The sequence below is a fragment of the Schistocerca cancellata genome, chromosome 1 (assembly GCF_023864275.1).
Source record: "Schistocerca cancellata isolate TAMUIC-IGC-003103 chromosome 1, iqSchCanc2.1, whole genome shotgun sequence".
Classification (NCBI taxonomy): domain Eukaryota; kingdom Metazoa; phylum Arthropoda; class Insecta; order Orthoptera; family Acrididae; genus Schistocerca; species Schistocerca cancellata.
Genome location: NC_064626.1, coordinates 713908890 through 714152682, shown reverse-complemented (window position 1 = coordinate 714152682; position 243793 = coordinate 713908890). Strand labels below are relative to the sequence as shown.

Below are 243793 nucleotides of genomic sequence, written 5' to 3'. Positions count from 1 at the left end.
CTGTCAGAGGAAGCTACTTATAAACTACAGCCTTCAATGTACCATACTGCTTCAGTTGGAACCTTAGAGCCATGACAAGACCAGTAACAGTACTACTATAGGAATGTCAGCAATCATTCTACCTGTGCATCCGACATGATGGGAATGAGGAGAAACCCTAATAGAAGGTGTGATGGAAAGTGCTCTCTTCAATGCACTAACAGTTGTTTGCAAAGTGGATGTAGACATAAAATGAGTATTTTTTGTAGAAAATTAAGAGAAAATGAAGGCAAATATCAACTTTTCTTAAATGCATGACATCATAAAAGTAAGTCATGTAACAGTTATACAGATCTTACAATATTAACACTTTAGATTCGGCTTACCTTCAAATGCACAGTTTTCTTCCCTATGAAGCAGTGGCAAGAGTTCAATCACAGAAAGGTTCACTAAAAAAGATTAAAGCAATTAACACAAGATCACAAAGAAACAACATGTTAATTACATTTGTGTTTTCCTTTTTTTGCATACATAGCTTATATTCTCTTAAAAATTAGCTGTATAAACAAAATATTATACATAATGGAAGTAAGGGCTACTTATCAGGCATCTGAAAAGAGACTTGTACATGTTACCTGTGATTTATTTTACAAACATCAAAAAAAGTTTTGCATCACCCCAGTTCCCAGAACTCCTGAAGATAGACATTGACTGTGGATATTGTATCACAAACACAGTCCATTTGACTGCTCAGAGATGTCACTAAAACTGTCCAAAGATGTAAACAACCACACATGAGCAGTGCCTATTAGACGGAGGGAGTCTGACAGCTGATCAGTTCTAGTCATTCCATCAGGAATGTTGTTTGGACGTGGAGGAGATACAGAGAGACAGGAATTTTTAATGACATATGTCACTCAGGCCACCCAAGGGCTGCTAGTGCAATGGATGATGCTACCTACAAATTATGGCTTGGAGGAACCCTGACAGCAACACCACCATGTTGAATAACACTTTTTGTGCAATCACAGAATGTTATGTTATAACTCAAACTGTATGCAATAGGCTGCATAATGTGCAACTTCACTCCTGACGTCCATGGCGAGGTCCATTTTTGCAACCATGACACCATGCAGTGCGGTACAGATGGAAACAGCAACATGCCAAATAGACTGCTCAGGATTGGCATCATGTTCTCTTCACTGTTGAGTGTCACATATGCCTTCAACCAGACTATCAACAGAGACGTGTTTGAAGGCAACCCAGTTAGGCTGAATGCCTTAGACACACTGTCCAGTGAGTGCAGCAAAGTGGAGGTTCCCTGCTGTTTTGCGGTGGCATTATGCGGGGCTGAAGTATGCCACTGGTGGTCATGGAAGGCACCATAACGGCTGTCCAATACGTGAATGCCATACTGTGACCCATAGTGCAACCATATCAGCAGAATAGTGGCGAGGCATTTGTTTTCATGGATGAAAATTCACACCGCCATTGTGCACATCTTGTGAATGACTTCCTTCAGGATAACAACATCGCTCGACTAGAGTGGCCAGCATGTTCTCCAGACTTAAACCCTATCGAACATGCCTGGGATAGATTGAAAAGGGCTGTTTATGGATGAGGTGACTCACCAACCACTCTGAGGGACCTACACTGAATCGATGGTGTGGAGTGGGACAATCTGGAATGACAGTGCCTTCATGAACTTGTGGATAGTATGCCGCGATAAATGCAGGCATGCATCAATGCAAGAGGATGTGCTACTGGGTACTAGAGGTACCAGTGTGTACAGAAATCTGGATTGCCACCTCTGAAGGCCTCACTGTATGATGGTACAACATGCAATGGGTGGTTTTCATGAGCAATAAAAAGGGCAAAATGATGTTTATGTTGATCTCTATTCCAATTTTCTGTACAGGTTTCAGAACTCTTGGAACCGAGGTGATACAAAACTTTTTTGATGAGTTTATATGTATTCCAATATCAAAATTGTGATTCTGGACAACTGCAGTATGACTGGCAGGTATACAAATGCAAAAGTAATGGTTGAATTGCAAGGTGTCAGAGCTTTCTACAGAATTTTGGAAAGAAGTAAGAAGCAGATAAAATCAATATATAAAATGTCATGGGGATGAAAGATTGCAAAACCTACCCTCCAACTTGGAGCAGGGCAGACATAAGATGGAATAAAGATGGAATAAAGGAGATGGAATTTCTTATGTATGAAGTCAGATTTTTATGTTGCTGGTTTATTAAGTAGCACATTCTAGCATGTAAAAAGAACTGAAATATTTTTTTAATTTGGTTTTTACATGTTATTGCAAATTTTTGAAAGCTACAGAATCATGGAGGGATCATCAGAAATGAATTAAATACACTCTCCATATGATGTAGAATATGAAATAGTAGTTCTTGAATGTACAGAGTAATTAAAATGTATTACTCATCAAAAGCAGCATTTAGTGAAGATGTCTTGATGTGAAAGTAGTCAACACATTGTGACAATACATCAGCCAGGTTATGAATTTGTTCTTGGGACATGTCATTCAGTGCTGCTATCATCACTAAGCACAATTCATTTGTAGTGGATAATAGTTAAGCATCATGCACAGTTTATTGCCCAACCTTCCAGTGTAGCCTGTTCATGAAACAGGAGGAATCTTTGGAATGACGAGGAAGTCTTCCTGCAGGAGTACCTCACAACAAGATGTAGTGTTTTATAATACAGTCTGACAACTGATGAACAATTGTTACTTTAATTCTACTTTAAATGTTGCAGGGGCACTATTCTTCATATGCCTTGTAATCGGATGAAATAGATATAGTAAAATGACTGATACCAGACTAGTAATATTTTTCATCCTATAGTTGTGTACATTTCTTGCACAGTTTTAGTAACTGTAATTTTGTCTATTCATATCTCAATTTAGTTGACATTTGAGTCACATACACTTAACTTTCTACCTCTAATTCAAATTTATGTTGCACGTTTACTTTTCTTAGACCATTCTAGTATTATTGTCTCATCAACAGTTCTGTAATTTACAACATACATGAACATCAAAAATATGTTCATGACAAAATCCATAGAGCAATTAAATGTCATTATCCAGAAAACAGTATTTTTAATTTTGTGTGAAAATGCAACTCAGTTTGAATTGTATTGACAGGATAAGATTGGTCTCACTTTGTGCTGCTACAATATATGGAAAACTGGTATAAACTTAACTTTTCCATCATAATTTAACAAATATAATACTGAAAATTATTAAATTAAGTTCATGTAATTGTTGGTACACTATTTTTATGTGATGTGATTGTGACTGCATATGTAAACTTTGTGAGGAATTTTTTGGAGCTAAATCATGTGCAGTATGGCATGGTTACATTAAAATCAATGTATTTTATTGGATTTGGTCAGTAAAGTGAAAATGAATTTCAAAATCGTGTACAAATGATTTCAGTAATCAGAGTTCTACCTGTTCTGTAGTTAGAGTTTTACCCATTCTGTTCCTACATGCAGAGAGAATCAAATTAGAAAAATGGCATTTGCAGTGAAGTAACATTGCTGATAATCATCCCTACAACAAGAGAGGAAATCTGATATAAGTAGCTTTCTACTATACAGTGAGATTCAAAAAACTGTTTACAAACTGACATGGCACATCGGGTATACAACAAGGATCAGTAATCACATAGGAATTAGGGGTCACAAACACCACAACAAGGTTATATGGTCATGAGAGGGGGTTCCTATTCAAACAAAGGTGGAGTGTACTGGGATCATTATTGCTCATACTGCTGAGGCATTGGTAGTAACATGGCTAGCTACCTTTACCACAAAATGGCTGAGGTGCATTTGAACTATGACATGTCCAACTGCAATGGAATTCCCGTGCATTTTAGCAGACAAGTGAGGGCACAATTATAGGCAGCCATTCCTGGCCATTGGATTGTTTGCAGTGGGCCAATTGCATGCTCACCATATCGCCCAATCTGTCCCCAATGATTCTTTCCTATTGGGGGGGGGGCTGAAGGGCCTGTTACATCACCAGAGGAACTAGTGGGCAAAATTGTTATGGCAGCAGGATGTCTCTGGGATACACCAGGTATCTTTGAGAGGGTGCATCATTCAGTGCAGTCTCGATGTCAGGTGTGTCTTGATGCACCTGGTTAAACCTTTGAGCATCTCCTGTAGTGGATATCCATTTGTAGCATGTCACTAAATAACTACACCACCATTTAGTAGCTGTGGATGGCCATTGCAGCCCCTGGTCCCTATGAAATTACTGATCCTTGCTGTATGCCAATGGGACATGTCAGATTGTAAATGATTTTCTTTTTTAATTGCCCTATATACACATATAACATTCTGCAATATTTATTTATTTTTCCAAAGCCTAAAAAATGTAGTAAAATGGGGTCTGGAATACACTGAAAATGTAGGAACCAGCTTTCCATTTATTTTGAGCTTCTGATTTAAATTAGCTGGAAGAAAAGAAGAGCAAAGGACAAAAATGAAATGAAGTGCTATTTGCAGATCAAATCATAACTTCAACAGTACTAAGACAGAAATTTAAGTCCCAGAACTACTACTTGAGCAGATCTTTCAAATAATACACAAAATATGCAATGAATCAGGGAGACAAATAGCTGCAATAAATAACAGAATCAAAATCTCAAACAGTGATTTAAAAAATGAACTAAGTGGGTTTCAAACAATGAACTACACAAGATTGAAACCTCAAACAGTAACCTGAAATCTGAAATGAACAACAAAATTAATGTTTTGTGCTTGATATTGAAACTGAAATAATTAATGTCAGGATGAAAATAATGGAAAACAAAGATGATGCTGTAAAATTAAATTCCACTGTTAAGGGAGGACACAAGCAGTTAACTGCCTGGATGGATTGAATAACAAAGAGATTAGATAACTGTAATGAAATTTTAATGTAAAGCAATGATTACATGGAAACTGAAAATGTTATCATTGTAAAAGATGAAGTTTTGTCAGAAGAAACAGAATGAGTAATCTTCAATACTGAAACATCAGTAGTTGTGTGAACAGGGCCTCCCATCAGGCAGACCATTCGCCGGGTGCAAGTCTTTCAATTTGACATCACTTCAACAACTTGTGTATCGATGGAGATGAAATGATGATGGTTAGGACAACACAACACCCTGTCCCTGAGTGGAGAAAATCTCCAACCCAGCCAGGAATCAAACCCGGGCCCTTAGGATCGACATTCTGGTGTGCTGACCACTTAGCTACTGGCGGCAGGCAACATTGGTAGTGATAGAAGATGTATGAAAACATATTGTGGCAGATTTTATATTCAAAATTATAATTTTTATTCATGTTGCCCCTAAAATCTGTTCAAATGTTGACAAAAGTTATAATATTAAATCTTCCACAAAGGTAACAAAAACTCAAAAAACTGTATATTTAACCAAGTGTGAAATTTTGGCTGATGTATATGTTAGTCATTCTGTTAACAAAGGAAATGAGAAATACATTGATTTGACTCAAACTGCTAAACAAAATTTTGTCTCAGATTAATGTAATCTTTTAAATGTCAATTTTTTCCAAACAATGGAGAAAGCTAGAAATGTTATTGGGAAGTCAAAGTATCAGAAGTGTGTGGAATGTCAAACCCAAAAATATTCATGTAAAGCACAGTCATATTACAAAGCATATAAAATCAAAAGTATTTTCTGTGCCATGATCATATCTCTCAAAGTGTACGTGCAATGCTATATTGAAATAAGCACATTAAAAAAATTCATGTTAATGTAGAAGCAGTTGACATTAAAAATAGTGATGATTTAAGTGCTCCTTAATTAATGAGACTTTGGAGGATTTACATTCTTTGTATATCATTCACGTGGTGAGCACAAGGTTCTCTAGCCATGTAGCATTTTCTTCTGTTTTCATTTTCAAATATTTCTTCTTCTTCTTGTTCTTTTCTGTCATCCTGTTATATAATGTTATTTTCTTCTGTCATTCCATCCATTCTCCCTTAATTAATGATTCTGTACAGTATGTACAACAAATTGAGAAGAATTTAGAGTTCATAAGAAAATTATGTTGTGAAATTTTTCTTCTATGCCTCTCACTAAAGCTACCAGCTTGAGTTCCTGCAGTGCCTACAAGCTTCTGAGAACCATAGACTCAGCATCACATTATATTTCTGCCTCTCCCTTTACTTTGCTGACAACAATAGCTACATAAGTTCATAGGCAAACATAGAAGGTATGTGAAAAATGTCACGTAGAGTTGCTTACTACATCTTGACGAACAGGACATAGCTGAAATGCTACCTCATCATCTAGCATTCCAATAGAGTGGGCAGCTTACCACCATCTGCATCTGGCTCTATGCTCCACAACCAACCACCAGCAAAGCTTGATGTGAACTGCCTTCTCTCTCATTTCCTATTCTTTCATTTCTTACCATAACCAGACTGATAGTCATTCTTTGCTTCCACCCCAGGTGAACTCCTTCTTTACTCTGTGATTTCAGACTACAGCCCATTTTATTTCCTTTTACTTTTCTATTTCAAAATCCCTTCCAAAACCCTCCTCGCCCATCCTTGACCAGGCTTCAGAGCTGGTAAAAAGTTGATGTCTTAAGTGAGGAATCTATTCCAGCTACTCCTGTCTTATTGATGAACTTACATGCTGGAGTAGCTTGGGTCAGCAATTCCTGGTAATCAGTAGAGTGAAGAACCAGACCAAGTTGCAAATTTTTACTTTTTATCCGCTTGATGGCTAGTTTTGGGCAGAGACCGATTTTCAAAACAAAGTCAAAAATTGTGTTTCTGAAGATGTCAAAAACATGAAATGAACATTTACAGTGCATACAGAAAGCTGTATGAAGATTTGAAAATGGGCCTCAGTGTGAAACTATTCATTGAATGAACAAGAAGTAAAAATTTCCAACATGGACTGATTTTTAATTCTACCTCTGTCTTATGTCATCATGGGATTACCTGTAGCCAATAAAGAGCTAACCACTCTAATCCAAGGCCCTTTCACTCCCTTCCCCCCTCCAGACCACTACTCACAGCTCCCTGACCATGATTTGCTGATTCCTTTTCCATGTCCCCAAAAACTTCCTCCACCCTCTACGAAGCACAATCTCCAGAACACCCATCCCTTAACACTGTCATCAACATTTCTGCAAAAACTCTGATCCCTGCAGAAGTCTCAGGACTTTCTAAATCATCCTTCATCCCATAACTTAAAGTCAATTTTGTTGGACTTGTAAAGGACCGCCTTTCCTTAATTCATTCTCTACAGTAGAATTATTTCTCCACCACACACCCCACTAATGCATCAACAACATCCAGGCAAAATCACACACAGAACCTTGTTTAAAAGTGTCCGATGTTCAACTCTATTATGATTCTCTTCCCCTTCCACCCATTTATATCATGGTTATCTTTCAAGAATTTCTCACTTCCAACATGGCCTTATATTCCTTTCCTAAATCCCTCCACAGTGAATTTAATATCACTTCTATGGAACAAACTGCCACCTGTAACATTAATCCAGACCTGATCATCCTTCTCAGAGATAAGGATACAAGACAGAGTATGTTGCTGAATGTGTGAAAGACAGGCAGGCAATGTGACAGTATGGGTGGAAGGGTAGGTCATGCAATTGTAGATGGGCGCAGGAAGCTAATGTGATGATGCCTATGGATCCCTATAGCTGGTTTTGTCAGCATAACAGAGGAAGTGGTATTGTGATGCCACTTTATTCAGCATAACACTGGAAATATGGCTTGATGGTGTTTCTGCAGTTCTCAGAGGCTGATAGGCACTGCAGGAACTCATACTGTGAGCTTGGTTGAACAGCATATGAGAAATATTTTGTTAGAAACTCTAAATTATTCCCAGATTGTCAGAGCTCATGCACAACCCTTCACCCTTCCATGGCAGAGTTTGCTTCAGGGTTTTTTGGTTCCAAAAAATTCCATGGTCAGATAATTTCCTTAATAGGGGGCTTATGGCTACGCAACAGTGAATTTTAATTAGTATCCATTTACTGTTGAAAAGAATGGCTTATTGCTAAGGATCAGAAAAATTAGTTGATCAAAGTTGTCAAATATATCACAGTACATCTTATGATATGATATAGTGGGGCTATACTAACTGGTCTGATGAACTCCATATTACCTTGATTAAGCAGTACCACAGTGTATATTACAACTGCAGCCTTTGTGCACTATTTAGTTTGTATATCCATTTGTTTATCATATGTGAACTTTACCTCAATTTACATTTGATATTTATGTGACTTTGTCTACATCTACATCTACACCTACATTTATACTCCGCAAGCCACCCAGCGGTGTGTGGTGGAGGGCACTTTACGTGCCACTGTCATTACCTCCATTTTCTGTTCCAGTCGTGTATGGTTCGCGAGAAGAACGACTGTCTGAAAGCCTCCATGCATGCTCAAATCTCTCTAATTTTACATTCGTGATCTCCTTGGGAGGTATAAGTAGGAGGAAGCAATATATTTGATACCTCATCCAGAAACGCACCCTCTCGAAACCTGGTGAGCAAGCTACACCACGATGCAGAGCGCCTCTCTTGCAGAGTCTGCCACTTGAGTTTGCTAAACATCTCCGTAATGCTATCATGGTTACCAAATAACCCTGTGACGAAACACGCTGCTCTTCTTTGGATCTTCTCTATCTCTTCCGTCAACCCTATCTGGTACGGATCCCACACTGATGAGCAATACTCAAGTATAGGTCGAACGAGTGTTTTGTAAGCCACCTACTTTGTTGATGGACTGAATTTTCTAAGGACTCTCCCAATTAATCTCAACCTGGTACCCACCTTACCAACAATTAATTTTATATGATCATTCCACTTCAAATCGTTCCGCACGCATACTCCCAGATATTTTACAGAAGTAACTGCTACCAGTGTTTGTTCCGCCATCATGTAATCATACAATAAAGGATCCTTCTTTCTATGTATTCGCAATACATTACATGTGTCTATGTTAAGGGTCAGTTGCCACTCCCTGCACCAAGTGCCTATCCGCTGCAGATCTTCCTGCATTTCGCTACAATTTTCTAATGCTGCAACTTCTCTGTATACTACAGCATCATCCGCGAAAAGCTGCACGGAACTTCTGACACTATCTACTAGGTAAACGGAAATGGAAATGTTGTGTGGCTATGGCCTCCCGTCGGGTAGACCATTTGCCTGGTGCAGGTCTTTCGATTGGATGCCACTTCGGCGACCTGCGCTTCGATGGGGATGAAATGATGATGATTAGGACAACACAACACCCAGTCCCTGAGTGGAGAAAATCTCTGACCCAGCCGGGAATTGAACCCGGGTCGTTAGGATTGACAGTCTGTCACGCTGAACACTCAGCTACCAGGGCGGACATCTACTAGGTCATTTATATATATTGTGAAAAGTAATGGTCCCATAACACTCCCCTGTGGCACGCCAGAGGTTACTTTAACGTCTGTAGATGTCTCTCCATTGATAACAACATGCTGTGTTCTGTTTGCTAAAAATTCTTGAATCCAGCCACACAGCTGGTCTGATATTCCGTAGGCTCTTACTTTGTTTATCAGGCGACAGTGCGGAACTGTATCGAATGCCTTCCAGAAGTCAAGGAAAATAGCATCTACCTGGGAGCCTGTATCTAATATTTTCTGGGTCTCATGAACAAATAAAGTGAGTTGGGTCTCACACAATTGCTGTTTCCGGAATCCATGTTGATTCCTAGAGAGTAGATTCTGGGTTTCCAAAAACGACATGATACTTGAGCAAAAAACATGCTCCAAAATTCTACAACAGATCAATGTCAGAGATATAGTTTTGCGCATCTGGTCGACAACCCTTCTTGAAGACTGAGAATACCTGTGCTCTTTTCCAATCATTTGGAACCTTCCGCTCCTCTAGAGACTTGCGGTACACGGCTGTTAGAAGGGGTGCAAGTTCTTTCGCATACTCTGTGTAGAATCGAATTGGTATCCCGTCAGGTCCAGTGGACTTTCCTCTGTTGAGTGATTCCAGTTGCTTTTCTATTCCTTGGACACTTATTTCAATGTCAGCCATTTTTTCGTTTGTGCGAGGATTTAGAGAAGGAACTGCAGTGTGGTCTTCCTCTGTGAAACAGCTTTGGAAAAAGGTGTTTAGTATTTCAGCTTTACGTGTGTCATCCTCTGTTTCAATGCCTTCATCATCCCGGAGTGTCTGGATATGCTGTTTCGAGCCACTTACTGATTTAACATAAGACCAGAACTTCCTAGGATTTTCTGTCAAGTCGGTACATAGAATTTTACTTTCGAATTCACTGAACGCTTCACGCATAGCCCTCCTTACGCTAACTTTGTCATCGTTTAGCTTCTGTTTGTCTGAGAGGTTTTGGCTGCGTTTAAACTTGGAGTGAAGCTCTCTTTGCTTTCGCAGTAGTTTCCTAACTTTGTTGTTGAACCATGGTGTGTTTTTCCCGTCCCTCACAGTTTTACTCGGCACGTATCTGTTTAAAAAGCATTTTACGATTGCCTTGAACTTTTTCCATAAACACTCAACATTGTCAGTGTCGGAACAGAAATTTTCGATTTGATCTGTTAGGTAGTCCGAAATCTGCCTTCTATTACTCTTGCTAAACAAATAAACCTTCCTCCCTTTTTTTATATTCCTATTAACTTCCATATTCAGGGATGCTGCAACGGCCTTATGATCACTGATTCCCTGTTCTACACTTACAGAGTCGGAGGTAATTTTCGGATAGTGCACTCAGTATAATGTCACTCGATGCTCTGTCCCTACCACCCATCCTAAACATCTGAGTGTTCCAGTCTATATCTGGTAAATTGAAATCTCCACCTAAAACTATAACATGCTGAGAAAATTTATATGAAATGTATTCCAAATTTTCTCTCAGTTGTTCTGCCACTAATGCTGCTGAGTCGGGAGGTCGGTAAAAGGAGCCAATTATTAACCTAGCTCGGTTGTTGAGTGTAACCTCCACCCATAATAATTCACATGAGCTATCCACGTCTACTTCACTACAGGATAAGCTACTACTAACAGCAACAAACACGCCACCACTGGTCACATGCAATCTTTCCTTTCTAAACACCGCCTGTGCCTTTGTAAAAATTTCGGCAGATACAAATTAGTAATTTATGAAACTTTCTGGTACTGTCATGTGAGTAACACATGTATTGAGTTTTAATGCCTTGCTGCATCAAAAGTCATGTGTTCCACAAAAGGCAATTTACACACAGATGCTGAAACTATGTTAGCATTAAGTTGCATATTGTAATTTGAGAGTAATTTATGTATTAGTTAAGAACAATATCAAAAACTAAAACATACAGTATAATTTCACACAAGGCTTGTACAATATTCTGAAATATCATTAGAAAACAAGTATAGCTACAAAATAAAGTGATATATGACATAAGTAACTTTCTGCAAAATCATCAGTTTTTAAATTGTAAACCAATCACTACTGTAAGTTCAATAATGCAATGTAATTCATTTCACAAGGCTTGTAAAATATTCTCAAATATTGTTATGGAAAAAGGCATACTTAGAATACAAACTGATTTATGATGTACATAACTTTTTTCTAAAAAAATCGCCTTTTTTAATTGTAAAAACAAGCAATGCCATATGTTCAATAATTCAATGTAAAACAAACCACTATTGCAATATTATTTAATATGATGTCACAGAGACTATGTGTGTCATTCTTACCATCTGATCAGCCTTTAAGCAGTACAGTACATACCAGTTTGTTGTAAAATTGTGCACTCTTTGTCAATATATGTCAAGGATGTAGACAAACTGTGTTACCTAAATTATTCAGAAGAGTGCTACAGCCATATTCCGTCATGCCATATTTCATCATGCAGAAGTCATTTCACATTGCAAAAGTTTTTAAATGCATTGGAGCTGATTTAGACATTCCAACAAAAAAACCAAAATCAAATTTAAGTTATTTGATGGCAGGCAAGTCAGAACTGATGGGAATTTGCTGGAATACACTGAAACTGATTGAATCAGCACTCTGTTTTCTTTGTTGATTCATACTTGTTGTGATATCCTTCAACTACCTTACAGGAAAAATATGAACTCATGAAAGATGAAAATGGGACAAAGTGACTGTAAAATTAAATCAGATCTTCAAAATCACACATGACAAACATTAAGTACCATAAGTCAGATTATTTTACCCCTTGCTCGTAACATTGGCCTACTTGTCAGAAAAAGTTTGACATTTTTTCCCTGATAAAATACATTATTAGCATAGAGTAAACAAGGCAGTCTGCATTTAAAAGATATGAAGAATGAGCTTGAAAGCTAAGAATTCCATGAAGTAATATTGTGTTGGTGACACTAGGCTCAGTGTTGATCATAAATACTTTAACAGCTATTACATCCCAATAACTTCTGTCTGGAGAGATCATATTAGTTAAGCTAAAAATACAGTGAGTGTAGTTTAACACTCTGCCAGACTTAGGTTATAAGGTGAGATACTGTCACTTGTGTGAAATACATTTAAGTAATATATTCAACACTTCTGTAAAATGGTGCACATTTTTACAAAATTTGGGGTGTCTTCAGTCTGGGCCAAAATAACACCAAAATGAAGTGATTGCTAGAATCTGAAGATGATTCTGAAAGTTTACCTGATTTGCAAGATCATGTCCAGCACCACAAAACACTGTTTATAAATTAGTAGTTGGGCAAAAATTATGGTTTAATATGACCAAGAAGAATATTCAAGAATAGGGACTGACATGAGTAATGTGGCTGCTTAAATAAACTGTATGGGAAACACAAAGTCTTACTGAAAATGGCCAACACAAAAAGAATGTTTTATCCTCGTGAGGATTTGATAAAGAGTTGTTAGTTCAACATGACTAACAAACATGATTTTCAAGTATCAGAGCTTCAGTAATTTGTGTAATGAGACTCATGTCCATACAATATAGTACCTTATATATTAACTTTGGTGTAATAGTGCAACATGTAACTTGAAAAATAAATTATTCATCTGGTGAAATAAACTACACTTGTATATTTATTGTATCACTTTCTGCACAATGTTCAATATACCCAGTTCTTGCTTTCAAAATTTGGTGTTTTATTATTTCCTCGTGCCACTGGATCTCTACTCTAGGGATATTCATTGAGTTTACTTTGTCAAAACACAATATGACCACTTTTTCAGGAAGAAATGACTGAGTGGGTCAAAGTGGCCCTGAGAGTTGGTAACATTGGCCCACTTTTTTTTTTGTCATACCATGGCAGCAGATGTGATGTACTTCATTTAACTCCAGTCTGTATTGTGGCAGAAAGTCCTTGGTAACTGGGGTGATGAATGGCACACCCTGCCTTCACCCAACAGACTTTGGGTCATCAAGGAGACTACAGGTGTGTGGCATTCCTCCATGCAAACCTCTCGCAAGGGCTCCTTTGCTCACTGCCAGCTACACATTGGCCACACCTGGCTGACACACTGTCATTTATCGAACTGTGAGAATCCGCCTCTATGTTGCTGTGGGTCAGAGTTGACAGTGGTCCACATCTGGCTGAACTGTCTGCTTTTGACTGCACTCAGACAGACGTTTGCACTGCCTGATACACTCTCTGCTCTTTTAACAGATGACGCTGCAATGGCAGGCTTAGAATTGAGTTTTATTTGAGCAGAGGGCTTTTATCGCTCAATCTGAGGGTTTGTCTCTGTTGTGTGTTGAGTCTGGCCTTTAGCCTATGGTTTTAGATTGGGGTTTTTAGCGTGTCTCTTGGTGGTTGGCTTTTCCTTTTTTGTTTCCATGGTTGGCCAACCACTGTACAACTCTGTGTGCTTTTAATTCCCTTTTTTCTGGTCTTTGTCTGTGTCTTTCTTGTTCTGCGTCATCCCTTGTTATGTCCGTTGCTTGTTTTTATTCCTTGTGGGTTTTCATTGTAGTGGACCCAGGGACTGATGACCTTTGCAGTCTGGTCCCTTCAGCCCCACAAACCAACCAACCAACTTTATTTAATATTTCTTTAATTGGTTGTACAAGTCTTTGGCATCATTATAAAAATATATTTGAAGTATTATCCCTGCTGTCCTCTGTTTTCTTCTCAAAAATGAAATACAGGCAAAACCTGGGTCAAAATTACCCCAGATCATGGTATATTGTAATTTTTTTTAAAGCTTTGTAGTGACTATAGTGCAGTGATTACATCATGTGAAATTATTTTTCTGTGGTTTTGTGGGGAATAGAATTTCAAATTATGATCATTAAAGAAACAACCAGCATTTTATATTGAAAAAGGAAATGATTCACGGCTTGACCAGAATTTTCCTAGTTTGTCTGCAGGGGTAGATACAATAGCTGGACAGATTATGTTAATGATAAATGTCCTAGGAAAAATAATGGATTTTTCAAATGGAGAGCAAAGAATGAACTAATTACTGACTGCAGTTATGAAATAGAGGAAAGAATTAAATGAATTTAAAATTAAACTTTCAAATAACAACAGTTGGTTCTTATGATCTTGTCAAACGAAAGACCTTGTTGATTTTGGGAACGAACGGTTCAATGGAAGTGTTAAAAACTGTAGAAATAGACTAAATTTTCATGAAACAAACTGAGAAACAAGCAAACATTTTTGAAATTGTTCACTGTGTTATAAAGCAAGGAAATCAAGTTTTGAACTCCAAAAAATTTCAGACTAAACACAATGTAGAAGAGAAACTTGTTAGTTTAGAAAGTAAAACAGATAATCAGATTCATAAAATTTACACCAATTTTGTAACAATAGAAAATTAGTAATGTAGATGTGTGCCAAAATAATGTGTGACATTTTGGTTAAAGGTATAGCGGTTTGTTGATCAACTTATCTTATCAAAATTTTCCCTGTACGTAATAATCTCCATTCTGTTGATTTTTTTACAACTCTTTCTGTGACAGTTTTTATTCTTATATGAATGATATGTTTAATACAGCATTTGTAGAGCAGTTATTGTGTGGGGAAGCACTCTCCAGGAGAAATCAGAACACAAAATAACCTCAAAAACAGATGGTATGATACAGTTATTAGCTCAAACAATGAGGCTGCTGCTCCTAAGGAAGAAACTCATGTGGAAGTCTCAAGAACAGAAAATAAATACAAGTAGACAAATGTAACTTACAATAAAAATAATTGAAATTGTATCAGCAATGAAAAACAAAGTGAAAAACATGAATTCCTTGTTGTAGGCAATTCTCTGCTGAAAAATGTAGTAATGTCAAATTCCACAATAGACATTCATCCAGGAATCAAGACCCACCCACTGAAGAAACACTTTAGCAACATATATAGCACACAGAATGGTTCAGCACAGGCATCTTGAAAGAATTACAAAGGAATCTTTCATCGATGTAGGTACAAAGTCTCTTAGAAGCAGCACTGAAGGTGAAACTGTAAGTGAAACATGAAGTTTAATTCCATCTGGTAGTAAACCTTACAAAATGTCTAGCACCATGGTGAGTAGTATTATGTACAGATCATGATTTAAACAAAAATTGTAATGATCTAGGAGCCATGTTCATAAATCTGAATTGATTCTAAAGCAATAAAAGTTTGGCTAAAGATGGTCTGCATTTAAATAGTTTAGGATCCAAAATTTTTAGTGAAATGTTTGTTGATACATGTAAAATTCTGCAGAACAGGGGAGATTTATAAGAACTGATGGGATGAGAAACAGTGTTTGGTAACAAAATAACGAGGCCAAAATGGTACAGAAAAAAGTGTATGCTTGAGACCATAAATAGAAAAGAATGTCCCTACATAATGATCTTTAATATAAATGGTATGAGTGTTGACTTTTTAAACAAAAGTCATAAAGTGGATGAATTACAGATTATTCTATTGTCTCAATGAACATTAGTGTACATCTGGCAATTTAAAATTCTTAATAAAATTGAAAATTTTGAATTAGCCAACAGCTTTGGTGGATGAGAGAACTCACATGAAGGCTCTTGCATACTTAGTCATTTTGATATAAAATATGAAATAAGAAATGATTTTAATAATTCGAATGAAGTGTGTATATTTGAAATGTGCTATATTGAGTTGAGGGACCAAAATGTCACAGTAGTTTCTATTTATAGAGTACCAGAGAAAGCTACAATTGGAGCTTTTCTGGCAAAATTTCATTGCCTGCTTGAAAAAAATCAGTAAAGAAAAAAGGAGAAAAATAGTAATAGCTGCTGACTTCAATATTAATATCGTAGTTGAAAGCAATGACGTGTCCAAATTTACTGACAATAAAAACCTTTGTCTTCAAAATAAACTTCATGCAATCCACTAGAGAGAATTCCCAGTCAGCTATTTGTGATGATAATATTCTAACAAATTATGTATTTGAAGATGTTTATAAATTTTTCATATATTTAGGAACCTCTGGCCACACTGCATTATTCACTTAACTACCAAAAATTAAGAAATAAATTTCCTGTAATAAAAGCCATATGAAAAGGAGCTTCAATGAAAAAGATTCTGTTACATTTAGAAATAAGTTAAGGGAGACTGAATGACCTTACAACAGCTGTATTTCAAGTAATAGTAACTTAAGCAATTTTTTCTTGAAATATTTAATGAAACTTTTCTACTTAGAACCACATGCAACAAAATGACTAATAGGTTTAAATGGATAGTGCAGGATATAAAAGTTTCTAGTATCATGAAGAGGAAACTCCACAATGAACTGAAATATAATAAAACCAGATGTTTTTCTGTATATAGAATGTAGAATGTAGTTTATTCATCTCATAAAGTACAGTTACAAATCAAAGATTTTTGTACTGGAGACACATCAAATTACTTTTAAAAAATAAGGTTATAATAATTAACATACTTAAGCAGGCATTTCTGAAATTTTAGACATGAACTATTTAACAAGAACATATGTGACACATGTGGTCATTTTGTGGCTTGCAATACAATTTATACAATATATTAACAATTTATTATAAAATACATAATCTTTATTGTTTCTTTTCTTTTCATATTGCCAAACTGTTCTACATGAATTCTCTAATTGAATAATAACATTTTTCCACTAGGATATTGAATAAAAATCATTTTGGTGGGTCAAACTCCGTATTTAGAAGGTTTGTGTAAATTTTTTATCCTGTGTACAATGGTGTTTGAGCATAAAGTTTTAAATTATGAGAGGGAACTTTGAAACTGTGTCTGTAATGAGTGCTATAATTGTGGTTGAAATGAAAATTTTCAAGTGAGTTTTGATTTTTATATATGAAACTAATAATTTCATAGATGTACAGAGAAGGAATGGCTGGTATTTTTAATTTTTTAAATAATGACCTCAAGGCCATGCTGTAGCCCTATGGCCTATTGTTAAATTTGGCCATAACCATGAGTAGTGGGTCCTGTAGTGTTACAGAAATGTCTTTTGGGTGGTAGTCTCACGAGTCTAGAATGACTGTAAATTGGCATGGGGGGGCTTGGGGCTTGGACAACACTGGGTGTGTCAGCTAAAGTACATGCTGGTTTTAGGCAGTTCAGTGACACTGTACGTTTTTCCAGCTTGCAAGGTATAAAAAGGTGTCTATTGTGGAATTTGACATTACTACATTTTTCAGCAGAGAATTGCCTACAACAAGGAATTCATGTTTTTCACTTTGTTTGGGCCACTGCATGCAACGGGATGGGTGGGTTTGATGGCGTCAGTCCTGAGCATGACATGTATACATGATTTGGAGGTCCTTGTGCACAAAGATGTTGGTTGGGTGCAGTGGGGTGGCGGTGGGATGCGGACATGGCAGATGTGGCCGCTGACATATTTTACTAGGTTCAGCAGATTGACATCCACAGGGTCTGTGGTTTGTGGTATGAACTCTGTTGGGATGGAGATCAGTTCCCTGTAGAGCACATCTGCCAGTGAGGCATCCATATCTTCTTTGTAGGCAGATTGTATGTACAACACAGCCAGTGGAGGGCCTCCGTCCACTTCTGGTCACTGCATATGAGCGATGTCTTGGGGGTGCAGTGCCACTGTCCCACAAGTCCATTGGATTGAGGAAGGTAGGCATTGTGTGGAACTGGTGGCACCCACAGAAGCGGCAGAGCTCAGAGAACAGGGCTGACTCCAACTGCCAGACCCTGGTCAGTTGTCAGGGACTCTGGGCAGCCAATGCGTGCAATCCATAGTGTGATGAAAGCTTGGGTGATGTTGTCAGCTGAGATATCAGTCAGAGGTGTGGCATCCACCCATCAAACTGTCCTGTCTATGGCTGACAAGATGTACTTGTATCCATTTGAATCTGGAAGTGGTACCACCAGGTCTTTGTGGACGTGCTGGAAATGGCCGTTAGGGATGGAGAATTTCCTGAAGGGCAGTTGTGTGTTATGTCCTGCCTTGGCCCATTGGCATTGGATGCAGTCTCTTGTCCATGCAGTGCAGAACCTTTTAATGTCAGTCCAAACAAAATGTTCAGTTATGAGTGTCAGTGTTGGGCTTACTCCAGGGTGAGACAAGTTGTGGAGGAGGTTGAAAACTGTCTTCCTGAAGTACTGTGGAATGACTGATCATTGCCTATCATGGGATATGTTGCACTGAACCAGTTTGGTTGTGCCTGTGATGGTGCACTGTTTGAGCTGGAGGCCCATTGTGTGTCCACATAGCAGGTATTAAAGGCCAGTGTCAACTGCTTGTGCCTCCACTAGTCAGTTGAAATCAAGGGGTGCTGATGAAGTGACGAGTTTGAAAAGGTAGTCAGTCTCCATGGTTTCTACTCCCTGTACACAGGGAACATCCACAGTGTATTGTGAAACCTAGTCCAGGTGGCAGAATCATCGATGGAAGGTGTTGGATGACAGGTTCTAAAGAGCTCAGCCAGAGGGTGGTGGTCTGTGTAGATAATAAGCAACCGGACCTCAATGTCATCCCAGATGTATCAGACCACCTAGTATATTGCCAAAAGCTCACAGTTGATGGTTGACTACATTTTCTGGGGTTCAGTAAGTTCTAGTGAGAAAAACTGTAGGGGGCGGGTTGCACTGGAGACTTCCTTTTGTAGCACCACTACAATCACCAAGGTTGCTGGCATTGGCTGTTATAACCATATGGGTATCAGGTAATGGGAGTGCCAGGGTGGTGGTCTGAGCGAGCTCTGTTTTGATGATCTTGAAAGCTGCTTGCATGTCAGGAGTCCAAGTGAGCTTACATTTGACTGATGTGTTCTTGCTGCAGAGTGACTCTGTGAATGGCAGAAGTATTTCTGTGGCATGGGGGAGGCATTGTCAGTAAAAATTAATTATCCTTAAAAACAGTGCAACTCTTGGTAGTCTGTTGGGGGTGGTAGGTTACAGATTTGGTCTATCGTTTATGGGGTGGAGAAGATGCCCAAGGCATTGATGAGGTGGCCTAAAAATGTAACACATTTTTGCAGGAGTTGGCATTTGTCCTCATCGACCACAATATGATGCTCTGCTAGTTTGTTGAATACCACTTGGAGGTGTGTCTCATGATATTGAGCTGTTTGTGAGAAGATAATTATGTTGTCTAAGCAACAGTAGCAAAAGGGCATGGTAAAAAACAAGCCATCAATGAACTGTTGCCAAGTGTGGGCTGCGTTCTTTAGTCCAAAGGGCATAAAAAGAATTCAAATAGGCCAAAGGGTGTAATTATTTCCACCTTTGGAATGTCCTCCACAGCCATTGGGATGTGCAAATAAGCTCTTTTGCAGTTGATGATGCTGAAGATAGTTGCAACAGCCAGTTTCTGGGAGATGTCCTGGATATTGGGCATGGGGTAACTATAAATGATGGTGCACAAATTCAAATGTCTATAGTCCCCACAACACTGCCACATTTTATCTTTTCTCATTCCCATAGTAATTGGTGAGGCCCACACACTGTCTGATGGCTTGACAATGTCCTCGCATAATAGTTTCTCGATTGTGGTCTTCGACACCTTTAGTTTGTGACATGGTGGGAGCTGGCGTCAGACTGATGAACCAGGGGTAGTATTAATTCTGTGTACAGTACTGTAACATACAATGTTATTCTATTTGTGGAGCTGATGTGGATTAGCTCATGAGGCACATGATCCACTCGAGGAGGCAATGTCACTGTTTGCATTCGACCTGCTTGCAAGAGCAATATCACTGTTTTCACACAGCCCATTCACAGGAGCATCATCACCAGAAGTAAGACTGTGGCTCTTGTTGTTGCTGGTGCTATGACAGCTGTTGGTGTGTAATGTGCAGTTATGCTGTGAACTTGGAGCAATGGTTGCAGAGGTGTTCATTAGCTGCTCAGAGCTGACATAGGTGCAGCAGCAGTCAGTGTATGCAATAGTCACAGTTTTAAGCTCCCCAAACAATGCCTGGCACTTTAGTGTGAGGTCCAGTACTGTTTCAGAAGTAGGAGGAACAGACAGCGCAGTCTCGTCTGTCGGTAGATGGTCACTGTTTAGTCCACTAATCAGTGTGCAGCCATCACAATGTAGTAATAAGGCCCCACCCAGGTCCAGCAGAAGATTATTATGCCTCAAAAAATCTATGCCCTACATAGGCTCCATGGTGTCAGGCACAAAAAAACGTCCGTGGGTGAGGGATGTGGTTGTCCAGCTAAACTGTGATAGAGGCCATGGCTATCATGGGAATCACTGAATCATTCATGGCACATAGTTGTATAGCAGATGGTATACATTTTCCAGTTGCCAGCTGAGGTGGCAGTGTGCTAATGCCAGCAACCATGTCAACTAGGAAGTATGCTCTAAGATGGTTGTCGTAGATAGAAAGCCATGCCCCATTAGAATGTAGACAAGGGATATGATGAGTGTTGTCACATTTCATAAAGAGACAGCTTGAAGCAGAGGAGTGACTTGATGCCCCTGTTTCAAGCTGCTGAGCTAGTTTGGGAAGCTGCAAGCTGGATGACAGCAGCACACATTGGCCCTGAAGTGTTTGTGGAATGAGCAGGGGTGGTGCAGACGAGTAGGCACTATGTCCTGGCAGGGTGAGTTGTTGTGACTGTTAGTTATGGGTCGATGGCCAGACAGGAATGTGGCAAGTGTTTGTTTACATTCCTCTACAAATGTAACACCTGCATCCATAGTGGTTTCTGATTGTTAGTGACTCGCTGCAGCAGAGTGTTGCAAGGCTGCCATGGGCATGGCGTGAAAGGGCTCGGCTGAGGTCAGAGCAGCTCGGCGACTGTTGGTTGGCCAGGTGCTGCAAGTGAGCACTGCACAGTGGTCTCCATGGGTGCAGCCAATTTGCAGTCTGGCCCGGGCTGGCTGTAGATACAATCGGTGTTGACATCAGTGCCAGAGCCAATGTGAGAGTTTATCAAAGGATGATGTAACGTGAGGGCAAGCATCCGGTCAGCAAGGCTTAACTGGCTTTCCAGCAGTTTGTTTTTGTCCTTATGCATTAGCATGGTCGTCTGTACATTTTCAGGCAGCTTTAGAAGCCATAGTGACCAGAGAGAATTATCTAGTAAGAGGTTGTGTAGATTTAGAGGCATAAACTGCACCAGAGTACTGATGGGGTATCATGGCCCAGAGACATCTGAGCAATGGCTAGTTGGAGTTGTTGTTTGGGTGGATGTGACAGGCACTGTAGTATGAGCACCTTCACTCTCTTGTAGCTGTCAGTGGTTGGTGTGTGCAATAGGATATTGCTGATAAGACCAGTATTGGTGCGGAGGTGGTTCAAAAGCACCACAAACTTATAGCGGTCATCTATGATCCTGGCTGACTGCATCATGCACTCATATAGCGTGAACCATACTTGCAGAAAATCAACTTGTATCAGCAGCAGATGTAACTTGGTGTGTGGCTGGTGCTAATCTGGCTGGTGGTGAGGGGCCGGGACCATTATGAGGTTGTTGTAATTGTGGGAAGTACATGGTTCATGTTTGTGAACACTGTCTGGTAACACTGATAGAGGTGGCAGCTAGTGTCGTGGTGTGATAGTCATGGTAGGTTTGTCAGTAATGCAGGTGTTGTGACCGATTATCATGGGACACGGTGCAGGTGTCATGACTGGCGCATTGGCGTCATGGAGGATGACATCATAGTGGAGTACCGAAGAATGCGGCTCGATGGATGGGTCCCAGTTGGTGGCAATCATGATGGGAGGTGCATCAGTGTAGGTCAGACGTGCAGTGGCTGTTGCAGGTAATCCTTGTGTTCTCATGGTATGTGGGTCATAGTTGTGGTCAGGCTCACTGTATTGATATGCTGTGGTCGCGAGGTGTAAAAACCCTGAGCTGTTGCAGGTAGACATGGTGTGCCTGCTTGTTGTGTGATGTCATGTATCAGGACTGGCTTGGGTGTCATGTGACATCATCGTGATGACATGACACGTGTCGCACTGGGCCCGTATCAAATGTGACATCACATGCAGAATGTAAAGTTCAGGCGTAGACCTTGGAAAAACATGGTCTTGCATAGAAAGGTCACTTGTAGGATGGATTTGTCCACAATAATTCATAAATATTGGTTCTCTGCAGTTGAAGGCAGTTGTATATGGTGGCAATTGTTTGTCAACAATTGTGATATTCTGGAGGGTGTCTGTAATTTGGTATGTAGCACATGGAATGCCAATACATGCTGAGTCATTAGAATGAAAATGAGTGCAGTGTAGTTAATTAACAGTGTTGCTGATAGGTTTATTAGTAGCACTGGTTAGATGGGAAGTGGGAACACTGGTAAGTAGCCATTGTTCACCATGTATGGTCACTGTTGATGTAGCACAGTTAATAAAGGGAGTGGCAGGCTTTGCCTCAGCAGCTTCACTGATGACATTGTACTTGATTTGTGATTTAGTGTGTTTGTCTGTTTGACGAGATGTAACGATGCCCGGTTCGGCTGTTGTGGAGACAATAAGAACATTGTCGACTGTTCGAGAACCACACCAAATAGATGCATAAAAAAATCATCTGTAGTGATGCCAGGCAATGAAGCAGCAACGTGGAGCATATTCTTTGTGACATGAAGCTTGTACCCCACAATGATTGGTGGCACACCAGCTTGAGCAAAACTCAGTGTTTCACAGTTGAAAAGAAAATAACGGGGTCATCATTGTAGGTTGTGGGGAGCAGGTGTAGTAATTACAATGGTAAATAATCACTTGCACTCCCATCACTTATTATGAATACTTTTATTCTCTGAGTGTATACGCAATGCGTGTAGCATAGAGCGCATTCTGATCTGGCAAAGATACAGTTGTTCTTGCTGCAGTAGGTCAGCAATATTATTGGGATAGAGCCAGTGATTCTACATCCGCACATAGTGAACAAGTTTATAGTAATGTTGTGTATAATATGGGGCTATGCACAAAGCCCAAATCTGGTGTGAAATTTTATAATTCTTATTCAGATACTTCAATGGCTGATAGCAATTACAACTCAGATATATTTTCAGACAACAATGTAATGATGCTAATGATGTAGCTATTATGCACTGATTGCTTAGTTCTAAAGAAAAATATTGCAGTTTTTAGCTGATTTGTGAAAGTGAAACCATGTCAGTTTATGCTAACAGGTCATTTAATTCTAGTGTGAAAACAAATTTAAATAGGTTAACAGCAGACAACAAAAGTAAAGTACCAAAGTTCGTTGCAATGAAACGATGGAAACACCAGGTTGGAATATCAACAATATAAGAAAAAGGTAGATTGCTATTTAGTGTAAAGATTACACATTAAGATTACACATTAAGTCACACACACTGAAAAGACACATACACATTAGAATTTGGCCAAAGCCATGATCAGGAACAGAAACACAACCACATTCAATCACACAAGCAGGCACACCTCAGTCATGACCGCCATCTTTGGCAGCATGGTAGCACCAGTCTGTAACTTAACATGTCATCTTTATGGCAAGGAGCAGTCTATATTTTCATTGTAAAATCTGTCACAATTAAGACACAAAAGAAGCCTCCTAATATATCAATACGTAGCAATGAAGCATAGTGACACATGTAGATTTGTGTTTATAAATGAAGAAAATTATTTTACCGGTATCTTTTATCATATTCATAACAAGATTCTTGAATTTTGATGTGTTTTGTGTGTTGGTAGCTTTAGATTATACAGTGCACTTTAATGATTTTACTAAATACTAACTAAATGATTTAGGTCCTATAGGAATTGATTAATGATTTTGTATGATTTGGGAATGACCAATGATGAGTTTTCCAATAAAATATTCTCCTTTATTTACATTTTACATGGAAACAGGATTATCTGTACTAATGAAGATCCAGGGAGGAATAATGACAATGTTATGGAAAGGATAGATTGCTTCTCAACACATGTAGAAGATGTCAAATTTAGACAGACAAAACAAAAGGTCTGCTAAATATGTGAGCTTTTGGCCAAAAAGCCTTCTTCTAAGACAACACACACTCATTCATGCAAACACAACTCACACAAACATGACCACTGTCACTGGCCAAGAGGGCCGACTTGCTAATCACACTTTGAAAACTAAGAATGTTCTTAATCATTGCAATTATTAGATGGTCAGTGAACAACGTCAGCAATGACTCCCAGCATTGAACCTCTTATTAGACTTTGAGGCGAATACACTGACAGACAGTGCTTCAAATTAGTTTAATCCACAGTATACATCACGCATGAATCTTCTGCCTTCCATGTCCTCTATTGCATATTGGGTATAACATGACCTGATGTGTCAAATGAACAATTGTCAGCCATCTTACCAAATACCAAGTGATTATTATACAGATAATGTTCACTTGGACATTGTGACAAATCAGCATGCCATCCAATGCAATTCTTGTGCCAGTGTCTTCTATTCACTTCTGCCGAGCCATGCTTTGATTACAAAAAATCGCATCTTTATACCATCCAACTAGTTGTATATTATGGCTCATCATTTGCTGGGTTACTCTATGAAGCAGTTCCACCACACTCAAACTGGATCATGCCCCCACTAACAATTTAACATGTCAACACCAACCACAATGCAGTGCAGTTAATGGTCCTGTGCCATCTGCGACCTGCCATGTCGCATTCTGGTTATGAGCATCTGCATTCTGCTTCATTACAATAAGTTATGCATCAGATTTACTGACCAGCAATCACCCTATACCACACAGCAAATGCTAATTGGGCACACAATTTTTCCACTGGGCTTGCACCTCCCACACCACCCATGTGCCATAACCTAGAGCTGCCACATATTGTAGTGCCACACAAGGGGACAATTTATGAGCAAACAAATCAAAATCATCAACCACTCTGAACTCCCATACATGAGACACACAAGCTTCGTCTCCAAAGAGTGTTAACTGACACAAACTGCCACAGGTCAATAAATAGCACCCAACACTGGGTTTTGCCATGGCTGAAAGTGTTTTCAACCCATCCAGAATCTTTGATGACACCATAAAATATGCAAAAATCCTCTGTCATCTGTGCAAACAGGCAAAGCCAAACAGTGATATCATCCTGGCAACATCACAGATGAACAAATAGGACACAGCTGATAGGACCTTTCTACACCAACTTTCCTGGGCTCCTGAACAACAACTCTGCAAGCATCTACAATTTGACAAACCTTCATAGTACTGGTTCAGGCTCTGAATGAGTGTTTATACTAATCTACTATCCTATGCAGTTCTATGGCTTCTATGGCTCATCAACCCAATGATGGACCAGCAGCTCATCATGGTAACATATGCTGCTGAACCACCTGAGCAAAGACCTCTGCTTGAAGATGATCTGTTCTTGGTAATCACTCACTGTCAATCATTGCCACACCATTAACACCTAACACTCAAAGACCCTGCTCTTGGCACAGCAGACAATGTACACCATGCTGCCTAAACTGCACAGAACTTCCACAACAGCTGATGAAGGAAGCACCACATGGAACTGGCCACTGGTACTATGCTCTTTTATTCCACCACACCTTTGCAGTGAGCAGCTGTCACATTAGAAGATATGACTGGAGCTGAATCATCATCAGTTTGGACATGCCACATGCAAGTGTTGCAGATATTACCCAAACTCCAGCCACAGGCCAAATAAGACAGTCTGGATCATGGTAATAACCAAACCAATCTACGGCACTCATTGCACACATACAGGATGCTCCACCCCCACTATGTGGATATCTCTTTGTCCTTGAACTCACCACTCAAATTTATTTTCTAGTGGATACAAGGTCAGACATTACCTCACTCAACTGGAAGCACACTAACATTTCATCTGACATCAACCTTATGCATTCATCCAGCTGATGACACCAAGATCCATGTATACAGCACAATGTCAATCATCATTCACCTGACAACAAATGTTACATGTCAATGAGACTTCTATGTTACTGACATCATAGAGCTGGTCCTAAGAAATGACTTCCTATGTGCCAATCAGTTTTTGCCAGACATCATGAAAGGCCTCACTCACACAGCATATGATGAGATATTGTGTGGATGGTGACATTCCACCCTCCCCACATATGACCCAATGTGAAGAGACCTAACCATCAGAACATCACATCCACAATGACACCTATGCAGAGACACTCTGTGATTGCACTCACACAGTAAACACAATGCATCAACAAATTCTTGAATGTCAGCCGCTATCATAAAACCTATGTCATGAGAATTTGTCTCTTACACACTGCACTGGAATCACTGGTACATAACTTGCATCATCACATAATCACCTGCGGTTGTTATCCACACAGTTGTTGGTTAGATCAAATGGACAACCAGCCAGCTACACTCATGACAAAGGAGCCACTATGCCACCATCAATAAGGCTCCCATGGGGCAACAGTCATGCCCAGGTTAGTGCAAGGCAACATGCAGTGTTGACAAACAGTGCTTCCACTACCCCACACCTCCCACTCCCAAGCACTTGTGAATGCAGTTAAAGATAATATAATTCACCACATCATTATGACGGAAGGTCCACCAAGCCATCACAAACCATGCTGCCTCAGTCCAGGGGATCTGCAGATCGTGAAGAACACTATTGACAAACTGCTCCAAGTGAGAACTTTGTGACCATTGGACAGTCATTGGCCTCCAGAAAACCCACAATGGTGACCCCGAGTCACAAAAATACATTGCATTTGCTTGCTGTGTACCACCTGTTACATGCCAATAGACAATGTCATAACCTCCAGTTTTTCCAGCAGTGCAGGATGCCACGACTGCAGAATGGACATTCGACTGTGAAGCACAGTGCTTCACCCCGAGTGCTACTAATACACCAGGAATGTTCGTATCTCTGGTGCTCGCTTCAACTGGTACACATCGGCATGACACCTTTTATGGCATTCTATGCTTGACAGAATGCTCTTCCAGCACAAGTTTGCAGAAACCCCTCACCTGAGTTTCTACCGCACAACATGGACCACGTGGCTGTCCAGTTTTGGGGTCCCCACGCATGGCTGCACCCTTCTCAGAGTGGCCCGCTGTTTAATGTGTCCCCCTCCATGCCAGTCAAAGGGTCACTTGCACCAACCATGCCAGGCCATGTATATGCCTACCCATCCTGCCACCCCCTACACACCTCGGGCTATGCACCTACTGTGCTTCTGCCCTATCGCACGGTGCTCAGTCGCGATTTTGTGCCTCTACTCGAGATTTCGTCTGCATAGGCCGTTTATCCTTCCATGCTTGCCATGCCATACTTGTCATGTGACCATACAGATTTCCTGCCAACAAGGACTGGATATCATGTCTCGCTTGCACAGCTAATGGCTGTTCAACATAACACATCACCCACCACTGATGCACAGTTAGCATCAGTGAACTCCACGCGGAATCCCCATACAATTAGTACTTGTTCAACACCCCCACAAGCACTGGTCCCCAGTCGCCTTCCCCTGGTGGACAACATGTTGGACATACTTGGTATTGCGGATGACAACACTTGTTTTGTGTTTCTAGTGAACCACCTGCATGACCATCCTGATCTCATCAGTGACTTGTTGCTGAACCCACCCAAGAGCAACAAATGTGCCTCTGCCTGTACATTACTCACTGAATGCCTTTCTCATCTGCCAGCCAATATGATTCACAACATTATTTATGATGAGGCTTTAGGTGACAGAACCCCCTTACAGCTGTGGTGATGCTTGAGTGCACAGGTCAGTACCGACATCTTGCCGAACATACCATTATTTGGCACCACCACTTCCCTCCATGCAGTACAATGCTTAATCCTGTAAATATACTTCCGCCATCAGGCGGTAGAGGCAGGGGGCATGTGTATCATGGACAGCACACAGAACAGTAGGCATCTAGTGGCCAAGACTGGGAACTGCGAACAGCCAGCACTAGCACAAGACTTTAGGTGTCAGAACCCTCTCACAGCTGTGGTCATGCTTGAGTGCGCAGGTCAGTACCGATATCTTGCTGAACTTAGCACTCTGGGCATAATGGTTCATGAAGCTGCCACAAGAACTTCAATTACATTTGCTCCCATATACTGCAGCATCACTCGAGGATAAACTATGGGTGACAGACCAGGCATATGCCATTATTTGGCACCACTACTTCCCTCCATGCAGCACAATGCTTAATCCAGTAAATATACTTCCACCATTGGGCAGTAGAGGCAGGGCGCATGTGTATCATGGACAGCACACAGAACAGCAGCCATCTAGTGGCCAAGACTGGGAATCTCAAGTGGGCTGGCACCAACTTCTCCCCACCCCAACCAGGCTGGCACCTGCATGCCCTACCTTCGCCTCGCGTGACGCTTTGGCTGGTGGGACGAGTACAGCTGACTCGTGCATATGCTGGTTCCACTCCACTTACAGGGATGCCGCTTGCAACTGCCACCCACCCTGCACATTCCCAAACACTTCATGTGAGCTGCAGTAGGTGCCACAGCTCGTGGATACGTGCAAGGGCGCCCACAGACATTGCATTCTGTCAGATCCCCCACTTCATGTGGATGTCTGTACACCTTGGATTTAGGTTCACGCCAGTATTTTCTCATCTATAATGGAGCAGATGTTAGTGTCATATCTCCCAAATTTACAGTAAAGGACACGACACCAGCCAAACTGTTCCTTTGCACAGAACATAAATCGCCACTCCATGTTGACGGTTTGGCAGAGTTACCTATGGAACTCATACCTGGCAAACAGTTCACTTGGTCCTTCTACGTGGCTGACATAGAAGACCCAGTATTAGGCATCAACTTCCTTTTTCATTTTGGACTGTCTCCAGACCTCCAGTTGGCCGCATTATTGCATCCCACCTCGAATATATGTGCACGGAGCCTATACTCGTGGGCAGCTCAGTTGCTGTGTGTGACGATACTCTACCCTCGATTCACTCAGGAACTGCGTGTGACAATCCACAACCTCAATCCCAACCACATGTTGCATGTGACAGTACGCTGTTGCAAGTGGCAGCACCCAATGCCACCACAGAGTGTTCCAGTATTTCTCCTGAACTACATTATTTTTCCACACCACCTCCCCTAGTGCCCCCTATGTCCACTGTCGACAAAATCTGCATCTCAATCAATGCCTCTGAGTGCCCACACAACGAGCTTTCCTTGCAGCTCCACAAGGGATCTGTCTTCATCCTCTGGCTCTGTGGTGGCCATTGACCACCAGTAACTGCCACCTACAAAGTACAGAGTAAACGGTCTTTGGGGACTCGTTGCTCTTTGGGTCAGTCTTATGGACTGAGGTTACGATGTGCATGTTGTGAGCTCCTTGTGTTTTGTGTAATTACATGATCCTTAATAAAAGTGCCTGATTGTAGTAAGTTGGAGTTTTTCTTTGCGCAGCCAGTTGCTGTAGCCAGAAAACCCACAAACTCATGGTAAATTAGAAGACCAATCTTCACATCAAATGCAAAAAATTATGCAATACTAATACCACTCTGTGGTGTTTCCCAAGACAGAATGCACCACATCATGCCACTCAGTATGCAATGGGAAGTGTTCGCCAGCCTACACTACTTAAACCACCCAGGAATCATAACAACAACACAAGATGGACAGGTTCATGTGGAACAGTGTTAAGCAAGACTGTAGATGCTGGGCATATGGCTGCCTAGCCTGTCAACGTAGCAAAACTGGCCAACAGACCAAGCTATAGTACTGAAGCATAATGATACTGAAAACATGTTTCAAACACATACACATCTACATTTTAGGACCTGTTCCTCAATCAGTATGCTTCCAGTGCCTGCTGTTAACTATCAATAGAACGTTGAGACAGGTCAAGGCAGTGCCCATCAGTGATACTACAGCAGACATAATGGTAAGCACACATACAGAATTGTGGATCATTTGCTTTGCAATAGATCACTAAGGACCAAGTCAGGCAAGTCCAGTCATCCCCCTACACAGTCCTGTGCCACCGCTGCAGTATCAATTGCATTTGCACCACATCTTACCACCCCCAAAGCAATGGGCTGATCAAGAGGTGGCACAGTGGATCCTGGTGCGTATCACTGGCTTCAGTGCTCCTCAACATTTGGTCGGCATACAAACATGATATCCAAGTGTCACTTGCCAAGATCCTAAGCAGTAAAAACCTATGTGAGGATGAGAGAGGGAATGGGATCAATAGGAAAAATTTAACTATCCACAGGATGAATTTGGGGCATGAAGAGCTGTGTCAACAATCCATACAGTCACGTATCTGTGTATAATGTTTGAACAAGACCAGAGATACAAGAGGGCTCAATTGCCAGACAATGTGCTGTTTGGAAGACAATGAAAATAACACATTAAACAAGAGAAAGAATGGATATTGAGTAGAAACATCACAGTGTCATGGGGTAAAGAAAAGCTGTTAGACAAAATCAAGCAGTGCAAAGTCCAGTTTGGATTATCAATAATTTTGAAAAGGATAGATTGCTACAAAACCATAAACATGACATGTTGAGTTGCAGACGTGCACAACAGAAAGACTGTTACACACTAAGCTTTCAGCCAAAGCCTTCTTCAGAAAAGGACAAAAATGCACATATAACCACACAAGCAAGCACACTTTACACACAAATGACCAGAGTCTCTGCCCACACTGACCAGAATACAGTTAAAATGCTCTGAATAGGAGCAAAAATCTGGAGTGGGGCAAGAAATGAGGAATTAGGCAGGGTGTAGGTCGTGGGAAAGAAGAGTACTGTCTGGTGGAGTGTGCAGGGACTAGAGTGGCAGTGCAAGACTGCCGTATGCAGCACCTTGAGGCTGTTGCGGAGAGAGTTGGTGCAAAACGAGAGAAAAAGGGAGAGGAGCAGGGCAGGGGAAGACACTGGTGTGTTCAATGGCAGAGTGAAGCAGACACTGAGAGCAAGGAGATGTGAAATGGGAGGAAGTGATGGGAAGGAGAGGGTAGAGAGAGTTTGGTGGATGATGTTTGTACAGGAAGTTACTGTAGGTTGAAGCAGAGAATTACTTCAGGCATCGAGAATGTGTTGTAGGGATAACTCCCTTATATGCAGTTCAGAAAAGTTGGGGGCACAAGGAAGACTTCAGATGGCTTGGGTTGTCCAGCAGACACTGAAATCAAGCTTGTTTTGTTCATCTGCATGTTGTGCCATAGGGTGGTACACCTTCATCTTGGCCACAGTTTGAATGTGGCCATTAATTTTACTGGACAGCTGGCTGGTAGTAATATCAATGTAAAAAGCTGTGGGAAGATTTCAGCAGAGCTGGTGTACATTACGGCTGCTTTCACTGGTGGCACAGCATTGGATGGGGGTAAGATAAGCCAGTGAAAGGACTGAAGTAGGAAGTGCTGGGTGGGTAGATTGGCCAGGTTTTGCACCTGGTCCTTCCACACAGATTTGATCTCTTTAGCAAGGAGTTAGGTTTTGGAATGGCATAGGGATGGAATAGGATGTTGTGGACATTGGGTGGGTGAAGGAATATCACTTTAGGAGAAGTGGAAAAGATCTTGGGTAGGATGTACCTCCTTTCAGGGCTCAATGGTAGATAATCACAACCCTGACAAAGGATGTGGGCCAGTTGTTCCAGTCTGGTGTGATATTGGGTGACAAAGGTGGCAGTCCTTTATAGCTGATTCTTGGGGGTGGTAGAATCATTGGAGGTATGTGATGATATGGCATGGGAAATCCGTTCATAGACAAGGTCTATGAGATAGGGCCTGTCTGTGAAACTATTTGTGACACCGTCACCATAAGAGGCAAGGAAATTCTAGTCACTGCAAATGTGCCATCCCTGGGTGGCCAAGTTGTATGGAAGGGTTTTTGGTGAGGAAGTGATGGTAGCTTTCAAAATGCAGCTACTGTTGGTGTCAGTGGATTTAATATTGACAGAGTTGTAGATGGAGCCAATCAGAGAGGAGGTCATCATCCAGGATGGTGGCACATTGGTTTGATGATGGCCAGATGAAGCAGATGGTAGAGGAGATGTTGAGGTTGTAAAGGAGTGAGAGTAGCTTCTCTTGGTCCTCAATCCAGATCATGAAGATATCATGATGAACTGGAACCACACTATTGGTTTGGGGTTTTGGGAGACTAGGAATGTTTCCTCAAAATGGCCATAAACAGGCTGGCATAGCAGGGTGCCATGTGCATTCCCTTGGCTCAGCTATGCCTTTGTTTGTGTACTTTTCTTTCAAAGAAGAAGCTGTTGTATGTAAGGTGTATTAAGAATGAGGTAGTTGGTTTGGAATCTGAAGAGTGTTGAGAGAAGTAGTGTTCAATAGCTGTATGACCTTGGACATGAAGGATGTTGGTGTATAGAGAAGATATTGCATAACATTCACAAGCAGTTCAAAAAACAGTGCACTGTTGTAGCAAATTGACTCAAGTTAAATATTCAATTATGGTACAATGCTTAGGAATTTTGATTTAATAATTGTATCAAAGGAAATGACATTTGAAGATTGTAAAAGTAATGTTATGGTTTTTCTTTCCCAAATGGTGCATGGTTTTGGTTTTCCAGGAGACTTAAATTATTATAAGATGTAACAGCAACACTGTCTATAGCTATGGAAGTGAAATGGAAAAAATGGCACCAAATGTATTCCAGATAAGTTGAGAAAACAGAGAGTTGTCTCAGAAAAAACAAGTAACGTAACTTAATTTTACCCCTTACCCCCTAACAGAGAAATTAAAGAGTGTACACACACAAACACACACACACACATGCACACATGCACACACACACACACACACACACACACACACACACACACACACACTCACTCACACATGTTCAGACATTGGCACTGTGAAGATAACACTACAGGATAATGTACATTTTGTTTTTTTCCTTTCTACTTCTTTTTAACTTCATTGCTGATTTATTTTCATCATACATTGAAAAATTATTTAAGAATGAGTTCTCTAAATTTAATTCTTGGCATAGTTATATGTGTGTTTGTATAATGTGACTTTCATTTTCTGTTATTCTAATGTTGTATACTTTGTTATTTGAATTAATTTTCTATGCACTGAGTAATAGGAAGTTCTGGTTTTGTCTAGAACTGTTAATTGATGTAATCAAAATTTTTGAAAGAATTATGTGAAATGAGATATGAGCCGGCCAGGGTGGCCGAGCGGCTCTAGGTGCGTCAGTCTGGAACCGCGCGTCCGCTACGGTCGCAGGTTCGAATCCTGCCTGGGGCATGGATGTGTGTGATGTCCTTGGGTTAGTTAGGTTTAAGTAGTTCTAAGTTCTAGGGGACAGATGACCTCAGTAGTTAAGTCCCATAGTGCTCAGAGCCATTTGAAATGAGATATTTGAGAGATGTAGAGTCACATTGAGAAATTGAAAGATAAGGCATCAAATAAACTCAGGAGCAAGAAGAAGAAAGTGCAGATGATTGTTGTGCCACATATGTGCTGATGCACATTGTGTTTGTGGCTGGGGGAAAATATCAGATTTTGGGCAGTGCTACAGTTATGGTCTTAGAGTGTACCACAATTAAAGAACTAGTGACTTCACATGTCATGTAGTTTACTTGCTGGAACTGTGTTTTGACTTACATTAAACCTTTGATATGCAGACAGGTAAACTATGAGCACATCATAAAGATATTGTTTTCAACTGTAGACAGCACCACCTCGTTAGTGCATGGCATGAACTGTGCAATAAAGTGGAAAATTTGGTAATGTAGTTTCTTGTCATATACTGTTACAAAGAAATTTAACTATGAAAGTATAGTGTGCTAACTAACAATTTACAGTACAACCAACTTTGTTTACTTCTGTAGTTGGGTGAATATACTGTGGAAAGTGCTGCTAATGTGTGCAACAAACATTATGCTGTCAGGTTACGTCATGCATTAATGAATGGATGGAACATGTTCTATGTTCATTGACATATGCAGAAATGCAGATTGGAATTAATTCTACAAACATCAAGCATTCTTCTTAGGTTCACAACAGGTATCCCTGGTCAAGGAGCTCAGTAAAATGACAGCAATTACTGGATTACTCACTCAAAGACCATGGACTAATGACATGAACATCAATGACTTATCAGCAGCATCAGCTAATTGAAAATCTGAAGGAACATTGGTTGAGAGACACTGTGAAATGTATCATTTTATTCAGTAATGTAAAAGGGCTTTATATAATAATTTGGTCATTCATTTTATGCAATTGTAAATTGTCATGCTGTAATACTACACAGTTGTATCATCAATGACATTCAGAACAGTAGTTAAAACTTGGTTTTATTCTTTTTATTATTTCCTTTCATAACCATAATAGTGCTGAAAAACTATTAACTTCCAACACAATGATTTTTGATATCTTTTCATTTGCTTTTAAGTGTCAGTTCGTCTTTATATATGTATTTTGTAAGTGTTTATCTGCATTTATACGATTTATTTATTTGATGTCATGTGAATTATTGTGCTCTGACTGATGACTTTTGCACACTACGCATCACTAGCCATTGCATTATTAGGTATAAATCATGTCATGAGTTGTTCAGTTTGTTTAGGAGAATGATTTATGAGTGGTTATCTGTTTGATTTGGGCTAATTGGTGATCATTCACATTGTAGTACTTTTTGGGTGTGTGTATGTGTGAGTATAACGTTCAGTCAAACTGAAGAAAAACAGAGCATTCCTGGCTCCGGTTAACTTGAAATTCCTAGGTGTGATAAATTTAGGGCTGATAGATCATGATATTGTCACTCCAAATAATGGAACATGGTTGGGTCTAACTCAGTTGAGGTTTGAGAGGTATTGTTTCAGAATATACACACACATTTTATGATGCCCTCTGATTCATTACCTCCAAATATGTCAACTGTGACAAGACAGTGTCATTTTAGTGCTGTCCTGATGGAATTTGTTGATTTTTGATAAAAATTTAGAAATGTAGTGGATGGGGAATGGGTAATTTGTTTTCATTTACCTGAATTCCTTGTATTTACAGAATAATGATTAAAGAATATGAATGTGTAGCCTGTTTCCAGACATGGGGAAGTGAACAGGTGGTAGATAAAAATGGATCAGTTATGAAAATCTAGAAAAAGGATTAGTCATTGAATTGGTGCCAGGTGTCAAAAAAGAAATAGGTGTGAAGGGAGGAGTAGAAAATATGTTTAAATTACTGTTCGAAAAAATGGAGGAAGGGCAGAGACAAGTGAGTGGGCAGATAAGAAGCTCACTGGAGTGCAGAAGAAACTGATGGAGGAAATCAAAGGATGACAGAAGAAATTGGATAAAATGGAAAAAGGGCAGAAATAATTAAAGAAACACCTGAGTGGGAAAATAGAAACCGTTAGCAAAAGGCAAGAAAAACAAGAGCTCAATAAAAATTTCAAAAAAAGCTTGAAGGACTTTAAACAGGAGTTGTAAGGTGAGTCATAAATAAAGATTTTGATAAATTCAAAAATAATATTAAGGAGACGCATATGGAAACAGAACTTGAATTAAATGAAAAACAAAAGAATATTTAGATTGTATGTAGGAGAAAGTAGAAGACTTGGATAAATATCAAAGCCCAAGCTGAAAAGTGTGAAAAAAAAAATACACACATCAAAAAAAGTTTTGCATCACCCTGATTCCCAGAACTCCTGAAGACAGATGTTGACTGTGGATATTGTATCACAGACACAGTCCCTTTGACTGTTCAAAGATGTCACTAAACCTGCCCTAAGATGTAAACAACCATGCATGAGCAGCACCTATTAGACATGGGGGGTCCAACAGTCCATCAATTCCAGTCATTCCACCAGGAAGGAGGTACACAGCTTATCTTGTCTATATATCCAGGGGCAGATGTGGACTCTGACCACAATCTATTGGTTATGACCTGTAAATTAAAACTGAAGAAACTGCAAAAAGGTGGGAATTTAAGGAGATGGGACCTGGATAAACTGAAAGAACCAGAGGTTGTACAGAGTTTCAGGGAGAGCATAAGGGAACAATTGACAGGAATGGGGGAAAGAAATACAGTAGAAGAAGAATGGGTAGCTCTGAGGGATGAAGTAGTGAAGGCAGCAGAGGATCAAGTAGGTAAAAAGATGAGGGCTACTAGAAATCCTTGGGCAACAGAAGAAATATTGAATTTAATTGATGAAAGGAGAAAATATAAAAATGCTGTAAATGAAGCAGGCAAAAAGGAATACAAACGTCTCAAAAGTGAGATAGACAGGAAGTGCAAAATGGCTAAGCAGGGATGGCTAGAGGACAAATGTAAGGATGTAGAGGCTTATCTCACTAGGGGTAAGATAGATACTGCCTACAGGAAAATTAAAGAGACCTTTGTAGATAGGAGAACCACTTGTATGAACATCAAGAGCTCAGATGGAAATCCAGTTCTAAGAAAAGAAGGGAAAGCAGAAAGGTGGAAGGAGTATATAGAGGGTCTATACAAGGGCGATGTACTTGACGACAATATTATGGAAATGGAAGAGGATGTAGATGAAGATGAAATGGGAGATACGATACTGCGTGAAGAGTTTGACAGAGCACTGAAAAACCTGAGTTGAAACAAGGCCCCCGGAATAGACAACATTCCATTGGAACTACTGACGGCCTTGGGAGAGCCAGTCCTGACAAAACTCTACCATCTGGTGAGCAAGATGTATGAAACAGGCGAAATACCCTCAGACTTCAAGAAGAATATAATAATTCCAATCCCAAAGAAAGCAGGTGTTGACAGATGTGAAAATTACCGAACAATCAGTTTAATAAGCCACAGCTGCAAAATACTAACACGAATTCTTTGCAGACGAATGGAAAAACTAGTAGAAGCCAACCTCGGTGAAGATCAGTTTGGATTCCATAGAAATACTGGAACACGTGAGGCAATACTGACCTTACGACTTATCTTAGAAGAAAGATTAAGGAAAGGCAAACCTACGTTTCTAGCATTTGTAGACTTAGAGAAAGCTTTTGACAATGTTGACTGGAATACTCTCTTTCAAATTCTAAAGCTGGCAGGGGTAAAATACAGGGAGCGAAAGGCTATTTACAATTTGTACAGAAACCAGATGGCAGTTATAAGAGTCGAGGGACATGAAAGGGAAGCAGTGGTTGGGAAGGGAGTGAGACAGGGTTGTAGCCTCTCCCCGATGTTATTCAATCTGTATATTGAGCAAGCAGTAAAGGAAACAAAAGAAAAATTCGGAGTAGGTATTAAAATCCATGGAGAAGAAATAAAAACTTTGAGGTTTGCTGATGATATTGTAATTCTGTCAGAGACAGCAAAGGACTTGGAAGAGCAGTTGAACGGAATGGATGGTGTCTTGAAGGGAGAATATAAGATGAACATCAACAAAAGCAAAACAAGGATAATGGAATATAGTCGAATTAAGTCGGGTGATGTTGAGGGTATTAGATTAGGAAATGAGACACTTAAAGTAGTAAAAGAGTTTTGCTATTTGGGTAGCAAAATAACTGATGATGGTCAAAGTAGAGAGGATATAAAATGTAGACTGGCAATGGCAAGGAAAGCATTTCTGAAGAAGAGAAATTTGTTAACATTGAGTATAGATTTAAGCGTCAGGAAGTCATTTCTGAAAGTATTTGTATGGAGTGTAGCCATGTATGGAAGTGAAACCTGGACGGTAAATAGTTTGGACAAGAAGAGAATAGAAGCTTTCGAAATGTGGTGCTACAGAAGAATGCTGAAGATTAGATGGGTAGATCACATAACTAATGAGGAAGTATTGAATAGGATTGGGGAGAAGAGAAGTTTGTGGCACAACTTGACCAGAAGAAGGGATCAGTTGATAGGACATGTTCTGAGGCATCAAGGGATCACCAATTTAGTATTGGAGGCCAGCGTGGAGGGTAAAAATTGTAGGGGGAGACCAAGAGATGAATACACTAAGCAGATTCAGAAGGATGTAGGTTGCAGTAGATACTGGGAGATGAAGAAGCTTGCACAGGATAGAGTAGCATGGAGAGCTGCATCAAACCAGTCTCAGGACTGAAGACCACAACAACAACAACAACATTTCAATCATGCCTTGACGGTCAATATCACAGTTTGATTGTGTCCACATTGTTACTTTGAGCCAAGAAGGGCTCTCAAGAAAGAAATTGTCCAGGTGTCTTGGAGTGAAACAAAGCGATGTTATTTTTACCTGGAAGAGATACAGAGAGACAGGAACTGTCAATGACATGCATCACTCAGGCCATCCAAGAGCTAATACTGCAGTGGATGTCCACTACCTACAGTTTATGGCTTGGAGGAATCCTGACAGCAATGCCAAGAGGTTGAATAATGCTCTTCGTGCAGCTACAAGATGTCATCTTATGACTCAAATTGTGTGCAGTAGGCTACATGATGTGCAGCTACACCCCCAATGTCCATGGCAAGGTCCATCTTTGCAACCATGACACCTGGCACGCATCAGTGCAAGCGGACATGCTACTGGGTATTAGAGGTATTAGTGGTAAAGCAATCTGGAACACCACCTCTGAAGGGCTTGCTGTATGGTTGTACAACATACAATGTATGGTTTTCATGAGCAATAAAAAGGCAGAAATGATGTTTATGTTGATCTCTATTCCAAATTTCTGTACAGGTTCCAGAACTCTTGGAACTGAGGTGATGCAAACGTTTTTTTTATGTGTGTAGAAGTGAAGGAATACTGAAATCAAGATTTCCAGGAAAGTAGCTAAAAGACTGAGGTGGAAATGGAAGAAGTTAAAAGGACCACTCCTGTGATTGAAAATAGAGTAGGAGCTTTGGAGAGAACAGTACAAGATAGAAATGGTGCAGCTTCAGCTGTGATAGTACATGTGAGAGATGGCAGTAGTTTTAATAACAAAGTGTTTGATTCTAATGGGAATGTACAATAGTTTGAGAAGCCAGTTTACTGTAGATTGGTTAGAGAAAGATTAGTTAACGATAGGGGGAGAGCAGCAGTGCATACTTAAAAGGAGAAAATTTGGACTGGTGAGTAGATGTGCCTGTTTAGGGAAATTGTTTCAGCTTTTTTAGGAGAGTAACATGTCCAAAAAGAAACAAATAGATGTTATAGAAGCTTTTAAGAAAGCTCTGTGATACAATGGGAGAAATATGGAGAGTATGTGAGAGTACTATGAGAAGTGGATCAATAAAATGGAACATATGGATAGTACTTGGAGTGATGGGGATACTATAGTCATATTAATGGGAAAGTTACCTCCTAATAAAAGATGTGAATTCATAGGGCATAATAGTAATTATATTAAAAACGTTTTGGATAGAGTGATGGATGTAGGTACATGGCAAACAAATTTCTTGCCTCATGAAAACAGAGACGCTGTGTGGTACCAGGAGAACAGAGAGCAGACTAACAGAGCGAACCAAGTAAATGTAAGAGGCAGAGGAAAAAGATGTCAAATGAGTTCTAGGGTAACAGTAGATGTCATTATGCAAGAGGAGAATTTCACATGGGAAATGATAACCCACAACAGTGAGGGCCAGTGCTGGGGTGGATCAAACACTCAGTTCTGCCAACATTACAAGTTGCACTGGTGATACAACAAGTAGAGTAATATATAATATGGGTAATACTAGTCGTGCTGATAGAAAATGGGGAAGTCAGGATTTGGTGATTGAAGTGAGAGTGTCTGAAGTTAATTTGTAGGAATAACGTAGAGTAAGTGGGTTCATGTATGGAAATGTTGTTCATGTTTGAAAACTTTTCCCAAATGTATGAGGGAATTAAAGAATATGAAGAGGTGTGGGGAGGTGAGAAATAGGAAGATAAAGTGGTACGTGTTGGATGTAGTAATAGTGAGGAAAAAGACAGTGGTGAAAGTAGTTGTGAAAAATAAGAAGAAAAAGAAGAAGAAGAAGAAGAAGAAAGGACACAAAAGGGTGCATTTCTGATGTATGATAGCTTGTAGGAAAATAGTGAGAAAGCAGAAGGGGAAGTTTCTGAAATTGATAGGGGGGAGACTTCTAGAAACCCTATGTATAGTGGTGTAGATGTGGAGAGGAAGGTTAAAGTTTTCATAATTGGTAAAGACAAGGGAATGGCAACTTGTGAAGAGGAGAAAAGAAGTTTCTGTGCAATTTGTTAAGAGTCAGGAGAAGAAGTAATTCAAAGTTAGGTTGTAGAGATTGGGAGCATGGCAATACTCAGAGAGACTTATTACATGAGAAAGGGGAAGTTGTTAATATTAAAGTCATATGACCATTTTTAAGAATAAGAGCCTATGGTGGGGAAGAAAAAGCCCTTTTGGACACTGGTAGTTAAATTAGAGCAATTGCTGAAGAACTTTATAACTGTATAAAGGATGCTAATGATGTAATGGATGTGCCTGTTTTGGAACTGAAAAAAGTATGTGCTACAGGTAAACTGCATAAAGCAATTAAATTATTTTGGAATTTGAACTCGGGGCATAAGTCTAGTTCATAAATTTTTTGTGTTACCTGGTCTGAGTGTGGATATTATTTTAGGGATTGATGGGTTAATAAAATGCTGATCAGAGATTAATTCTGGAGACAGTATATCAGTTTTACAAGTGAAGGGTCAGAAGTGAATGTAAGTATTGAATGGGTGCTAGTGGATAGCAACAGTTTAGTAGGACAATTAAAAATAAAAGTAATGCTAATAGGAGTTGATGTTGGTGATTTAGAACTGAACCTAGACTATAGTGGTAGTGGAGATGAGAGAGAAATAATGGAAGAATTGAAGAACCAACTGGATAAAGTAGAAGGATTGAATGAGCAACAGAAATAGCTGAGAGAAATTTCATGGGTGAATAGAGATGTATTCTCAGATAAACCAGGTAAAGCTGAAATCTTTTGGGTGTAAATTAGATGTGAAACCACATGAGCCTTTTGCAAGAAAGCCTTATTCTATACCATACATTGTACAAAGATATTGAGAGGATGACGGAGTGAGAAGCTATAGAGAAGGATAAGAGTGAATACAATAGTCCACCTATCATTGTGGGTAAAAAGGATGGTAGAGTCAGGTCGGTCATAGATACTGGGAGGTTGAATACAGTAGTGAATAGAGAGACTGTTCGCCAATAAAATATGGATGGAATATTGTAAAAATACTAGAAGGTGAATTATATGACCTGTCTGCATTTGACACTTGGTTACTGGCAAGTTCCACTTGCAGAAGAGTATAGGAACTATATAGCCGTTTTGGTGAAAGGAATGTGTTACCAATATACAGTGACTCCACTTGGGTTGTATATTAGTGTGTCAGTGTACATACAAGCATTAGACCAAGTCTTAGGACCAGAGTTGATTTAAAAATAACAGTGTATTTAGATGACCTGTTGGCTGCCACTAAATCTTGAGAAGACCAGTGAAACCTGTTGAAAGAAGTATTTCAAGCTTTGAATAAAGGGAGCATGACACTTAAGCTAATATATATATATATAAATTGGGAAAAGAAGTAAAAAACCTACGAAAGATCTTATCCACCACCAGTAGTTGAGTTGACCCTGAAATCGTAAAGGCAATTAAGGAATGTCCATCTCCAAAGAATCAGAGACAGTTAAAGTCTTTTCTGGGTTTGTGTAATTCTCTTAGAAATTTTGTATCTGAAGAAGTGTTAATAGCCCATGTTTGAATAGGATGTTAAGACCAAAGGTAGCTCTTGTTTGGACAGATGAGTGTCAGGAAGCATTTACCATTTAAGGAAGCCTTGAAAGAGGGCAGAATTGTATATCATCATTTATGGAGCTAAATGGTATATAAAATTGTACTACTGTGGGACATGAACCATGGACCTAGACATTGGTGGGGAGGGGTTGTGTGTCTCATCAATACAGACCGCTGTGCCATAGGTGCAATCACAATGGAGAGGTTTCTACTGAGAGGCCAGACAAATGTGTGGTTCCTGAAGTGGAGCAGCACTCTTCTTAGTAGTTGCAGGGGCAACAGTCTGGATCATTGAGTGATCTAGCCTTGTGATATCAGCCAATATGGCATTGTGCTGGCACTGTGAATTGGTGGAACCAAGGTGAAGCTACAACCATAATTTTTTCCAAGGGCATGCAGGTATTATGAATTCGAAATTATTTAGGCTACACCAGAGTTATTTTAAGCCCACAAGTTTATAATATAAAGAACATGTCTGGTTAATTCGAAAATTATTAAAGAATTGTTGCAATTAGATGGTGACCCAAATTAAATCATGTACACTCCTGGAAATTGAAATAAGAACACCGTGAATTCATTGTCCCAGGAAGGGGAAACTTTATTGACACATTCTTGGGGTCAGATACATCACATGATCACACTGACAGAACCACAGGCACATAGACACAGGCAACAGAGCATGCACAATGTCGGCACTAGTACAGTGTATATCCACCTTTCGCAGCAATGCAGGCTGCTATTCTCCCATGGAGACGATCGTAGAGATGCTGGATGTAGTCCTGTGGAACGGCTTGCCATGCCATTTCCACCTGGCACCTCAGTTGGACCAGCGTTCATGCTGGACGTGCAGACCGCGTGAGACGACGCTTCATCCAGTCCCAAACATGCTCAATGGGGGACAGATCCGGAGATCTTGCTGGCCAGGGTAGTTGACTTACACCTTCTAGAGCACGTTGGGTGGCACGGGATACATGCGGAAGTGCATTGTCCTGTTGGAACAGCAAGTTCCCTTGCCGGTCTAGGAATGGTAGAACGATGGGTTCGATGACGGTTTGGATGTACCGTGCACTATTCAGTGTCCCCTCGACGATCACCAGTGGTGTACGGCCAGTGTAGGAGATTGCTCCCCACACCATGATGCCGGGTGTTGGCCCTGTGTGCCTCGGTCGTATGCAGTCCTGATTGTGGCGCTCACCTGCACGGCGCCAAACATGCATACGACCATCATTGGCACCAAGGCAGAAGCGACTCTCATTGCTGAAGACGACACGTCTCCATTCGTCCCTCCATTCACGCCTGTCGCGACACCACTGGAGGCGGGCTGCACGATGTTGGGGCGTGAGCGGAAGACGGCCTAATGGTGTGCGGGACCATAGCCCAGCTTCATGGAGACGGTTGCGAATGGTCCTCGCCGATACCCCAGGAGCAACAGTGTCCCTAATTTGCTGGGAAGTGGCGGTGCGGTCCCCTACGGCACTGCGTAGGATCCTACGGTCTTGGCGTGCATCCGTGCGTCGCTGCAGTCCGGTCCCAGGTCGACGGGCACGTGCACCTTCCGCCGACCACTGGCGACAACATCGATGTACTGTGGAGACCTCACGCCCCACGTGTTGAGCAATTCGGCGGTACGTCCACCCGGCCTCCCGCATGCCCACTATACGCCCTCGCTCAAAGTCCGTCAACTGCACATACGGTTCACGTCCACGCTTTCGCGGCATGCTACCAGTGTTAAAGACTGCGATGGAGCTCCATATGCCACGGCAAACTGGCTGACACTGACGGCGGCGGTGCACAAATGCTGCGCAGCTAGCGCCATTCGACGGCCAACACCGCGGTTCCTGGTGTGTCCGCTGTGCTGTGCGTGTGATCATTGCTTGTACAGCCCTCTCGCAGTGTCCAGAGCAAGTATGGTGGGTCTGACACACTGGTGTCAATGTGTTCTTTTTTCCATTTCCAGGAGTGTATTTGCAAAACTTACTGTCTCTAAATCATAAATGCAATTATTTTATGTTGACCTGCACCAAGACCAAGTTTAATCTGCAACAAATATATCCAGATATTTAAAACATTAATTGTAAACAATGAAATGTAGAGAATCAGCAATATACTTTTTCAATTTTCAATATCATGATTTTATATAATGGACATTGTTGAAGCCACAAGGAGTCTATATTTGGTGTTACAGTGCTGAGCCACAATCTCTGTTAAGTTTTTGCAATAAGTAGTTAAAGTAACATGACCAGTGTGGACTACATCTTTTAGTAGTTACACACATTAATAAAAGTTTTGCATCACCCTGGTTCCCAGAACTCCTGTAGACAGACATTGACTGTGGCTATTGTATCATAGACACAGTCCCTTTGACTGTTCAGAGATGTCACTCAACCCACCAAAGATGTAAAGAACCATGCAAGACCAGCGCCTATTAGACAGAGGGGGCCCAACAGCCAATCAGTTCCAGTCATTCCACCAGGAAGTAGGTACACAGCTCACATTGTCTGTAGTTCAGCCATCCCTAGATGGTCAATACCACGATTTGATCATGTCCACATTGTTACTTTGTGCCAGGAAGGGCTCTCAACAATGGAAGTGTCCAGGCATCTTGGAGTGAACCAAAGAGGTTTTTTTCAGATATGGAGGAGATACAGAGAGACCTTAACTGTCGATGACATACCTCGCTCAGGCCACCCAAGTGCTACTAATGCAGTGGATGACTGCTACCTATGGATTACTGCTTGCAGAAACACTGACAGCAATGCCACCATGTTGGATAATGCTTTTTGTGCAGCCACAGGATGTCGTGTTATGACTCAAACTGTGCACAACAGGCTGCATGATGCGCAACTTCACTCCCAACGTCCATGGCAAGGTCCATCTTTGCAACCACAACACCATGCAGTGTGGTACAGATGGGCCCAACAACATGCTAAATGGACCACTCAGGATTGGCATGGCATTCTCTTCACTGATGAGTGTTGCATATACATTCAACCAAACAATTATTGGAGATGTGTTTGGAGGCAGCCTGGTCAGGCTGAACATCTTAGACACACTGTCCAGCGAGTACAGCAAGGTGGAAGTTCCCTGATGTTTTGGGGTGGCATTATGTGGGGCAGACATATGCCGGTGTTGGTCATGGAAGATACCATAATGGCTGTACAATATGTTAATGTCATCCTCCAACTGATAGGCAACCATGGTCGGCAGCATATTGGTGAGGCATTCATCTTCATGGACGACAGTTCATACTCCCATCATGTACATCTTGTGAATGACTTCCTTCAGGATAATGACATCACTTGACTAGAGTGGCCAGCATGTTTTCCAGACATGAACCCAATCTCACATGACTGGGGTACACTGAAAAGGGCTATTTATGGACGATGTGACCCACCAACCTCTCTGAGGGTTCTATGTCAAATCGCCATTGAGGAGTGGCACAATCTGGGCCAACAGTGCCTTGATTAACTTGTGGATAGTATGCCACAACCAATACAGGCACGCATCAATGCAAGAGGACATGCTACTTGGTATTATAGGTGCTGGTGTGTACAGCAATCTGGACCACCACCTCTGAAGGTCTCGCTGTGTGGTTGTACAACATACAGTGTGTGGTTTTCATGAGCAATAAAAAGGCAGAAATAATGTTTATGTTGATCTCTATTCCAATTTTCTGTACAGGTTCCAAGATTCTTGGAACCGAGGTGATGCGCAACCTTTTTGATGTGTGCAGTAAGCAAGGAATGTTTGGTGGAGAAAGACAGTGAACGTCAATCAGGAAGCATTAACAATGCACTTGGGTGGTGCTCTTAATTACAACATGACCCAGGGACAACACTGGTTTCTCTCATGGGAACTGGAAGAAGGACAAAGTTGACAAGATGTAGCTTAGGAGCTTGGTATTGTTCACAGCGTTGTTTCACACACATGGGGAGCATTTCAGACCGCAGACACAGCTGCCTGAAGGAGGCGAGTGGGTTGGCCATGGTCAACTACAGTAGCGGATGACTGCTGTTGTGTGCACCATTCAAAAAGTGACCCATCTCAAATAGTGGGTGGAACTGCAATCACATTTAACAGGATTACAAGGCATGCAATCTTGTCCTCTACTGTGGCATGGCAACTGCATGGGTTTGGTCACTGTACCCAATGACCAGTAAAATATGTTTTATGGACAAACACATATTGACAGCATTGTTTTCAATTATGCCAAGAGTATAATGAATTGTCCATTGAAGAGTGGAGTCAAGTGCTCCATTCAGATGAGAGCAGCTATAAACTGGGTAGTGATTCTGGATGCACCCTCATATGGTGAGAGGTGGAAACATGTAATGCAACTGGCAACATTCTCAAAGATAATCCTTTTGTTGGTCCAGGTGTTACGGTGTGGGGAGGGCATAATGTTGCTTGATCACACTAACCTCCAAATATTTGAACATGGCCTCACTGATCAATCTTACTGCAACATCTGAATTCCTTCCCCATGTTCATCTTTTCAGTGCTGCATTAAACCATGGCTTAATTTTTGTGGATCACTATACATGACCACATCGAACAGCACAGATGAAGTAGCTACTGGATCGAGAGGATATTTCATGAATGGACTGGCCTAGCCCTTTCCTTGATTTAAATCCCTTATAGCACATGTGGGATGCATTGGGAAGACATACTGCAGCATGTCCACATGCACCAATGACCATTCAGCAATTGACAAATGCTCTGGTGGAGCATTACAATGCCCTGCCACAAGCCCTCCTTATCAATCATGTGGCCAGCAAGAGAGCATTCACTATTGCTCATGGTGATCTCACACCTTATAGGAACCATGTGCAGCCTTTTGCAATGTCCAGTGGAACACCACAAACTACAGTGACTTCAGTGTCTTTATTGTCTTTGTATAAAAGTGTAATTAAAATCTCCTTGGGCTTGTACCACCTACTTTTGACCTGTTTTATGTCTGTATTGATATTTCTATGTTAGTTTGTAGTACTGCTAATTTATAATGTTGTATCCATCATGGAAATTCTTTGACTATGTATACATGTTTCACTTATGCGAGTTTTTGAATGATGTTTAAATTATGCTTGTGAATTTAAATAACTACTAGAATAATTATTATATAATGTACTGTAAATAACTTGGTCCATAGATAGGGAATATAGGGTTGAATGTAAAAGTTGTAGGGAAGCCCCACAGCTATGGAAGTAGCCTGGTGAAGTGGAAAAGGTGTGGTTGGCGCACAGAGGCAACTTGTCCTTTGTGACAGGTAAGGAGTCTGGGCTGAGCAGTGCTGTGGTTAACACCTCTCTAGCAGTAGCGGATCATTGTCACTCATATTCCTGAATTTTGGGGCCAGAAGAGCTTAAGAACAGTATTTATGGGCCTCAGATGCTGCATTTGGTGATACTATTATCATGGCATGATTTTTGCCTATAAATATAATTCTCATGCTAAAAAGAAATGTAACAGGGCAAGGCCAACGGTATTGCTATGACTGCATCACTGCCAAATTAATAGCCACTGCAAATTGCCCCATCTGTAAATGGACTAGGTGTTTGTGAAATTTGATTGATTTTATAATAATACTATCTTACAACCATGAGCATCCCAAATCACAAACCTGGGCAGGAATCCTATCCTAGTGAATTTAATTCTGAGTGTCCTAATTTATTATGAGAAAGTGGTTGAACTTGAATTTAATGTTGTGTTGTCATTTGCATAGCCAATTATACTTTTGAGTAGGTCAAAAGACTGCTTGTGAAAGCAAATTTGTTATTTAAAGAGTTATAATTTGTTGTGCTTTAATTAATTAATAATTAATGATAAGAATACTTACCATTTCCCATACATACTGGTATAGTTTTGTTAATGAGCATGGCACTTCAAACCATGAAAGTTTAAGGGTCCCCATGTACTAGGTTACATAGTTAGTTAATGAGGCAATGCAAAGGCTCCTTCAGAGCCAGTGTAGTTAGATTTGCATTCTATTTAGTTGCTTCAATCTGAGTTTAAGAAAGAACTATTTACTTGGTTATCTATTCTAATACAAGTTGGCTAATGCACAGGCATAGAGACCCTGTAATAAGCAATGAAGTTGTAGATTATGATTATTAGCAGACACCCTGATTTAAATTCAGAATCATTTCTAGCTTTTTACAGTTCAGTGTTGCTACTAGTTTCATGTGTGTCAGTAATCGGTTTTATAAAGTGTTACACCTAGTTCATTTAAAGTACATGTTGCTGAGAGATGTACGTTACTGTTTACTATCTCATTGGCCATTTGTCTGTTAGTAGCACATTTATCTGCAAGGTTAGGTTACTGTGTTATAGTATGAACAGATATAAGGAAAGAGTTTAGTGTATGTGTGTCAAGGAAAGTTAGGTTAGCCTTGGCACTGCCTTCTGCTTTATAATTTTGCTTGACACAGGAATGCCTAATTAGGCTGGCAACCAGTTTTAATATGTAATGTTACAACTAGCTTTTGTGCTGGTAGAATGTCTGTTCCTACCCCACCATTTACTGGTAGTTTTACTTTGCTGCAGTGTTTCAGAAATGATTCCTAGTTTGAGTGCCGGCCGGTGTGGCCATGCGGTTCCAGGCGCTTCAGTCTGGAACCGCGCGACCGCTAAGGTCGCAGGTTTGAATCCTGCCTCAGGCATGGATGTGTTTGATGTCCTTAGGTTAGTTAGGTTAAAGTAGTTCTAAGTTCTATGGGACTGATGACCTCAGACGTTAAGTCCCATAGTGCTCAGAGCCATTTGAAACATTTTGAACCTAGTTTGAGTGTTCTGTTTCCATTAGGTTATCTCATGGTCAAAACTTCTCAAAAATTCAACTCAGAGGTATAATGTTAGCATTGATTGCCATTGTAAGGTAGACGGTGGTACTGTCACACTTGGTGCTGCATGATAGGACATTTATTGTTCTTGATCATGAAATTCAATAAGTATCTAGTGAAAAACTAGTGTGGTTCAAATGGTGAATGCCCAGTGGTGTGAAGGTGCAATCAAGTCCAGTAGAGCAAACAAATGTAGATGCTGTGTAAAAAAATAAATTGTAATATACATTCAGAATCAACAAAGGTGTGAATGCAGTAACTATACCAAGTGAAAGAAAAGAAACAGTGTCGGGCACCGTGGGAAATGCTGCCAGCAGAATTAATAGTTCATGTGATCAGATAACACATGGCGCAATTGATAGGCAGCTCGCCTACACACAATATCATGAACATGTAAATGAACAGATTGAGATGTTGAGTGTGTCCCAGATCAAACAAGGAAGAAAAGAGGATGCAAATGATGAGGACTTTGTAGATGATAGCAGTTATGTGAACAAATCACATTATATATTTGATTCAGCAAAATTGAACAAAGTACTGAAAGAAGCATATGAATCAAAGTCAGAGCATGAAAGCATGGCATAACAAAAAAGTAGACAACCATTGAGTGTGTTTGACTATTTAACAATGTCTGATCAAATGAAAACCCAAGGTAGCAATCTTGAAAACCAGCTTAAAACACAGGTTAGTGATCTCAAAAGTTTCTTAACACAAAATTAATTCAACAGGTTGAACAGGTAGACCATAAAGTAGGTACTATAAGTTCTATTGTCACTAAAATGAAAAATGAGATTAATTCCATATATGAAAACATGTCTAATATGCAGGGACAAATTAATGACATTAATGAAAGGTTCAATGTTGAAATCATTAACATCCAGGAAAAATTAGAGCCTCTGATAGAGATGAAAGTGGACAAACAACATTTGGTCTGAAAACTGAAATAGTACACAAGTGCAAGAATGAAATCTCACTTTTGAGAAGAACAGTTTCATACACTGAAAAAATTGTAAGTAAACAAGTTTTTGAATGTGAAGAAAAGTGTGACCAAAACACTTTGCAAATTCATAGGAAAATTTCTAAACTTGAATGTAAAATACGAGACAGGCCTAGTGTTATTAGTAACAGAACACCACTTCATGAATTGTTGGAAGATGAGGAAAGATTCGACACTGCAAAGAAACATAACGGATGGCGTCCATTAGATTTTGTAAAGAATTGCGAAAGAATTTTTACCTATTATTTATCTAATCAGGAAAAGATAAATGTGATGATTAGCACCTTGGAAGGTGATGACAAGTGCTAGGGACTTAACCTGAATACTGACCAAATGACTTTTAATGAATTAAACCAAAATTCACAGAAGAATATTGGTCTGAACAAAAGCAGGACTGCTTGTGGCTGGAGTTTATCATGGGTAAACTCCATGATAATAAGGGCAGGAATTCTTTAAAAGATTTCTGCAACTACTGGTACCAAAAGCTGACATACTTAAGAATCTGAAATTACCTGGGAACTATGGAAAAAGCTCCTAGCAAATTCTAAAAGATACATAGGAAGCAACCACTGAAGCTTCTTAGCGGTTCCCGAAAGAGTGGAAGATGAAGACCACTGATGAGGAAACAGGAATAATTACCTGAATAATACTAACAGAAACAATTGTACTCTAGAGTGATGGTGATGGTTATCCCATCAGTGTGATTCAAAGAGATAAATGTAGGGGCAGAGGAAGATGAAACTATGCTGGTCACAGTAGAGGTTTTCCTGCAGAAATTCACACCAGAATGATACAGAAAATTGAATACTGCTGATGTTGAGGGCCAAACTGATGCAGATAGAATTTACCAGCCCAAACGAAGGAACTTTTACCAGAATAGTAACTGAATAATGAAACAAGAAAACGGTCAGACAGCAAAGCATGACGCAGCACATACAATGGTGGTGCACGCTACGGTGATTCCCCGATAGCAGGCAGCAGGCCTGGCATTACCAAACTTATAAGCTATCACAGATCAACAACTGGTGTGAATGTTCCAGCTTTTTCAAGAGAATCCATGTGTGAGGTGACAGAATGGAATGTGAATGTCACAGTAGATAGAAGCGAAACTTCTATGGCAAATAATAGTTCCATAGCCGAGGAAAGAGTGGGCAGATTTGTAGACACAAAAGAAGGTGTGAGTAGTAGTAGTACAGACACTAATGAAACTGGTGAAAATGAGATTTCAGAGGTGACAGAATGGCGTGTGCAGATGTACAATCTGTACAGGGGCCTCACACAGTGGGAATGGGAGGATTTTTAGAAAGCATATGCAACTAAAAAGTTAAGTGAAGGTAGGAGAGATAATAGAGACATCGATAAGGTGATGTGGCCTGCAAATTAGGAGAAGGAAACAAAAAAGCCAGCACAACATTCTTGTACAGCCTATGAAAAGTTGTCATGGCTAGAAGGATGTTGGAGGATGAAATCCTCAGAATTAATGATGAAATAACCTCTGCTAACAATTCACAAACAGTACTAACTGCTACCGGAAGGTACAAGTTTGAAGATAATAAAAATGCAGACAATTGTCTACATGTTCTTGGAGCCCATAAAGTTGATACAAAGTATGAAGCAATTGTGGACATTATTAGAGCTGATGAGTATGATAGCTCATCAGAAGAAAACTGCGAGCCTGGTTTAATATCCGACAAGCACTCATAAATTGAACTTAGCACCTGTCTTAGAAAAGCTTTCATGTTAGATCCCAAAAGCAAAATAGAATGGTCGGATTTAGACAACTGCTCAGATGACAAAAATTTCAGTATACATGAAACCATTGAAAATGCAACTAATTGCAACATTGTACCAACCAATGACAGTGTTTCTAAACAAAATCCAGACATCATTACTGAACAAAGAAAGAAAGAACCACCTGAAGATACAGTACCACTCCAACGAAGAGTTCGATCTATTAAAAAATTTGAACTCAAACCGAAGAAGCCACCTGATATAGGTGGTCTGCAGGAGAAGGACATGTCTTGGGGTGACATTATGGTTGACCAAGATCTGTTGCAGGAGAAACAGAGTAATGAAAATAATTCCACCATCATAACCATCAAGCTTGGGGCAAAAAGTATCTGAATTTGAGAGTGTAAGAAATACGAAAAAAAAGGAAAAGAGCAAAAGTGAGATCTAAAAGGCACAATAGGAGCCTGAAGTTTTCCAGGTTCTAGATCGGAGACTATGTTCTTCTGAAGACCCATGAAAAATCAAGTAAACTTAACCATGAAATTTCAAAATTTAAGTATATATACAATGGGCCCTTCATTATACAGGATATACCTTACAGCAATGCTTACTATTTAATCCATCCAAAGTCCAAGAAGCCCCTTGGTGTCTGTAACATAGGGCATCTCAAACCATATGTCCCGAGAAATGAGTAATGAAGTATATTCAGACATGATGCTGGAATAAAAAATGTATATTATACTGTAAAATAAATATACCTATCTTATGAAGTTACTGTACTGTATTTAACTGTAATTTATGTTTTTATGAAAATGTTGGTACCTATATAAAATTGCTGATACTTCCATGTAAGTTTCAGATTCTAAAACTTGCTATAAAAGATGTGAAACACTATACTGAAATGACTAAAGGCAAACTGTTGCCACATTGAAAAGAAATGTGGACTGCCTTAAGTACAGAGTGGGCAGCAAAAAAAAAAAATAAAAATAAAAAATAAAAAAAATAAAAAAAAATATATACCTGAAATAGGCTGCAAAAACCCAAAGTGAGCAAATAGTTGCTTAATGTGATATATATACAGTGTTGTAATGTTTGCAAACATGGACTGCCAGATGCTACAGCAGGCAGCAAAATTATTTGATTATTATCTTGGTTAATGTTGTATGCATTTTGTTATGTTTTCCAAAGATGGAATGTCTTTTTCCAGTAAGGGCAGTGTGAAAATAATACTATGTTCAATTTAAATACATTTGTATGTTTATATAAATATCAAAGAATGGACTGCTATTGTTAGAAGCACCATTGAAAATTTCTCACTTAATAATATCAATTTTATACTATAGGATGTATTACATGTACAGTATTGAAATTTTTGTAATATTGTTAGGTGTATACTTGTATATTCATACCTACATCTTTTGAATGCTTTATATGTTTCATATGTTTATTTGTTAGCCATTATGCACGCTTACCACACAATTGGCTTTGCAAAATACATTTTACATATTTCATATAAGTATAGTTGTTACTAATTTTTACATTATACATTATGCATATACATACATACATCTTTTTAGTAGTTAGTAACTTGTACATTTTACTCACATCATTATTTTACATATACATAAATACATATAAATACATAAACTTCTTACTAATCAAACAATTTCAGCAATAATCATTACACAGTTTACGTTCAAGAATTAATTATATGGTTTTACACATTTAGTTAATGATAGTTACATTATTACAACATTCTACTCAATATTCTTAGCAATACAGGAAAAATTTGATTACTGCTCAACTTATTGTTGCACAAAGTGAGAGTCAATTACCATAGGCTTTTTTTTTTCCATGCCCAACTCTGGTTGGATTGATTATTTTTTGTGGACTGCTCAACACCATTTATGTCTCATTGATGTTTCATTGATGAATGTAATTCTGAGTGTCCTAATTTATTATGAGAAAGTAGTTGAACTTGAATTTAATGTCTTGTTGCCATTTGCACAGCCAATTATACTTTTGAGTAGGTCAAAAGACTATGTATGAAAGCAAATTTGTTATTTAAAGAGTTGTAATTTGTTGTGCTTTAATTAATTAATAATTAATGAGAAGAATACTTACCATTTCCCATACATACTGGTGTAGTTTTGTTAATGAGCATGGTATTTCAAACCATGAAAGTTTAAGGGTCCCCATGTACTAGGTTATTTAGTTAATGAAGCAATGCAAAGGCTCCTTCAGAGCCAGTGTAGTTAGATTTGCATTCTGTTTAGTTACTTCAATCCAAGTTAGGTTAGCCTTCTGCTTTATAATTTTGCTTGACATAAGAATGCCTAATGAGGCTCACAACTGGTTTTATTATGTAATGTTACAACTTGCTTTTGTGCTGGGAGAATGTCTGTTGCTGCCCACCATTTACTGGTGGTTATACTTTGTTTGAGAAGTGATGCCCAGTTTCATTGTTCTGTTTCTATTAGGTTATCTCATGATCATAACTTCTCAAACATGCCTCGCAGAGGTATAACATTAGCATTGATTGCTGTTGTAACATAGACAGTGGTACCATTAAGGCTCACAGCCGTATCAGATGGTTTATATCCCATGATCTTTCTCTCCTCAGCCATTGCCAAGTGATAAATGTGGTAAATTTACCAGATGGTTAAAATCCCAAGAGTTCTGCATCAAGCTCTCCTTGGCCATTGTCAAGAGCTACATATGGTAAATTTACCACTTGAAAATGGTTGAGCAGAGCTTAATCAAAAGCTCATGGGATTTTAATCACCTGATGCTCTTGGAGGCCAAAGAAGATTTTATTAATTCATATTCCTGTAAGGCTATGTATTCATACAATAAAAGCGTCATTTCCATTTGTCTCATTATGCATTTCTTTCAGTTGAATTCTGTACTATACTGTAGCAGTTCTTTCCATGTATAGTTCAGGTTTCATTCAAAAATGTTATTTGGCATCAAATGCAAAAGGTACTTTCATTCTTAAGTTTTGCACACCAGTATAGAATGTCAAATCCAGGAAAGAAGGAAGCTACCTCAGTCTGATGTAGCTTCACTTAATGGCACCATCTTCAGAAATGAATACACTAAAGGATTGGCCAACATGTCAGTATGATACTCAGTGTCTTCATCCCCAAATAACAGCAATAATTTCTTCAGTGACATATGAAATTGTGTGAAATAATCTCAAGGCTGATGTTATCATTTTGAAACTACATAGAATGATATGTATCATCATTTTGAAAATTTTCTCTCACCTTTCATCCAATATCAACCTCAAGAAATACATTATTAAAACTGGCTTATAACTCTTTACATGTACATATTAATATTAATTTATAAACAGTTCATGAATAACTGAAAACTACGTAGAACAGATAGTTAGGAACCCTACTCATGATGGAAATATACTGGATCTGATAGCAACAAGTAGAACTAAAACAAGCAGAAAAAAAAAAAAAAAAAATATATATATATATATATATATATATATATATATATATATATATATATATATATATATATATATATATATATATATATATATATAAAAAACAAAGATGATGTGACTTACCAAATGAAAGTGCTGGCAGGTCGACAGACACACAAACGAACACAAACATACACACAAAATTCAAGCTTTCGCAACAAACTGTTGCCTCATCAGGAAAAAGGGAAGGAGAGGGAAAGACGAAAGGATGTGGGTTTTAAGGGAGAGGGTAAGGAGTCATTCCAGTCCCGGGAGCAGAAAGACTTACCTTAGGGGGAAAAAAGGACGGGTATACACTCGCACACACACACATATCCATCCACACATATATGTCTGCTTGTGTCTGTGTATGTGTGGATGGATATGTGTGTGTGTGCGAGTGTAAACCTGTCCTTTTTTCCCCCTAAGGTAAGTCTTTCCGCTCCCGGGATTGGAATGACTCCTTACCCTCTCCCTTAAAACCCAATCCTTTTGTCTTTCCTTCTCCTTCCCTCTTTCCTGACGAGGCAACCATTGGTTGCGAAAGCTAGAGTTTTGTGTGTATGTTTGTGTTTATTTGTGTGTCTATCGACCTGCCAGCGCTTTTGTTGGGTAAGTCTCATCATCTTTCTTTTTAAATATATTTTCCCACGTGGAATGTTTCCCTCTATTATATATATATATATATATATATATATATATATATATATATATATATATATATATATATATACTAACTATATAAAAAAATTGGTAGTGTCATATCAAATGAGAACTTGAAACTTTAAGCACAGGGCAGAATAATGTAGAGGAACTGGGGCTCAAGTTTAAAACAATAGTTGACCATGCACTGGGAAGATATGTACCCAGTAGATCAGTTCATAATGGGAGGGAAACTCCATACTATACCATTACTGTAAAGAAACTTCTAAGGAAACTGAGATTAGTGCATAATAGGAGTAAAAAAAAAGCATAGGATTACAGACAGACAGATGCTGAATGAAATGGATTTGGCTGTCAAGAGCGCAATGCATAACACCTTCAATGACTGCCATAGCAGAATATTTTCAAATGATCTTTCACAAAACCCAAAGAAATTCTGGTCATATGTAAAAGCTGCTAGTAGCACCAAAGTTAGTGAACAGTCCCTGGTGAATGAGACAGGAACTGAAATTGACTGTAGCAAAGTAAAAGCTGAAATGCTTATCTCCGTTTTCAAAAGTTCCTTCAAAAAGGAAAATAAAGGAGAGTTGCACCAATTTAAAGCTCGTACCACTGAAAAGGTGAATGAAATAAGTACTAGTGCAGGTGATGTTGAGAAATAGCTGACATCATTAAAACTGAGCAAATCCCCAGAACCCAATGGAATTCCTGTCAGATGCTGTACTGAATTTGTATCTGAGTTTCTTCTCTTCTAACTATAATCTATCATAAATCACCTTGAATAAAAAACAATGTTCAATTCTTGGAAAAAATCATTAAAATTGAACAAAGTTCCAAGCCCCAATGGAATCCCTGTAAGATTCTGTACTGAATTTTCAGCTGAGTTAGTCTCTCTTCTAACTATAAGCTATCGTAGATCCCTCTAACAAATGATATAAGTGCTCAGTTATTGGAAGAAGGCACAGGTCACACCCATCTGCAAGAATGATAGCAGAAGCGATCCACAAAACTACTGTCCAATATCCCTGACACTGATTTGTTGTAGAATTTTAGAACATATTCTGAACTCAAACATAATTAAGTATCTTGAACAGAACAATCTCTTCAATGCCAGTCAGCGTGGGTGCTGAAAACATTGATCATGTGAAACCCAATTCAGTCAAAAGACAGTCAGGTAGATGCAGTATTTCTTGATTGCTGAAAAGCATTTGACTCAATATCACACCTATGCTTATTGTCAAAATTATAATCATATGGGGTATCAAGTGAAATTTATCACTGGATTGAGCAAGTTTTAGTAGGAAAAATACAGCATTTTATCTTTGATGGAGAGTCATTGTTAGATGTAGAAGTAACTGGGTGTGCCCCAGAGAAGTGTGTTGGGACCTTTGCTGTTCATTTTGTGTATTAACGACCGTGCAAACAACATTAACTGTAACATCAGGATTTTTGCAGATGATGCAGTTATCTATAATGTAGTACTATCTCAAAGAATCTGTGTAAAAATTCATAACATTTGAAAGGGTGCAAGGAGTGGCAATTTGTGTTAAATGTTCAGAAATGTAAAATTGTGCACTTCACAAAACATAAAAATGTATCCTGTTCCTATAATATCAATGAGTCACTGTCAGAATTAGCCAATTCATTAAAATACTTGCATTTAACACTTTGTAGAGTGATGAAACAGAATGATCACTTTGGTTCCATTATGTGTAAAGAAAGTGGTAGAATTCTGCTTGTTGGTAGGATACTGGGAAAGTGCAATTAGTCTACGAAGGAGATTGTTTACAAATCACTCATGCGGCCAGTTCTAGAATATTGCTCAAGTGTATGGGACCTGTATCAAATAGGACTTACAAGGGATATTGAATGTATACAGAGATGGGCAGCACAAATGGTCACATGTGTGTTTAATTTATGGGAGATTGTGATGGAGATCCTATAAGAAATGAACTGGAAGACTCTTAAAGGTAGACATCAACTATTCTGAGAAAGTCTTTTAACGAAGTTTCAAGAACCAGCTTTAAATGATTACTCTAGAAGTATACTACAACCCTCTACATGTCTCTCACATAAGGATCATGAGAATAAGATGAGAGCATTCAAACAATCACTTTTCTGGCACCCCATAAGTTGTAATACCATAACCCCTTTTGGGACCCTGTATCCTATTTCAGTCCCATCTCCACTCTCCCAAAGAGGGCATATATGTAATATTAGTAATTTACCCCAATTTAAACTGTTGTTTGGCACTGTTTACATTGTGTCTCACCAGTATATAGAATGAAGGAAACATATTGGATAAAAAACAAATGTACATCATAATTTACACACAATACAAGGAACATGGTAGGAATAAATTTGCTATTGTAAATATGAAGTAATTAACAATTAAAATTCCAATATTTAAAGTCAGCAAGAGACAGTTATTTTTATGTTTTTTTAAGTAAGAAATTCTTTGTTCTCCTAACAAAAATATGACACAATGATTTTTCAGTCAGAATCAAACACACTCATGTTCTAATTAGTGTTAGTTAACAGAACTGTAATTATGAGTATATAGAAATGTAAAATTTTACTCATACAGAATTTAATTAACTGAATCTCGGCTTCTCATTGAATAAAACTAATCCCTCTGTTCACCTGAAAATGATAGGAAGATTTTACTCCAAGTCAGTAAAATAATATATGCAAATCAACAAAATGTATTATTGCAATGATAAAACATGTAATTTACAGTCTTAATAGGAAAAGCTTCTTTCTTGTCCTTGTATGAAATTATTCACTGTTATTTCATGTAATTTTCTATTTAATTTGGGAAGATATATGAAAAAACTTTAATTGTTAGTATGCAAAATGCAGTATGTAACAATGACAGTAACTATTTAAAATCATATAGAGGCAATTTGTACACCACCATAAGTAAGTCTTACACCGAATTTTGTATCAACAGCACGTAGTCAGACTTTGTACATTCACCACAAAACATCTAGCATGTAAAATAAAATTCTCTGTGAACAAGAAGTACTGAAACTTATTTAAACCATTACATGATTCCCATGTGGCGATGCACTAACATCAAGATGAACCTACCGCAGCATCCTGGATTACACAAAATATATTTTAATTTTTTTGGTGGAGGATATCCGTAATGAGACATAGTATACTGAACATTGTTTTTTGTGTTAAGCAACAGTACACATCCCAAAGTACGCTAAGACATTTGTGCCATGTTTTATTACAACATGAATAGACCAGGAAGACATCCTAATAATTGGTACAGTGTGATGTACCCTCTGCCATGCACCTCACAGTGGCTTGCAGAGTATAGATGTAGATGTAGATGTAGATGTAGATGTAGATGTAGAACTGACAGGAAAAGATTGCACTCTTGACTACAGTACATTTGTTGTTAAGTCTTCATATGAAAAGAAGCATATTTCTACTTGTTCATCTGAAGAATCCTGTAGTCAAACATCCTTAGTGCCAATTGCAAGAGTGGCGCCAATGAGGTCAACACCAGTATCATTCTGAGCATCATCTTTGGACTAAGCAAAATATTATCTTTGTGTAGTTCTGCCATCCAGTTCTTTGTAAGCCTCACTTGTGTAAAAAGGTGAATAAATGAACTCCTGATTATAAGGTGTTGTCTGGTGCATCTCGCCTGAGCATCCACCTCACTGGTGACTGCAGCGAGTGTCACGTGTTCCCATACTGACAGCTCCTACCCCTCCCCTCACAGACAGCACCTCAAACTATGCAACATCGGATCCTGCGCAATGCCGTGCGACAACACAAACAATGCACTCGTGCCTAACGCTTCGCCTGCGACAGTGCTGCCACAGGCCGCGCCCTCGGACAATGGACTCACTAACGCTTCATGAGCTCTACTGAGCTCACCCGACCACGGTGCCACTGCTTTGGGCCGGCGGCCATCTTGTCACGTTGAGTCCTGGGCCACTTCGCCGCCTTGGCTCCCGTCGGACCCGCCGAGTGGCTCCGAACACCACGATCTCACCTCGCCTGCCCCGCCCACCTCACATTGTAAACAAACCGCGACCCATGCTGCCAGCAACATTTCTGTCATCGCCAATGGCATGGTTCAAAAGCTTCGCCTCATGCCAGGCCCCCCGATCTCCAGTGAACCACGTTGACTTTGTCCCGAGCACCTCTCCGACCTTCAGATTTCTGAACTTCTAAGCTCCGGCGTCATCAAACCCTCTGGCACTAGCTGGTTTACACCCATTCATATGACACCCAAGAAAGACGGGTCCTGGTGCATGTGTGGAGACTACTGTCGACTAAATGCATGAACAATTATAGACACCTACCCCATACCCAACATTGCCGACTTTACCAGTTCCCTCGCAGGTGCGACCACGTTCTCTGTCATTGATTGCAAATGGGCCTACCATCAGATCCCCATGGCTCCTGAAGACATCGAGAAGACAGCAATCACCACCTCAGTCAGGTTATTTTGGTTTGGATTCATGCCCTTCAGTCTGAAAAACGCAACCCAGACCTGGCAACGCTTCATCAACGAAGTTCTATTCGGACTAAAATTCTGCTTTGCATACCTTGATGACATTCTCGTGTTCAGCTCCTCCATTGAGGACAACATTCAACATGTGCAAATTGTTATGGACACTCTCGCGGCAGCAGGCATCAAGACCAACCAAGACAAATTGCAGCTACACCAACCCGCTGTCACTTTTCTTGGTTTTTGGGTCACTGCCGATGGCATTTCACTGCACCCTGATGAAGTACAAACAATACTAAACCTAATCAGACCTTCATCATTCAAAGAGCTCCGGCGCTTTCTGGGGACAGTTAATTATTATTGCCGTCATCTACCTTGGGCTGCGGAGAAACAGGCTCCACTGACTGATGCCTTGGGAGGCACCAAGACTTCTGGATCTCAGCCCATTCCATGGACCCCTGCTATGACTGACTCTTTCACTGCCCTCAAAAATCTTCTTGCCAAGGCCTGTACCATCGCACATCCTCATCCCAATGTGCAGCTTTTCATCACCACAGACGTGAGCGATACTGCCATCGGCGCTGTCCTTAGCCAGACATTCGACGGCCAAACTTCGCCTCTGCAGTTCTTCTCACGCAAGCTCACCAATGCACAACAGAAATATTCCACATTTCACAGGGAGTTGCTCACGGTCTATGAAGCAATCAAGCATTTTAACACCGACATTGAGGGACACCCTTTCTATGTTTTAACAGACCACAAACCCCTGGCTGCGGCCATTTCAAACCCGCCTGCTGACCCGCCTCTGCACAGTTTCAGATACATGGACTTCATATCTCAGTTCACCACCAACGTCAGACACATAAAGGGTGCTGACAATATAGTTGCTGATTTCTTTTCATGAGTCAATGACATTCATTCACTGTTAGACCTCTCTGAACTGCCTAACTTCCAACCCGCTGACGAGGACACACAAAACCTGATTTCAGACTCTACCTCTTCACTACAGTTCATCTGCACCACCTTCCCTGGCATTTCTGGTGAGATCTGGTGCGATGGCAGTACGGGCACATTATACCCCCTCATCCCAACCATGCTCCCTCGAGCTGTCTTCAACGCACTGCATAATTTAGCCCACCCCAGTGTTCGTGCGTCCGCCCACCTCGTAGCAGAGCGCTTTGTGTGGAGAAATGTCAACAAGGACTGCCTGCAATGGGCAAGCCCCTGCGTCGCATGCCAACACTGCAAAGTACACAAGCACACTTCACCCCCCTCGGCACCTTTTTGATCCCTTCTGGGCGTTTCCAGCATATTCACATTGACATTGTTGGCCCTCTGCCCCCTCTAACGGTTTTCGTTATGTTCTCTCGTCTATCAACCAAACAGCTCACTGGGTTGATGGGGTCCCCCTCCCCAATATCGTGGCAGAAACTGTTGCTCGAGCTTTCGTTGAGTCGTGGGTATCGCGTTTCGGATGTCCAGCTATCATCACAACTGACCAGGGCAGACAATTTGAGTCGGCCCTGTTCAACGAGATTTGTAACATTTGTGAAATCCAGCGCATCCATACCACAGCATAGCACCCACAAAGTAACGGACTAGTTAAGCGCTTGCACCACACTTTCAAGGCAGCTCTTCAAAGCCACAACTCTCTTTGGATGGAAGCCCTTCCCCTTGTGCTACTCAGCATTCATGCGATCTATAAGGAAGACCTCAAAGGCACAATAGCTGAGTTCATATATGGCCAGAACATTGTTCTCCCTGGCGAACTTGTGAGCCCTTCCGCTTCTCTCGGTCAGTCTCACTTACCTTCCTTCGTGGACCGCGTCAGACGCCACTTCATCAACCTCTGCATCCCTCCGCCCACCAGTCATTTCCGCCCTAATGTTCATGTCCCGAAATCTCTGAACTATTGCGAGTACGTCATGCTCCGAGATGACACTGTCCGTGCTCCCCTCCAACCCCCATATACCAGCCCATACCGAGTTCTCTGACGCTCAGAAAACAGTCTCTCTCAACACACTTAAGCCTGCTCATGCCGAGCCTGCTTCTCCCCCCCCTCCCCCCCCCTCAGGCCACGACCATGCCACTCACTGTCGTGGCTCACGACGCTCCGACCACTCCCTCCACGTTGGACTTACTCACTCAGTTGAGTGACTTCCAGCTCCAATTGTCGAGCTCTTCTCCGACCTCACCCTCTACTCCGGTCTCACACACTCCGTCAAGTGATCACATGATCACATGCTCCCCACGTCGATCTTACCTACAATCACGCCCTCACCGCCGAGCCCTTCTCCGGTCCCTTCAACCACTCCCCTAGCGCCTGCCTCCCCCTGTCAAGGTTTCTCATGCCCCCCCCTCCCCCCATCTTGAAAGTGCCCTCGCTCAAGGTGTTTGTGCCTGTCCCCCCGGACACAATCCACGACATCTCTATAATACTACATGATGACACACTGTTCGTCGTGTGTTTCCCTTCATCCAGTGCTCATGACACAACCTCTGCCATTCCCTGCCACCTGGTGAAATGTGTTCCCCTCTTGCCCGACATTGATCTGGACATGCTTCATGTGTCCACCACACCCACTGGACCACTGGAGACATCATCGTTGTCCCTCCTTTCCTCCCGCAAACCGCTGGCCTACCTGTCGCCACACAACCAGCACGCCCAGTACTACGCCCAGCATGCTTCAACGACTTCCAGGTTTGGTGGCCGGACCTTCCTTCATGACATCCACCTACACAGCTCCCCGACGATGCTGTCAAGCTGCCTGTCGTCCGGCTCCCGTGGACCACCCCTGCCGATGCCATAGCACCCCCCCCCCCCACCCCTCCGGCTTCTCAGAAATACTGCGTACTTCATACCTTCATACTGCTATGTGGCGCCGATGAGGTCAACACCAGTATCGATCTGAGCATCATCTTTGAACCAAGCAAAACATTATCTTTGTGTAGTTCCGCCATCCAGTTCTTTGTAAGCCTTACTTGTGTAAAGAGGTGAATACATGAACTCCTGATTATAAGGTGTTGTTTGGTGTATCTCACCTGAGCATCCACCTCACATGTATTTATCAACCTTCCAGTATGCTTCTTTATTTTCAATAAACAGAATTCAATAAAAGTGGCAGGAAGGAACAGTAACACAGAGCACTATTTAGAATTTCTGAAGTTTAGTACAATAACATTTCATTGGAAATTTCTCATAATTTTTTCTTAAATTATTTGTTATGCCAGTACCTTTTTTTCCTTTTTTGCATTGTTAAGCTCAGAGAGCAACATTTTTTCATTGTCAATGCAATTACTTAAGTTTGAAATGATACCCTGCTGGAACTGTATAAGTTTTGTCACTTTCAATAAGTCATCCTTCTCTCTTCTGATAGTTTTCCTGCAAAGATGTTCAAGTACCTGTTAGTTTGTCAAAGTTTGAAATTACCAAAAAGTTTTCTTTTTAAACATACAGAAACTCTAATAACTTTTTAAACACAGAGAAACTCTAGTTACTTTCTAAGGTGTATACGTGCAGACTGAAGCAATGAATGAAAGTTTGTACCAAGACTGGGATCTGAACCTGGATCTCCTGTTCACTAAGCAGATGTTTACAACTAAGCCATCCATGCAAGCAGCTTTGCATAACTGCATGGCATGCCCCAGTACACTTCTGTCTTCAGTCCATATTACCATTCATTCCCCAACTCAATTGGCATTCCCCCTAAACTTGAACAGCATTGCAGAAGTTAATCAACTATACTGGAATAGGAGTTCAGCATTGAATGAAGTTGGAGATCCCACCTGAAATCCAGGTGTAGGTGCTGCAGTCAAACAAAACAATGTGGTTTCAGAGACTTTTTCAGGTCTAAAATATTTATCATACAGATGGAAGCGATGAATGAAAATTTGTATGAAGGCCAGGATTTAAAACCAGGTTTCTTGCTCACTAGGCAGATGCACTAACCATCACACCACACTGCACGGTGGCTTTGCACAACTGCACAGATTACCCTAACATGCTTCCCTCCTCAATCCAAATTCCCATTCTCACCACAGCCCATCCTGACGTAGCGGCTTTGCACAACTGCACGGACTTCCCTAGCATACTTCCTTCCTCATTCCAAATCTCATTCATGTCTCAGCCCACTTAATATTCCCCCTAAAGTTGAACAGGATTGCTGAAGCTCTCTACTTGCAATGGAACCTCAGTACTGAACATCGACCTGAAACTGTGGCATGGGTGCAGCTGTGCAAGGCCACTGTGTGAGTGGTGATGAAGAACTTAGGTCATCTACCTAGTTGGTTTCAAATCTTGGCCTTAGTACAAATTTTCTTTCATTGCTGCAGTCTACATACATACAATTGTATTTGTATATTTACTGATCCACTCACTCATTCAGTGTACAGAAGTGTACAAAATGATATGTGACAAGTCAAACATATGATATGAGGACATATATAGACATAGCACTGGTTCTTATACTGTACATATCACTGGAGATATATTGCATATTTATTCATAATAATACCAGAGTAAGAATAAGTTTCAGATAATAATAATAATGGTCATAAGGTAACAGCAAAAGTTTATTAATGGACAACAGGTTATTTCTAATGAAACAGTTTGATTTTGAAAGATTGTAAAATATATAATTTAATTTATGATAGATCACACTCAAGAAAGTCTTGTATGCTGTAAAAGTAACAGTTTGTTAGGAGTGCCCTTAAGATTTTTTTTTTTAATTTTGTTGATTCCTGAATACTTTCTACTTCTTTCAGGAGATGGTTGTAGAGTCTGATTCCCATACACTTAACACTATTGCTACACAGTTTAGTAGACTGGGGAACTAGTCTTGACAGTTTTATTTACATTGTGTCATGATGGTGACAGTCCAGATTCCTGTGAAATCTATTGATGTTTTGTTTAATAAAACAGAGAACTTCAAAAATACATCACCTAGGGTGAGGCAGTATGTTTAATTTTTTAAACAGTGGTTTACATGTTTCTCTTGAGTCTCTTTGCTTTTTGTACAGGATGATTCTGATTGCTGTTTTTTTTCTTTTTTGCAATATAAATAATTTCCTTGTTTCAGCAGAAAAAAAGAATTCCATAGCATAGTGCTGAATGGAGAAGAGTTTAATACATGCATGTCAGTGTGCTGGCATTTAGCTTGTCCCTCACTAAGTGGGCCATAAAACAAACTTTGCTTAGCCTGGAACTAATCATGTCATTGTGGCTTTTCCATGTTAATGTATCTGTTAAGTCAATCCCAGAGAATTCTACATTGCTGCCACTTAGTGTTACTGTTGGAACCTGGGTAGTCCTGTTCTGAATGGTGTGGAAGGTTAGGCGTAGTTTATTTGATGCAAGCCATGTGTCTAGATGGGTTGTATTTCTACTAACTGCTGACTGAAGAGATTCATCTGTATTTGATATAAGGATATTAGTATCATCAGCAAAGAGAAATGCCTTGCTTGTAGATAGGGTGGAATGGAGGTCATTTATATAAAATAGAAATAACAAGGGACCTAGAACATAGCCACTGTGGCACACCATTTTTATGACTTGTGTGATGAGTGCATACCATTTAGGATTTCTGGTTGACTCACCTTATTTATATGAACATACTGTGCTTGGTCTCTCACATAGCTGCTAAGCCAGCGATGGGTAGTTCCCCTTATTCCATAAGACTCCAATTTTTGCAAAAGTCTGTTGTGATTTACCATGTCAAAAGTCTTTGTGAGGTCAAGAAAGACACCTACAGCTGGACATTTCATGTCAACAACAAGAAATTCATATATTGCATCAGCAGCGGTTTTATATTCTTGGAAACCTTAGTGAACAGAAGAAAGAATGTTGTCTGATAGATGTTTGGGGCTTAGATAGGTCTCTGGAGCTGTACAGTTCCACTTGATTAAAGCACATATGCCTGGGTCTCAGGCAGGCTCCTCAGTTTTATTTGATGCTGACATGCCATTCCAATATAGTTGAAGAACCTCTGCAATGCTGTTCAATTTTAGGGAGAATAGCAAGTGGGCTGAGACATGAATGGGAATTTGGGTTGAGGAGGGAATGTGCTATATTAGCCCATGTACTAGGGTGGTGCAGTGGTTAGTGTGTCTATCCTGTGAGCATGAGCAGGAGACCTGGCTTCAAAGCCAGGTTGGACTTGTTTGAGATAAAGGTTTCTGGAACAATACAATTTCATTTAACTTTAGAAACATTTACTACATATGATTACAGTATAGAGGAGAACTGAGTGTAGGCTTTAAAAACAATGTTATGGATCACAAATGAATTTCAGATAGAATAACAAGAATTACTATTCAGTCATAATAGATTTCAATTAAATCATGTAAGTCTATACATAAATCTACTCATACTCAGATGGAATGGTAGAAAACTCTATGAAAATTCAAGAAAATAGTAAATAGTGTCAATTACCAGTACAAGGTAATAAAGTTGAACTGTAATGGAAAAATGGAGTCACATTAAAGAGCAATACCTTAATGAGTAACTATGGATATAACACCTGGAATGAAAGAGGTTATTTTTTATGGGAATTTATCATGATGATTGATGTGTTTGGATTAACACGTACTTCAGGAAGAAAACAAATAGGAAATGAACCTGACAAGAACAAAATGGAACTAAAAATTAAATAAATTATGTTCTATATAATAATAAAGATCTACAGAATGTTTCATTCTCAAACTATATTTAGATATCAGGTGATCATAGACTCCTAAAATCCAGAATATTACTAGATACAAAACTAGAAAGAAGCTGTCAGAAATTCAGGCAGGCTATGTAGATAAGTCAGTTTATTATGAATATAATAGAGGGAAACATTCCACGTGGGAAAAATATATCTAAAAACAAAGATGATGAGACTTACCAAACAAAAGCGCTGGCAGGTCAAGAGACACACAAACAAACACAAACATACACACCAAATTCAAGCTTTTGCAACAAACGGTTGCTTCGTCAGGAAAGAGGGAAGGAGAGGGAAAGGCGAAAGGATGTGGGTTTTAAGGGAGAGGGTAAGGAGTCATTCCAATCCCGGGAGCGGAAAGACTTACCTTAGGGGAAAAAAGGACAGGTATACACTTGCACACACACACATATCCATCCGCACATACACAGACACAAGCAGACATTTGTAAAGGCAAAGGCATTTTATTAAATGATAATGAAGTAAATTTTCACTATAACACTCTGTTGCCAAGTAAAATGTAATACTAAATATACATAATAACTGTTTAGATATATGGAAATAATGAAATTAATTTTTTGGCACTCAGATGAGCACAATAAGCTGGGCTATGCCTGTATATGGATTCATATTAGTTCTGCATGGATGAAATAGTCTTTTTCTTGCTGTAGATTTATGCTTACAAATTAATAATACTACGTCCAATTGCTGTATCCACTTTCAGAATTTGACCATGTCCATCATTCCTTTTGTAATCGGATCTTTGTATTAGCTCTGAAGTACACATGTGGGTTTCTTGAATTCTTCTGTATCACAGTGCTACTTGGAATAATGACTCAATCTTTTACTAGCAAAATACGAATGTATTACTTCTTCTACACACATAAAAAATACAGACTTTTTTACTTATTCTCTCAACCCAAAATGGCTACCACTGATTATGCTCTATAATAATGTGCATATAACTTTGTTCATTAGCAGAGAGTGAGTCCTTCCTCTTCCTGAGGAGCAGGAAAAAAATATTTTTCTTTAACATTTGAAAAACAAAAATACATGACAGTAAGTGCAGGCTCTATGCTGGGCTAACATTTCAACTTGTCTCTCTGCCTTTAAAGAAAATGAAAACATAAAAGCAAGAAATGCAAAAGATACATCACAAATGACCCCTATTGTATACTGTCAGAAATAAGTCTCTTTATTTAAGGGGAGAGTACACAATAGCCTTATTTATATTGGTCCTCATAGTTTGGTCACTTAGTGCATGTCAATACCCTTATACTACTACAAGTATATCTACAAAGCTTCATTTCTTTGTCCATTGCAAATTCATAAATATAAATACATTCACATATATTTATATTACAAAATTGCATGTCCATGTTGTGCTACCATCTCAGTTTGTTATCTGTCCTTACATTTGTTCAGATGTATGGTGTGAACAGGGGAAAAATTTTAAATTGCTTAAATTTTACCTTCACCCTGTTTTAAAAATTTTTTTCTCACTCACTTTTGGTTCATTGGAAATTATGAGAAGGTGTCCTTTTGGCACATTCTATCTCACTGTTCGCTGTACTTATGGCCAGCAGCAGCTCATTGTATAATGCGCCCGTTGCAGTGACCCAAGCACCATGTGAGCACCAGAACTGCCCACAAATCCATTGTATTTTCGCTCCAGGCTTATGAAGTCAGTGTCATGTATGCCCTTGAGTCTGGAAGCTGGATATGATGGATTCAGCTTCCGCATTCAACCCGAAGAACACTGATACCTCATCTCGCACCTAGATGACATTTTTTCCCAGTGAAACTGAAGGAAGGGCCGCAATGCAGGACTCAGCATTATCTTCTATTGCACATTGTTGTTCAGCAGTCCTCACACATCAATTAGTGGTTATACAGATTTCCTCTGATTTCTCCATTGCATGCGGATCACACTCACTGTATTCACTTTGCTAGACTGTAACATTTACTCTTATCACAGCTCAGCCATTATTTTCACTATTATCAAGTCTTACTATTCTTGTATCACTTCATAAGTGCAAGTATTTTACTCATTTGTCGTGTTGCACTTCACATACATACATAAATGGTTCTTCTTCAAGAATAAAATTTCACCTAAAATTGACAATAGTACATAATTTTACATAGACATAGACATTGACAGTAGTAAAGTTGAAATCTCATATTTATTCTGAGTATTTGCATTTTATTTTATTTTCTTGCTGGACGGAACTCCTACACATTTTTACCTTCATAGCTACACATAGAAAGTAGTACATACATTTTTCATAGACACAGACATTAACAATAATAAAGTTGACAAATAAATGTACAATTCAGATTCACATTTCATACATGGGCTCCATGTTAGATACTAATAAGTAAATTAGAAGGAATCTTGTGTTTATTCTAAATATTTGCATTTTCTTTTCTTGTCTTGCAGAACCGGTCTCCTGTGCATTTTTACCTTCACAACTACACACAGAAAATATGTTCCAGCACTACTCTCTACATGGAAAAAAGAGGATTTGATAAGGTCTGCTTCAGAGATCAAGCTACTTCTAGGATTGCTACTTGTAGTGTATTGTTAGTGTATGTATTCTACCCTTGGCATTTGATAAATCTTCTTACTATGTATAATATTTACAAGTGCAATGAGTATGGGGAACATTTTATCCCGTGACAATCCTGACTTCATCACTGCTTGTTAATGATCGTAATATTTCACATTCGTGTACACATATTTCAAGCCATATTTCTGCGTTATTGATGCAATGACATATACATATTTACCTTTATAACATGTGACAGGTAATTTTACTGTATTTTTGTCATGCGCAATTCCACTCATAATTCATTCCTGTTATAGAAGAAGGTGCTTATGTTAAAGTACTGTTTTTGCTTCTGCATGTTTCAAGAACTCAGTGTAGAAAATATAGTTTCACTGCATTTTGTGTTCAGCCCTTGTACGAATTGTATTTCATACTTTCATTTACATTCACCTTATAGTTGCTCAAGCTATAACAGTTAGTTGCTAAGGAAATATTTCTTGTACTAAGTTGTTTTACATTCTGATGTATGTGTACCAAATAACTGTGCTGTGGCGTATGTTAAATGTACTGTGTACTTTTGTTACTATTGACTTCACTGTTTCTTCTTTATTCTTCACTGTTTCTACAAGATGTTCATTTCCACAATTACTTACCATACATATATCATCATACTTTGCTTCCACACTCATGCAACCACTCATTCTGAGACTTAAAACTATATAACCTATTCTTTCTTACATTGCCTTTGTGGCCGTTTCCTAGGTACCCCTGTAATATTCATCTTCATATTCATCACCATATATCAATATAATTCATTAAAAATCTTCCACACAAATCTCCATTTATACCTATGTATTACCTGTGGGGTTCTCACACTACCACCACTGCCCTATTTGTTTCTTCCCACAAATACAAATAAACTCATATTACTCTAATACACTTTCATTCTCTTCCTAGTTTCACTCCATTTATGATATGTCACCACAAATGTAGATTGACTAATTAATACCTCCAGCTGAATCTAAAATTTTCCACACTCCTTCTGCTTCCTGGTATTGCCCAGCAGTGAAATTTCATTTATTTCTCCATATTGCTTTTTAAACATACAGTACATACCTCAATTATTCTGTTTAAGTTCATGTAATTACGCTGTGTGTGTATTGTTTGGTTTTCATATTTGCCTAGCTTATCTCTTGTGTGTTGTATGATGCATGTTTACAGTTTTATTTTGCTGAGTATGCTTTCCCTATAAGATACTATGTAATTAACAGCAACTAACATAAGTGAGGTAAGTGAGTTCTGTAATAGCAAATTTGAGGGTATGTATTCTCCCTGTACATTAAGCTCACTACTTCTAATGTTGTCTGTAAAGAAGTGTAGTTCTATAAGTGTACAGCTCCACCTCTTGCTAAATCTTGTACAATATGTTATTTTATAGCTTACGTCTCATTGACACACATTTTTCTGTGCGTATTTTTCATTCTATCTTTCTCATCATCGCTTACTTGTGTGCTGTATGTAAGTCGCATAGTTCTTAAGTTCTGTGCTAATTGGGTTCTTTTAAATGTAGATGTTATTACTTCTCTTTCAGACTTGTCTTAATCCTGTTGTACATAGTCAGATAGGTCATTTCCTGTGTATATTCTCTTCTACTTTTAACCCTTATAATTATTTCTAAGTATGTACGTTCAAAAGCTTATGTTAAGTTCACAAATATAGCATATTCTATGCTCCTTATAGTTTACTTGTGACAATATGCTCCTTTTCTTAAAACTATGTATGCTTAACCTAATGATATAATCTTAAAATTAGTGCTCTTTACAGTATAGTCTCCAACTTGGGAATAAACGTCTCTAATCACTTTGCTTGTGTAACTGATTTATGTTATAGTAATCAGCTGATAGGTACTCCATTTGGTATTGCTTCTGTTTTCTCCAGTTGGCTGTGCGCCATCGATTCCGTTTGCTTAAATTCTAAAATGGTTTTCGTCGTGTTGCGCAGTGTGTCTTTGCAAGTCTTGGCTCTAGCTGGCTGTTCTTAAAGGTGACACTGAACTTGACTTTGTATTTGGCCTCCTCTGACCCTATGATCAGCTGTTCACCACTTCACATACAGTTGTTAATGTACACTCCACTTTAAAGTACAGCTGTGTGTCTCAATGCATTTCACTGCACACGACTCTCACTTAAAGCTCACGTACTGTGAATTCCTTCCTTTTCCATCACTCTTATTCAAGTTTTTGTGCATGATGTAGTATAACTATGTCACCTAATGGTTTTCACTCGTTCAGTATTGTGTATAGCTGTTTCATTTCTTGTTATATATTCTGTGTCCACCCCCCCCCCCCCCCCCCCTCATGGACCTTGTCATTGGTGTGGAGGCTTGCGTGCCTCAGTAATACAGACAGCCATACTGTAGGTGCAACCATGAAAGAGGGGTATCTGTTGAGAGGCCAGACAAACGTGTGGTTCCTGAAGAGAGGCAGCAGCCTTTTCAGTAGTTGCCGGGGCAACAGTCTGGATGATTGACTGATCTGGCCTTGTAACACTAACCAAAATGACCTTGTTGTGCTGGTACTGTGAACAGCTAAAAGCAAGGGGAAACTACAGTTGCAATTTTTCTCAAGGGCATGCAGCTTTATTGTATGGTTAAATTATGATTGCATCCTCTTGGGTAAAATATTCCGGAGGTAAAATAGTGCCCCATTTGGATCTCAGGGCGGGGAATACTCAGGAGGAAGTTGTTATCAGGAGAAAGAAAACTGGCATTCTATGGATTGGAGCATGGAATGTCAGATCCCTTAATCGGACAGGTAGGTTAGAAAATTTAAAAAGGGAAATGGATAGGTTAAAGTTAGATATAGTGGTAATTAGTGAAGTTCACTAGCAGGAGGAACAAGACTTCTGGTCAGGTGAATACAGGGTTATAAATACAAAATCAAATAGGGGTAATGCAAGAGTAGGTTTAATCATGAATAGGAAAATAGGAATGTGGGTAAGCTACTACAAACAGCATAGTGAACGCATTATTGTGGCCAAGATAGATACGAAGCCCATGCCTACCACAGTAGTACAAGTTTATATGCCAACTAGCTGCACAGATGATGAAGAGATTGATGAAATGTATGATGAGATAAAAGAAATTATTCAGATAGTGAAGGGAGATGAAAATTTAATAGTCAGGGGTGACTGGAACTCGATAGTAGGAAAAGGAAGAGAAGGAAACCTCGTATGTGAATATGGAATGGGAGTAAGGAATGAAAGAGGAAGCCGCCTGTTAGAGTTTTGCACAGATCATAACTTAATCATAGCTAACACTTGGTTCAAGAACCATGAAAGAAGATTGTATACATGGAAGAAGCCTGGAGATACTGGAAGGTCTCAGATAGATTATATAATGGTAAGACAGAGATTCAGGAAACACGTTTTAAATTGTAAGGCATTTCCAGGGATAGATGTGGACTCTGACCACAATCTACTGGTTGTGAACTGTAGATTAGAACTGAAGAAACTGCAAAAAGGTGGGAATTTGAGGAGATGGGACCTGGATAAACTGAAAGAACCAAAGATTCTAGAGAGCTTCAGAGAAAGCATTAGGGAACGATTGACAAGAATGAGGGAAACAAATACAGTAAAAGAAGAGTGGATAGCTTTGAGAGATGAATTAGTGAAGGTAAAAGAGGATCAAGTTGGTAAAAAGATGAGGGATCATAGAAATCCTTGGGTAACAGAAGAGACACTGAATTGAATTGATGAAAGGAGAAAATACAAAAATGCAATAAATGCAATAAATGAAGCAGGCAAAAAGGAATACAAATGTCTCAAAAATTAGATCATCAGGAAGTGCAAAATTGCTAAGGAGGAATGGCTAGAGGACAAATGTAAGGATGTAGATGCACATATCACTAGGGATAGATACTGCCTACAGGAAAATTAAAGAGACCTTTGGGGAAAAGAGAACCACTTGCAGGAATATCAAGGGCTCAGATGGAAACCCAGTTCTAAGCAAAGAAGGGAAAGCAGAAAGGTGGAAGGAGTATATAGAGGGTCTATATAAAGGTGATGTTCTTGGGGACAATATTATAGAAATGGAAGAGAATGTAGATGAAGATGAAATGGAAGATATGATATTGTGTGAAGTGTTTGACAGAGCTTTGAAAGACCTAAGTCAAAAAAAGGCCCCAGGAGTAGACAACATTCCATTAGAACTACTGACAGTCTTGGGAGAGCCAGGCCCAACAAAACTCTACCATCTAGAGAGCAAGATGTATGAGACAGGCAGAATACCCTCAGACTTCAAGAAGAATATAATAATTCCAATCCCAAAGAAAGCAGGTGTTGACAGATGTGAAAATTACCGAACAATCAGTTTAATAAGCCACAGCTGCAAAATACTAACATGAATTCTTTACAGACAAATGGAAAAACTGGTAGATGCCGACCTCAGGAAGATCAGTTTGGATTCCGTAGAAATCTTGGAACACATGAGGCAATACTAACACTTATTTAAAGAAAATAGATTAAGGAAATTTAAACCTACATTTCTAGCATTTGTAGACTTAGAGAAAGCTTTTGACAATGTTGACTGGAGTACTCTCTTTCAAATTCTGAAGGTGGCAGGGGTAAAATACAGGGAGCGAAGGGCTATTTACAATTTGTACAGTTATAAGAGTGCAGTTATAAGAGTCAACGGGCATGAAAGGGAAGCAGTGGTTGGGAAGGGAGTGAGACAGGGTTGTAGCCTATCCCCAATGTTATTCAATCAGTATATCGAGCAAGCAGTAAAGGAAACAAAAGAAAAGTTCAGAGTAGGAATTAAAATCCATGGAGAAGAAATAAAAACTTTCAGGTTTGCCAATGACATTGTAATTCTGTCAGAGACAGCAAAAGACCTGGAAGAGCAGCTGAATGGAATGGACAATGTCTTGAAAGGAGGATATAAGATGAACATCAACAAAAGCAAAACGAGGATAATGGAATGCAGTCGAATTAAATCAGGTGATGCTGTGGGAATTAGATTAGGAAATGAGATACTTAAAGTAGTAAATGAGTTTTGCTACTTGGGGAGCAAAATAATTGATGATGGTCAAAGTAGAGAGGATATAAAATGTAGACTGGCAATGGCAAGGAAAGCATTTCTGAAGAAGAGAAATTTGTTAACATTGAGTATAGATTTAAGTGTCCGGAAGCCATTTCTGAAAGTATTTGTATGGAGTGTAGCCATATATCGAAGTGAAATGTGGGCAATAAATAGTTTAGACCAGAAGAGAATAGAAGCTTTCGAAATGTGGTGCTACTGAAGAATGCAGAAGACTACATGGGTAGATCACATAACTAATGAGGAGGAATTGAATAGAATTGGAGAGAAGAGAAATTTGTGGCACAACTTGACTAGAAGAAGGGATCGGTTGGTAAGGCATATTCTGAGGCACCAAGGGATCACAAATTTAGTACTGGAGGGCAGAGTGGAGGGTAAAAGTTGTAGAGGGAGACCAAGAGCTGAATACACTAAAGAGATTCAGAAGTATGTAGGTTGCAGTAGAGACTGGGAGATGAAGAAGCTTGCACAGGATAGAGTAGCATGGAGAGCTGCATCAAACCAGACTCTGGAATGAAGACCACAACAACAACATATTCTGTGTTTCCTTAAGGAATATCAAAAGGTTTCCTTTGCTTCTATAGATATTTAAGTCTTAAGAAAGTACAATCTCAAAATACAAGGAAAATTTCTATTCACTAGGTTGCATCTGATTCTTTGCATGTTAAGATAGTAGAAGAAAATTGAACATTCGAGGGTACTGGAAATATAAGTTTTGTAACCCCTAGCAGGAGATGAACTGGGCTCCAGTCAGTTTATTTGTCAAAGATCAATGAACCTCCTATCTTCATGGGTTTTATTGATATAACAGACAGGGAAAAAACGAGAGTTGAATTTTCATATAATAAATTTCCGCAAATCTTTATGTGGATACATGAGTAATATTTTACCATTTTTTATATTTTCTATCAAGTAGCACCCAGGATGTGGCTTGTCAACAATGTTATATGGACCAACATACACAATTGCGATTTTTTATTCAATGCTTTTAATTTCAATGATTTTGGATGAGTTCTTAGTAGTACCTCCTGTCCAATCTGGAATTCTGTTACATTTTTCAATTTCCTATTATTTCCTTATTTGAGGTTGCTCTTCCAATGTTATTATCACTCGTCATACTTTCTCATCTAAGGCTGCATTTCTGTGGCCTAATTTAGTTATCAGTTTTGCCCATTCATCTAGTTCCACCTTTTCAAACATAATTTCAGCCAATGTGTACCCTGTTGATGTGTGTGGTAGCTGATTTACTATATGCTGAAACGGATCCAGGTATTCTATCCATTCCTTTTGATTCTGTGGTATATATGTCTAGGTAAATCTATTAAATTCAGAAAAGCATTGTTCGCTGGGTCTTGCTTCTGGGTGGAACTTGGATACTAAAATATGATGTATGTTTTGTGATATCAAAAATGATTTCCATTGGTCACTTGTAAAATTTGATGCATTATCAGTTAGTACTGCATGGGGTTTCCCAAGATGTGGTATGTAGTCTTCCAGAATCTGCCTTATAATTGGTCCAAACCTAACTCTTTTGACTGCGTATAGCTGGAGATACTTACTAACAACGTCATACAGGTCTAAGATGTATTTGACTTGCCGCAGGCTTGGGGATAAGGTCCTGCAACATCAATGGATACGAGATCCCTTGGTTGCTTTGGTATTATTGGGTGTAGTATGTTAAGGCATGTCCTATTCTGATGCTTGATATTTTGACAAACTGCACAGCATCTGATAACTTGCTCTATACATCACCTCATTTTAGGGAAACAACAATATGAGAAAGTTTGACAGCATGCTTTAGCACTCCATAGTGTCCCCATGTGCAGTGCATGTGTTGCATTAAGTAGTCCACATATCCCTGAGGTATGCACACACACCACTTATCCATTCGTCAATCTCTTCTATGGAAAAGGACACTGTTATGTATAATGTAATACTGCTCTAAATGTTCGTGTGTTTTAGACTGTAAATTTTTTATTACTGTGCTCCATCTCAGGTCTTCTTCCTGCAAGCATTGCATGTTTTTGCACATTTTGATATAATATGGTTTAAAAGTTCCATCATTTTTTTAAATTATCTTGAAATCCAAAGTTTGTTCTCCTAACTGGTGGAAATTGGTGAGGCCCTGGGGTAACCATGCTAGTGCATCTGCCAAAACACTCTGTTCCCCTTTTATGTACACTATTTCAAAGCAAACTCTCGAACATAGATACACCACCTTGCTGTTCTCTTATGTAACAACTTACACGTAAGAAGAAAGGACAAAGCTTGATGATCACGGCAAACTTTGGTATGTTTTCCCCAAAGGTAAGATTGAAATTTGTGAAACACCCAAACTACCACTAATGCTTCTCAATCAGTTACAGAATAAGTTCTTTCACTTTCCATGAGGGTTATGAGAGCAAAACTGATTATAATGGCTTCTTCTTTATCATCCTTTGTTATTATTTGAAACAGACATGCACCGAGCCCCTGATAACAAGAATCAGTACTCAAACAGAAGTCCATCACCATATCTGGGTGTTTAAGGAGAGGTGCATTAATCAGCACCTGCTTAATCTGCTGAAAATCATTTTTGCATTCTTTAGTTCACTACCAACTGTGGTTTTTACACAGTAAGCTTAATAGTGAACTACTGTTCAACAAAAGTTGTGGCAGAAATTTCCTGGAAAACAAGGCCAATCCCAGAAAACGTTTTAATTGTTTCTTTGTGTAGGGTGTTGGGAAATTGCGTATCATATCTAGTTTACTGGGGTCAGGTAGAATTCCTACTGGTGAAATGATACACCCTAAGAATTTTATTTTGTCTTTTCTGAATTCAGACTTTAACTGTGACATCGTATTCATCAAATTTTTGAAAAACTTTTTCCAAAATACTTACATGTTCATTCCATGTTTGGGTTGCAATTAATAGCTCATCAACATCGTGTGTAACCTGGCTAAGCAATTCTGGTCCAAGTACTCTGTCTAATGCTTCAATAAATACACCAGTGCTCACGTTTAATCCGAAAGGTAGCACCCCAAACTGTTAGCTCCTTCCAGCAGTTATGAAATCTGTATACTTTATACTCTCTTCATGTAAAAAGATTTTCCAGTATGAAGCCTTCAAATTGGGGGATGTTAAGTACTTAACGTCATGAAACTTAAATAACCACTCTTCTAAATTCTCTGGCCTTGTTCTTATAGGAATGATGATTTTGTTTATTTCTGTCACATCTAATACCAACTGCACCATTCTATCAGTTTTACCAACTGTGAGAATTGGACTGCAGTAAGGTGAGTGTGATGGCAGACAATAGGTTTCATGTGGGTACACTTCCATTTTATATTCATATCCCTTAATAACACTGAGTTGTTTACAAAAAAGTGCTGTGATACTTAAAGAGTAATTTTGTCAGTTCACTTTGCTGTTCATTGTTAAGACAAGTGGATTTACTTATTTTACTGTCTACTGTTTGCTCATGGAGGATCTTCCCACCCACATCATCAAGTTCCATTTCATTTGCCATTAAAATTTCAGAGTAGACAAGTTTAACATTAATCTCAGGTGTCTGCCTAGTCTGATTTGTCATTGTAGTTCTTGTTAAGTCTACTGTCAGTGTGCGCCCTCCTATGTGAAATTGACATTCCCCACTGCTGATGTCTATTTTTACCCCACATCTTCTGAACGCCTCCTTGCCAAGTATACAGTTCACATAAGTTTGTCTACCAACAAGAAAGTACACTGCAAAATTACACCGCATATGCTATTGGGTATGCTAGTCTGTAATTTTATAACTTTAGATTTACTTACCATCACCATTACGATCTTACAGTTCTCCATGAGTAGCATGGCACACTTACTTCCCACACTATCTTTTTAAACTAGTTGGTTGACATTAGGCTTGTTAACATGCCAGTATCCAAAACAACTTGTATATCTATGTTTCCCACCTGTATCTTTATTGTTGCTTGAATAATTTCACTTACCTTGTGTATTGTTTCTTTCTCTTCAGTGAACAAATCTTCTTTCATTTCTGCCTCCTCATCATACCTTAAAAGTAGATTATGGATATGCTGTACATGCAAGTTTGTTTCAGTGTCATTTTCCTCTTTTCTATTTTTGTTCATGTTAGTGTTTATGATGCTAATATTGTACCTTGGCACACTGACAGTTCATTACCCCCTTCCTCTAGTCATGCTCGATTATTATTATTTCCTGGGGGCGGTAAAAGTATTGTTTCATTTTCTGCCGTCACTTCTACTATGTTCACCTTTTGCTTGCATGCTCACCAGTTTGTGTCTCAGTTGTTTCAGTTTGACTGTACAGGCTGCCAGGTCTCTCTCAGATCCCTGGGTTTCATATTCCGATCCTGGTAATTTGCATTTCCTTGTCGCTTAGTATCAAAGTTTTCTCTCGAATTCCTCCTATCTCAGCCTTGCCATATGAATGGGTCTGATTTTTATTTTCATACCTTCAGTCACCCTGTGGCTGATAGGTAAACCGATTGTATGGATTTCCGTTGTGGCACTCCAGTGCATAAGGATGCCGTTCATTCACACAAACATGACCATTATAGTTTACAAAGCCATTGCTGTTACTATAGTTCTTCCTCCCACTTGGATTGTGTTCATTACCATTATGGTAACTTAGGCATGGCTTGCCCATCATGATGAATTAGATCTATTGAGCCAAGCACTGAGAGAAAATACTCGACATTATATTCGGGAATGGTTACTAATTTTTCCCTAACAATTGCGGCCAACTTGTTCTTTATGATTTTCAATAAATCAACATGAGATATCAGATTATTCCAGTTGTAGGTGTTGTTTAGATATGTTTCAAAATAGTTTGTTAGCCCCTTGAATTTTGGATGATATGATAATGGGTTAAGTACCTCTCGTCTTAATCTCTCCTGGATAGCTGTTGACCAGCATTTATCTGAAAAGGCATTCTCAAATTGATCATATGTCTTGCAGAGTTCCGACATCTCTGTAACCCACAAAAGGGCATCTCCTTCTGTGTGCCCTACCACATATTTTATCTTATGGGCTTCTGTCCAAGTCCTAGGCAGTACATTCCTAAAGTCTCAGACAAACACCACTGGGTGCATTTGCTTTGTTTCATTTAAAAAGGCAGGAAACTGTCAATGTTTCATTAAACTCCTCTCCATTAGCAATGCTGTCCAGCAGGATAGAACAGCATTTACATGTTGTGATTTCATATGTATCTCATAAAAGTTTTGCCCATTGCTCACAACATGTGTCGGCATGCAGTCACATTGCATGGGTTGGGTATTGTTGTCCATGTCACTGATTTCTCTCACTGGTGGTCGGTTGTTTATAGCTCCGCTCACTGCCCCCAGCAACGATATTACTGTACTTTGTTTGTTAACCATTTCGTCCATTAATCTTTGTTCTATCTGCTTGATAACATGTTCTGCGCGTTTTAAAATTTCTTCTTCCTTGTCCCCCATCACTTCCTTTACCGCTTCCACATGAGTACGCTGTTCACATAGCCTTTTTTCAGCAAACTTCTTATTTTCATCTTTTATATTATCCTTTCTGTTTCATAATGTTGCACAATGTCTGAGTTGCTTCTTTTATGTTCTAACTTAAGTAATCCTATCTCAGCTGTGATTTTCTCTACATTTTCTGGTAATCCATCACAGAATGAATGTAGCTTCACTACTTCTGATTGTACATTATCTGTGTCAACCTGCATATTCTTTTGCATTACCTGTAAATTATATTGAGTTTCTCTGATCTGGATAGCTCCTGTCCATATGTGCATGTGAGTGTTTCAAATTTTTCTTCCACTGTGCCTTTTAATTTCTCACTCATATCGTGATCTAAAGTTTGTATTTGTTCATTAATTTTCCTATCCATTTCCATGGAGATTTTCAAAATCTGCTGTGACCTTCATACCCAGATTTTTTACCTCATCTAAAATGTGTGTCATGTTTGTATTTACCTTCCCAATCTAAGATTTTACTGTGGTGATGTCTGCTTTCATATTAGTCATGTCATTCACTCTACTTGATTGCAATTGCATTAACCTCTGAAGCTTTAGGTTCTGGATTTTAGGAAATAGGTGCTTGGATTTTCTGATAGTTTACTAGGAACACATTTTCTACATGCATTGTGCAGTCCTACCTTATTGATGTCTTGTAACTGGTACATCCCTCTACTGTACTTTTAGTTGTCCGCTCTTGGTATTGTTGTCTTCTTCCTTCTAATTTATTTATTATTTATTTTTTTTTCAGTTAGTATTTCTCCAGTGTTACATCATCATCTCTGTGATGTCATCAGAGTACATGGAAGATAAAGAAATTATTAATATTCATGTATTTTCATTGTTTTAACAATACTAGTACTCACAGTTTTGCTGACTATGTATCGAGCCTGTCACTTGTCGCCACTTTATAATATAATAAAAAATATATATAATAAATGTTTAGATATATGGAAATTATGAGATTTATTTTTCAGCTATTGGACAAGCACAATAAGCTGGGATATGCTTGTAAATGGGTCCCTATTAGTTCATATTAGTTCTTCATGGATGAAATAGTCTTTCTCTTGCTGTAGATTTATGCTTACCGATTAATAATACTACATATGATTGCCATATCCACCTACAAAATCTTGACCATGTCCATCATTGGGTCTTTGTATTAGCTCTGAAGTACACAGGTGGTTTTCTTGAATTCTTCATCATTGGGTCTTTGTATTAGCTCTGAAGTACACAGGTGGGTTTCTTGAATTCTTCTATATTACAGTACTGCTTGGAATAACAACTCAATATGAATGTATTATTTCTTCTACACACATCAAAAATACAGACTTTTTTACTTATTCTCTCAACCCAAAATGGCTACCACTGATAATGCTCTAAAATAATGTGCATCTACCTTTGTTCATTAGCAGAGTGTGAGTCCTTCCTCTTACCAAGGAACAGGAAAAGCATCTTTTTTTTAACATTTGAAAAATACATGACAGTAGGTGCAAGCTATATTCTGGGCTACCTTTTCACCTTTTCTCTTTGCCTTTAAAGAAAATGAAAACATAAAAGCAAGAAATGCAAAAGGTCATCACACAAGGACAGGTGTTCCAGCGAGAGTAATGACCCACTTGAAGCATTAAGCAGTGCAGTTGCACTATATCCCAGTCAGCCATTTATTCTATCACAAATTATCCCATAGACAACTGCCTCAGTGTGAGATTATGTTGCTAGTTCATAATCAGGCTCATTTTTTTGCATGGATTTTAAACTTTTTCTTGCCTAGTTAACTTTGTATTTTATATTACTGTTGCTCACTTGGATGTCTGACAACACAATTTCTCACTGTTGTACCTGAAGCACTCATGAAAGAGTGGATAACGGGTTGCAGTTGTGAAACAACAATGGAACTGCACAAAATCATTTTATTTTTGGTTGAGGCACATTATATACAGACGCACCTGCTCAAGGGTTAAATAAAACTAAGTTTATTAACGGTCTACATCTTTATTCTCCATATCTATATATTTATTTATCAACATAATCATCATGGCTACAAACATGTTTCTCCCAATAAGAGATCTGTTTCTTACTACTGTTACTGTACAATATTTGATTATGTCGATGGAGCCACAACCTCACACCACTACCTGCACCATTTCATCACTATCAAAGCGAAGCCTTTGAAGGTGCTATTTAGGCTTTTGAAATAGATCAAAATCAGATGGGGCCCTGTTGAGACTTTATGGAGGATGATCGGTGACAGTGAATCCAAGTCTCAGATTATTGCAGATGTCACAGCACTCGCATGTGGTCTCACAATGTCATATTAAAGGAGAGTGTGTGCTCCATGTGTTGATGAAATCTTTGTTTTTTAAAATCAATTACAGTACACTGTTCCTCACACATCAACATAGTTACCTTACATACTACAATGGTACATACTACACTTTGCAGCCCTCTAGTGGCAGAAACTTGCAGCTTGTATCAGTGAAGCAGGAATGTTGACTGAGTAAACTAAATGACATGTACTAGCTCATTTGATATTAAGAATAGTATAAAAAATTCAGAGGCATCACTTTTCAGCACTCCCTCTTATGTACAAACAGTTTTGACTTGTGGCAGTGAGACACAATTTTTCAAAGTTAATCTGGGAAATAGTGGAGAGATTCAGGTTGTGAATGTTAAGAGAGACAGAAAAATAACATGTTTTTTTTTAGTATTTACTGAAGTTATCAATATGTAAAAGCTGTTCCCTGTGACTGTTTAAACACATCTTACATGAAAGGCATGGCAGCAATTTTTCACTTTTTCCATTTATATGAAACAATAATAATTAAACATTACTTAACATGCTACATACATCATAAACAGTCCTACGGACTAAGAATGACATAACTGAAACCAAGATAATAGACATGTGTATAAAATAACTGCATGAGAAACAATTGAATGACCTCAGGGGGATCAATATTGAAATGCAAGCACTGAACAATTGCTTCACATATGCAGGTTTACATATAGAAGTGGAGGAAGTTCTGACAGTGACATATGATTAGTTGCTAGGAATTAGGAATTACTAGTCATATGTCCTGAAAGAGCAAGAAATGGATGATTATTGCAGAAGTTTTGGGATGAGAAGCAGACACCATTACTCATTACATCTGGATGAAAAACTCTGCCATCCATAGAAAATTAGAAAATGTGTAATGAAGTTCGCAAAGCAAACCACCAGGAGATGGTATAGCTTATCAATTAATGAAACACTTTCCTCCATACAGGAGATACTATCAGCCCACTGCTGCAGAAAATGAAATTTAAAAATTTATTTGAACCTCAATACAGTAACAGTTAATACAATCTACAGTTATCTATTGGGCATAGTGGTGATCAATAAACTGTGCAAGTAATCTTCTTCATAAACATTACCATCCCAAAATCCATAACTTGTAAACTACCTGAAATGAGACTATGATCAAATATAGGAATCTATATTCTGCATGGAAAAAGAAGTCTGTACTCATCACCCACTGTGGTAATATCAGATACTGACATCATGCCAAAATTGACTGGGAAGTCTGTGCAGGACATAAAACTGTATCATTCACTCTGCTGGAAACTGCAGTTGTACTGAATACTGGCAGAATAGTTTGTTACATTCTTGAAGACTATGATCAAATATAGGAATCTATATTCTGCATGGAAAAAGAAGTCTGTACTCATCACCCACTGTGGTAATATCAGATACTGACATCATGCCAAAATTGACTGGGAAGTCTGTGCAGGACATAAAACTGTATCATTCACTCTGCTGGAAACTGCAGTTGTACTGAATACTTGCATAATAGTTTGTTACATTCTTGAAGAATATAGTAAATTTAGCAAAAACTTGTTATTGAAACCATTATTTTTAAATTAATACCATGTAATAATGAGAGCGAGTTATAATAATAAAACAATCAGAAACAAAAATAAAATATGGTGAGACCAATTCCTGTAATTATCACTCCAAATATATTTTGTACATAAGCCCTCACCATTTCTAAAACTAATACTAAACTGAAACTCTATAACCCATCTGTCTTGGACTGGCCTATGTAAAACTATAGTCACTGTATGGATACTACCTGGGATAGGATTTTTATTTTCTAAATGAAGCCTAATGGTTCTGTGGGATTTGGAAACACTTGTAACTTGGTAACACTCAAGCAGTCACACCCCATGTGGATTGACAGTGTTAAGTTTTATGATTGACAGTATGGTTATACTAATAAAATCTAATTACAAACAATGATACAAAACATAAAAAGAAAAATGAAAACAAGAGTTAAATATATTCAGCAACAATAATTCAGCAATAATAATAGCTTGGTAACACTCAAGCTGTCATACCCCATGTGGGTTCTCAGCTGTTAAGTTTTATGATTCACAGTATGGTTAAACTAACAACAGTAGTATGGTAAATTTAATTACAAACAATGATGCAAGTTATAAAAGGAAAACAGAAGGAAGGGTTAAATATATTCAGCAACAATAATAGTGTTAAAAGATATATGAAAACATATATGAAGCAATCTGAGAAGTTGTTCAAAGCTTTAGATATTTGTATTCCTTCGTGTCCTTAGCCTCAGTAGCTCTCTGAGGGATATTTGGTTGGTGATGATATTACTAGTTGCCTCAGGGTCAGGATTTCTTAATGCATAACAAACATCCACGTCCATAGTGTTGTTGCCCCTAATGTTAAAGTTTTTGGGGACATTGTAATACCTCAGGAACTAGTATACTGATTTCCCTACATTCACATATATCCGACTGTCTTTTCCTGATTATATTCAGATAGGAAAAATATAGTCTATATCCCATTGTGAAATAATCATGTCTTTACTTTGCTTCTTATACTGCAGTTTCTTTCTTCTGTGAATGTCAACAATCTCTAAGTGCAGTTGCCAGTGTCTTTATTTTCACAGACCCTGTATCATGTACTCACACTTCAGGACTTTACTTTTGTTGGTAATTTGGTCTACAGTTATCTACTTGACCTTCTCTGGGCCCCTTTTAATAACCAATAGCATGCAGCTCTGCAATAGAAAATTACATGAACAGGATTGAAAGAATAACAATACTATACTATGTTCCACGAGATGAGAAACAACTGAGACAGTGACATAATGGAAGGTAGTTAGATGGAAACAGAAAACACTGGGGTGAGAGATGGAAGACTGTAGTACAGGAAAACCCCCAAGGAGAGTTTAGCCAGGAGTAGATGTCAAATTGCTGCTGATACTAATAATGATCCATTTAGACACAGTATATAGAGAGTAAGAGGTTTATCCTATCAAGTCAGAGGCAGCGCCACCTGTCAATGCTGCCATTATTCACCAGCATTGGTGTAATTTCTGCACTGGATTATGTGTGGGCATGACTACCAACCAGCTGTCCACCTGAATGACTGGCCACTGCCAGACTGTGAGTAAGAGAAGAACTGACTACTCAGTTGTGGAGCACACTGCTGAGTACAATATGCTCAATATCAATGGCTGCTTTACAAACCATCCAATGTGGATCTTTGCACAACATGTTCTTTTCTCAGCTACATAGATGGGAGCTATCTTTAAACTCATCCTTCATTTCTGTGTTAGATAATAGGCAGCAGTGTCACATAGTAACACAGATATCACAAGCTATGGCACTGCATTATGTGCTAAATGTATGTACAGTGTGCAATTTTGTCAATAATTTTCTGATAAGAGGAGAAGAAACTGATTTGGAAATTTATTTACAAATGCTGACACAAAATCTTAAAATCACAACTCTGAACACGATACTGAATACTATTAAGTATATCAACAACAAAAAAAGAATTAGGTTGTTGTAAACAGAAGCATAAATAGTAATGCTGTATGCCAAGACAAATCCCAAGATCTCAAATACTGAAGTGTCACTCTAAGTTTACTGGAACCAGAATTGTGTCTTTAACAGCAGGTGCGCCATTCTTCATAACATGAGTGGTGCATGGCGAACTTTATGTTACCAAGGTAGATTTGTATGAGCAAAATCACAGTTTAATCCTAATTTCATTAAACAATGATAAAATAAACTTACATTACATGAAATATATCAATGTTTACATAAATAATAATAAAATAAACTTTTCATTATATTATTGCCACATACCAGTGTTATACTGCAGGTTAATGGCCTACTCAAAGCGTTAAACAACAGGGTTGCATCTGATCCCTGCCAGCCACTTATTTGATTACTAATTACCTTGTAGATAACTGCCTCATTGTGGGATTGTGCTGCTAGCTCAGAAACTGGGTAATTTTTTTGCATGGATTGTAAATTTTTTGTCACCTAAATTACTGTTTATTTACATTACTGTTACTCATTTGTACATATGACAGTACTACTTATTACTGTGTTAGGTGAAGCAATAATGAAGGAATAGGTACTGGCTTGCAATTGTAAAACAACAGTGAAATGGTACAAAACAATGGTATTTGTGATTGGTGCACTTTATACACAGACATTCCTGTTCCAAGGTTAATGTGAAAATTCAGTTTTTAATAGAATTTGAATCACACTTCAAATAAGCATTTGTTATCTGAAAGTGTTAGTGGAAACAGCAACATCAATGACTAGTGAGAGCAGTTCTGTGGACTCTCTCTGACCTTTGAGCGAGGTCTGTGATTTTGTCATGTCTGGAAAATGTGTGTATACTTGCATCAATAAAATTATTATTACTCTATACACAAGCTGTGTGTCATGTATTCTATGCCTTATTGTATCCTAATTCCTGTAAGGCTGACCCACGATGCTCACAAGCTCCATTCTTGATGCTTACAGTGGATATTCAAGTGTTTCCATGGACTGACAATGCAGGGTTTCACCCTACATCAGCGCCCTGGAAATGGCTCTTCTGGACATGGAATATCTAATTGACATGTTTAGCGCTCCACAACTACATACTTGACACTCTCCATGGAACAAATAAACAGGTACAGAATGTCAGTTCGGTGCTAGACAGTTCTATACTACCTGATTAGTTGGGATGCACTCACAAAATGATGCCCATGACATGACTGTGCTGCACTTGTTCAATCAAGTTCTCCAGTAACATGCTCCTCAGTCCACTGAACTGTGCTCAGACGTTTTTTTCCACCCTGCTATTCTATACACTTGATAATGCACCAGCACAGCACCAAAAATGGCAGCCAACTTGCTTCACACAACCTCACTTCACAACAGCAGTAATCAAAAATTGCATGAATTCAGCACATAATCACCAATCATAACACACTTGCCTCCATGCCATCCCATCTGGCCAAGGTATCATGGCTTCACCTGAAAGCTGATGAAAAAGTTGGCACCCTCTTTTCCTTGGTAGTCACCTGTGATGACATGCCCAAGACCAGCTGCAAGCAAGACAATGCGACTCATCCCAAGCATTGCTGACTGGAAATCTGTCACTTCTCCACAGCAACAGTCAGCCTGTCACATGGTGGACACTGATTCTCCATATGCATATACTTATCTGCATTGATTCCACCTGAGATTCAGCCTCTCTGCATTGAAGTTCCAATGGCCATGCATGCTCTGCCAATGAGATGTCCAGTCCACAGTAAACTGTAGATGCAACTCAACATGTCCACCTACTAAATGCAAAAGCACGGCTACTGATTCACATGATAAACAATAACCATGGTAACATTGTACTGCAGTGATTACATCATCTAGAGAACTACATCACAGCATTAGTGAAATTACTTCCACTGTGGCAAGGTTATATTGCCACAATAAGTGAAATGTTTAACCTCTGAGACAAGGATCCAACTTTTTGAAGTGGTCCAGCTGTGCCTGGTCCCAACTCAGGTGCAGCATGGTTGGTCAGCCACATCTGTGTAACTACAACAAGTTGTGGAAGTTGGGAGGTCTCTGTGGGAAGAGCAACATTGCTGACCAGTGAGGGCAACTCTCTCTGACTGCTAAGTATTTGTTTTGGATTTGTTATGTCTGGATGATCTATACATAATGGTGCCATTTAAATCATTATCATCCTATCTATAGGTTACTTATCATGTATTCCACACACATTCATATCTGAGTTCCTTTAAGTTTCACATACAAGTCTTTTTCATACTTTGTGTGATTAGTGGTGATACTGAAAAGCAAGATTACAATCACTAAATTTTTCTGAATTTATTTGAACTTGTGCAGGTACACTTCAGGTAACCATCAGGACTGTCATTCAGCATTTGTGTGAAAGACAAACATAAAGTTTAGAATAAGGTACTCTGAACACCTAAAGCACTAAAAAAAGAAAACACAATATACCGCATTTGCAAACCACTTCTTGCAACAGAATCACCACCATACTGAGATAAAATACCAGTAAGCAGTAATAATAATTTGTAGACAGCTACTGCCCACCTACCACAACCCCAGAAAGATCCACTACAGTAACTTTAAGCTTAAGATACACCATCCTTCTCACTTGAACAAATTACTTTTGAAGATATAATTTACACCTAAAACAACCAATAAAGATTTTGCCTACTTGTGGTTTCAAATTAACCTGCGGTTTCAGTCCATAGATTCTGAACTATATTCCAGTTATGCTATTTTTCTGCTCAGGATGACACAAACTCACTCTTCCTCGAATTAAATTTATCAGTTTCTCACAGTCCATCTTTCATGTATGACCAAATAAAGCAAACTGGTTTGAATTTCATCAATTGTCATCCAAATGTATAGATGGATGAGATTGGCTACAGTGTGACCCCCAATCATAGTAGAATACTGATTTGGAAAGATTAGTTGTATTTGACTGATGTCAGTCTCAGTTGAATCCACTTTTGTTGGTGCCACTGAGATTACAGTGTAAGCCATTTTTGGGAGTTACTGTTTTACTGAGAGTTAGGGATTTGAATGCTGTTATTCAGTGGCTGAGATATTAGTAGCTGATTTTCTTTTGTGCACAATGTAAGATATTTAGAATTACTAATATAATTTGCCTACAAATTGCTCTTTGTGCACTGCTAGTTATATGATCAATTTAATTTGTACTTTGTATGACTATATTGAAGCATTTCAAATTGTTGATACTTTAAGATCTCATTTTATAGTTTTTGTATCTGTGTTGAGCCAGCTCTTGAATCTGTTACAGTTACCTATGTTGTATTGAATTAAGTTTCAAGCAAGGTTGGCAGCTCTTCTGCTGTAGAGTCTTTGGAGAGACTAGTAAGGTTGATACTACACTACCAAATTTATTGGAAGTAATTGTTTTGACCAGTTTATTGGACAATTTACACTTTCATCCAATTTACTTGATCAAATCTGGCACCTCACATTAGGTTTGAGAACAGAAATTGTAGTAATTCTGTTTACTGCAATGAGAAATATAACCACGTGGAGCATTAGCATTGCTTCAGCTTTCTGAGATCTAATATTCATCAACACGACTTCAAAATTAACATGGTGCATCACATCTACAATGAAGCATAAAAAGATTGTGGAGGCCATAACCCATGAAGTATGGGCAGGATGTCTACCTGCAGATATAACAGAGAAAATCCATAATTTTTGAGGAAATAAAAATGTTTCTTAATGGCTATAGTGCAAACTAAACAGTTGTTTGGCCTCAGATATTCCTCTGTCACTGCTTTATAAATAACTTCACACATTTCTGATATTATTTTTATCAATAAACTAGAATAGCTTTCTCCTGCTGCAAGAAATCACAGTGTTATCACAAATCTGTCTTTTGCAGATTCATCATTTCTGGTGTGAGTGTTTTGCTTTGTAATATGAGGAGCCAATTTCCTGAGCACCTATTGAAATGTACTCTCATCCATTTGGAAATAATTTTAAATATGAATTTATGTCCTCAACTTGCAGCTCCTGTAACAAATTTTGTTGTATGCTTTTATTATCTCACTGTGAAACCCACAGCTTCACTCAAATACATTTCCTTTTCCTTTTTTTCTGCTCGTTTTCCAAATGCAAACACAATGTAATTGTAGTACATGCAATAGCAGAGTAGAGTAACAAGTTATTGTTCAGCATTCTAAAACTTTGATGAAATATTATATGACAGTGTAATACCATATTTTTGCACTATGTCAAAGATCTTTATCCAATAATTTATCAAATTTCTTTGCTTAATATATCTGATCGTGTAGTAGCATCCCTTCTGCTCCGCCCCCCCCCCCCATCCCCCACCCCCACCCTCACCAGCCTGCCCCAAGTGTAACGGTGTTCTTTATCAAACTGTGTCTTTGCTTAATGTGAAATAAACAAAATGTTCATGCAGTAGTTAAATCTTTCAGCCTAAAACAATTAAGTATATCAGATTATGTGTCAAGTTTCATTGAAGTGTCTTAAGTGAATTAACAACTCGAAACAGTGACAAAAAGTTAATAAAAATGCTGCAACACATACTTAGTGTTAGAGTGAAAACATGTTATTGTAAAACCTTCCTCTGAACTGAGTTAGTGCAAGTAAGTGTCAAAATGAAAGATTTTACACTCACCAGCAAATACAGTAGTTAGAATTAGAGGTTAAAATGTAGTCAACCAAATTTTGAGTACAGTACAGCCACCTGAGGTTTGAGATTAGTAACACCAACAACTGAGTTTTGGGTCAAAATATTTGTATTCAGTTAGTAGCTTTAATCCACATAATGCATTTTAACATAAAATTCTGCAGAAATGGATGTGTCAAAGAATATTAAACCAGTACCATAACTGGAGAAATGAACTGGCCTAATTAGAAAAGGGAAATAAGAGACTTTCTGGATTTCTGTACTATGAAGGTGCACTGGACATCACTGATCAGTGAAATCCAAACCACTGGAAGATGCTGCAACAGATATACAAGCCAAAAAGTACAAAGAACAGTTTGATTTGTAAACGCAAACCGTTATGGTAATTTTATGATAACTAGTGGAATTAGTGATGAAGTCTCTCAAAAGATAATAGACAAGTAAACAGCTACTGACATGGGATGCCTCAAAGCAGGAGTTTGAAGCTTCATCCAAGGATCAGTTGTTCAAAATCTGCATAGACTTTCTCACCTTTATCTGAAAATCATGTGAAGATGTTTCTACCCATATAGCAAAACTTAGTTAATGGAAAGAGTTGAACAATGAACTCAAAGCTAAAAACAAAAATAATTTACTATATCTTATGCTAGTCTGCAAAGCCTTGCATATGTTCAACTTCTTGGTCCCTGACTATTGCACTTGCCACATTATGCGCCCCCCCCCCCCCCCCCCCTTACTCCTTTTTGGAGTGCTGTGCTCAAACAAATGAGACACTGTCACTCTGGAAATATGAGTGCCCTGGACCTCAGGGTAGATGCATTTGATATATCTGCCAGAACAGGTGTAAGAGGATGGTGGGGAAGGATATCTGGTGTGAGGGGCTGAGGAGGATCCCACACTGATAGGGGGGAGAGGGGGAGGGGAGGGGCTGTGGTAACTTGGTAAATGATGGTTTCAGGTAGTCAACTGAGACTTTGATGTTTTCCATTTTTATCAACTATGAAAATATTGGTGTTACAGGACACCACTGTGAATGCTTCTAAATAAACAGTAACTAATGGGGGCCTGATTGTGTCATCCTTAATCTGTACCTGAGGGCATGTGACAAGGTCTTTGGGGAATAAGAATAGTCAAGAACCATGCTGTGTTGGGGAGGAGGGTGTAGTAAGCACATTTAAACCTGCAGTTGATGCAGAAATTGGACATAAAAACACGTTCGCCAGTCACTCAAAGGGGATGAAGCAAAAAATTCACCTGAAACCTTCAATACTTTGCTGTAGACTAATTGCACATTAGAAAACCCAATATCCTCCTTTAACATGCTACAGAGTCCTAACAAAACCATAGGCAAGGCAACTGTTCACACCCCACTTTCAGAGTACGGTGCATACATTCTACCATCCCATCATTACAGCGATTGTATCTCTCATAGTTTGCAAGTGTTTCCACCATGTCATACACAGAAATTCATTAAATAATTGTGAATCAGACTGAACACCTCCGTCAGATGCAAATGCTCTAGGAATATGGAACTGAGCAAACAATATGGAGATGATAGCTCAGATAATGGTGTAAGCAGAAATGTCAGACATTGGGTATATCTCCAGCCACCTCATAAACCTGTCAGTTAAGGTGACAACAAAACAAAACCCCTCTGAACAAGGGAAGGGTCATATGATGTCAATATGAATGTGCAGAAAACGACCTGTAGGAGAGGGAAAGCACCCATTGGAGAGGTCATGTGGTGACCAATTTTATTTCCCTGACGTGGTATGAAATTATGTGCCCAATGCTGGCAATATTTCTGCATTTCTAGCCACACCGCTTTGGAGGCAACAAACTTAGCAGAAGAGTTGATACCAGGATGTGGCAAGGCATGCAAAACATCAAAGATTGTGTGCTGCCAATGTAACAGAATAAAAGTTCACAAAATATTCTGAGAAGTGTCACACCGTAGTTAACCCTGTACTGGCAGACATTCAACATGTTCAAGTTAAGTTTCAGACTAGTGGATGCAGGATTGAGCTAACATTGTTGTAAAAATGCATCTGTAATCTTGAACTTCTGCGATAGCTGTCAAATTAATATGTGTTGAAGATGCAGAATTGCATGATAAACAGTCTGTGACAATGTTGTCAGACCCAGAGATGTGGTTGACTTCGGTAGAGTATAGGGCAATATATCATGCCTAATGGATATGATGTTGGGTGTTTAATTCAGACACCTGCTGAAAAACTGAAGTTAAAAGTTTGTGGTCTGTGTAAATTTTTAATTCCACAGCTGCAGGATACTATAGAAAATGACTAATGGAAAGATATATAGCAAGGTGCTATCTGTCAAATGAACCTCAGTTATTTTGCTGTGCAGATAGATGTTTTCGAAAGAAAGCCAGTGGCTGCCATACTCCTGATACTAATTGCTGGAATACTGCCCCCACCGCTGACTAGCTGGCATAAACAAAAAGTCCTGTCTGTGCACAAGAATGAGGTGGACCAATAGAAATAGCCTTCACTAAAAACAATTTCATGGACTTGAGAGCCTCCTCAGCTGAAATCATCAATGGGACTTCTATACACCATAAGTGTGTTTGTCCTTTAGGAGGATGCTGATAGCCTCTATAATTTCTGCAAACTTTGGCAAGTGTCACCGTTAATAATTGACCATACCGACAAACTTACTTAGCTCTGTGAACGTCTTGAAAAAGGGCATCTGCAAAATATCTGAGACCCCCTGAGGAGTAGGAGAAATATCATCTCATGACACAGGTAACCCAAGAATTGTACTTTGTCCTTACCAAATACACACTTGTTCTTGTTAATTTTGACACCCCATGCATCAAGATGACAGAAAACCACATTCACATGGGATCTATGGTCGCTCATATTATCAGAAAAAACAACACATCATTCACATAGCAAAAAAATGGCTTAAATCATATAGAACATTGTCTGCAAAACATTGCCACATCTGAGCAGCATTACATAGACCAAAAGGCATGACATTGTGTTGAAATAGCCTGAAAGGCATTGTGATTGTGGTTTTGTGCTTGTCTGTCTCTGCCACTGGAATTAGTGCAAAAGCCTTAGTACCATCTATGATACTGAACACAGAGGCTTCTAATCAGCTTGTGAAATCCAACACATTCAGTATCGGGTATCGGTGTGCAATAGTGCAGGAGTACAGTCCCCTGTATTCACCACACAAACACCAAAACATAGCCCTTTTGAGAACCATTGGTAAGGGGTGTCCCAGGCACTGTTAGAATGAGACACTGTTGCGTCTGTTAGCATTGCTTCAAAACTCACTTTAGCGATGATAACCTTTTCCGGAGGAAGTTGGTAATGGTGGAAAGTGACAGGCTGTCCTGGCATCTTGTGAATGTGGTGATATACTGCAGCTGGCTCAATGCTGATACTGCACATGTAACCACAGGGAATTATTGAAGCAACTGCTGTGCAGTGTCACTGGCTGCTTGGGCAGCATCAATGGGTGCCATCATTAAACCTCGTAATTTTGCCTTGGCGTCAAACAGAGCCTTCTCTGTGTTGGTAATGCACTGCTTCAGTATATCTTAGCTGTCAGTTTGGTCTCCTACATACTTCTTCTCTGAGGAAAAGTTCATTGAGATGAGTAATCTCCTGCTGTGGTGAAGAGCACTGTTGTAGAAGTGAAGCCAGTTCCATATAGCCATGTGGAAGACATAACACAGACTTTTTGCATGATGTACACATGTGCACTGCACAGAAAGGCATGCTCAGAATGGACAGAAGTTGTGGCAATGCAAGAGATGCGGAAGATGTGAAAATCTTTATGCTTCTGATCCATCGGAGTGACATCTGGTGTCCAATGCAAAAAGAAGTGTGCCTACAGCTGGAGAATGCAGATGAATATGATTATGGAGGTCTGACAACAATGAAAAAAATTTAAGAAAATCAGCACCCAACATGAGGTCAGACATATTTCCCACTACAAAATTCCACAAAGATGAGAAACCGTCCTGCAGATTGTAATCTCCCCTGTTCTTCCTGATTCCATCCACTGTCCACATCAAACAACATTCAGTCCAAATAAGTAGTAAGCAAAGTCTTTTGTGAAGACTTGAGAGGTCCTCATGGTTGGTTTGAACTAAATAAATTTGAAGATTGCTGTTTCTACATATATATATTTTCTCACATTTTAGTATATCATACAGTATTTTGAGTTTTCACATTAACAAAGCTGAAATTACATTGTTCACACAAAAATATGTCCAATCACAGCAGAGGCAAGCTTATTACTCCCACACTCTGTGGAAATAACAATATTCCAATTGGTTTACAATTTTTCCTAAAAAATGAATTTCTAGTAGTTTCCATTTCCTGTCCAAAATTTGCAAAATAATACTGGTATCAATAAATACTGTTGAGGAAAAGTAAGGCCAGAGGAGAATGTCCCGTTGCAAGATTCAATGTTATGTGTCTGTAATGAGGTTTGATTTGAAGCCATTAGTACTGGGACATGGGGAAACAGGTTTGTTCTTCACATGCCATGGAACAACACTTATCTCCAAACCTATGTCAACCAAAAGTTTCTTACCAGATGTCTTATCCATTTTTGAATAATCTTGAAGATTCACATATAGTCGAAATTGTGGCACTGTGTTTTTGAGGTAGGCATTTACTGGTTGTAGAATGGAAATGTGCAGCTACACCCATCAATTGTTGTCATTTGGGAATCTGCATGATTGTGAACACTGTCTAGCATTGTGCCCAAAGCATCTACGGAACCAACACCATTTGAATTTGTGAGGCCCCTGCTCATTGGTGCACCATATGCTCCTTGGACTACCCTCTATCATCTTGGTGTTGAGTCTTACCAGTTCAGTGGGGATTTGCTCCATAGGTGGCTCTGGTGGTTTGCTTGGCTGAGTGCTTAGCATGCAAAACATAACTTGGCATGTTTGATGTGCATGGTGCAGGGCCAGGATCCATAACCTCATCAATCACTGTGCAAGAATTAACAGTTTCATCACATGCAAGTGACACAGTGTGGGCCTTTAAAGCCATTTCATCCACAGGTAGGTCAGGAAATGAGGACAAAACTCAACGAACAGACCATGGGAGGTAACATAACCAAAATAATTTCATTGACTGTTGTTAAAGGAGTTCTGGACCAGCCAAACCATGGAGCAAGTGTAGTAGCCAGGAGGGAGAGTCATCAGGACCACAATTATTTTCCTCAATCTTTTATAAATGATATTCTGGGGACACAAGGAAATGCTGCAAAACAGATTCTCTGAACATCACAAAAGAACAATGAGAAAGAATATCCTCAATTTGTTCACTAATGTTTAAGTCCAGCTCTAGAACAACAGTGGCAAATTGGTCTGCATCTGAAGTAATGTTGTGCAGTTGAAAAATAGTGTCCACTTGCAACAACCATAAGTGCGTCTTGTAGGCCAAAAACACAGTAGCTTTATGCTAACTGTCTTGAGGTGTCATCAGAAGAGGCAGTATGTAAATGAGGAACAGTAGGAGACTGCTGGGAAGAACCAGTTGCTGGCAATCCTTTAGCTTCTGTTTTGATGGTGGTAGGTGGCATCATCATAATGTTGGAGCATAATATGGCTCAGAATAAAAATGAAATTTCACAACATATAACAAAGAATCACAAGTGTACACATTATGCATTTCTTTATTTACCAAAATTTACTTCTGAACAAAAGAGCAAAACTTGTCTCAACACCAACTGTATAGGACCCAGATATATCACAAGCCAAAAGAAAGAATTGAGAGAAGTGCAGCTTTCCCCATCATCACTGATGTACCTGATGCTTGGAATGAGACCTGACCTGGCATACAGTGTGAGCTCCCTGTCTTGAACTCTTGACTCAGCATCAATAGAAGATGTAGTAAACCTAAAATGAGTACTCTGTTATGTATCAGGAGCATGTGACTTAGGGATAATCTATTGTCCAAATTTATGCAATGGCAGACTTTGGAGGATGAAAGAAAACTGGACGGTCATCATCTGATGTAGTTATTACACCTGCAAGTGGAGCTACCTCCTGGCTCAGTCAAAGACAGGCAATGACTGCCACATCTATAAGAGAAGCAGAGCTGGTAGCTGCAACAGAAACTGTTAAGCACATAAATTCTCTGAGTAGACTTTTTAGAATGAGAAAGCTGACAGACACAGTCCAGTCCTTAAGGTTGACACTCAAGCAACACTGAAACTTACACAAAATCCTGAGTTTCATCATCATACTAAATATATAGAGTATTTTTTCATCCAAGAAAAGGTTTTGGAAGGAGAGTTAATTATTCAGCATATTATAACTGAGTATCAGTTAGCAGGTATATTGAAAAAGACCCTGGCAAAACCAAGACTTTTGGTTTTATGTAGTTAAGTGAGTCTTTCAGATTGATGTGTTTCTCATTTACTCCTCCTCTCTTAATTAAATAAAGGAAAGTGTAACAGTTATGCATGCCTGTACTTAATAAAGCATCAAATGAGGCTGGCATAATTTCTGATGCAGAGTCTTAAGACCTAAGTAATGTAACTATGGCCACGCGGAGTGGCCGCGTAGTTTGAGGTGCCATGACACAGATTTTGCAGCCCCTCCCACCAAAGGTTTGAGTCCTCCCTCAGGCATGGGTGTGTGTGTTGTTCTTAGCATAAGTTAGTTTAAGTAGTGAGTAAGTCTAAGGACCGATGACCTCAGCAGTTTGGTCCCTTGGGAATTCACACACATTTGAACATTTTTTGGCCAATCTAATTATGTTGTTTAGCAAAGTGTGTCCTTGTGCAATGTGAAATAAATAAAATTTTCAGTGCAGTAGCTAAATCTTTAAACATAAAACAAGTAAATGTAACAGAAATAATCTGATCTGTTGCAAATAAGTCAAGTGTGTTTCAAGAGTGTGGTTTTTACATTTGTCAAAACTGCTTTGATTCAATTTATTTATACATGCCAGTTCATGTACTTTATGAAAATGAAAGTTGCTACTCACCATATAGCGGAGATGCTGAGTTGCAGATAGGCACAACAAAGAGACTGCTACAATATAAGCTTTCAGCCATCTTTGGAAATAGATGACAGACATACAAACATACACACACACAAATGCAACTCACACACACACACAAACATGACTGCTGCCTGTGGCAGCTGAAGCCCCACTGAGTGTGAATCAGCTGCCAGAAGCTGCAGTCATGGGTGTGTGACTTACATTTGCATGTGTGTGTGTGTTTGTGTGTCTTTTTCCTATTTTCGACAATGGCCTTGATGACTGTAAGCTTAAATTGTGACAGTCTTAATGTTGCACCTATCTGCAGCTCAACATCTCTGATATATTGTGAGTAGCAACCTTCCTTTTCATAATATTGTTACATTCCATCCTGGATTTTCCATTGTTTGACTTCATGTATTTTGTGTCTTTCATTTAATTACTGTGGTATCCATCACTATTAAATCTCCACACTGAGCAGCAGCATGGCCCATTACACGCAGCCAAGAAACACATCATTGGCTGTGCTTCCTTGCACATGGCTGTTGCTAGCACCTCAGGTCACCTTCACGTGCATGCGCTTTGAGCCACAGTGATTGGCCTCCCATAACAATCAGCTGTTGACCACCAAAGATATACAGAAACCGCAGCCACTGGCTCCATTAACTACAATGCAGTAGTAGCCCTTGGGTGGCCTGAGTGAGGCATGTCATCAACAGTTCCTGTCTCTCTGTATCTCCTCCATGTCTGAACAATATCTCTTTGGTTCACTCTGAGATGCCTGGATATTTCCCTTGTTCAGAGTCCTTCCTGGCACAAAGTAACAATGCGGACACTATTGAACTGTGGTATTGACTGTCTAGGCATGGTTGAACTACAGACAACATGAGCCGTGTACCTCCTTCCTGGTGGAATAACTGGAACTGATCAACTGTTGGACCCCCTCCATCTAATAGGTGCTGTTCATGCATGGTTGTTTACATCTTTGGGTGGGTTTAGTGACATTTCTGAACAGTCAAAGGGATTGATGTCTACAAGCCAGTTCTTATTGTGCTATGTTCTACTCCACAACTAGGAAGTGCTACACTGTGACGGACTGTTTTGTCTCTTGGACTGGTGTACTTGCTGTTTGGTGTTGATTTGGCTGTACTCTGGACTTAGAATCTGGCTGCTGTACTGGAACTTTGCCTTCAGTGTTCACTAGGCTTAGTATGTTAACAGACTTATGATTTCTGCTGGAATTGTACATTTCACATGCATTGCCTGGACATTGGTATAACCGTCATCAACTTATGCAATTTTCATAAAGTGTTCATCTACAACTTTATGCTTGTTTGTATCAATGTTATTTTAATAAACTGTAGCATTGTGATATATTTGTTGTGTTGTTCCTGGTTATAACTCAATAAAAATGGTGACAAGCTAGCAACCATCTACACACATCAAAATTTTTTTGCATCACCTTGGATCTGAGAGTTCTGGAACCTGTACAGAAAATTGGAATAGAGATCAACATAAACATCATTATTGCTCATTAAAACCACACATTGCATGTTGTACCACCATACAGCAAGACCTTCAGAGGAGGTGTTCCAGATTGCTGCACACACCAGTAGCCCTAGTACCCAGTAGCACATCCTTTTGCATTGATGCATGGCTGTATTCATCGTGGCATACAATTCACAAGTTCATCAAGGCTCTGTTGGTCCAGATTGTCCCACTCCTTAATGGCACTTTGGTGTAGATCCCTCAGAGTGGTTGGTGGGTCACATCGTCCATAAACAGCCCTTTTCAATCTATCCCAGGCATGTTCAATACTGTTCATGTCTGGAGAACATGCTGGCCACTCTAGTCAAGCAATTTCATTATCCTGAAGGAAGTCATTCAAAAGATGTGCATGATGGGGGTGCGTTGCTGACAGGGTTCCTTCAAGCCATAATCCATGGGTAGCAGTCATCCACTGCAGTAGTAGCCCTTGGGCGGCCTGAGCGAGGCATGTCATCGATAGTTCGTGTCTCTCTGTATCTCCTCCATGTCTGAACAATATCTCTTTGGTTCACTCTGAGATGCCTGGATACTTCCCTTGTTCAGAGTCCTTCCTGGCACAAAGTAACAATGTGGACACTATTGAACTGTGGTATTGACTGTCTAGGCACGGTTGAACTACAGGCAACATGAGCCATGTACCTCCTTCATGGTGGAATGACTGGAACTGATCAACTGTTCGACCCCCTCCATCTAATAGGTGCTTCTCATGCATGGTTGTTTTCATCTTTTGGAGGGTTTAGTGACATTTCTGAACAGTCAAAGGGACTGTGTCTGTGATACAACATCCACAGTCAACACTTATCTTCAGGAGTTCTGGGAACCAGGGTGATGCAAAACTCTTTTTGCTCTGTGTACAACGGAAGCTCTACTCATGCAACATATTCATCAGCATGACGAGAACTAGAAGCTGCCAATGAATACCCTCCAACCATTTCTTTAATGCTTACTCCAGATGCATGCAACACAGCAAGTGTGACCTCTTCCTTCCTTTAATGAGGCTTTAGAGGATTGGGAATCCTACAAATGAAGATTAAAGGAGCATTTCCATGCATTCAAGGTAACTGATGCCAGCATCATGAAATCTTCGTTTTATCATGGTCAAAACTTAAGATTTACAGGCTACTTTGCAAATTGGCCCCCTTATCTAGCCCTTCAGAGCTCACCTTTGAAAATATTCATTCATTGATGACTAAATATTACCAGCAGCATACCCATGTTATTTCCTCCTGGGTGGTATTTTACCAATGCAGGAAACAGTCACACCAGACTCACAGAGAATGGGCCACAGAGTTGCAAGTTTTGTGATGAAGCAAGCTGGGATCTCTTTACTTCCTCTCTTGTTTTGCCATCTGCGTCCTTAATTCATTTTATTTTCATTTTTGCCTAATTACAATTAACATGCATGAGTATAATCTGCATTTTCATAAAGGAGAAAGGCTGGCACTCAGTCTTAAGGAATATAGTACCAGGTCTAATTCTGTGCTTAGTTTTGTATACGTAATTAATTTCCTAATTTATTTTGACCATTCCTAGTTAATATCTTTTGCTTCAGATCATTATAGGGTGAAATCAGTAACTGTTTCATGACTTAGATTCTATTGTTGACTTACAAACGAATATAAATTCTGTGCTAATTATAAACATTTGGAAGAAGAATTACTGGGATTCTTAAAGTATTTATTTGGCTTTATTCAAAAACATATTTGCAAAGCCAGCCCTCAATTAATTCCAAAATAATTACCAGGTTTGTCAAAACCATTGTTTGTATAACTATATATGTAAATTTCATGATTTAAATGAATAATTCAGCTTAACCCTTGAAGTAGAAGGAACTATTAAGAAGAAGGAATTTTTTAATGTATTCAAGTGATTAAATTTATTTATTTATTGCAATATGTATTCCATAGATCCAGTTCTGTGTGTTAACGCATGGATGTGGAAGTCAAAAACATTTAGTTCATTATTACATTAGTTCCCATAAGGACAGTAAACAATGATTAATAATACAAGTTGTAAACACAATTGTTGTTGTTGTTGTTGTTGTTGTGGTCTTCAGTCCTGAGACTGCTTTGATGCAGCTCTCCATGCTACTCTATCCTGTGCAAGCTTCTTCATCTCAAAGTTTTTATTTCTTCTCCATGGATTTTAATACCTACTCCGAATTTTTCTTTTGTTTCCTTTACTGCTTGCTCAATATACAGATTGAATAACATCAGGGAGAGGCTACAAACCTGTCTCACTCCCTTCCCAACCACTGCTTCCCTTCCAAATCCCTCGACTCTTATAACTGCCATCTGGTTTCTGTACAAATTGTAAATAGCCTTTCGCTCCCTGTATTTTACCCCTGCCACCTTCAGAATTTGAAAGAGAGTATTCCAGTCAACATTGTCAAAAGCTTTCTCTAAGTCTACAAATGCTAGAAATGTAGATTTGCCTTTCCTTAATCTTTCTTCTAAGATAAGTCGTAAGGTCAGTATTGCCTCACGTGTTCCAACATTTCTACGGATCCAAACTGATCTTCCCCGAGGTTGGCTTCTGCCAGTTTTTCTATTCGTCTGTAAAGAATTCGCATTAGTATTTTGCAGCTGTGACTTATTAAACTGATGGTTTGGTAATTTTCACAACTGTCAACACCTGCTTTACTTTGGGATTGGAATTATTATATTCTTCTTGAAGTCTGAGGGTATTTTGCCTGTCTCATACATCTTGCTCACCATATGGTACAATAAGTAAGATAAAATTACACTCACAAGCAGAGTTCCAGATATAACATTCTGATTTTGTCCAAACATTGCCTCTTTTGTAGAGGGGCTTTACAATAGCATATTTCATCCTTTCAGGAAGATACCTTGTTTGAGAGAGGCATTGAATGTATGAGCTAGGACTTCGCTGAACTCAGTGCAACACACTTTTAGCAATTTGCTAGAGATGTTGTCAACAACATTTGAAGTTTTTGCTTTCAGAGAAATAATGTTTTTCTTACTTCCTGTACTGTTATAGGGGCTATATCTATCTGCTCTATGGAGTTTGGGAAATGACTTTTCAGTATTTTTAATGCGTCTTCTAAGGAGCCATTGTGTCCTGCTTTCTCAGCAACACTTAGAAAATGCTCACTGAAAATTTTTGCCACATGTAATGGTACTTGAATTACGCAACCATTACGGCACCTCACCTGAACCTCTCGATACCAGCAATATTCTACTGTCTTTCTGTAAAGTAGTTGACATATTTCTGAGACAACATTCAGATTTGATTTCATTTGTGATACATCAATATGTTTATATTGCAATGATATTATTCTTATGTGTACTCTTTCTTTTGTCACGATGATCTTTGATGTACTTTCAACTCTGATTTTTGGGTGCGTAAGCGACAGTTAGTTAGTTGTTGAGTTGTTAGAGAGTCGGACCTTGAGAAAGTCAAGTTGTGGACGTCATGTTGGAAAGACGAATATTGTCGTCAGCTTATAAAATGTGAACTTTAACAGTGACTGTGAGGAAGATGTTTTCAAGTATGTTTTGTATTGTGAAGTGATGTTTTGTGTGTTACGTGATATTGCAATAAAGCAATTGAAAGGAAGTATAACTTAAATTCGGAGTGCTGATTATTTTTTTTACATCACTATTGTGCTAACTTTGAAAGGTTTAATCTCCAAGAATGGTTTGAGAAGCGCATCTACGAAACTTTTGAATATAGCAGAATAAAACCTAGGCCTCTTTGCATCCGAGCTTGGAATCATAAGCACCTAGATTTTCAACGATTGAGCCATGATTTTACGACGAGACCAGCGTGGGAAACACAAAAAAGATGAGTGCCTAGTTTTTTGATTATTACATGAAATGAGTTTATTAACTGTGCTCTAATGACACCTGCCACATAATATGACTGTTGTTGCCTGAAAATGCAGTATTTAGCAGCATGAACAACACCACAATCGTTATTAAATTCTGACCTTTGTTGTGGTAGGGTTATTGGACACAGTGTTTTGATTTTGTACCTGTCTATCTTCATTAGTGAGAACAATGTTTTGGGACCTACTGGGGCAACTTGCACCAGTCTCACTCTTTATCACTTCCCATACGGTTTTGATTTTGTTACTAGATTTATTCATTTTGGAGCACAGATACAAACTATTTGACTTCTGAAAATTTTGCTTAGTACTTTACAGTATTTTTTATAGTGATTTAGCTGTGTGTGGTTGTCTGAATGTTTTATGTTTTAATTGTAATTTTTGTAACTTAAACATCAAACAGAGTATAGTTGCCTGTCATTGTGAGGATGTATAAAGGATTGATTTTTGGCCCCAAGAGGGTTAGTCCATGGCTGATTTCCAGACAAGAAAAATGTATTTGTTAGATTAACAACAATGCATCAACTTAACAGTGGAATAAGTGTAACACAAATAGGCCATGTGTTATAACAATTAATGACAATGTCTGTTTAATATATTCGAAAAATTGTGTCACAGGTACCATATTATTCTGCAATAACTGTGAACTGTGTAGTTAGATTTTTATTGTTCATAGATGTTTAACAGTAAACTATTGTACCTGTATGCCCATGTAGGCTGCAACCTATTAATGAGGCCTATCAATATTTACCAATAGTGAACTGGCCATATAACTGTGTAATGTTGTGGGACTGTGAATAGCGAAAGTAAAGAACTGTGAAACACAATTATGCAACTGTTGGCTACATTATTTACAGTGGTCAGAGTTCAACGTCCCCCCCCCCCTTCCTCCCCATTTTTTATCCAGTATGACAAACCAGAACATCGACACCGAAGACTATCAATGAAGAAGTAGAGCAGGTGAATGTCACAGGTTTAGGGCAAAAATGTCATTTTGTTACCCCTAAAAGTAAGGAGTCCTATTGTAATAAATTTGGTTATGGTGATATAAATGTACTAAGTGATCTTGGATCATATGAAATGGCCAATTACCAAGTTGAAGATTCAACACCCAGAAATCCATTACCAAATAGCTATATGAAAATGTACAAACATCAACATATATGAATACTTAATGTAATTACAATGATGGTTACAGACTTCCTAAAAAGATAAGCAATGATAAACAATTATTTGCATCTTATTTATGAAATATATGTTTCAAAGATGATTTTGCACAAATAGATTGATATCTGATAGTATTTTCTTTGCTAGATGTTGTGAGAGGTAAATCTTTGTCTTTGAACAGTTAGTAGTGTGACTCTGAAGGGCAAGGATGGAGTACAAATTATATGTGTTGTGCTGATTTATATTGTGAAGTGCTAGCAGCAAACCAAAGGAAAACAGGTGCAGAGCAAAATCTTCATGAACCAAAACTACAAGAAAACCCAGTGAGTGGTGTCAAAAATCATTCCATTGGGAAACAGTCACTATTATCCTTTAAAATATTACACCATAATGTGCAGTCAATGTTTAATAAGTTACTAGAATAAGATCTCTTCCTAAAAACAAAGCCACACTTAGATGTTCTCTGTATTACTGAACACTGGTTAACAGAAGACAAAATTAAAAAAACGCCACTTGGCGAATTTACTCTAGCTGGTTATTCTTGTCATAACAAAAGTAAGGGAGGTGGTACAGCAATCTACGTCGAAAAATATTTAAGATACAAAAGCCTCACAAAGTACAATAATATGCAAATAGAAACAGACTTTGAATTCTCCTTAATTATCTTAACGGACTATAACCTATTGATACTGAATGTATATAGAGCCCCTGATGGGAACATCCAAACCTTCAAACACTCCCTTGAAGCACTACTCACAAATATTCACTCACTAAACAAAAATCTATTAATAAGTGGAGACTTTAATATTGACTTCCTCACACCTGGAAAAAACGAATATGAATTGTTGAATACTACAAATTCATTCAACCTATCCCCAACTGTAAAGACACCAACCAGGATCACAAAAAATTCAAAAACAGCTCTAGATCAGATTTTCATAAACGCAGACAAACTACACCACTCAATCGAAGTCATCAGCACAGGTTACAGTGACCATGTATCCCAAATACTAACAGCGAATTTAAATTACATAGGACAATATCCCACAATAACCAAAATGCAAAGGCAATTTAATGATGATAATATAAGGCTTTTTAAATATCTGTTAACGGCTGAAAACTGGGCAGAGGTCTATAAAGAAAATGATGTAAACTACATATTTAATTCCTTCCATGAAACATTTCTCCACCACTTCAATATTGCATTTCCACTGAAATCCAGGAAAATCAGAAACAAACACACAAACTCATGGGTAACAAAAGGGATAAGGATTTCCAGCCAAAAAAATCGTGACTTAAAAAATCACATGAAACACCATGACGTCGATGATTAGTTTAGGTCATATTGTAAGACCTATTTTGCAATCTACAGAAAAGTTATCCAACAAGCAAAAAAATTATACAATGATAAATTTATAAAGGAATCTAATTATAAAATGAAAGGCTTGTGGACAGTTGTAAAAAATGAAACAAACTGTAAGCAGCAGGTTATAAACAAAACATTAAAACTAAACCTAAATGATGAAGTCACATCAGATCCCCAAAAAATAGTAAATGGTTTTAATGACTGTTTTAGCAAAATAGCAGAAAACCTGATAAAGAACAACTGCTACAGACCAAATACTCAACACCTAACACAAATAGAAACTATACCAGTACAGGCATCAATGTTTCTTCACAAAGTCTCCAATACTGAAGTACTTACAGCTGTAAAAGGACTAAAGAATAAGTACTCCAGTGGTAGTGACAACATTCCTGATTTAATTGTAAATAAATGTGGAGAATCCATTGTAGAACCTATAACCCACATAATAAATGCATCCTTTACAAATGGAGTTTTCCCTGACCTACTAAAGACTTCTAAAATTACCCCACTTCACAAAAAGGGCTCTAAAAATGATGTAGCCAATTACAGGCCCATAGCACAACTCAGCTCATTCTCAAAAATATTTGAAAAATTATTTTACAGCAGATTGGAAGACTTTACTAATAAACTATCCTTATTGACAAAACACCAGCATGGTTTTAGAAAGCAAAAGACAACTACCACAGCTATTTATGAGTATCTCAACAAAACCTTAAAAGCACTGGATAATAAGGAAATCACTACTGGTATTTTTTTAGATTTATCCAAAGCCTTTGATGTAATTGACCATACCATACTCCTTAAGAAGTTAGCAAATAAAGGTATAAGAGGAATTGCAAACAAATGGTTAGAATCTTACCTGTGAAACGGATTTCAAAAAGTTGAAATTAATTTTGAAAAAAAGAATACAACCACCCATTGATCTATTGTCCACTCCTCTGGCACAATGCACATTAGATATGGTGTGCCACAAGGCTCAATCCTGGGACCCATACTGTTTCTCCTATACATTGATGATAGAAGCACGAAGCTTGCTACAGGACATACCACACTATTTGCCGATGACACAACAAGTATACTAATAACAGGTACTGATACAGAGGACCTCAACATAAAAATTAAACCGCTTATGTCGTCACTCAGCAAATGGTTCAACGAGAACAAACTGATTATAAACATACAGAAAACAACGTACATCAACTTCAGACTCTCATCCCAAAAACAAGAAATGCCTGATGTGATTCTAAATAACCAAGAGCTTATGTGTGTGGACTCTGTCAAGTTTCTTGGCATATGGCTTGAAGGAAATCTTAAGTGGGAGACTCACACAAATTATATCTCAAAAAAGCTCTCAACTGTGTGTTACATTTTAAAGATACTCAAAAAATCAGTCACAAAATCTGATCTCATACATGTATATTATGCTTACTTCCATTCTACATTACAGTATGGAATCATATTTTGGGGGAACTCACCTGGAGGTAGATACATTTTCAAAATGCAAAAACAGGTAATACGCATAATATGTAATCTAAGACATAACGAATCATGCAAACAACATTTCAAAACAAATGGCATTATGACACTGCCCACTGCTTACATTTATAATATCGTCTCATTTGTCAAGTCATACCTGTTAAACAATGACTGCACACTAAAATTCAATGGAGATATTCATAACTATGCAACAACGCAGCAATCTGACCTACACATGATTCAGTCCAGAACTACCTGCTACCAAAAAAGTGTTTTAAATGTTGGGATACAAATGTATAATAATTTACCCAATGAAATCAAAGCAACAAAGAACCCAAGAGCCTTCTCACATAAGTTAAAAAAATATCTCTTGGACCATTGTTTTTATGCAGTTGATCATTTTTTTGAAAGGGGTTAAAAATGTAAACAGTATGAGAAATGTTCAATTAGGTCTGAAAATTATATACTGTGCATGTCTATGAAATATACTGGATTATTATATACTGTGCATGTCTATGAAATACACTGGACTACTTTACTATTACATTTGTATTGGCTGTTTGTATTTTACAATACAACATTTGTATTTACTGTTTTGTTAAAGATAGCTAACTTCCTCATTGCAAAATAATGTAAAATCAATTTATTAAATATTACTTGTAAATATGTTCCCTTGACCTGTCCAATATCACATGTACAACCTTACAGTTCTATGATTTGTATTAACTGCTTTGTTTAAGAGAGATAATTTCCTTGCTACAAAATAATGTAAACATCAATTTGTAAAAATTTGTATTAAATGTTTTGTTTAAGATAGATAATTTCCTTGCTACAAAATAATGTAAAAATCAATTTGTAAAAATTACTTGTAAATAGCTCTCTTGACCTATCCAGTATCATATGTACAGCTGTACAATACTATGATTGCCTGGATCAATAAAAATACAATACAATACAATACAAAACACCAGAAAGTCCACCAGTGTTTGCATTATTTAATAGAGTGAACCCAAACATCCTCTAGATCCGTATAAAAAGTTATATTTTAGAATTAACTATAGTCCTACAACTTGTAACAAAGAAGAAGAATAAAAGATGAATTTTATGAAAACTATTTATTCAAGTTATAATGTTGCTACCTTTCTAAGCTGTGTGTTACTATCTCAGTATGACAAGTACCATGAAAATGTGACCTGCTGTCCAATTTATTAACTTAATTTAAAATTAATAAATCAATTTTGGGCTACAAGAGGGTGGTGATAGAATATGGTGGCATTGTCCAGGATTTTCTGAAAGTGAAATGTGGATACTGTGTTGGGCTACTTTCTTGTTGCATATTAAAAGTATATACATTCCAAAAAAATTATATGAATAATCAACTGAGTAAGAACCACAGCTACAAAACTGCAGCAATAGCAGAAAAAGGAGTTTGCAAACAAGAAGATGAAAATGATCAAAAATAAAAAGTGTGGTGAACAATTAACAACATTGATGTTCAACAACAAAGTTGGGTACTGAATTTTTTTTTTTTTTGTTTCGTTGGTGAAGTGTTTCATTGAATAATCATTAACAATGGCACTCATTGAAAAATAGTCTGAAACAGTGGGGAGTAATACAGAAGTGGGAGACATAAGTAGTGCCGTGAAGCAAGAACAGGAAAGTTTTATTGATGTAATGATAGAACAGGAAAAACAAACTGATGAATCATATAAATTATTAAAATGAGCTGATAATAATGACATAAGTACCATGTTGCCAATGTAAATAAAAAAAATTAAAAATCAGTATCTTAAAGATAATAAGAACTAGTGTGTGAAAATTATTGAGCAACTTGAAAATTATGAACAAGAAAGTAAGAACCAGTTCACAGAATTCAGCCATTCAATAGGAGCATTTTTTGATTGTATCAGTAAAAATACAGCTCAATTAAATTATGTCAATTAAAAAATTGAGAGGTTAGATGGTCGAGTAAATTCTGTGGAATCTATAATGAAGGAAATTGGACTTAAATTTAACACTGAAGACAAAAATGTCAAAGATGAGTTCAATGAAGATAGGGGAAAAAAAATTGCTTTCAAAAAATTGCATGAGGAAGTAAGTACTGTTAACAAAAATGTAAATAGTCAAATTTCAACTTTGGAAACTAATGTTGATACCAAACTGGTGCTTCTTGAAAACAGTTTTATCGAACATGTGAAGACAGTAGACAGCAAATTCACAGAAAATGTACAATTAAGTTGCAACAAAATCAGCACCCAAGAAATCAGTGTTTCTGTTCTATGCCAAAAAGTTGAAGAATTGTCTAACACTGTAATTAATATAAATCTTGTTCACAATGTTGCCACCATGTTTTGCAACATTCCAGTGAATGATTTTCAGATGAAGGTAGTTTAGAGCCTACAGATTTTCTGCTGAATTATAGAGATAATTTTGTGACTAATATGGCTGATACTATGAAAATCAAGTTTGTTAAGATGTTTCTAGAAGGTGAAACATTAAGTTGGCCAATCAGTATACTCATGATGACACAACCTACACAGACTTTGAGAAAGGACTTTTAGATAGATTTTGTCTAGAGACAGAACAAGGTAAAATAAAAAGTGAATTTCTCACTGGACTGAATTAGAAGAAGGAGCACATTAGTGTGAAACCATTTAGCAAAAATCAACTTAAAAAATTATTTCATTTGAGCAAACCTTTGACAAAATCACTCAGATTGATGCTTAAAAAAGGAGGTTACCAGCTGAGGCACAGTGGGACCTAGTCTATTGGCCAGATGACACAATAGACTAGTTCTTGTAATATGTAGTAGATGAGTAAAAAAAAAAAAAAACAGGAGAATACAATCACAACAGGCACACATATTTTGACGGAAAAGAAACTGTAATAATAGAGATGATAATAGAAACAGAAAGAAACAGTGTTGGGTATTAATTCAGGAAACAAAAAACTAGCTTGGTTCCCACTGTCGGTCCACAAGTTGGGGGCTCAGGAAACAAATACCAAACAGTCCACAAATTACACAAATACTGACACACAAGAGAAACACTCTAGTGAAGTGATCAGTAGCTCCGTCACATACTGTTGTGTGGTTTGAGGAGTATAAATGTAGATGTAGATGTAAAGATGTGTACTATCCTGTTAATGTCATATCTGTTGAGAAAGAAGTATGTTCACCAGGTAAGACAAAATATGCAAGTGAGGTAAGTTAGCACACAGAAACTGGAAAAGAAATTAATCTATCATGATTCTGTAGCTGGGTAGAGAGTTATTAAATGATGAAGTAACTGATTTTTGTGATGATTTTGGAATCCAATGGAAGAACCAGGTGTAGTGTTTCGAGAATTTCTGTGTAAATTCTAGAACCACTCAGCCTTCTGCCATCTCAAACAAATGATATTTTAGATATGAGTGTGAGAGAGTAGAATCCTACTTAATGCATGTCACATGACTTTATGTGCAAGTTTACATTCAGTTGCAGGAAGTATGCAGATGCGGAGGTTGAACGGCACCAAAAGGTACCTGTCAGGCAGTCAATGGATGTTTAGTGAGTGCGTATGAGAGGACCTTGGAGCTTCTATGTTATTCTGTGCTAATTGTGTCAGTGACCATTGTTATAATTATGAGAACAGTTGAGAAAGAATTCTTAAAACTCTAATTCCAGCCTTGCTAGAGGCAAGACATATTTAATGAATCCTTTGATACAGAGTTATGATTATTAAGCCAACTCTTTTGTTAATGTAATTAGATTTGTTTCTGACATGAGGCAATATGAGTGACTTACAAGAAGTCAGATATTTATGTGAGAAGGGAGAATTTTATTCTGTACAAATATCATTAGTTGATGAAAAGTAACCTTCAGGTATCTACTTATTTCACAAGTAGAGGGAGAATTTTAAATATTCATATACGTCGCATCACTCTTTGGAGAAGAAGTTTAAAGAGATTTCAGAAGACAGTGAAAAAGATTGGCTGCGGACAACAAGTAAGTCATCTTGCAAAAGGAGTGGAATTTAGTATATCTACTTCACACTTAAATCATCGCCCAAAGTGTCAGAACATGGCGACCAGTGAGAATGGACAGAAAAAACAGGAATTCTAAGACAAAAAAATGAGGAAAGAACTTAATGTACATTTCCATAGCAACTAAACCAAATATGACAAAAAGTTTACTCCAAGGCAATGTAATATGCTCAAGTATTTAAAGGAAAAATGTTTTGAATTGAGAAATAGGAAAGAAGATTCCAGTGTGTTTCTCTAAGAATAAATATGCCTAGAACACTGAAATTAAGAAGATCCAGTGCGGAGAGTGTAGAGCTCTCACGCACATTGCGGGGATGCAGATGTGCAAATCAACAGTTGACGCCACCAGCACCAGTTGCTGTCCTGCCTCCACATTCACTCACCAATGCAGTGCAAATTCTCCACCAGGTGAGCATAAAACAGAACTTTATTGTTTTAGTACAAAGTTGTGCAAACTGTTCAGTGAACTTTATTAGTGTAGCTATCATACTTAAAGTTAGTTAAATGCTTCCAAGATCTAAAGCTTGCAAGAATATGGATAACATACAACAAGTTGAGGAAACCCAAGAACTGGCCATGGCTATGAAAGTCAGCAAAGAAGTGCCTGACTGGTCTGAATTAATAAACCTAATTAAAGCTCAGAGTCTACAATTAAGAGCCAAAAGTGCAGCTTCAACTGCTCAGAATGAGACTCTATGAAAAGAATTAGGCTTAATGAATTCATGATTAGATACCCAGAGTGAAGCTTTAAGTACTCAATTAAATGTTCAATTGTCTGCTCCCGGTAGCTGAGTAGTCAGTGCGACAGACTGTCAATCCTAAGGGCCCGGGTTCGATTCCCAGCTGGGTCAGAGATTTTCTCCGCTAAGGGACTGGGTGTTGTGTTGTCCTAATCATCATCATTTCATCCCCATTGATGCGCAAGTCACCGAAGTGGCGTCAAATCGAAAGACTTGCACCAGGCGAGCGGTCTACTCGACGGGAGACCCGTGTCACACGACATTATTATAATGTTCAATTGAAGACTCAGAGTGACACTTTAGGTTTGTTAAATGCCAAAGTTGATTCACAAAGTAAAGAATTTAGTAATCTATGAAAGGCATGGCTGCTATGAAGACTGAATTTAATACATTAAAATATAAAGTAAATAATTTAAAAATAGATTTAAAGAATGAATTGCCTAGTTCCTTGACCCTTCAGGTAAATCAAATGTTTAATGACCTGTCTCATGGGCCCCTACCACCATGGCACAGTGTGTCCCCAGGTTGTGGATAGGGGATACGGCCTTCAGATATGAAGGGTAGCTGCGAATACAAAAAATAAGCAGTCGCAGACAGCCGGTGAGGAGTAGGCGATGGTGTGATGAACCATCCCTGTTTCTTATTCTCTTACTATCAAATCTATTCATCAAGAATCAGCAACATTAATGGGCATGGGTCCCTTTGAAGTAAAATATTCTGGAGGTAAACTAGGTTCCCATTCGGATCTCCGGGCGGAACCTACTTCGAAGAGATTCAGGCCGAAAGGAACTTTCAGGTTGGGAACATGGAACATTAAAAGTTTGAACAGGCCAGGAACATTCCAGACATTATTAGACAAATTAGATAGATACGATGTAGACATTACAGCTATTCAAGAAACTCGGTGGCAGGGGGAGGGTAGCATAAAGAGGGATAACTACACATTTTTCTGTGGAGGTGCGGAAGCTCACAGTTTCGGAACAGGTTTCGCAGTACAGAGAAAAGTGCTTCAAGCAATCAGAAATATAAGGTTCATTAGTGACTTACTATCAGTTATAGTGTTGTCTGGCAGGTGGAATAGACTAGCAGTAATTAATGTACATGCACCAACTGACGACACTGAAGAGATTGTTAAAGAAGGCTTTTATGAAGAACTAGATCAACTGCGGGATGAGTTCTCCTCATATGATACAAAATTAATTGTAGGTGATTTTAATGTGAAGACAGGGAAGGAGGAAGCATTCCGGCCTACAATTGGGAAAGAAAGTTTGCATAACATTTCAGATGATAATGGCACAAGGGTGGTTAATTCTGCTGTTTCAAAAGACATGATTGTTGAGAGCACATATTTGAAAAGGAAGGACATTCATAAAGCAACTTGGGTCTCTCCAGATGGACACACCCAAAACCAAATTGATCATGTTCTTGTAGATCGGAGATGGCACACTAGTATAGAAAATGTTAGGACTTTCAGGGGAGCAGACTGTGATTCTGATCATTTTCTTGTAGTTGCCAAAGTTCACCAACGGCTATCTACAGCAACATCAAGGTGTCACAATGCAGAACTTGGTAGGTTCGACACTGACAAGCTAAATGATGAAAACTTTAGAAGAAGGTACATGATAAAAATTTCAAATAGGTTTGATGCTCTCAGGACACAAGAAGATCAAGACGAGGATGTAAATAAACAGTGGATCACTGTGAGGAATAATATCAAAGAGGCAGTGAAGGTCACAATAGATACAATTAAGAAGAACAGGAGGAAACCGTGGTTTGATAAGGAATGCAAGAAATTGGTAGAGGAAAGGAGAAAAGCGTGATTAAATTGGGATAGAATGGGAGACAAAAAACGAGAGGAGTTCATCAACTTGAGGAGGGAAGTTGGTCATAGGCTACGGGCAAAGAAGAGGGATTATTTGAACAATCAAATTACAAAAAGGATACAAACAGTAAAACAAAAAACATTAGGGAATTTTACATAGACATAAATGGATATAGGAAGGGCTTCAAGGCTAGGACAAATGCACTTCGAGGGGATGCTGGGGGAATACTGACAGACCCCAGTGCTATATTAAGTAAATGGAGGGCGTATTTTGAGCATCTATTAAATGTACACCAGGAAGCAGGAAATGAGCAGGTGTATGAAATACGTACAGCAGAATCCCAGATACCTGAGCCAACATTATAGGAAGTAAGAGATGCAATCAACAAATTGAAAAACCATAAAGCACCAGGATCAGATTGCAAAACTGCAGAATTATTTAAAAATGGGGGACAGAAATTGGTGGAAGTAGTTCACAAAGTGATAACTAAAGTATGTAACTCAGAGATGACACCTGAAGACTGACAGGAGTCAATTATGATCCCAATTTTTAAGAAAGGTGACAAAATGGATTGTAGTAATTATAGAGGGATATCGCTATTACCAGTATGTTCCAAAATTTTCTCAAATATTCTGCTAAGCAGGCTTACACCATATGCAGATGAAATTGTGGGGGATTACCAAGCCAGCTTTCAGAGGAACAGATCAACTATACACCAAATATTCACCCTGTATCAAATTTTGGAAAAGAAATGAGAATACAATAAACCAGTTCATAATCTTTCCATAGATTTTACAAAAGCATATGATTCAGTATTGCAATCAAAATTGTACAGAATTCTTTTGGAACTTGGAATACCAAAAAAGTATGTTAGACTTATAGAAGCAAGTTTGAAAAACACAAAAGGTAGAGTACGCATGGGGAAATTGGAGTCAGAAGAATTAGTAATAAAGAATGGACTTAAGCAGGGAGATGCCCTGTCTCCGCTACTTTTTAATTTAGTCCTAGAATATATTGTACAAATGACAGCAGATAATTCAGAGGGTGTGGAGTTAAATGGAAATATTAAGATATTAGGGTCTGCAGATGATCTAAACATCATTAGCGATAGGAAAGAATCTGTAACAGCAAATGCGAATGCATTAATCAAAGCTAGTGAAGATATAGGTCTAAGGATAAGTGTAGACAAAACTAAATACCTGGTTACTACTAGAATGCCAACAGCAGTAGATCAGGAAATGTTAAGAGTTGGTGACATGCAGTTTGAAAAAGTGAACACATTTAAGTATCTAAGCGTGGACATCACTTCGAGAAATGAGATTGAATCTGAACTGAAGAAGAGATTACAGGTGGGAAATGTGTGCTACTTCTCACTGAATAGATTACTTTCGTCACAGATATTGTCTAGGAATTTAAAGATTAGAATATAAAAAACTATTATTCTACCAGTTATGCTGTATGAGTGTGAGACTTGGTCTCTCACTGTGCAAAATGAAAAGTCATTTCAAGTATTTTAAAACAAAATTTTGAGGAAAATTTTTCGAGCAAAAAGGGATGACATTAGCGGAGAGTGGTGAAAACTGAATAACGAAGAGGTTCATGAACTCTATTCAAGGCCTGACATAATCAGTATTATTAAATCACGTAGGCTGCGATGGGCGGGTCACGTAGCTCAAATGGATGAGGGCAGGGCACGCAGAGTACTGGTAGGGCACCTAGAAGGAAAATGTCCTGTGGGGAGACCGAGGCGTAGATGGTAGGACAATGTGAAGGCTGATTTGAGGAGCCTAGGTATTGAAGATGAATGGAAGGAAATAGCCCAAGACAGGGACAGACGGAGAAAATACGTTGCTGCGGTAATGGACTCTCGAGTCCAGTATGACGAGTGAGTGAGTAGTCAAAAACAGAATGATAATTTCCTAGATCTATCAAAAAAGTTGGAATTTAACACTGAAGACAGATGTAATACTGTAGAATCTGAAATCAATGAAAACTTCGGATCCTTTGAAAATGTATGTAATGTTAAGTTTAATGCTGTAAAGCAGGGATTGAATACTTTAAAAGAGAATGCAGATAAGCTGAATGAATTAAAGTCTGCCATTCAATCGCACATTACAGGTGTAAGTACATGAGTAGACAATGTAGAAAGAAGCTTCAAAGAGAAAATAGCAAGCACTGATATCATAAATGTAAGTAGTCTTGAGGAACAAATTGAAGAAATTATAGATTGGAAAGTCACTGACAGAATAACATCCAGGAATGTATCACCTATTGCTTCTTCCAAACTTACTGATACCAGGAAGGGCATAGATGACCTATGGAGAGAAGTCAAGCTTATCCAGGACAAAGTAGAAAAATGGGTAACGTCACCTAATGATGTGTTAACTAGTGAAGTAGTTACTGATTTACAATGGGGAGATAATTCAGGAACATCAAGACAATTCCCTAAATTCAAGCTCGATGGAGATGTACATCTGACACATTTCTTGAAAAGGTTTAACCAAGCTTTGCCCAGAAATTGAGAAGATTCTAAAAAGATTGAATCTGCTATGATTTATATTTTAGGGGAACCACAGAATGGGGAACCATGAATAGTGAGAATTTTTCTTCTTGGGAAGACATCCAAAATAAATTTAAAGAGAAATACTGGTCTGTTAGTGCACAAGAAAAATTAATATCAGATCCACAGAAGTCGGTCAGAATCATATATCCCCCAGGGACCTTAACATTCCGAGTTAATGATCAGAGTGACAACCATCGGATCCTGAGTTGTTTTCAGTGTTTCTTCCAAAATAGTTTTCCTGCACCAAATTCCCTTTAAATCTTAAAATATTCTGTCATCTATTCCTATCATCTATAACTATCCTGTAACCTTATTACTTAGAAAACCAGATACAACAATAAAATAGAGACTGATTTAAGAGAATCACCAAAAAGAAGTGATATCTAGACAATATAAAACTGAATAGATTATTAAACAATGGAAAATCCAGGAAGGAATGTAACAACACCAAGAAGGATAGTTGCTACTCACCATACAGCAGAGATACTGAGTTGAGACATGCCCAATAAAAAGATTCACACAATCATAGCTTTCAGCCATTAAGGCCTTTGTCAGCAGTAGACACACATACACACACACACACACACCCACTCACGAAAATGCAGCTTGCACATAAATCTGCAGTCTCAGAGAGCTGAAACAACACTGCGAGCAGCACACCATTGTTATGATGGGAGTGGCGACTGGGCGGGGTTAAGGAGGAGGCAGGGGCAGGGAGGGGGAGGGATAATATGGTGGGAGTGGCGGACAGTGAAGTGTTGCAGTTTAGATGGAGGGCAGGAGAGAAGGTTTGGAGGGGAGAAGGGGTAAGTAGCGGAAAGGAGAGAAAGAAAATAATATAAAAGACTGGGAGTGGCGGTGAAATGATGGCTGTGTAGTGCTGGAATGAAAACAGGGAGGAGGCTGGATGGGTGAGGACAGTGACTAATGAAGTTTGAGGTTATGAGAGTTATGGGAATGTAGGATGTATTGCAGGCAAAGTTCCCACCTGCGCAATTCAGAAAAGTTGGTGTTGGTGGGAAGAATCCATATGGCACAGGCTGTGAAGTAGTCATTGAGATGAGGGGTATCATGTTTGGCAGCGTGTTCAGCAAAAGGGTGGTCCACTTGTTTTTTGGCCACAGTTTGTTGGTGGCCGTTCATGAAGACAGACAGCTTGTTGGTTGTCATGCCTACATAGAATTCAGCACAGTGGTTGCAGCTTAGCTTGTAAATCACATGACTGGTTTCACAGTTAGCCCTACCTTTGTTGGGATAGGTGATGTTAGTGACCGGACTGAAGTAGGTGGTGATAGGAGGATGTATGGGACAGGTCTTGCATCTAAGTCCATTACAGGGGTATGAGCCATGAGGTAAGGGATTGGGAGCAGGGTTGTGTAAGGATGGATAAGTATATTGTGTAGGTTCAGTGGACAGCAGAATACCATGGTAGGAAGGGTGGGAAGGATTGTGGGTAGGACATTTCTCATTTCAGGGCATAATGAGAGGTAATCAAAACCCTGGCAGAGAATGTAATTCAGTTGCTCCAGTCCCGGATGGCACTGTGTTACGAGGGGAATGCTCCTGTGCGACCAGACTGTGGGGCTTTGGGAGGTGGAGGGAGACTGGTAAGATAAGGCATGGGAGATTTGTTTTTGTACAAGAATGGGAGGATAATTTCGGTCACTAAAGGCTTCAGTGAGACCCTCGGTTTATTTAGAGAAGGACTGCTCGTCACTGCAGATGCGATCATCACGGGTGTCTAGGCTGTACAGAAAGGACTTCTTGGTATGGAATGGGTGGCAACTGTCGAAGTGGAGGTATTTCTGGTGGTTAGTAGGTTTGATATGAATGGAGGTACTGATGTAGCCATCTCTGAGGTGGAGGTCAACATCTAGGAAGGGGCTTGTTGGAGAGAGTAGGACCAGGTGAAGCAAATGGGGGAGAAGTTGTTGAGGTTCTCGAGGAATGTGAATAAGGTGTCCTCACCCCAAGCCTTCTGATAGTTGACAAACCCTGTCTTGCAGACCTACTATACTTACCCCACCTCCAAAACTCCCTCCCACCACCACACTGAACCCAAAACCTAAACAGACCTGCAACACAATCATGAACCACCAAATCGCCACTCCCATCATGCACTGGCACTGCTGCTCGCAGAGTAGTTCCAGCTCTCTGAGACTGCAGACGTGTGTGCAAGTTGCATTTGCGTGAGTGTCTATGTGCATGTGTGTATGTGTGTCTACTGCTGACAAAGGCTTTAATGGCAGAAAGCTATGATTGTGTGAATCTTTTTATTGTGCGTATCGTGACTCAGCATCTCCACTATATGGTGGATAGATTATTGTATTTATGGATATATAATATGAGGTGACTAAGGAAGCAACTGTGATACCAGAGTGTACAAATTTCTTTTTTGTACAGAGTATTTTATAACTTTATGAGATGTGATGTCAATGGGAGGGTTTGTTTAGGTTTTGAAATGGGTAAGTATTGAAGATAAAAGCATGGTTTACAAGAGCAAATAAATCATGGTAAACCAAAACACACATCACACCTTTCAGACAACCCTCACAAACAAGCATGCCTAATTGTTCACCATTTACCATTTCCTTAGGGTTGCTAAGAATTCCTTCCTGGACGTCAAGGGTGAAGGTGGGAATGTCCATTCCGTAGGAGACGATTTAACACCAAACCTCCTCCGGTGTCTCACTCAATGACCTGGGGGGTTAGGGATTCTGGGGAAGGGTGGTGGGAAGGGTTTCTTGTCTTTGGGGCTATCTAATTTCTCTTCTTCAATCTTAGCAACCATATCTGGTTCCCCCCCCCCCCCCCCCCCCCCCCCCCCCCCCTCATTTGAGAACCTATCTATTTTTCCCCTCTTTCCATATTCACAAACTTCTATCGCTGAAGTCCTTCTTTGTTTCCATGGTTTCTAATAACCTTCATATTATCTTTGGATAAGAAGGCTGAAGAATCAGGCATTTAGAAACAAACATTGAAATTACAGACTAAAAAGCCTGTTACGATGTGAGAATCGCCAGGTACTGTAGGGTAAAACATATGTGTACACAGGGAAATATGCACAAAAAATGGCTCTGAGCACTATGGGACTTAACTTCTTAGGTCATCAGTGCCCTAGAACTTAGAACTACTTAAACCTAACTAACCTAAGGACATCACACACATCCATGCCCGAGGCAGGATTCGAACCTGCGACCGTAGCGGCCCCGTGGTTCCGGATTGTAGTGCCTATAACCGCACGGCCACCACAGCCGGCTGGAAATATGCGCACACACACACACACACACACACACAAACACACACACACACACACACACACACACACACACACACACACACAAACACCACACATGCGCACACTCACACACACATATATAAAAGGGGGCCAGAGCGGAATTAACTGTGATAGTTATCTAAGAAAAGCCAGTGTAATAAGTATTCTGATGAACTGATGAATTGTAGGATGGTGGGACTTGATAGTATATGTAGACATATTATCTACTGACAGTATACCACGTGTACTGCCTTGAAATGAGCGTAAAGACAAATGAGTCGATAGGGAACATTTGTTGTGAAGCCTTAATTTTTTTTGTTTGGTTGGTATGACATCTGTCAAAGATATTTTGTTTACATCAAGTCATGGAACAAACAACATCATATGTTTTCATCGTGTTAACAATGTCGAATTTTGTACCAGAAAGTGATGATTTGCCGAAAGCATTAAGTTTTTGTTTTGATTTGAAAAAAAGTGCTGCAGAGTCACATCGAATGCTTTTCGAGGCATATGGTGATCATGCTCTATCAGAAGCAACATGCAAAAGATGGTTTCAATGGTTCAGAAATAATGATTTTGATGTAAGAAATTATGAACGTGGAAGACCACCAAAAATGTTCGAAGACGCCGAAATGCAAGCAATATTGGATAAAGATGATACTTTGAGTCAGAAGCAAATGACAGCAATGCTAAATGTTGCACAACAAACCATTTCTGATGGTCTGAAAGCAATGTGAAAGATTCAAAAAGTGTGGAAAGACAGATGGAAAACCGAAAAACCATTTGTCAAATTTTGATTCAAAGACATGAAAGAAAATCAATTTTACATCAAATTGTTACTGGTGATGAAAAATGGATTTATTTTAAGAATTGTAAATGGGAAAAATCATGGGTTAATCCAGGACAACCATCATAATTGACTGCAAAACCAGATCAATTCGGCAAGAAGACAATGTTCTGTGTTTGGTAGGATCAGAAAGGTGTGGTGTATCATGAGCTTCTAAACTCTGGTGAAACTGTGAATACTAATTGCTACAGACAACAAATGATCAATTTGAACTATGCATTGATCGAAAAAGACCAGAATGGGCCAGAAGACATAGCAAAGTAATTTTTTTACATGACAATGCTGCTGTACACAGAGCAAAACTGGTTCAGGATACAATCAAAACACTTGGCTGGGAGCTGCTACCCCACCCGCCGTATTCACCAGACTTGGCCCCTTCTGACTACCATTTGTTTTCATCAATGGGACACCCATTGGCTGAGGACACTTTGAGTCTTATGAAGAAGTCGAAAACTGAGTGTCTGATTGGTTTGCTTCAAAAGACGAACATTACTAATGGCATGGTGTCCACAAATTGCCAGAAAGTTGGTCAAAATGTGTAGAAATCAATGGTTAGTACTTTGAATCAAATGTTTTTACTTTTCAATTCAAAATTAGTGTTTCATTTTCTCAAGAAAAAAAAAAAAAAAGAAAAAATCGCTCATTTCATACTGGTACAACTGGTAGAAGTTGAGAAGTAGAGGAGGACTTTAGGGATTGAATGATGTATTAAAAAGTGAATGCGAAGTGTGAAACAGATTTTTATGTTTACCAGAGAATACTTAATTACAGTATACACAGAAACTTATACTAGAGTAATGAACCGTGAGGCCTACTTAGAAAGGATAAGGGTGGCGTACCTGACATTTGCTAAGTATACAGGGCAGGCACACCTACATGGAGATAGGATGACCTGAGGCCTAAAAAATAGGAGTGTTTTATAAAGGGATGTACCTACCAGAATGGAAAGAGGAAGTGCTCTCGTAAGGTCAGCTCAGAAGCAAGGTATAGGTACTGATCCTACGAGAAGGGGACAGTATCGTGACAGATATTTATTTATTTATTTACATTTTCTTTGCCTGGAGCCATTGTAATGATGGCTTTCGCAAATGTCAGACTTAATACTATGGTTACACTATATTCTGTAGCTGTTGCTTCTTATGTCTATTTTTTACATTTATCACATTACAACTGATATCCTAATGCCTCATGTTACAATCACTATCTTAAAATTCATTGAAAGAATATAAACATTTTTCTATTAGATAAGATTTTAGTTTTGTTTTAAAAACATTTCCCGTGTATGTTCTTAGAGAGTTTGGTAGCTTGTTATACCAAATCAAACCACTGATATATGGACTTCTATCAGTCATTCTTAATGTTGCTCTGTTATTGAAATAGTTACACTTTGTTCTAGTGTTGTGATCATGTACATCACTGCCCTTGATAGCTTTTGTTGGTTGACTTATAAAAAATACAACTATTTTGAAGATGTACAGAGAATATATTGTCAGATATTTGTGCTGCATAAACACTTCACGACATGAATCTCTATGTCCCATCCCATGTATAAGTCTTATTGCTGTTTTCTGTAGAAGTAGTATTCTTTTAAATGTACATCAGCTGCACAGCCCCTTAGATCAATTCCATAATTGAGAAAGGGGTAATGTGTTCCACAATATACTAATTTCAGTGCTTAGCTAGGAACTACCTTTGCGAGCTGGCTGAGGAGATATATGGCACTACTGACTTTTCCGCATACGAAATTAATGTGGTATGTTCACCGCAAATTTTCATCAACATATATACCCAGGAATTCACAGTTACCATTTTCTGTTGCAGAGATGTTACATACACTGTTCATATTGTTGTGATGAGAACTGCCTGTTAAAATGTCAGTAGTTGAGATTTGGTGACATTCACTTTGAATCCCTGATCATTGAAGTATTTTGTTACTTCTGTTACACCACTAGTAGCAAGAGATTCTAGCTCTTTAGATTCACTCCCATAGAATAAGATTGATGTGTCATCTGCATAGCTTACAATATGGGAGTTAATGGGTTGTGCAATGTCGTTAACATATATAGGGAAGAGAAAGGGTACAAGGATTGAGCCCTGTGGTACACCTTGTAATACAGGTTCACTGGTGGACTGGGAGTTCATGATTTTATTATCTAGTTTGTATGACAATTTAGTGCTTTGCTTATGATTCAACAGGTACGTGGTTAGAAGATTCATGAGTTGATCCCCAATACTATAAGTTTTTAGCTTTTTAAGAAGTACCCTATGGTTTACCGTATCAAATGCTCTTGTCAGGTCCAAAAATATACCTGCAGTCTGCATCTTCTGGTCCAACAGACAGTAAACTTCATGGATGAACTGTGTAACTGCTGTGGTTGTACTTAGCTCTTCTCTGAAGCCAAGCTGAGAATCTACAAGCAGTTTATGTTTTGTGAAAAAGGCACTTAGCTGAGAAAGGATAATGCTTTCGAATATCTTTCATGTTTTCTCTAAAGCTGCAATCAATCAGGTGAGTAAGAGGTTTAGAAATTTCTTTTAAGCATGCTTTAGTAATAGCACTGGATAGGCCATCCCATCCAGATGAAAATTTTTTCTTTAGCATGTACAGGGCTATTACAAGTGATTGAAGCGATTTCATAAATTCACTGTAGCTCCATTCATTGACATATGGTCATGACACACTCCAGATACATAGAAAAACTCATAAAGTTTTGATCAGCTGAAGCCGCACTTCAGGTTTCTGCCATCAGAGCGCTCGAGAGCGCAGTGAGACAAAATGGCGACAGGAGCCGAGAAAGCGTATGTCGTGCTTGAAATGCACTCACATCAGTCAGTCATAACAGTGCAACAACACTTCAGGACGAAGTTCAGCAAAGATACACCAACTGCTAACTCCATTTGGCGATGGTATGCGCAGTTTAAAGCTTCTGGATGCCTCTGTAAGGGGAAATCAACGGGTCGGCCTGCAGTGAGCGAAGAAACGGTTGAATGCGTGCGGGCAAGATTCACGCGTAGCCTGCGGAAAATTGGCTCATGCCACAACTGGAGACCGACAGCGCCGACTTCATCTTTCAACAGGATGGTGCTCCACCGTACTTCTATCATGATGTTTGGCATTTCTTAAACAGGAGATTGGAAAACCGATGGATCGGTTGTGGTGGAGATCATGATCAGCAATTCATATCATGGGCTCCACGCCCTCCCGACTTAACCCCATGCGATTTCTTTCTGTGGGGTTATGTGAAAGATTCAGTGTTTAAACCTCCTCTACCAAGAAATGTGCGAGCTCGCATCAACGATGCTTTCGAACTCATTGATGGGGACATGCTGCACCGAGTGTGGGAGGAACTTGATTATCGGCTTGATGTCTGCCGAATCACTAAAGGGGCACATATCGAACATTTGTGAATGCCTAGAAAAACTTTTTGAGTTTTTGTATGTGTGTGCAAAGCATTTTGAAAATATCTCAAATAATAAAGTTATTGTAGAGCTGTAAAATCGCTTCAATCATTTGTAATAACCCTGTATATTACCCTGCGAACCTCCTGCTCATTCACTTCCACAAATTCAAATTCAATACACTGGGTGAGATGGCACCGGATCTCTATCTGTGAATCTGTAATATGCGTTGATTGTTCACCAGAAATGTGCTAGTTATTAAAAATATTACATATAGTATCTGGGTTTTTTATAATGTCTTAAGCTGAGTGGTGCCATGTTCATCTTGTTGGGACCTTTTCGGTATATGTCAATCAGCTTCCAAGATGCTTTGCTTATGTTGTCAGGCTGTTCTATTGTTTTGCTGTTAATATGCTTCCTTAGATTGACAATTTCAGTTTTAAAAGTTTGCTTGGCCCTATTGTATTTTTCCTTGAAAATCTGCATAATAGTAGCTTTATAAAGCTGTTTTAGACCATGTACTTGCTGCTTGAGGCTAATCAGATTTGTTGGGAGTTTTAGTCTAGGATTACTTCCATTTTGACAGTGTTTAACTACCTTCTGGATTTCTTAAACTGGACAACTATATTCAGAATGATGCAATAGGTTTGAGTAGAATTCATTCCATTTCTCATCCAACCTGGTACACAGAATCCCATTTCTCATTCGCTGGTTTGTCTTTAAGAGCATTAATATTTGAGGTATTCAGCATTCGTTTCTGTAGCACAATTTTTGTTATTTTAGCCACAACTGAATTTTTGTATTCTATCACCTGACAGAAGTGGTCAGAATAAAGAAAATCTAAGTTACTGTAATTTACCTTATCTATAACATCTTTGTTGATTATAGCATAATCTATTCTAGTGGAACATGTGTCCGTCACTCTGGTGCCAGAGTTCACTATATTTACAAGGTTGTATGAGGTCAGTACATCACTGATATTCAAGTTTACTATACTATTTGAGTTTGCATCTATATTAAAGTCACCTAATATAGAAAGGTCATTATAACCAGCCTGACCAGCAACACTACTAGGTTTATCCATAAACAGCATTACATCAGCATTTGGTGGCCTATACACTCCAATCACTTTACTCTTTGGTAACTTAAGATCATTACTGTGGAGTACAATACCTGTCATTTCAATTGATCCTTCTTTGATGCGGTGATCAAGAAAGGAAATTTTTTTAGCTTCCACATCCTTATTAACATAAATTGCCACACCACCACCTTTATGGTTTTGCCTACAATAACTACTTGCTAGTAAGTAACCTTCTAATCTATAGTATATTATTTCACTGCATTTTAGCCCATGTTCCATTATTACTAGTACATGTGGCGAGTGTTCCTCTATGAATATTTGTAGAATGTCTAGTTTGTTTATGAGATATTGCACATTCAAGTGCATTAACTTTAAGGGATTATTCTGGAAAGTTTGAATTCTATGCACAACTAGCAATATTACCTTTCATGTAAGGTTACAAGTGTCAAAGAACACTTTCATTTCACCCAGAGTTCCTCCAAGCTACAAAAAAATAGTAAGAATAGTACATACTAAAGAAAGGTAGTACAAAAGATGAGAACAGAAAATAGGTTACTCATGTGTCATGAACCTGGAATTTATGATTGGAAATAAAGAAGGAGTCCTCACAGTTCCTAAATAATAGTGAAGAACTGACTAAAACCTCAAGTTAATGCTCATGGCTTAATATTAAAGTAGGATAAGAGAGAATAGTGAAGTAGGAAGTCAAAGATTATTCACAGTTACAGAAAGAACAGAAATGTATACTGTTAAAATATATTATGCATGATATTATTTAGACAATGTTTATGTATAAAATATCAGATGTTCAATCTGAGGGGGGGGGGGGGGGGGGAATTTAGTGTTTCAAGAATTTCTGTGTAAATTCTAGACCCACTTGGCCTACTACCATATCAAACACACAATATTTTAGATATGAGTGTGAGAGAGTGGAATCCTACCAACTGCACATCACATGTCTGCGTGTGAAGGTTTAAATTCAGTCACAGGAAGAATGTAGACATGGCAGTCAAACGGCACTGACAAGTACCTGTCAGGCAGTCCATGGGTCTTTAGTGAGTGCGTACGAGAAGACCATGGAGCTTCTATGTTATTCTGTGCTAACTGTGTCAGTGACCATTGTTATAATTATGAGAACAGTTGAAAAAGAATTCTTAAAACTCTAATTCCAGCCTTGCTAGAGGAAAGACGTATTTCCTGAATCCTTTGATACAGAGTTACGATTATTAAGCCAACTCTTTTGTGAATGTAATTAGATTTGTTTCTGACATGAGGCCATATGAGTGACTTACAAGAAGTCAGATATTTATGTGAGAAGGGAGAATTTTGTTCTGTACAAAGTTTTAATATATCATTAGTTGATGAAAAGTAACCTTCGAGTATCTACTTATTTCACAAGTAGAGAGAAAATTTTAAATATTCCTGTACCTAGCATCAATCTTTGGAGAATAAGTTTAAAGAGATTCCAGAAGCCAGTGAAGATGATTGGCTGTGGACAACAAGTAAGTCATCTTGTAAAAGGAGTGGAAGTTAGTATATCTACTTCACACTTCAATCATCATCCAAAGTGTTAGACAGGTAAGGAAAAAGTGAAGACTGTAGTAATGAACAGCAACATAAGTTAATCTGTGCGTTTAACCAGTAAGGAAATAGGGAATGATGAGGTCGGTAATTCGTGTGGTGATATTGATGATGGTTATTATATTATTGAATATAATAAACTGAAGGTAAATGATGATGAGTATAGTAATGAAGAAGAAAAGCATTTTGTTTGTTTTAAAGAAGAATTGGAAGCATTAGGTATTAGCAAGGAAATGTGTAGTAGTGGCTATGATGCTGTAGAGATACCCAGGGACACTGTTAAGAGGATTAAGGGATGTTATTGACAGTATCCCAGCGAACAAAACTCTTAATTTAATGACTTGTAAGGAGTGGATGACCATACTAATTCAGTTACCAGCTGTGACAGTGACAGTAAGGTGCTTAATTTTGTGCATGAGAAAAAATCTTTTGTATGTAATACGTGATTAAATAGTGATGCTATTGAATCTGCATTTAACTTTATATCCAGACTGGTGGCATAAAATTAAATAATTACTTAAAGGTAAGTACCATAGTGCTGCTCTATGTTAAACAAGCAAATGCACATGGTTTGATGAAATTCTCACTGACATGATAATAATGTCTCTGAAAATGATAAGAGCACCAGTGATATTGGAGGCTTTAGTCTTGAAGAGATAGAAGATGAACTGTCATAAGAGGATGTTAAGACTGATACATGTACTGATGTTTGATCATGGGAAGGCAGGTGTCTTATTGACACAGGCTACCAGATTTCAGCAGAAAGTGAAAACATGATGTGGACCATGTAGAATTACCTGTAATTGGTGTGCAGATTAAAGATGCAACTGGGAAACATGGTAAATTGGTTAAAACTCAGGCTTTAACAACTATTACAATTGAGGGAGTAACTTTTAGTTTAATAATTCTAGATATCAGTGAGAGTCTTATCTTCAGCCTGACATGGATAGTTAGTGTGAATGCTGGTTTTGACTGCAGGGGGCAGAAGCTGATTATCAATACATGTGACAAAAATTGTATTTGTACTGATTTTGTAGTCAACTGCATCTGATGAGGAGGATAAAATAAATAGAATACAAATTTTAAAAGACAGTGGATTTGCAGTCAAATATATGCCAGAACTAGATACAGATAAAGGAGAATTTAAAGAATTTGCAGACACCAAGATTCCAGAAGCAAAAGGCTTAACTGATATAGGAATCTTTGTTGTGGTAGTATAGTGATGTGCTTAGTAATATTCAAGGCAGAGTGAGAGGATATCAGTGTGCTTTAAGCTAAAACCACATCAACCATTTTTCATAAAGCCCTATTGTGTACCTCTGGCTAAGAGAACTGCAGTTGAGAAAGAGTTATATAAGATGGAAGTGTGTGATATCATTGAGAGAAGTTGTAGCCCAAATAGCAACTCATTAGTCATTGTTTCAAAAGGGAGACAGAGAAGTGAGATTAGTTCTGAATTCTAACCATTTGAACAAGTTTTTGTACAGAGAAACAGGTCACCCAGATAACAGTGATGAACTTTTACACAAATTTTAAAAAAATTCAGATTATTTCCAGTTTGGATTTTACTTCTGGATTTCATCAGATAGATTTAGGTCCAGAATCACATAAACATACTGTCCTTCTTTACAGTGGTAGATGTTACTAATACTGTATAGTGCCTTTCTGTTGAACTCATCTATAGTGAATTTATAAGAGTGTTAGATTATATACTCGAGCAAGATCTGTAGGAAAACTTACTCTTTATGTAGATGACATTCTGGTAACTGGGCAAAACTGGGAAGAGCATTTTGAATTGTTGAAGCAGGTATGCAAAAAACTTAGACAAGGAAGTATGACTGAAACTCAAAAAATGTAAATTTTCAGTCCCTGAACTAAAATTCTTTAGGTCATGTTATTACTAGGACAGGAATCTAGGCAGATTCTGATAAAATTAAAGCAATTTCACACATTCCAGCACCACATAGTAGAAAACAATTCAAGTCATTTTAAGATTTATGTGGATTTTACCAAAAATTTGTGAGTGGGTGAAGTTTGAACGCATCCTGTTTAAGCAATTTACTTAAAAAGAACACTAATTGTGTTTGGACCAAGAATGTCAAGAAGCATATGAAACTATTAAGAAAGAATTGAATAATCAAATTTGTACCAGATTTCAGCCTACCATTTTGTTTACACATAAATAGTAGTGATTATAGTTTGGGAGCAGAACTATTTAAGGGAAAAGGAAGTTGATGGAGAAATCCAAATCAAGCATGACACAATTGCCTTTCCAAGTAGAATGCTGTTAAAACATGACAAATGCTATAGAGCTACAGAGAAAGAATTGTTACCTGTTTAGTAGGCATTTACTAAATTCAAAATCTGTTTGCTGGGACATAAAGTAATTGTATATTCAGACCACAAAGCATTAAGCTACCTACAGGAATGTAGACTATATCACAATAGACTTACCAGATGGGGAATGTATTTTCAAAAATTTGATTAAAAATTAAATATATTAAAGGTACAGATAATGTTGTTGCAGATGCTGTGTCAAGGATGCTACTGGGCGGAAGTAAAGAAAATTTTGATCAAAATGAGGAAAAACAGTTTCAAATCAAATGTATGGAGGGTATACATGATGAGAAAATTATTAGGGCAATGTGAAACAAAATTAGAAGGAACCAAAACCATGATTCAAACTGTGTTGCTTAAGCAAAAGAGGTTATGAAAAATTGGACAGGTATTATAAAGTATATAAAGAAACCCTGTTCAGGAGAACAGATGTGGATTCTGGTCACTGGAATTTATACTGGTCAGTGGAAGTAGGTGCGAAGTTGATTAAGTATATACATGAGAGTTATGGACACTGTGGTATTCATAAATGTATATAAAAGCTACAAGAAAATGTTTATTTCTATAATATGACTCAAAAGGTTAGGAAATAACTGTCTACTTGTGACAGGTATCAGAGAGTCAAAGTAAGTAAAAGAACATGCTGACATGCAAAATATAACATGTTAGAAACCTATGGAATTCGTGGCTGTGGATTTTTATGGAATTTTACCAAAAAGTAAAAATGGTTATTATTATATTTTGTTATACTTGATGTTTTCTCCAAATATATAAAATTATATGCTGTTAGAAAAACTACAAGTATGGAAATTATTGCTAAAACTGTAAAAAAATTACTTCAAAAATGTAGGAAAACCTAAAGTAATACTGTCAGACAATACATCACAGTTTGTATCAAAGTGTTGGAAGTCATTCATAAAAAAAATCTGTTATTAGACATTTTTTAAATTTCAGTTTATCATCCTTCATCCAATCCAGCAGCATGATATATGCATGAAATTAATCATCTATGTCACACATACTGCAGCCACAAACCACCAATATGGTACGAATACATCAGTGATTTTGAAGACATAATGAATAGCTTGCAATGCAGTTCCACAGGATTTTCAGCTTTGAAGTCATGTTTCATAATAAACCAGCAAATAATAACACTGAATTTGTAGATTATCCACCATATACTGTCATGTCTACTCAAGAATGTGAAGCAGTTGTGAGAGAAACCATGATAAAGCAGGGAGAGATTTGAAATAAAAGACACAGTAATGAGCTCAGAATTACTAAATTCAACATTGGAAACTATTTTATTGTTAAATCACGTGAGAAATCTAAAATGTTAACATCTGAATTTAGAAACTTTTTTGATATCTATATTGGTCCATTTGAGGTCATTGAAAACCCACATACCAGTGCCTACCAGCCAATTTATTCTAAACCTAAGAAGCTTCTTAGGCTAGGATATGGTACCTCATTTAAGCCACACAAACAAAAATGTACATATAACTAACTAAAATGATTCTTACTGGAATTTTGTTGAAACAAAATGTGTTCTACTGTATGCAAAGACCTATATAGTCAGAGTTATTTTTTTAAAAAATTTTTGAGCCAACCACTGTGGTGTGGTAACTGATTATTTTTGCTTGTGCTATGTTACTTCTATACAGGATGTAAATAAGTCATGATTTGTATTTTATTGTGTTTTTTCATGAAAAGCAATTAGTTTTTCTTTTTTTACAGTGTTATTTGTCAGTGTTATAGTAATAATTTAACCAACTAATCATTTGTAAAGCTGAAGCTTTAAGTACAAATCTTGGTCAGTTCATTAGCATTTATTTAGTTCTTAATATAACTTTCTCTGTGATTTATAATGACTTAGTACCTGTGTGTTACTTCCATGTTATTTTGAGTCGTGATATTTGTGTAAAGTGACACTGGAATCTCAAAAATGACCATTAAAAAAAAAAAAAAAAAAAAAAAAAAAAAAAAAAAAAAAAAATAAATCTGCAATTTCTTGTGCTTTATACATTTACTTGCATTTACTGTGATAGATATTTTTTCTGATCTTTAGTAGTATTTTTGTATCTGTATTGAACTTTCATGTTTCCCCATTGAACCACTGTACTTTATGTAGATGTAAAAGAAGAATTTAAGTCTGGCAGTGACAAATAATTAATTAACAGCACTTTAAAGCAAATTTCAGCTAAATAGTTCAATTTACAGAAAAACATGTATGAATGAGCTAGTTGTCTCTTCCCATAACGTAATGTGAAAGATTTGAAAACCAATTTTTCATATGTTATTGTATAATCGATTATGTGACATGAAAAATAATGAATGCAAAATGTTTGTAGCAATCAGAAACTAAAGGATCAAATGAGTGATAAAACTGATGGACTAGTAGGGCTTAAAATCTAATGAACACTATTTACAAAATGACATACCTGTTGATAATGTAATGTATTGTGAAGGACATGAAGATATCAGTGAACAATGTAAAACACGTTGTAAATATTGTTGCAAAACCATTTCATTTGGTTTATAAGCAAAAGAAATAAGTTCCTAACTAAATACATAAACTTATTCTGTGTTCTAAAGTATTTTGTATATTTTCTTTAAAGCACTTCAAATAACTCTATGTGGACTAAGATGTTTTCTTTTGTACAATACCTGTCAGTAATATTTCACTGATTGAAGACATATTTGTAAATGTTGGTATATAAAGCAGTATAAAGAAAATGTTTTTGTGTAGTGGTTACTTACAGACATTTGTTGACCACAGTATCTTTAGGTTTCTTATAATGCTTAGACATTCTTGTGAAATACAGGTTCTACTGCCATGTCAATATGATAAAATCAATGAATGTAGTGTTATGTGAAAGAACAGAGTTACATGTAGGAGTGTTTGTTATGTGTGCCATCTTTTTGATTATCCAATTTATCGTATATTACTTTTGGTAATAATTTGAGAGCTACAGAATAGGTAAAAGGTCAGACACCACACCTAAAGAAAATGAAGTGTTTGTTCAGCAGAAGGGAGCAGTAATAATATTGTGTAAGGATGACAGATGTACATCTTGTTGAAGTCTTTTTATGGGTCTTGGAATTCTTACATTCACTTTACAATATTTTTACTTCTTAGTGGTTTTCATTACCGATAGTCACTTTCAACTGAACTATAATACATCTCAGGGTTCAGAAAGGAGTCATGTATTTTGGTAGTTAGAAAATCAATAAGCTCCTGCCCATGGTAAATTGGGAAGACCTAGCAATTCAAAATAAATTTAAAAATGTACCTCAATAGTCACTATTCTTTTAAATTATTTGTATATCTAGAATCAGCTTTGTTAAGTATATTGCAAGTAGCAGTGTTTGTCATAAGCTGTATGAGAAGTATTAATGTACTAGAAATAGGGCTCAATATTTACAAAAGTGAAGAAATATTTTGCTTGTAAAGTACCATAGTAATCAAGTAAATATTAAAATATTAATAGCAGATGTATGGCTGCTATATAATAAAACAGAGGAGGTGGCAACATTTTTCAAAGTAGCACCTTTGTTACTAATTTACTCAGCTACATAAGGCATTTAAATGCATTTAATTAGTATTTGTAATTATTTCTTTTCAGGGACAAGTATGTAGTCCAATACTACCACATACAAAAAGGAGAAATTGGTGATCAACATGTAGAAGAAGCGTTCAACACAGACAGGCACAATGAAAAAGACTGCGAAACATTTAAGTATTCAGACAAAAAAGTTCTGCTTCAGAAACAGAAAACGTGCACACACATTGGTACAAGCACAACTCAAATTCACACAAGCACAGCTCATACACACATGGTCATTGTCTTAATAGTCTTTTTCATTGTACCTGTCTGTAACTCAGTACCTCCTCTAAGTGGTGAGTAGCGTACTATCCTTTTCATGTTGTTATTATTTCATCCTGTACTTTACACTGTTTAATACTGTTATGTCAATATGCCAAAAATGTAGGTTCAATGATTAGTTTTTAAGGATTTGATTAATTGGGTACATGACAACATTTTTGCATTTACCAGAATGATATATGATTTGAGTAGCTAATCTGGGAAGAATTGCTACAGAGCAGCTTTTTTCAAGTTAAACTCAGACTTCAAGCTGTCAATGTTAAAAAATATAAATATAATTGAAAATTTTGAGCCTAAGATATGTAGATTTAAAGATATAAATATAAAGATAAGTGGGGTTAATATAAACTTATTGCAGGAAATTATTACAGGATTTAAAAATAAAATCAATTAATTTCTGATTTGTTTAGATGAACTGCAACCTGCAACTCTTATAGATGTACTATGTTTCCGAAAATTATTTGACCACAAGTATAGAAATACTGAATGTGGGTGGATATAAATTGGCAGTTATATCAAGACAGTCAAGTGTGGGGAAAAAGAAGTTGTCACTGTCATTAAGAATGGGTACAGTTAATATAAAAACATTGAAATCTAAATGACTGGTAATTTAATAAGCAGTGGTATGGGATTCCTACTGAGCAAGGCATGGGAGCCAATGCTAAGCTCCGCCAAAGCAGTATGTGACTCTGGTTGCAAGATATGACAGAGATGGTAGGTGGAAGGTAACTGAGACGCTCCCCACATCATCACAGCCAAAATCCACCCCTCCCCCTTTCCCTCCCACTACTACCACCAAGCACAGCATGTGGCTGGTGAGGTCTGAACTGTGGAGTGGCAGGTATGAATACTGAAGGCACTCAGCAGACACTTCATTCCATGAGCACCACCTGTTGATGATGGAATACTTGTTCACCAAAATATTGTGGAACTTTGATGACTGGATCTGGTAGTAGATGCAAGAACCTTGAAAGTGCCATATGCACTTTAAAAGCCTCAGATCACACATAAGTAACCAGCAATGTGACAATATTTATATAAAAACATCATTCAGTCTGTACACTGATGTGACAGATCTCATATTATACCCCCTAATATTATGTCTGACCACCTTTTGCCCAGTACAGTGCAGCAACTTGGTATAGCATGTACTCAACAAGTCATTGTAAGACCCCTGCAGAAATATTGAGCCATACTGTCTCTATAGCTACCCAAAATTGCAAAAGTGTTGCTGGTGCAGGATTTTGTGCACAAACTGACCTCTTATTTATGTTTCGTAAATGTTTGATAGGATTCATGTTGGGCAATTTGGGTGACCAAATCAATCCCCCAAATTGTCCAGAATGTTCTTCAAACTGATTGCAAAAAATTTCACCCTGGTGACATGGTGCATAGTTATCCATAAGAATTCCATCACTGTTTGGGAACATGAAGTCAATGAATGGCTGCAAATGGGCTCCGTGTAGTTGAACATAAACATTTCTTGTCAATTATTGGCTCAGTTTGACCAGAAGACCCAGTCCATTCCATATAAACACAGCTCACACCATTATGGCGCCACCAACAGCTTGCACAATACTTTGTTGACAACCTGGGTCCATGGCTTTATGGGGTCTGCTACCATCAGTTCGTACCAACTGAAATTGAAACTCACCTGATCAGGCCACAGTTTTCCAGTCATCTAGAATCCAACAGATATGGTCAAGAGCCCAGGAGATATACTGAAGGCAATTTTGTGCTTTTAGCAAAGACACTCATCAGTCATCTGCTGCCGTAGCGCATTAATGCCAAATTTTGCAGCACTGTCCTAATAGATATGTTCGTCATATGTCCCACTTTGATTTCTGAAGTTATTTCATGTAGTGTTGCTAGTTTGTTAGCACTGTAACTCTACACAAACATGCTGCCCTTGACTGTTAAATAAAGGCCATCAGCCCCTGCATTGTCCAGGGTGAGAGGTAATGCCTGAAATTTGGTATTCTTGACATCCTCTTGACAATATTGATCTCTGAACATTGAATTCCCTAGTGATTTCCAAAACAGACTGCCCTTTGCATTTAGCTCCAACTACGATTCCATGTTCAAAGTCTGTTAATTCCTGTCATGCTTCTGTAATCATGTCAGAAACGTTTTCACATGAACCACCTGAGGAAAAATGAAACCTCCATCAATGCACTTCCCTTTAATATCTAGTGTATGCAATACTGCCCTCACCTGTTTATGTGCATGTCATTATTACATGACTTTTTGTAGTAGGTTAAGGAGATTATCACTGTAACTTAACTCTGAAACCTCAAGAACTGTTTATTTAGGATGAGTATATCCTTTCTTGTCTAATGGAATAGTGCTGTGGGGTGAGATCTGCCATACAAATGTGAAAAGTTTTCAGAATGCAGAGGATAACCTGGAGTACCATAGCGAAAGTGAAACAGGAAACATCTTGTAAAAGTCTATTCAGCAGTTTCTATATTCTCACAATTTATGCCATGCCTAAGCTAAAAACCATTATGCTAGTGAAAGAAGACACTAAGATCATAAATAGGAAAAGTTGTGATACAAGTCAAAAAACAGATTTCCATATAATTAACAGGAGATTATCTGTAATGGCAAAGAGCCCATACATTAAAAGAGTTGTTTTTTGTAATTTACTACCAAATTATGTTAAGACAATGACAGAGGATACTTTTTAAAAAAGCAGCTCAAGCTGTACCGTATCCACAAACACTTGAACAATTTGGATTAAGTATGAATAATAATGTAAGCAACAATCCTGCCCTTGAAATAAATGCAGTAGTAAATATTGTGTGTCTGTAAAGTTGTGATGCAGCTATGAACACTTGCTGCCACAAACAGAAATGAAACAAATGGTTGAAACTTGTGCTATATTGAACAGTAACACAAAGAGTTTTGGTAGTATATGTGCATGCAGGTGATGATGCAACGCAATGTGTAGCAACAGCGGGTCAGGCCACATCAGCTGGGATGAGGACAGTACAGAGGAAAGTTTGGTGTGTTCTGTGACTTGCTAAATTCAAATCCATGATAAATGTTCAATGTGAATATCATTGTGTATACAGTGAAGAACCACCACATAAAAATAAAATAAAATAATCAGTAAAGGATACTGGCAATTTTTTGGACAAATACTGTTCTGGTAGGACATCAGTAACTAATGAATCTGTAGAAGCAACATGGGACAGCTACCCAAGTAGATTCAAAAAATTGGTGCAGGCAAGTGTTCAAGAATTAAGCCTAACAAATTGCAGTTGTTACGTGCTCTTAACTGACTGATAAACCTGAACAGTGCTTAATGAGATCAACTATGATGAATGACTTATGAAGAACATTGTGTTTAGAGATGAGGCCACATTCCATGTATATGTTCCTGTTCATTGCTATAACTTCAGACTATGGGTTTCTGAAAATCCTTCTGCCTGCAATGAGTACGTCTAAAAATAAGGTGAAAGTGTGGTGTGGCCTGATGCATTATATAGTTATAGGTCCATGTTCTTTTTGGAGCAGACTATAATGTCAAACAACTACCTTCACATGTTGCAGTTGTATGCAGTGCCGCAGTTCCTGGATAAAAAATTTCCACAGCAGTCGTTGGGAAGGGGTGGTTTTAAGTCATGGCCACGACAGTCCCCATCCCTAATTCCATTAGATTTTTACTTTTGGGTTTATTTGAAACAATGTGTGTACAGAGAACATATCAAGATATAAATCATTTAAAATGGAGAATCACAGACTCTTTTACATCAAATATCCTAATACTTGCGTGGGAAGAACTGGAATTCATTTACATCTGTGTAGGGCAACAAATGAAAGCCACATTGAACTATGCTGAACATGTATGCACACTTGGAGAGTATCTCTTTCATTACCTACTTTTTTTAACATTTCTGTATTCTTGCATTGCTTTTCTGTGACCAATTAAAACTGCACCTTGACTTTATGGACACACTGTAGCATATAAAAACTTCTGTCAGAAACAAAATATTGAAGATCTGCATTATAGTTGTCACCCATGATTGATAACACCAGCAGGTGATCACTACCAACTAATTATGGGTTCAACATACCACAAGGAGAATACAACAGAACTGCATGGTACCTTTTTGGGAGTTGAGAGGGTTGTGTCACTCTGGACAAAATGCAACCATCTCCTCAAGAACAATGTGACCTCCAAGTATCCATTTTGAACAACAGGCAAATATCCTAGCATCATAGTGTGCAAAGAAGGTGGACAAGAAAGCAACTGGTATGGAACTGGGATTAATGGCTTTGGGTTCTCTTCACTGGTGGGTGCAGGATTTGTACAATGCCTGATGATGATGATCATGGAAGAGAGTGGAGGCAGCTAGGTATCAATGCCTCAGGCATTGGGGAAGTGGGTCAGTCATGTTTTGGGCTAGTATCATATCAATGTCAGACTCTTCTCAGCACTACTGATGCTAATATAAGAGCTTTTTATTATTGGGACAGAATTCTCCAACCTATTGTCCAGCTCTACAGCCAACATTTTGTGGATGGTCTGGTCATCCAAGAGGAGCCATAATTGTGAATACTTCCCTCCAGGAAGCAGAAATGGCCAGCAATATCTGCAAACATGAATTTGATTTTGGGAATGCTCAGGACCAGTTGAAACTTGTAGTGGGTTGTCAAAGGAACCCTCTTTGCACACCTGAACACCATAGAAAGAATGAGACAAACCTGAACAGCAACATCTTGCCCACTTTGTAGACAGTATGCAACAAGAAGATCCAACCTTGTTACAATACATGGGATGCAGCACCGGCGTATTGAATATTGCCCAGCTGCAGAATCTGATTTTTCAGATTTGCCCTTTCAACCCTTTCAAACAACCTAACTTTGTTTGGTATGATGTTTTGTATTTACATCAAAGTAAATCAACATTTTCCTGAAGTTTCATAATTTCTTTAAGTTTGACAGTTTCTTTATTCCTTAATTTTCTTGAATATAATTCCACCACATTTGCAGTCATCAGATGGTGCAGAACATTTGTGAGCAGTTTATTTTTATTTGTATGATTTGATGAATGCAGCAGTGTACAGAGGAGAGGTCAATGCACAAGGAAAATTGCTAACCTATAATATGCACATGGATATCATCATAAAGAATTGCAGAGATGCACTAAGACAAGCTATCTGGTATGTCCTCCTCAGAGTACAACAGTGAATTGAAACAGATGACAGACTCATTGATTTTTTAAGTGTTAAAGTTTATAATTTACTGTTGTAAATTTATTTTCGGAAAATATATTGTGGACTAGTAAATTTAGTTTGGATTGCTGTAACCAGACAAACAAATAACAATAGCTATCATACAAAAATAAAATAAATCTATTTTATAATAACAACAAACTTTTGTAAACTTTTTTGGGAACAAATAGAAATAGAGGAAGTGTTTGCATGAACTTGCCTATCGCACCTGCTGGAAGACTGAGCTTTCATCCTGAGACTACCTGTACTGAAATTAATGACGATTTCTGTTACATTAATGTATTCGAGAACTTACAGCTTGTTTCTTTGTATTGCACTTACTTCAGATCAAGATATTTCTTGTTTTGTGGATTATGATCAGTAATTGCAGTGATTTGTAGATGATTAACAGTCTGCTCAACAAAAGCCCTGTTTGCATTCATGTGACTGAATGAACTTCTATCACCCTCACTCATATTATATCTGCTTGCAGCATCTGGAACACACAAATTAAATGTCACAAGACAGTAAAAATTGTGTATGGGCAGATTGGCATCAAACTAAAATTATTGCAACTTACATGAAATAATTGTGAGGTTTGAAAAATTGAGACAGAGAGGAAAAGAGAGAAGGAGAATGAGAGGGGTGGAGAACTGGAAAGTGAGGGGAGTGACAACAGATGAAAGGGAGTGGGAAAGGGATGAGGTTTCAAATGGCACTGTTTCTGATCTGCTAGAGAAATCTCACAGTTTTAATAGACAAATGGCAGAAAATATATTTCCATAAGTGTTACACATTAAACAGCACTACAATAATACCCAAAAGATTCAGTTATTTCAAATTTTTTTTAAAAAATCTGGAATTTATTCAGAAAGTTTTGAAATCCCGTCTTCAACCATGAATTATATTTTCATCTGCATGGTGCAGGCGATTCCTGCATAGGCAGCCAATTTATAAATTAAGGTACTGAACTGAATATCACATCTCCAGAAGCAATTCAATTATCAACAACCATCTCAATCAATGTTGAAGGTCTTACACCTTACAAGAAAGAATTAGTCGTTCAGATGTGTCATAATTTGAATTGTGATTTAATATGCACTCAGGAAACTCGCAGAACATTATTAACAGACAGTAAGTCTTGGGCTGTCGATGACTATAGCCTAACTTCTAGGTAAGGGATTATTAGTAATATTCTGTCATCAGTCATATTTTGAAATTACTGTAGTTCATGTGCTCCTTCCACGTAAGATGTTCATTTATTATAATACCCAGGAATTTATGTTTATCAGTTGTTTCAACTGAAACCTCTGGTTCTGTATCCACTTGTCTTGATTTATAATTTAACAGAAACTCCATCAAAATTGTCTTGTCCTTATTTTGTGCCAATTTGTTTTTAGTGAGATATGCTGTGATGAGGCTAATGTTCCCTGCATATGGAAGATGGCAGCTAGTGTAAAAATTCGATGTGTGTCTCCAAGAAAAAGTGAATTTTACTGTGAAAAAGAAAAATTGTGACAGTTGTAAGAATGAAATTACAAAGTTCAACGAACGTGTGTCTAGTTTACAATTTATTATCAGTTCCTTGAAGATGGATATCAAGTAACTTAAAGAAGAAAAAAGAGAATGGAATATGACAAAATCTCGCCATGAAAGTATGAATATGTCGAAGAATTGGACAGAAGTGAACTACAAAGGACGCAAACAGATAATACAATATACAGAAAATGGTGAAAGAAACATAAATGTAGTGAACGAAAATTACTTTCAAGCTCTTTCAACTATGGATTGTGACAGTGTTGTTAACAGTTCAAGTGTACCATTTGGAAAACCAAATGACTTTGTGAATGAGGTAAAACATGGAATACTTCAGCAGCAGATAGTAAAAGATCATATGCGAATGTGCTCACAAAAATTTTCCACTATTAAGCTGTTCCATTGAGACAATATCAATGTGTGTTAACAAAAAAAGACATAATAAATAGTGCCAAACAAAACTTCGCTTACCGCAAATGTAGGCAGAAAACAAGTAATCTCGGAAACGCAAGTACCGGTTAAATTGAACTGTATGCCGACAGCCAAGGACAAAATATAACCACTGAATTTCAGTGTACAAGCAATCAGAATTTTAATTTTAATTGTACAATAAAACCAGGAGCAAAATTCAGTGCTGCTACATCAGTGAGTCAAGAAAAAATTTCCTTATTGAGCAAAAAGGACTTTTACAACTTCCTGGCAGTGTCAAACGATGTTGTTAGGAATGAAAACAAAACACTCTCTTAATCTCACTAAAAAGAAAACTGTATGAGCTAAGAGGAACAAATGTTATTGTTTTATCAGTGCCACACCATTATGACTTGATAGAATGGTCATTTGTAAATAAAGAAATTGAAACTGCAAATAAAGAGATGCAAAAGAGATGTAACATTTGTGAACATCAGCAATTTAGAGAAAAGATTTCACACAACACACATTTCTCATCTAAATGTACTTGGAAAAAACATAACAGTGACAAAAATTTTAGAACTAGTAAATAAAATCTCAAATGTGCAGTGTGATGATAGAAAAGTCATACCTCCCATGCACAGGAAGTGTGTGTTACCTGGAGACTCAAATGTGAAATCTGCTGTCAGTGGAGCTACACCTCTCCAAGACAAATGTGAAATTTTATTAATGCAAGTGAACACCTCAAATATTAACAATTCATAGAAAGGCACAGTAGTTGTGGAACAAAAAACACCAGAAATAAGTGAAACAGCAGCAGCACCATCAGAAGCAGCAACAACAACAGCAACAGCAACAAGAACAGCAGCAGCAGTAGCAGAACCAACAACAACTGGAGCAGCAACACAGCAATGCTGAAGGGGGAGCCAAAGGAAAAATACATCAGTGTCATTCAGTGATAATTTTTTATGGTTTCATGCCAAGAAGAAAATAAAAATGTGAAAAACCAGCCTGCTAACTCACAGATAAGTCACAGCAACATCTTATTTTTGAACATTCAGGGTCTTGAAAGTAAAGTTGAAATTCTGGAGGAGTCATTGCCACAGAATAAGTGTTCTTTCTTATGTCTATCTGAACATTGGCTTAAACCAGAACAAATACAATACTATGTACCAGAAGATTATAAAAAAGGAAACTGTTTTTGCAGATCTCAGTACCATAATGGTGGTACTGTTATCTGTGTTTCAAATGAAATAGAGTGTAGAGCACTAGATCTTAGTTGAACATGTGTGGAGAAACACTTTGAAATTACCGGGATCATATGTGATATAATGAACATATCATAGTTTGTATCTACCGTTCCCCTGACTCAGATGATAAAACATTTTTAGATAATTTAGATAGTGTACTCTGCTACATAAGGAAGTGGAAACAATATGTAACTGTAATTGGGGGGAGACTTTACTTCAAGCTTTGACGTAAAAAGTAACAAACCCAGCATAAATAAATTACTGAATATGCTAAGGCAGTACAACTTCCATTGTGTAATTTCAGAACTAATAAGACTAAAAGTGTGCTTGGATAATGCTTTTGACAACTGTGCTTACAATATGTACTCCATCAAGGTAATGGAATTTGTTTTCTCAGACCACTCCATGTTAAGAATAGAGTTAAGACATTTTATAACAGGGGATGAGAGAAGGCTGCACAAAAGTTAACAAAATCTAATACATTAATATTAACAAAACACTATCTCAGAAACTAACACACCAGCTGAGCATAACTAACTGGTACAAATAATGTCAAAACTGTGATTCCAGTGCCCAAACAGTTTATGAAACATTCCACAATTACTTAATAGGTACTTTAAAAGCCCATCTTGTTCAAAAGAAATATCATAAAACAAGACAGGATACATTGTGGTACACCAAAGAACTGGACAATCTAATAAATAAGCTACTCCTGTTGAAGCACCTTGGCAAAGTAAATAATTCTAATGAAATTAAGGATCTCGATAAAACCACTAAGAACCTGTATAAGAAAGAGTTACAATTGGTGAAACAAAGATACAACACAATTCTCATAAAAAGTAGTGAAAGCCAATGCAAAACAGCCTGTTCAGTAATTAATACTGTCAAAGGTGAAGTCACAAACTTTGACAAGAAAGTCCCAAGACCAGCAGATACACTCAACAAATATTTTGTAAGCTGTGCTGATGATATCAAAAAGTTGATCAGTAAACCCAATGTAACATATATAGATTATCTCAAGAGTGCAAACCTAAATCATAATAGGGCCAGATCATCATTGAAACACTTTAAAGAGGTTCACCAACATGAAGTTCTTAAAATAGTCAAAGAAATGAAAAATTCATACAGTACAGATATTTTTAATATGTCAAATAATCTATTGAAAGAAATCATACATTACATTGCAGCACCATTAATATATTCCATAAACCTGTATCTCATAGAAAGGGTTTCTCCTGATCCTCTCAAACTATCCAAAGTGACTCCCGTCTTTAAGAAGGGTATCAAATCAGATCCTGCAAACTACAGACCAATTTCACCAATTCCAGTACTAGGAAAAGTCTTTGAAGTCATAATATATCAGTAGATGTATGAGTACCTACCACTAAATGATATGTTAAGTGCATCACAGTTTGGTTACAGAAAAGAAAGGTCAGCTATACATGCCATAAAGCTCTTAGTCAGAGACATTTTAGCAGCATTCAAGGACCATGCTCAAACACAGATAGCCTTACGTGATCTGAGCAAAGCCTTTGACTGTGTTGACCACTCACTTTTGCTCTCTAAACTTGCGTAATATGGAATATGTGATAAAAGTTTAAAACTCATCAAATCATACCTCAATAAAAGGAAATAGGTGGTGAGTTCAGGAAGTCATCTGTCAAACATGCTCCAGGTTCAACACGGAGTGCCACAGGGATCTAAATTGGGACCACTTCTCTTCATTGCACACATAAATGACTTACCAGGAAATATAGATGTAAAGACGCATATGTATGTGGATGATACAACTTTTCTATCTGTAAACATTGTATTGATAACCTTGTAAGTGGTATGAAAATGGCAAAAGAAAATGCAACATCATGGTTTAATAGAAATGGTCTGCTATTAAATGAGGAAAAGGCCCAGAATATGTGGTTCAGTCTATCAAAGACTACAAAAATAGAAAAACAAAAGGCAAAGTTTTTAGGTATCATACTTGACAACAATGTAACATGGAACTCTCTTGTTGATCACATAGTGGTGAGGTTGTCAAGAGTTATATATTTATTGAAGAGACTGATGTGTGACATGTGAGTATGTACGTACAGCATACTTTGCCTTTTTTCAATCTGTTTTAAGGTATGGGTTAATACTCAGAGGAAGCAGCAGAAAAATAAATGAAATTATGGTAATCCAGAAGAAAGCAATCAGAGTAATGGCTAAGGTAGATAATAAGACACATTGTAAACCATTGTTCATTAAATATAGATTTTAACAGTTATTAATTTATACATTCTTGACAGCATTAACTATGTACTTGCTGAACTACCTAATTTAAGTGTAACAAATCAAAGGAATGACTACTACAAGAACCTGTGTAGGCAGGTCAGTTGGTAAATCACGTGGGTGCTTTCACACGTGGCTCTGCCTTTGATCGTGTACACCTTCCGGGTTACAGGACTGGAATAGGTGGTGGTGGGAGGGTGCATGGGACAGGTTTTACACCGGGGGCGGTTACAAGGGTAGGAGCCAGAGGGTAGGGAACGTGGTTTGGGGATTTCATAGGGATGAACTAAGAGGTTACGAAGGTTAGGTGGACGGTGGAAAGACACTCTAGGTGGAGTGGGGAGGATTTCATGAAGGATGGATCTCATTTCAATCCTGTGAAGCGTTCTATGTGGGAATGACCAGCAACAAACTGTCCATTCACATGAATGGACACAGGCAGACAGTGTTTGTTGGTAATGAGGATCACCCTGTGGCTAAACATGCCTTGGTGCACGGCCAGCACATCTTGGCACAGTGTTACACCGTCCGGGTTATCTGGATACTTCCCACTAACACCAACCTGTCAGAACTCCGGAGATGGGAACTTGCCCTTCAGCATATCCTCTCTTCTTGCTATCTGCCAGGCCTCAATCTCCGCTAATTTCTAATTTCAATTTGCCGCCGCTCATACCTCACCTGTCTTTCAACAACATCTTTGCCTCTGTACTTCCGCCTCAACTGACATCTCTGCCCAAACTCTTTGCCTTTAAAAATGTCTGCTTGTGTCTGTGTATATGCGGATGGATATGTGTGTGTGTGTGTGCGAGTGTATACCTGTCCTTTTTTCCCCCTAAGGTAAGTCTTTCCGCTCCCGGGATTGGAATGACTCCTTACCCTCTCCCTTAAAACCCAAATCCTTTCGTCTTTCCCTCTCCTTCCCTCTTTCCTGATGAGGCAACCGTTGGTTGCAAAAGCTTGAATTTTGTGTGTATGTTTGTGTTTGTTTGTGTGTCTATTGACCTGCCAGCGCTTTTGTTTGGTAAGTCTCATCATCTTTCTTTTTAGATATATTTTTCCCACGTGGAATGTTTCCCTCTATTTTATATATATATAAAGTTCTTCTCCTTCCTTGGGATCATAAAGATAAATTCAACCAAAATGAAGATGTACACCACCACCACATTAGAAACACAAAGAAATTAAGAATTCAGCAGCGTAACACAACTCGATATGAGAGAAGCAGTGGTTACATGGCAGTAAAGTTGTACAACTCTTGACCACCACACATCACTAATGCCAAATCAAAGGATAAGTTTAAAGAGTCAGTCAAACAACTGCTATTAGAAACCCCTTTATATTCAATCATAGAATTTCTTTCAAATGAAAATAACTGGCATAGTACACTAAAAGAAAAATGTACACAGGTATCGAGAAAAAGAAAAAAACAAAATGTGTTAGCTTCTTAACAGCATTGTTTTATGTAAAGATTTTATTTTTCTACAGTATTATTGCTGTTAATTTTTTTTTATAAATGTAACAAAACGTGATCTAGAATATGTATGTGCTATGTGACTGTATTATACCATAAATATAAAAAGATGGACCCATAGCATAGAATTATGAAATTAAATGTTCTGTAATTTAGGTACATAGATTATGTATGCCTTATAAAATCTGTTCAGTTTACAGTATCTAAAATTTTGTAACTATGATGTTAATTTTCAGAAATGTAGTGGCTAAAATTTATTAGTTATCTTAGCAAAACTATAATTCGGATCAGTAAAAGTAATGTATTTTATCGAAAAACTGACTAAGCAAATATGTACTTTGACTTACTCCATAGAGGTACGTTACCAGCTGCTAAATAAATAAATAAATAACAGTGGTAAGGCTGGTAAGGTAGCAGATCAAATGCTCTGGTGACCAACAAAGACTGTGAATTTGTGTGCTTTTCAAAAACAATTTAAAAGCCTGTAATTTCCCAAAAACCTGTAAGAAATCACGTTTGATTTCTATCGTAAAACCTCAAAATATGACATCTGAGCAAGAAAACTACAGGCCAATACCTTGTTATCCCATCTGCTCAAACCCTTGAAGCAAATTTTACAGAATCATTTAATTCATGTTAGAAAGCCAGTTCTAACACAAAAAAAAAGAAAACTGGGAAAACTGGTTTTAGCCAAGGAAAATGCTTTACATCTCAGGTCCTTAGTCTCACAAAATTCACTGAGGACGGCTTTGAGGTCCACCAAATTACTAAAGCTTTTAATGAAAAGAAGTCTGCTTATGTGATTGTCAGTCATCATGCATTGTCACAGAAGCTCTGGGGGATAGTAAAATATTATGTTTTGACCATACCTGTTCAAATTTTATTAAAAACAGGAGATTCTATGTGAACTTCTAGAGTCAATGTAGTCATTGGAGATCTCAAAGAAATGCTTTACCATAAGAAAGTGTTTTGTCACCAACATTACTTAACATCCATAATGATGGAAGCTGAATAAATGAATTAAAATTTGGGTCTAGTAAGCAAGGAGGCCCAGTTTCCAGTCCTGACCATGGCACACATTTTAATTCATTTCTTCAGCTTCCATCATTATCATATTGCAAGATTTCATTTCATATTAGTGGAGCTTGATAGTTCAAGGTAGTGGCATTTCTACTAAAAGTGACAGTGTTGCTCTCACAACAGGTTCAAACAATGTTTACTGCAATGATGCCAGTGAATTTCTAAAACAAATTGGTCCCGAGTTCGAGTCTCGGTCAGGCACACAGTTTTAATCTGCCAGGAAGTTTCATATCAGCGCACACTCCGCTGCAGAGTGAAAATTTCATTCTGGAAATTGGTCATTATTTTGCAGTTGCTGTCAACTACAAATGTTATAGTGGCTAATTTACCTATGAGGTTCAATCTGGTGGACTGGTCTTGTGTAAATAGTGAAATTCAGTGAACAAATGAAAAATTACAATACCTCTGTTTGAAGTTTAAAAATGTAACACTTCTTGACATCAACAATTATGAAAAAGCTAGCTTCACAACACATGAACAACACTTGAATCAATCTGTTAAGAAGAGAGTTTCATCAAATATAATCAGGGATGTTGACAAAATAATGCACAAAAACAGATGAAAAAACAAACAAGCCATCAACTTAAGTGACACATGCAGGGAAACTAGTAAAAGGGGCAACATCCAATCATATTTGGCCTAACTCTAACAATACAGTAGAAATACTCAGTACACAGGTGGAAGTTCCTTCACATTGTAAACAAATGAGTTTTTAATATGCTTTACCTGATAATGTATTCATCAGTAATTTCATTACGCATTTGAACAGTGGAGATCTGTCTGAAGGAATGATCAGCAAGCTTTATGATATGCAAATTATGTTAGAAAGTATAAACTGTCAGTAAAGGTAATATGTCCAAATGAACATTAGCTTAAAACTGAAATTATCAATCTTCTCGACAAACTTTCAGTCTACAAACTGGTCACTAGATTTTGTAGAAGTAATGAGTATGGAGGCTCCTGTATATTATAACATTCCTGAGTAAACTATGAATCAGACAGACTTTTAACCATCTTAATGAAGAACTTACTTTTGAAAGTTGTTGTATAAAACTTAAAGAAGAATGTTTCTCATCAGTATACACCACATCCCTGGATACTGCATAAGCTCTGTGTTCTTACATAAATTTGAAACTCTCTTCCATAACTTAAAAAGTAAAAAACTGCATAAGAAACTAGTTATGTGTGCTGATTTCAACATTGATGAATGAACTAATAACAAATTTCCTTCACAGAATCTGATAGCCATAAATGGACAAAATCTAAATTTTGAGTAATGCACAAGAATTACAGCAACTACTTCAACATGTATTGATAATATTGTAGGAAGTTATGATTACAATGTCAAAGAAAAATGTATTTTAGATTTAGGAGTGTCAGATCAAGCAGCTCTATTTGTATCATTATTAAAATTAAATTTAGGCAGCACAACAAATAGATATAGGAACTTCACCCAAGAAAATGTGGAAGTATTATTAAAAAAACAAAGTCTCGTCATATGGTCAGTTAGCAAACACACTTCAACAGATGACAACTACAACAACTTTTCAACCAAATTCATGAGCATGTTCAATGAATGCAAGTGTATGGATTGAGTCTCATAAAAGTAGATCATATGCAACAAAAGGGATTGGAGTGTCTAGCATTAAGAAGAGGAAACTACATATTGATGCAAAAGTTAATCAAAATTCATAATTTCTTATATATGTAAGCACATACAAAAAAAATTGACAAAGTAGTTAAACTAGCAAAGCATACTTCAAACAATACATTTATTTTAAATCCAAAAACCAAATCCAAAATTATTTGATCTGTATTAAGAAGTGAAGTTGGCAATGAAATGGAGACAAAAGGTCTCTCTACACTAATTATAAATGATGGGACAGTTGCAGATCCCATTGTCATCTGTGAATCCTTCAATAATCATTAGTTGTAACAAAATTGGCAACTGCTCACCAACAAGTACAATTCCTAGTATGACAGAGAGAAATTGCTAAGTTTTTAAATTTTCACCTGTTAGAATGTTGATGTCACTAAAATCATAATGCCCCTAAAAAATTTAAGCTCAGCGGTTGGGATGAGTTTCCCACTAGAATAATAAAATCAGTACATCATAGAATAGTGTATCCACTCTCCCTCATAATTAATCAACCTTTCCAAGAGGGATGTTTTCTAGATTCATTAAAATATGCTGAAGTTTTGCCAATTCACAAAATGGGTAAACAAGATGATATGAGAAACCATAGGCCTATCTCATTGTTGCCAATTTTTTCAAAAATATTTGAAAGAGCTGCATGTGACCAGATAGAAATTTATAATTCATCTCACAATGTCATATTACGTTTTAAGTAAGGTTTCAGGAAAGGCTGCAGCACAACCCATGCAATAAATGAATTGGTCACAAAAGTTAGCAGTTGTCTCGCTAATAGAATCTGTGTCTCAGGCATCTTTTGTGATCTTATCAAAGCCTTTGACACTGTAAACAGTGAGTGACTTCTTCAAAAATTGTCTAGCTATGGTTTCAAGGAAACTCTCTTAGGTGGATGTCATCATACATGGCAAACAGCAAACAAAGAGTACTGTACTTGTTAGTAACAGTGGCAAGAAATTCCTTTCTGGCTGGAAACATACAATTAAGTGTCCAGTAAGGCTCAATATTAGGGCCACTAGAATTTTTGTATTACACTAATGATATGCCATGCCAGGTTGAGTCACATACCATCCTTTGTGCAGATGATTCAACAGCAATAGTAGTCTGCTGTAAAATTGATGAAGACTTAATCCACTGTGCTGAGTGGACACTTGAGGAAGTGGAGGCATGGGTAAAAAAATATTAATTTGAAATTAAACTAATGCAAAAACAGAAACTGTTCATTTCACAACAAAACAATCAGCACAATATATGTTAATAAACAAAAATGTGTTGTGGAGTGATCATGTAGAGAGCATTCTTAATCAGCTGATCAGTCTTCTGAATGTCATGAATGTCTTATCCAGTATCACCGATTTAGCAGTTAAAAACCTGTATATTATGCATATTTTGTTTCATTAGTTAACTATAGCATAATTTGCTGGGGGTCTGAGAAAACTAATCTGCTAAAAACCTTTACACTACAGGAAAGATCATCTGAGCAATAGTGAGAACTAAAGGAATCAACACTATAAACTTATTTGAAACACTAGATCTAATATCCATTCCAAACATCTATGTATATGAGATTCTCATTTTTACATAGAGAAACCCACAACTTTTTGAGGGCAAAAGCTTCCTGGATTAGTATGATACTAGACATAGGGCAAGACTCAACCTATATGAAAAAACTCCACACTACGTGTGGATGGAATTTGTAAATAAAATATGTAAGGAGAAAAGTGGCCAAGATCTAAAAAATACTGAAGGAGACACGGAAAAATATTCTAAAATTAAATGCTTCTATGGTGTAGAAGATTTGTTAAATGATGATCTTGTAATATAGAATCTCTCTAAAAGTAACACCTTATATATCATAACCAGACATTTTTTAAAGAAATGCTAACCATGTAAAGTGATACATATGTATTGTCATCTTAAATTAGTTTATTAGTCTGTATGTTAGTCTTAAAATTGATGACTCATGTATTGTGATTGTATGACACATGTTATGTGATAATAAAAATTTGATTTGATTTGATTTGAGTTAAAATTGAGAAGAAGTGAGTAGTAGGTGAGAGAGTCACTGGAGCACACAGAAGTGCTACAACAGGACAGTCACACACACTGTGGGCAAAAGGTGGATGAGTAACCAATCCAGGTTGTTAACACAGTCATGTACGCTGTATTTGCGAAACTGAGGGCAGGCTGTTACTTTCTCTTTGACACTGGGTCAGACATTAGCACATTGCCAGCCACTAATAAAAAGAAATCAATGACCAGTCTCGCCCACTTCATGGTGACCAACAATTCATCAGCAGTGACTTATGGAGAGAACAAGTAGAAGTAGATCTCAAATTTAGTAGAAAATTCCAATAGAAGTTTGTGCTAATGGGTACAACAAAATCTATATTAGGCATGGTTTTCATCAGTCACCATTGGCTGAATATAGACCTCAGTGCAGTGCAAATTAAGATAGACAAGGAGATCATGACAGGTTCATTAGGATGGACAACTGTAAGCACAATGGGACCAAGTTGAAATTCAGATATACAGGAAGAAGGCCAAACAAGTGAGAGTCAAGTAAAGAATGTGAGGGCCGGCCGCGGTGGTCTAGTGGTTCTGGCGCTGCAGTCCGGAACCGCGGGACTGCTACGGTCGCAGGTTCAAATCCTGCCTCAGGCATGGGTGTGTGTGATGTCCTTAGGTTAGTTAGGTTTAAGTAGTTCTAAGTTCTAGGGGACTTATGACCTAAGATGTTGAGTCCCATAGTGCTCAGAGCCATTTGAACCATTTTTTTAAAGAATGTGAGACATACTATAGTGCTCCATATTAAGACTGTGTCTGGCCAACCAGTATTGCAGCAACTGAAAAGGTTCGCACACAAACTGTTTTGCCATGGCAAAGATGGAATCTGAAAGTATGCTGATTTCACGGGCTATGTGCAGGCCAGAGAGTCCATGGGAGTTGCTGTTGAATCTTGTAATGAAGAAGGATGCCACCTGGAGGCCCTGTAGAGGTTACCACAAATTAGAGTTATGCACACTTCTGGACTGGAATCCAGTGCTGACTATTAGATATTTCACAAATGTGCTAGTGGAGGCCACAATATTCAGCTTCATAAAGTGCAAAAACGATTATAATCAAATACCTGTGGTGTCAGAAGAACACATTCCAAAGACCATTGTAATAACTCCATTCAGGTTATTCAAATATTTATGAATGCCATTCAGATGAAGAAACACCACACAGAGATGGCAACATTTCATAGATGACGTACTATGGAGGCTAGACTGCTGTTTTGCATATCTCTATGATATTTTGGTATTTTCTAGTTATCCATTGGTACATGAGGAACATCTCATAATGGTATTTGAATGGATCAGCAGGTATGGCACAATTCTCAACAAGGTAAAATGTAAATGACATTTACATCCATACTCCACAAGCCACCTGATGGTGGCTTCTGAAACAGAAGCAAGTAATGTGTCTTGACCATTCAGTGTCAGAGACCAGCATTTATCGTTTGAAAGACAAGATCAATGCCATAGGAGATGAATCTCACCCAATGGATTATCAGCAGTTAAGAAGGATCCTAGGAGTAATAAACTTCTATCTTCAACATACACAGGGAGCAATCAAGGTGCAAACACCTCTGACAGCTTACTGGAAGATACCTCAGGACAATGATAACTGCTGTGGATGACAGAGATCAACAGTCTTCACTAACAATGGTGGTAGACTCCAGCCAAAAGACAATTGAAGCAGCATTCCATCACTTGGCACAAAAACAGTGGTAGCCATTGTGAAGTTTACCCTCACAAGCTCATAGAAGTACAGGTAAAATGGAGTGCTTATAACTGCAAGCTGCTAGCCATATGAAGCGATAAATATTTCAATCATATTTGGAAGCAAATCTGTTCACTGGATATATGGATCATAAATCAATAACTTTTGCATTTAGTATAAACAATACCACCTGATGATGTTTTTCATGCACTAGTGCCACTCCACATACTTTGAATTATGAGCAGATCAACAAAACCACAGGCTACTGATAGCTAATTGCAGGATTATTTGCAGAACTGCTCTGCGTAGCTGCAAATGAAGCACATATGACCAGCCAGGTCAGAGGTTCTGATTTGGTGTCATATGTCTCAAGCCAGAGCCAGATGTTTCATACCTGAGGGGTTTGCAAGATGTTGCATATTATGCTTAGTTTGGCCCACCCTGGAATGAACATGAGTGTAAAACTGATGACTCATAGGCTCAAATGGTCTAGCATTGAGAATGATTGGCACTGGTTGGTGAGGGAGTGTATATCATGCCAGTGATGCAGGATCAGCAGATATGTCCACAACAGGTCAGAGAGTTTCTAAATACAACAGACCAATTCTCAAACATACATTTAGATATCACAGGGCCACTCCCCCCTCTGAAAGCTATTCCTACTACTGACTGCCATTGATGGACATGCTTGATAGGCCAAAGCAGCACTGATCACAGACATATCAGTGGAAATGTAAGAAAGGACATTTTTATCAACATGGCTAGCACTATTCAGCTGCCAATCACATATAACCACAGATTGAGGTATGCAGTTTGACTCAGCCCTGTTTTACCAGCTATATAATCTGTGCAGATCTTGGATCATTGTACCACCAATTGTAAACTAGCCAGTTAGCTTACTCCCCTTCACTGTTCCACATTCAGTGTGCACTTGATCATGCTGTTGAATTACCATGCCCAGATTTTTAAGCGCAAGATATTTATTTATCATTATCCTTTAACACAGATCGATACACCAAATTATAAAAAACTTACAGCAACTGTGAAAAACACTATTTTTCAATATGCTCTTGCTGTCTACACACCTCACATCCATTCCACTACTAAAATAACATCCAAGTGCAGGAAGAGTCAGAAGTTAGAGATCATAAGCAGAGGCTGATACTGGGGGCAGCTGCTTCCAGTGTTTCATTACCTTCCACTTACTTTTACTTTGGACTATTGCAAATAGGACAGAGTAATTGCAATGGAAAGAAACTAAGTCTCCACAGAGTACATGTCTTACTAATGAAAACTAACACTTGTCCCGCCAATGATGACAAAAATAATAAAATAATATAAAATTTCCCACCAATATTTGAAATTTTCTATATACTTGAGTCTCTTTCTTATGCTTCACCTAATTAATAATTGCACATACCATAAGTACAGAATATACACATTCACACCCAAATAAGTTAGTCATTAAATGATAATAATGTAACATTTAATAAACATGTTGAAAGTGGTACATTCAGTCCATTGATTTTAGCACTCTCTCAAAAGAATGAAATTGTCTGTCTGGCACCACAAGTCCTTGGTTGCCTCCTCCATGTAACTAGTATTGTGGTGCTTACTTTGTCACCACTGAACTCTAGCCTCATACTCCCTCTATCATTTTAAGAGCATGAAGTACAACCAGTGAGAACAAACACTGGCATTAGTATCTGACCTACATACCAGTCCACTGACACAGATGAATGGAAACCTCCCTTGCCCTAACCACACATTTCTTAAACAATATTACTAGCACAAGGTACACATTTTATGCAACAAACTAAACACTTAATAATGATAAACTTGACACTTTATAACCACACAAAGTGTAAAGCCCTGAAAATTAACAAGTAAATAAGTCTCACCAAGTGTGTAGTACATATAGGCCTAGCCATGAAATCCCTCTCCCAAAATAATTCACGTACAACTTTAATCCCTCCCAATTTAGCAATAACAGCCAGAATAAATGTGAACAGCTAATGATTTACATAACAGGAGAAACAAAATATCTTACAATTTACTAAAGAATATCATTCAGTGAGTTACACAAATGCTATTCTCACTTATCCTACTACAAAGCTTCCTCTTAGATACATATGCATAAAATTATGACACATACCAAAAAATATTTGTTTCATCACTTTGTAAGTGAAACGTTCTGCTATGGTACAGCAACTTTCACGAAAATTCTACAACTTGGACGCTTAAGAAAATGGAGTTCTCCACTAACTTGATAGCTGATAAAATCTCATAGCCTATCTCTAAATATCATTGAGCTACGTATACTGAAATCATCACCCACTCTGTTAGGCAATAAAACATCATCACATAGTTCCAATAAATGTTACCAAATTAAATAACTGAAATATTCTATGTAATCTCCTTTGGCCTTACCACATCAGTACATATTCCATCTGACATACTTACATATATTTCACTTATTAGTTCATTTTATTATATAATTTACTTTAAGTGTGTAGGCATTATTATTGTAATTCTGTAATCTTTCCAAAATAATCCATTGTCAGAAGGATTTTTCAATATTCACTCAAAATAAACCTTCGTTATGCAGCATGTTCTATTCAGTCAAATTCGTACTGTGCAAAACTCCTCCTACATAATGAATAACAGTTCACCATAATATTATTTCTTTTTCTGCTGAGTCACTTACCAATGAACATTTCCTTCTTTTATCTTATATAAATCTTTTTCAGCACTGAGACACACCTCATTCCCACACCAGTTTTTTTAAACTCCAGGACAGACAGATAGTAGAGGAATTACATTGAAAGATGCACAGAATAGGTGTGTAGGATGCAATGCAGAAAACTAAAAAAGGAGATAACATTGCGACAGCTTGGGGCCTTGTATTTGCCAGATTAATATACATGAAAGAGCAGAGGACCCCCTGGGGTCACTGAATTAATGACTCTTAGCTTTTGTGGCAGCAATATTAATTTCACTTTTCTCTGTAATGTGATTGTAATAATCATCTGACACTGCATTAATTCTACCCCTGGGTCTAGTAAAGTCTTCATGGGTTCATTTCCTATTCCAAATTGAATGACCCGGTGGTCTTATTTCACTTCATCCATCAAGAACTAACACCCACCTAGCAACTTGGTACTGTCCTCATGCCTCCTACCACAGTCAATGTCCTCCTGCTTATCTTCACTTTCAATTTCAGATATCATTTGCAGACATTCCAAATTCCCCCTCAAATTCAGATTACAATGCTGTTTTAGTTGTTCTGCCACTAATAATGATTCACCATCAACATATTCTGTCACTAATTAACACAATGTTCTCATCAAAAACAAATTCTTGTGTATTATTTTCAGCTTTATCTTCATCCTCACTTCTCTTTGCTCTACATCTTCTCCTGACCTTTCTCACAACCTTGTCTCAAATATTCTTACATTCCATCTTCATTGGAAAACAATTTCTGCCAACTAGTGTCTTTACACTTCCTGTGTTGCCTTGCATGTCTTATTTTATCTTTAAAAATCTGATGGTACCCCCTCTCTGCACATCTTTCACTCATCTGTTCTATTTCATTCGCCTGTATCTCCAAAGACCCCTTCCTGAGAGGAACAATGTTTTCTTCCATCTAAAACTACACCCTTAGTCACCTGATTATCCATATTCTCTGATGACTCTGATTCCTCTTCCTCTGTAGCAACTAAAAGAACTCTCTGTTTCATCTCCACCCCCTTCCAACCAATGTCCTATCCCCCATATGCCTCCCCTCCCCCCTCCCCATTCCCATTCTCTTGTGGTTCTTTCTCCAATCTTGCTCCTGCCTGAGCCCTGGCAGGAGCTAATCCCACTTTCTCAGGCCTGCTTTCCCAAAGTGGGGCTGCCCTTCACTCCTATCTAGGGGTTCAACATTTCTATCCATTCTATTTGGTGACCAGCCCTACCATGATTGTTATCCCATCAATTTGACATCTTTTGTCCACCATTTCTAGTATTCACTCCTACTTGGTTTACTCCACATTGCCCTCCATCACCTGGTCCATTGAGTCTATCATACTTTCTTGACCAATTATTAGGGTAAATTCTCTTAATTATTTCCAGTAAATTAAGAAATTTCTCAACATAATCCCTAGCTGCAGCAACTACCATTTGCATCACCTGGGCAGGCAATTTATTTTCAAGACATAATATAATCATCTCAGTCTCCAGTTTGTTGTCTAGATATTTAATTTTATTAATGCACTGTTGGCAAAAGGTCTTAAAGCCACCCCTCTGATGATTATACATCTCCCCTCCACAGAAATCCCTCAAGAAAAATTGCTGCTTTTCCTTCAACCAAAATTCAAACAGTAACTTGGACTGAAATTCTGACACTGAACCACAAAAATTACCCACTTCTGCCACCCATCTGTATATCTCACAATTCGAATGACACTTTCTGTCTGACCAACACCTGGGTAACATTACAAAATCTCCCAAAAATCTACAGGCTTCTGATTTCTCACAGAAACAAATCTACAAAACTATCATGCTTCACAAGCAAGCCCTCTGCATGCAACACTTGCACTACTATTAATTTCCCTATTACATAAATCTTTAATATACTTTTCAACATTTGTGCACTTATTCTCTGCCTCTGGGACAATTTGTTTTTCTCTAGCTCAACCATCTCATGGTTATCATCACAATAATTCTGTGCAATTGGAACTTGTTCTGTGTAAATTACTTCTCCTTTCCTTTGCTTGAATAACTCTTCTGTCTTATTATAACAATCAGAAGCGATATCATCTATCTGCTTGGTTACTCTAGCCTCCAGATCACTATTTCTGTTGTCACATTCAGTTCTGATACCCTCAATATCTTTCTTGAGCTTGTCTCTAAGAGAATTCAACTCCATCTTTCTTGAGCTTGTTTCTAAGAGAATTCAACTGAATACACCTCACACACCTTGAATTTAACTGAATACACAAAGGTTTCCATTTCAGATTTAACTGAGCTTATATGAGGTTTAACTGAGCTTCATGAGTTTTAACTGAGCTTACCTGAATCGTGATATTCTCAAGCATATGCGATAACAAGTTCGGTCTCAAATCACGAAAACTGTTAAAAGTGTTACTTTCTTAGAAAAAAAAAAAAACAAATATGATGTATCATAATGAGTGTACAACTGATCGTGATGTTGTAAAAACCTGCAGTCCGGACACCAACAGTAAACTTGGAAACAGTGGTAAGGGCAAACACGTATCATTAAGGAAAAAGTGTGGTATTGCTTGCCAACAGCCACGGCAGAAAGCTATCAAGCATGCTCCGAGAGAAAAATTGAGAAACGGCAGTGACTAGCATAGTGAAACCTGGAGCGGGAACACACCATGTCGTAGGCATTGATCTTCAGATGAACACAATAGAGGATAATGACTTTATTGTATGTATAGCGGGTTTGAATGACATAGCTAAAAATGAAGCTGATGCCTGCATTAAAACACTACAGAACTTTCTAGAAGTGAATAAATCTAGGAACACAATAGTAGCCACTGTGCCTCATAGACATGACCTAATTTACAGGTAGTGTGTTAATAAAGAAATTAGGAAAACTAACATCAAAATTAAGAAATTGTGTGCAGAATACGCAAAGTGTGATGTACTGGACGTAAGTAAACTACATCGAAACCTACACACCAAACATGGAATGCACCTTAATTACGATGGAAAAAGTGTTATGTGCGATAGAAAGACTATTACGAAATAGATCTGTCTATCAGCTTGCTGAAAAACTTACAGGCAAAAATGAGGAAAGCAAATTCGACTAGAACCAAAAAAGCAGGAAAGAGGTGACATCAGAAGATCCACAAAGGAGTGCAGCAGCTACACCTGTAAGAGTTCATTTAAGATCAAGACAGATTATACCCAAGAAGGAGGATTTTTTCTATTCCCCTCTGAGAAAAGAAAAAACTTAGCATCACCAAACAAGTTAAAGATAGCATCATCAAACAAGTTAAAGATACACCATAAAACTTGCAAAGGACTCCATCAGCAAATTGTAGTAAATAAAGTAAAGTCTGAATCTCCTCACAAATGTGTAAAAAAATTAAACAAAAAAATTCTTGATCTAAAAGTATACATCCATAATGTGCAAGGGCTCAAAACCAAACTTAATGAATTAGAAATTTTGTTATCAAGTGCAAGTGAACTGTCAGATACACAGATATTATGTATTAATGAACATTTCATGAGGTCTTTTGAAATAGAAAGTGTTGTGATACCAAATTTTAAACTCGTGGGTCACTTCTCAAGAACATCTTACAAAGGTGGAGGCAGTTGAATATTTGTAAAAGACAACATTACTGCTACACCTCTTGATATTTGCAATTTGTATAGTATTGAAAAAGATATAGAACTGTCAGGTGTAGAGCTTACAGATCTAAATGTTTATATAATAGCACTTTACAGGTCACCCTCTGGTAACATAGGGACTTTCTACAAAAATCTAGCATCAGTAATAGAAAATCTAAGTAAAAGAAAATCATATAGTGTTCTAATATGTGGTGACTACAATATAGATTTTCTCTCAGAAAACTCCAGCCATCTAAGCATTAAAAATTTTATGAACAGCTACAACCTAGACCTAATGGTTAACACTCCAACCAGGATAACAAATCATAGTACCACTTGTCTGGATCAAGTAGCAAGCAATATAAATTGTACTGTATCCTCCGTCAAACTAGGATTTTCAGTCCACAATGCATTAATTATGCAGGTCTGGTTGGAAAATAACAGTCACGAACACAATAAAATCACTGTACAGAGGAGAAATTTCAATAAAACCCACATGCATACTTTCCTCTTTGATATACAAAATGAAAACTGGCAAAATGTATACAAGGCTCAAACAGTAGACAGCAAATATGAAGCATTCTTGGATATTTTCTGTTATTATTTTAATTGCCACTTTCCCTTACAAACAAAATTTATCACCAAAGATAGAAAACTCTCCAGCTGGATCACCCCAGGAATCATTAGATCATCACAAAGAAAAAGAGAACTTTTTTATATGAGCAAATCCAAACTAGGCAGTAGTGAAGCATTTAAGTCATACTTTACTCTACATAAAAAAGATATTAAAGAACGTAGTAAATGCAGCCAAAAAGCTACAGAATGATAACTACCTCAAATTGTCATCAAATAAGAGCAAAAGCATGTGGCAACTTATTAATATGAATACTAATAGAGGAAAACAGCTACAAAGTGATATTAGCTTAAAAATAAATGGAAAATTAGTCTCCAGTGGGAAAGAAACAGCAGAGGAATTCAATAACTACTTTACAGAAACAGTAGAAAACCTGGCTAACCATCTTAAAAATAGCTGTCCCTTACAACTAGAACCAAACTTATGCTCTGAGACTCTATTTTAAGGCCTACATCTGAAATTGAAATAGAAAAGACACTTCATAGCAAAATTTAAAAAAATCATCTGCTGGACAAGATCAAATCCCATGCTTCCTTCTTCATAATTTCAGTTACTTTATCAGTAAACCCCTATCTCACATAATAAACTTCTCATTCCTGAATGGTACATTTCCTGGTATGCTCAAAATTGCAAAAATTATACCTGTCCACAAAAAAGGAAGCAAAGAGGATCCCAGTAATTATCGACCCATTGCACTGCTTTCAACTTTTAGTAAAGTATTTGAATATATAACGGCCACCAGAATCATGTCCATTCTAGACAAAGAAAATATCCTGTCACCTGCTCAGTTCAGCTTCCAAAGTAAGAAAGCTACAACAGATGCATTACAAGAATTTCTAGATCATGCACTGGAGCTTGTGGACAAAAAACTCCCAGCCATAGGTATCTCCCTAGATCTAACAAAGACATTTGACATGGTTAATCATAGTATACTTCTGCAAAAGATGCATTCCTATGGAATAAGAGGAAATGCCTATGACTGGTTTAAAAGCTATCTGGAAGATCGACAGCAGTATGTTGAATTAAATGAAACTAAGCTCTCAGGTACAGCTAGTACTGTACATTCCTCCATACATACCATAAAGCAAGGCGTTCCCCAAGGCTCTGTCCTGGGCCCTTTGCTGTTCTTACTTTACATAAATGACATTCCTCACAGCCTACCAAACACAAAAACCCTTTTATTTGCTGACAACACCTCTATACTCATATCTGCGCCTGAACAAATTCTCCAAACTAATATAGATAGAACCACAGATCAAATAAGCTGATGGCTTCAAAGTAACAGGCTGCTGATTAATGCAAAAAAGACAATTGGAATAACCTTTCACACTGCCCAAAACAGAAATCCATTACTACCAACTATATCACTGGAAAAAAAATAATGTTCAACTTGAAAATGAAATAAAATTTTTGGGGGTCACTATTACTGATACGCTCACATGGAAAAGGCACATTGATGTTACCAGCACAAAACTTAGTAAAGTATGCTTCATGATTATATCAATAAGGAATGTCACTAACACAAGTACCCTAACCACAATGTTCCATGCACTCTTTCACTCTGTACTTAACTATGGAATCATCTTCTGGGGCCAAAATTCTGAATCAATTAAGATATTCAAACTGCAAAAGAAGATAGTCAGAACAATTATGTTCAAAAAACAAAGAGACACTAGTAAACCATTATTTAAGAAACTAAATATTTTGCCCCTCCCATGCCAATACATACTAGAATTATTATTCTTTACCAAAAAAAGTATCAACAAAATTAGCAAAAATATGGACTACCACGATTATGACACAAGATCAAAAACCTCTCTAAGAATACTTCCCCACTCAACAAAACTGTACAGTGATGGTGTCAAGTGCATGGGAATAAAATTATATAATCATCTTCCAACTTTTATACAAGAAATCCAAGGAATAAATAAATTCAAACAGACAGTGAAATCTCTTTTAATAAAAGAATGCTTTTATACCATCTAGGAATATTTGGAATCAAAATTGTCTTAGTGCATGATAATGTATCAAAGCTGAATGTTGTTAAGTCAGTTTTGTCATATCATGTAACAATTCTCTGTAAAGCTGTAACTTTAAGTAACATAATTTTGTAGGTCATGTAAAATAATCTTTCTTCTGTATTCTTGTTTACTATTTTAGACTCCTGTAAACTGTATATTTGTATTGACTTATCCCATATCAGTTGTACAAGCCATTGTACTGATTTGATCTACGGGACAAATAATAAATAAATAAATAAACATCTCCCATCTGGGAATCATTTGCACCTCCCCAGAATTATGAATGTAATCTTGCTGCATTACATCCTGTTGTTCTCTATTGGATACCTGTACTCATCCTCTGGCATGCAGTACCATCTCCCTGATACACAAAACTATCATAGTTACCAATATCCTCTACTATCAGTTCTTGTTTAATAACATTCTGTCCTTTGTCTGTCTCATCCACACAAAGATTTTCATCTTTCACATCCAAACTGACTAATCTTCACATTCCAGGATTAACTACATACCGCTACACTGCACTGTAACCTCACCTGTTGTTTATTTTCCACCAACACATAACCCCGCATGTCAAAACAGTGGTGATCACGTTGTGAGCAGCTAGAGAAAACATACTCCCTGTGCAGGTGCAACTCTGCCACGTGGTACACTGGGATGCACCCCAAGATGCCTTGCCTGCAGCAGCTGCCCCTGCCTCTGCCATGCATGTGCATTGACAGCAGGCCAGCTCACTGGGAAGAATCAAAGATAATGGAACCGTACCAGCTACCGTTAGTCTGCACTGTAATGTGCGCATGCTGTAACAAAGCAAGCTGGGATATTTTTAGTTCCCATGTGTGTGGTGTGTGTGTGTGTGTGTGTGTGTGTGTGTGTGCATGTGTGTCTGTGTGTGTATGTGTGTTGTGTGTTGGGGCTTATGGATGCTCAGCCTCGAGGTCATCAGTACACTTTTTACTTCCCCTCTTGTTTTCGCATCTGTCTCCTTAAAATTCATGTTGTTCTTAACTGATTGCCATTAACATCCATGAGTATGATCTGCATTTTCATAAAAGAGAAAGGTTGTCCCTCAGTTTTAAAGAACATAGCACCAGATATAATTTTGTGTTTAGTTTTAGGTATGTAATTGATTTTCTAATTTATTTTGGTTATTCCTAGGTAATACTTTCATTATAGGGTGAAATCAGTAATTGTTTCGTAACTTAAATTCTATTGTTGACATATAAAGAAATAAAAATTCTGTACTAATTATAAACGTTTGGAGCAACAACTACAAGTAATTTTAAAGAATTTATTTGTCTCTATTCGAAAACGTGTTAGCAAAGCCAGGCCTTAATTAATTCCAAAGTAATTAACAGTTTTGTTGAAAGTATTGTTTGCATAACAGTATATGTTAATTTCACCATTTAAGCAAATAATTTGGCCTAAACCTTGTAGTGGAAGAAACTGTTAAAAGGAAGAAAATTTTTTGATGTATTCAGTTAATTTAATGAGTTAAGTTTTAATTGTTATTTCTGTAAATTTAACTTCAAACAATGTGTAATTTCAGTACCTATTATTGTGAGGATATATAAGGGCCTGATTTTTGGTCAAGTGACAATCAGTCCATGACTGAGTTTGAGACAAGAAATCTGTGTTGGTTAGAACAACAACAATGCATCAGCATAACTGTGAAATAAGTGTAACACAATGAGGCTGTGTGTTAAAACAATGACAGTGTCTGTTCCATACATACCTGATTATTTCAAAAGAATTGTGAATTCTGTGGTTATGTTTTTACTGTTCATAGATATTCAACAGTAAACTATTGTAACAGTATGTGGATGTTTGCCTTAAAACTATTTATGAGGCTTATCCAAAGTTAAGCATTAGTGCACTGGCCACATTAAATGTGTATTTGGAGGTTGTGAAAATTGAAATTAAACAACTGTGAAATGCAAATGTGCACCTGTTTGTTACATCATTTGCAGTAGTCATTTGCAGTAGACAGTACTGCACTTTCTTCCCTTATTTTTTCAGCCAGTACGTTGACACCGAGGACAACAAATGAAATAAAAGCAGGGAATGTCATCACATGTGTTGCCTCAATGTGAGGACTATTGCATGTAATCACAATAAACTAGAACTCATGAACTTTGAATAGTGAACTTGACAGCAGTTTACAATGCAGTGGTGCAACAGTCAATCAGCTTGTGGGTTTCATGGCCGCAGTATAACAACAACCAGTCAGCAAGTAGATTCTATGTAAGCAGCCACTGAGTACAGGAGCAGCCAGTCAGCATGCAGTGGACACAGCTGACAGAAATAAACAAGATGCTTCACCGAGAGAAGTACAACTTGCAACAACTGTGCAGATGACAAGTCGAAATGACAAGAGCAGCAGAAGAAGAGTGAATGTGAATAAGTATAATTTCATAGCAAAAACTGTCTTGTATTAAGTGATGCATAACATGTGGCCTTAACAAACAAGACAGTGTGACTGAGGACAAAGCTGTAGATGGTAAAGTTTTTAAGTGAACAGAAAGACGTAAGTAGGCCTGGTTCTGTGGATGGTAGTAGTAATAAATCAGACATGAATGTAACTTTGTAGGATGGGGATGAAAGTCCTATTGTGAAGAGCGAAATGGACGAAAACAGAACTGAAGTGAATGAGGTCATTGAGGTTAAGGAGGAGGAATCCAGAAGTGACAATCAGCAAGAGCAAAAGTGTATCGCAGATGGAAAATTGGAAGTGATGTTAAGGCTAATTATGAGTAGTTTGAGTAGTATGGAAATTAGTATGAAAGAAGACATTAGTAGTATTAAAACTGACATGACCAGCTTAAAAGATGAACTGAACAAAGAAATTGAAAAGGTAATTAAGGTAGTTAGTTCTAGTCTTTCAGAATTAAATCAGAAGACTGAGGCAGTAGGGAAAGATTCTGATGAAAAGATAAAGAAAGTAGTACATAACACTAAGGAGAAATTAACATTGATGAGTACTAAATGTGTAGAAGAGAGAAAGAAACTTTATGATGACTATAGTAGGAGGGTGGAGGCTTCTGAAAAACAGTGTAAAGATGATGTCAAAGCTGTCAGGAAATTTTGTGCTGAAATCATGGTTAAACTTGAGAACCAAATTGATCAGACTGAAAATGATTAGAAATGGAGGTAGAAACCAAGTGTGCAGTAGTGATAGAGGAAAAACTGGTAAAAGTAAATAAAAATGTAATTGGCTGAAAGGCAGAAAAATATGGAAGTGGTACAAAATCAGAAGCATAGAGTATGTAGTGTCCTGAACACTCCTACATTTGTTAGTTGTAAGAGATTTCATCATTTTGAACCATATGGGGAAGTGCATCCACTGGATTTCATTGGGGGAATTTAATGATTTGCCTGAAATATGGAGTGACAAAGAGGAAATGTCATTTGTGAGATGTTTTTTGACAGGGAATGCTTATGGATGGGCAGCTCAGGTAGCTGATAATTGTACTTCATGGTAAAGCTTTGAGAAAGCATTTTTATATGAGTATTGGTCCAAAGAGAAGCAGCAGAGGATTTTTAGTGAATTTTGGGGAGGAGGGAGATTTGTCTCTAGGAAGGGAACTGTGAAAGTTGTCAGCTTTAGATAAACAAACTGAAATATTTGGATATAGATTAAGGTAGTGAATCAATAATTAGGGGTTTAGGAACTAAGTTGCCCCAGAAATTTAGAGAATTGCATGTACCTGCCCCTAGAGGTAATATTAGTGATTTCTTGAATTATGTTGATAAAGTGCAGGGAGTGAAGCCCTCGGTGGAAGATTGTAGGAGGAATTTTGATGACATTAATCAATCAGGGAGAGAATTTCAGGTAAATAGAATGAACAGGACTAATTGCAATAGAAATTCAAGGAATGGTTGGGTGGAGAACAGCCAAAATGGGCATGGAAATGATAGGAGAAATTCAAGTAAACGAAATAGAGGAGATGACTTTAATTCTGGGTCAAACCATTTAAACTAGATAATGCTCCAGTTTTGGCTCACACTAGAGCAGGTAGTGACGAAGAGCTACGTGTATATAAATGTGCTGTAATAACAGGTAAGGGTAATGTAAATGATAGTAGTAAGATGAGTGTCATTTCTAATTCTAGTGAGATGTTGAATGATGGTGCATGTAGAAATGTTTATTCTGTTAAAAGAGAGGAGGAACCTACTATAATGTGCACTGAACCAGAAGTAAGACCTGAAAGCAAGTAGGGGGCTCAACATTCTATGTTGGAATCATTATGTGGTGATAATCCTTACCCCAGCTACTTGTATCATTTTTCATGTTTCCTGAGGCAGTCAAACTCTACTCCTATCCTATCTATAGTTTATAAGTAAATCAGAAACATTCTACTTCAACTTTCATGTGATTTTGTACAGCAGGATACTTAAGTAAAGAAATATTTTAGAAAAGTTTTATCCAGTGTTATCTATGAGTTATATATGTATATTATGTTGTGTTAGTTATAACTAATAGAATCATAAGAGGATGGAAGAAAATGAATTGGTACCATGGTTAAATAATTTCTGTCAGACAAAGAGGTAAGGTAAACCGAAAATGAAAGGTGTCAGCATATGTGGAGGATAATTAACATCTGAAGTAATCAGCTCATGTGTGAAAATAGTGAATTTGATGCAGCAGCAGGGGCAATATGCAGTAAGAACCTTCTTGAACATGAGGTCTTTCTATTAATTGTTGTGTAATACAAGTGTTTGTGTTCAGTGCAATCAGTATATGGAGATAACTGTCTACCTATAGATGTGTCTCATGGTACATCCTTTTCTAAAATTCAGGAATTACAACATTAAACATAGTTGCCTAGAGTAATGTTCAGAAATAATAAGCAAGATTTGTACATATATTGCTCTTCAGGCTAAAATATTAAGCAATTTGATGGAATACAGTGAAATAACAGTTTGTCTCAGTGATAATGTTGTCTGATTGGTAGTGAAAGTTATGTTTGCCTTAGCATAGGGCTCTGTTAGTGTAAAGTGTTGTTTCTGTAGAATCAATTTTGCATTAGATAAGCAGAGCAGATGTTTATTTATTAGATAAGGAAACATAAATGAAATAATAAAATAATGAATAATGTTAGGGTTTTAATGGTTAGGGAGCCTGTCTCTGCAGTAAGGATATTTTTCAAAAATGCACTACACAAGGTAACAAAGGTAAGTAAAATAATGGAGCTGACAGACATACTTGAGTAATGAAAAAGATAACTGTATACAAACAAATGTGGTGTAACTATATTGATGATATAATTGTGAATTAGGCAACATTGCGTACTGTGTATATTGTGCAGTTTGTGACACAGCAGCTGGGAATGAGAGTGTGGTGACTATCGACTCTACGAGTGAGATATCTCTGCCATAGCAGGCTCTCTGACCCATGTGGACTGATTGTGCGCCGCCATATTGCTTCCCATTCTGTTGTGTGCTGCCGACTGTATAAGACATTGTAAATATTCTCACATAATAAAGTTGTATTAGCGCATGTTGGTTTGTTATTTAATTATCACTGCTGCTCCGCACATCAGGAATAACCACATTGGTGACCCCGATCTGTTTTAGTTCAATTCGCGAGTGCTATTAACAGTGATTTGTATTGTGCTATGAACAATGTTTCAATAACCATTCAGTCCCTGTGATGCGACTTCTCAGACGCAGTTTTTCAAAGCAGAAAATGAATTCATTCCAGAAATCACGCCGCAGTTTCAGTGCCAAAGTGAACTCCACTGTCAACCGGATTTTTACCTACGTGGCCCCGAGATAAACTCTATGGTTCCCGCTTGGCCGCCGCAGCACGTTCCCGCGCCTACGGCTGCCTCACGACCGTCGGACTGCATTCTGCTTATTGATGCCCCAGCACTGCCAGCACCTGCCGTTCCTGCTCATCTGCTGCACCCACACATGACGCCTGCTCCACACCCGCAGACTACGTGACTCTCCACGGACATCTTACAACCTCTCAGGTATGATGCAGCCGCGTCTCCCGTGCCGCGCGCCATCCCGGCTCCTGTTCGTCTTCCGCACGTTTTCCCGATGGTTTCGTCCGTCTCTGCCGCATCGGTTTCAACCGCACCCGCTACACTCCCGAACCCGTTGTTAACAGCTCTGGCATGCCTACCGCCCGCGCCCGCGGCGGCACTGGCCGCCCCACCCGCGCTGGTCCACAACGTTTTATTGACTTCTGCGCCGGGTTCTTTCGCTTGGCAAACACCAGTCGCATGCTCACCAGACCGAACTGCACCTATTTCCACGGTACTGGAGAGTTTTCCGCACCCAACCGTGCCCCCACCAGCCGGGGCCCCAGCAACTGTACCTGCCTACACTATGCAACCGAACTCACATGTTAAGACTGAACTCTCTTCTTGCACTCCTGCTGCTTGTAAATCATGTGGTTTTGTCCCTAACAACCATATTAGTACAGCTACTGTGTGCCAGTCTCCTGGTGCCTACAATCCCGATTTGGCACCACTCTACACTGCTACACCATCTGCACCGACCGTTCCTCAGAACCTCGCGCCTAGCAGATTCCCAAAACTGCCAGCCCTACAAACAGAGAACCCTAAGATGTGGTTTGCATTAGTGGATAAAATGTTGGACATTCACGGCGTTCTAGACGATGGAGCCTGATTTGTGTGCCTTCTTAGTCACCTGCACGATCACACAGATCTTATTAGTGACCTGCTGCTTTCGCCTCCCATGCAGAATAAGTACGAATTTGCTAAAGCTGGTATCATTGAATGCTTATCCCATCCCCCTGCTGAGTCGATCCAACGCATCATCCATGAGGAACACATCGATGACCGTACCCCATCATAGCTGTGGCGCCACTTACGCGCCCTTGTGGACACAGACTTTCTACCAGACGTCGCACTTTGGACAATTTGGCTGCTTAAACTCCCTTCTGAGCTACAACTGCAGTTATTGTCCCATGTCTCTGAGCCCCTCGAAGCACGCCTGTGCATTGCCAACCGTGCCTATAGTATCATTCAACACCGGTACCTCCAGCATTCGAGTCCGGCATCCACTGCCCCCACGCATTATGCAGTAACAGAAGCCAAGCCTGGCCGCGGCAGGACACGTGCCACGCTGTCAGCGCAAGCAATGGCCCCGCCACCCCGTGGTCGCCCGACTGCACCACCTACTTTTACGTTGCCGCCCCAAAGGTCACTGGAGACGGCCGAGCGAGCACCGGAGTACACTCTGGCCGACTCACCGCCCAGCCATGCTCCTGCACCGCAAGCTGGCTCTCCTTATTGCTGGTTCCACGCTAAATTTGGTGATGCGGCTCACAACTGCAAGCCCCCGTGCGCTTTCCCAAATGCTTATGGCGGGCACGTCCAGGCGCCACGTCCCGCCGCCCTGCCTCATGGCACCTACCGGCATCTCGTCCAACTCCTGCTGCACTGTCTTCTGCTTCGCGCCTCTTCGTCGAGGACACCAACACCGAACTCCATTTTCTAGTGGACACTGGAGCCGACATTAGTGTTATCCCACCCTCCCTCGCCCCTAACATAGATCCCTTATGTGCACCGCCACTGATAGCTGCTAACAATTCCCCGATTCCGGTGCTAGGTTCCTCACATCTTCTGCTTAAATTTGCCCCAGATCAGGTTTTCCCCTGGACATTTTACGTTGCGGAAGTTGATGCACCTGTACTGGGCCTCGATTTTCTTCATCACTATGCCCTCTCCCCTAATCTGCAAGCCAGCTGTCTGACTCACGTCTCCAGTTCGAGTGTTCCTGGTGCATCACAACATTCCTCCCCTCAGCCCGAAGTTCCTACTGACTGTTCACACTCTGCCCTTTCAGAGTGTATGTCACTTGCTGCAAACCTTTCTTCTGCTCTCTCAGCTTTCTTGTGCGAGCGTTCAGACATCGATGCATTGCGTACTCAGAATGTCGACCTGCGTGTTCGCATTGACGAAGACCATGCACAACTGTTGCAGACACAAGAGCAGCTTCTACAACTCCGTACACCCTCTCTTGCAATCATGGACAAGCCTCAGCAGCCTGGTCATTGTGCCGCAGCTGTGATCCCATTAACGGTTCAGCCAGTCCCTGCCCCTAACCCCCTGCCCCTACCCCTCCTGCCCCTACCCCCCCCCCCCCTGCCCCTACCTCTCCTGCTTCTCCCACATTTTTGCGTGCAATTGCCAATGGCATGTGCCACAGAATAAACACAACTGAAGGACCCCCTGTGCGGCATAAGGCGCGCCGCCTAAACACGCAGAAACTTCGCCGTGGTAAAGACATTGTTAAAGATCTTTTGGATTCCAACATTTTCCGTCAGTCTGATAGTAACTGGTCATCACCAATCCATCTCGTGCCAAAGAAGGACAGTACTTTCCACCTCTGTGGTGACTACCATGCTCTTAACGCACACACTACCATCGATAACTACCCTATCCCCCACATTCAAGATTTCACCCAGATGTTACATGGTTCCCAGATCTTCTCCGTTCTCAATTGTAGCAAAGCAAATCATCAAATTCCCATGTTCCCCGACGACATCCCCAAGACAGCCATAATCACTCTATTTGGCTTCTTTGAGTACTGTTCCATGCCATATGGTCTCAAAAACGCCGCACAGACATGGCAATGCTTCATCGAAGCTCTGTTGTTTGACCTCCCTTTCGCCTATGCCTACTTAGATGATATTTTGATTTTCTCTCCCTCACCTGAGGAACACACTCTCCATCTTTCCAGAGTGCTTGCACTGCTCGCTGCTAATGGAGTGGAGATCAACCACGAGGAGTCTCAGCTTAGGAGTCCTGAGGTCACCTTCTTAGGTCACAGAGTCACGGCCGAGGGTGTCTGCCCTACCTCCTCTCGGGTTGAACTCATACTTAGCCTCCATTCCCCAGACTTAGCTGAACTTCGCCGTTTTCTAGGCATGGTGAACTTCTACAGGCGCCACCTGCCCCATGCTGTGTCTATCCAGATCCCTCTGACTGACGCTCTGGCGGGTAAGGATACTAAAGGCAAACGCAACCTTGTTTGGACACTGGAGATGGTCAATTCATTCAAAAATCTCAAAACTGCCCTCTCTAAAGCTGTCACACTCGCTCACCCCACTCCCGACGCACCAATTTCTATTACAGCTGATGCAAGTGACACTGCAATTGGTGCGGTCCTTCAGCAACATGTATTGGATACCCCCCAACCCCTCCGTTTCTTCTCCAAGAAATTAACCAAATCCCAGTCCAAATGGTCCGCTTTCGACCGTGAACTCCTCGCCTTGTACGAGGTGGTCAAATATTTCAGAGTCGATGTCGAGGGTCGCCCGTTCACGATTTATACAGATCACAGACCCTTGGCAGATGCAATCCGTAACCCCTCACGCGATCTCCCCCCACGACGCTTCTGCCATATGAATTTCATATCCCAATATTCCACTGATGCACAATATATCCGAGGCGCTGACAATGTAGTCGCTGACTACCTGTCTCGCGTCAACATCATCACTACCCCACTTGACCTTACTGACCTGGCCCACCGGCAAACTGAAGACCCCGATATTTGTGCCTTGCAACAAGACACTACCTCTTCCCTCAAACTGGAACAACGTGCATTCCCCGGCACCACAAAACTAGTCTGGTGTGATATTTCCACTGGTAGCCCCCACCCTCTCGTACCCGCAGCTCTCCGCCACTCTGTTTTTGATGCACTCCACAACCTAGCTCACCCAGGCATCAAAGCATCCACCAGATTGATCACGGAAAGGTATGTCTGGCCTGGTGTTAAACATGATTGTAGGATGTGGGCTTGCGCCTGCATGCCATGTCAGAGAGCTAAAGTGGGCTGCCATGCACTTCCTCCACCAGGCACTTTCGACATACCTAAAGGACGTCAGCGACATGTCCATTTTGATATTGTAGGTCCCCTCCCTCCTTCCAAGGGCTTTTGATATATCCTGTCCATTATTGATAGGGTCACTAGATGTGTCGAGGCAGTCCCTTTGGAAGATATTTCAGCTGAGTCTGTGGCTCGGGCCTTCATTGCCACTTGGATTTCCCGATTCGGATGCCCTACCTCACTGACCACCAACAAAGGTAGGCAGTTTGAATCACAGCTGTTCGCCTCCCTCTGTTCATACTGTGGCGTCGCAAAGTTTCACACAACTGCTTATCAACCCCAGGCCAATGGACTTGTGGAACGCTGGCATCGCATGCTTAAAGCCGCACTTATGTGCCACGGTGGCCAGTGGTCTGAATCTCTCCCCTGGGTTTTGCTAGGCCTCCGCACCGCATACAAAGAGGACTTGCAAGCCTCCCTCGCCGAGATCCTTTACGGGTAGCCTCTGGTTTTACCAGCCAAATTCATCGAGGATACACCACTACCAAGCTCTTCCGAGCTCCCAGCACTCATTGAGAGCGTCCGAGGGCACATCGTGCTCATCAAACCTCCCTTGCCATCTGCCCACTGTAGGCCTCATGTGTTCGTGCATAAGGAACTGGCCACATGTGAATTTATCATGTTACATGACGACACAGTACAGACAACCCTGCAGCCTCCCTACACTGGTCCGTTTAAAGTCCTGTCCCGAGGCCCTTCCACATTGTCGATACTTAACAACGGCAAACAAGTAACTGTTTCACTCCACCAGGTGAAACCTGCGTGGACCTTGCAAGAGCACTCTGCAAGTGACCCCGACGTACACGATGCCTGCCCTCCTTCCCAGGAACCCTATCATGATTTGGATGGGCCCACCACCCTTCCCCCCCCCCCTTCTTTCCCCCTTGCAGCCTACATCACGGGCTGGACGACCTGTGGTTCCACCCTGTTGGCACAGAGATTATGTCCTAGCTTCAGTCGAGCTTGCTACACCTACCCCCAAGTGTTGTGCGTGTGATTTCACCAGGGACAAGTGCTTTTGTGACCATCATGTGTTCCACCCCCACCGGGCTGGCACAGGACTTGGCACACCACCATGCTCCGCACTGCAAGGGGGGGGGGCTCTGTGGCGACTATCGACTCTACGAGTGAGATATCTCCGCCATAGCAGGCTCTCTGACCCATGTGGACTGATTGTGCACCGCCATATTGCTTCTCATTCTGTTGTGTGCTGCCAACTGTATAAGACGTTGTAAATATTCTCGCATAATAAAGTTGTATTAGCGCATGTTGGTGTGTTATTTAATGATCGCCACCGCTCCGCACATCAGGAATAACCACAAGAGTTTAACATAAATAGCAATATTTTAGTGAGGTACAAGTAATATAATCATCATTGGATCTATAGGTTATTTGAAAACTTCTATTCATGTTCTGAGAAATTATGAGCTTAAAGTGGTAATACTGGGATGAAGAAGAGTAATGTTGCTGATTAACTGATAAATGTGGTGCTAGACTGATGTGAATATTCTGACAAGTCAACTATTTGGTAACATTTTGTGATTGAATGAGAGTAGAGGTCAGAGTGCAGTAGACAGTGGGCTATGATTTGGTACAACTTCCATCCCCTTAATTTTGATCTGAGTAGTAATTAATTATGTAATGGTGACTCTATTCTTCTTTCATAATGTAATGCACATCATGAGTTTTTGCTATTTTGCAGAAGGAAAAGAAACACAAATCTTTAAAATTTAATGAGATTCAGGTAGTTATGACTAAGAATAATGTTTTGTAGTGTAATGTGCACTTGATTTAAATTTTTTTCTAGTCCACACCTTTCGTACTATAGTCAAATTTAGTGCTTATTATTGTAATGATATGAAAACTATGTAATGTACACTCCTGGAAATGGAAAAAAGAACACATTGACACCGGTGTGTCAGAACCACCATGCTTGCTTCGGACACTGCGAGAGGGCTGTACAAGCAATGATCACACGCACGGCACAGCGGACACACCAGGAACCGCGGTGTTGGCCGTCGAATGGCACTAGCTGCGCAGCATTTGTGCACCGCCACCGTCAGTGTCAGCCAGTTTGCCATGGCATACGGAGCTCCATCGCAGTCTTTAACACTGGTAGCATGCCGCGACAGCGTGGACGTGAACCGTATGTGCAATTGACGGACTTTGAGCGAGGGCGTATAGTGGGCATGCGGGAGGCCGGGTGGACGTACCGCCGAATTGCTCAACACGTGGGGCGTGAGGTCTCCACAGTACATTGATGTTGTCGCCAGTGGTCGGCGGAAGGTGCATGTGCCCGTCGACCTGGGACCGGACCGCAGCGACGCACGGATGCACGCCAAGACTGTAGGATCCTACGCAGTGCCGTAGGGGACCGCACTGCCACTTCCCAGCAAATTAGGGACACTGTTGCTCCTGGGGTATCGGCGAGGACCATTCGCAACCGTCTCCATGAAGCTGGGCTACGGTCCCGCACACCGTTAGGCCGTCTTCCGCTCATGCCCCAACATCGTGCAGCCCGCCTCCAGTGGTGTCGCGACAGGCGTGAATGGAGGGACGAATGGAGACGTGTTGTCTTCAGCGATGAGAGTCGCTTCTGCCTTGGTGCCAATGATGGTCGTATGCGTGTTTGGCGCCGTGCAGGTGAGCGCCACAATCAGGACTGCATACGACCGAGGCACACAGGGCCAACACCTGGCATCATGGTGTGGGGAGCGATCTCCTACACTGGCCGTACACCACTGGTGATCGTCGAGGGGACACTGAATAGTGCACGGTACATCCAAACCGTCATCGAACCCATCGTTCTACCATTCCTAGACCGGCAAGGGAACTTGCTGTTCCAACAGGACAATGCACGTCCGCATGTATCCTGTGCCACCCAACGTGCTCTAGAAGGTGTAAGTCAACTACCCTGGCCAGCAAGATCTCCAGATCTGTCCCCCATGGAGCATGTTTGGGACTGGATGAAGCGTCGTCTCACGCGGTCTGCACGTCCAGCACGAACGCTGGTCCAACTGAGGCGCCAGGTGGAAATGGCATGGCAAGCCGTTCCACAGGACTACATCCAGCATCTCTACGATCATCTCCATGGGAGAATAGAAGCCTGCATTGCTGTGAAAGGTGAATATACACTGTACTAGTGCCGACATTGTGCATGCTCTGTTGCCTGTGTCTATGTGCCTGTGGTTCTGTCAGTGTGATCATGTGATGTATCTGACCCCAGGAATGTGTCAATAAAGTTTCCCCTTCCTGGGACAATGAATTCACGGTGTTCTTATTTCAATTTCCAGGAGTGTATTTCTTTATGAAATAATGACTAATGATTTTAGTGTGAAACACTTTTTCTTAGACTTAAGTTAGAAGTGAAAAGTAAGTGTACTAAAGTACAGTTTTTTTTCTTAATTTTTCATGATCTGCATTTTCATAAAAGAGAAAGGTTGGCCCTCAGTTTTATAGAATATAACACCAGATATAATTTTGTGCATAATTTTGATTGATTTTCTAACTTATTTTGAATATTCCTAGTTAATATTTTCATTATAGGGTGAAATTAGTAATTGTTTCATTACTTAAATTCTATTGTTGATATTAAACAAATAGAAACTCTTTACTAATTATAAATACACTCCTGGAAATTGAAATAAGAACACCGTGAATTCATTGTCCCAGGAAGGGGAAACTTTATTGACACATTCCTGGGGTCAGATACATCACATGATCACACTGACAGAACCACAGGCACATAGACACAGGCAACGGAGCATGCACAATGTCGGCACTAGTACAGTGTATATTCGCCTTTCACAGCACTGCAGGCTGCTATTCTCCTATGGAGACGATTGTAGAGATGCTGGATGTAGTCCTGTGGAATGGCTTGCCATGCCATTTCCACCTGGCGCCTCAGTTGGACCAGCGTTCATGCTGGACGTGCAGACCGCGTGAGACGACGCTTCATCCAGTCCCAAACATGCTCCATGGGGGACAGATCCGGAGATCTTGCTGGCCAGGGTAGTTGACTTACACCTTCTAGAGCACGTTGGGTGGCACAGGATACATGCGGACGTGCATTGTCCTGTTGGAACAGCAAGTTCCCTTGCCGGTCTAGGAATGGTAGAACGATGGGTTCGATGATGGTTTGGATGTACCGTGCACTATTCAGTGTCCCCTCAACGATCACCAGTGGTGTACGGCCAGTGTAGGAGATCGCTCCCCACACCATGATGCCGGGTGTTGGCCCTGTGTGCCTCGGTCGTATGCAGTCCTGATTGTGGCGCTCACCTGCACGGCGCCAAACATGCATATGACCATCATTGGCACCAAGGCAGAAGCGACTCTCATCGCTGAAGACGACACATCTCCATTCGTCCCTCCATTCACGCCTGTCGCGACACCACTGGAGGCGGGCTGCACGATGTTGGGGCATGAGCGGAAGACGGCCTAACGGTGTGCAGGACTGTAGCCCAGCTTCATGGAGACGGTTGTGAATGGTCCTCGCCGATACCCCAGGAGCAACAGTGTCCCTAATTTGTTGGGAAGTGGCAGTGTGGTCCCCTAGGGCACTGCGTAGGATCCTACAGTCTTGGCGTGCATCCGTGCGTCGCTGCGGTCCGGTCCCAGGTCGACGGGCACGTGCACCTTCCGCCGACCACTGGCGACAACATCGATGTACTGTGGAGACCTCACGCCCCACGTGTTGAGCAATTCGGCGGTACGTCCACCCGGCCTCCCGCATGCCCACTATACGCCCTCGCTCAAAGTCCGTCAACTGCACATACGGTTCACGTCCACGCTGTCGCGGCATGCTAATAGTGTTAAAGACTGCGATGGAGCTCCGTATGCCACGGCAAACTGGCTGACACTGACGGCGGCGGTGCACAAATGCTGCGCAGCTAGCGCCATTCGACGGCCAACACCGCGGTTCCTGGTGTGTCCGCTGTGCCATGCGTGTGATCATTGCTTGTACAGCCCTCTCGCAGTGTCCGGAGCAAGTATGGTGGGTCTGACACACCGGTGTCAATGTGTTCTTTTTTCCATTTCCAGGAGTGTATTTGAAGGAACAACTACTAGTAATCTTAAAGTATTTATTTGTCTCTATTCAAAAATGTGTTTGCCAAGCCAGGCCTTAATGAATTCCAAAGTTATTAACAGTTTTGTTTGCATAACAATATATGTTAATTTCATAATTTAAACAAATAATTTGGCCTAAACCTTGTGGCAGAAAAAACTGTTAAAAGGAACAAATTTTTTTGATGTATTCAGTTAATTTAATGAGTTAAGTTTTAATTGTTATTTCTGTAAATTTAACTTCAAACAACATGTCATTTCAGTAACTACTATTGTGAGGATATATAAGGGCCTGATTTTTGGTCAAGAGACAGTCAGTCCACAACTGAGTTTCAGATGAGAAACCTATGTTGGTTAGAACAACAATAATGCATCAACATAACTGTAAAATAAATGTAACACAATGAGGCCATGTGTTACAACAATGACAGTGTATGTTCCATACATACCTGATTATTCCAAAAGAACTGTGAATTGTGTGGTTATGTTTTTACTGTTCATAGATATTCAACAGTAAACTACTGTAACAGTATGTGGATGTTTGCCTGAAAACTATTTATGAAGAATATTGAAAGTTAATAGTGCTCTGGCCATATTAATTCAGGGGGTTGTGAAAAGTGAAAGTAAACAGCTGTGAAATGTAAATGTGCACCTGTCGGCTACATTATTTACAGTAGACAGTACTGCACATGTGTCCCTTATTTTTTCAGCCTGTACATTGGCACCGAGGACAGCAAATGAAGAAATAAAACCAAGGAACAGTGTCACAATGTGCATTATGCAGTCCGCAATTGTTGACTGTCAGCATGTCCAGCGACACTCATGATGCTACACAATTGCATCATCATTCACTCATCACTATTTGCATATCTGGGCTGAGTTTCTTATGTTTAAATTCCATAGTTTATTAAACCAAACTTCTTTAATCCTGGTTGTGGAACTAACTGTAAACTAGCCAGTTAGTATTGAAGTTAGCTTACTCCCTTGTTGTTGTTGTTGTCTTCTGTCCTGAGACTGATTTGATGCAGCTCTCCATGCTACTCTATCCTGTGCAAACTTCTTAATCTCCTAGTACTTACTGCAACCTACATCCTCCTGAATCTGCTTAGTGTATTCATCTCTTTGTCTCCCTCTACGATTTTTACCCTCCACGCTGCCCTCCAATGCTAAATTTGTGATCCCTTGATGCCTCAGAACATGTCCTACCAACCGGTCCCTTACTCCCCTTCAAATATAGTTTCACTACTACACATTCACTCCACACTCGATCCTGATATTGAAATATCATGTCCAGATTTTTAATTTGAACTCAAAAATTTATTGATCACTATTCTTTACACATAATTATGCACCAAGGTATACAAACAACAGAGAAACTTTGAAAACATTACTTTTAAATTGTCCTTACTGTCTACACAACTCAGCTTTATTCTTTCTCTGTTAGAACCTCCACACCACTATTGCCACAAAGTCTAAATGCAGGAAGCATGGGAAATCAAAGATCATCTCTAAACTTATTGACTACTCACAGAGACTCTACAAAACACACAGCATAGTTATTGTAAGCAAAAATCAACATTGAGGGGGCAGCTGCTTGCAGTGTTTCACAGATACCATCCATTGAGTAATGGTGAGGTGACATGAGACACCAGCAAATCATACCAGGGCAGGATGATGAATGCATTTCAAATGTCTGCTCATTATGCAAGCTCTGCTAGAGTTTGGGAGGTCTGTGTGCGAAGTGCCACTAGAAAAGAGATCTGGAAAGTGATTTTCCTATGTTTTGGGGCATGGACCACTTTTATTTTATGTTTGCTCTTTGGAATTTTGATTGCTCCTTGTTTCTTACTACTTACATTTGTAATTTATTTTCGAGATATAATAAAAAGACATTGTAGAGGAGTAGTGTTTTCTCTCAATCACAGATATTTATACTTACGCATATATACAATTACCAGAATTTATACTGGATTACCTACACAATTATAAAAATTTAGCAATTTTAACATATGTTCACATTTTTTTCATCAAAAAATTCTGTTATATTATAAAATGATTTTCAGCCAGTCAGCTGTACAATTTTCTTTGGAATAATTTAAAAGACATGGACCACATTGAGGGTGGTAATTTGTTAAGGATTTTTAGGGAGCTAACTGTGAGTGAGTGAGCTGTTTCTACTAGTCTGTATCTTGGAATATCAATTTTGATTTTTCCTCTGGTATTGTGCTGGTGTATATCTCCTGTTATATGAAATTCTTTGATATTTGTTATAGTGTATATTGATGAGACATATATATACAGATTTACAATTGTGAGTATTGAGTTTTCTTAACAGAGATTGGCAGTGATGTGTTGGTCTAGCCCGACACCTACACATTTCTCTTATGGCTTTTTTTTTATCTTCAAGATATCTCCTATATGTGTATAGCTTAACTGCTACACTAAGCATCATGATATTGAAATGATATTGGATAAATCAGTAATCTGTTTCGCCAGCACACCCTTAATAATCAGGTGGAGTTAAAACATTACAACATAGTATCTAACTTTGACACTATCTATCTAATGTCATAATTTTTCAACTGCTGGGTTATTAATTCTGGGCATGTTGTTATATGCTCTTATGTCTGCTCTATTTGGTTTTGTATGTTTTTTTGCTGAAGTATGTTCCAGTTGTTATGGTTTTGTTGTGTAACTGGTCTAAGTCATCCCACAAAATTTACTTGTGTGAGAAAATTTTTGTAACTTTGTAACTTTCCCTGATATGTGTGAGGTGGTGCCAGTGCCCTCTATGACACACATGAGCACGTTGACTAGCAGTGTGGCGCTGACAGCAAAGCACTTGTAGGGTTGCTGTCTGCTGCTTTCTGATATGAAGTGAGTTTTCTTAACCACCAGGGACTTTATATACCTCTTTTTGTCTTCTTATTTTTATCTTTTCATTTTAAATTAATGTACTTTTAACTTGTGAGTTTTTCAACTGATCAGTTTGAGCTATGTATATGATAGCCTGCTTATTGTGGGTAACAGTATTTTTTTTGAGAAGGTTGAGTCCTCTTTCTTTGCTGATGTGTGAGTATTTCATATTGGCTGTCATAGAGCTTAGATTATTATGGTGAGTATCCAGTTTTTATGTCATAACTGATATGTTTCCTAACTTGTAGATGTAAACCTGTAGATGTGATTCGATATCACAAAAATGGTTGTGCTGCTATAAATAAATTTTCATATACAGCTGAAAGTCATTTAATTCTAAAACATGAAATGAATGAAAGTAAAACAGTGAGTCTGGAGTTAAAAAGATATTGTGTTAAACAGTACTCACTCACAAAACAAGGTTGTTGACTGTTACTACACAGAAAGATGGCATATTATGATATGCACTGAGGAGAGAGCCTTTGGACTTTTAGTCATAGGCTCTGTCATCCCATAATAGTTGAAATCCTTTCAAGTAGGGAAGCAGTAACCAATCTCAACAGAATCTACAGGTCTGTTATAATGGTGACTTTTTCTATAACACACAAATGAACATAAGTAGGGACTGTTAGGTTTGAGAAGAGATATGAATTCAAGAGAAAGGGTTTTTGGGTGCAAACAAGCATTGTATAAATTATGATAGATCACACAGAGCCTCTGATAGATCACAGTAATATTTATGAATTGAGAAACTAAAAAGCTGATTGTGGCTTAATATTGGAGAACCACAGTAGTTCATAATCACACCTGTAGATTGATAGCAGTCCCATCCATCTCAAATATAACAAAAATAATTATATGAGCAGACATGCATATACATGGAGCATAACTTTTTCATTAAGGTCAGTCCTTGAATGCAAAGTGTAATATCTTCTCCATATCACTAGTTTCAGTCAAGAATGATAAAATTTTATTAAAAGACCTGATGCACTCACAAACCATTCTTACAACAGTGATGCTACATTTATCTGATAGTATGACATGTGCATTATGTCAGATATAATCATTACTTTTTTCATAATTGCAGAAAATGGACACTAGTGTTATTTACCTGATGTTGAATTTTTGAGTGGATATTGAGAGTATGATTCTAAGAAAACTGATTTTTGTGGCACCATTAAATTATTCTTGCTGGTTGGATACAGGATATGAACTGGTTTAAATTCACCACTACCTTTTCCACTAGAGTTACTGTTCTGAAAAAATAAAATATCATCTGATAAACTTAACACATATTATAACATAAATAATATATATTATCAATACTCTTATAATGTTATTAATAGTAATACAGAGCAGTTAAAATGTCAGGGAGGAAGATTGATTTGTCTGATACTTATCGTTAAAAGATATAGTAAACAATAATACAAGATGTTTAAAACATGTCTTACTTACAATCAAAAAACAAATATTGGGAAAAAAGATGCAGTCACTTTATATCAATTCATACTTATTCTTTTCAGGTCTTAAATATGTAACATGCACCAGATGTGTGCAAGAATAATCTGATACTAACAGGTTATTTCTACTGCTTATGTACACCACCAAGTATTTGTCCACATTTCAGCAGAGATACAAAACGGTACATAATGCAGCAACGCAGTCATAAGCTGTTCCTTACAATCATTCAGTGATCTTACTTTCCTGTAGATGAGAGCATTATCAGTTATTAGTTGACATTTCTGATTAATACTTAACTTATTAGGTCTGGGCCCTTAAACTGTCAGAGAATTTTTTAACATGCCATCCAAGATCAATTATGGCAGAATTCTTCTATACCTCCCATCCTCCCTTTCCCCTCTTCAAATTGCAAACCCAACAATGTTTTGTTGGTATAAACACATTTTAATGCATCCTCATGATGTATGTACCTGTTTTCTTCAGTATAATGCAAAATGTGTTTACAGGAGTGTATCAGATGTAACAGTCCTACCTCTGATGAAATTTTTACTCAGTGGATGAAGATGTCACTGATATGGATCAAGAAATTTAGAGAATGAGTTTAGAGGAGAGTGATGGCAGGGACCTTTCTGTTTCTTCTGACTTACATGAGGCATGATCGGCCATGCAGAAAGAATATTACTATGGTAAGTATGGTTAATTTTCAAAGACACTGAGGCAGAATATCTGCTTGAAGCTTCCTATCTTTGTCATGCAGCTATAGCTCACCAGTATCTTGTGGGGACTGAAGAAATCAGGAATTTACTAATTGATGACACAGTGTTTGCACGAATGCTATGTTTCACAGCCCTCAAACTAGAATGTGAATCAGATATGGGAGATGTGGATGTACTGAACTCAAGCATTCCTTGGTCTTCTCATCTATACATCAGTATTTAAACTGAACCACGAGGGCACTTCTGCTATTTGGACAACAGATGACTATCAAGATAGAGCTGAATGAGTGGTAGTTGCACTTGATAATAATGATTTGTTTTTAAATCCTACATGGATACAGTTACTTACACAATTTACATGTGGCATATACATAAACATTGCAAAATGTTATTTATGCTGAATGTCACCTGCACTCATTTTTTGTGTTGTTATTTTTAATGTGCTGATTCTTCTGAGATATTTAGTTTTCATGAAAGTGCTGCTAATCAAAAGATATGGATAACTGAACTTTATACTGCAATATGACTTAACAATATCATGTGAGATGCTGCTCATTTATAGACTTAGTGACACCACAAATTATAAATACTGGTGTTCCAACATTTTAGTAACAAAGTTCAAATGATGTGAAATTAACTAACTTACAAGACAAAAATAAGTCCAGAAGTAGTTACTGTTCCACTACAGATCTTGCACCTATGCTTGTTAGACTCAACCTTTGTCATTATGTTTTTGTTGACCTAATTTTTATGCACAAGATGGTTACTTCATTAATTAATTAAGCCATTAAATAAAAATTTTAAATAATTTGCCATAATTTTCAGTGTGGCACTTGGTCCTGTAAATATGGTTTTTCCAAGGCTGACACATAAAGTGGTTTCATAATCTTTTCTAATTTCCTAGACCACCACATATTTCATAAACAAATTATAGGTTAATACTTACAGTCCATTTTGAGCTGCAAAACCTAATTTACCAAACAATGGAAAATCCAGGATGCAATAATGACACTATCATGGAAAGTATAGATTGCTACTCACCATATAGAGGAGATGTTGAGCTATAGTCTACCTACAACCTCCCGCATACCCAACATCTGGCCAAAAAGGAGCAACTTAATCACATTCTCCACCTGGGTTTTGACTACCACTTGTCATACCCTGAAATTAGGAAAATCATACCCACTACTCTTCCCTACCCTTCCACAGTGGTATTCCATCATCTACCAGACCTATATAATATCCTTGTCCATCCTTAGTCCACCCCTGCTCCCAACACCTTGTCTCGCTGCTCATATCTCTGCAATAGACCTAGACAAAAGACCTGTCCTGTATTTCTCTCACCACCACCTACTCTAGCCTGGTCACAAGTATCTCCTGTCCCATCAAAGGCTGGGTCCACCGTGAAAATAGTCATTTGATCTACAAACAAAGCTGCAACCACTGTGCTGCTTTCTACATAGACACGAAAACCAACAATCTGTCTTTCCACATGAATGGCCAGCAATAAACTATGGTCAAGAGACAGCTTGACCACCCAGATGCTGGACATGTTGCCAAACACAACATACATCACTTCAATGACTGCTTCACAGACTGTGCTATTTGGATCCTTCCTACCAACACCAGCTTTTCTGAATTGTGCAGGTATATATTTTCCATGCAATATATCCTACATTCCCAGAATCCCTATAGTCCCTTCTCTTCTCCTATTCCAGCACTATCTAGCCTTCTATTCCACCAATGCACCCACTAGACTTTTTTTCCTCTCCTCTGTTTCTCTTCTATTTCACTCCCCTTCCCCCCACCCCTCCTTCAAACCTCACGACTGCACCTAGCAGCCCTACCCTGTACCCACCACATTCCAGCATGCTCCCCACAAGCAATACTACACCTTCCCCCAAACCCAATCTGCTATCCCTCCTCCTCTTTGCCCCAGCCTCATCTGTACCCCACCACCCCTGCACTGGAGCCCCTTCAGACACAGTTGATCTATGCAGTCTGGCCTCACCGGCCAGGCACATTGCTCATGTGTGTGAGTTGTGCTTAGAATGAATTCTTGTGTCTTTTCCATGTTATAAGAAGACATTTTGACCAAAAGTTTAAATGTAGAGCAGTCTTTTTGTTCTGCATGCCCTCAACTCAACATCTCATCTATATGATGAATAGCAATCTATCCTTTCCATGATACAGCCAAAATCTATCCTCTCTTGAATTAATTGTGTAGTTTTCAAGATAACTGTTTGTTAATACACCACTCTTTAAACAGTTAGGTGTTACCCAAAGTAATGGGTTAGTACTCAAATGTAAAAATGTTTATACCTTTGCAAGAGTCCCAGTCAAGCAAATAAATTAGCAACAACCACGATGATTCTGCTTCTGGTTATTACTCATGTAATAGCTATGGTCAATCTGTCCATGAAAATATGCACATCATTATTCATAAAACTCAGTAAGATTGATATCTAAGAATTTACAAGTGATTTCTTCAATTGAAGTTTGTAAATGTTTTGATTAAATTGTGTTGTGACTGATAGCAGGGTAAGACAATCATTGTCATTGGAATGATTGAGTGTTGCATGTTGTGACATTTGTTAAGGACTAGGCTAAGTGAAATATTGCTGTTTAAGCTTCTCAGATGGATTATGCATTATCTTATATGTTCTGTGATGTTATATGGTATAAATACAAACTGCGTGCTGTGCCATACTTATATCATATTGTTTTGGTGGCTTGTTAGGACTATTACTGATTCTTAGACCATGTTTATAAAAAATGTGTTTTAATAACATTTTAATATATCTAATTAACTTTGGCCCTAGACTCTTGTTCTTTGTAAGAGCTAACTGGATTGATGTGCTATTTTTCTTGCAGAGTTAAGAAACTGGTCATCATCCCAACAACTGGAGATCAAGGATAATAAATATGGAAAAATTATAGTAAAAGTGTGGTGCTGGATACATTACTAAGCAAACACCGTGCAATAGTCATTAAGATTTTCAGTTTAATAACTACAGAGTTGTATTCTACTGACAATGCAGAGCAGAAGGGATGATGAAAACCAGGTTAATCATCTTACAGTGTGCTACCACCAATGAAATGCTGGTGCCCCTCAGAGGGGAGTACATGTTCACTATCATTGATGAAATGGTGGTGCCCTTTAGATGAAAGTATATGTTCAAGGTCTACATGCCCAAGAAACCTTGCAGAGTACTTGACAGCAAACTACATTATTTTCTGAATGACTATATTTATTCAGCTAAGGGTTCTGATGGAAGGCATGGAAGAGGACAAAAATCTATTCACTTCCCACTCAAGAATGCACCTGACTTCTCAAACCAATCAAAAAAATACAAAAAATGTTGAGTCTAGCAGTTGGCATTTCTCCTTAGGATTTGCTCAAGTGATGGAAAAAAATTTGTTGACACTGGTTGGTACGATGAGTGAAACAGAAAGAGAATTAGGAATTTCAGCCTACTCCAGTCAATATGGGTACACAAAAAAATGATAATACTTTTGTACTGCCCAAAGAAAAGTTGAGCTGTTGTGCTGCTGACCACAGTGGATCACATACCAGATGCAAATGAGGAAATACAGAAGCCAGAGATTATTCAAACTAACCTATGAAGGAACAGACAGCTTTGATGTAAAGTGCTGTGTTTATAGTTCAGGAAGGAGAAATCATCAATATCCCATGACACTTCACGCTCATGATGTAATGGAAACAGTCTAGCACACCATCATAGATGTTACCAAAAGGCACATGCAGTAATCTATATATTTCTGACTGTCATCCTCCCATAATTGCTGCACAAGCATCAGACAACATGGCTTCAGATTACAACAGATACCCAGATAATGAAGATGAATGCAAGCTGAATATTATGAAGAAACTTGCAAAGAAACTTGTTACTCTTCACAAGGCAAGAAGAATTCAACACATCCACCTTAAATTTTGAGTGAGAGCTTGTATTGGGAGAGTTCTGGGAGCTAATAAGGAAACTGTATCAGTGGTTGCACCAAATGACTGTGTTGAGAAGAAGATATGTAAACTTGGTGATCCAAAAAAAAGGAAAAAAATGGCATGCTGTCTACAGTATGCACGATTCCTGTTTGTCTTGAATTTCCAAGAAAGTGTGTAAAATTTTGGTTCAGGGCTTCAGGTATAGGGTGGAGCAGATAACACTAGCCCATGTAAGTATAAAGGAAATGCAGTGAAATTACAGAAACAAGAGCTGAAATGGACTTACTATTTATTTACAGTAAAAAATGCATTTATAGAAGATTCTGAGACTGATCCCCTGCAACTTCAATACACGGCTGTGCGTGTCCAAGCATATTCAGATACACCCAGCATAAAGTTTGGATACTGTTGGCAGCAACTTCATGGCTGATGTTGTCTTTCAGTTCCTGTTTTGTGTGTGAATTTATTGCATAGGTCTTACCCTTCAAATGTCCCTACAAGAAGAAATCACATTTTGTTAGATCCAGCAGATGTGTAGGCCATAACAGTTTGCTGACAGCTGGTCCCTCAGTGATGACATCATGGACTCATTCCGGGGATACGTTATACATGTGGCATGTTGTCTCATTTTGCTGGAAGAAGCAGTATTGTATTTCATATTCAGTGAGTTGAGATGAGTCCAATGACGTTTGTACCTGTTACGCCATACTAAATGCCAAGTTTTTCATTGTGGGGTGCTTGCTGACACACAGTGTTAGGGTTCTCTATTGCCCAGTACTTTGCATTCTGTGGTTTCACATGACCATAAAAATGGAACCATGCTTCACGCTCATGATGTAATGGAAACAGTCTAGCACACCATCATAGATGTTACCCAAAGGCACATGCAGTAATCTATATATTTCTGACTGTCATCCTCCCATAATTGCTGCACAAGCATCAGACAACATGGCTTCAGATTAAAACTTTTCAATATCTGCTGGAAAGTTTTCCTAGTTACATGCACCTGTTGGAGCAGTTTACATGTGGACTTCTTTGGGCTCAGAATTATCCTTAGGCAAATGTCTGCAATAACTTCTGGTGTGCAAAATGAAGAAATTTTTTGTCATATTACATTTTGCACAAATCGACAGGTGGGCCAATTTTTGTACCGGTTCTGTATTGCTCTCTTTGCTGCTAGTCCTCTGTCCACATACCTGACCCAAAAATTTTATAAGATGCCTTAATCAAACAACCATTTTGTAAACCTCAAAGAGAAACGTCTAACTTCACTGATGAAATAAATGAAATGCTGACAGAAGAATGCTGACATTCACTATTGCATAAAACTGTCCATTGTTGTAGCTGTTTACTCCATTACAGAAGCTGAAATACTCCATTTGCATTCAAAGGGAAGACAAGCTACTTTTAACTGAACCACCCTGTATAACACTAATACCTTCAGTATTCAATATATTTTCAAATTACTCATTTTTCAGTGTCCCAAGAACATAATTAAATGCTGATAAAAATGTCAAGTGTTCTGAATGGAGGCAAATAATGAATGTCAATTTTGCATATTTTCTTTTTGTACCTAATGTGTGCAATTTTAATGTTCAAGTTTAAACCATGGAATTTAATTTTATGTGGAAATTTACTTGCTGCATAGATAGTATAATATTCCATAATGTAACATTCATTTTCATGATAGGACAAGTATGTAAGCTACCTAAAAAACTGCACAATAATATGTGATTTTGTGTGGTAAAAAAGTATAATACAGTACCATTCATTTAGTGCAACAAAATCATCAAGGTGTATTTAAAAAAATTAAATAATTGTAAAAATTAACGTAATATAACTGAGAGTAAAATTCTCATTTCATTTATGCCTTACATCTTGGTTAAATATAGGGTTAATATGTTGTGTATGGTGAAGGTTTTTCGGGTCTCCAACCAGATGGTAACGTTGATATCTTGCAGCATTTCGGGAAGTGTCATACTATCCATCTTCTGGTGGAGTGTCAAGATTCGCAGTGAGCGGGCTATTTATATGCGCGGTCACCCCCCTCCACTAGACCTCGGGTGGCTGCAGTGGACCAGCGGTGTGCGCCCGGTGGTGGGGATGTCGGGCACCTCCGGCGGCCCCGTTCGGTTCTCGGTGTAAGCATTCTGTCTGCATCCGCGGCTAAGGAAGTTGACGGGCGCACTCCCGATGGATTGCCGCTATCGCAGGGTTCCATGCTGCGCTGAGTTGCACGGTCCACCACAGCCACCCAAGGTCTAGTGGAGGGGGGCGACCGTGCGTATAAATAGCCCGCTCACGGCGAATCTCGGCACTTCGCCAGAAGATGGGTAGTATGACACTTCCCGAAACGTCGCAAGATATCAACGCTACCACCCGGCTGGAGACCCGAGAAGCCTTCATCAATAGTTTACGCCGGGAAAGCCTACAGTCACATATATGTTGTGTATGTTGAGAACATCAGCAGCTTATGAATGTCCAGGAGTGGTTCCTTGGCAAACTGTAACAAGAGCAGGGTTGGACTTATCCAAAATGATCTTATACCACTGCTACCATAAATATTACTTTTTTGCCTCTTTTTTGATCTCCTTTGTAGTTGATATTAGCTACACAATAGTTGTCTGCTTGACATATCCACTTTCTTAATCAAGTAGAGATTCACAAAATTTTATTATTCACTGGGTAATTGCTCAATTACTAATGACAATGATATACACACATCAAAAAAAGTTTTGCATCACCTCAGTTCCCATAACTCCTGAAGAGAGATGTTGACTGTGGATATTGTATCACAGACACAGTCCCTTTGACCATTCAGAAATGTCACTAAACCCGCCCAAAGATGTAAACAACCATGCATGAGCAGCACCTATTATATGGAAGGTGTCCAACAGCCAATCAGTTCCAGTCATTCCACCAGGAAAGAGGTACATGGACCATGTTGTCTGTAGTTCAACCATGCCTAGACAGTCAATACCACAGTTCGATCGTGTCCGCATTGTTACTTTGTTCCAGGAAGAGCTCTCAACAAGGGAAGTGTCCAGGCATCTCAGAGTGAACCAAAGCAATGTTGTTCTGACGTGGAGGAGATACAGAGAGATAAGAATTGTTGATGACAAGCCTCGCTCAGGCCGCCCAAGGGCAACTACTGCAGTGGATGATTGCTACCTACGGATTATGGCTCAAAGGAACCCTGACAGTAAAGCCACCATGTTGAATAAAGCTTTTTGTGCAGCCACAGGATGCTGTGTTATGACTCAAACTGTGCACAATGGGCTGCATGATGCATAACATCACTACCTACGTCTATGGTGAGGTCCATCTTTGCAACCACGACACCATGCAGCATGGTACAGTTGGGCCCAACAACATGCTGAATGGACTGCTCAGGATTGGCATCACTTTCTCTTCATCAATGAGTGTAGCATATGCCTTCAACCAGACAATCATTGGAGACATGTTTGGAGGCAACCTAGTCAGGCTGAAAGCCTTAGACACACTGTCTGGTGAGTGCAGCAACTGCTTGTCTTTGTGTTTGCCAAACCCTGCCTTTTCCAGAAAGGCCACTGGATCTCTCTACAGTTGAGAACATTATCGACAGAGCCCTACAACAATCTCAAGATTCTGATGATCTAATATAGCAATTGGAAAAATGTGAAACAATATCACTCAGGGGGCATCCATCAATGCTGTCAATCAGTGCATGCTCAATGCTTGCTTAAGGGATAGAGGTGGACCAACACATTATTGATGTGCACAATTTGTGAAGCCCTTTTATGTGAATAAATCATCAAATTTTACCTTCAATTGCAATCACTTGTTTGTCTGTGTATGTACATCACATCTAATGATTTCTGTCCCATTCAGATAATTATTTTGTGGTGCATTGTTCCTTTATTTTGAGTGTATAAGGAACAGTGATCAATTAAGGAATAAGTATGTCCAAAAACAAGTAGAAAATCCGGCTTTGGGTGTGAGACTCTTAGGAAATTTTACAACTTGGCTGGAAGTGAAGTTAAAAATAATAATGAGGAGAGTGATGACTGTATTGGTCCCCAAGGGAGGTATTATTTGGTAAAGAAGAGAATTATACCTTAGTGAAGATAGTGTTAGGCTACAAGAAGCTATAAGGATGATGTAAGGTGTTGGGGACACGGTGAAATTAATGATGTGGAAAGGAACATTTGTAAAAGTGATGGTGTTGTAAGTGCTATTGTGGAAGAAAAAGATGTTGAGGATTCTGAAGATGAGGCCAAAATGTATGCTGAAATAAATGACAGTAAAATGTTGAAGCTTGTTGATACTAAGTGTTTAGAAAATTGTTATTAATGAAATTAAGAAAATGTAATAGCTGATGATGTCACACTTGAAAAATAGTCATTGCCTGCCCATACCATTCAGTCCATCATGATTAAATAATGTAGAAATAAAAAACATAAATAACATGTCATTTAACTATGTGTGTAAGTTTAGAACGTGAAGGGGAGAATTTTTCCAATTTTTATGGGGTCGATTAGGGAATAATATTGATAAGGAATTATTTTGGGGTCAATTAACAAATATCCGGAGAGCCTTTTACCCAAGTTACTGGAAGAAAGTGGAAAAGGGACTGCACAAAAAATATACAACTAATAGTAAATTTTGCTACTCCCCATATAGCAAAGATGCTGAGTCACAGAAAGGCACAACAAAAAGACTGTCAGAAAGTTAGCTTTCGACCAACAAGGCCTTTGTAAAAAATACACACACACACACACACAAACACACACACACACACACACACACACACACACACACACACAAGTGTGCAAGCATGCAAATGCAATTGCCTCCAGCTGCCAGATTCTGTGGTCACATGTGTGTTAGTTGCATTTGCCTCTGTGTGTGTGTGTGTGTGTGTGTGTGTGTGTGTGTGTGTGTGTGTGTGTGTGTGTTGTTTCTTTTTTTTTTTTTTTTTTGTGCAATTCTGCGACTCAGCTTCTCCGCTATGTGGTGAGTAGCAACTATCGTTTTCATCATTGTTACATTCCATCCTGGATTTTCTAATGTATAGTAGTAATTTTTTGAAGTTGAGCAGATGTTATAAATTAATACTAGCAATGAAGATCCTGATACCCCTGCTAATTTAGTAAAAACTGAGAAGGATGAAACTGGGGGAAACTTTAAAGATGTTGGAAATGATTAATTATATGACGTTTATGAAGGGAAGGAAGTTAGTAAGGAGTTAGACTGATCTTACATTAAAATTAGTATAGATCAGTGAGAAGGTAAGTGCTTAATTGACAGAGCAAGTACTATATTATGAATATCAGAAAAAAATTGTGGAAAAAATTCAGTTGTGGGAAGAGAAATTTATAAGTGACTTCAGGAAATACTGTGTTTCTATGTTTAAGAGACAGATAGTGCAGAAAACATTACAGAAAATAAAAAGTGGGATGTAATAAATATTCCAGATCTAGATATTTAAGGAAGAATACAAACCTTTCTGTCATAACTAAGGTATGTATACTGTGTACTTTTGTATAACTATTCAGAAAACAAGGAAAAATTTTCTGTTTTTGAGAATCATATTTCTTTGATTAAAATTAAAAACTTGTTAAAACATATTTTGAATTCTATGCCTATAACATTATATATTCATGTACAGAGAACATCCTTTTAAGCTGCACTGTGGTATTCAAAAAGTTGCAATTATTCCCATATGAAGTTTCCAACTGTCAGTTGTTAGTATTCTTGGGAAAAAAAATGTAAAACAATCATTTAGAAGTACATTGAGACAAGAATGTCTCTGTGAAAGTTAAATATTTTTTGTTACTGTAATTCAAAAACCTCAAGTTACATTGGTCAGTACTCCTGGGAGAGAACTGTCAAACAAATGTCCCAATGCTAGGTGTAAGAGAGGAAAAAAAGGGTTAATAATATATTTTTAACCATTGTTTCAAAGAACTTCCTGAGTCATTGGTTAGTAATCAGGAAGTCAATGGTAGGTGAAAGTGATGATGTACCTTATGGGAATGGAATCACAAGTAAAAGAAATATGTAAACATATAATCAATTTTTCTTATGCCTTTCATCTGTACTCCTTTTGTTAGTTGGAGGCAAGCATTAAGTAAAAATACAGGGCTATTACAAATGATTGAAGCGATTTCATAAATTCACTGTAGCTCCATTCATTGACATATGGTCACGACACACTACAGATACATAGAAAAACTCATAAAGTTTTGATCAGCTGAAGCCGCACTTCAGGTTTCTGCCACCAGAGCGCTCAAGAGCGCAGTGAGACAAAATGGCGACAGGAGCCGAGAAAGCGTATGTCGTGCTTGAAATGCACTAACATCAGTCAGTCATAACAGTGCAACAACACTTCAGGACAAAGTTCAACAAAGATCCACCAACTGCTAACTCCATTTGGCGATGGTATGCGCAGTTTAAACCTTCTGGATGCCTCTGTAAGGGGAAATCAACGGGTCAGCCTGCAGTGAGCGAAGAAACAGTTGAACACGTGTATCTGGACATGCTGGAAAATTGGCTCATGCCACAACTGGAGACTGACAGCGCCGACTTCATCTTTCAACAGGATGGTGCTCCACCGAACTTCCATCATGATGTTCCGCATTTCTTAAACAGGAGATTGGAAAACCGATGGATCGGTCATGGTGGAGATCATGATCAGCAATTCATGTCATGGCCTTCACGATCTCCCGACTTAACACCATGCGATTTCTTTCTGTGGGGTTATGTGAAAGATTCAGTATTTAAACCTCCTCTACCAAGAAAAGTGCCAGAACTGCGAGCTTGCATGAACGATGCTTTCGAACTCATTGATGGGGACATGCTGCGCCGAGTGTGGGAGGAACTTGATTATTGGCTTGATGTCTGCCGAATCACTAAAGGGGCACATATCGAACATTTTTGAATGCCTAAAAAAACTTTTTGAGTTTTTGTATGTGTGTGCAAAGCATTGTGAAAATATCTCAAATAATAAAGTTATTGTAGAGCTGTGAAATCACTTAAATCATTTGTAATAACCCTGTAAGTCACTACTTTGCAACCCCACCATGGGCTATCACAATATATGGTTAAATAATGTAATTGGATAGATGAAATCTACTCACCAAATGGCAGCAGGAGGACACTCTGATAAAAAAAGGTTTTACTTATGCAAACTTTTGGAGCCAGTGGCTCCTTCTTCTGGCAGAAGGGTTGAAGGTGAATGAAGTGGGGTGAAGGAAAGTAATGAGAAAGGTTTATGAAAAGGGGTAGAGTTTGAAAAAGTCACCCAGAGCCCTGTATTAGGTGAGACTTATTGGACAGAATGAGAAGGAAATGTCAAAAATTGATTATTTCCTTTGTTGTGATATATGGTTAATAATATTTTATTTTTTGGGCCCTTTTTTATTTTGGTGTATCATCTGCTGTTCTGTGCTTGTGGAGTCTTGAGAAAACTGTACAAACTGTACGTTAGTGTACATCACTCTGGTTGTTGTGGTGGGGGCAAAACATTAAATATTTTACTTTTATTAAAAGTTACATCAATATCAATTTCAAACATAAGTATTGTCCATTTCCAAAAATAAAACAAAATGATTATGGTTCAGGCCATTTGAGTTAAAGCAAATTTAATTCATCATGTACGATGTGTATTTTATAGTTATTGGAATTTTTTTATTCTTCTGAAATGTAAGCATGACCTATGTTATGTAAAAGACTTGGGAATTTACCATTTGTATGTATTTGTTGTAGTAATTTCTGGAATTCATTACTATTTTTAACTCTTACATTCAAGGACAATTTTGTCTTTTAATAAGTCATGCCAGTTTACTATGTAGTATAGTGATGAAAACATTTATAATAATAATAATAATAACAATAATAATAAAAACTTGTGTCTGATACTGCTTAAAAGATGAAGCTAGAGGAAGTAGAATGTTATGGACAACATCAGCACTGGTACAAGGATTGAACACAAAGAAGGAACTAAATGATGACAATGAAAAGGACATCACAACTGTGGATAAATGTGTATGAAAGTAGATGAATAAATAAAGAAAATTTTTTTGTGAACCAAATGATACATGAACCGTTTTGGAACTGTGGTCAAATAGAGGAGGAAAGCTGTGGAGAAAGGAACTCATTTATGTTTGTGTAATTTCCTATATTATTTGTATTTTCTTTTGTTGATCAAAGAGTACACTAATTGCATGAACATTATTTAAAAAATGAAAAAAAAACACAATAATACCAGTTTCTGTTATGTTGTAAATTGTTTGTAAAATGTCTTTTTTTGTGTTTGAGCTGAAGAAAATCGTGATTTAATTATAGACCTACATAGATATGATTTGCTGAATTACAAAGTATAGCAATGTCTGTCAAAATGTCACTGTGAATTTTATTTCAATATATCACTGAGTTACTTTCAAAAGAGAAAAGTATGAAAATTAGTGTATGCATTAGTTGTACCAAAACTTTGTTCCTCACAAGATATTATACAATTTTTCAATACAAAACCAAATCTCACTTGAAATTCAGATTAGTGTTGATAAAACTGGAATTAAAGAACATAATTAATGTTATAATAAGTACCTGTGTTCCATAGATCTGTTGTGTGTGTGTGGAAGAAGGGGGGGGGGGGGGGGGGGGGGTAGAAATGAGTGAAATGAAACTGCATCTTTGGTTCACTGCAATAATAGCAGTTCATGTTACATCTTTATTTAATGAATTTGTGACAGCATTCATATTCTAAAGATGTGTCTATGAAAACTGCATATCTTATTTTCATTGAGGGAGTTATCAGAAGCATTATGTTGTCTGGTGACTAATATTTGAATTGTCATCTATCCTTTTATGTTGTCTCCATTATATTTTGAAAATCTATTCTGTTCACTTTCATGTTACTTCTAAAAATGTTAATTATGCTATGAAACTGCACCTGTTTCTTTTTGTCAGTACCTGGCAGACATTCAGTAGAAGAATATTTCAGTAGAGTTAACTGTAATTGATTGTTTCATTTACTAATTTGATGTGCTATTGTGCATTACGATACTCACAATCACTGTTAACGTTACTGTCTCTTTCATTTAGCTATTAAGATCTACCATATTTTAATGTAATTCTTTCTATATGTATTAATGTGTATTTTATCCTATACCAGATATCCTCTTGCAAGAGGTACTTTTATGTATTCCTTTTGTATTATTTACAATAATTCTGACACGTCCTACATCCATGCGAATGCCTTGCAGTATTGGATTTATGGGATATAAATAAATAAAATAAATAAATAAATTTGAACATTATACATTATTTACATAGCAAAAAGCATGTTACAAAAATGTCACCCAAGATTATTTAATTGAAATATTACTATAAAATTTATTTACATTTTGAATATTATTATTCTTTTGGTAAAGAAAGCCTTAAAATTTCTATACATACTCAGCACTAACTCATAGTGTCAAATATGTGTAAAATTGATCAACTGTGTTCGGGCTGTTAAATTATAATAATAAGAAATATACAAAAATTTGTTCTTCAACAACTTAGAATCTTCACAGAACGTGGGTCTCTTACAAATAATCCCCCAGCAGAATATTGTGCACGAAGCTGAGTCACTGTTTCAGTGAGAAAAATCGACTATCTGCATTGTTTTATACCTCATATAACATCCATATTCAAGTGAATCTCTACAGTGTCATCACTGATTAAATGCTATCATACATTTATACGTCATGTTATACTGACAGAATAATGTTAGAGAACTTGAACTTCAATTCAATTCAATTTATTATCATCCATTTTATCATATACATGATATAGGAATTGTCATATAGAAAGGAAGAAAGAGAGAGAGAGAGAGAGAGAGAGAGCATGATTTATATGTTTAACAATTAAGTGAAATAACATTTTCTTAGTTACACTTTAAATATTTTGTCTTCTTTTTACATGAAAGATAAGAAAAAAATTACAAGGTTTATACAAAGAAAAATCCATTAAGGGTAATAACATTTTCTTAATTACACTTTAATATTTTTCTTAGTTAAACTTCACATATTTTGTCTTCTATTTACATGCAATTTGGAAAAAAACGAAGGATTATGCAGAAAAATCAAAAGATGAAAACTGTCTGTTTAGATAGCAAAGAAATTCATCAACATTATAGAAACTCTAACCTAATAGTAGCCTCTTTAATTCTTTTTTAAATATATGTAAGTTTTGTATGCTTTTTATTTCTTTTGGTAAGGCATTGAACATTATTTTGGGTAGATACATCACACTATTTTGGTATAGGTATTTCGAATGTATGTTTCTATGGAAATCGTGCCTGTTTCTGGTCTGATGAGTCTTATTATCTAAGTGTTAGTTACGCAATGGGGATGGAGTATTTACACCACACTTACAGCACACTATGGGAAAATGACCTTCATTAGTCATTAGTAAATCAGTCAGACCATGAGAAAAATGTTCAATATGAAGCAACAAAATAGTTTGATCATTTTCCCAATAACATAAAAGTCTGACAGGTAGAAACACAAGCTTTAAAACAATCTAAAAGCATTGCTTCTGCAAAACTCCTCCGATCCCTTTGATGAATTTATATGTTAAAAGTGGTAACCAGCAAAATAAAATAAAACTCTTACCAGTTTTAAGTGAGGTTGCTAGTAGGTAGTAAAAATTATACAATAAGTGTTCATTAAGATTAACATTAAACATGTAAACACATCTTGTAGACCGATCACTGCATATCATTTTTATAAAAGAATTATTATGTTCAAAGATCTTTACGTCTAAATTGTGTGCACATAAGTAAATACCTCTGTACTTCAACAACATTGTGTTAAAACGATGCAGTCAGTTACAGGAACTACATAAAAGTGACTACAGGATGGAAGATATACAGTGTTTCAACTACATGACATAAGGTTCTCTTGATTTGACTTCATTGATAAACATAGTTATGTTAAAAGGTATAATTTTAAAAAAATATGTACACACACACACACACACACTGTGGTAATAGGGTCAAAATGACCTATGTCATAATTTTTTCATAGGTCTAAAATCACATTTTTATCTCATTAATAAAATCATATGACATTTGTAAAGGCAAACAAATGTCTGCTTGTGTCTGTGTATGTGCGGATGGATATGTGTGTGTGTGCGAGTGTATACCTGTCCTTTTTTCCCCCTAAGGTAAGTCTTTCCGCTCCCAGGATTGGAATGACTCCTTACTCTCTCCCTTAAAACCCACATCCTTACATCTTTCCCTCTCCTTCCCTCTTTCCTGACGAAGCAACCAGGGGTTGCAAAAGCTCGAATTTTGTGTGTATGTTTGTGTTTGTTTGTGTGTCTATCGACCTGCCAGCGCTTTTGTTTGGTAAGTCTCATCATCTTTGTTTTTAGATATAGTCAACATATTTGCTTTTATATCTAAAATTTGGGGAAAGTTCGTGAAAAATATTATTCATTTCTACAACCCAAATGGATAATGGTCTATGATATAACCATAGATGAGCAACCATTATCAAGGAGAACAAGATGCAGGTTCTCAATCTGTGCCCAACAAACCCACCAGTTGTGATCTCATTCTGGATTTCTGCTGATGTGCCAGCTAAGTATACATTCAATGTTTTTCAATACCTTGGAAAAAAGGAAACACATAGAGAGAAGTGAACACTAGGAGTGTATGTCATTCTATATTTCATTGAACCACTTTTAAATAAAGAAAAATATGAGGCAACAGATAACTTCTTCACATCCCTTCAGCCTGGAGGCTCAAAGTAAGAAACCTTCACTAGTTCGTATGATAAACAAGATCTGTCATGAAATCCCTGAAGAGATAAAGAAGCCAAACGGTGAAATACACTCCACCAAAATCCAGCACCAGACTGGCAACACTTTATGCCATGGAAAGAAGAATAAAAATTCCCCCTTCCAAAGGAGGTAGCAAGGAAGATCCAGAAATTACCAGCCAATAGCTATCACATCTGTCTAATCTAAAATAATAGAATGTGTAATTAAACCACAAATAATAAGTTTCATATAGAAATACAATACTCTGAATGAAGCCGAGCATGTGTTTAGGAAGGGTAGATCCACCAATATAGCAATAGATGAAGTGATACAATGTGTAACAAAGGCACTAGACAATCAACAGAAAGTTTGTAGTATGTTTCTTGACATTTAGATAGTTTTTGATTGTGTATGCAACAACATATTATTAGAAAAGAAAAGTGTTATAATATATGGGGGAAAGCAGCTGACATAAAATCATTCATGGCAAGTAGAGAACAATGAGTAGAAATAAAACAAAATGTGAATAATACTATTACAAATGTCTACTTAAATTTTGATTTTGTTAAATATGGTGTGTCTCAAGGCTCTACTTTTTATTTTATGTGTAAATTATAAGCTGAAAATAGTAGGTTGTATGCTGTCATGTATGCAGATGATGCTTCATTCGTTATACATAGTGTTTCAACAGACAACATATAGAAGCAAGCTTTTCTAAATATAGGAAATGGAAAACAATTATTTCAGAGGGAATACTCTTTTTATAAACTTAAGTAAAACAACATATATGCAAACAAAACACCTAACTCGAACAATATTACCGTAAAGCTTGGAGACTTTGCTTTAATAGAGACGTAAACTTATAAATTCCTGGGCATAACAATGGATAGATACTTGACGTGATGGAAGCATATAAATAATATTCGTTGTAAAATTATTTCAGTTATATTTCTAATGAGAAAAATGTTAGGAACAACAAATATGCAAACAGTGCTAACAATCTACTATGTCTAGTTCATTCACGAATTTCATATGGTATCACAGTCTGGGGAAATTCTGTAAATGTGCACATACAAAGACTACTACAGCAGCAAAAGAAGGATGTAAGATGCATAACAAAGTTACCTATTAGAGATACCTGCAGAGTTAAATTCAGAGAACTAAACATGTTACAGTAATATATATGAAACAATCATTTATGTATTTAGCATTTGATTACATATTTATAAATCAGACCAGCACCGATGCCATCTCAAAATTTGAGTAAAACTGGGCACCCAACACTGATTTTGCATGGGCCTTATATACATTTTCCTAGAATGACATGAATGTTAAAAAAATTATAGAAATATAATGAATTTTGAGAGGTATCAGAACAGTAAATGACATTGTATGAATTGTAAAATAAAATGATATTATGCAGTATATGAATACTGCTACAAATCAGTCTCATTCACAATGGAAATAGTTGAATATGCAAGTATAATGTTACATATTACATTTTAATAGATTTTCATAAAATATTGAATACAATTTCTTCCTAGGATGTTACCTGGCATTAATAACAATGTACTTCATTTCAGTAATAACAGTCTTTCAAAAGTTAAGCCTGACAGACAAGATAATGCTTTTCTGTTAAATTGTAAGACATAATTTAATTTGATTCTCTTCTTTACTTTAAAATAACATAATATTTAAAATATATCTTGTAGACAATGATCATAACTGTATTTTAGTGATTTTAAGAAAATAGTATGGTTTCCCACATTCCTACCAATTACAGTACCTGCTTGAAGTATAAGGAATACACTGTACAGGTTTATTTTATCGTAAGAGTTCCTGAAGTGAAGTATTACTTATATTGCCTGTACTGACTATGCTTAGGATTGTTGTTGACATGTTATTAGCTTTTCAGTTAATTAATGTGAGTGAGAATCTGCTGGTAACAAACTTTAAAAAGTGGAAAGGTCCTAGTTGTTATATTTCAACATTGCCTTCCTAAACTCAGGTCTGAACTATTTCCACTCTTTAATCTGATCTTCAGTGTGCTATGAGGTATTTTACAATTTTTGGAAGTCTATTTAATTGATAAAAGTCCATATAGTTTTTCAAGTATTCTGCAGTCCATTTTTCATCCACCTGAAACTAAAAAACGGATAATTTTGCAAGATGAGCACATGGTTTTATTAAACAATAAATAATCAGCTATGTGAGACAAGTAAAGCTCACCTTAAAGTCTAGTTGATTTACACTTTGCATTAGCTTCCCATAACATAAGATTTAACACATCACATACCTCCCTATAGGCCTGGAGATAGTGCTTGAAAATGTACTTGCAAGCAGCAGCTGTGAATGATAGATGTGTTATCAGCATATGTGAGATTCACTTGCACATTAAACAGCAGTCATTAAATAATTTTTTGCCACAAAATTGTGGTCACTCACAGCACAAGCATACAGAGTTCCTTGAATATACTTACCTGTTTCATGTTGCTTGGAAGGAATGAAGCAAGACTGGCTCTAATGTCTCATCATCATCGAGGTCATTAGGGATGGAGTACAAGATAAGATTGTGTGAAGGATAAGGAAGGAAACTGGCCATGCCCTTTCAGAGGAACCATCCCAGAATTTGCCTGGAGCAATTTATGAAAATCACAAAAAAACGAAATCTGGATTACTGGATGTGAAGTTGAACTGGAGGCCTCCCAAATCGTTCACACTAGATAAGGAATTTCATGACTGTACATACACACACATTTTTCCTCCAGATTCATCAGGAATTCACACATGAGGTAAGAAGTTCTGAGGAAATCTCTCCTGATCACATGTTTAAAAGGAGAGAGGTTGAGTAGCTATCAACATCATTTTTCTTTGAAGAATATGAGTACAGCACAAGTATGACAAATATATATTTTACTTTTAACAGTCATACACCGTGGTTCATTTTGTGGGTTCCTGTAGTCATGTCCTAGTTCATGAACCACGGGCAACGTATGAGTGGCCAAGTAAGTGGTCCCGACAGTCGGGATACCAGTTACTTTGGAATAAGGCTGGGCATCTCGGACATATTCTGAGTCGTGGTCACCTTTGTGCTCATATGGCAAAGACTACCAAATCCATTGGTTAGTCCCTCAGCCATTAGGGGTAAAACCCAATGGGACTCGGGGCAAGTAAGGCTAGCAACCTGCTTCTCTGGTACTTTAAATATGATGCTGGCAACAATCAGAGCAAATTGCCTCGGACCTTTGGAGGTGACAGAATCCCACCTCTAACTGACAAACCAGGGACTCCTAAGATACGACTTGGCAAACAAATGGTAATGAGATGGGGAGCTATTAATATCAATGGGGGCTACTCTGGGAAGAAGGTAGAGCTGGCAGAGGCTGCAAGTAAGATGGGGCTGGATGTTTTAGCTGCTAGTGACATTCGGGTAAGGGGTGAGAAAGAAGAGGAAGTGGGAGAATACAAGGTCTACCTGTCAGGAGACAAAGCAGGAATAGCACAATGGGGTGTAGGGCTTTACATCAGGAAAGAAATGGAACCCAGCGAAGTTGCAATAAGGTATGTAAACGAACGACTAATGTGGATAGATTTGACAGTGTATAGCAAGAAAATTATGATTGTGTCAGTATATTCGCATTGTGAAGGGACAGATCAAGATAAGATGGATAGTTTTTATGATGCACTCAGTGATGTAGTTGTTAGAGTAAAGGACAAGGACAGTGTTCTGCTCATGGGTGATTTTAATGCCAGGATTGGAAATCGAACAGAAGGGTATGAAAAGGTTATGGGTAAATTTGAAGAGGATATGGAGGCCAACAGGAACGGGATACAACTCTTGGATTTCTGTGCCAGTATGGGCTTAGTAATCACAAACTCCTTTTTTAAATATAAAAACATTCTCCAGTATACTTGGGAAGGCAGGGGAACCAGATCTGTCATTGACTGTATAATAACAGATCAGGAATTCAGGAAGACTGTGAGGGACACACATGTATTCAGGGGATTCTTTGATAACACTGATCATTATTTAATCTGCAGTGAAATTGGGATTATGAGGCCGAAAGTGCAGGAGGTCAGGTCCATATGTACGAGGATAAGAGTGGAGAAACTTCAGGATAAGGAAATCAGGCACAAGTACATAACAGCAATCTCAGAAAGGTACCAGTTTTTTTAATGTAGTCAAGTACACTCATTGGAAAAGGAATTGACAAGGTACAGGGACACAGTACTAGAAGTGGCTAAAGAATGTCTTTGAACAGTAGTGTGTAAAAGTAGGATGAAGCAAACAGCTTGGTGGAACGACACAGTCAAGGCAGCCTGTAAAAGGAAACAGAATGCATATCAAAAATGGCTACGTACTTGAACTCAGGTAGACAGAGAAAGTTATGTTGAAGAAAAATGGCTACGTACTTGAACTCAGGTAGACAGAGAAAGTTATGTTGAAGAAAGAAACAAAGCCAAACAGAGAATTGCAGCATCCAAGAAGAAATCTTGGGAAGACTTTGGAAACAGATTGGAGACTATGGATCAAGCTGCTGGAAAACCATTCTGGAGTGGAATTAGCAGTCTTTGAAAGGGAGGTAAGAAGGAAATGACAAGCATTTTGGACAGGTCAGGAAAACTGCTGGTGAATCCTGTGGATGCCTTGCGCAGATGGAGGGAATATTTTGAAGAGTTGCTCAATGTAGGTGAAAATACGATCAGTAATATTTCAGATTTTGAGGTAGAATGGGATAGGAATGATGATGGAAATAGGATCACATTTGAGGAAGTGGAGAAAATGGTCAATAGATTGCAGTGCAATAAAGCAGCTGGGGTGGATGAAATTAAGTCGGAACTCATCAAATACAGTGGAATGTCAGGTCTTAAATGGCTACACAGGATAATTGAATTGGCCTGGGAGTCGGGACAGGTTCCATCAGACTGGACAAAAGCAGTAATCACACCAATCTTTAAACATAGAAACAGAAAAGATTGTAACAACTACAGAGGTATCTCTTTAATCAGCTTTGTGGGAAATTTCTTCTCGTGTATTGTTGAAAGGAAAGTGCGAGTATTAGTTTAGGACCAATTGGATGAAAATAAGTGTGGGTTTAGGCCTCTTAGAGGCTGTCAGGACCAGATCTTTAGCTTACAGCAAATAATGGAGAAGTGTTACGAGTGGAACAGGGAATTGTATCTATGCTTTATAGATCTAGAAAAGGCATATGACTGGGTTCCTAGGAGGAAGTTATTGTCTGTTCTATGAGATTATGGAATAGGAGGTAAACTTTTGCAAGCAATTAAAGGTCTTTACATGTATAGTCAGGCAGCAGTTAAAGTTGACGGTAAATTGAGTACATGGTTCAGAGTAGTGTCAGGGGTAAGACAAGGCTGCAACCTGTCTCCACTGTTGTTCATATTATTTACGGATCATATGTTGAAAACAATAGACTGGGTGAGATTAAGATATGTGAACACAAAATAAGCAGTCTCGCATATGCGGACACTCAGGACTGTACTATTACCAAAAGTTACATATACAAAGAAGCTGAGAAAACAACCACTAATCATACTCATACTATCTCTAAGAATAAGATAATCAAAGATGATTCAGTTAAGTGCTTAATATACAAATGTGTCAGGAATGTACCGAGCATTGGTTCAGTGTTCCGGCCCAGAAATAATAAATTGACGTTAAATAGGATTCATGATTGTATGCCATGAGCATAGATTTTCTCTAGTACGTGACTAACGGCGTTTTGAGCCATTTATTTACCGATTTTATGACATTTAAGTAACCGCAAGAGTAATGTTGAAAAAAAAGTTCTGTTAACTTTGTTCCAGTAATATATTGGAAGTTAAAATGTATATATCCCCATTTCATTGTGACCCACCCTTAGATATTAAGTGAACAGAGTCTGAGGCACTCTTTTGTTTGTTCTACAGGACAAACCAGATAATGGCAGCCTGGTAGCTGCGTGAAAGCGTGGAGTGACTTGGACACAACTCACAGTGACCCCTCCCCTTTCCCCCATGTAAGTTAGAGAGAACGTGAAGGACGCACACCATAGCAACTTCCCCTCTTCTACCCTTGTGAATGGAAGTGTAGGACGCCAGCCAAAGCGGCTACAACCACGTGTGTAAAAATTGTTTGTGAACTTTTCTTTCAGGTTTAGAAAAGACTGCTAAGAGATAATCATCTGTTTATGTATTATGTTATTTTCTTTGAATTTGTGTATGTAAAAATGTATTTAATGTATTTAATGGATCTAAGATTTTCATAATTTTTGAATTCGTATGTGTTTGTTTGTCTAAGGCAATATGTATGCCAAAATATTTCATTGATTTTGCTTAAAATTTTGAGTAATGACATTGTTTAAAAGGTGGTGAACATGCCCACAATTTAAATAATTAATGTAGGTAATCAGTTTTCTTTAATGTTTCTACATGTTTATATTTCAATTTTGATTTTTTATAGGAAGTTAAACTGTACTCTTGCTTCCCTTTTTGTAATTAAATTTTTTTTTCATTCATTAACATTCATAAACAAAAAAAAATTGAAGTAGAGGGTGATGTAGGGAAGCAGCCTACTCACGCTGTAATAAATTCACATCAGTTTCCATTGTGTGCCAGCTAGTCTGCTGTAACTAGCTCTGACGTCATAAATGTTGCGCAATACCTTAAAATTCAAGCAAATGATCTGAAACTTTTCCAGCATGTAAGGAATAATACTAAATTAATGTGTATTAAATATCAGTGCGATAACTTCAGCCATTTTTGTAATTTGGACGTTTTTCTAAAAGAATAGTTGGCGCAACAGAAAAGAGCTAGAGACTTCAAAATTTATATTTAGATTCATCTTTCATAATGATTTAATAAAAACAGTACTTTGGATTTCACAAATTGAGACTTTAGTGGAAATTCATGATTTTCTGGTTTTCGTCTCAAAACTGAAGGAAGCAAGATAGATTAAGTAGGCTGATAAATAAGGCTAGGATGTTTAGATTTAAATAGGTTGGAGGTCCGCTATGACTATGAAGATGTGAAAAGTTTCTTTTGAATACCTATAAAATTATAGCGATAGCGGATCTCAAAAGGACCAGTTCAGAGCTAATCTGCTGCGTGCAGCGTAACTTAATTATTTCTCTCGCCCAAGATATTTAACTTAGCCACGTCATAATTTTATTATAAATACTTACCTGCGTGCTAAATGCACGATTAAATTAACAGCTTCATAAGCCATCAGCAAAAGAAGCTATAAATTATTATGTAACTTGAAGTGGTGCGTTACTAGCCCAGCGGCCAGTCGTGAGAGCCAAGTTAGAGCCGGCGTTCTCTTAGCCGTCCGCACCGAGGCTATATATATAAGAGCACTGCGCGAGTAAGGAAGGCCCCAGTTCTCTCCAGACGCTGAATAGCACGTCAGCTGTGTCGGGAGTCGCTTCGCTACGGTAGCGCTACTACAAACAGCCTCGGGTGCCGTATTGAGTTACGAGATATGCGCGGAACCGTGAAAGTATTACAAGTGAAGGATTAATTCTGATTTTCATTATCTAGCTTCAGTTTGCGTGTTGTCGTATTTTCACATGCCGTCGCGGGACAGACATTCTACCAATTATTTAGCGTGGCGTTTGATGAGATTTTCTCATCAAATTTTGGCGAGCATTCTTTTGACTTTTAATTCGGACCTTTATAGTTGCATCAGCGCATTAGACTCTGAACTGCTCTGGTTGTTAGGTCGTTGGGATAATTGTGATGTTATCAGTGAATTTCAGAATATACTCAACTATTTTGGAAAATCGTTTTTGATTAAAAATCCCGAACAATCTCCTACTTCCTCAGAGCTATAAGCTGCAGCTATAATAATATTCTCAGGTTAAGTGGGCACTAGGAACTCTCATTACAGGCTCCACGTTTCGTTAAATCACTTTCTGGGTGCCAAAAAGCAAAGAGAGAGCCAGTGTTGAGAACGGCGAAAGACAGCATTATATCAACATTCTAAAAGCCGGGAAATGCAGTTGTTTTCCAACATTTTAAACAACAATTATATTATTTTCCACAAACTCAACCGGTACCGCAGTCGTCCGCCGTAGCAGCCGTAGCCGCGCCTGCAATTGCGGGCCACGCAATTGCACCACAGCCATCGGAGTGCCGTCTGCAGTTCAACGTGCCACGTCGCATCAGGAATCCTGGTACGCCGCACCGGCAACAACAACGTCGTGCCGAAGGAACTAAGTTAAGTGAAAAGCTGTTTAAAATTTTACTAACCTGCACTAAAAGACTGTCGGCGATGGAACCGCCAAAAGAAACTGGGGTTAAACTTAAATCAGAACCTATGTCTGTTGAGCAAACTGTAAATCCAGACAACGTTTCAAATGTAAATATGCATGAAAGTAGTAATGTTAAAGTGAAATATGAAGTATTGTCTCCTGACAGTAGTGTGGGAAGGGAGAATGATTCAATAATAGAGACCCCTGGAGTAAAACAGAAAGTAGAAAATGTGAATTTATTGGATTATGGTTTCTCTGGTGAATTAAAAATGAAACAAACTTCAGAGATGGTAGAGTTTAAGAAAGAACAGTTAAATAGGACTAATCAATCAGAAGTTTCATTTAGTTTTGATGATTCTGGTATTGGAGCTAGTTTTTCGTCACCTGAGTGTGATAAAAAGTCAGCTCGGGAGCAACCCAAAGGTACTGGGGCTGTTGATTTAAATGTTATATTACAAGCAATAGCTGCCAGTCAAACAAATTTTAATATGCGGTTTGAGGCAATGGACAATAAATTAGAATCCAATAATGCTGAATTAAAGTCTGAAATAACTGAGGTCAAAAATAGTAATGCAAAAATAGCTGCCAGTAATGCTGAATTAAAGTATGAGATTATGGCCAGTCAAACAAATTTTAATAAAAGATTGGAGGTAATGGACGATACCTTCAAGGCTGGTTGCAATAAGTTGAAAGAGGATCTAGACAGTTTGAATTACAAAATTGATTACAACCATGAGGATATTAAGAAAAAGGTTGCTCAACAATTTTCTGAAATGTATAAAACAGTTAAATCCGAAGTTGCTGAGGTTCGCAAAGACTTCCAAATGGAAGATGCGAAGCTGGAGCACAAGTTAACAGAAAAGATCGAGGCGGAATCTGAACTTTGCTCAGACAGATTTAAAGATGTTAACATAAAAGTAAACATATGTCAAGCAGACGTAGATGCAATCAAAAGTGATACTACTCATATTGTACAAAGAGTAGATAATGTTGAAATGAAAGTAGAAAATATCAGTACTAACATTGCTAACATTGAGAGTAAAGTAGCTTCAGTAACTTCTGGTAATGGTAACATACAACAAGTTGTAGCTGCAAACGCCGCTTTTATCGGGTGTCGGCAGTTCTTGCGTTTTGATCCAGATAAGAATATCCACCCGCTGGATTTCTGGAACGATTTTGAAGATGTAATTCCACCAAATTGGTCTGAACGAGAGAAAATCTCATTTATTAAAAGCCATTTAGCAGGTGACGCCTTGCGTTGGTCCGCTGATGTTATGTTGAAGTGTAAAACTTTAGCGGAGTTTAAAACAGCTTTCATTAATGAATATTGGTCTAGCAATAAGCAAAATGAAGTGTTAAGAGAATTTTGGAGTGGAAAACGCTTCGGTGCAGGCAAGGAATCAATTAAAGAGTTTGCTAGGTCATGGATCTCACGTTTGTCACATTTGTCGGAAAAGCTAGAGCCAGAAATGATTATACTAGGGCTTGAAGCCAAACTGCCATGGTATTGGCAAACCAGAATTATATCAGCCCCTAGAGACAATCTTGATTGTTTCATTGAATATTTGGAACGTGTAGAACGTGTTGCTGCCAATGAGGAGCAGGCACGTAATAACAGAAATGCCACTAACAATAATAGTAATTTTAGGAATGAGCAAAATGGTAATGTAAACATCAGAACAGTAGGTATTCGCCATCCTAAGAGAGGTAGGAATTGGGGAAATAATTATCAGAACCAACAATGGCGTCCAAGAGATAATAATTTTGTTCAAAACAGAAATATGCATGTAAACAACAGTACGGAAAGTAATGCTGTGCCAGTCGACTATAATTAAACTAAAGAAAACAGCAATAGGCCGAGGCAGGAAAACTAGTTCCCGTCTATGAGGACACTGGCGCTCACCAGGCGGTTACTTTTCCTAAGCCAGTAGTTAAGGGAATTGGTAAGACAGATCAGAATACTCAAACTGAACATGTGGATGAAGTGTCGGTAGCATCTAAAGATACAACAGAAATATTAGATCACTCACAGTATTTGATAGATACCGTGTTAGAAACGCTTTCTAAGTGGGAAGAGAAAGAGAAGGCGCAGCAGTGTAACAATAGGGAAGAGCTACAAAATATTGAATTGACAGGTGAAGAAGCAGAAGAAATTCATGCTTATATTTACGATGAGGATGGTGTGCTCTTATCTAAAGTGCCTGTGCAGGATGTTGATAATGTACTAATAGACTTAGGACAGGAGATAAGTGAGAATGTAGAGGGTAGGCTGTTGAGGGTCGATGAACCCAGTAGCTGTGACCAGTTGTCACTTGAGAAGGAAACCGACGATAATGGTGAAAGTGGTTTAGCTGTAACTAGTGCTATGCCCGGTCTGGAGACGCAGAATCGCTCAGACTACAGTAATTTGGGTTATGTTCAGCAAACTAAATGTAATGAAGTTGTGCAGTGTTTCGATTTAAAATTAATAGACCGACTGGAAAAGGCAGCTGAAAATGTAATTCAGGAAACCCCTACACACTGTGACCTAAATGTAATGAAGACAGATGTCAATCACTTTAGTTGGAGGCAAATCAAAAAGGAACTACTAGATGAATTAGAGGAACCACCTGTACAACCTAGAATAAGCCACCCTATAATAATAGTGAATATGTTGGGTATCAATGTACGTTGTCTCTTAGACAGTGGAAGTGAGGTAAGTGCAATATCTCAGTCCTTCTTTGATGCATTACCTGGTAAAGATAAGCTTACAGTAATGAGAGTATCAGGACTAAGAATAATTGGTGCTACTGGCAAGGTTTCAAAAACGGTAAAGCAAGAAGCTTTACTACCCTTTAACATTAATGGTAATTTAATAGATCATCCATGTTTAATTGTAAACAATCTCAGTATTGAGGTTTTAATTGGCATAGATTTCTTGTCAAAATATCAGAGTGTTGTTGACTTTGAAAGAAGCCAGTTAAAAATGGTCTTGCCAATAACCGGAGTAATTACAGTCCCTTTTAGTGATAAGCATGTAGTAACTGATCATGAAACTTGGGAGTTGCCTATAAGAATTTTGAAAAATAGGAGGTATTGGGACGAAGGTGGTAATCTTAGTAACAATAAGCTGAACACAGAAGAAGAAGAAGCAATTATTTTGGACAAAATAGAAGCTAAATTGCAGGAAATAGATAAGATTTCAGACAATCAGAAGGAAGAACTGAGACAGGTTCTAAAAAGGCATCATAAGGTATTTTCAGATCGACCTGGCATAGTCAAAGGTTATGAATGTCAATTAAAAGTGAAACCCGGCCAAGTGTTTTTCAGGAAGCCATACCAAATACATGTAGCTAGGAAGGAGGCGGTTCGAAAGGAAATACAGAGAATGCTGGAGTGGGGTGTGATTGAGAAAGCGGTCAGTGAGTACAATAATCCTCTTGTTGTTGTACCAAAAAGAGACGGGAGTGTCAGATTGGTCTTGGACGCTCGTTGGTTAAATGAAATAGTGGTTAGGGAAAGTGATAGACCGCAGAATATGGACGAGTTATTGCAAAAATTCCGGGGAGTAAAATTCTTAACTTCTATGGACATCACGTGTGGATATTGGAATTTGCCACTGGCGGAAAGTTCGAGGAAGTACACAGCTTTCTTGTACGAAGGAGTTTGTTACCAATACCGTGTGGTACCTTTCGGACTTAATATCTCTGTTTGTGCCTTCGTACGTGTGATGTGCCATGTTTTAGGACCAGTTTTAAGTAATAAAATAACAGTCTACGTAGATGATCTGTTAATAGCAACTCCTACCTGGGAAGAACACATAGCTTTATTAGAGGAAGTGTTAGAGGCTATTGAGAGAGGTGGCATGAAACTAAAGATTGAAAAGACAGAGTGCGTTAAAGAGGAAATAGGTTTCTTGGGATATAGGATAAGTGGGAAAGGTATTCTGCCTGACCCAGGCAAGCTAGCAGTCATTGAAAAATTTGAGGCTCCCAGAAACAAGAAGCAATTGAGATCAATGTTCGGTCTGTTCGGCTTCTATAGGCGTTTTGTTAGTGATCAGGCTTTTAATGCTCCCTGTCTTCACCTCCTGCTGAAAAAGAATACCCCTTGGGTTTGGACAGCAGAATGTCAACAGGCGTTTGAGATGCTTAAACAATCTTTAATTAATAGTCCAATTTTACATCATCCTGATTTTGAAAAGCCATTCTGCATGTCTGTTGATGCTAGTGGCTATGGTATAGCTGTGGAAATATTCCAGGTAGAAATAGAGAACGAGCAAGAGGTGCACAAGACTATAGCTTTCGCAAGTCGATCTTTACAGGCAGCAGAGAGAAATTATGGCATCTCCGAACTGGAAGCATTAGCCATTGTATTTGGAGTACAAAAGTTTGAGCAGTATTTATTAGGTCACAAGATAATTGTTTACAGTGACCATAAGGCGTTGACCTTTTTAAAAACCTGTAAGTTGAGGAATTCTCGGTTGGTAAGATGGTCATTGTATCTCCAGCAGTTTGACCTTGAGGTTAGATATATTCAAGGGAAAGACAATCTGGTAGCTGATGGGTTATCTAGAAGTGCGGAGCTCTGTGATGACGCGGGAATTACAGCAACAGACATAAATGAAGTTCGAATGTTTGCATTGCACGAAGTAAAGGAAGAAGGTGCATTAAAGAGAGTGATTAAGAACTTGAGACGTGAGCAGAATGAAGATGACCAACTGAAATTAGTGAAGAGCTATTTAGGAAATGCGAACTATCCTAAGGTTTCACAATACTATTGTTTGCATAAAGGTATTCTGTTTAGGAGGAAAAAGATAGGTGTTTCTGAGTGGAAGCTGTGCTTTCCCTCACAACATGTAGACTTGCTAATCGACTATGTACACCTGAGGTATGGGCACTACGGTGCAAAGAAGTGCATTGCAAAATTAAAGGAAAAGGTTGTGTTTGACAACATGTACCGCCGTGTGGCCAAGCGTCTAGCATCTTGCGTAGTGTGCCAGAAGGTCCGTGCTGCTAACAGCAGAATACAAGGGGATATGCATTCAGTAGAGCCCACTGAAACCCTAGAATTACTGGCTTGTGATTTGTTTGGCCCTCTTCCTGTTTCGAGAGGTGGTTGTACCCATGTTTTTGTTGTTGTGGATGGATTCAGTAAATATGCTAAGCTATACCCAATTAAAAGAGCGAATGCAAAAACATTGGTTGAAAAGTTGGAAAAAGACTTCTTCGTGAACGTTGGCGTTCCGAAGAATTTGCTGTCAGACAATGGGCCTCAATTTACTTCTGATAGATTTAAGGAATGTCTAAATAAGGCCGGCGTGAAACATCTGAAAATATCTGCGTATTTCCCCCAAGGAAATATGAGTGAACGTATTATGAGGGAATTGAATAGGCTTTGTAGAACTTATTGTGCTCGAAGACACTCAAGTTGGGCAGAGCACATTAAGTATTTTGAGAATGTAATTAAGAACTTAAGACATGATGCAACTGGTTTTGCACCTTGCGAATTGATGTTTGGCCAAGAACCTCACAATGTGATAGCAGATATGGTAGAATTCCCTATTCTAACGCAAATATCCACAGACGAAAAGAAACTAAAGGCTAGGGCTAATATGAGAAAAAGAGCGTTGGAAAGGAAGAAGCGGCATGACGCAAAAGCTGTACCTACTAGCTTTGAAATAGGTCAATTAGTCCTGGTTAAAACCAAAGAAAAATCCAAGAAGGTAAATGCAGAAACAAAGAAATTCATGTTCGTATACCAAGGACCTTTCAGGATCATAGGAAAACCACATGCCAATGCCTATAGGCTAGAGTACCCTAAAAGTAAGAAGCCATTAGGTCTAAGGAACGTGATTGACCTAAAGAAATTCATAGGCAGCCAATGAGTGCTGTAGGGAGGAGGTTGTTCTGTAACCTCTACACAGTGTGGCAGCTGTGCAGTCCCAGCTGTGTGAGATCTTCTTTCCCTTTCAGGTCTCACTAATTCTTCCTCTTTCCTGTCCTCAACAATTTCCACCTCTTCTTTCATACATTAAATTTTCCGGTATGGTTATCAATACAGCATTAAACTAATGAAGGCTGTAGGGAGGAGGTTGTTCTGTAACCTCTACACAGTGTGGCAGCTGTGCAGTCCCAGCTGTGTGAGATCTTCTTTCCCTTTCAGGTCTCACTCATTCTTCATCTTTCCTATCCACCAAAATTTAGATCTCTTCTTTCAGACATGAAATTTTTCTGTCATGACTATCAGGCCATGAGTTATGTTACCATTCTATCTACCGATCAGTGAAGAAAGATACCTAATGTGATAAACTGAATAGTGACAAACAATAGAGAAGTATGACGTAATCAAGATACAAATGTATTTGAGTAACAATTATGTGTAGTACCCTGGTAATATAGTAAGTACAAAGTGTTGTTTGGTTGGAAATGGTCCATCAACAGTAATTTAAAAAGATGTATGAATTCGTGTACAAGCAGAATCTGAAGTGGTAATGAAACCTAGTGGATACATTAGAGCTAACTAATAAATAATAAGAAAGAGATTGCTAAGTGTTATGAAAAATATGCAGATAAGTTGTAAGTTTAAACTCACCTGATGTAGCAAGGAAAGGCAGTGTAATAGAAGTGAGCAGTGTTTGTGGTTGAGTCGTGAAGGACACGTCCCTGAAGTATTTATAAGGTTGGAGCTGGCCATTATTTTAGTGTAGTGTGTGACAGGATACACCTACGCGTATTGAGGTTATGAGTTGGAAGCGTGAATGCGACCATAGGTACCCTTATGTTAGATGAGATAGAGCAGCTCATGGTGTCCTATAGGTTTAAGGAATTTAGCATTACGCTCGTCCATAATTATTTGATGCACTTTAGTGGTAGGTCCGAGAGAGACTACCTGAGGTTTCAGCATCCGATCGAGTGGAAATGGATTGCCACGTGAGCAAACTAATCAGCCGCAATACACTATGAATATGAAATAAATGTGCTATCCTATGCTTTAAATATTAATAGAGTGAGTGGTAAATAAGTACATACACTAGCAATATAAATAAGAAACATAATAGCAGACGTGAAACAGTAATTTTAGCTCAGCATAAATACACTTCAAAGTAAGTAAGACCCTAATTGCAGATGTGGAACTGACAACAGCAGAGGACCAATAAGTGGATTTTGTAGGCAACTAAACGTAGTGTGTTTTGAACACTCAGGACTGTACTATTACCAAAAGTTACATATACAAAGAAGCTGAGAAAACAACCACTAATCATACTCATACTATCTCTAAGAATAAGATAATCAAAGATGATTCAGTTAAGTGCTTAATATACAAATGTGTCAGGAATGTACCGAGCATTGGTTCAGTGTTCCGGCCCAGAAATAATAAATTGACGTTAAATAGGATTCATGATTGTATGCCATGAGCATAGATTTTCTCTAGTACGTGACTAACGGCGTTTTGAGCCATTTATTTACCGATTTTATGACATTTAAGTAACCGCAAGAGTAATGTTGAAAAAAAAGTTCTGTTAACTTTGTTCCAGTAATATATTGGAAGTTAAAATGTATATATCCCCATTTCATTGTGACCCACCCTTAGATATTAAGTGAACAGAGTCTGAGGCACTCTTTTGTTTGTTCTACAGGACAAACCAGATAATGGCAGCCTGGTAGCTGCGTGAAAGCGTGGAGTGACTTGGACACAACTCACAGTGACCCCTCCCCTTTCCCCCATGTAAGTTAGAGAGAACGTGAAGGACGCACACCATAGCAACTTCCCCTCTTCTACCCTTGTGAATGGAAGTGTAGGACGCCAGCCAAAGCGGCTACAACCACGTGTGTAAAAATTGTTTGTGAACTTTTCTTTCAGGTTTAGAAAAGACTGCTAAGAGATAATCATCTGTTTATGTATTATGTTATTTTCTTTGAATTTGTGTATGTAAAAATGTATTTAATGTATTTAATGGATCTAAGATTTTCATAATTTTTGAATTCGTATGTGTTTGTTTGTCTAAGGCAATATGTATGCCAAAATATTTCATTGATTTTGCTTAAAATTTTGAGTAATGACATTGTTTAAAAGGTGGTGAACATGCCCACAATTTAAATAATTAATGTAGGTAATCAGTTTTCTTTAATGTTTCTACATGTTTATATTTCAATTTTGATTTTTTATAGGAAGTTAAACTGTACTCTTGCTTCCCTTTTTGTAATTAAATTTTTTTTTCATTCATTAACATTCATAAACAAAAAAAAATTGAAGTAGAGGGTGATGTAGGGAAGCAGCCTACTCACGCTGTAATAAATTCACATCAGTTTCCATTGTGTGCCAGCTAGTCTGCTGTAACTAGCTCTGACGTCATAAATGTTGCGCAATACCTTAAAATTCAAGCAAATGATCTGAAACTTTTCCAGCATGTAAGGAATAATACTAAATTAATGTGTATTAAATATCAGTGCGATAACTTCAGCCATTTTTGTAATTTGGACGTTTTTCTAAAAGAATAGTTGGCGCAACAGAAAAGAGCTAGAGACTTCAAAATTTATATTTAGATTCATCTTTCATAATGATTTAATAAAAACAGTACTTTGGATTTCACAAATTGAGACTTTAGTGGAAATTCATGATTTTCTGGTTTTCGTCTCAAAACTGAAGGAAGCAAGATAGATTAAGTAGGCTGATAAATAAGGCTAGGATGTTTAGATTTAAATAGGTTGGAGGTCCGCTATGACTATGAAGATGTGAAAAGTTTCTTTTGAATACCTATAAAATTATAGCGATAGCGGATCTCAAAAGGACCAGTTCAGAGCTAATCTGCTGCGTGCAGCGTAACTTAATTATTTCTCTCGCCCAAGATATTTAACTTAGCCACGTCATAATTTTATTATAAATACTTACCTGCGTGCTAAATGCACGATTAAATTAACAGCTTCATAAGCCATCAGCAAAAGAAGCTATAAATTATTATGTAACTTGAAGTGGTGCGTTACTAGCCCAGCGGCCAGTCGTGAGAGCCAAGTTAGAGCCGGCGTTCTCTTAGCCGTCCGCACCGAGGCTATATATATAAGAGCACTGCGCGAGTAAGGAAGGCCCCAGTTCTCTCCAGACGCTGAATAGCACGTCAGCTGTGTCGGGAGTCGCTTCGCTACGGTAGCGCTACTACAAACAGCCTCGGGTGCCGTATTGAGTTACGAGATATGCGCGGAACCGTGAAAGTATTACAAGTGAAGGATTAATTCTGATTTTCATTATCTAGCTTCAGTTTGCGTGTTGTCGTATTTTCACATGCCGTCGCGGGACAGACATTCTACCAATTATTTAGCGTGGCGTTTGATGAGATTTTCTCATCAAATTTTGGCGAGCATTCTTTTGACTTTTAATTCGGACCTTTATAGTTGCATCAGCGCATTAGACTCTGAACTGCTCTGGTTGTTAGGTCGTTGGGATAATTGTGATGTTATCAGTGAATTTCAGAATATACTCAACTATTTTGGAAAATCGTTTTTGATTAAAAATCCCGAACAATCTCCTACTTCCTCAGAGCTATAAGCTGCAGCTATAATAATATTCTCAGGTTAAGTGGGCACTAGGAACTCTCATTACAGGCTCCACGTTTCGTTAAATCACTTTCTGGGTGCCAAAAAGCAAAGAGAGAGCCAGTGTTGAGAACGGCGAAAGACAGCATTATATCAACATTTTAAAAGCCTGAAACTGGTTCAAACATTTTGAATTGCAAGCATTTATACAGCAAATTTTATTTTCACAAGTTCACTCGCCGCCCCACAATATGAAAGTAGCTAGGATGATTGCAGGTACTAGTAGATGGGAACAATGGCAGGAGGGTGTCCACAATGAGGAAACAAAGAAAAACTGGGAATGAACTCTATAGATGTAGCAGTCAGGGTGAACAGGCTTAGATGGTGGGGTCATGTTACACGCATGGGAGAAGCAAGGCTACCCAAGAGAATCATGGGCTCAGCAGTAGAGGGTATGAGGAGTCAGGGCAGACCGAGGAGAAGGTACCTGGATTCGGTTAAGAGTGATTTTGAAGTAATAGGTTTAACATCAGAAGAGGCACCAATGTTAGCACTGAACAGGGGATCATGGAGGAATTTTATAAGGGGGGCTATGCTCCAGACTGAAAGTCTGCATTTTCTGCAAGCAGCAGGAAAGAGAGCAATGACTGTCAATTGGCTGCCACCAAAATACACTGAAATTCACCAACATGACAACTCTGCAAAGAAAGGTAAATCTTCTGCTTATTCAATCTATCACTCAGACATTTTTACAGTCTTTTGTCGTATCTACAAATGCAACTCAGTCTTGTTCAATATTACTGATTCAGTGCGCAGTACTTTATCAGGCAGCAAAGTATCTGCAAGCAATTGTGGTCTAGTGCTCCTGATTAACCAGCAGAGAATCTGCAGCAGTCGAAGAAGAGGAAAATATAACTCTCTCAGTGTGCCTAACTCCATCAACTTTAATTTTTTTTATTTAATTTGCTCACAACACGTAATTTTTACATGCATGTGACTTTTTTAACAAAGTATATAAAGAATAAAAGTGAAATTTTTACAATTAGAGTTTTCATTTTACATTATTTCTTATTACATTATAAATGTGTATAAAGTATATAAAACCATAAAAATTAATATCTTATTATATCATAAATGTATATAATGTATATAAAAAATAAAATTAATTTTTTCAATTAGAATTTTCTTTATACATTATTTCTTATTACATCTGCTTTCTTATTACATGATAATTCATTTAGGTCCTGATTATAGGGGCATTTTTTAATAAGCCACTGCTTGACACACTTTTTTAAAAGAATGGCCCGTCACTGTTTTGATTTCATCCAGTAAAGAACTGTGGAAGACAGCTCCGTGGATATAAAGACTTTTTGCTGTTAGAGTTAATCTTCTGGTAACCATATGAAAGTCTTTTTTATGCCTTGTTTCATGGTGGTGGATGTCCATATTTCTTTTTGTGATCTTACTGTCTTCTTTCACTTTCATTATGGTTTCTAGTATATACATGTCATAAACTGTAAGAATATTGTGTCTAGTGAACAGTGTTTTACAAGAGGTTCTTTGTTTTACTTTTGCTACAATCCTTAAGGCTCGCTTTTGCAGTATGAAGACTCTTTTCATATTTGTTTGGCATGTGCTGCTCCACAGTACTATCCCATATGACAAGAAAGGGTATACTAACCCATAATATACAGTCCTTCGAGTTTCTGAATTGAGAAATGGTGATAATCTTCTTAGTACATATAGACTGGATATTATTTTTTGCAGACATGGTCAACTTGCTGCTTCCATGAGAGTCTGTCATCTATGTATAGTCCCAAGAATTTACAATCTGAACAGCTATTTCACAGAGATTCCTTAGTCTCAGTATTGTGCCTGTTTATACCACTGTGTTTAAAATGAATAATATTAGTTTTTTTCATGTTTACTTTCAAGTTGTCTTTTTCGAAGTGTGCTCTTGCCTTTTCAATAAAGCTACGAATTTCTTCGACTATGACAGTCTTACTGTCTGCACAACAGACACCAGATATATCATTGGCATACACAGTGACCAATTGCATACTGTCTAGAGAACTTGTGAAATTATTTACGTAACATATAAATAGGACTGGACCTAAAATGGAGCCCTGGGAAACCCCAAAATGTATTTTTCTTATACTTGACCTTTTCCGCTCTAGAATTTCTCTGTTGTAATATAGGGTTTCTGTGTACTGATGCCTGCCTTTTAAATATGTTTCATGAAATATGTTGCATGAATTTTCCAGTGACACCACTCTTCGCTATTTTTGACAAGAGTACATCATGATGTACTCTGTCAAATGCTTTTGAGAGGTAAAAGAATACTCCTGCCATTTGAGACTTTTCGTTTATGTTTTAAGTACATGGTGAACAAATTGTACAGCTGCTGACATGGTACTTCGACCCTTCCTGAAACCATGTTGGAAATCCCCTAGTACATCAGCATTATTGTAGTGTTCGAGGATTCTTTTTAATATTATTTTTTCCTATCAGTTTGCTGAATGTTGAGATAAGGGCTTTGGGGCTGTAGTTATGTACATGCATATTTCCCATTTTTTGTGTAATGCTTTAATTACAGCCAGTTTCAACCTTTCAGGGAACAAACCTAGTTGGAGTGTACAGTTTATAAGATGAAGTAGTGATTTCAACAGATCATGTTTGCGTTTCTTCATTAGATATGGAAAATTTCATCTACTCCTACTGATTTTTTGTTTCTGAGGTTACCAATGTGCTGCAAAATATCATAAGCACTTACTGCGGGTAGTGTACTACTGCAGTTCTCTTTGTCACTAGTCGTGAATATGTGCTGTTTATCCTGTTTCATACAGACATCATTTTCGACAATGTCTATGAAGTAATTATTGAAAATATTACTGACCAGAAAGAGATCGGAAATGACATAATTTTTCGTGGTTAATTCTACATTATTAATTTTGGTGTCTGTATCCTTATTTTATTTACAAGTGATCAGCAAGACTTTATGACATTATCTGAGTTTCGTATCTCTTGGCTGATTCTTTCTGCTTTTAATTTTCTGCCTTCTTTGCAGTACTTGTATTTGTACTGCTTGTAGGTTTCTTTATGTACCTCTGAGTCAGTTAGTCTGTGTAAGCGGTACATGTTTTCAATTTTTTCTTTTAGATCTTTTGTTTTACAGTCTAATGGCACAGGTTTTGATGTTAAAGGTTGGTTTTTGTGAATAATTACTTTTGTTATTGGCATGGTCCTATTTAGGTGCCCAGTCAGGATTTCTATAAATTCGTCCCATTCATTCTTTACCCCATTGGTAGCAATAACTGATTCCCATGATTCCTGACTTAAAGTAAGTCTTAGCTTGGCAGTGTTGTTTGCCGATAGTATTCGCTTGTGGTCATACATTTTTCTTGGTTTGAACTTGGTATTACATTTCAGTACTAATGTTTGGCCTAAAAGATCTGAAAGGTGACCTTTTTTATGTCTGCTGAGATGATACGGTCGTAATTTGTAATGATATGATCAATTGATGTGGGTGTGATAGACATTCTAGTGGGTACTAGTCCAAGAATGTCTTTAGCCCCATAGCAGAGGATACAATCTGCAAAACACTTGCTTTCCTGATTGTCGAGTAAGTTGTTTATTTTCAGATCTCCAAGTATGACAACATTTACATTTGTGCAACCTGACATTGATTTACTTAGAACCCTGTCAAGTGAGTCCAGGAAAGCGTCAAAGTTTCCACTCGGGGATCTATATATACCTATAACAACGAATGAAACAGTAGGAAATGTGCGTTTAAGAGCTGTAATTTCGAAATCGTTTTCAGCATTGAATTGTTTTGACCATAACACTTTTTCTGTGGCTGTTATTAACTTATATTTTCTCACGTAAATGGCGACACCACGGCCTTTATTTTGTGTTCTATAGTAGGATGTTGCTAGATTATAGTCTTCTAATTTGAAATGAATGTTGTCTACTGTGTTTTGGTGTTCTGTGACTATTACTACATATGGAGCTAGCTCTGTGATAAATGATTCAAATGCATCTATTTTGTTTCCTAAACCCTGTACATGATAATGCAGAAACGACAAACTGCACTCGTTTGACCTGAGGTCTGCTTCAGGTGTACAGGGTGGTGCACTAAATGTGTTACCAATTGTTTCTTTGACAGTTTACGACGCACATTAGATATCCCACTGGGATATCTACAGCAGTACCAGCAGAGCTTGGAAAAAAAAATTAATTACGAAATGAAGTGTAATTCACGATACTGCCGCTAGGAGACTAGTAAGCAGCAATGGCTGACAATGGAAGACCGACGACACAGCAACGATCGGCAATTGTGTTACTTTTTCATGAAACGAAAAGCCTTGTTGTGACTCAGAGGCGTTTTCGACAACAGTTTAACACACGATGGGTCCCTTTCAAGAAGACCATCCACAGGTTGTACGATAAATTTGTACAGGAAGGAACAGTATTGGAAGTGGAGTGACCTCGGCCTAAACCTGTTTGTTCGCTGGAGAATACTGAAGCGGTACGAATTGCTGTACAGAGAAGTCCCGGGAAATCGTGTAGAAAGACAGCAGTGCAACTGGGAATATCCAGACGCTCCGTTCAATGCATTCTTAAAAGTGACTTCCATATGTACACATACAAGATGACCTGTGCACTGAAGCTCACTGAAGAACACAAGCAGCAGAGACTACTGTTTGCTCAGTGGGCGGAGGATAGGGAAGAAACTCTCCCACAACGTTTGGTTTTCAGATGGGGCGCATTTTCATTTAGACAGTGTGGCTAACAAACAAAATGTACGCTTTTGGGCCACTGAAAACCCACAAGTGCTTCATGAATGACAACATTATGCTCTGAGGATTACAGTGTGGGCAGCAATTTCCAGTCACGGACTTATTGGACCCTTTTTCTTTGAAGAAACTGTGAATAGCGAGCATTATTTGAGCATGCTTTGTAATAGCTTCATTCCACAGCTTTTTGCTACTGCACTGCCCTTCATGCACCGCAAACACTGTGCTAGAGTTTTTACACAAGCAGTTCGACATGTGGATCATTTCACTCAGGTTTCCAGGTCACTTCAATGACGGACAAAATTGACCCCCCAATAGTCCAGACCGCAATGCATGTGACTTTTTTCTTTGGGGGTACCTAAAGGAAAAAATTTTCCCGAAAAGTGCACGTGATTTAATGGAGCTCAGAACACTTATTCTTCAAGCTTGCAGTGAAATTACGGAAGACATGTGCCGTAGGGTAATCACTAACTTCAGTGTTCGTTTGAAAGAAGTTAGGAAACGAAGTGGTAGACATATTGAGCATGTGCTAAGTTAGAACAAATCTCCATGGACGGCTCTTCATTGTAGCATATGTTCCTTTCAGATTTTATTGACAATAAAGTTTATATTCAAAAACAAAATGGTAACACATTTCGTGCGCCACCCTGTATGTGGATCACGTACACTTGCATCTGTTGTTGCACTGCTGGAAAGTTTTATTGCCCTAAAAAACGTCACTTTTGTCCTGCTGATGTTTTGTATCACTGACCTGGTATTTCGTGGTTGATTCATCCGTGAATTCGTCATTTTTGTCCTTGAGAGGGATGGCCACTGTAGCATAACGCTCCGCATTCAGTTTGTTGTTTACTATTTCTTCGATCCATGTAATAACCAAGTCTTTTCCTACCTCGTTTGTTGAGGTGTAGACCATTGGCTGTGTGGAATCTTCTTCCTATGCTGCTTATGTCCACAAATGTTATGCTATCGAATCTCGAGCATAGATTTTGTATTTCCTTATTTGCTCGCCGCACTTCTTCATTTACACATTTGGTAAGTCGTGTCGATTTGGAACCGAGAAGATGATAACATTTGAGTTTCTAAGTTCATGTAGGTTCCTTTTGAATGAGATCATTAGTCTTTTTGTTTCTTTTCTTGCTATATCGTTCGTTCCCGCTAAGAACATGAAAAAGTCTTTGTCTGTTGTTGCTGTTTTCTCAACATGAATTGTAGAAGTCACTGCTTGAAATGTTGCGCCAGGTGTCACTGTACTAGTAATGCTGTGAATGCTTATCATTGAAATTCAGCTGCTATGTTCCTTCCCTGACTGTCCGCAAACAGGTTTATTTGAGATCAAGATGGCGGCTACAGTAGAAGCTAAGCAAGTGTCCTTCCAGAAAAACGTTAATTTTGCCGTAAAAAAGAAATCGTGTGAATATTGTAAGGACGAAATCAAGAAACTGAATGAACGCATATCAAGCTTACAGTTCATAATCAGCAGTTTGAAAACGGACATTTCGAAAATACAACAAGAAAATATTGAACTGAACACGCTAAAACTCGCGCGAGATAATTCGCCCGTTACGGAAAAGTGGTCAAATGTAAGTGCAAATTCGGAAAACCTGCGAAAGTTAGGCAAGCTTTGTGCATGAAAACACATTTAAAGCACTTTCAACCGCAGATACGTAGTGAAAATTCAACTTACAGTGCGCATGAACGATGGGAAAAGCAAAAAGACACTGTGAATAAGGTAAGAGAAGAAAATTTACTGACGCAAACAACCGTGAATGAGGTCAATAAAATGTGCCGACCAAAAATTGTGCCGAAGTGTTTAGTAAAACAATACAAAACGATTTGCACATTGTGAACTCCAATAACAGCAAACTGTTTGTGTTTTCAGGCAGCCATGGTCGTGGACTTGCGAGAGAACTAAAAGAAACAACTAAACATATTCGTGCGGTATAGTGAAACCTGGAGCCCCACTTAGTGAAATTAAAAAAATGACTGTAACCGCAGAGGCAAAAAATCTGCATGATACAGACTTCGTTGTACTTCTGGGAGGAGCAAACGACGTCTACAAAAATGAAGCAGCGAGTGCAACGCTCGATCTTAAACAGTGTCTGAGGAACCTCACTCACACTAACGGAATACTTGTCAATATTCCGCATCGCTATGATCTTGTAAGATGGTCATGTGTTAACAAGGAAATAAAAAGTGCCAACAATCAGTTTGCAAAAATCTGCAGACATTTTAAAAACGTGAAATGCATTGATATAAGCAGTATTGGACGTAGATTCCACATGCAACACGGACTTCACCTGAATGGCTTGGGGAAAGAATATCTGGCAAACTTGATAACCAAAGTAATAAAAAACCACCAAAATAAATTCAAAACCAAAACCATAATTGCATCGCCATAGCCTGACTCCATAACGAAAACACTTCAAAAAAAGGAAAAAGCATTAGAAACATCATCAGCACCAGCAAAACATGTAAAAAAAGACGAAATTTTAAAAGAAACAGCAGTGGACATCGATTTCAACGACAAAATATCTACAGTTCCTCATCATCCAAATATTATTTTAGACCAAAATAAGAAAAACGAGAAGACTTCAAGTTCACAAGGAAACACAGCAGTAGTAGCAGAATCAACATTTGAAGTGTCAGAAACAGAATCACCATCGATAACAACAAATAGAAGGCTGTTGGGCAGAAGAAATGCTGAGCCTCTTTCTCATCTCAACGATTTTTTATGTGTGGGCCTGAAGAAAACGAAGGGACGACAGTAGGTAGTGTCAAGGGTCTCCTGTCTCAAGGAATTCTCCAATGGATTCTGAGTCAGGTAACAGCACTAATAGAATGAAAAAGCAAGAGGAAGGCATCTCTTTCTTTCATCAAAATCTAAGGGGCCTCTTAAACAAAACAGATCAACTTCTTATTAACATTAGTGAAAAGGACAGTATACGTAATGGTCAGATTTTGTGCTTAACTGAGCACCATGTTACTGATAAATGTGCCTTGCCATCTACAGAAAGTTATAATTTAGTAACGTACTACTGTAGGGAAAGGAAAGACAAAGGTGGAGTAGCAATTTATGTTAAGGATGGTGTAGCATACAAAGCTATAGATATTAAGAAATATTGTGTGGAACAACAATTTGAGGCATGTGCCACAGAAATAATAACTAAATTCTAACCCGATAATAGTGTTGGCTGTCTACAGGGCTCCTTCAGGTGACATAAAAACTTGTCTGCATTCAATGGAACTCCTTCTGTCAGGGCTACTTTCAAAAGCAAAGGATATTATAGTTTTAAGTGATTTCAATACAAACTTTATGACAGAAAATAAGAATAAAATTGACTTTGAGATTGTGTTGACCTTACATAATCTAACATCAGTTAGTCATTCCCAACAAGAATTACATCCGAGTGCCAAACTATGATAGACAACATTTTTTTAGATGTAAGTAGACATCAGAATTATACTGTCAGGCAGGTTATAAGTGGGCTTTCAGATCATGATGTACAAATTCTCACTCTTTATGACGTTAATCTGTTCAAAAAGAATTTCCTCAATGGAAATTCGTAAGAGTAATGAATGAAGAGGCAAAAGGAACTTTCAACCACAGGTTGCAGAAAATGGATTGGTCTTTGGTATATAGCCATGATGTTGATACGAAATTTAACTGTTTTATGAATGAATTCTGTGCTCTTTTTGAAGAAATATTTCCCAAGAAATTGGTCAGAGACACTGCTTCCAATTCTGTAAGTAAGCCTTGGATGACGAATGGTTTCCCAAAAGGGAAACTTACGCTTCAATAAGATTTTGTAAAGATGTATAAAAATTGGAACACTACAGATTATACTGTAAAATTTTGAAGAAACTAATACAGAAATCAAAAGCCCTTTATTACGAGAAGAAAATAGATAATTCTAAAAATAAAATAAAAACAATTTGGAGTACTGTAAATAAATAAACAGGAAGCAATACAACAAGCAAAGAAGACATAAAAAGGGTGGCTGAGATTTTTAATAAACAGTTCCTATCAGTAACTCAACAGATTGGTTGCAAGCTCAATGTTGATGAAGCTGTAACTCTTTATCAAGCAGTATATTCAAACACAATTTCAGAAATGCACCTTAATCCAACCACTGTAGAAGAAATTTTAAAAAAATCATCATATCTCTAAAAAGTATGAACCTCCACAGTTCGTACTTTTGATAATATATCTAGTAATTTATTGAAATATTCTTATGTGTGGATAAGGGACATTGTCTGTCATATTTTCAATGCTTCCCTTCACAAAGGTGTTGTTCCCAGTAGACTTAAGTATGCCATTGTGAAGCTTCTGTACAAAAAGTGCGATAAAGCCAAACAAACTAACTATCGACCTATCTCTTTGCTGACATCTTTCTCCAAAATTCTAGAAAAGCTAATACATGTAAGAATTATTGATCATCTCATGAATAATGGAGTTCTCAGCAAGAATCAATTTGGATTTCAAAAGGGCCATTCAACAGAAGACGCAGTCTATGCACTTGCAAATGAGGTCCTAGAAACCCTTAGTGAAAAAATGCTAGCACTTGGTGTCTTCTGTGATTTATCCAAAGCGTTTGACTGTGTTGGTCACCAGATTCTCTTGCAAAAAGCAAAATTAGTAGGAATAAGTGGTGTTGTAGGCAATTGGCTACAGTCATACCTCCAAGACAGAAAACAAAAAGTTGTCTTGAATAGCTCTGGTGGAGTATGTGATGCTTCCTCAGATTCTGAATGGAGTTCCATTACATGTGGAGTGCCTCAGGGCTCAATTCTTGGGCCACCATTATTCCTGATTTTTATAAATGATCTACCATCATGTACAAACCTGCCGTGTAAATTTACCTTATTTGCTGACGATACCACAATTTTTATGAGCAGTATAACAGACAACAATATTGAGGAACTCATTAATCACATACTCTCAGATGTGGTTAATTGGTTCAAGGTGAATGGTCTCTCATTAAATTCCAGTAAGACCAGCTTCATTCAATTCTGTACAAAAACAGAAAAAGAGAGAGAGAGATAACTGTGACATGCGGTAATCAACCAACAGAAAGAATGGAAACAACAAAATTTCTTGGAGTGCACATTGACAAGAAAATGAACTGGTCTGCTACCTATGCTTTATGGGTCGTCACTACATGTGCTGAACCTAACACTGCAAAAGTGACATACTATGGCTATTTTCATTCTATCATTAAGTACGGAATTATTTTTTGGGGCAACCAGCCATTATCAAGGAAAGTGTTCATTGCACAGAAGCGAGCTTTAAGAATTATATGCGCCCAAGAGACTCGTGTAGAAATAGTTTTCGTAAACTACATGCCAATGTATTCTTTTCTCTCATGTGTTTTGTTTGTAAAAATATAGAGATATTTCAACCAAACAGTAATTATCATGAGCATAACACAAAGAGGAAGAATGACATACACAGCGAGCTCACAAATTTTCGCTTGGTGCAAAAGGGTGTCCACTACACTGGAGCAAAACTCTTCAATGCTCTTCCTCCTAAAATAAAGACAGAGATTCATAACATGAGTATGTTTAAGAAAGCACTAAAAATATTTCTGCTAGAAAAAGCTTTTTACAGTCTAGATGAATTTTTAACTACATAAATTGTAATATTTTAATATTATAAAATACAAGGTGACATAATGCCACTAAGAACATTATTTAACCTGAGCTCTGTACCTGTGTGTGCTCTGTATCTGTTTTCTATAGTGTTTTAATGATTCTAAGAAAATATGTATTTACTTTTTCTGTATGCTGCCTAAAGAATTTACTGTATAAATTTTTATGTAATTATGTAATCAAATTTCTGTATATGCTATAAGATTATCAGATTGTATTTGTAAAAAAGTGACTCGTTCCACGTCCTTGTCTATCTAACACAATTGGACCTGTGGAACACGAAATAAATCAAATCAAATCAAATCAATCCCAGAATTTGTTGGATGGTGATTTGGCCTACCTGAACTTTTTTGTGTTGTGTTGACACAGTTTGTTTCTTGTCTTTTGTCCACAGTTGTCGATAGTCCATCTTGAGAAGTTCTTGATTTTGAAACACTGTCGGTGACCACACTAACGGTAGAATTGTATTTTCCCTGAGATATAAAGCTTCTTTGTTCTGCTTTGTTTCCGTCCTCTTTTTTCCAATGCGGCTCGACACATTTCGTAGTGTTATCACTGTCTATAATTGAGAGTACTTCGAAAGCGTTTTCATGCACAATGCTTGCGTTGTCGTTACATTTACTATTCGGACGATTTTATAGTTCTTGAGTGTTCTTCTAGTATGTGATTTTAGTCCACTGTTCATTTGCAGCAGTCATGTTTTTCGGAACTTTTAGAGAATTCTGCTCACTTTTTCCGAGCTGAAATTTCGAAATATCATATTTCGTAGCACTGATTATAAATTGTCGGCTCGATACACGTTCCTTAAACTTTGTTTTATTTCGTCCTTACAATTTGTACGCGCTTTCTTTTTACCGATGGAATTAGCTTTTTTTCGCGGAGAAACATGACGAACTTTCGAGTTGGCGGCCATCTTAAATTTTACTAGTAACAGTGGGTGAACTGGCAGCAAAGTAAATTAAATTAGATGATCTTCAATGGCTTGTTGTCAACACTGCATTTAGCACTGTAATATGTACAGTGCAATAGATAACTGGGTTGGTCTTAAAGAGTGTAGACATTTATTGAATACGTGTTTTCACATGTTTGAGAACTGAATTCATATAAATAACAAGCTCTTAATATCAGTTTTTCACTATTCTACAAGTTTCTCTTACCCATTTCAGGCAAAGAAAAACAATTGTACCTCAAGAAATGTCTAGGCTCTTTCACACCTGTACATATTCTCTCAATACAAACAATGTGAGTTTAATGTCGTCTGAAATTAGTGATGACTGGTACTAGACTAATGTCACTGATAAGCTGCTAAAGAATATAATAGCTGTGAATTCAGTGAAATGTTTCAACTTTGTGTTCATATCTGTTAAAAAATGATTTTATGATGAAGTATACACAAAACTGCACAATGTGACAGCAAACATGCAGTGATAAACTTCCAGTCATATGACACTTAATGTTTTAAATTGTCACATCTAGCAGGACTGAGTTCTGTAAATAAAAATGAAGAGCACAGTTTAAGTATTGATGATATTGAAACACATTAAGCAATGCCAACATAGCATTCTCTGGACAACTACAACATGTTCACATTTTCGAAAAACAAAACTCTGTCTAAAAACTTATAGCAGTCAGGATTCTGATTATGAATGGATAACTGCAGAAGAGAAGACAGATAACAAAGAATTTTGAGTTGTATTACTACATATAACAAAGCAGAATCATGAGAAACATATCAATCATTATGTTGCAGGATGGTAATACAGATGTGTACCATATCTATTGGACAAACACTGTTTCGATGACATCTCATAGCAGCAGCGTTTCTTCTCATCAGTACTGTGGTATGTAAGAGCTGTCTGTGTTATTTTTATTCCAAAGAAAATTTAGCTCCACATTTAGTTGACTGGGCACAACATACTGCTTTGTGCAAAGGATTAGTTTTAAAATTTACCAATATCAGCAACAAACTGAAGCTGTATTTTATACTTTTTACTGAAGTGTGAAATGAGTGGTGTCTGTCACTTTCAAAACTGTCATACTGGGATCCAGTTTACTGTTGCACCCACGCACTAAGTCCAAGTTGTAGGCACAAGGGACAGTAATTGAATACAAATAGTAACAGCAATATGTACACATTAAAAAACTCATAACATTCATTCTCAAAATGCCTGCATGGGCGATTGCGCAACCACAGTGGATGTCTCAACCACTAATCCTGGAGGGTACATGCTCCTCAGTGATCGAGTGTGCAGTGCAGTCCTGTGGTTGTGGAAGGACAATGAATGTGTAACCGGCTGAGCATGCAAATTGTCTCCCGTATCATTTACTGTTTAATTCGCAGAGGTAGAAGATGTAGCAAACGAGTGATGGCTGTCCGGTATGCATACATGATGGTGGGGAGCGCACATTGTGCTCAACTCACATGAACCGCATTTCACGAGATCACAGAACAGCATAATTTTCATACGTGGTATTGGCTCCTAGCTTGCACTGCTGTCTCTCTCTTTGTGCCTGCACCCCCGTAAAGGCTGCATCATTGTTGAGCTTTGGCTAACAGCACCTGTGCATACAAGTGAACATCAACTCATTGGCTGGGTTGTCGACAATTGCTGTGCAGTGTGCTGCCTTCTATGGCTGTGGTAATGGGAGCCAACATACTTACTCTGTGTTTCTTAAAACCAGTTGCTACCTACAGTTACAGCAGTGATTCTCGTTCATATTCCAGTCTAGTATATTTGCATAAACCATTCACCACAAACACTCACCTATGACTAATAATATTCCAAGTTTAAATTGCACACATGCAGGAACAGCATGGAATGGATCAGTGAGCAGTTGTATGCAATCACTGAGAGCGTGAATGACTTTTTAAATCAACATAAAAAGACGGAAATCAAGTGTAAATTGCTTGGAGACTATTCTGATTTACATTTGAAAGCTGATGTGCTACTTCTTGGTAACGCACTCTAAAACTTTGGTGACCTTTACCTGAAGACGTATGGACTGGATCCTGTGCATTACACTACTCCACAACTCTACATGGCGTGCTTTGTTGAAAATTACTTAAGTGGAATTGCAGCTTATTCCCAGAATTGAACTACTCCAGTCTGTTGAAAGAGGCATTAGTAGCGGTTTGTCCATTGTCCTTGCATACAAGCCATTGCCAACAACAGATTTCGCTGCTGTGGACTTGTACGCAAGTCTTGCTATGCCATTTCCCAGGTATTTTGTATGTGTAAATGTGTGTTGCTTGGATTATCCTACAGTGCTATGGACTTCTGAATGCGTCCTGCGTCACTAATGTCTCACTGCTGCAGACGAGTTACTTCCATATCTCAGTGAAAAAAAAAGTCGATTATTTATGGTTCAATATAGGTGCCTTTTTGCGTGTTATTATTTGCAGAACACCTCGTTTCGATACCTCGAATTGTTTACAAGATATGACAATGGTTGTGACCTCACAATTCGCGAGGCACAAGGATGGGAATCGGCGAGTTGTACATGATTGTCCTTTAGATATAAAACCCAATAACCTGAGAATTAAATGTGACTTCGTTCTGATCTCAATTTTAAATGAAATTTCGATATCTTATCTACATCGCATTCACTAGAATGTATGAGCTAAAATCAACCATACACGAAGTTTACACAGTGTGTTTTCATATCTACAAAATCTTTAAAATTTCGTACAAATGTTTTACTTAATTTGAGGCAGCACAGTAATTATGACAAATAATCGAAAGAAATTCAGTTCTTTGTGGAGTGAAGATATCAGACTGGAAGATGTGCAAACATCTATCACCTAATAGTTTTTGAAAAATTGGATGATACGTATTTCATATTGGCCAGCATGCTCTCGTTCAGCAAAGGCACCAGCATTTGGTGAGCAGTACAGCCATAACAAAACCAGCTCAGCACAGACTGCAAAGAGCTCATCTACAGCAGTGAAAAGTTTATGCTGACGAAGATTACATCATATCTGTAGGCGTAAATAGCCTATAAAGTTGGGCAGTGTTGTAGTATCTTCTGGTGTCCAATTCTGAATGGCGTTCTTCAGAGAGTGCTACAACTTTTTCGTTGGCAAATGTGCAAGATGATTTCATAGGATACCAGTTTGGAATGGGCCTCAAATGTCCCAAGAGTATATATGATTTTCATTCGGAATTTCCCATGTGTCTGCAAAAAATGTGAGCACTACCCAGTAGCAAGAAACAGAAAAAGTATTTTCTAGCGTATATGATACATTAACTCATTCACTACAAAGATCTTAAAGAGCATTTACAACATAAACTGGTTTTGAAAAAGATTTCATTAATTTAATCTTTTATTCAAGTTTCTTGGATGAAGCCATTCATTGAAATTAATGCAGCCACAAAAATGCATGAATGCAAGTAATGATTTCAAGAATAATTTTTTTAAACTGATGAACAACAATGTGTTTGGAAAGATCCATCGAAATGTATGGAAGGTGGGGGAAATAACACAAGTGACATCCAGGGAAGGCACATATGAGGTGCCTGCATTAATTGCCAAATAAATTATCAAAGGATAGTAATTTTTAAGAAAAATTTACTTTTCATTGTACCGAAAAGTCTTTGATAAAATGAATGAAGAGGGATTTACATTTTGTATATTTTGAAAACTCTTCCTGTCAACTTTTATTATTGGTTCTTGCTAGTCATGTAAAACTGTTATACACAACGTAGACAGCTTAATATATCACATTAAAGCTTCAAGTATCTACAAGGATATGAGAAATTGTGTGTGTTCAAAGTTTCATGCTTCAGGTTACATGCAGTTAATAAATATGATGTCCTGATGCTGAACAAAAGAGGCTGGATTAACAAAAGACAAACTGAATGGTGAATTTATTACAGAATTTGTTAGCCTGTGAAAAAAAAAATTGCTTTCAAGATTGAGTCTATTGTGGTTTGATGCAGCTCTCCATGCTTCTCTATCCTGTGCAAGTTTCTTCATCCCCCAGTACCTACTGCAACCTACATCCTTCTGAATCTGTTTAGTCTACTCATCTCTTAGTCTCCCTCTACGATTTTTACCCTCCATGTTGCCCTCCAATACTAAATTGGTAACCCATTGATGCCTCAGAATATTCCCTACCAACAGATCCCTTCTTCTAGTCAAGTTGTGCCACAAATTTCTCTTCTCTCCAATTCTATTCAATACCCCTCATTAGTTATGTGATCTACCCATCTAATCTTCAGCATTCTTCTGTAGCATCACATTTCAAAAGCTTCTATTTTCTTCTTGACTAAACTATTTATCGTCCACGTTTCACTTCCATACATGGCTACACTCCATACAAAAACTTTCAGAAACGACTTCTTGACACTTAAATCTATACTCGATGTTAACAAATTTCTTTTCTTCAGTTATGCTTTCCTTGTCACTGACAGTCTACATTTTATATCCACTCTACTTCGACCATCATCAGTTAGTTTGCTCCCCAAATAGCAAAACTTATTTACTACTTTAAGTGTCTCATTTCCTTATCTAATTCCTCCAGCATCACCCGATTTAATTTGACTATATTCAATTATCCTCATTTTGCTTTTATTGATGTTCATCTTATATCCTCCTTTCAAGACATTGTCCATTCCGTTCAGCTGCTCTTCCAGGTCCTTTGCTGTCTCTGACATAATTACAATGTCATCGGTGAACCTCAAAGCTTTTATTTCTTCTCCATGGATTTTAATACCTACTCCGAATTTTTCTTTTGTTTCCTTTACTGCTTGCTCAATATACAGATTGAATAACATCGGGGATAGGCTACAACCCTGTATCTCCCCCTTCCCATTCACTGCTTCCCTTTCATGCCCCTTGACTGTTATAACTGCCATCTGGTTTCTGTACAAATTGTGAATAGCCTTTTGCTCCCTGTATTTTACCCCTGCCGCCTTCAGAATTTGAAAGAAAGTATTCCAGTCAACATGGTCAAAAGCTTTCTCTAAGTCTACAAATGCTAGAAATGTAGGTTTGCCTCTCCTTAATCTATTTTCTAAGATAAGTCATAGGGTTAGTATTGCCTCACGTGTGCTAACATTTCTGCAGAATCCAAACTGATCTTCCCCAAGGTCGGCTTCCACCAGTTTTTCGATTCGTCTCTAAAGAATTCGTGTTAGTATTTTGCAGCCGTGGCTTATTAAACTAATAGTTCTATGATTTTCACCTCTGTCAACACCTGCTTTCTTTAGGATTGGAATTATTATGTTCTTCTTCAAGTCTGAGGGTATTTCTCCTGACTCATACATCTTGTTCACTAGATCTACATCTACATCTGTACTCCGCAAGCCACCTGACTGTGTGTGGTGGAGGGTACCTTGAGTACCTCTATCGGTTCTCCCTTCTATTCCAGTCTCATATTGTTCGTGGAAAGAAGGATTGTCGGTGTGTCTCTGTGTGGGCTCTAATCTCTCTGATTTTATCCTCATGGTCTCTACATGAGATATACGTAGGAGGGAGCAATATACTACATGATTCTTCGGTGAAGGTATGTTCTCAAAACTTTAACAAAAGCTACTGAGCGTCTATCTTGCAGAGTCTTCCACTGGAGTTTATCTATCATCTCCGTAGCGCTTTCGCGATTAATAAATGATCCTGTAACGAAGTGCGCTGCTCTCCGTTCTCTATCCCCTATCTGGTATGGATCCCACACTGCTGAGCAGTATTCAAGCAGTGGGCGATCAAGCGTACTGTAACCTACTTCCTTTGTTTTCAGATTGCATTTCCTTAGGATTCTTCCAATGAATCTCAGTCTGGCATCTGCTTTACCGACGATCAACTTTATATGATCATTCCATTTTAAATCATTCCTAATGCGTACTCCCAGATAATTTATGGAATTAACTGCTTCCAGTTGCTGACCTGCTATTTTGTAGCTAAATGATAGGGGATCTATCTTTCTATATATTCACAGAACATTACACTTGTCTACATTGAGATTCAATTGCCAATGGTAGAGTTTTGTTAGGCCTGGCTCTCCCAAGGCTGTTAGTGGTTCGAATGGAATGTTGTCTACTCCCGAGGCCATCTTTTGACTTAGGTCTTTCAGTGCTCTGTCAAACTCTCCACGCACTATCATATCTTCTATTTCATCTTCATCTACATCCACTTCCATTTCCATAATATTGTCCTCAAGAACATCGCCCTTGTATAGACCCTCTACATACTCCTTCCACCTTTCTGCTTTCCCTTCTTTGGTTAGAACTGGGTTTCTATCTGAGCTCTTGATATTCATGCAAGTGGTTCTCTTTTCTCCAAACCTCTCTTTCATTTTCCTGTAGGCAGTATCTTTCTTACCCCTACTGATATATGCCTCTACATCCTTACATTTGTCCTCTAGCTATCCCTGCTTAGCCATTTTGCACTTCCTGTCGATCTCATTTTTGAGACGTTTGTATTCCTTTTTGCCTGCTTCATTTACTGCATTTTTATATTTTCTCCTTTCATCAATTAAATTCAATATCTCTTCTGTTACCCAAGGATTTCTATTAGCTCTCGTCTCTTTACTGACTTGATCCTCTGTTACCTTCACTATTTCATCTCTCAAAGCTATCCACTCTTCTTCTACTGTATTTCTTTCCCCCATTCTTGTCAATTGTTCCCTAATGCTCTCTCTGAAACTCTCTACAATCTTTGGTTCTTTCAGTTTATCCAGGTCCCATCTCCTCAAATTCCCACCTCTTTGCAGTTTCTTCAGTTTTAATCTACAGTTCATAACCAATAGATTGTAGTCAGAGTCGACATCTGCCCCTGGAAATATCTTACAATTTAAAACCTGGTTCCTGAATCTCTGTCTTACCTTTATATAATCTATCTGTGACCTACCAGTATCTCCAGGCTTCTTCAATGTATACAACTTTCTTTTATGATTCTTGAACCAAGTGTTAGCTATGATTAAGTTATGCTCTGTGTAAAATTCTACCAGGCAGCTTCCTCTTTCATTCCTTACTCCCATTCCATATTCACCTACTATGTTTCCTTCTCTTCCAATTCCTACTATCGAGTTCCAGCCACCAATGACTATTAAATTTTCATCTCCCTTCACTATCTGAATAATTTCTTTTATCTTATCATACATTTCATCAATCTCTTCTTCATCTGCGAAGATAGTTGGCATATAAACTTGTACTACTGTGGTAGGTGTGGTCTTCATATCTATCTTGGCCACAATAATGCATTCACTATGCTGTTTGTAGTAGTTTACCCACATTCCTATTTTCCTATTCATTATTAAACCTACTCCTGCATTACCCATATTTGATTTTGTATTTATAACCCTGTATTCACCTGACCAGAAGTCTTGTTTCTTCTGCCACTGAACTTCACCTGACCAAAAGTCTTGTTTCTCCTGCCACTGAACTTCACTAATTACCACTATATCTAACTTTAACCTATCCATTTCACTTTTTAAATTTTCTAACCTACCTGCCCAATTGAGGGATCTGACATTCCATGCCCCTATCCATAGAACACCAGTTTTCTTTCTCCTGATGGCAACGTCCTCCTGAGTAATCCCCGCCTGGAGATCTGAATGGGGGACTATTTTACCTCAAGAATATTTTACCCAAGTGGGTGCCATCATCATGCAGTAAAACTGCATGCCCTCCGGAAAAATTATGACGGTAGTTTCCCCTTGCTTTCAGCCATTCGCAGTACCACAACAGCAAGGCCGTTTTGGTTACTGTAACAAGGCCAGATCAGTCAATCATCCAGACTGTTGCCCCTGCAACTACTGAAAAGGCTGCTACCCCTCTTCAGGAACCACACGTTTGTCTGGCCTCTCAACAGATACCCCTCCTTTGTTGTTGCTTTTACAGTATGGCTGTCTGTATCGCTGAGGCACGCAAGTCTCCCCATCAATGGCAAGGTCCATGGTTCATGGGGATGTATAGGGACAAAATGTGCAGATCTACATCTACACGATTATTCTGCTATTCACAATAAAGTGCCTGGCAGAGGGTTAAGGAACCACCTTCAAGTTGTCTCTCTATTGTTCAACTCTCGAATGGCATTAAGGAAAAATGAGCACTTAAATTTCCTGCAGAAGCCCTGATTTCTCTTATTTTATCATGATGATCATTTCTCCCTATGTAGGTGGGTGCCAAAAGAATGTTTTTGCATTCAGACGAGAAAACTGGTGATTGAAATTTCATGAGAAGATCCTGTCACAATGAAAAATGCCTTTGTTTTAATGATTGCCACTCCAATTCAAGTATCATGTATGTTTCACTATCTCCTCAACTTCATGATAATACAAAGTGTGCTGCCCTTCTTTCTACTTTTTTGATGTCATCTGTCAGTCCCATCTAAAGTGGATCCCACACTGCACAGCAATACTCCAGAATAGGGCGGACAAGCATGGTGTAAGCAGTCTCTTTAGTAGACCTGTTGCACCTTCTAAGCGTTCTGCCAATTAATCACAGTCTTTGGTTTGCTCTACCTGCAACATTATCTATGTGATCGTTCCAATTTAGGGTATTTGTAATTGTAATCCCTAAGTATTTAGTTGAAATTACAACCTTGAGATTTGTGAGACTTATCGCATAGCCAAAATTTACTGTATTTCCTTTAGAACTTATATGAGTAACTTCACACTTTTCTTTATTCAGGGCCAATTGCCACTTTTCAGACCATACAGATATCTTATCTAAATCAATTTGCAATTCATTTTGATCATCCGATGACTTTACAAGATGGTAAATGACAGCATCATCAGCAAACAATCTGAAATGTCTACTGAGATCTTCTCCTACGTCTTTATTATAGATAAGGAACAATAGAGGGCCTATAACACTTTCTTGTGGAACGTTGGATATTACTTCTGTTTTACTTGATGACTTTCCATCTATTACTACGAACTGTGACCTTTCTGACAGGAAATCATGAATCCTGTTGCACAAATGAGATTAAAGAGCATAATACAGTCTTCTGTCAATAGGTTAATTATTGCTGATAAAAGGCAATGTGCTGTATTTGGAAGTACAGACTAAAGTGCAGTATATAATCCAATCAAACAGTCTGTTGTTTTTACTACAATATTAGACAACACAAACTGGCACAAAATGATAAATGTTTGATACTTCCAGATAAAACATATAAAGTGGCTCGGGGCCATTACCACTTGAAAAATGATAATGATTGATTTTACTGTAAATGGAAGTAAATATTTGAAAATGTGCATGAAAAATGTAAATTGAAGATTGTAACTTGAAAGTCACTACCACCTTTGTAAGTGATGTCAATTCACATACTCCTTTTTGATTAAACTAAGGTTCTTATTATTTTGAGGTCAACTGATGAATACTTTTTGATAGAAATTTAGTTTGCTTGTGAGCTGTCATAACCACCCAGACAGTGAGAAATTTAAAACCCCGGAATGTCCTTAGTTGTTGCTAGAGCATATGTAACAGGCTATGGTAAAATGCAAAAACTTTGCATGTAATTTCTTTTTTTATATAATTGCTGAAATTCAAATACAATGAATACAAAAACAAGTGTATTTGTTTATTTGAAGCCCAGACATCTTATACTGTGTAACCATAAAGATACGAGGTTGATGTTAGCTACATTTTTACATATTATATTTTCAAACAACAGCAGATGTTTAGCAATGACAGTGTGGGGAAGTAATCTGTGGAGATTCCAAGAATAATATCACTGCCTGAGGCAGCTCAGCTAACCTCACTAGACCTGCACTTAGTTCCCTCTGACTGATGTTTGCGATAACATTATTTTGCCTTGTACGGCAATAAAATATATTTTTGTGGAATCAAAGACCTGTTAGTTGTTATTATACATAACCACTGTTCTGAGGACCATACTTCCTACAACAGCAATAACTAACATTTGTCTTAATCAAATAATGGACTTGTGGGAACAGGATACGAGTAGCGGTATACTGTATAAACTGTCCCAACTAATATCTGCACACACATATATTTCAACAATTATCATACACATGGATGCAGTACAAGGTATAAGAACAGACTGAATTAACATGGCGGCTCGGATGAGTGACCTGAGTCCCAGATTAATGTTGTCTATGGCCGATATGACCTATCGACACCACACAGACCCCCCCCCCCCTCCCGCAGTACAGACTACCGCATGTGAGTATTGAGGGAAGATCATGTGGCCATCAACCATTGTTGGTAGTCGTATGAGCTGATAGATGCATGACTGGAACCTCCACCCTGACTGGGACGGGGTGCGGAGGCAGAGCGATGGGAGACAGGTCCACCTCAAAGTCGTTGAGCCAGCTAGGACGGACGATGCAGTGGCCAGCCCGAGAGCAGGCGGGGTGAATGGCAGATGATGGGGTGTAGGTGTGGCAAGCCTGGATGCTAATCGAGCCATCTGATGAGATGAAGGCACTAATTGTCATTGGGTTGCACTCACGAGGGAGGGAGAGGCTATGCACAACACTGAGGTTTAACTGGTCGTAGGGTGGCGGGGCAGCTGTGTCTTTAAATAGAATGAGAACCTGGTTGTCAAGAGTGATGATTGAAATGTCATCCACATGGTGTGGGGGTACATTGCAGAGCAGGGTAACAATGGGAGCCGGTGTCTCCGTAGTCGATGAGGTAGCAGTGAAACCCGAACACGGGGTGGAGGGTGACATGTCTGAGAAACTCACGAAAGGTGACGCGGAGGCATAAGGTGAAAGAAACAGCATGGTGGCCCAAGGAGAAACATCGTCGGACTCCACAGCAGGACTGAGACTGGTGGGAGAGTTGTTAGGAGAATCAAACTGAGCCAGAAGAGGGATGTCGGGGTCCACGAATGCTGGTTTGAATCGTTGTAACAAAAAAATTTGCAGACTGTCTTTGACGATTATGTCGAAAGTTGCATCAGCTCACTGGAGGGCTTTAAAGGGGCCAAGATAAAGTGGTTGCAGAGGTTGTAGGACCGAATCGTCTCTCAGCATTACATGGGAGCAAGTTTTGAGAGCGGTTGGCATGTAAGTGTCCAGTGGAGAATGGCTGATAGGTGGGTGCAGGTGTGCATGTTTGAAGTGGGTGCGCATGCAACTTATGAAATCCGGGGAGGGGGGGGGGGAAGTCTTCAGGTATTTGAGGATGAATGAGCTCCCCTGGTAGGATGGGGCTCTCCCTGAAAACAAATTCTGAGATAGTTCCCTGTAAGTCGGGCTTGAAAGTTTAACAGAGGCCGAGCAGTATCCATGGAAGTGCTTCGGACGAGAAGCAGTAGTGGCACCTGAGTGCCATTTTTGGAGTGTGGTGCCGCCATTCCCCTAACCCGTTGCTTTGTGTGTGGTAGGCTGTGGTGTGAATTTTCTTTATGCTGCAGACGCTACATAAAATGGTGAACAGGGAAGACTCAAACTGCTGACCCTGGTCGGTGGTGATGGTAGTCAGACAACTGAACCTAGCAATTCATGAGGAGATAAAACTCTTGGCCATGGTCTCGGCAGTGATGTTAGGTAAGGGGACTGCCTCTACCCAGGGGGATGTGTGGGTCAATTGTGGATAGAATGTATCTGTGGCCCTCCAATGGTGGAAGAGGACCGGTAAGGTCAATATGTACATGACGAAATCATCCTGAAGGGATGTCAAACTTGCCCAGTGGTGGGGTGGTGTGGCAGCTGATTTTGTTACGTTGGCATGGGATACAGCTGTGTGCCCAGGTCTGACAGTCCTGTTTTATATTTTTTCCAAACGAAACGCTCAGAGATGAGCTGAGTAGTGGCACGGACACCAGGATTAGTGAAGTTATGCAGAGCGCTCAAGGGGTGGGAGTAACAGGCGTAGGGTACCGGTAGAAGAGTCACACCATACCTTGTCCACAATGCTGGGGAATTTAGCTTTAGTAAACACAAGGGATGTTTGGGGGTCCATGAGGAGAGCTTGAGATTCCTTGTTGGAGGCTTGTAGGGCAACCAGGTTGGATAAGTCAATGATGCGTGAAACAGTATTGATCCACAAAAAAAAAAAAAAAAATCTGTGGCGATGTTGTCCATGCCTTTGCTGTAGCTAATGTTGGTTCTGAATCGGGAGACTAAATCAAAGTGACGGAAACACAGAGGGGGTGGGTCCTCGGGGGGTTGCAGATAGCATCTGCAAGTGGTTTGTGATCCGTGAGGATGAAGAATGAGCGACCCTGCACGTTGAGGCGGAAGTGTTTGATGGCCTCGTAGACTGTAAGGAGTTCTCTATCAAAAGTGGAGAATTTCTTCTGAGCTGTTGATAGTTTTTTAGAGAAGAAATGAAGGGGGGACACTGTGTCTGACATGCGATGCTGTAGTACTGCTCCAACTGCGATGTCACTGGCGTCTGTAGTGATGTACAACTCGGTGAGGGGTAGGGGTGGCGAGTGTCACGGCGTGAGCTAAAGAAGTCTTTAATGCATTGAAAGCCTCCAGCATAGGTGCAGTCCAGTGAACGGGTTTGAGTCCTGAAGTCAGTTTACCTGACAGTGAGTCTGTCATCGGGGCTTGCACGGCGGCAGAAGGCATGTGACGACAGTGGTAATTTATTGTGCCCAGGAAATGTCGGAGTTCTTTGTAAGTAGCCGGGGGTGGAAGTGAAGTGATGGTGTGCACGCTAGATTTGGGAGGCTGTATTCCACCGGTCGAGACAGTGTAACCCAAGATACTGATGGAAGACTGACACAACTGGAATTTTTCCTTGTTGACCTCGACGCCATTGGAGTTCAAGGTCTGGAGGACCATGAATAAATGATGAAGTTCCTCAGTTGACTTGCTGAAAATGAGTATGTCATCCAGATATGCGAAGCAAAACTCGAACTGTCGTAAGATGGAGTCAATGAAACGCTGCCACATTTGCACCACGCTTTTTAGGCCGAATGGCATGAAGTTGTATTGGAACAAACCAAGAGGCATGATAATAGCTGTTTTAGGCATGTCATACAGCGCTACAGGAATCTGGTGGTAGGCACAGAAATCTGGTGGTAGGCACAATTACAGACAATAACGCTGAAGATTGTAGCGCCCGATAACATATGAGTGAAATCATTTATGTTAGGCACAGGTTAATTGTCTATGACACTACAAGTGTTTAAATGTCTGTAGTCACCGCACATTCAGAAATAACCGTCATGTCTGAGGATGAGGTGGATCGGTGAAGACCAGTTGCTGTCTGAGGGCTGCAGGATACCTGACTCCAAAAGTTCGTTAATTTGCTTTAGGGCTGTGCATCTTAATAGGGTTGAGGTGTCTAACCTTGTGCCTAATAGGAGGGCCAGCAGTGGTACCTATCTTGTGTGTCATTCCGTCAGTGATGGAAGAAACTGAGAACTGCACACACGACTGATCACTGTCCCAACACGAAGTTTTTGGATGGGTAGGCCGCGACGAGGCCTAGCCATTAATGCGAGTGGGAAAAGGCAGCACGAAAGTCACATGTCTAGTATGTGAGTGTGGCATGCGCTTGTTTGGAGAGGGTGGCTGCATGTGCAGAGAGGAGCGGATTGGAATGCACGGCGACTGTCTGCTGTCAACCTCGCACTCGGTAATCGGTGCGGGTGAGAGCGGCATTGGCGTCGCGTGTGGAACAGCGATGGCCACCAAGTCACATGGCCAGCAAGCGAGAGAGGGGGAATGTTTATCAACACGTGGGGTGACTGTCCATGCAGTGGGCATGGTTGTATCGCGTGCAACTGTTATTTGAAGCACTGTCTGACACATATAGCAGTGAACGTGGCGAGCGCATCAGGGTTGGGGAGTCTACCAGACACGAATCATCACATGCAGTTAATGTTTTTGGACTAACCTTATGAGTGTCTGAGCTGGTGTCTGCTGGAGAAACATGATTAGGTGGTGGGACTGTGTACTGCAGTTTCAGCAGCAAGGTATGAGCTGTGACGAGCTCATTGTAAGTGTGTGATATTCGTTGTTTCAGCTCGTCAATTTCCTGGCAGAGTTGTGCCTCTGAGTCATATTCTGACAGTAGGTTAGTGACGCAGGTCACAATGTCGCCCACAAGGGTGGAGTACTCGTGTGCCAACTCACATGTCGTGTGAGAAACAGAACACGGAACATAAGTGCGGTAGCACAGTATCCAAGTGTTACTAGGATGAGGTAGAACTGAGCCCTAAACTACATTCAGAGAGAGTGGGGACAAAAAATCCATACTGAGAATTGGTTCATCAATGTCAGCAATGTAGAAAGTCCACAGAAAACACAGAGAAGTAGATAGGTGCACCGTAACTTTGACAGAGCATGAGGTCTGTAACGTTGATTCATTGACATCTCGTAGAAATGACTTCGTTGGTGGAAAAATGGGGGGAGAAATCGATGTAGGTATGATAGATATGTCAGCACCAGTGTCGACTAGGAAAACGAGCCATGATGAAATGGCAGTCACATACAAACTACTGCTCAGCCGGGCGCACGAGTGGATGGAGTGCAATGTATGAGGATGCCTGTGAGGTTTCCTGCAGGACTCGGCATCTTTTTTTTAGGTCCTGCGGTTGGCGTTTGGGTGCTGGCAAGGTAATCAGCACTTCTTGGCCTTATTGCTTGTGGTACCAGAAGTACGCATGAGCCAGATGTGATGGTGGTGGTAACAGCAGCAGTCGAGGAGGCTTGTCCTCATTGATTTGTTATGGCATGTATACCGGCATGTATGGTGCGTGGGTGATCCTGGAGCACTCAGAGGGTGGAGAGAGCAAGTGGATACTGCCATGCAATGTAGAAGGCATGGAGGCGGAGCAAGCCTGCCTCTGCCAGCAGGTAGCTGGTAAGCAGGAACAGTTGTGCCAACAAGCAGTGAGTGGTGAGGTGATTGGTTTTGTCATAGCAATGAATACAGTTGGTCTGCGATGCGGTGACGAGAGCCAATTGATTTGAAGGAGTGTGGGAGAAGGTGAATCTGTAGGTCGGTAGGCAATTTGGCAGACCAAACCACCCACAGAGTGATTTCCGGCATGGTATGCTCACTCACAAGTAACCGAAGGTGGCGCCAGAGTTGTGATGGAGTTCAATCCCCCAGGTGTCCTCGTACAAGATCTTGATCATTGATTCTCGTAGTGAGCAGGCGAGTCATTCCATGATCGTTTTCTTCATGAACTCGTACTTCGGTGGAGGAGGTGGCAAGAGGAGTAGATCACAAATTAAGTCATAGTGATCATGGAGGTGCGTGACTAGACACAGGAATTTAGAGTTGTCGTTGGACATCTGATCCAACTGGAAAAGATGCTCAACAAGCACAAACCATCATACAGGGTTGTCTCCATATAAAGATGGCAGCTTCGGCAGGTGACCTGGGGAAGGGGACGAAGGCAGCTTTGGTGTCCCTTGGAAAACCAGTTGGTCCGTGGCAGGAGAGGCTGTACAGCAGGCGGCACAGTAGGTGTGGGTGTGTTACCGGCAAGAATGCATGTAGCAACGGCGTGGGTTGCATTGTCCTTGACATGTCACGAAAACACTATGCGACTGGCATGGTCAGTACCATGGGAACAAGCAGGGGTCCCATAAACTGGACCGTAGGTTACAGGTACTGATTTGAATTTGTGCACCTCAGAAATAATGCAGAAGGCCTGCGCGGGCAGAGCTGTGGGAGAGGCAAGTGGCAGACCAGTTGGAACCTGGGCCCCCAGTGAGTGAGTGTGTGTGTGTGTGGGGGGGGGGGGGGGGATGGATTGGTAACTCCTGTGACAAAAGTGTGAGTTCTCTGCTCACGTTGAAAACAAGCCCCGTGGGGTCGAACTATAAATTACCGGCGGATCACTGTGGTGTGGTAAGACACCCCTGGAAGGCGAAATGCTGAAAGATGTACTCGAACCCACATGGTCAAAAAGTTGAGCAACGAATCTGGGGGGTGAGCAAGTAGAATTTTGCGCATGGAAATGTCCATCGTTAGTCTGCAAATGAGGCAAAACCAGAACAGGTCATTATTGATAGTGGCTAGGTGCATTTTGCACAAATGGCAGTGTTGCACACAGCATGACAGTAACTGTTGTTGCGGCCCATTGAGAGTCAAAGTACATGTGCGAATGTAGATCACTTTGAACATTATACGATTGATCGGTAGGTACTCAGTTCTGAATATTATCCACTTCACACTTCACATGTTGGCGACCAGAGTCCGGCAACATGAAACCCGAGTCCATTGTTTGAGTTAACAGTGTAGCACTCGACTATTGTAGAACAACAAAGTTTGAGGTTAACGTGGTTGGAAATAATGAATCACTACGGAGTAATGGATAGCCAGCCATTGGCGAAGGATTGAAGGGGCCCGGTGGCCATAGTTGAGCTTCCAAATCTTCAAATAAAGCATTGGGTGAGGTGGCCATGGTGGTGTGCGCATAACCTGTTGATTTACAACACCTGGCATGGAAGCCGTGGAAGACATAGAAACTTTGGGCTCACCAGTGTGGGAACAGGATACGAATAGTGGTATACAGGATAAACTGTCCCCACTAATACCTGCACATACATATATTTTGACAATTATCATACACGTGCACACAGTAAAAGCTATAAGAACAGACTGAATTAACATGGTGGCTCGGATGAGTGACCTGAGTCCCAAAGATTAATGTTGTCTATGGTCAATATGACCTATCGATGCCACAGACTTAAACATGCATGAACATTCACCACACATATTGTGTGAAATACAATAGTGGCTAAAATAACATCAATGACAAAAGACTCAGTGTCTGTTTTAGTATACTAAGTATAGAAAATACATCATATTATCTTAACAGATCAAGTAAATATGACTGTGAGTATTTCTGTGAACTCTGTGAGATAGTGACAAATAAAATTCTGCCTTAAGCATCAGGCAAGCATAAAATGTAACTTTAAGTGCTGTTGAACACTGTGAGGAAAATGGTAAGGTCAAGTAGTTAATATAAGTTTGCCTTCAGGTACTCATCAATAGAATAAAAAATATGTTTCATTAATAATTCTTAACTATTGGTACTCTCCTCATTATTTGTATTGTTCTTTTTTGCATGGTTAAAATTTTTCTGCGAGAAATCCTACAGAAAAGGATGTCATATACTATTAATGAGTGCACAAGCCCATGATAAAAAAATTTTAGTGTGTTCATATACATTATTGCTGGGAATTCTATAAACATAGAAAAAACTACCAAGCTTATTTAACAGTTGGTCCCAAAGAAGTGAACTGCCAATCCACACTCCCAAAAACGTTATTTCTATTATTATGTAAATTTCTTTGGCATCAATCTGCAATGGTTCCTATAGGCAAGATGGTTTTGAGGTGAGCAGAAGAGCATGTAAGCTGTAATTTATTGTAGTGTTGTCATGTGAGGAGTCTTTAAGTTGTGTCATTATTTTTGAATTTCAATTACAGAAATTAGTCTGACTGCAAGATCAAGTTTATAACAATGAAACCAACCAATTTTTAACAAAATAAGGTTATTGGCTAGCAAAAAAGGCTATTTAACAAGCAGCTGCAGAACACATGCATTAGATATTATAATTAGCCAAGCTTTTGGCACCAGTGGCTCCTTCTTCAGGCAGAAGGATTTAAGGGGAAGGAAAAGGGGAATGGGTGAAGGAAAAGGACTGTAGAGGTCTAGGAAAAGGGGTAAATTTCAGGAAAGTTACCCAGAACTGCATGCCTGGGGGACTCTTACCAGACAGGATAAGAAGGATAAACTGTTGACTGCACTGGACAAGAATTGAAAACATAAGAGCTTAAAGGTGGAAGACATGGTAATATTCAAGACAGAGATTATTACTTAAACATTATTCACAAGTCAGGAAGAGTGAAAAGCTAAGTGATGTGTACATAACAGAGGACAGAGAGGGACAGTGAAATAGACAGGTAGGAAAATGAAAGGTGCAGAAAACTAAAGGAGAGTGAAGAACAGAGTACTTACTGTGAAGAAATGCTGAGGCAGAAGAAATTAATGTAAATTGAGGCCAAGTGGGTGGTGAGAACCAAGGACATGTTGGAAAGCTAGTTCCCATCTGCAGAGTTCTGAGAAATTGGTATCTGGAGGAAGAATCCAGATGGCACATGTGGTGAAACAGGCACTGAGGTCATGATTGTCATGGTGTAGAGCATGCTCTGCAACAGGATATTGTGTGTTGGCAGTATATACCCTCTGTCTATGCCCATTCATCGTAACTGATAAGGATCCTTTCCATGTCAAACATTCCCTCCCATACAGCCTTGGCATTCAATGCAAATTTGTTTGTTCAGATGAAGACTTCTTACAGAAATACACCACCATTCTCACCTCAGCCTTCACTCTACATAATTATCCCACTAGCCTAGTCCAAAAGTAGATTTACCAGGCCATTGCATTCAATCTTGGTACTGCTGTCCCCTCCAAAAAACAACTTCAGTGCATAACATTGGTCACTCAGTATTATCATGGTCTGGAATGTATTTATCAGCTACTTCAACAGGGCTGTGACTTCATAAAATCATGCCCTGAAGTAAGATCCAGTCTGTTTGAGCTTTTTGTCACCCTCCCAATCTCCACAATATTCTTGTCAGACCCTATACTCCCACTGCATTCATCTTCCTACCCTATGGCTCCTACCCCTGTGACCATCCCCACTGCAAGACTTGCCCTATGCACTCTCCTACCACCACCTATACCAGCCCTGTAA

The 243793-nt window shown here is 38.6% G+C and overlaps 1 protein-coding gene across 2 annotated transcripts; it reads right to left on the bottom strand.

Moving 5' to 3' along the window:
* Positions 1–376: 376 nt before the first annotated feature.
* LOC126162175 (uncharacterized) lies at positions 377–138212 on the bottom strand. 2 transcript variants are annotated; one of them, XM_049918490.1, is made up of 4 exons: positions 138106–138212; positions 63450–63597; positions 44003–44061; positions 389–428 (listed from the first exon to the last, which is right to left on the bottom strand). In XM_049918490.1, the coding sequence occupies exons 1-3, from the start codon at positions 138204–138206 to the stop codon at positions 44008–44010; spliced, it is 303 nt and encodes a 100-aa protein (XP_049774447.1). In that variant the 5' UTR covers positions 138207–138212; the 3' UTR covers positions 389–428; positions 44003–44007. The 2 variants fall into 2 exon arrangements, with proteins under 2 accessions (XP_049774457.1, XP_049774447.1); XM_049918500.1 differs by lacking the exon at positions 44003–44061 and having other exon boundaries at positions 377–428.
* Positions 138213–243793: the final 105581 nt, after the last annotated feature.

What these genes read in the sequence shown, in the direction of transcription:
- LOC126162175 (XM_049918490.1), bottom strand. Translation starts at nt 138,206, where the DNA reads ATGAATGCAAACAGGGCTTTTGTTGAGCAGACTGTTAATCATCTACAA. An exon ending in AAGAAATATCTTGATCTGAA is followed by an intron (nt 63,598 to 138,105) that starts GTAAGTGCAATA and finishes ACATCTTTGCAG; the next exon opens with GAAAACTATCAGAAGAGAGA. An exon ending in ATGCAAAAAAGGAAAAAAAG is followed by an intron (nt 44,062 to 63,449) that starts GTACTGGCATAA and finishes TATTTGTTGCAG; the next exon opens with ATTAAACTTGGTCTTGGTGC.